General features: G+C 53.9%; 6 protein-coding genes and 2 non-coding genes across 30 annotated transcripts in view; 3 read left to right on the forward strand and 5 right to left on the reverse strand.

The window, feature by feature from the left end:
- Positions 1-5,422, forward strand: part of CNGB1 (cyclic nucleotide gated channel subunit beta 1) — an 82,434-nt gene extending 77,012 nt beyond the window's left edge. The window contains exons 35-36 of the mRNA XM_071208983.1: positions 1-40; positions 2,582-5,422. The exon at positions 1-40 is cut by the window's left edge and continues 177 nt beyond it. Coding sequence (XP_071065084.1) covers positions 1-40; positions 2,582-2,890 — 349 coding nt within the window. The 3' untranslated portion in view covers positions 2,891-5,422. The remainder of the gene's footprint in view (positions 41-2,581) is intronic.
- A 21,711-nt stretch (positions 5,423-27,133) lies between these two features.
- LOC111761772 (U6 spliceosomal RNA) lies at positions 27,134-27,240 on the reverse strand. Its single transcript, XR_002795036.1, has one exon. It is a non-coding gene; the product is annotated as a U6 spliceosomal RNA (small nuclear RNA).
- A 23,043-nt stretch (positions 27,241-50,283) lies between these two features.
- On the forward strand, positions 50,284-101,967 carry KIFC3 (kinesin family member C3). 10 transcript variants are annotated; one of them, XM_058279935.2, is made up of 23 exons: positions 52,725-52,905; positions 53,507-53,547; positions 67,136-67,340; positions 69,878-70,023; positions 74,163-74,301; positions 77,294-77,496; positions 91,916-91,981; positions 92,450-92,593; positions 92,717-92,956; positions 93,387-93,560; positions 94,108-94,255; positions 94,334-94,464; positions 95,463-95,574; positions 96,040-96,221; positions 96,807-96,911; positions 98,439-98,569; positions 98,899-99,022; positions 99,248-99,377; positions 99,460-99,689; positions 99,975-100,109; positions 100,450-100,558; positions 101,026-101,054; positions 101,251-101,967. In XM_058279935.2, exons 1-22 carry the CDS (start codon positions 52,770-52,772, stop codon positions 101,028-101,030), a joined length of 3,036 nt encoding a protein of 1,011 aa, XP_058135918.1. In that variant the 5' UTR covers positions 52,725-52,769; the 3' UTR covers positions 101,031-101,054; positions 101,251-101,967. The 10 variants fall into 10 exon arrangements, with proteins under 10 accessions (XP_058135921.1, XP_058135917.1, XP_058135919.1 ...); XM_058279938.2 differs by lacking the exons at positions 52,725-52,905; positions 101,026-101,054 and adding an exon at positions 50,284-50,318 and having other exon boundaries at positions 101,251-101,408; XM_058279934.2 differs by lacking the exon at positions 101,026-101,054 and having other exon boundaries at positions 52,722-52,905; positions 74,166-74,301; positions 101,251-101,408.
- An 859-nt stretch (positions 101,968-102,826) lies between these two features.
- Positions 102,827-123,691, reverse strand: KATNB1 (katanin regulatory subunit B1). Of its 3 annotated transcripts, none has more exons than XM_058279941.2 (20): positions 123,582-123,691; positions 122,104-122,423; positions 118,377-118,507; positions 114,998-115,115; positions 108,863-108,963; positions 108,451-108,492; positions 107,779-107,862; positions 107,479-107,594; positions 106,947-107,018; positions 106,652-106,802; positions 106,346-106,536; positions 106,103-106,233; positions 105,750-105,800; positions 104,917-104,984; positions 104,694-104,813; positions 104,432-104,581; positions 104,092-104,168; positions 103,944-104,018; positions 103,545-103,661; positions 102,827-103,229 (listed from the first exon to the last, which is right to left on the reverse strand). In XM_058279941.2, exons 2-20 carry the CDS (start codon positions 122,141-122,143, stop codon positions 103,097-103,099), a joined length of 1,968 nt encoding a protein of 655 aa, XP_058135924.1. In that variant the 5' UTR covers positions 122,144-122,423; positions 123,582-123,691; the 3' UTR covers positions 102,827-103,096. The 3 variants fall into 3 exon arrangements, with proteins under 3 accessions (XP_058135924.1, XP_058135923.1, XP_058135925.1); XM_058279940.2 differs by having other exon boundaries at positions 123,577-123,691; XM_058279942.1 differs by lacking the exon at positions 123,582-123,691 and adding an exon at positions 123,307-123,370.
- Positions 123,692-126,976: 3,285 nt separating this feature from the next.
- Positions 126,977-148,821, reverse strand: DRC7 (dynein regulatory complex subunit 7). 2 transcript variants are annotated; one of them, XM_012529030.3, is made up of 18 exons: positions 148,764-148,821; positions 147,274-147,510; positions 146,754-146,928; positions 145,415-145,540; positions 144,549-144,743; positions 142,837-142,995; positions 141,756-141,974; positions 135,365-135,493; positions 133,364-133,436; positions 132,581-132,709; positions 132,245-132,373; positions 131,125-131,345; positions 130,146-130,361; positions 129,529-129,639; positions 129,331-129,441; positions 128,410-128,604; positions 127,372-127,511; positions 126,977-127,283 (listed from the first exon to the last, which is right to left on the reverse strand). In XM_012529030.3, the coding sequence occupies exons 2-18, from the start codon at positions 147,468-147,470 to the stop codon at positions 127,190-127,192; spliced, it is 2,619 nt and encodes an 872-aa protein (XP_012384484.1). In that variant the 5' UTR covers positions 147,471-147,510; positions 148,764-148,821; the 3' UTR covers positions 126,977-127,189. The 2 variants fall into 2 exon arrangements, with proteins under 2 accessions (XP_012384484.1, XP_058135927.1); XM_058279944.2 differs by having other exon boundaries at positions 144,549-144,707; positions 148,764-148,820.
- LOC111766567 (U6 spliceosomal RNA) lies at positions 139,690-139,799 on the forward strand. Its single transcript, XR_002798587.1, has one exon. It is a non-coding gene; the product is annotated as a U6 spliceosomal RNA (small nuclear RNA).
- A 3,104-nt stretch (positions 148,822-151,925) lies between the features above and the next one.
- On the reverse strand, positions 151,926-181,748 carry ADGRG3 (adhesion G protein-coupled receptor G3). The gene is made up of 12 exons (XM_058279945.1): positions 181,519-181,748; positions 176,876-177,035; positions 166,216-166,354; positions 164,477-164,620; positions 163,574-163,708; positions 163,049-163,088; positions 162,755-162,858; positions 162,496-162,608; positions 159,295-159,575; positions 159,077-159,170; positions 157,325-157,599; positions 151,926-154,792 (listed from the first exon to the last, which is right to left on the reverse strand). The coding sequence occupies exons 1-12, from the start codon at positions 181,709-181,711 to the stop codon at positions 154,680-154,682; spliced, it is 1,791 nt and encodes a 596-aa protein (XP_058135928.1). The 5' UTR covers positions 181,712-181,748; the 3' UTR covers positions 151,926-154,679.
- Positions 181,749-184,940: 3,192 nt separating this feature from the next.
- ADGRG1 (adhesion G protein-coupled receptor G1) lies at positions 184,941-224,151 on the reverse strand. 11 transcript variants are annotated; one of them, XM_058279946.1, is made up of 15 exons: positions 217,330-218,134; positions 216,399-217,234; positions 197,187-197,284; positions 196,188-196,610; positions 194,344-194,470; positions 193,629-193,776; positions 192,976-193,107; positions 192,520-192,636; positions 192,257-192,302; positions 191,897-192,000; positions 191,121-191,239; positions 189,916-190,184; positions 188,770-188,878; positions 187,843-188,111; positions 184,941-186,429 (listed from the first exon to the last, which is right to left on the reverse strand). In XM_058279946.1, exons 3-15 carry the CDS (start codon positions 197,248-197,250, stop codon positions 186,326-186,328), a joined length of 2,031 nt encoding a protein of 676 aa, XP_058135929.1. In that variant the 5' UTR covers positions 197,251-197,284; positions 216,399-217,234; positions 217,330-218,134; the 3' UTR covers positions 184,941-186,325. The 11 variants fall into 11 exon arrangements, with proteins under 11 accessions (XP_058135929.1, XP_058135933.1, XP_071065250.1 ...); XM_058279950.1 differs by having other exon boundaries at positions 216,356-217,234; XM_071209149.1 differs by lacking the exons at positions 216,399-217,234; positions 217,330-218,134 and adding an exon at positions 223,958-224,151.
- Positions 224,152-253,735: the final 29,584 nt, after the last annotated feature.

Genomic DNA, 253,735 nt, shown 5'->3' on the forward strand with positions numbered 1-253,735 from the left:
GATGGAGGCAGCTGCGAGACAGCAACAGCTGCTGGAACAGGTAACGCAGCTGGGAGCTTGTCCCATTCCACTTCAGCTTCATGCCGGGAAGAAGGCCCAGGGGCCTCAGGCAGGGGACCACACATTTAGTTTTAGGTGGGATTGTTTTTAACCCGTTCTTTATACGAGTCAAGATTTGTTTGGTTGCACATAACAGAAATTGGCGTAAGGAAACAGGGAATTTATTGGGTCAAGTAACTGAAAAGTTCAGTCGAAACTGCATCCAGGGGCCTAAATGATGCCAACATGCTCTCCTTTCTGCTTTCCTCGGTGATGGCTTCATTCTCAAACAGGCCCCCAACAGCTCTAGAACTACATTCTTTTTGGCTTAGCAACTCCAACAGACAGAAAGTACCTCTTTCCCAGTGATTCTAGCAAAAGCCCTAGGGCTCACTGTCATTAGACAGATTGGGTCACATGCCAGTTCCAAGCCAATCACTGTGGCCAGTGGAATGTGGTGCTCTGGAGAGGCCTGGGGCACCTGCCCTTCCCCGGCCTGAGTGGGGGGGGGGCATTCCCCAAAGGGAAGTCCTGGTGCTAGTGCAGCTGTAGGAGTGGATGTGGGCAGGGAGCATCCCTCCCCAGATGACAGTGACATTCTCATATTTAATATCATGTCTGTCACAATGTAAAAGATTTAAAAGGAGAAATTCTGCAGACAGGCACATAGCCGCCTCTCTCCACTCCTGTAAATCTAGAGGGAATTTAAAAATTAGTTCTGGGACTTTTTCCTGTGACTAAAGCCAAGAATGCCAACTAGACTGATTGCACTAATTATAGCTTTCATGAGCATCCTTTAGGGAGGCTGCCAGGAATGGGGTGGGGGAGGGCTGGGCAGGAGTGCAGTAGCAGGGCCTCTTCCGATAAGGGGCTGGCAATCCACATGGCCGAATTCAAAGGGGCCCAGTGCATTTGGTCTCAGTCCAGGCTCACATCAGGATCTGGGGGACCAGTCCAGGGGCGAGTTGACCGTCGAAGTCTGATGAGTGACAGAAAGCCACCTGGGGTTCCAGGACATTCCCCTATGACAGCCACTGATGAACCCAGGCTGCCTGGCTCACCAACTGTCAAGGTCAGGATTGGATCGGCAAGAAGGGGTCTTAGTGCTACTCAGTGGGGCTGGGAATTGCCAAGAGCGGGCATCAACTCCAAGAATGTTCTCAGTGCAGTGAAAGGCTTTCGCTGCAATGGTGCTTGCTGCCCCTGAGTGTTAGTTTTCCACCCACGCTGCTCTGAGGTGTGAATTAAGTCCTATAAAAGGTACTGCCCTTGCAGTTTAGAACCAGGGCAGAATGGCAGAGTCCAAGGGGCTCTTAAGAACCTGGGTCCAAATCTCGGCCAGCCACCCGCCCGCTTCATGACCCTGGGGATACTCCTCAAGCTGAGGCCCGGATGACTCAAGGAAGCCAGCTGGCGCTGCAAAGTGCAAATGGAGTACCTTTTATACAAGCATTTTGGCCACCTCCCACGAGTGTTCTGGTCCCATTCCTTAAGATGCTTTGGGAAGTCCCCTAGTGGGCACCATCTGGGCAGGCTCCTTGGAAAGGCATTGTCAGAGTTTAGGGTAGATAGGGGAAGGTGGGACACACCAGGAGATAGAGAAACACAGAGACCCAGGGGTCCTCAGAGCTGCCTTGGGGTCTAGGAGCATCTTTGCTCCCTCCCCCCTTCCCTTCTATCAACATCTTGTAACGAGCAAATTTCAGGTGGTCCAGACCTCACAAGCATGCTAACTACTCTCCGTTTAAGTTCACTATCACCCTTCAAGTGGGTCTCTGGCAGCTAAGGACTACTTGCCCACCTCTGGGGACCCACTCCCTCTCTAGTTCCCCTCGTTGCAGAGATGGGGTCAGACAGTGCAGGAGGCCACAGGTATCTGCAAAGGCTTGGCTTCTTACCAGTCTGGGAGGAACTACAGGCTGGTGACTGGAGGTACCCAAGTCCCCAACACCTGGGCTCAGCTGAGGCTAATGCCAGTCATGCCCAGCCCCGTTTTTCCCCTGGGGAGCTCACCCTTGACTGAGACCTTGCAGAAAGGTGGCCAGACCACCAACTGCTCCTCTCCTCACCCTGTACTTTGTTTGTTTAGAGTTTTTCTCATTCACCCAAGAGCACCCATCCCTGGAGACTGCAGGCGGGCAGCCTTTGCAGAGACTTGGCCCTACTTGGTGGCACCCCTTCATGGTCACAGCTGGCACATTCCATGTCCTCTCCTCTCTCAATAGCTTAGGGAGGCAGCTCTGCCCTTGGACAGGCCACTTCCCCCTGGCTTTCAGCCCTGCCACTCAGCAGAAACCTAAAATACCACCTGCTTCTCTTTCCTAGTATCTTCCACTAAACCCAACTGAGGCTTTTAATCCTTAAACTTCACCATCATATATGGTATCTACCAAATAACCCTGATGTGGCTTCTGCCCATCGGCCAGCTTTCATTCCCTGCACCCGCTGCCACCCTCCTCCGAGGAGGACCGAGGAGGCCAGGACAGGGAGGGGTCTGTGTGCCTCACATAGATCCCTCCCGGCCAACTTTTCCCTATTCCAGGCCAAGAGCTCCGAAGATGGCGCTGGAGAAGGGGGCACGGATGCCCCCGCGCAGCCCGCCGCCCCGGCAGAGGCCGCCCCAGGAGAGGCCGCCCCGGCAGAGGCCGCCCCGGACCAGCCCGCGCCCCCTGAGCTCCCGGCCCCGCGCCCCCCACCACTTGCCTCCCCCGGGAGGCCCGAAGGAGACCGGGAGCCGGCGTCCGGGTCTGAAGAGCACTCGGTGCGGATCCGTATGAGCCCCGGCCCCGACCCAGGCGATCAGGTCCTGTCGGTGGAGATGCCGGAGGAGGAGAAGAAGGCGGCGGAGTGAGGCGGGCCCGCCAGGCTCCAGCCGCGCCCCTGCGCCCCGGCTGCCCCCGCGCAAGGCCAGCGGGCACCGCACCCCGACCCCGCGCAGCGACTGATCCGTCCCCCGAGGCCGAGACGCTGTGCCGCAGCAGGGGCCTCGGTCACTCAGTTACCCGCCCCGGCAACACTCCTGCCCTGACAGCAGCTTCTCAAGAGGCTGGTCTTGAAATGAAAAATTGTATCAAATGTTGGTGTCCCCCAGTAATCGGCACTTGAGAACCCTGCCTCCCCCGCTGTTATTATTTCTAAGAACTATCTAGTTTCTACTTTTAAAGCTTTCCTAGGCAGGGATAGAATGGGGGCTCCATGAGCAAGGGAAGCTTTGTTGGAGAAGTAAAGGGTTATTATTGAATGAATGGATTTTTCCCTCTGGAATCCCTCTCCTCGCCCCCACGCAGCCCACGCAGCCCCCCACGCCCCGTGTTTTGAGGATAGAAACATTTCAGCAGAAAGGAAGGCTGAGTCTGACTTAGGAGGATTATGGCAATTCTGACCAGGTCAGTGGATGCATTTTTCTTTGCTGGGCAGTCACGGTAAGAACAAACTGCTTGTGAGGACGGTGGGCACTTACCTTTCCCAGACTACTATTCAATTCCGAGTCTCATGCCATTCTCAGACTGGGTGAGACTGAAATGGACTTATTGTTAAGAGGCTGCCTGTGTTTCTGAAGTAAGGGAGCATCCTCTGCCTGTCTCCAGAAGGAATTCCGTTTCTCATCAGCAGCGAGCACCAATCTGCTCCTTGCTTTCCACACCCTGGCTATAGAGACGATGGCAGCAACTTCAAATAATTCTCCAAGATGAAATCTCAGAGCAGATGACACCACTTAAGTTTCCGGCGGTTTCTCTAGATCACGTCATGTTTTTTTTTGTGATTCAAGAAATGGAGAAAGGGCCATTGAGTTAATGAATATTTATTGGGAAGATTTTATTTACATACAGCATGGCTCCTGGGGGAGCAGGTGAGTAAAAACGATCTAGTATTAGGGCATTTGTTTGTACCAACAACAATGAATACAGAAAGCCTAGAATTCTGATAGGTACTACCCGTTTTACGTAAGTCCCTTGTTAGGCACACTGTGAGCTGCTGAAGGGGCCTTTCAGGGCACTAAGGTACATGTATTTGTCCGCCACACTAAAAGCAAAACATTCCCACCAAGAAAAATTAATATGGGAGCCTCCCCGGCTGGTCTAGGCATTTCGAAATCCCAGAGTAAAGAACAGATATCTCTAGTTGATCATATTCCCATGATCTGGAAATATGAATAGAATGACGACCGATGATATTATTTTACCCTTTTTTAAAGTTTTCATTAATTTCTTTTAATAGGTAATAACATTTTCATGGGTCAAAATTCAAAAGATACAAAAGGCTACCCAGTAAAAAGTCTATCCTACCCCTGCTCTCCAACCTCCCTGGTCCCTTTTCTGGAAGCAATGCTTTGATCAATTTCTTGTGTATTTTTCCTGTTCCCTGGCCTTTTTTTTTTTTTTTTTTTTCACTAGAGCCACTTCTATTTTTTCATTTAATTTATTTTGGAGATCATTCCCAATCAGTATAGAAAGAGTACGTTTATTTTTTTCATGACTACAATCTGGTCGGTTGTGTTGCTGAGCCATAATATTTAACCATTCTTCTACTGATGGTCATTTGCATGACTTCCAACCTTTTGCTGTTAAAAATAATGCTGCAACAACAAAAAGAAAAATCTGGTAAAGACATCATTTCACTGCTAAACACCTTTTAAATAGGGGAAGTGTGGGGGCTTGAGCAGAGTCTTTTCTTTACCATCCCATTTACCATTTTCAGATTTGCACCAGATACTCTAAGATCCAAGCAATGGCGAATGCTAACATCTTTAGAAAGTATTTCAGAATATTTAAAAGTAAACATGTCACCCTTCAGTAGATGGCAACCTTCACTGTGAGATACTATTTTATGAAGAATTGTTTTTTATATTAATGTTCTTATTCTGTTCGATATCAACCCTTGAATGCATACTGCTTATTATATAAAGCGAGAGATTCTTGAGGTTCCTAAGAATTGTCCTGGAGAGAAAACTGACTTTGAAATGAGATTAGCAGTGTCTTAATTTCACTGTGATATCCCATTAAACAACACTGTCACAAAACCTGGATATCAAGTCAACTTAATTTGAGGCTGGCATTATTCTGCAAACTGAATTGAATTGGTTGGTTACCAACGTATGGATGGTACAACTCTGAAATTGTGTAATTCTGCAACTGAAACAGAACCTTTATTATGCATTTTGAATCTGAGACATTTCCTGCATTTTGGTAGAAAATAAATAGCAAGTTATTTTTCTAAGTGCATAAATATTTTAAATAAAATTAAAACCAAGAACTTATTCAAAATTTCATTATCAAAATGTATTTAGCTACCTGGAATATTTTAATCTGTTTTGTTAGTAAACATGAGCACTCTATTTACCCTCTGACTTTCATGTTACAATGCATTTTAATTAAAGTATTTAGACATATATTCCTGGCTTGTGGATTCATTTCAGAAACTAGTCATGGATGACAGATCCTGGTCTTTGTGAGACCAACTAAGTGAATTTCCTGGCAGAGCCTCCCTAGCTGATCTCCTGCTGACAGCATTGGGGCTGTAGACAGTTCTGCCTTCCTGTTGGTGGAGTGATATAATATTCCTCAAATACCATTTCCATGGCTCCTTTCCACCGTGAAGCTGCAGCTGCTCCCTGGGGCATACCTTTCCAAACCTCCGTAGTCCCTCAGATTGTAAACCCTTCAAATCAACAGACCCTGTGTGAACCTATTGGTTTTGCCAATATAATTTTCCAAGCCCCAATAGACTTTTTCAGTGACGCACAATGCTGAGGAACATGGGCTCTGAGTTCAGACCTCCTGGCTTCTAATTCCGGCTTGACCTCATGCCATGGATGACCCTGGACCTCTCTGAGTCCCTGTGACCTCATCTGTAAAACAGTCATAATACATGTTACTACACAGGGACACTGTGATGATTAAACAAGTTGACAGGCATGGCCACGCCTGAAAGGACAGGACAAATAAAGTCTACTTGCTCAACTCAGTTACAGTTGGAGGAGGTTGGAAGTCCCTTGAGAACTCTGTCTTTTTTGGTTTCTGCCTTGGTCTGAGCTAGACACACAGGAGTGTGAGCGCCTCTTCCTTTGCTCTTTAACTGAGAGTTTATACATATGTCAATGAGCATGTAAATCACAGCTTCCCTAGCACTCATGAATGTATTTAATCCAGTCTCATATAAAAACAGACCCTGGGCTAGGAAGGGCCTCATGCTTGGTTTAATGATCCATTGTTGCTGTCATGGAATTCTTAATTTTTGGAGAAAGCATTCTGCCTTTTCAATTTTGCACTTGAGTCTCACCAATTGTACAGCCTGTCCTGGCTAGGCTGGAGCACTACCTGACGTCTAAAAGGCCATTGGGAGAGGAAGGTGAAGATGTGCCTTTTTTGCACTCAGCTTCCATCTCCCTTCTTCCGGTAATAGGAAGACTGCCTTGCAGTCATTCACGGTAACCCAAACATAGTGACCCAAGCTGAACTCATTAGTTTTCTTTCCCAGGAATTTGAATCTTGAGAGCTAGGGCCCCCTTCTTCCTTGTTAACACAGCCCTGCTCTAGTTTTGGACAGCAACATGCCCATTCTCAAAGGATAAAGCCCAGTCACAGCTCTTCATTCCCTTTTACCAGATACTTGCTTTTCTAGCCTTCCTTGTACCTAGAGAAGGTCATTTGACTCAGTTCCAACTAATAAAATTACAAAGGGAAGGCTTAGGGGAGGCTGCCTTAAAAAAATGAGAGCCCCCTGCTTGGGAGACTGATGTGAGAGTATGGTATTTGGAGCTGCAGCAGCCATCTTGTGACTGAAGAGAGAGCCAAAAGAATCACAGTGTCAAAAGAATCATTGAGCCAAAAGAATCACAGAGATACAGACCTTATCAGGCTTGAGTTGGCAAACTGACACCCCTCCCACACCCCCACCCCTTATCTCCGGACTGCTTGTTATATGAGATAAAGAAATACCTTTCTTCCTTAAGCCATTATTGGGTCTCTGTTTATCTATAGCCGAAAAGATCCTGATGTAAGCGGAATGAAATGCAGTGGGAAAGAAGGAAAATGGGAGCAAATTCTTCTCAACTTAGTCATCCTGACCCTCCTGTTGATTAGTTCCTGTTGCTCAGATTCTCATTACCACTCACATTCCTTTCCTTCCCAGCCTGGTCTTCAGCTCTTCCCTATTTGCATGAGCTACACCATGGATTTTGAATAAATTCACCTTCTGCTAGCCAGAGTTGGTTTCTACTGCTCACAAGGAAAGAAATCTAACTTTTGTAGACAATTTTAAAAGTACCTCTGGGAGCTTCATGATGATTTAAATTCAAGATCTCCTCCACCCATTGTGGGTGTGATTTTTGGTTTAGTGCAGGTATTTGTGGTTTCTAAATTCAAACATTAGAAAGGGAGACCCCTAGAAGGAAGTAAAAGACAGGGGTCTGTTTTGACTTAGACCACATTCAATTACCTCTCTGGGGATAGTAAAAGCATTGGAAGTGATTTGTTCAACAAGGAGAAATTGTGCATCAAAGCTCATTTCCCACAGGTTTTTCCCAGGTCCCTCCCTACCCTGTAGAGGGACACAAAAGAGCAAAAGTCTGTGGGACAGGACCCTCCTCATTAACGATCCTTTAGATCCTTTCGATTGCTGTCTTTTCACAGCCGTCTTTTACTATTGTTAAGTGCTAAGAACAAAGGGATCTGGGCTTAAGGGTTTTCAGAAAGCTTTCGCCTTCAATTAGTCTTGTCCATCATAAAGCTGTGAGGTGATCAGGAAGCGAATTATTAGACCCAAAGTTAGATGAGAAAATTCAAACCTAGACAGGTAAAGGGATTTCTCCTCAGGGAGTCAGCACACTTGCTGCTGAGACACAAACAGCCAAGACAGGCTACTGTCCTGCCTATCACTGTCCTGCCGTGCAAACTCAGCTAAGCAACTTTCATTTGTTCAATAAATAGTTTTTTAAAAACTCTACATGCCATGCATTGTTCCAGTTGCTTTCTGGGCCTCGGGTGTTCCGTGTCTAAACTGGAGCTAATAAAACAAACCTCTCAGGGTTGTTGTAATTCAATAACTGCTTGATAAACTGTGACCATTAAGAAGTGGTTATTAATATTTCCCGGATTTGGTATCCTAAGCACAACCTGTCAACCATCCCTCAAGAAACGCATAAGGCAGAATATCCCTGTCTACATAAAATAACATGACTTTAAAATGCTGTTTGACCTAAAGTAAGGGGGAAATGGAAAAGAGAAATGAGTTTATATGGCTACGAGTTTCTAAAAAAGAGTCTGGAGGCTGGCAGAAGGATTGCCCTCATGCACAACTGAGCAGAGTCAGAGAGACAGATAAAGCAGATACAACCCCCAGATATCGGTTCCTTCGAGGGCTAAAGAGACCCATGGGAGTTATGGTCATGGCCGATGGGGTTAACTACCAGGTCAGATGGCCCCTTTTTGGAACTGGTGTTTATGTGTGATGAATCTGGACTCAGATGGGATCTTCCTTCATAAGACTTTCATGCTAAGGTGATGGAGGTGCAGTTAATGTTGGGGTTTAAGATATATTTAGCGGATTTGAATCTCTGGACTGACAATGTGATAGCCAGGTCCTGAGCCTCAACAGACTCCAGCACCTACAATATGATTTCTTGGACTTATCACACTCAGCTAAGATGGAGTTGAAGAAGGACAACCACCACACCATGGAGCCTAGAGTGATTACAACTGAAAGTGGGAGGATTGCATCCAACATCCATGTGGAATCTGAGCCTCCTCTTGACATAGAGGTGCAATGGACACAACCAATCCAATGTCCACATAGAAGAGGTGGCATTGGATTGGGAAAAGTGGACATGGTGGACGATGGGTATGGGGAAAGGCAGGAAGAGATGAGAGGTGGAGGCGTCTTTGGGACATGGAGCTGCCCTGGATGGTGCTTCAGAGGCAATCACCGGACATTGTAAATCCTCACAGGGCCCACTGGATGGAATGGAGGAGAGTATGGGCCATGATGTGGACCATTGACTATGAGGTGCAGAGGTGCCCAAAGATGTACTTACCAAATCCAATGGATGTGTCATGATGATGGGAACGAGTGTTGCTGGGGGGGGGGGAGAGGTGGGGTGGGGGGGGTGGGGTTGAATGGGACCTCACATATATATTTTTAATGTAATATTATTACAAAATCAATTTAAAAAAATGTAAAAAAAAAAAAAAAAGAAACGCATAAGGCAGTGCAGCACCCTTTTATTCTTTCAGTGGGTAGGAGGTGTTGGTATTTCCAGGAAGTCTTCACTGGTCACGGGGTAGGTTTGCCAGATTTAGCAAATAACACAGGACACAGTAAAATTTGAATTTCAAACAAATAAGTGAAGTTTTTAAAAAAATCATAAGTGTGTGAAATACTTCGGTCATACCTATGTTTTTAAAAAAATCATTAATTATCCGAAACCCAAATTTAACTGTGTCCCGCGTTTCGTGGAGCAACTCTATAGGCTGAGCTGGTTGGTGTCTTCCACCGAACGACAAAGGCAGCAACCTGGGTATCCAATCCTGGGCCTTGCTTCTGGGAACCCTGGTTTTGGAAGGCGGGACTAGGCTTTTGATTGGACCCTCCGTTCTCTCCCTTCCCTAGAGCCGGTCATGATTGGAGAAGGAGGGAAAGGACCCTCCGCAATCTGGTAGCCGTTGGGCAGGAAGTTCGTGCTGGGCTCAGGCGCGTGCGCACTGGAGAAGGCGCCAAAATAGCGAGGGACCTTGAGCGGCTGAAGCGATGCCTTCGGAGAAGTGTGGGAATTCTCCACAGATTTGAATATTTTAAAGAAAAGTGAAGGGAAACGTAGCTGTTTTTATGATGCTGCGCCACAAAGTGTGGAAAACTAGGGGGCGATTGGAAGTTAGTGCCTCTTAATTTACAGCACGAGGAGATAAGGAGCAGCGGGAGTCTTGAGGCGGAAATGCGCAGGGTTGTGTGCTTGGGGCCGCTCTGCTGAGGGGCATGTTCTGAGGCTTCTGGAAGGCCCTGCCAAACTGTGCACGAACCCACTGGTGGAAGAGCTCCAGGGTCCAGTCGGCCACCTCTGTGGGGCTAAACAGCTGGTGTCCACGTTACCTTTGCCGCTTTTGCTGAGCCTTTTAAAGCTGAGTTACAGATGCAGAGATGTGTGTTTCCGCATATAGGTGGATTGGCAGTGTTGGGTTTTTAATATTCATTTTTATTTCTTTGATTCTGAATGCACACAAGAGGTGTTGTGGGTCAGAGACATATTTCTAATTAATAACCTTACAATAAATAATTAGCACATCGGCTATTTAGTCCTCCCCCAACATTTGTCCCTGGGAGGAGGGGTTGAATGCCAGATCAAATGTCCCACTCAAGTCGCTGGACACCATAGGTGAGGGGCACGGAAGAATCGTTTTTCTCTGACTGAAAAGGGAAGAAAGCAGTCTCCCGTCTGGAATGGGTTCTCCATGGAAATGTAATGGGTTTGAATCCTAACACCAACCCTTTGGCATGGAGCTAGAGAACCCCAAGAGAAGTTTCCCAGTTCTGGGATCTTTTGGCGTGTAAATCCCTGGGGAGATAGCGCTGGAGTGTTGGGGCACCTTGGGGCTTAACCTAGAGACCCAGTGGGGCATAGCCATTTGGCCTCCTTTCTGAGATCAGAATTTACTATCCCTTCAGATGAGAGCAATTAACTTGACAAAGGGCTGCAGATCTAATTATCATGATATATGAAGAGTTTTAGGAGAGTAGGGCTTTTTATAGGAGCACTGAGAAATTCGGGGAAGTTTTATTTTCCCACAACCAGTCTATATAAAAAAGTGTGTATAGGCAAGTCGATCCCATTTTTCATATTTCCAACTTTCTGAAATTAAAAGGGTTTTGCTCCTTAAAGGAGAGAAAAACAAGTGTTTCCGGACAGATCTAAAAGAAACTATTTTCGCAGAATTCAAATAATACTGAAAATTTCCATATATAAGTTTAAAATAAGTAAAGTTAAAAAAATCAGATCTATCTAAATTCAACAGAGGATAATATGTTGGGTGACTTTTGACAAATTAGTAAGAAGCAGTACCTATCAGAAAAGAAAGCTGGTGTGACAAAATATGAGCTGAAACTTTCTTGTACCAGAGAATAATACTCTGCATTCTATCAGTATCTAAATTTACTTGAAAGGATAGGAATGAGGACGTAAGTAGATCTTTTATTCCTAATTATCCCTTAGGAACATTACGTGATGACTATGGGGAAAATTTTTTTGAAGACTACAAAAGGAGATTAGAAACTTTGTATGATTCAGATTTGAATTATCCATTGCATTCTCGGGTAATTGTTCCATATATGAGTAATACCTCTGAAGACAATAAACTGAAACAAAGAATAACGCTTGTTGAATCACAGAATTTCTCAGATTTGCTTGAAGGAAATCAAGTCTCACAATTTTAATGAGTAGAACCCTAAATATCTGCATGAGATTACTAACATGAAAGAAAATAAGAATATTTCCCTTATTAATTTGTCAGCAAATGGCATAGCATTGAAGTAGCACAATTAACATCACTAAGAGTTATATATGCTTGTGGTTTTGGAGTTGTTCAACTTAGCAATTTCTTTTTGATGTTTCTAGAATATCTAGCAGAAGATTCACTGTAGAATTACATGGAGACAATCTTTTAGAACTATATAACAAACTGAGGAAGTGGTCAGTTATAGGGACTTTATGCATTTTTTAATGTTTTGTTTCCTCATAAATTTTGCCTTCTGCTGGAAATCTTGCTTAAATCCCTTTATATTCCATCCATTAGTACATTGCATATTTGCAGTAGCATCAGAGAGCTTTCTTATATTCAGCTGAGTCTCTTAGTACTTATACTTAGCACAGGACTGCTCTTCTTATTACTATTAGAATATTTGTGAGTAGTATATATGGTGTCCCCCTATGTTGTCATTGGATTTTTATATTTAGTCTTGATGTTACTCACATTTAGTATTTATGTTACCAAGATGTCCCTGCTTTACCCTTAGCCTTCTACTCCTCAGACTTGGCTCAGTTGATCCCACCTCAGCCAAAGTGGAAGCACCTGTGCCTCCTTTCCATCGGCTGCTGTGTCCAATTCCCTTAGCTCTAGGTTTACATGGCCTTTCTTCTTATTTTATAACACCATTTTAGATTTTTATGGTTTTGAAAATCATGTATGCATCTTTGTTTCTTTTGAGGCCTACATTTTATATGTATCACCCCACCATTGAAAGAAGTGTTTTTTTTACTTTTCTTTTTTTTGGACTCCACATGGCATTTGGTACTGCCTTGAATATTTTTGGCTGTTCACAAAGTTGGAATACATTTTGGGGATGGTTGATCACTTTATAGCTTTGGGATGACTAGTCTTCATAATTTCCTTGATGTCTATCCTTCCCAAACAGTTATTGTCATTATCTTGGTTTGCCAGAGCTGCTATGACAAATACTACATGACATATTGGCTTAAACAACAATCATTTATTGGCTCAAGATTTTAGGGGCCACAAGTCTCAAATCAAATTGCCCTCAAGGCCATGCTTTTTCCCTGTGTCAGTGAGTTCTGATGATGGCACTCCTCTGTCATGGTGATGTCCTTGGTCTCCTTCTATTGCTTTCTCTGATTTCTGGCTTGTTTTTATAAAGCCTCCAGTAACATGGCTTAAGGCTCACCAGATTCAGTTTAGTCCCAGAGTAATTCACATTAAGATTAAGAACATGGCCTTTGTTGAGGTATATGATTCAGTCTACCACAGTAATTTTTCAAGAATATTTACTATTCAGAGGCTTGGAATAGCCTATAATTCTGCTTATTTATAATTTGATAGTTCTAATTCTTCCACTGAAATGGAATCTCACCAGCAATGTCAAAAGTATAAGCAGGGAAGCAGATGTGGTTCAAGCACATGGGAATTCCCAGGTTCAGTTCCCAGTGCCTCCCCCTCAAAAAAAAGACAGAGAGAGAATGGACACAGAGCAGACAGTGAGCGCAAACAATGGGGGTGGGGGGTGGGAGGGGGTGAGGGAGAATAAGTTAAATAAATCTCTTTTTCTTTTCTTCTATCTGGTTGCATCATCGTCTTTTTGGTGCACATCTCCGAGCCTCACAGGGACCTACCTGTGCCTTTCTGCATCACATAGGTCTGGGACATCTTTTTTCTCTTTTTACCAGGAGGTTCCAGGGATCGAACCTAGGTCCTCCATATTGTAGAAAGGAGCTCAATTACTTGAGCCACTGCCATTTCCCAATAAATCTTAGAAGAAAAGAAAAAGGATGAACAAGACCGCGAGGTGATGGGCTAATGCAACAAAATAACTCAATGAGATGATGCAAGGAGAAGACACAATGAGGAAACAATGAGAAACACAACAATCAGGGAGCAGAGGTGGCTTAAGAAATTGGGTATCTCCCTCCCACATGGGAGGGTCCTAGGTTCGGTTCCCAGTGCCTCCTAAAAAGAAGGTGCGCAAACAGAGCATACAACGAACAGACATAGCAGACAGTGAGCACAAACAATGGCAGTGGGGGGAGAAATAAATTTTAAACTTTAAAACTTAAAAAGTATAAGCAAAATTGACCATCATAACACACAACCTTAACTGATTCTATGACTGACTTTCTAAAGTAAAACATTTTCATTAAGGCCTTCCCCCGCCCCCTCCCCAAACAACTCTGTTCTTGCAAGGCTTTATCTCCAGGTGGAAACTAGAACAAAAGATTAATGTCATTTATATTGATCTATACATTGATTTAAGTGGTTAGGTGGAGTTTAGCTGACAGGAGTGAAAATTAGGAAAAAACATGCCCATCATGTGAAGCACATATTTGAACAAAGGGAATTATTTCTATAGACTTAATTCAATAATCTGTTTTATTTTATTCTATTCATTCATTTATTTATTTATTTCTCTCCCCTCCCCCCCCACCCTGCCCTTGTTGTCTGTTCTCTGTGTCTATTTGCTGCATCTTCTTTGTCTGCTTCTGTTGTTGTCAGCGGCACGGGAATCTGTGTTTCTTTTTGTTGTGTCATCTTGTTATGTCAGCTCTCCGTGTTTGCGGCACCATTCCTGGGCAGGCTGCACTTTCTTTCGCACTGGGCGGCTCTCCTTACGGGGCACACTCCTTGCACGTGGGGCTCCCCTACGCGTGGGCCAGCTCATCACACAGGTCAGGAGGCCTTGGGATTGAACCTTGGACCTCCCATGTGGTAGGCGGACACCCTATCTGTTGGGCCAAATCCGCTTCCCTCAATAATCTATTTTAATGTCATTTTTCTTATTACTAACAATCCCTAAATGAAATAGTAGGTACATCTGGGAGATACATAAAGCTTATAACCCAGAGAGGCTAAGAAGTGACAGTTTTTAGGCTGAACCTTTGTTGGTATGATATCAGCTCACCAAGTTGACAGGTACATTAATCAAGGGACTCTAGTATCCAGCAAGCTGAAAAGACGGGCTTCAGTCGCTGATTATTCATTACAGAAAAAATAGGTCTTATTAAAAACCTCTAAGCAGAGCATACTTATCAACAAAAAAAGGGGTAATGACTTTGGCACTATGGATATATAATATTTCCAAATGGAATGTCAAAATGAAATGGGGGAGTTTGGAGAATATGAGCACATTTACATTTCAATGGGTGCTAATTCAGAGGTAATTTTTCACATTAACTTAATATATTTTAAATCACAGGCCATGAAATTAATTAGAGGTGTTTTCCTTGTTTAGACTTCATTACAATGCTGATGGCTTTGCGTTGGGCTAGGGCACTTTCTCTTGGTGTGCTTTGGCTTTCTATTTAAGCATTATCAGAATCTAACATTTCTATTTCTCAACTCTGTATGTTTGAAACTTTAAAAATTCATCAACTAAAATTTAGCTGACCAAATAGAACATATCATCCATACATAACTGTATTAGACATAAAGGAGGTGCTTCTACTAAGCATACGGGTCAAGGCATATATTTAAAGGCAGGTAAAATACAAAAATCAGGCACAGACCTGCCTTAAAAGTCTTATCAGCCAAAACTCATTACATTCTTTTTCGTTTTTAATGCCCGAAAGGCTTGTGCCCAGCAAGTCATCCCCCTCCTTCCAAGCCATCTCCAAAACCTACGTATTAGATTCTGATTCCAGCCATAATAACATTGACTTGTTTTTTTTCCTTCTGCCTTTTCCAAACATTTCTATATCATACATTTCCCAAGAAAGAAATAATTTGAGGCAATATGAGCCAGCAGCCCCATTTCCCCATTTGTCTCTGTGTGGCATTTTTGTCAATTCAATTGGCCTTAGTTTTGGTTTGGAAAATATGGTCATTGCCGTGAAATAGTCCAGTTTCAATGTTGTACTCTGTGCATTTCTGGGGTTATGCAATAATAATCAGTACATTAGCTAATGTGGAATCAGCCAACAAATATTTACTGAGATCCAATCAGACTCCAATTAGGCATAAGGATGAATTATAAGGTCATGTGCCATGCAGTTGTAAATTATTATTAGTTGCAGAAATACTCATGCACTATAATGGAATCTCACTTTATTTCTTTTTTTTTTAAGCTGATTTTTTTTTCAAAAATTTTTAAATGATTTATTTTATTTATTTCTCTCCCCTTCCCACTCCCCCTCCCCCCGTTGTCTGCTCTGTGTCCATTCACTGTGTGTTCTTCTGTGACCGCTTGCATTATCAGACAGTACCAAGAATCTGCATCTCTTTTTTGTTGCGTCATCTTGCTGCATCAGTTCTCTGTGTGTGCGGCACCTCTCCTGGGCAGGCTGCACTTTTTTCACACACGGCGGCTCTTCTCGTGGGGCGCACTCCTTGCACCTGGGGGACCCTTACACGGGGGACGCCCCTGTGTGTCAGGGCACTCCTTGCATACATCAGAACTGCATGTGGGCAAGCTCACGACACAGTTCAGGAGGCCCTGGGTTTGAACCCTGGACCCTCCATATGGAAGGCGGACACTCTATCAGTTGAGCCATGTCTGCTTCCCTGGAATCTCACTTTAAAGACATTGGTCCTTATTTACCTAAGTGTCTAAAGTATCTACCTCTTTAAATGTCTGTGTTGCACAGAAATGGTCTCAGGACATGGGCCTGGGGACAGATTATATATATAGCAAAGCCTCAGTGTAGTTCTTCAATAAATGTTCAATTGTTTTTAATTTTTCCTTTGCTCATGTGGTTAGTGGATTCTTACTTTTAACAACTAGAAAATAATTTAGAATATGAAGATTAAGTTAAAAATTTTTAATAATTTTTAATGGAATTTACACATGAATGTTATTCAGACATTCATTTTTTGTTATTGTTTTATTCTCTAAGAATCTAAGCCTTCATGTTTTCTATGGTGTTATAGACAATATTTAGAATTTTAACACTTCTTTTTATACTCTGACAAAAAAGAAAGGAATTTGAAAAATACCTATGTACTCTTAATATTTAATTTGTGATTTTATTGGGTCGTTAGAGTCTTATGTCATAGCTTCTTCAAAAGTACACTTACTCCCAAGGAAAATAATTAAAGTAATAAGCTATAAGTCAATAAAAGAACAGCAGGACCATAATACACAGGAATTGTTTTGTTGGCTTTTCATGTTTCAGGCATCTACTTGGCTGCTTCATCCATGTTTTGAGGCTAATTAGTTATTCCATCACTAGGCTAAAGGGCTTGAAGACTCTGAAATTAGGCCTCTTGGCTTAGTCTGTTTGCAGTTTTGACCTAATTTCTTGCTGCCTCATAATATAATTAAGCATGGGTTTCCTTCTCTTGTCGTACCCGGAGTCTACCTGGCCTTTCCCCTTTGCCACTGTAACTACTCTTCACTAGATGGTGCTAACACTCGGGTTATAGGCTACCCAAGACTTGATTAGGAAGCAATTGTTCTTAGAGCCAAGCAGGCTGGAATTTGAGAACTGGAAGATGCCTTCAAAGATCATCTGGGCAGCACTTTTGTTTTACAAATGAGAAAAAAAAACTTAGTGAAAATAAATAACCCACCCAAGTCCCATATATCCCTCCCCTTCTTTTTCCCCTAGCTTGTTAATAGTTCCTAGGCTTTCCTCATCACCCAGGAAGGAACCAGGAAGGAATGTAGCTCAGAGAGTGACAAAGTCAGATTTGCTTTTCAGAAAGTACACTCTGGCAACTGCATGGTATACTCTCCATTCATTCATTCATTCAAGAAGTTGTTCTTGAACATTTACTCTGTTTTGCACAGTGCTAGACACTGAGATGAACAAAACAGATAAGACATCGTTTCTGGGAATGCCTATTTTTTTTAAGAAATACAGAAATGCAAATAACCACACTATAAATCAAAGAAGTTGCAATAGTGTTGAATAGAGTACACTTTTGTCACTTACTAGAGGTTTTTGGCCACCAGCTGCTTAAGAAATTTAAAAGGAAGATGTTGGCTGGGAGTGGGTGTAGCTCAGTGGTTGAGCGCCTGCTTCCCATGTATGAGGTCCTGGCTTCAATCCCTAGTACCTCCTAAAAAAAAAAAGATGTTGGTGAGATAACCTTGGAGGCTGAAGGATACATAGGATCTTGTAGGCAGAGAAGAACATGGGCGAAGGCTTAGGGAGGCAGGAAAGTTGCTGGAGAGCTAGTTGTGGCTGATGCCCAAAGAGCATTGGGCAAAGGGGCACGTGGCAATCCTGGAAATAAGGGAACAACTATAAAGACCTCATCCATGGTGTTAGGTTTAGGAATTTGACCTTTACCCTGAAGGCTGTGGGAGAACCCAGGAAGGACCACAGCTAAGAGAGCAGCGTGGTGGGATTAGCTTTTCCAAAAGAGCACTGACAGCTGCCTGGAGGCCTAGAGCCAGGGAAACCTCCCGGAAGGCTGGTGTGATGGTGCAGTGTGAGGTGCAGAGCAGCAGGGTGGGAGTAGAAGGTATGTTGAACCACAGGAGACTGACTCGAAAAACAGTGATTGGGACTGCAGCCATCATCCTCGGAGGGTTGTTACAAGTCTAATGCTTGAATTACTTACAAAGCATCAAAGAAATTAAGTTTTAATTAAATGCACATATTACTTGGATACACATTTTGAAATTATTTTTAAATGCACTGAAATCGAGGTACATAAAATTCTCCTTTAGAGCAATCTTCCACTTACAAGAGTCACACAGCCCCCACACTGACTGATGGGATTTTGGAAGAAACAGGCCTTGCATTGCTACCTTCGCCATCTTCTCCCTCTTTTGGGACATGCCACTAATGTTTTTCTTTTAGTTGTCCAGAGCTCCTTTTCCCAGCAGAGCCTTTTTCCTTTGCTGCCACCATTGAGAGAATATTTCCCTCTCCTGGGCCCACCATCATCAAGACCAGCCTCAAGTGGCCTTCTTGGAGGAAAGCTGGGCTTTTTTTGAGCCTGGAGGGGGCAGAACTTCTGGGACTGGTCACGGGGTGCTGCTCTGGGTAGGTCCTAAGCTGCTACTTTCCCCTGGGGGCCTGTGCCTTTTCATGAATTTTAAAATCCAGAGCCTTCCTTCTGCAGTGCTCAAGCATTAATTATATTATTCGTATTTGTGTGGTTTGGCAACAAACATTCAAAATTTTGTGAACTGAATCATATTTCAGATGTGTCCAGGGAGCTGTGATTGGAAAGAGATGCAGCAAAGCCTTGGGTAAAATGAGGATTAAATCTTTCAAGCACACCATAATTTCTTTGTTTTGTTTTTTAGATTTCCAAGTTTGGGGTTTTCTTTAAGAGGTAATAATAGCTCCCATTTATTGAGGGTTTACCATGTGCCAGGCAGTTTTAGTATTTTGTCTCTAATCCTCCAGGAGCCTCCTCTGCCAGGAAAGTTCAGCAAGGCAGGGCCATTCTTGGTGCTGGCACATAACAGAGCTCAGCGCACATCCATGAAGTGTGATGACTCTCCTCATTGATATAAGGAAATGGCAAATCAGGCTAAAGGATAACCAAAGAGCTTCCAGACAGTGGCAGCAGGTAGTCAGCACACCCTACTAGGACTTTTTTTTTTTTTAATTGACTTTGTAATAATATTACATTAAAAATATATATGTGAGGTCCCATTCAACCCCACCCCCCCACCCCCCCTCTTCCCCCCCCCCCCAACAACACTCGTTCCCATCATCATGACACATCCATTGGATTTGGTAAGTACATCTTTGGGCACCTTTGCACCTCATAGACAATGGTTCACATCATGGCCCATACTCTCCTCCATTCCATCCAGTGGGCCCTGTGAGGATTTACAATGTCCGGTGATTACCTCTGAAGCACCATCCAGGGCAGCTCCATGTCCCAAAGACGCCTCCACCTCTCATCTCTTCCTGCCTTTCCCCATACCCATCGTCCACCATGTCCACTTTTCCCAATCCAATGCCACCTCTTCTATGTGGACATTGGATTGGTTGTGTCCATTGCACCTCTATGTCAAGAGGAGGCTCAGATTCCACATGGATGCTGGATGCAATCCTCCCATTTTCAGTTGTAATCACTCTAGGCTCCATGGTGTGGTGGTTGTCCTTCTTCAACTCCATCTTAGCTGAGTGTGGTAAGTCCAATAGATCAGATTGTAGGTGCTGGAGTCTGTTGAGGTTCAGGACCTGGCTATCACATTGTCAGTCCAGAGATTCAAATCCCCTAAATATATCTTAAACCCCAACATTAACTGCACCTCCAGCACATTAGCATGAAAGTCTTATGAAGGGAGATCCCATTTGAGTCCAGATTCATCACACATAAACACCATTTCCAAAGAGGGGCCATCTGCCCTGGTAGTTAACCCCATCGGCCATGACCATAACTCCCATGGGTCTCTTTAGCCCTCAAAGGAACCAATATCTGGGGGTTGTATCTGCTTTATCTGTCTCTCTGACTCTGCTCAGTTGTGCATGAGGGCAATCCTTCTGCCAGCCTCCAGACTCTTTTTTAGAAACTCGTAGCCATATAAACTCATTTCTCTTTTCCATTTCCCCCTTACTTTAGGTCAAACAGCATTTTAAAGTCATGGTATTTTATGTAGACATGGATATTCTGCTGATCCGCATTGAACCTTCCATATAAGGTCATTTTCCAGTTGCATCATCAGTTGGTAGTTGATAGTGGTCCCTCGTTGCCAGGGAGGCTCATCCCCGGGTGTCATGTCCCACGCTGGGGGGAAGGTATTGCATTTACATGCTGAGTTTGGCTTCGAGACTGGCCACATTTGAGTAACATGAAGGCTGACAGGAGGAAATTCCCAGGCACAATGTTGCTCTAGGCCTTGTTCTTATTTTAGGTTTATCAGCTCACAAGCATAGTCATTAGCATCAGGGGCTCACTGTTGAACCCTCACTCCCTCCCGGTCCCCGCCACTGTACCTGGGAGACTGTCGCTGCTCCCCTAGGGACCACGACAGAGCACCACTGGCCAGGAACCCAGTTACCCCCCTGCTGTGGTTTTTAATTGTTGCCACTATGAGTATATCCAAACATTACCATGCACCCTGGACATATGTTCTGTACAGCTCCCTGTCAGCCATATATCACCTGTCATTGGTATCCCATACCAGTATCCCTCCATTGCCATTGTTGAAACACTCTGTGATCCAGAACTCCCCGAAATTTGAAGCCCAATATAATGTCATGGTCCCTTACTAGGGAATGGCATATAGCGATGGGTTTAAAGGATAGGTAAAGAACTTGGATAAAGTTAGATAAAGAGCTTAGATAAAGAATGTCCCTACTAGGACTTGTACCCCAAAAACCCATACTCCTTCTTTGATGGTGGTACTCATTACCTTTACCCCCAGGTAATTTTATTCCCTGGGCTTGAAATTATTTTACCCTTAGGAAAAGGCTGTTTTGGTCACATGGCACCCCTCGGCTCTCCTGCCCATCAACAACACTGTGAATATCATTATTTCCTGAGTGTCCACTGGGTCAAGTGTCAGGTGCATAGCTAACAGTTCTTCCCGCCACCTCCAGTGTGTCCTTAAGACCTCCAAGGCCAGTTATTTGTCCTGGTCAACTCTGGTAGTTGAGATTGACAAAATCATTGTCTGAAGTGGCATGGTGGTAATATCAGAGGGAAGAGCCTTGAGATGGAAGACTGATAGTGATGGAGAGTGGAAACACAGAAGATAATTTCATTTGAATGTTCAGTTTTATTTTCTAAGCCTGTGCTATGCTTTTATAATTTCCTTGGCAGAGATTGAGACCTTCATCTGCCATACTTTTTTTAAACGTGTACATGCACATGTGTATTTTGCAATGAAACCAATAGTTCAGAGTTTTTACATCAGGAATGGAGCTGTGGGACAAGAATTATATGAGGGAAATTTCTAAAGCCAATATAGACAATCTAATCTTGGGGTCTATGGCAATTTAGCAGGAGTGGGTGTACCCTCCAGTAGAGTTTCTGAAAGCTCAGTGAAAACAGCTATAATTAGTATTTCTTTAAACAATATCCTTTTTACTCTTAACAAAGTTGTTCATGCCATTTTAACTGTTCCAACCAAACCATGGGAGGAGATGGGGAGGAAGTATAGAGGAAACACAGCAAATTTTAAAAATTGGAAGTGAGAGCAGGGAAAAATATTCAGAGAATATATATTAGTGAACTATTTAGCTATCATCTATTTTTGGTGTGTGGAAAACAAGGGTCTGTAATGCGGACATTTCTGGAAAGACTTTGTATCTCCTCTTTTGGAAACAGGCCTAACTCTATATTTGCTCCCCGCCACAATATAAAGGCTGAGGGCAGCCATGGCTTTCTGGAAATCTAACTCTGACTTCTCCAGAATAGAAACCATTTAAATCTTCCCTGAAATAAGGAAGTAGATAGGGTCCTGTATACTATTTTAAGATGACAAGTTTTCTCTGCCCTTTCATAATTTCCTTGGGAAGCTAAAGTAAAAGTATCCTTTTGTTTACCGTTGGTTACTGTTGGTTTACCGTTGGTTATCATAAAAACAAAGAATACTTCATAGAAGTATTTCTATGGAAATTAAATTTGTTTTGAAAATTTGGTAATGTATTTTTATATAAATATATTAAGGGAGAGGGAGGTAAAAATAATAAAACATGCTTGTGAATTAGTGAACAACAGAAAGTCAGTGACATTCAATTCCACACCTGGAGCAGAACCCCAGAGAGAGACAACTCTGTTCATTCTGCGCATTTGACTTTTCCATGAGTAGCACGCGAACCTTATATTCCATGTCTTTTGTTAATTGTGACAGGAAGAAAAAGTAAACACAAAACAAAACCAAAAACCCTAAAATCGACTTCAGCTGCTTCATTGATACTGAGACCTTCACCCAGAGGCAAAGTGCTCTTGGCCGTGGGGCTCTTGGTGCACCTTTGGGTTGTGTAAGAGGCCCTGAGACTAAAAGAAGCTACATTTCTTCAGGTTTTTGTTTTTTTTTTAAGTAACAAGAAATTTTAAAAGAGAGAAAAAGGACGTTTTCTGGGGTCCTGGGAGACTCGGGAAAGAGAAATGAGAGAAGGCTCCTGAGGACAGGCTGAACTCAGGGGATCTGGAGGGAGGGTCAGGAACAAGGAGGGAGGAGCCCACAAGGTGAGGATGTTCTTAGTCTCCTGGGGATTTTTCTGACGTGTGGCTTCTACACCTTCAAGCTTCTCTGACTGCAATCCATTTGCCTCCCTTAATAAGGCCTCCAGTCACAGGGACTAAGATCTGCACTTGTTCAGTTTGGTCACACTTAAAAAGACGAGTCCATACCTTAACTGATAATACACCTTGGAAGGGTCTTACTTACAAATGAATTCACACCCATAAGAATGAAGATTAAGAACATGTCTTTTGTTGGGGTACGTGATTCAATTTATCTCTCCTGAGCTTCACTCTGTTTCCTGGTGAGGCTGGTTACAACCAGGAGAATATGCCCTTTCCTTCAAAAGACAGAGCACACAGGGATGGGTGGGGTTGGGGGGTGGGGTTTGCCACTCTATCTTAACTAAACTTAACTAAAACACTGACAAATCTCTAGCAGATGTATATTGTGACACTAGGTCAGTTTTTGGCTTTACTAAAACCAACCTGTCAGGCTCATTGTTACCAGGGTAATTCCCTCATAAAATGAGTTGGGAAGTGTTCACTCCTTTATATTTTGAAAGAGATTGTGGAGACGGTGTCAGTTCTTTAAGTGTTTGGAAGAATTCACCAGTGGAACCATCTGGGTCTCAGTTTTCTTTTTTGGAAGGCTTGTAAGTTCAATTTCTATTAAAAGAAATTGGGCTATTTTGTTTGACTGTTTCTTCTTAGATGAGTTTTGGTAGTTTGTGGCTTTTAAAAATTCATCTAAGATGTCAAATTTATGTGCAGAGTGTTCATGATATTTCTTTATTATCCTTTTAATTGTCTGTGGAGTCTATAATTATATCAATTCATTCCTCACATTGGTAATTTTTGTTTTCTCTCTTTTTTTCCTTTGTCAGTCTGCTAGAGGCTTAGTTTTATTGATCTTTTCAAATAATCAGCTTTTGGTTTCATTAATTTTTCTCTATTGTTTTTCCATTTTCCATTTTATTGATTTCTTGCTTTGGATTTCTTTTGTTCTTCTTAGTTTCTTGAATGGAAGCTTAGCATTATGGGTTGAAACCTTCTTTTCTAATATAAGTATTTAATGCTATAAATTTCCCTCTGAGTACGGCTTAGTTATACCCCACAACTTTTCATATGTTGTATTTTCATCCATTTTTAAATGTTTTCTACAATTAAAAAATAAAATAAAAATCAATAAAAATTTTAAAAAATGTTTTCTAATTTCATTTGAGCCTTCCTCTTTGATTCGTGGATTATTTAGAAGTGTGTTGTTTCATTTGCCAGTATTTAGAGATTCTCCAAATAATATTCTATTTATTTCTAGTTTAATTCCTTTATGACTAAAGAACACATTTCATATTATTTCAACTTTTTAAATTTGTTAAGGCTTATTTTATGACCCAGAATATGGTCTATCTTGGTGCATGTACTTGTGCACTTGAAGATACTGTGCACTCTGCTGTTATTGGGTGGAGTATCCCATAAAATATTAATTAATCCAGTTGCTTGATGGTGTTGTTCATTTCTTCTCTGTCTTTGGTGACTTTCTGCTTACTTGGTCTACCGATTACTGAGAAAGGAGTACTGAAATTTCTACCAATAATAGTGGATTTGTCCATTTATTCTTTTAGTTCTATTAGTTTTTGCTTCCTGTAGTTTGAAATTCTGTTATTAGGTGCATATGCATTTAAAATTATTATGTCTTCTTGTTGAATTAAATTGGCCTTTTTATCATTATGTAATGTTCCTCTATTCCTTGTAATTTTACTTGCTCTGAAATGTACTTTATCTGATATTAATACAGCCATTTCATCTCTTTATTTGCGTATCTTTTTCTGTATTTTTACTTTTAACACATCTATGTCATTAAATGTAGAGTGGATTTCTTGAACATAGCATATAGTTGGGTCAAATAAATTGAACAATTTCTGTCTTTTAACTGGTGTGTTTTAAACTGTTTACATTAATATTTAATTATAAAAGTTTAATGTAAGGGAGCAGATGTGGCTCAAGAAGTTGAGTGCCTGTTCCCACATGGGAGGTCCTAGGTTTAGTCCCCCGTGCCTCCTAAAAACAAAACAAAAACAAACAACAAGGAAACAAACGAAAAAACCAACTCAGGGGAGTCAATGTGGCTCAGTGGTAGAGCTCTGGCTTCACACATACAAGGTCCCGGGTATAATCCCTGGCCCCAGCACCTAAAAAAAAAAAAGAAAGAAAAAGAAAAAAAAGTAACAAAATATTAATATTTGAATTTAGGTCCACTATTTTATTGTTTTCTGTTTGTCCCCTCCATTTTTTGCTCATTTGCCCCTTTTCCCCCCTCTTTTAGATTATTTGAATGTTTTTTAGTATTCCATTTTTATTTACTGGTTTTTAAAACTATTTTCTTTTATAGTTTTTCTATACAAATAAATTTTCTTTACAGAAAATACTAAGGTTTTTTTTTAGTATTCTTCTAGTTCTTGTCTACAAAGAGAAAATTTTTAAATAGTTCTGAGGGTTACAATATACATATATAACTTTTCACAGTTTACTTAGAATTAGTATTTCACCACTTCAAGTGGAATGTAGATTTTATCACCATAAAAATTCCTTCAGTCTCCCCTCCCCCCACCATGGGCTCATTGGAGCTCATAGGACTGTTACTCATAATATAAATGTACTTTGAACTAGGTCTCTTGAAGAAAATATAAATGTGTAGGGCTTCTAATTAAGCACGGGGGTTTGAATATATGAATTTATTTTCATTCCTTCTTGAACCCAAATGAATGACTGTAGAGAATCGAAGTTAAAAACCCTCAAGGATAAAGATAACAGGAGAAGGAACAATCGCAGGCAAGAAGTGTCAAGGAAGCTGGACTTAGGAACACTTGGCACAGAGAAGGAGGCGATGGTGAATCACATACAAAACAGAGGGGTTAAGTGAAACTCTCCCTGAAATGACCTCTGGCTTTCTTCCTCTTAGGTCTCAGGATACTGGCTTCCAAGAAGGATTCTGTCCAACTGAGAGGGGATAGGAAAGTTCATTTCTGGGGAAAAACTCAGCTCAAGAGGGAGGACTCAACTGACAATGAAGGTCCTCCATACAAGGTCCCGGTCCCACTCCATCTGCCTACAACCAAGTCCTTGAATTACAAGCTCTACTTCACCCTCCCACCTACCCACCCACCCCCAGTTTCCAACTGACTCTGCAGTGCCCTGTTCTTCCTACCTGACCCCCGCCCCCCCCCCCCCCATTGTCTGCTCTCTGTGGCCATTTGCTGTATGCTCTTCTGTGTCTGCTTGTCTTCTCTTTAGGCAGCACCGGGAACCAATCCTGGGACCTTCCAGAGTGGGAGAAAGGTGCTCCATCTCTTGTGCCACCTCAGCTCCCTGGTCTGCTGTTTCTCTTGTTGTCTTTCATCTGTGTCTCTTTTTATCATCTTGCTGCACCAGCTCTCTGTTCAGGCCAGCTTGCCATGTGTGCCAGCACTCCTGCGCGGGCCAGCACTCCACTTGGGCCAGCTTGCTGCACAGGCCAGCTTGTCTTCACTCGGAGGCCCTGGGACTCGAAGACCAATCACTTGAGCCATATCTGCTTCCCTCCCATTCTTAAATATGAGAAGAAAGTCAGGATAATCTAAAGTGAAAGTCTCTAATTGAAGAGTAGATATCAAAACAAAATAAATAGCAAAAAGAAAACTCATAGAAAATATAGACAATCCAGGGAGCAGAAGAAACAAACAACAACAAAGTAAAAAACAAACCTATAATAGTCTTGGAGAGATGAGATGCAGTAGCAATCTTGAAATACTATTAAAAGTGAATATTCGATAAGAATGAAAAATCACTGGGGGGAATGGATTTGACTCAAGCAGTTGAATGCCTGCCTCCTACATGGGAAACCCCAGATTTGATTTCCAGTGCTTCCTAAAGAAGACAAACAAACAACAAGCAGACACCAAGCAAAAAACAGCAAGCAAAAAAATACAAAAAACAAAAACTGAGCAAGACAATGAGCAGACAACAAACAAAAACAAGCAGGGAGCAGATGTGGCTTAAGCAGTTGAGCACCCGCTTCCCATATGGGAGGTCCCAGGTTTGGTTCTGGTGCTTCCTAAAGAAAAAAACAGACAACAAGCAGGCAAGGAACACAAGCAAAAATAATGAGCAAACAGACAAGGGAGCCATCTCAAGGGGGAAATCACTGAGGAATAAAAATACAATGTGAAGAAAAATATCGATAGGTTGGAAGTTAAGTTGGGGAAATTTCTCAGAAATCAGTACAAAAAGAAGTAGAAAACACAAGAAAGTTGAAACTGAACCAGGAATTCAAAAAATTTACCGAAAGGAATTACTGAGAGAACAAATAAAATGGAAGGGAGGAAAATATCAGGAACATGACCCAGGAAAATTTCTCACAACTGAAGCAAAGAAGCTTCTAGATTGAAAAGAACCTGCTGAGTGCCCAGCACAGTGGTTAAAGAACTCACTCTTTTTCTTTCTTTTTTTAAAAGGCTTTTCATTTTACATGCAAAATCACTGGAGACCTTCCTGTGGATACCTGGGGGATGACACTGTATGTAAAAATAGAGTGCTTCACGAATTTGCATGTCATCCTTGTGCAGGGGCCATGCTCATTTTCTCTGTATCATTCCAATTTTAGTTTATGGGCTGCTGACGTGAGCACAGAACTCATTCTTTAAAGACTCATATATCACAGGCATGACCAGTTATTTTCACAATATGTTTTACTCAGAGATTTCCACTATTAAGGAAGAGTAGGAGTGAGAGAGAAAACTAGATTATCTCTCCTTTTAATAAAGTGCCCTCTTTAAAAAAATTTCCCATTACAAACTAGAGGGAAGCCCTGGAAATTCTTTAACTCTTAAAATCAAGCTGTGAAGAACAGGTAAGCCCACATACTGAGCAGAGCATCTCTACTCATGTTTCTATTCTAAAAGTAGTGAGTTCATGCTCTCCTCTTCCTAATATATATAGGGCGCTACTAATTCCACAATTTAAAAACTGTACAAATTTTCAGATTCTCTAAGTGCCACCATGCACCTGCTGAGCGCTTAATAAGTGCTTTAAAATAACTTCAAGAGTAATGACAATGCAGATGCCTTTGTCAACACTGCACAGCAGTTTATCTCTATTGATCTGGTATGTAAGTTTGAATTGTCATTATCTACAAGATAATTTATCTCAATTAAACTGGGCTGGAGGGGATAAATTGATGAGTGAAAACTAGGTTTGACTGCTGTGCTTATCCACTATTTACCCTTTCTGCTGAAATCACCCATTATCAAGAAACTGTTGCCTTGAGTTGGTTAATAGGGTTTTTTTTTCAACAATGGGGCCCAATTTCAGACTAATGGAGCTACAGGTATAAACCTCCAAAGCTTGCTGCTAGCCCTCTACTATTTCTTTGCACCTGATCATGGCTACTATTGTTCTCTGCTTGTTCAAAGGCACATAAAAAGTGTATTACTTATAAAGACACCTAAGGAGAGAACATTTTTAGGATTCACCGAGGGGCACAAAAGAGCGAAAAATAATTAAACCACACCAGAAATTCTCTCACAAAGTTTAATTTTAAGTAAATATTTTCTGCCCTAAAAGTGAGACAAAATTTCAGGTCACCACTCCCAGGAAATCTAAGTTCTTTAGATTTTTTCCTAATTCAGTTTGCAAAACCTTGAAAGGGTCTGTCTACACTTATGGCTGCCTAAAGGAATCTCAAGCAGAGGTCCTAAGTCAATGTGAATCTTTTTTTCTTTTTTTAAAGATTTATTTTTATTTATTTTTCTCCCCTTCCCCCACCCCAGTTGTCAGTTCTCTGTGTCCATTCGCTGTGTGTTCTTCTGTGTCTGCTTATATTCTTGTCAGCAGCACCCAGAATCTGTGTCTCTTTTTTGTTGTTGTTGTGTCATCCTGCTGTGTCAACTCTCTGCATGTGCAGCCGCCCCTCCTGGGCAGGTTGAACTTTCTTTCGCACTGGGCAGCTCTCCTTACGGGACGCACTCCTTGCACGTGGGGGCGCCCCTATGTGGGGGACACCCCTGCGTGGCACAGCACTCCTTGAGTACATCAGCACTGCTCGTGGGCCAGCTCCACACGGGTCAAGGAGGCCCTGGGTTTGAATTGTGGACCTTCCATGTAATAGTCTCTGTCCGTTGAGCCGTCTGCTTCCTTCAGTGTGAATCTTTTTCTTTCTTTTTAAAAAAGTAATTAATTTCTCCCTCCTCCCTCCATTGTCTGCTCTCTGTATCCATTCACTATGTGTTTTTCTGTGTTTGCTTGTATTCTCATTAGGCAGCTCCGGGAACTGATCCTGGGACCTTCCAGAGTGGGAGAGAGGTGATCATTCTCTTGCACCACCTCAGCTCCCTGGTCTCCTGCATCTCATTATCTCTCCCCTATGTCTTTTTTTGTTGCATCGTCTTGCTGCACCAGCTCTCCGCGTGGAACAGCACTCCTGAATGGGCCAACATTCTGCATGGGCCGGCTCACCACATGGGCCAGATTCTGGGTATCGAACCCTGGAGCTCCTATATGGTAGATGGGAGCCCAATTGCTTGAGCCACATATGCTTCACTGAATCTTTTTCTTGAAAACCCTATGCAGTAATTCTTAAGACTTCTGTTCAGCAAGAGAGACTGTCCAGTGGTCTGCATGCAGAGGTAGAATTGGATGTGTAAGGCACTTACTACTGGCCTGATGTTCAGCTCTCTGGGTGGTCCCTCTTAAGTCAGTTAAATTGTTCCCTGCTCCCCTCCAGCTTCACACTAAAGAAAACAATGACTGAAGAACAATGACACCAGGCACCTCTTACTTCCCAAGGGCACAATAAAAACAAATGATCACTCATCTGGACAAAATGAGCCTATGACTTTAGTAGACTCTGCAAAATACATGGCAGTATCAAGGCACTAGATATAAATAATGACTTACTAACAAAACCTTTGGCTTCTGATTTTTTAGCTAACAGCAAAAATGCTCCTACAAGCATTTTTCAGAGTATTTTTGCATTGTTTCACAAAGGACTCTCCTGGCATCTAAATTTAATCTATATATATATACTCTTGAACAATACGCCACGGGGAAAGAAAGGTCTTGATCTTCTATTACATGTAATATCTATCGAGAAATAACAAACCAAGCTGCAAGTCACTAAAGGCATTTATTTGGGATCTTAGAATTGCAATTTTAAGTATAGATTCAGGTATTAACCCAAATTGTGTCCCGTCTCGGCATTTCCAGGCAAGGGTCTTTAAAGGAGAAGAAGAAAGTTATGCAAGTGGTTTGTGGTTGGTGGATATTTGGGGTACTCGGTTTTCAGTTTAGGTAACTGAGTTCTTTATCTTGTGGTTTGTTTATGGTGTCCCCGCTGTCCCTAGGGTTTTGAGGAACTTAGTTGCTTGAGACTTTGCATACTGAGGCAGTTTGTGCTATCTGGAGGCATAAAAGTAACCTCCAGAACCTCCTCCTCACTCCATTTTAAAGCTCTTAGCCATGGTAGCTTTGTTTTATTTCTTTTAAAAACACAGACCATTTGCAAATCCCCTCTCCTTTAGGACTCCCTCACCCCGCCCCCGCCTCCACAACACAAAATCCGGCTGCCCTGTGCATGTCTGATGTTCACAGATTGCATCTGGGATTCCAAAGGAAAACAGATTCCCTTTTATCGGCCATTTCTTTGTTTTGCTGATAAAAGAGATTCTCCAGGTCATAGCTGAGCTCATGAAATTCGTGTTAAGTTCGAGGTTTCCCCCAACCTAATACCTGATTGTTTAGGGAGGAAATCAGGCCTGTAAGAAAGGAATGAATGTGGACTGGTGGTGCAACCCTGCACCAGCCGCTCCAGTGACATTTTAATCTGCCTTTCTCTCTCTCTGAAAAATAACTTTATTTCAAATTAAAAAAAAAAAGAAAATAACAGAAAAAGGCAGCTTAATAAGTTATAGAAACATTACTCCTAAAAAGTTCTTCCCAGGCACTTTTATCTCATCTAATTCCAACTATTAATTCAGTTGTTCCTCTAGTATTCAGAAAGATACACAGATGAACACATTAAATGATGCAGATGAGTTCTCCTTATTAATGAAAAAAATGAGGAAGAGAAAAATATGGTTAATCATATTCACATCTCACAAAACCAAACTCCATATTCTTTTTATTTTATTTTTTATCTTTTTGCTTTTCTGTTTTAACACTCAGGTGGAGAGGGAAAGGAGGGAAGCCAGATTGTCTGTGACTAGCTTCATTAAACAGTCAGGACCAGCACGGGTTTGAGCTGGTGATGAGACCGTTTGTACCTGTTAGGGCTGAGCCGTGCCACTCTCTTGACCCAGGTGCCTGGAGCCCAAGGTCAGCTTCCCAGCAGAACTTAGCAGTGCCAGTGTCTGCAGCGAGCCCTCTTCTCCTATAAGCCCTTTCTATCATTCACCTTCTTCAGAAACCAATGTTTGTATTTAGAAAGCTGAGTGCCCTGCATGGGGATTGGGCGCAGCTGGGAGGCCCCAGGTAGGGAAAGGATATGTCCAACAGCTCTCTGCTTCTGCAGCCTGGTTTCGGATCTGGAACCAGGAGCCCACAGCGCTGTCAGGGTAGCTGGGGATCGGTGGGTGGGGCATTCTCCACTGACCAGCCCCACTCAGGGAAAAGAAAAACTAAAGGAGGGTGAGGGATGTCAGGATAGGGGTTGGGGGTGGAGGACAAGAATGAGGAGTAGGTTGCAATTTTAAATAAAGTGGTCAGGGAGGCTCATCCTGAGGAAATGACGTGAGCAGGTATGAAGCAGGTGAGGGAATATGATATCTGGGGAAAGGATATCTAGGCAGAGGAAACAGCCTATGCAAAGGCCCTGAGGGTACCTCATGGGTTTGAGGAACAGAGTGGAGGAGTTGGGGGAGGAGTGAGTTGGGGGAGAGAGAAAAGCAGGCCACCCAAGAAGGGGCAGGGTTTCAAGGGCCATTATAAGATGATTTTACTCTGAGTGAGATGCAAGCATCAGAAGGTTCTGAGCAGGACATGGATGTGATCTGACTTGGATTTTAACAGGATTGCTCTGGCTCCTGAGTTGAGAACTGCTCAACTCAAGGTCAAGGGTAGGAGCTGGGATTCAGGTGAGAGATGGTGGTAGCAGTGGAGAGGGTGGAAGTGTCCAATTCAGTAATATTTCGAGGTAGAACCAATAGGCTTTGCTAAGGAATAGGATATGGGGCGTTGTTCTAGTTTGCTGAGCTGCTCAAGCAGATATCATGAAGTTCGTTGGCTTTTACAGTGAGGATTTATTAGCTTACAAGCATACACTTTTGAAGCTGTGAAAACGTCCACATCAAGGCTGCTGCTGATTCTGGTTCCCTCTGTCACAAGGCAAGGCACATGGCAGTGTCTGCCGGTCTCTCCCTCCTCCAGGTTTCTTTGCTTCCAGCTTCTTGCTTCTATGGCTTCCTCTCCCTTTGTCTGAATTCCATTTTCTTATAAAGGACTGAAGTTAAAGGATTAAAACCCACCCTGAATGAGATGGGTCACACCTTAAGTTAAGATCTTACTGACCCAAAGATCCTACTTGCAATGGGTCCACACCCACAGGAATGGATTAACTTTAAGAACTTACTTTTCTGGGGTCCATACAGCTTCAAACTAGCACAGAAGTGAAAGAAAGTAAAAAGTCAAGGATGGGGAGGTCGGAGATTCAAACCCCAGGCCTCCTTGACCCGTGTGGAGCTGGCCCATGCGCAGTGCTGATGCGCGCAAGGAGTGCCCGTGCCACGCAGGGGTATCCCCCGCGTAGGGGAGCCTCACGCGCAAGGAGTGCGCCCCATAGGGAGAGCCGCCCAGTGCGAAAGAAAGTGCAGCCTGCCCAAGAATGGTGCCGCACACACGGAGAGCTGACACAGCAAGAAGATGCAACAAAAAGAAACATAGCATCCCGGTGCCACTGATAAGGATAGAAGTGGTCACAGAAGAACACACAGCGAATGGACACAGAGAGCAGACAACTGGGGGTGGGGGGTGAGGGGTGGAAGGGAAGAGGGAAAAAAACAATGTCAAGGCTGTTTTCAAGGTTTCCATCCCTGGGAGGATGCATTCGCTATCAACCCGGGATGGGGGAGAAGCAGGAATTTTTTTGGGTGAAAATCAGAGTTCAATTTTGGATAGTTTGAGTTCTCACTTGAATGCCAGGAGCCTAATTACTTTATCTTTGCTACTCCCTGCCCTCCATAACAATTCTAAGTCTTCTCAAGACCATTTGGACTGTGGAAGAGACCCTGGCTAGAAAACTCAAAGGACGACATTTCAGGACACTTTCATATGACCAGGGTCTTTCCCTGGAAGATAAAGGAGACTGCCCTTGATGCCTTTTAATTGCTGAACTAAAGACTGACTGTCCCCCTTGTTCAACCAAAGCCACTGATGGGTCTAGCTAGGAGTTGATGAGCCAAGCAGAAAATGCCAGGGCATAGGCTGCTGCAGCCTCCAGCTTGGAAGATTCTGCCCCCATAGACTGTCGGTGAGCCTTGCTGTGAGCTGTCACTTTTGTGGTTCCAGCCCTGTTGTGGCTGAGCGGGAACAGCTGTGCCCTGTGGAGGGGAGGATGGAAGGGCGAGAGAGAGACCCCAGAGCGGTCCAGGGTCTGGGTCCTGCACTTCCAGCTGCATCTTCACAGAGCTGTTCTTGCCAAACTCTGAGCTGCTCCCCTGGAGTTGTCTGTGTCTCAGAGACACCAGGTCCTGGCTTACAGGTAAAGAACAGAGAGACAGGACCAGACCTGCTCAGTCATACTCCCTTTAGATGAAGGCAAGAACCTTCTCCAGATGGAGTGTTTGTTTTCCTTCAGGTCTGGGAAACTTTCTGAAGGTTGCTGGGTTTAGGCATTTCTAGCATCTTCTGTACACTCAGAAGCTCCTGCCAACTACACAGATCAACCCACAGGGTACCAGGTCCTATGAATAACATCCATGTAGACAGCTCCGAGTTCAGAACCCAGCTCCTCCTGGTTGTGGGACCTTGATCATATCACTTAATTGCTCTGTGCCTCAGTTTCCTCATTTGTAAAGTGGAGGTAATAATAGGTACAAATGAAATAATGCGTGTAAAGTGCTTAGTCCAGAGCCTGGCTGACAGTCAGTGTTTCCTAACTGGTGGTTAATATTCACATTATGACTGTACTGTGCAGCAGGTGGATCTCTGGCAAGTAGTTTAGAATTAACTGAAAATCCTTTTATCTGAAAATTTTAGCCTTCTTAAAAATTGGAATAAGGAGTTATACTTAAAGAAACACTTTACCCTGTCGATTTGCCTGCAGGATGATCTGTCTTTGACATTCAGCCTTTTACAGCTCCTCACACACAATAGATGCTCCTTGCTATTTATTCGGAGTAATTCCATCTAACTGGGTGGCCTGCCCTTAGGGACCAGCTCTGGCTCTGCAGCTGGTACTGGCTGTCTGATCTCTCCTAAACCTTGGTTTCTTCACCTATTAAGTGAGGATTATAGTCTGTACCTCACAGGGTTTTTAGGAGAATCAAGAGAGAGAGTAAAATGCAAAGGGCTCTGAATAAATGCCCATCTTATTAGGATTACTGAATTGTTTTTATTGAACTGAATTACTAAATTGGATTGAATTATTAGTGAATCATTCTCATTGCTGCTGTTGTGTTTTTATCATTGATAAAATGGTAGAGACTGAGATGGGTGTGAGATATCAGTTTTTAAGTGATTTCCGTTTTGCTGTCCTGGTTAGCGTTAATTATTTACAAATTCATTATCTAGCTCTACTTGATTGATCGATGCCCTCACTCACTAAATATGTACTGAATGTTTGCCGTGTCCTGGCCGGATGCAGGCACAGGGGAGCTGGCCAGGAACAAAGCCCACATGGTTCTGCTCCCCTGGAGCTTGCATTCCTGGTAGGGACGGAAGACTTAAGACAAGATGATTTCAGACAGAAGAGCAGTGATGAAAATAAAACATGGAGAGAAGGCAGAAGGTGGAGGCTGGGGGTGTTCAGAGAAGGCCTCTCTGAAGAGTGACGTTTTTAAGACCGAAAGGATGGACGGGAGCTGGGGGTGAGGGGAGGGGATGGGTGGCCCAGATAGAGGGACCAGACAGAGCAAAGACCCTGAAAGGGGAAGGAGCCTGGTGACAGAAGCAAGAGAGGTCCATGTAGCTGGAGAGCTGGGCTGGAGAGGAGAGCGCCTTGGAGAGGACGGTGGGCAGATCACGGGGCCTCAGGGGCAGTGGTAAGGAATTTGGGTTTAATTTAATGTAGTGGGGGAGCCTTTGGAGGGCTGGGCCCATACCCCAGGGTATTGTAGAACGGGTGACCTTCTTCCTTCACGTCTTTCCTTAAATGCTCCCATCGGCCTCAGCGAGGCCTTCCCTGACCACCCCATCTAAAATGGCAACCCCTCTTTAAAAAGCAAGAATGGAATTCTGTCACCCACCACACCTTCCTCCTTCCTGGTTTACTTTACTCCACAACTTGTCTTCTCACCTAACACACTCTACATTCCACTGTCATTTTGTTGAGTGTCTTCTCTCAGACTAGAATGCAAGCTTTGGTGAGGTCTTGGAAGTGCTAGAATGTGCTGGCCCAGAGGAGGTGCTCAAATATTTGTGGGATGAGAGACAGAAAAAGTGACATTGTGTTATATTTCTACAAGGTCCCTCTGCTATCTTATGGAAAGGACATTGCTGAGGGCCAGAGTGGACACAAGGAGATAATGAGTAGGCTTCTGTGATTGTCTAGGAGGATGGTGGGAGGTGGTCAGATTTGACATTCATCTTGCACGTGGGACCCCCTGGACTCACTGGTGCCTGGGGTGTAAGAAAAGTCACTCCAGGATCTTGATTTGAGCAACTGGGGCCATTTATTGGGACTGAGATGGCGGGGAGAAACGGATGGGGAGAAAACAGTTCAAGAAATCCATTAGACAGCTGAGAGTGCAGATGTCAATGGAAAGAGATGGAGATGAAAAAGAAAGTGCTTAAAATAGTGGAGAAACTGTCAAAATGACAAATATGAGTTGTTCAAGTATCAAGGAATTTTACAGCCAGAAAAAAAAAAACACCAAAACCTAGATCTGAGTACATTTGGGTAAATAAAGCTGGGACTTTTATAACAAAGACATTAAATAATAATTTTAGCCCAAATGCCTATGTTTTCATGTTATTAGAAGTGCTTTACAATACATATCAATGAAATTTAAAATAAAATGATGGTTAACAGTAATGGGAGAGGTCTCCAACTGACAGGATTTTGTTTGTTTTTTGCCTTTTAGTTACAGAGACATTTGCACATAATCTTTAATATTTTAGGAAGGGATGCCACCCAAAAATAAGAGATTTCTCAAAATGTTGTTCTCAGGTTTTGCTTGCCCGTTGGTTTTGTTTGTTTGTTTGTTACCAGTTTTTAGGAAGAGCCCAAGCCTGTGTTCCCCCAGCACACCCCGGGGCTGTTTTATAATTCATCCAAGTCATGTTTCTGCCAGGAGCTCAAAGGAGCTGCACGGGTGGTGCCTTTTGGTTGTTTGGTTCTCACAGACACAGATGCTACCAATTTTCGTATGTTGAGATCCGTGGTAACTATAAGATGCAGGAGTGGCTCAAGAAGCAAAAATGACAGGGCAAAACCTGTAAGAAATGGATTAAGCAAAGCTCTGAATAAGTATAACCGCAATGGACTTCTTAGAAGCATTTTGCTTTTTTAGAAAAAGGAAGCTGCAGCACCATAGCAATTTGTGCCTGTTCATTCCTTACAGGGAAGTCATAAAAGTAATATTTTCCACCTAAAGATTTTCCAGGCCCCGTGAAAACGATTTGCCGAGGGCTCATATTTTCCAGCGCAGAGCTGTGTCTTCTGCACATCGTCTTGCCTGCATCAGCTTAGTAACTAGATATGCAGGAAGCCAAGTCTTTGAGAGAAATTGCTACAGACAAGAGCAGGCAGGGCTGTAACCAGGTGGCTTATCGGTACCCTGGGGCTTGTTTAGTATTCCGTGTGTGTTGTCCTTGAAAACCACGTGGCTGTGAGGACCGAGTCAGGGCTGCTTGGGATGCTGCAGTGAATCTTGCAGGGCATTCTGAGTTCTGAACTCAGAGGCTGCTTGGAGGAGGCTTGTAGCTATACCATCGGCTGCTCTTGTAAGTAAAACCACAGCTTCATTCTGTCTCCAGGTGCTGAGCTTGGGGTGCTGTTCGTTCCCCCATTTCTCCATCCTTTGTCCTTGACGTCAGATTTGTTGAAATACATGTTTTGGTGCAGAAAATGGCTGCTCCTGGAGACGAGAAAAGGTGGCCTGTGCTGTCAGCAGTTTTAAACTGTACTACCTGCCTCCTCACTTCATTTCTTTTCCAACTTACTCTACTTGACCCTGGCTCAACAAACAGGTGTGGAGCAGCCTGTCAGGAGTCAGTGAACCTAGGTCCCCCTGGCTCCTCCACAGGCCCTCTCCACCCCCTTGGGTGACTCACAATCCCAAGACCATGGCTCCACCTACGCAATGAGGAAGTTTGGGAATATCATCTCTTCCACCTCCATTGCTGGGTGATGAGAAGGAAGGTTCTCCATGTACTGACGGTTAAAGAACCTCCATCTAAGGGCTTTATCTGGAAGAAGTACCAGATACCCCAATTACTAAGACTGACAGCAGAAAATGGGCACACACTCATCCTCGCACATCCCCGAGGACGCGTGGAGCTGCTCACACCTGCCCAGAACAAATGCTGGGAAAATGAAAACGTCAATTACATGATTGCCATGGCAACCTGATCTCATGTTTGCTGCCACATTTCCAGTGTTGTGATGGCTTTTTCTATTGAGTTGATTGAATTCTTCAGTTGTTGGGTTTGGTTATTTATAGGTTACTAGCTGAATTGTTGGATTAAATCAGTTGCCCTCCTCACAACTCTTATCCTTCCAGACCCCCCCCCCCCCCATACACACACATCCATGCTGGTTTATAAAAAGCTAACAGAACCCATGATGCAAATCTTTAAAGGGCTGAGGTGGAACCCAGGAGAAACTTTCTGAAGTGAGAGTGTACATTTCTGTTTTGTTCAGTTGGGTAAGTCAACGAGAAAGAGGACGTTTGCATTGGAAGCCAGAAAAGCTCTGCCCTGATTCCCTCCCGGACTCTGGATGAGCGCTCCACCTTCTCAAGCCTGAGGTTGAGCTCTCTTTCAAGAGAAAATAATGCTCTGAGTCGTCCTAAAGGGCTGGGATCAAGACCAAGGAGAAAACGCCTGCGCCAACCTTTGCGCTCCCCTGCAAGGAACAACCCGTGTGCCAGGTAGTGCCTGGGTCTCGCTCTAGAGGCAAGTGTGTCCTGGTGAGGAACAGGCCCAGGAGACAGAGGCCTGGGTTGGAGTCAAGTTTCACTAACCGTGAACTGGGTAAGTCGCTTAATTCCTGTGTTCCTCATCAATGAATGGGGCTGCCCAGAGTAGGGCTTAGCTCATTGGGTTGTTCTGAGAATTAAATGAAATCCATAGAAAACGCTGGCGTGCTGTGAGTACCCAATTGATGTTAGCCCTTATTATAATACTGACCACGCCAGCAAATCCACGGAGGAAAAGTGTATTGTCACAGTTGGAATATACGTGCTTTACCTTTTCATACTCACATCCTTGCAGCTTTATAAAATGTGTTCCAGCTTTCAGAGCAGGCTAGGATGCAATGAACAAATATTTGGGGTTTTTTCCCCCCGTTGGTAAACGAGATGATTTAATTTTGATATTTTTAAAATTTTGTTTTGTTTTTGAAAGAAGCTTTTTTCCCTCTTTTCTGTTGCCAGAAACTTCTGATGAAATTACCTATCACAGACTCAACACTCGGGGTTGAAATGCCTTGCAGGGGGGAGAGGCAGCTTCTCTCCCATGACTGGGCGTCTGGAACAGGTGAAGGCATCTAGCTCTGTTCTTACTCACTGGGTGGAGGGGCCTGCAGGAATCCAGTCATCCCTGGCAGAAGGAAAGCACGGAGAGGGAGTTTTCGTTGTTTTTTCAATCTTCCTGAATTTTACCATCACATCAGTAGTCTCCTACTGTTTCTAGATCTGCTTCCGTGGGGAAGGACATGGGGCAGTGGTGACAGCAAAGGCCGGAGTCCTTGCTAATTAATTTCTCCTTCTGCGGCGTAAAATGCAGGCAAGTGGTGCCAACAGGCAGCATGCATTCTAGGTGACCCCTGGAGCATTTTTATTTTACAGAAACTTCAGAATTTTAATTCTTTTGAAATAAAAAGGGATATGGTGAATATTGTACAATGAACTGGATAAGGAGTATATAACTTTTGCAATAACTTTTTTTTAATGTTTAAAAAATGTCAGGGCATGCAGTTTGCTCAGGGACAAGCCGATGTTTCCTAGGTCTGGAATATTTGAGGCAAGGAGAGTTCTGCTAAAAAGCTGCACTCAGAGACTATTTTAACAGAAGGTAATCATTAGCAAATTTTTATCAAGCAATTTATTTAATCGTGTGTTCCTAAATTATAGTACATGTATTACGTTAAAAGGAAAGCAGTAAGTGTAATCCTAAATATCATTAAACTAAATACACGCAGTGGATATGATTCTCAGACCAAAGCCCAGATCTACACAAAATGCCACTTTAAAAATTGCCACTGATGCATTCTAGTTTTGCCCCCAAGCTCCCTTGGGGAGGAGTGGCTGTAAATTTCTTTTCAGCAATTTTAGGGCCCCACCCCCTTCCCAGGTAGCTCCAGAAGCGGTAAAGGCTCAGAGCCAAGGGTGCTGGGAGCTCTGCATTTCCATGCTGTAGTCTCCATGCCCCAGCCTGTGGACCCCATGTCCATGTGGGCAGCTTGGGGGTGGGGGTTCTTGGGGTGGGGGTGGGGGGCACGGCTGGACACGCCCTCTGAGGTTCTGCCCTCCCTGGCTGCCTTGCAGTGCACACACCCCTGCTCCCCAGTGCAGGACTTGCCCCTCCGGGGAGGGAAGCTCCCCTGGAGTGTGCAGCTCTGCAGCCTCTGAGTGCTAAGCTGTCCATGCTCAAGGATTAGGGGCGGAGGACCTGGTGGAGTCGATGGGGAAGCTTCCTTTTGGTGGCATCACTACTCCCTCCCACCACCTTGCACAGGATGGGAGCAGGAGCCACTGTCCTTCCCGCATCCTGGGCCCCTGGGCATCTATATTTATAAAAGAAAGGAAGAGCCATTCCAAGAAGATTCTGCAAAAATATCTCCTTTAAAAAACGTTTCTGTAAGCATAAGCAAAGCATCCTAAGGAAGGGACCAGGAGTGGTAGAGTTGGGAAAGAACTGGACTTTATTCTAAGTTCTTAAAAGGAAAGCCCCTGAAGACTGTAATTAGCTGTAATTTTAAAATCTCTGTGGCAAGAAAGCACCAAAGGATCTTGCTACCTGGCTGAAAAGGGTAGGGAGAAAAAAGAAATGAACATTTCAATAAATTATCCTGCCACAAATGTTTACGTTAAATTCGTTTTGCACCCCATCTCCCTGCTAACAACAAGAGAAATCACTTTATAAAAGTGATGGTTTTTTTTTTTAAAGATTTATATTTTATTTATTTCTCTCCCCTTCCCCCTCCCCCGCCCCAGTTGTCTGTTCTCTGTGTCCATTTGCTGTGTGTTCTTCTTTTTGTCTGCTTCTGTTGTTGTCAGCCGCACAGGAATCTGTGTTTCTTTTTGTTGCATCATCTTGTTGTGTCAGTTCTCCATGTGTGCGGTGCCACTCCTGGGCAGGCTGCACTTTCTTTTGCACTGGGCGGCTCTCCTTACGGGGCGCACCCCTTGCGCGTGGGGCTCCCCTACGCGGGGACACCCCTGCGTGGCAGGGCACTCCTTGTGCACATCAGCACTGCACATGGCCAGCTCCACACGGGTCAAGGAGGCCCGGGATTTGAACCGCAGACCTCCCATGTGGTAGGCAAACGCCCTAACCACTGGGCCAAGTCCGCTTCCATAAGAGTGATGGTTTTATTGAATTCCAAGTTAAGGAGCACAAACTGTTGAAGGATCAGGGCTCCCTGGTCTACCTGGGGAAGGGCAGCCCAGGTGTCAGTGGGACCAGAGGGATGCTGAGGCCACTGCTCAAAGTGTGGTCCAGAGCCAGCTGTGTCAGCTTCACCTGGGAGTCCATCAGACATGCAGCCTCAATCCCCACCCCAGCCCCACTGTGAGACCTAAGCGCCATTTTAACATCCCACGTGATTTGCGTGCACATTGCAGTTTGAAATGCACTGTTCCAGGTGACGGGAGGTAGAGAGTGATGTCACCCAAGGAGCTTGATGCCTGCCAAGAGTTTTTGGAACACCTTGGGGTAGCAGGGTTCAGCCTTCCTGGTGTGAGCAGATGTGGGTCTATCTATAGCACTGAACCTTGGTGGTAAAACAAGCTCACCTGCTGAGCAACAGCACTGCTCACCTAGAAGGAACCCCCAGGCCTGCTTATTAGTCAGGCCCTTGTTCTGATTTCACGGTTTCTGCTTTGGGTTGTGTAATCCTGGACTTGCAAAGGCTCCAGTGGGGCATAAGTCATCGGGGCTTATTTCTGATTCTGCTGATGCCTCAGTTGGAGGAGATGCTCACTTGCCATCTAAATTGTCCCCTCAAAGACCTGAAAAGAAAACTAGGCTACCACACAGGGAGGCCTTAGTGATAGAGGCTTCTCCAAATTTACCAACCTCTCCCACAAGCCCACGCGTTGCAATTATCCAAGGCCCCAGGGATATCAGGATCAATTATTTTCTTTCCTAAACAACTGAAAACTCTGGTTTTGTTGGTTGCAACTGCATTAATATATAGAAGCCATTTCATTTCAGCCAATTCTTACTACACCCCTACTGGGGGAGGAGGGGGGGTTGTTATTCATTCTTATTTTACAGGAGGGAGAGTGATTTTCTCAAGGTCACACAGCAAACGGAGGGACAGAGTGGGGACCCAAACTCAGGTCTGCAAAGCCAGCTCCCTGTCCACCTGGGATACACCTGGACTTTCAGAGTCAGGATGCCCTTGTTCGAGGCTGGCTGTCATTTTCTTTAGCTGAGGAAGATAAGCTGGAATTCTCTTCCCAATAACCCTTGTCAAACTTCTCCAGCTTCTCCCAGTTCAGGGACAACTCCATTCTCCCAGGTCAAGGGCAACCCCCTACCCCACCCCAGGGTTGGCACTGTTCCTCGCCTTCTCCCCACAGACACTTGGACCCTGCAATGTGGCTCCTGGACAGCCAGGAAGCGAGCCTGGGTGCCTGCCTGGCAGGACCTGTGCACAGCCCACGAGGGCCACGTGGCCAAGCGGCTCTTCTGGCTGTGGCCTCCCAGGGGCAGGTGCATGCTCTGCGGCCACCCCAGACTGCCCTGGGTGGGCTCTCCAACACGGGGAGAGGCTGGCAGATTCCTTTGACAGGCAGGTTCCTTTGACGGCCGGCCTTTGGAATGGAAGGGATCTGGGTTTAGGCCCTGCTTATGCTGGGCTCATTTTGTGAGCACTGGGCACTTTGGCCTTTGTGGGCCCAGCCTCTCTCAAATAAATGGAGGAGCAAGCATATCTCACAACTATGTTGGTATAAAGATCAATATATTAACATTATATATCAAAACTTTTTCTTTGCCCTAAAAGTTCATTTTTTTTTCCTTCTGATTTAAAATGAAGTTAAAATATCTTCGTGGGCCTATTGCACCCAAAGGCTAAGTGTTCCCCATGCTCACTAGGTGTGTGGTGACCTCGAGCAACTTGTCTGGCTGTCCTGAGCCCCGTAAAACGGGCACAGCCACAGTGACGGCTTTAATCCACGGTGCCTGGCATCCAGTTGGCACTCGGTGGTGCCATCACTGCCATCCTCTGCTGAGGGTTACGACTTGAACGTGGAGGCTGGGCTCTCTGCGGAGAGAAGCCTGGATGTGCGCTGCTTTGCGGGCCCTTGCTTGAAAGGCCGCCGTGGGTATGGGTTTATGCTGCTGGCCCTGCTTCCTGCTCCTACATCATAAAGCAATGGGGGCCAGAAGGGGAAGTTCTCTGAGCCTGCCCCCAGTGAGACCCGTGAAGAAAGCGGGCCATCAGGGCAGCGCTGGAACAAGACCCCAGGCCCAGAGCCTCTGTCCCTCCCCGGCTGTCTTGTCAGGGGTACCACCGCCAGGCAGACAATTGCAAACAAATCTTGGCAAGCCTGTAGACAGGAGGTTGCCACAAGCTCCCTCCCTTCCTCCTGCCGCCCAAGTTGCCTCTTTGCCAACCGTCCCTGCTTCATTTGCCTTCTCGCAGCCACGTCTGCACGTGGGCTGCTGCGTGCAGAGCTCGGCTAGGGCCTGGGCTTTCGAGACCGCACAGCCCGGGGCCGAATCTCGGCTCCACCAGGGACTTGCCCGGCAAGTTGCTTCACTCGCAGAGCCCGGGCTTCCTCGCCTGGGAAAGGGACAAAAACACAGTACCCACCTCAGGGCAGTTGCAAAATGACGCAAGATGAGGCAGGTAAAACCCTTGCGTGAGGAGGAGGCGGATGGACACGGAGCTGCTTCCTCCTCTTTTCTCCTCTAGGAGGCTACATGGGGGATCATGTTCCCTCTAGAAAAGCCCCCAAAAGTCGTGGGTACAGCGGTAGGCTGCCTGGGTTAAAAATCTCAGCCCTGCTGTTTACCAGTGGCATGACACTGAGCAAGTATGTCACCTTTCTGCGCCTCAGTTTCCTCACCTGAAAAATGGGGATAATAATAGAACTTGCCTTACAGTGTTTGGGAAGAATAAATGTATCAAAAATGGTGTGTTAAGTGCACAATATGTATTACAGTTTGGTTTTTACTCCCCTGTATAAACAGATGAAGAAATAGCTTTAGTCTTCAGGATGGAACCTTCTAGAATTTACTTGGGGTTCCAGAAGGGGAAGTTCTAAGTTCTTTCTTCTCCAAAGTGTGAGGGCCATATTTTGCCCCCTGAACGTCCATAGCTCAGGGAGCTTAGGGGGATGTCTGTCCATCTATGGTCCTGTGGTTGCTGAGGCCCAAGCTGAAGCTCTCTCCTCAGCTGCGGAAAACGGCCACATTGCCGGAGAGAGTGTGGTCCTGAAAAATCCCCATAATGCGTCACCCAGGCAGCATGAGGCTCTGAGGAGAGATTGAGCTCCAGGAAATTAGGGAGAAAGGGGATAGGAAGGGAAGAGATAACAGGGGTCCTGGGTCTCTTCGTGCCAGGCACGGGGCGACTCTGGCTCGGCCCGGCTGTGTGGACCCGCCCTGCGCGAAGCGTCTGGAGAACGCCCCGGCGGTCGGTCAGCCAGGGCACCTCGGCTCTCTGGCCTCGGCGCTTGGCGTGTCTTCGTTGGACTCAGAACCAGATACGGCCTGTGGTCTCGGCCCAAGACAGGCCCCGGCTCCCGAGGGCACCTTGTCAGACCCCAGCCCACTGACACCAGGCTCGGCCAGGCCACAGGCTGCTCACAGCCGTCTCCTCTCAGCGTTTCTCTCGTGGAGTCCCTGCGGTCCGATGTGGGTGAAGGAGAGGCGATGGCGTCTGTGCCTTCCGCGTGGTGCCTTGCTAAGGAGACATTTGCTAACCCGAGTCCTTAATTGGGTGCCCGCATAAAATATTAAGACCTGACCAGTCTTCCCCGCACAGGTCGGGTTTCACGGTTCCCAGGCAGCAGCGTAGGCGGGTGGCAGCAGGTCCCAGCAAGTCCCAGGGTCCTGCTGCCTCAGGGCGCGGCCGAGGGGAGCAGCCACGTTCTGGGGCCCAAGAGCGAGGAGCGTGACCATGAGAGGTATGTACCCTGGTGCACGGAGCGTGACAAAGAATCTGGCGTCTGGAATCTGAGCTGAATTCTGCTCGGCGTCTGTGTCAACAGAACAAATGGGTGCTTCCTGTGGAACGACTGAATCAAAGCACACACAAACGATGGCCAGATACAATTTTCTTACCTCCTAGACCAAGACTTCTTAATGTGGAGTCTGCAAAGGCTCCTCCAGAAATGCAAAATAATCTAGAGATCTTTTTCTTCTGGAGAGAGGGTTCTTACTTTTCATTTGATCCAGAGAGGGGCCAGTGACTCCTACTCTAAATTTACAAACAATAATGTTGTGAGTGACTCCATGTCTAATGAGAGCAAAGATCCCAGAGAAGGACACCCAGCAGCATTGTTTGTGGCTGCAAACGACTAGAGATAACTCAATTATCCGCCAGCAGGGGCTGGTCGAGTCAGTTGGGTATACTCACCCTTCAGAGGACGGAGCAGGCGCACGTTGCACGTGCGTTGTGGAGGGCTCTCCAGGAGGGGCCAGTAAGAAAAGCAAAGACCCTTTCTTCATGGAAGCTAGTGTATAGGGACTATCTCTGGAAGGACCCACCAGCCCCAGTCACAGCAATGGTCTCAGAGGAAGGGGAGGGGCCCGGAGGGAGTGGGAGATCATTTTCACCATAGTTTGTACTCTGAACTTATATATATATATATTTTAGGATTTATTTATTTTATTTATTTCTCTCCCCTTCCCCCCCCTTGTCTGTTCTCTGTATCTATTTGCTGCGTGTTCTTCTTTGTCCGCTTCTGTTGTTGTCAGTGGCACAAGAATGTGCGTTTCTTTTTCTGTTGCATCATCTTGTTGCGTCAGCTCTCCGTGTGTGCAGCACCATTCCTGGGCAGGCTGCACTTTCTTTTGCGCTGGGCGGCTCTCCTTACGGAGCGCACTCCTTGCGCGTGGGGCTACCCTACGCGGGGGACACCCCTGCATGGCATGGCACTCCTTGCGCGCATCAGCACTGCGCATGGGCCAGCTGCACACGGGTCAAGGAGGCCCGGGGTTTGAACCACAGACCTCCCATGTGGTAGACGGACGCCCTAACCACTGGGCCAAGTCCACTTCCCGCTCTGGGCTTATATTGCTTTAAACAGAGTCCCACAGGAAACAGCCCCACAGTGCACTGTGCTGATTCGGTTTTCCAAAGAAGCTAAGTGGAGAGAGGCGTGTGTGCGCTGTGACCGAGGCTAAACAGGGGGCAGCTAATTTGGGTGGGCAGCTGCCGCTCCCCTAAGTTAAGAAGGCGGCCGAGGGCGAAGCCTGACTCACAGCTGGCCCCGCAGCCGCCGCGGAGTGAACGGGGTGGTGTCCTCCTTCCAGGCAGGCGCGGATCCTCTCGCAATCTGAGCATCGGGGCCGGCATGGGTGGAGCAGAAAGGCCGGGTGCAAACCCCGTTCGCCCTCCTTGGAGGCCTGCGAGGCTGCGGGCCGGCCAGAGGCTAGCTGCAGCCCAGATGCCCCGCGGCTGCGGGGGACAGGCAGGAGGCCGGGGCCCCAGCAGCGGATGGGCAGGTAAGAGGAGCAAAGCTGTAAACCGCCTGCCCGGGCCTGGCAGTGCCCCAGGAGGCGGAGCGGCCCGGGAAGGCTCCGGGCCGGCCCTGGGCAGCCGTCGTCCTGCCGGGCGGAAGGGCCGAGTGGCGCTGTGGGCCACGTTCCTGGGCCGGGCCTGCTTCGCGTGGGGTCTCAGATGCAGGTTAACTATGTGCCTGAGGGCCCGGCCGAGAGGTGCCGCGCGGGCGGGGCGCCCTGGCCTGCCTCCTTCCACCCATGGGGCTGCAGGGGTGAGCCCACAGAGGCCTGCCCCGCTCTGGAATCTGCTCCGAGGTGAAGCCAGCTCATGGGCGGGTGGGCTGCTGGCTGCCGCTCTCGTGGGGTGGGCTGGGGTACACTGCCTCCTGGCTGCAACGCCGCCCCTGACTGACGATGCAGGCCTTACGGGAGGCTCCTTAAACACAGATCCTCGTTAAACGCCCACGGTATGCATCTACAAAGTAGGGCAACTACCATCCTGGTTAGCACAGGGTTGAGGGATTTCCCAGGATGCAGGGATTTCTGTGCTAAAACTAGGCTGTCCCAGGCAATCCTGGAGAGCCGGCCACCTCCCTGGAAGCCTGCCGCCAGAGGGACCCTCTCTCCTGCCAGCTCTGTGCCTGCCGGCCCCAGACTGTGCCTCTTTGCCTCCTTTCAAGGGCAGAAACCATGCATTTTTTTCCCTTTAAGTACTTGATTTCAGACTTACAGAAAAGTGCAAGAATAATACAAAGAAGTTGCAGGAATAAGACAAAGCGTTCCCTTCACCCAGGTCTCCAAATATTAATGTTTGACTACATTTACTTTATCCTTTTCTCCCTCTGAATTGATTGAGTGGGTTACAGACATGATACCTCTTACCCAAATACTTCAACCCCTATTTCCTACAAATCAAGGATTTCTCCTCGATAGCCACTGTATAATGATCACAATCAGGAAATTAATGGTGAAACAATACTCTTACATAATCTACAGATCTTATTGGGATTTTATCAATTGTCCTGATAATGTTTTTTTAAAAAAATTATTTATTTATTTATTTTTTTAAATTACATTATGAAAAATATGAGGTCCCATTCAACCCCACCGCCCCCGCCCCCCAGTGATAATGTTTTTTAATCACAAAAGGAAATCTAAGACCAGATTTGTGTTCAGTTATCACATCTCTTTAATCTCTTTTGGGGGGATAAAGTTCCTGACACTTTGTTTGTCTTTTATGATATTAACATTTTTGAAGAATACAGGCCAGTTATTTGTATCATGAAGGGCCCTTCTGCAGTGTTGGCATGTACCTGGCACTAGTTAATGCTACCATGTATTGTGTGCCTACTGTGTGCCAGGCTTCATATACATTACATCACTCATCTCTTTTTTTTTTTTAAAGATTTTTTAAAATTTCTCTCCCCCTCCCCCCAGTTGTCTGCTCTATGTCCATTTGCTGAGCGTTCCTCTGTGACCACTTCTATCCTTATCAGCAGCACCAGGAATCTGTGTTTCTTTTTGTTGCGTCATCTTGTTGTGTCAGCTCTCCGTGTGTGTGGCACCATTCCTGGGCAGGCTGCACTTTCTTTCGTGCTGGGCGGCTCTCCTTAGGGGGCGCACTCCTTGCGCGTGGGGCTCCCCTATGCAGGGGACACTCCTGCGTAGCACAGCACTCCTTGCACTCATCAGCACTTGCATGGGCCAGCTCCACACGGGTCAAGGAGGCCCGGGGTTTGAACCGCGGACCTCCCATGTGGTAGACGGATGCCCTATCCACTGGGTTAGGGATCATTTCTATAGTTCGTCTCTCATCTCTTGAACAACTCTTTGGGACAGGTGACACGATCATCCCCATTTATATTTTTTCCTTCTCTATTTTTTTTTAAATGTTACATTCAAAAAATTTGAGGTCCCCATATACTCCCCATCCCCCTCACCCCACTCCTCCCACATCAACAACCTCTTTCATCATGGTGGCACATTCATTGCATTTGGTGAATACATTTGGAGCACATACATGTGTAAACCACATGGATAGTGGTTTAACATTGTAGTCTACACTCTCCCCCAGTCCACCCAGTGGGCCATGGCAGGACATACAATGTCCACCATCTGTCCCTGCAGCACCACCCAGGACAACTCCAAGTCCTGAAAATGCCCCCACACCATATCTCTTCTTCCCTCTCCCTACCCTCAGCAGCTACTGTGGCCACTTTATATTTTCTCAGAGTTTTATTTGCCAATGGCATTTCTTTAAGCTTCTGGAACACTGAGGTCAGCAAATTTTTGTCAAGGTCCCCCAGCCATATCCTACCCCCAACCCCTGGGCACCCATCATGATAAAAAAAAAAAAAAGCTGACTTAGTACTTTCCCCAGGCCTACCAGAAAGGAGGGGCAATTAGCCTTCAGCACCTTGGAGAGACTGTGAGCAAACGGGACAGAGGATTATAGGGTGCAAGTTCACCTTTGGAGTCTAAAACCCCCGCCTCCTCGCCCGAGTCCCTGTTATGGGCTGGGGAAGGACGTGGACTGGGGGACACTTCCTGGTTTGGTCACTGTGGGTGCGGCTGAAGCAGCAGCAGGTCAACTGTCTCCCCTTGCCTGCCTCCTGCCCTGCCCAGAGCTCGCCCAGGGCCCCTGCCCCGCGCACTGGCCGCCCTCCTCTAAGAAGTCCTCCCAGCGCCCGACCCCAGCACTGCTGTCTGCTCTGCCCAGCAGCCACCTCCTTCGCCCAGTCCGGTCCTCGTCCCCATCTCTGTCCTCTGCAGAACAGCCCTCCTCGCTCACTACGGCGGGCAGCAGAGCTCACAGTGAGTGGATGAATGAGTGGGGGCAGGAGGCCCCGGGGCCCACCTTGTCGCAGTAACCTTAGAACCCTCCGAGCTCCGACCAGAGTGCACGGCTGTGCCGCCCGCTGGCCCAGGGTCTCCTCCGCACTGCTGTCGTAGAAACAGCCTCCTTCTGTCCCTGTCTTCCCTGGGCCCAGCCAGGCAGCCCCCTCCTCGCTCACGCTCCTCTCCCGGGATTCCCCCAACGCTTCCCCTGGGGCCTCACTCTCAGACCGCAGTCCTCGCAGCACTGTAGCTGCAGCCCTGTCTTCCCCCGGGCTTTCTTGGGGCATCCACCTGGGACTCCACATCCCCTCCTGAATTCATTCATTTATTCATTCAGCAAATAGCTATTGAGCACCTACTATGTGCCAGGCTCTGTGCTAGGCGCTGGCTGGAGTTGGCAGGGAACGAGGCAAAGTCCTTGCCATCAGGGGAGCCAGCAGGAAATGAGCAGGGTAGCTGCGGGTCGTGGTCAGTGCTACCAAGGAGCTAGAGCAGGGGAGTAAGGTGGAGAAGGGCTGGGGCCCCCTGGCCCTGGCTGGCTGCCCCGGGGAGGGGCAGGGGGCTGAGATGCCAAGGATGGGGAGCAGCATGGGCAGGGGTTGGGAATGGCTTTCCCGGCAGAGGGAAGGTAGGTGCCAAGGCCTGGCGGCACGGCCAGGGGGGCAAGGAGGACGCCCGTGTGGCTGGAGCTGGCCGGGGTGGGCAAGGCCACAGGACCAGGGCTGCGGGGCCTCGTTGACCTCAGATCTGCTGTAAGCTCCGTGGGAAGCCACGAGGGATTTTAAAGTTGGAAAAGGGCACAGTCTCCTTTATCCATCAAGACCTCCCTGGCTGACGGGTGGTGGGTGAGAGGGGGTGCAAATTGCTGGGGCCTGGATGGCGGCTCCCAGCTTCCCCCCCTCCTGCCAGTGCCGAGCGGTGGCCACCCCCTGGCCCCAGCTTCCTGGTCCTCGTCCTGCCCTCCCTCTCAGGTACCCTACCCCCCTTTTTTCCCTGCTTTGAGGAGCTCCCCCAAGGGTCCATCCAATTGAACGTCCTTCTCGTAGTCAGACCAAGCCTGGCGCTTTGCACTCAGGCAGACCTGGGACCCAGTCCTCTGAGCCTCAGTTTCCTGCTCTGGAAAAGGGGGGCATACCCATAGCACCTGCTTGGTGGGCTAGGCTAACAGCGGCGGCTTCGCCTGCATCTCAGCCCGTCCCAGCCGGGAGCCGCCCCCCGCCTTGCCTGCTGCCTCACCAGACCCCTCCACCGCTCAGCTGGGGGCTGGGAGCCCCTGGTAGACTCTGGACCTGGTTTCTGTCCCCCTTATAACTGCTCAAACCGCTGGCCTTGCTGCTTGGCGGAGAACAATCAGCAGATCGGGGCGGAAACGTGAGGAGGGGAATTTAAACCACAGATTTACGAAACGCTTTATGAGCTTGGCAGGCGCAGCTGAGTGGGTGTTATCAGTAAACTCGGCAATGCCATTGATCACGCTGGGCTGGGCAAATACCCTCGGCTGGCACAGCAAAGCCTTGGAAAGGTCACGTGAGAGCCCCACTGGGCACCTACGTCGCAGGGCGTGCTGGACCTGGGGTCAAAGTTCTGCCTCTTTTTAGCTGCGCGACCTTGGCCAGGTGAATTACAGAGCCTCCATTTCCGCTGTAAACTGTAAGTTAGACCCTCCTGGTTGTGGTGGGGAGAAGAACATGAGATGAAGGCCGGGAGAAGCTTTGTGAACCACTGGGCTGCTCTGAGGAGAGGGTGATGAGGATGATGTTTGGGACAGTACAGTGTGACTCTAGAGTCAGGGAGGCTGGGTTCCAGTCCTGGCTGTGTGACCTCTGGCAAGTGCTCAACCTCTCTGAGCCTTAGTGCCCTGATGTGTAAGGCTGGAACTAAGAATTGTCATCATTGTTGTTATTGTTATTATTATGTTCATTTATGGCTCAAGGTGGGTTGTGATGCTACGGATATGGTTGAGGGAGAGCCCTTCAATCTCCACAGGGCCCCAGCCTTGTTGGGAGTGGGGTTAACTGCCTTGGGCCGTGGTCTCCTTCACCTGGAGAGGTTGGAAAGGGTGGCTACCCCTGGGGTGGGGCCAGCTTCGTGAATCCTGGGGAAGGGGCTGGTGGCTGCCCAGGCCTGGTTCTGGAGCGCAGTCTGGCAGGTGCCCCATATACCTGTCTGGCAACAGCAAGCCTGCCGCCGCCCGAGCAGCCGGTGTCACCCCCGGGCCGCCTGTGGTTTTGTAGCGTGTAGATGAGCAACGTCAGCTGCGCGGGCTCCTCGGCCAGGCCTGTGGCTCGTGCCGGCAGTTCTGAGCCCAGAGTTTTCCCTGTGGCCACCGCGACCCTTGCCTTTCCGCCCACCTTCTGTTGGGCCCCCAGAGCGGGGGCCTCGCAGGGCCTTTCTCTAGAGCAAGGCGGGAGGGACGGGCCTCTGGGACCCTTCGGTGTTTGCGGGTAGATCGGACTCCACTTGGGTTCCTCCAGGCGAGCCAGCGCCCTGCGGGGCTCGTCGCGGCTCCTGGTTAGTCACGGGTTGGGGGCAGTGGAGAGGAACGGCTGGGCAATGCCTGCTTCTGACCCTGTCCTTGGACTGGCCACGTCATCTTTGAAGGCTTCGGTTTGCTCCCCTATAAAAGGGGGTGGACAAGTGCTCCACAGACGACTGTCGCCAGGACCTGGGGGGCCATCACAAATGGAAGGTGCCCTCCCTTCCCCTCTGTCCAGCAACCTGAGGTCCATTTGTCAAACAACGGTGGGTGACAGGCCGATGGCTCAGATGTGCTGGTAAGAGCCGTTGCTCACATCCTTCCTGGGGTCCCAGTTTACACCCAGTGATTACATCAGGGCCAGCGAGCTTCCTGGGGAACGGTACTGCCTACCCTCATCCCAGCTGAGGTTCAAGGCTGCGAGAGCCTGTCTGCTGGACAGGGTGGCCGAGCTGAGTCCAGCACAGGAGTGGGGGGCCCCAGGGCTCCCCAGGCAGAGCTGCCCTCGGGCATGACTTCATGTGGGTGCCAGGCACCACGGGTGCCCTGGAGCGGGGAAGCAGCTGAAAAAGGAGTCATTGGAGGGGCGGGGGGTATTTCTGCTGTGTTGGAGGACACTGTGGCACCAGGGACCCAGGCAGCTTTGCTGTGGGACAAGCCGTGGCTGAGCGTGGTTAAGATGCAGAAGTTTTCTCCCATTTTCTCCATCGTGGGAACGGAGTGTTTTGCCGGAGTGCTCCCTCGCGCTCACTTTCAAAGCCCGTCTCTCTAGCTTCGGGTGCAGCACACGCCCTGGGGCACCCCCGCTCGCCTGGAGAGGAGGCGGCAGGTGTTGGCACTGACCTTGCTTCCAGGAGACATGGTCGGACCAGGTGCTGATGTGGTCCCAGCTCGGCCAGTGTGGGCCATAGACGAAGGAGCCTGTGAGCTGTGAGCTGCCCCGGGGGCTTCTGGGGAATGTTCAGGGGTGGGGAGAGAGTCCTAGAAAACACTGGGGCGGGTTGAGCTTGGCGCATGGAAACGTGGGGCCGTCTGTGCCTGTGGCCTTGAACTGGCAAAACCAACCCCGGAGCGGTTCTGGTTGTAATTATGTGCACAAATCCTGCCCCAACTCAGTCTCGCAGGACCCCCAGCCGCGGTTACCATTTACCCAGGGGGGCTCTTCAGCATGAGCATTCAGGGCTAGTTTGGGCTGTGTCCATGATGAGGGGTGAAGACAGAGCGAGCGCAGGCCACCCCACTCCCCAGCCACAGCCCTCTGCCAGCATCAAGCTCCAAAGATGGTCTCAGGCAGGACAGGGCCAAGCCGAAGCCCCTGGAGCGTGCAGGGCTCTGCTGCTGGAGCTCCTTTCCTACCCAAGGCCCCTCCCATTTTCATCCATACTCGAATTTAACTGTGTTTGAGCGTCTGCCACAAGGCCTTGTGGCGGACAGAAAGAACAGCAATAATGGTAATTGTGAGAGTCCTAATGATAGTGATGGTGCTTCCTCTGTATCATGGGATAATAGTACCCACCTCACAGGGGTGCTGGAGGAGTAAATGAGATTGGGTATGTCAAGTACTTGGCACATAAGTGCTCAGTAAATGTGAACTTTCAGAATCGTTACTGTTATAGTTGTCTTCCATGAGGACACTGAGCTTCAGAGAGGTTACGCGAGTTACCCAAGGTCACACAGCATGGGAGCCTGAATCAGGGAGTTCCAGTCTAATGGAGGACACCGGCCAGCTCCAATCCAGTGTGCTGAGTGACTCAGGGAAGAGTAAGTGGTTCTGGGAGAGTGCTGACTGGGAAGTGTCTGGAAGGCCCCATGGAGGAGGTGATCTTTTCATCAGGGCCCTCAAGGTGAATGGGCTGCCATCATGGGGAAGGGCATTTCAGTGGAAGGAACTGCATGCACAAAGGCAGGAGGCATGGACACATGGCAAACTCAAGCAGCGGGGGGGGGGATTGATGGGCCAGAAGGCTGGGCAAATCGGCTGCAGATAGATGTCAAGGAGCCTTGAATGCATACTAAGGAGTGACACATGGTGACACTGACTGTACCCTCGAGAGGCAGGATGGCGCCGGGGTTCAAGACCTGGAGCGGCCTGCCTGGGGTCAAATCCAGGTTCAAGCTGGGTGACCTTGGATGAGTCCTATGACCTCTCAGGGCCTCAGCTTCATCCTCTGTACACCTTCCAGCAGGAAGGATAAGACAAGAGGGCACGTCAGGCACCGCAGCCCAGGGCTGGGGTCTGTGCCCACGGCCTCTGCAGTTCTGGCGCAGACTGGCTTTTCCACCCAGGACAACGGTTTCGGGTCAGGGCTGTGACTCTGCCCTGCCTGCAGTCTCTGAGTGCTCACCCCTCTTCCCTCTGCAGGTGCTTGCTGCAGAGGCCGCGAGGACGCCGGGCTTGCCCAGGTGAGTGGGGCCCGGCTGGGTGGAGCGGCTGGGTGGGGGCACATGCAGACACACCCACTGGAGGTTTGCTTCCGAGCAGAGCCAAGTCCTGGTCAGTGACACAGGGGTGCTTGGCCGCACACGGGGTGACCCAGGGCCAGGACTCTCAGAGGGCAGTTAGTCTCCCTTTGTTCACTTAGGACTGGGCACCCCGTGCCGTTTGCCCCAGAGGCAGGCGTGAGGAGGACGTGTCGGGGTGGACGGGGAGGCCGCTGGGCGGGGCAGTGGGGGAGGCGGGCTCCTGGCTCGTCTGCCTCCGGAGGTTTAGCCAGGGGGCCGTGCACCCAAGACCCCCTGCTAGGGAGTCTGCCCTAACGGCGGGAGCGGAATGGACCTTCTGTTGGCCAATTCTGCCCTCATCTTGGGTCCCCCGCACAGGGGCACGTGGCTTGGGGTCAAGCCTGGGCTGACCTTGGCTCTGGGAAGGCTGCGCCCATCTGCGTGCCCCGCGGCTGTCAAGCAGAGCACGGCAGTGCCTGTCGGTGGGGCCACTCCCCGTCCTGGTGTGCCGTGGTATCTCCAGACATCTGTGAGACCCTCGGCCAGCCCAGGCTTCTTGTTTCCGGGCCCCCATCTGAGCGGCACCTGTCCTGATTCCTTCTCCTCCCTGACGCTTGCCTGCCTCTGGGCGCCGTCGGTTTCCTGCTGTTGCCACCCCACCCACCATCCCTCTGGTCGACACACGCACCCGCTCTTTGGCTTCTGAGGAGGGCGAGTGGCCAGAAAGCTGGGGCTCCTGTCACCCGGGGTCGGCAGCTAGAGCCATCACCTGCCACCTGGGTGTCTTCACACACACCTTTCCTAGGCTCTGGAGTGGGGTGCTTGGGGGAGCAATGACTGGGGAGGGACTGGGTGCTGGGCCCCACTCCCAGGAGGCAAATCCCAAAGGCAGCTCTGGGTGACCTCTGCGCACGACTGCCTCCCTCCCTCCTCCAACCCTCCTCTCTCTCTCCTCCCTCCCTCCTTCTCTCCCTTCCTCTTTCCCTCTATCTCTCTTTAAAAACTTTAACATACTATAAAACTCACCTGTTTAAAGTGTACAACTTGTGGTCTAGGGCAGCACTATCCAGTAGAAATATGCTACATAAAAAAATAATTTTTTATTAGTCACACTTTTTAACAGTAAAAAGGAAATCATAAAATTAAATATATATGAATTATGTGTTTTATTGAATCATCAACCTCCAAAATTGTGTCACCTCGATATGTGATCAATGTAGGAATTCGCTGAGCCATTTTGCATCCTTTTTCACACCCAGTCCGTAAATTTGGTATGTACGTTTCATGTCCAGCGCCTCTGAACTCAGAGCAGCGCTGTTCAGTGGTGATGGGCTGCTGGATTGTCTAGTGCAGCTCTAGAGCGTGAACTGGAGGGATCTAGAGTGGACGCAGAGAGCTCATCAGGAATTACTGCAGAGTCCAGGGGAAACACTGGAGGTGCTTGGACGAGGCTAGTGACCACAGAAATGGCAAGGCATGGACGGCTTTGAGATTATTTTCAAGTAAATTTGAAGGAATGGAGACGGGATGTGAGGAAGAAGGAAGGATACACAGTAACTGTCAGTCCCTGGTTTTAATACCTGGGTTAGTGGTGGTTTATGTCCTTCGGTGATAAAGACCAGGAAACTCACATTTCTCCCCAGCCACTCTTAGAATTGTTCTACGGTATATTATTGGCTTTAATTTACCTTTTTAATACTTCATTTAAATTTTTCCCTTTGTAAAGGCCTTATCAGGTTACACATTTTATCTGTCACTTATTTTATTCTTTTCTTTTTTATATCTTCTTTTGAATTTTATCAGTTTTCTACCTTGGCCTACTTCAAAATTCTTATTTCTTCATGCATCTGTTTATTTAATTCAACTCAATTTTACGAATATTATTGAGTGACTAATTTGTACTAGATGTTAGGACAATAAAGGTTACACATTTTGTCTGTCAAAAAAAAAAAAATAAAGTGTACAACTTAATGGTTTTTAGTCTATTTACACAATTGTACATCCATCACCTTAATCTAATTTTGGAATATTTTCATCACCCCAAAAAGAAACCTGTACCCATTAGCAGTCACTCCCCATCCCCCCTCTCCCAGCTCTAAGCAACCACTAATTACTCTCTTTTGCTGGCGTTGATTTGTGAAGCAGCTTTCAATAGAGAAGCCAGAACCCCAGGTACTGAGCTGGAATTGCCCCTCTGGAAAGCAGTCCTTCCACAAACAGAATCTCAGAATTGCAGGGTCATCCCTTCCAACTGGCCCACTCACTTCCTCATGGCTATCGTGCTAAAAAGTCATGAGTCCACCCTCCTCATTCACCCAGGGAGGGGCATGAGGCCCAGAGAGGGGAAGGAATCTGCCCAAGGTCACACAGCGGGTTGCGGGCACAGCTCCTGCCTGAGTACCGACCATCTCCAGCGCTCCGAGCCACCTTCCCACAGCCCCCCACATACACATTCACGGGCTGCCCACTTGCCATTCTTATAACACACACTTCAGTTTCTTCTTCTGTCCAACAGGAATGATATAACAACTACTGCACAGGCTGTTGGGAGGGAGGTAAAATCAAAGGCAATCCTTTACGGAAAGGGCTTCACACAGTGCCTGACGCCACGCAGGCCCTCGGAGGCGAACTAGATCAAACTCCCTCCCTGGTCTTCAAGGCCCAGCACGTTGCGGGTGCTTGGGGTGCGTGAAGATTCACCCTCCCACCCCACCCCCGAAGGGGACAGGTGGAGGCCTCTGAAACTGCAGAGCTCCCGGTCACTTGTCCCCGTCACCTGGAATCTGGTGACGTGGGCAGGATGGGCGGAAGGTTGAGACTTGTTGTGATGACTAAGCACGGAGAGCTGTGGGAGTCTGGTTAATCAGCAGCATCGAAATTTCCCCACCACTGTTTGCAAACAAGCGCCACTCCGGGAGGAGGAGGAACCGGCTGGGATGGGGGGAGAGGCTCCCGGCTCCGCAGAGCCCAGGCGGGCGGTGCTGGAGGTCAAGGGCGGCCGAGGGCAGGCAGGGTGCTCAGGGGCTGCGCTGCGGCTGTGTGTGGGCACAGGGCCCCCTCACCTGCCTGCTGCCTCCGCACCGCACCCCCTCCCCAGAACCTGGAAGCCGAGTGCAGACATCGGGGCCTCTCGGGGGCTTTTCTTTCCACCCCTGAAAGATCAACGTATTGCCAGAAGCCAGAGCCCAGTGCCCGGGTGGCTGTGAGGGCAGGAATAACGCTGATCCTGTGCCTGGCAGCCTGGGCAGAACCTTTCACCGACAGTTTCCCAGTAGGGTCCTGGCCCCCCGAGGGGAGGGACGCCCCGGAGGTGTCTGCTTTATGGCCGGTGGCTGGCGCTCGAAGAGCAGGTGGGCAAGGGGTTGCTGACTCAGGGCCCACAGGCATAGTCACCCAGCAGAGGGACCAGACACCCCCACCCCCTGACAGACGTCGCTCAGGCAAGTCTTTTCAGATGCTGCATACCACACAGGCGAGAATTCCAGATCCAAAAGAAAACTGTAAATTAGCGTGAAAAGTGCTTCTCGTCCAAAGTGCTGCCAATGACAGTGTAAATTTGGTATAGCCCTCCTGAAAGCTATCTGGCAATGTGCTTGGAAAGTGTAAAACAAATGCTCAGCCTCTTTCTTCCAAAAGATTTTTATGAAATTAATAACCTCCCTCCCCTCAGGGAGCAAACGGGCTGCACCTGGGGAGATAGTCCCAGAAAAAATGGAAGTTTTCCCATTATCCCTGACCTGCTGGAGTGGACAGCTCAGTTGGGGCACAGCCATTTAAAATGATGGTTCTAAAGAAATAAATCCTCTCTTAAAAACACAAAATAAAACCTTTAGAACTGAAACCAACAAGCAAATAAGGAAATAAATGAATAAAATGATGTTCTTTCAGTTCTCCTGGGCTCTGGGCATACTCCAGCCTCTGGGACCCAGCACTGAATGGGGCCTGGACATTATCCGCAAACCTGGGGACTGCAGTGCAGAGAAGAGCAGGATTCAGTAGGAAAAAGTCTCTTGGGAAATACTTATAGTATGATCTAAAGTGAGAAAAGGCAGAGCGGAATAGTTGATCCATTTGGCCTCCCGCCACGACTGCAGCTGGTCTTCGCGGAGTGCCGAATGTGTGCCAGAAGCTGGACTAAGGGGGTGACCTGTCTGCTCTCATTTACTTCCCACAACAACCCAATGTCTGAGGGACTAGTACGGCACTTGCTTTCACAGGTGGAAACTAAGGCCGGAGGAAGTGATTGAACTAGAATCCAAACTCAGGTCTGACTGGTCCCCAAACCCCCACTTCGAACCATGGCTTTCTGCGGTCTCCCCTTAATGTAGAAATGCTGTCTGCTCAAGAGCAAGTACTGGAATGAAAATCTGGATGAATGTCTGTGATTTAAGGGTGGTGGGATTTGGGGAGCCATTTCCTCTCTTGGTTTCTATTGTATTTGCGCAGGGAAAAAATTTTAAGTTAGAAAAAAGCCACCTAGAATTTGCAGCAGATGAGGAGAAATGAATGGGGAAGTGGAAGAAAAGAGGGAAGGACGTTAAATAAGGCAGGTCACGGCAAAGCACAAGGAGATGGAACACTTTAGGAGAAGGAGTGGAGCTCCCGCAGGAGCAGGGGCAGCAGCTGCAAGTTCTGTGGGGAGAGGGTGAGTCAGAGGGAGGAGGGCCCGGAGAGGGCAGGGCTAGCTCCTGGGTGAGCTTCCAGGGCCATTCGTGCTAAATCTTTTTATTACCTGGTGCTTAAGTACAGATCTGCTCAGTGTTTGCATTCCTCTCATTTTTTAGACTACAGGAAATGATAAAGAGAAAAGGGGGGAAAAAGTCTCATTCGCTTTCAAACTTGGAGTATCAGGAGGGACTCCCAAGTCATAAAAGAGTTTTAGGGTCCCCCCCTGCCCCGCCTCTGTTGCGTCCAGCCTCCCTTGGCAAAGGCAGATGTGGTCACAGTCTAGATATTTTCAAGCACGATGTTTCCACTGGGGAGAGGGATGCAGCAGCTCCCTGCAGGGCCCCCTGGAAATGGGAGAACTGTTGTCTACCCCCAGCTAAGGCAGCTTTTAGAAAGAAATCGCCCCTGGGGAGGGGACTTTGAGGCAGGAGCGGAAGAGGAGAGAAGAGAAAGGTATCACACCTTCAAAGAGCTATTGTGTCCTTGCCGCGGCCCGCAGGAGGATTTTACCCTCCAGCGCCGGGCCCTCCAAGGGGTGTGGCCTGCAGGAGGATTTTACCCTCCAGCACAGGGCCCTCCAAGGGGTGTGGCTTCTGGAAAGCCAGGGCCTGAGCCTTTGCCCCTGGCCCCTAAGGCACCCTGATTGGCCTCAGCCTGCTGTGTCTTCACCTGGACTGCTGGGAGGGAGGTCAGTCCCTCATCTCAGGGGCGGGGCGAGGCTCAGAGGTTGAGCCTCGTGCCCAAGTCCTGAGACTGGGGAGGGCGACCCTGGGGCTGAAACCAACGCTTGCAGGTCTGAGTGCAGATGCCCGGCCTTCACCAACCCGCTGTCCTTCTGGTTCTTTCTGTGGTGTTCATGACGACCATTTCGGGGGTGCTGGGAAACTTGGATTAATCCTGACGGAGGATTACTTAATATGCAGCTCAGTCCCAGAAAGTTGTTCTCTAACTTCAAGAAACTGTTGTCCAGAAGAGAGGAAGGCTGCATGATCAGGACAACCACAGGGTGTTCTTTACTGACCAAGTCAGCCTTATTGCCTTCTCTTACTTCCTGTTGGTAAAAATTACCATCGATTTGCATTGGAAGAAAGTCTGTTCTGTAATACACTCTGTACTTTCCCTCTGAATTATCTGTGATCTCTTTCCTTATTCTACAAAAACATATGATCGCCTGGTTCTCCAGGCGATCAAGGCAGGGATGGGCCCTGTCCTCAAGGTGCCAGAGGCTTAGACTGGGAGGCTGTGACCATCCAGGGGAGGAACGTTACAGGGGGTGTGTGCATGTGTGTGTGTACTGAGCCAAGACGAGCCCACCTGACCATGCCAGGGAGGGGCAAGGAAGGTGGCCTCTGAGCTTGAAGGACTTGAAGGTCACGCAGGAACTGGCTGAGGTTGGTGGAAGCAGATGGGAGTGGATTGAAGGAGAGGGGCCTTCCCGCAGGGAGCCCAGCATTTGCAAAGGCCTAGAGATGATGGAATCTCAACTTAGACCATTAAAACTGGAAAATCGTGTTCATCTTATCTGTGCTTTGCTCTGGGTTACTACAAGCATTTTAGTTTGCTGAAGCTGCTCAAAGCAGATGTAAAATGGGTCGGCTTTTACAATGGGAATTTATTCGCTTACAAGCTTACAGTTTCGAAGCTGACAAAAATATCCAAACCAAGGCATCATCAGGCGATGTCGTCTCCCCGAAGACTGGCTACCGGCAGTCCTGGACTCCTCTGTCACCAGGCAAGGCACCGGGCGGCATCCGCTGGCCTCTCCCTTCTCTTCTGGGTTTTGTTGCTTTCAGCTTCTTTCTTCCGAGGTTTTCTCTCTCTTTGTCTGAATTCCATTCTCTTATAAAGGACTCCAGGAAGAGGATTAAAACCCACCCTGAATGAGGCGGGTCACATCCTAAGTTAAGATCCAAAGATCCTACTTACAATGGGCCCACACCCACAGGAATGGGTTAACTTTAAGAACATACTTTTCTGGGATCCACGTAGCTTTAAACCTTTCCACTATGAGAATCAGATCAGGCACAAACTGGCTTTCCACCCTCCCTCTCGGTTTCTCTTCGTACGCCTGGCCCTGACTGCTTTTCTGAAGGCTGCCTCGCCCAGGGCTCAAGGAGTTCCAGGGCCTTTGACCACGAAGATGGAGCTGCTGAACCAGAGGGCATGGGCTGGCAGTGTTCGGCCATTGCCTTTTTGTCTGGCCTTCCCTGGGACAGCCATGCCCCTGCCAGAGGGTGGGCAGGGAGGGTAAGATCAAAGGCAGGACCCCAGCGTCCTCATTCATGGGCTCCTGAGCCTGCCCGTGAGCGCCGGCAGCCTGCCCACCAAACATCTGTGAAGTGTCTAGGGGTAGAAATGATCTTGGAGTCAGTATGTAGCCCCTGGTGATGCGCATTCTTTAAAAAAATATCCACCGATCATGAAACAATTTGTTTTTACATTTCAAGCCGGAGGGGTATCTGTTAGAATTCAGAAAATGCCTCCTCCTAAACCCTGTTTTCTTTTGCCTTCACCATTGATCTGATATCCCCGCAGTGATCTGTGTTTGTGCAAGGGTGAGCGTGTGTGTACACACAGACGTATTGCACTCCCATCTCAGCTCTATCACACCCTGGCTTGATGAATTAACGTCTCTCCTGTAAAATGGGCAGATAGTGGTGCCCAGCTTATAGGGTTTTCAGAGTTAAAGGGGATCTTGTTTATAAAGAGCTTAGTGCATGCCTGGCAAGGGATTAGCTCTGAATAAATGGCAGCTATTATGTACGTAGGGGAAAAAAAGACTTTACTAAATGTTGGCAGCATTTATCTCTAGTGGGCGGGATTATGGCTACAATGAACATCTATTACTTTTGTAATCAGAGAAAAGGAACAATAAATGTTCTTACGAATTTAAAAACCTGGCTTTGGCTTTGTCAGAAGGAGCCTGCAGTTCATGTGAATGTATCAACCCTCAAACAAGACAAGGCCTCCAGTTTTATACCATGATTTTAAAGACAGCTCACTTCTGCCCCAGGCAAATAATAGGGACTATGGTAAAGAAAGATACTTGTCAGAAATCTAAAGGGACCTCATCCTGGTCCACCTGTGTAATCCCCTGATCACTGTTTTCTGGAGGACAGGCAGGGGGTTCAGAGAAGGTAACTCTGAATCAGGCCTTCTCCCCAGTCCGGAGGGCACTCTAGGTTTTCCAGCTGGAAATCTCTTAACTCTCCACGGAATGATTCCAAGAGAGTGACCTTTACTCTCTCTTGGCCCATCACTTGGACATCTTGGTTGGAAAATAAGACACACACTAACCCACTTTCTGCGCCAGAGCAATCCGTGTCCCTGCCCCTGGCCTCTGTCTCTGTTTCAGATTCTTGACTGCCAGCCCAGCACCCTGGCAGCAGCAGGAGAGGGAGTGCACCTGGACTCGCACCACCCTCTCCGGCCCCCTCCTCACTCCTCCTGGACCATCCCCTGCCAAGCAGAAAGGGGCAGGGTGCCCACCCTCCTCAGATTATCTGCAGAGCCAGCGGCGGCCAACGGCTGGCTTCGCAGCTTCCTTTCTTTCTCCTCCTTCCACACCCTGGAGAGGGAATAGCGCTGCTGACTCCGGAATAAAATGCCTCTTCTGTTCAGGAGACAAAGAACAGAGTGGCTCCTCGGGTCAGCTGTCTTTCCGGGCTGGATGGCCCCCTGTCCTCCCCCACTCGTCCCTTAAGAAAGGCGGGGACATCTGGGACCAGGCTGGCAGCCACTACCCGCTCCCGGGACGGCTGGATATGGAAAGCGTTTTCACTGGCGCTTTAAGGAATATTTTACCTTAAAACACCCCAAGCAGCTTCCCTGCCAGGGAGGGAGGGTGCTGTGGCTGGGGAAGGAGCCTGTCCTAGGCATGCTCTAGAGCAAGTAACCCCGTAGAGCAAGTGGCCGTATTACGTGAAAGCATGTGGGAGCACGCGTGAAAGTCCATGTGTGCGTGTGCTAACCAGAGTGCGAGAAAACGTGTGCACTAGAGTGAGAGCACTGTGAGAAAGCATGTGTGAGAACGGGTGGAAGTGCCTGTGTGAACCAACCAGGGTATATGAGGGCATGTGTAAAAACGTGTTCTAGGTTGAAAAGAAGGTGCGTATTATTAGTGTGGATAACGTGTACTAGAGCATGGGAGAAAACGTGTGTACACGTGTATGTGAAAGCAGATGCATGTACAAACTAGATGCGCGAGAGCACGTGGGAGGTGTGTGGACATGTGCTACAGTGTGAGTGCACATGTATGAAAAGTGTGTGAGGACGTGTGGGAGTGGAAAGGGTGTACGTGTATACTGGCCCGTGAAGACAGTACATGCACTAGATTTTGTGAGAGCATGTGAGGAAAAACATGTGAGGACATGCGAAAGTGTATGTGTATGTGTGGGACAAAACTGGTGTGTGGCAGTTTTGTATTAAGGTTTGAGAATGTGTATACCAGAGCGTAAGAGTATGTGACAACGTGTGTAGGGCATGTGGTATCAACTAGTATGTGAATGTGTGAGAACATGTGAGTGTGTTCGAGGATGTACTAAATGAGTGTGTGAGGTCGTGTATGAAGGAGTGTGTGTAGAGTATGAGACCACGTGAGCTTTTGTGTGTACTGCCAGTGTGTGAGAGAGCACAGGTGAGAATGTCTGTGTGCTATGGTGTGTGAGAACCCGGGTGTGAACATGTGTGCGCCCGGGGGTGAGTACGCGCGGGTGCACTAGAGTGTGCAAGGCCCCAAAAGGCGGGAGAGCCAGAGTGGGCAGGCCTGGAAGGAGCACGTGAGGCTGCAGGGTGAGAGGCCCCGCGCGTGAGTTTGAGTGGGAGGTGTGAGTGTGCAAGGCGCGCCCCCGGCCGGCGCGCGCGTGTGAAGGCGCGCGCGCCGCCAACCCGGAGAGGGTCGGAGCCGGTTGCCATGGGAACGCTGCGCGGCCGGAGCTAATCATTTCCTGTGGAAAGTGTGCGGGAGGGGCGCGAGCCCGGCGGCCGGGGCGGCGGCGTGGAGCTGCCTCTGCGGGCGGGCCGGGCCGGGCCGAGCCCCGGGCGCTGCGGCGGCGCGGGATCCTGCCTCCGCCAGGCGGGTGAGTCCGGGGCCCGGGCGGGCTGCGGGCGGGCGGGGGCGCTCCGGCGACGCTCGGGCCACCGCGTCCGGGCCGGCCCGGCCCGCGGGACCCCCGGTGCCCGGGCCCGCTAGGGGGGGGCACGGGGAGGGCCCGGCCCGGAGACCAGCTCCGCGCCGTCCCCCGCTGCCCGGCGGCGGCCGTCCAGCCCGAGCCGGGGACCTTGCCGGGAGCCGGGCGTGGGAGCAGCACGTCCCCTGGAGGGGGAAGAGCGTCCGAACCTCCGATCCGGTCTCCCCAGCCCTGCGGGACGGGGCCGTACCCGGAGCCGCGTGTCAGTCAGTGCCGCCCCTTCTCCCTCCTCCGTGCGGGGCCTCCCACCGCAGAGGTTCCCTGAAGGCTGCAGTTTCGGGCTCTCCCCCAGGTCCGGGCCCTTCGCCTTCCCCTTAGCGGGGCCGGGGGTGGGCTGGGCCAGCTGCGAGGTGGGGTAGGGCTTGGGCAGGTGCCTCTGAGCCGCGGGGACCGGGGCCATTGCCAGCCGTAGGACTGGGGGACCCAGCAGGAAGGGCGAGCCCAGAAGCCACCCCTATCCACCCCCATTGCCAGGTAGAGCAGAACTCAGGCGCAGCGCAAGGCCTGGTGCTGCGAGATCTGATTTTAAAGAGGAAACAGTGATTGAATTCTCAGGGGCTCCCCCTACCCCAGCACACCTGCCTCTAGGTTGGGGGTTGTGGCCACCCGTGGCCTTTCCCCTTCCCTGAGCACCCGTCCTTGCCGGGGCGTAATCCCGGTGCCCTTGATAAAGTAGCCGTCTCCTTGACCGGGGGAGAGTCATTTGCCAGGAATGCAGCCTCAGAGAGGGGCCCTGTGTGTGCAGTGACTGGACGTTAGGGACGCACGGTGGTGAGTTCCGTCCTTGCTGGCATCTGGGAGCGGAGGATTTGCAATTCAGGTGTCCCTGGAAAAGCCAAGACATGGAGTTGCATGTGTGCGGGGGAGGTGCCAAGCCCTGTGTAACCCCGACCTTTGCCTGCTCGGCGAGGGGTCTAAGCCCTCCCCAGCAGCAGCCCCGGGGGGCCGTTGTCAAGTCCGTTCACCAACTGATCTCCAGGGAGGGGGTGGGAGTCTGCAGCTCTGCTGCCTTGTCCTAAACCGGGAGAGGTAGCTACCCCTCTCTTCCCGCTGGACCCTCTGCGTTCTCCCGCCCCAGGAGAGAGCGCATTCAGAAATAAAATGTTTGAGCTCTTTGTGCCAGTATTGCTCTGAATACTTTATACATGCACTAGCTGACCTCTCCACCAACCCTAGCAGGTGGAATCCTCCTCATTTTACAGACGGAGAGAATGAGGCGCAGAGAGGCCAAGTAACTCTCCCAAAGTCTCCATCTAGTAATTGGCAGTGCCAGGCCTCGAACTAGCTCCCTATGAGGTGCCCCCCCTTCCACCCCATGAATCCTAGGGTGGCAGAGGCCCCAGGATGCCAAGTTGGTTATCGCATGCCCATGCAAGCAAGGGGAGGAAGGGTGCTTCTTTCTGGACCCAGAATCTGGGGTTTACTTGAGGTTCCTTGATAATCTTGACCCCTCACATACCTCTAGCTGCTAAATTTAGCTGCTTTTTCCTCCTTGGGATCCTGCACACACCCTTCCTCTTTCTTCCTGATCTCTTCCTGGCTGCCTCCCCAACATCCTTTCCTGCAAGCCACAGAAATACTGTCTCCTTCTGCCCCTGCCCCTCAGACCTAGCCGAGCTCCCCCAGCCTGGAGTTAAGCGTCAGTGCCTGGCACTGCTTCACCTCTTGGGCAGCTTGGCACACAGGTGGAGCCGTCTCTCTCCTTGCCATTGGGCAGCTGGCCTCCGGGGTTGGTTGTGTGTCCAGCTTTGTGCCAAGCTGCCTGGAGAAGGGACGATTGGCGGCTGCCCTTGCTTCCTCTGCTCCACACTGGTCCATCTTGATTTCCTCAGCAGAGCTGGCCCACATATTTAGATTGGCCTCTGCCCGCCCTTTGGCCCACATTCCTGCCCCCGCCAGGGAGATTGCACCCAGGAGCCGCCTCCTGATTGCCTTTCTCAGGCGAGAGGAGAAGAGGGGGTGTGGCCTCCTGCCAGAGCTCAACAGCCTCCCACCCCAGTTCTCCCACCGTCTGTCCCCCTGTGATGCTTCAGTCATTCCTGTGCCCCTGCAGCTTGCTCGACTCTCCCCCATGCTGAAAACCACATCCTTTCTCTTCATCCTCTTCTTCTCATTCTAGCCAAACTTCCCCAACAGAGAAGGAGGTGGCTGCTTCCTCTAGCCCCTCCCCGCTGCTTGAGCCACCCCAACTTTGCCCTCTGCCCTCTGCCCTGCTCCATTGACCGTCTCTCTTAAAGGGCCCCCAGGGCGGTTCTGCCTGTCCGGGTTTCCTTCCAGTTTGATGTCTCTGGGGTAACTTGCCGTCCTTGCCTTCCCCTCTCTCCCCAGTCCATGCTGAGAACTCTGCACTGGCCTGGCGCTCCTGCCACCTCTCTGACCATATTCCCTTCCCACCCTGGGAAAGAGCTCTGTGCTCTCCCACTTGCCTCTTCTCGGCCATGGCCCTGTGACCCTCTGGCCTCCCCAGCCCAAGTCTCAGTCCCCAGCCCTGATCTCTCTTCTGAGCTTCAGTCCTGCGCTTTCGTTTCAGGGCATTTGCCCTACAAGCCATTGCGAGTGCCTGGTGTGGGCGCAGCTTGGGTTGCGAAGAGGAAGGTGCCATGGGCCCTGCCCTCAGAGCCAAGGCCTGTCAGGGAGGTGGACATCGTTCAAATAGACATCCTCACTGCCTGGTAGAAAGTGTCCACTGCTCAGGTGGCTCCACTAGGAAGCGGAGGTACCTCAGACTCAATTTAGCAAACTCCAAGTCCCTTCTTCAACCTGACTTCTCTTTGTCCAAGCCTGGGTCTCTAGCTTGGTCACCTGAAATGCCTTCTAGGCTGCTTTGTGCATAGTAGGTGCTCAATAAAGACTGCAGTAAAGGCTTGAACTCCGATCTGATCATTTGCTCAGTTTGTAAGGGAACTATGGGCTTTCCTTCCCCCACCAGTGCTCCCTTCAACCCCCATTTTCCCATGGTACCTGGTGCTGACCTACAGCCTCACCTGTGTGCTGTTCAGCTTGTGAGGATTCATTGAAGTGTTAATCTCCCTCCTGACCAGGAGTTTTCAGTCCCGATCAAAGAGGACCCCTTGCACGTGCCTGGCACACAGGAGGCACTGGATAAAGAATTATCAAATGAAGACTGAATGCATCTTTGTATCCCAAACTTGTGCTTGCCTCATTTTAGGCACAGGGTGAAGGTTAGTTGAATACGTGAATGGATGGGCTGACTTTAAGAGAACTTGATATATCCAAACCTAACTTAGTAACAGGACAGTAACAGTAAAATGTCCCTGTTCATGACAGCCAGGGGCCTTCTGAGCCTCTCCTCGATGAAATGTTATTTCAGAGCAGTAGCTGGTTGGCTGACAGCCCTGGGTGGGGGAGCTTGAAGCTTAAAGGTTAGGCACTCTGCTAAATGCAACGAAAATGAGGCATCTGGGGGGGGAAAGGATTTGATTCATGGAGATGCTTCCTTTATCTGGGGCTGTGACCCCCTGTGTCTTCCTCATGCCAGACCCGGTGTGGGAGGTGACCAACACCTTGCCCCCTACTAGTAACACCCCGAGATGGTGACAGGTCCGGCCTCAGCCCGGAAGCCTGGGGTCCTTGGGGGCCATTGGAGATTGGGCAGCTGCTCCGGCGATCAGGGGACCCTTCCAGGTGCCTCCGCTCCGGTCACACTCCTCTCCCCCTCCTTCTCTCCGCAGGTCCCCCGGCGCCTGGAGCAGCCCGCTGAGCCCCGGGCCATGGTCCCTTCGCGCGGGACCTGGCACCTGGGAGCCACGCCCTCGCTGCGGGGCCTGTGGCGAGTGGGCGGCGCCCGGGAGCCCGCGCGGGGGATGGCTCGCCCCGCCCCAGCCGGCCCTGCAGCCCGCCCTTTCCCACACACCGGCCCCGGGAGGTTGAGAACTGGTGAGTCCGCATTTTTAAAATGCCTCTCTATTTCCCTTCCTTCCTCCAGATACCAGAGATGAGACTGAGGTTTCTGGCCGGTTCCTAAACTCAGCCAGAGCTGTCAGGTAATTACAGGGTACCAGGCAGCCCGGGAGCCCGGGCGTGGAGTCGGGCGTCGGGCTCCGGGGCGCTCCTGCCCCGCGCCCCTGCCTGGAGAGTGGAGCCTCGCAGACCGAGTTAAACTGTAACGCAGGCTGCGGAGCCGAGGGGAGCACCCCCGCCCGGCGCGCTCTGAGAGCTGCCAGGTGGCCGGCCTCTGGCTGCCCCCTTGTCCCCAGCCGCTGCGGGGCTCGTGGTCGCGTCGGGGTTTCTGCCCCAGGCTTGTAAACAAGGTAGGTGGAGTGGCGGCTCTGACACTCGATGCCGCTTGGGCTGGCGCAGTGGCTGGCGTGAGGAGTGGACCGAGGCCGCCCGGGAGCGTGGCCTGGCTGGGATGGGTGCCACGCGCTTGGGGTAGGTGCTAGCCAGGGTGGCTTCTGCAGCGGCTCCGACGACAGGTGGGCAGGGACGGCAGATGGGCAGTGAAGGGGGCCCCCGAGGCTGGTCTCGGGCTGCGTCCCCGGGGAGCTGTCCACGCCAGCTCTCCTTTCTGGGTCAGGTCTCCCGGTGCTGTGAACGTCAAGGTGCGAGTGGCTTCTCTGATTCTGGCCAAGGGCTTGGCTGCCCGTGGCCCTTCTCTTGAGCCCTGGCCTGGGCAGATGGCCCTGGACATAGGGAGGGGATAGAGGAAGGGGCCTCCTGGCAAGGTGCTATCTAGCAGGAAATGGGGTTCGATTTCTAGACTGTCCAACCTGGCAAAGTCCCCTTAGACCATCAGATCCAAACCCCTTGAATACAGAAGGGGAAACTGAGGCCCAAGGAGGGCTCCCAGCAAACTCTTGAGTTCCCTCTCTCCTGCCACCCTTGTGCTCTCAGTGGCACCCCGTGTGGGGGATGCCTTCTCACTGCGGGGGGCCAACCTGGGACTGACCACTCCCTGACAGCGGGGCTGGCTGGGGCTGACCCCGGGGGCCCTCAGGGCAAAGCTGGGACTTTTGGGTCCGACAGCCCAGTTGTCTAGAAAGGTCTGAGCTTGGTCCTCCCCCCACAAGGTTGTCCTAAGGATTTCAAATGTAATAAGAATGAATATTGCTGTCCTTAAAACAAAAATGAAAATCATATTCCCTGGAAAACCAAAAAAAACAAAAGTATAATGAGGAAATAGAAGTCACGTGTAAGCTTGTCACTGAACATTTCTTATAGGTCCTTCTAGTCTTGTGTGTGCGGTACAGGCATACAGGTCTATTCATTGGGTTTGATGAGGACGATATGGCCACACAGAGTTTGACCCATTTTTAAAATTTTAAATATTAAATTAAAGATCAGATTTCAAACGAAATCCTCTGTGTGGAATGGTAAGAGTAGCCTCCCCTGGGTAGGGTCTAGGCCAGCTTAGCTGCCCTGGGCCCGTCTGTGCCTCCCCACCCTGTCCTCCTCACTCTCTGCCTCCCTGAACTGGGCAGCGGGCTGGGAAGCCCCCCTCTGGAGCCAGGTGGGTGGGATCTGCCTGCTGGCTCAGCGTGACCCCCGGCCTGTCGGTAACCCTCCTGGGCCCGCGGCTCCCTGCCTCTCAAGGGGGAGAGTGCACGCAGCTCTTGGGGTAGTCGTGGGGCACTGACGGCTGCCATACCCTGGGGGCCTGTATTGGTGGGTGCCTTGTGTGCCAGGCGCTGTCCAAACACGTCATGTGTCTCTTCCCACTTCACCCTCACCACAGGGCGCTGAGGCTGGTTCATCACCCACATTTTACTGACAAGGAGGCAGGGGATCAAGGAGGGGGAGGGCCTGGAAAGCGCTTGGCTCGGGATATCCTACATCCCAGGGCGGTGGCCCAGAGTTTGCCCCAGACAGTGAGGGGAGCCCTGTCCCCTGCGCCACAGGCTGAGCTGGGGCTGGCTGGGCCTGGGGGTGGGAAGGGGAGTTAGAGCGTCGGTCTGTAGCCAGCCCCCCACCCCATCTGGTGAGGAGGCAGGGTGTAGGAGACACAGGAGAATGTTTTAGCTAGTCCTGAAGGTGCTTTCGGAGCGCCGGTGGCCGCCCAGCTTGGAGTCGGGCTTGATGCAGGCAGGGGGAAGTTGCCACCTAGAGGCGGCCGGGCACTGCACCTCTGAAGCTTTGGGCAGGCGGGGTGGCGTCTGCTGCCCTTGACTGCTCTCTCTAGAGGGTGCTAACGAGCAGCTGCCAGCCCCTGTAACTGCTGTGGGGTGAGAGGAGTCCCTGGAGAAGCCTGGGGAGCTCTCCCTAAGGGACTCGGGGAATGGCTTGTCCCAAGACGGGACCACAGCCCCTGCCCCGTGCTGCCCTCCCTGCTGCGTAAGGCAGGGGTATGAGAGGCTGTGCGACCTCCTGGCCAAGCCTGGGCCAGCCGGGCATGTATGGAAGCTGAGCTCAGTCCAGGGCCAGCCTTCTCTGGCCAGCAGTCCAAGTGTCTCACCTAACTCTCTGTCCCGGGACAGGACGAGGAAAAGACAGCCCAGCGTCACCCGGGGACGAGGACTCCGGGGCCCGGAGCGCGGCTCGCCCGGCGCTAGCGCAGTGCCGGGCCCTCAGCCTGGACTGGGCGAGCCCTAGGAGCCCCCACAGACTCTACCTGAGCGTGCAGGTAAGCACGGGCCCGTGCGGAAACGCCAGGGTCCGAGCCTGGTGGGGGGTGCCCGACAAGCTCCCCAGGGAAGGAAGCACCGAGGGAGAACTGGGGTCCAACCTGGAGCCTCTTTGCCAAGCTCCTTGCAGCCCATCCGCCTGGGAGCCTGGTGGATAGAGCAATTTGCTTTATTAGGTTATCTCGGGGAAAATCTCACAGGTGTCAGGAGCTTTTCAGCCGCACCCTGACTGAGGTGTTAAAGAGGGAAATGCGGGACCTTTGCTGAGATGGGCAGAGCCCGGAAAAGGTGTCTGGGGCAACAGGCTGGCTTTGGGGTGTCTGCTCATCCCCCGTTGGGCGTGTGTGTCTATGGGCACAGTACTTGTATTTCCTCATCTTACGTGAGAATCCAAAGCTAGACAGGGGACTTTACCAAACCTTGGCGTCTTTTCCTTTGCAGTTATCACCCAGTGACTTTTAAAGGACCCATTCTGCACTTATGTGTTTGTATATATGAATGCTCGTAGAAATAATGCATAGTAACAGTAGTAACAGCTGCCATTTATTGAACCCTCCCCTGGGCCAGCAGCTCTCCATTCACCGTCTGCCCTCATACCAGCCCAAAGGCACAGAGTTGTTCTGAGTTTAGTAGACAAGGACGTGGACGCTCAGCGGGTTCCTGACTTGCTGCTGGTCCCACAGTGAGATGGGTCTGAACCCCTCCACGTGAGCATTGTAACATCTGGTATGAAGAATTCACATGAGGCAGAGATGCAAAATCTAGAAACTGAGAGCCTCTTTTCTCTCTTTGAGAAATCGATTACTATGAGTTTGTATTTTTCCATTCAGTACTTTTTCTCTCTTATACAAGCACTTAACTATGTTTAGTTATGCGATGCCTGTTTATTTTTGCATGCTCTGTGACTCTCTCTTGCCCTTAATGGTAAATCTTAGTGATTTTCCATGCATGTCAATATGCGAGGACCTGTCTCACTCTTTTAAACAGCTGCACAGTATTCTACTGCAGGTTGACCGTGAATCATCTGACTGAGCCTCTGTTTATTGCTGATTGCAGTGAACCCCTTAAACACGTATCTGAGCAGATCGTATTGAGTATGTGCAGGGCAGCATATTTAAAAGGAGAATTGCTGGGTCAAAGGCTCTGCACATTTCTAATTGAGCCAACCATTCAGCAGATATTTATGAAGTGCCTAATATGTACCAGGCCCTGAGCTGGGTGCTGAGATACAATGAAGAACAGAAATAGACCTTGCAGTCTAGTGGAAACCCCAGGAAAGTATAAATGCAGATGTGACAATGGCCATAGAGGAAGGGACAGAGGTGAAATAGCAGAGTTATCAGGGGGTGTCGCCAAGGTCCTTCCAGGCCCTTGCAGAAAGGGTCGTGCACATCCTCACCTTCTCCTGACGTCTCTGCTTTAGACACCGCCCTTTCTGGAAGCCACGTTTGCGGAGACTTGAAGGGGCACGTGCAGATGGAGCAGGGCGGGATGGGCTGTGGGGACACACGTGCCCTTTGTGCAAGTCCTCCCTTGTGCAGAGGAAAGTCCCGGGCCCTGGGCAGTGTGTCGCCCCAGCCCCTGCTCTGAGCACAGGCCCAGAGACTGGTATAGCTGTGGGGTCAGTCTTGTGCTTCGAGGTCTACCCCAGCCCTTCTCGAGTGGTTTACCTGAAAACCAAAGCCACGGTCAGGTCTGCCGTGAGAACAGTTGAGGAAACCCGAGAGAGAACCCGTTTTTGCCTGTTCTCTTCCTCCCGCTCGAGCCATTGGTAGTTAAATTGGGAGGAGGAGGTCGGAAACCCAGAGGCTAGTGTTGGGCGGTGGCTCTGCTCTTGAAGTTTGATTATGGGGTGCTGGGTTGTGGCCGCGGCTGAGTCCTGGGGTCAGCAGATCTGCTGAGGCTCTCCACGCCGCTCCCGCCCGCTTCCAGCTGGCATGCGCAGACCCCTCCCGCAGCTCTGCAAACCCCACTACGTTTATAGGGGCTTCAGGGTCGTGGGGCCGACCTAGGGTCTGAAACATCGTTGGTGGGCACCGTGAGGGGAGCCGGTGGGCCTGGCGATGCCCTGGCCTCCCGTCAAGCAGTTAAAATCTGAGAAGCGGCCTGTGCAGGCGCTGCCGGAATTCCCCACCCCCAGGGGCCTGCCTGCCCTTCCTGTGGCTTGGCCAGCAGGCCAGAAATAGGGTAACCTTTGCTCCGGCCAGCAAGTGGAAACTTCCAGCTGCTGCCTGGCCACCGCCGCCGCCAAGTCTGCCTGTAAATCGCTGTGGCAGTTGGTTGAGGGGCAGGAATTCTCCTAAGTCCTGGAGCCGTACTCACCACCGACCCTCCTCAAATAGAACGCGGGGTGGAGAGAGGGAGGCCGTGGGCTGTGAGCGCACCAGCCCGGGATGCTGCTTTTCTCTTCTTTGCAATTCTCCATATTGGCTTTTCTGAATATAAACGTACAAAACTTTGAAGATCACAGAAATAACATAATGATAATGGCTCCGATGTATTGTCCTCTCACTATGTGCCGGGTACTTTCTGAGTCTTTTGCTCTAGTTAGCTCAGTTACTCCTCACACCAGCTGCGGGAGGCGGTGCTGTCACTGTCAGTTCTGTTTTGTTTTTTTTTAAGATTTATTTTATTTATTTTTCTCCCCCACCCCCCGCCCCAGTTGTCTGCTCTCCGTGTCCATTCGCTGCGCGTTCTTCTTCTTTGTCCGCTTCTGTTGTTGTCAGCGGCACCAGAATCTGTGTTTCCTTTCGTTGTGTCATCTTGATGGGTGAGCTCTCCGCGTGTGCAGTGCCGTTCCTGGGCAGGCTGCACTTTCGCGCTGGGCAGCTCTCCCCATGGAGCGCACCCTCCGTGCGCGGCGCCCCTGTGCAGGGACACCGCTGTGTGGCAGGACACTCCTTGTGCGCATCAGCAGTGCAAATGGGTCAGCCCCACACGGGTCAAGGAGCCCGGGGTTTGAACCGCGGACCTCCCATGTGGTAGACGGATGCCCTAACCACTGGGCCAAGTCCGCTTCCCTGTCAGTTCTGTTTTAAGAATGAGGAACCATAAGCTTCAGCGAGGGTAAGTACTTGCCCATAGTCACACAGCTTTCAAGAGGCAGAGCCGGGCTTCCCTCCCAGGCCTTTCCAGCTAGGCTCTGAGCATTAAAAAAAATAAATAAAATAACTTTTTGTTTTGAATATACAAGGAAACACAAAAACTCGCCGTTTTCTCTCTTCCCAGATAACCTCTGTTGACATTAAAAACAAAACACCATAGATGTTTATAAGGCTAAAAAATTCAAACTCTAAAAATGTTCCAAATGAAATGTAAAAGCCTGTCAGTTTCTTTTTCTTCCCAGTGTTTAAATAATGCATATTTCCGCTCTTAGTCACTACACCATCATCAGGATCTCACAGAGAGATCCACTGTCCTTATCTTTCTCCAGATTTTTTCTATGCCTGTTTTATGTTTATCATCCCCAAATGGGATCACCCTTTGCCTGTGGTTCTGGGGCTTGCTTTGGCCGACTTTCCGTGCAGGTGGTTTTCTCCGGATGAAGCGCCCCTTTTTGCCTGCCCCCTGCTCCCCCGCCTGTCCACTGCTCTGCTACTACCCCTTCTCAGCCAGGAGCCAGGACTCCCCCCCCCCCCCCGGAGAGCCAGGCGGAGGGTGAAGGAGGCAGAGGCCACAGCCCTTCCCGTCTTCCTTGGCAGTCCTGGGGTGGCGCCTAGTGGGGGAGGTGGGGGCGGCAGCCGCTGGTAGCCTGGGGGAGGCCGCCCTGAGCTTGGTGTGCGGAGCTGGACAGCTGCCCAGCAGTAATGAATGGGGCTGCAGGCCTGAGGCCGAGTGGCCCCTGCCCTGGTGACTCACGCCCTATCACACCTGTGGAGATGGCCAGGTGAGTGTCACCTGAGGCTTTCTAGGTGTCCAAGAACCTTCTGCGCTGGTGCAGAGGGCCGGCTGCCGGTAGGGCCAGGAGAATGCCCGTCACCACTTGCTGTGGAGCTGGGCACGTCTCCTTCCAGACTCCGGCCTCGTTGTCCCCAGCCCTGCAGGGAATCCTTCGCTGCAGGAGCACCCCATCCCCAAGCCTGAGGGGGTCCCCCCGATGCAGTCTCCTTCACTTGAGGTTCTGGTTGTGTCTTGGCAGCAGGCCCTGCAGGACAAGGGGTACGAGAACAAGATTCAGGGGACAAAAGAAGAGAAGCCCCTGAAGAGGCAGGCGCTGGCCCCCAGGCGGGACCGGGAGGCCCCAGAAGCTGGTGGCACCATGAATATAGAGAAAACAGGTAAAGGGGCTCTGCCCGCCGCCAGCACAGCCCCACTGGAGCTAGCACAGCGGGGAGGCTCCCGTGGTGCCTGAGCTGCGCCCCACACCGTGCCCCTGTCCCGAGCCGGCCACACGCAGGCCTGGCCCAGCCTGACCGCCTGCCCTGACACGGAAGCTCAGAGGCCCCAGCCTGCCGATGCCCAGCTCCAGGGACAACGTCCCTCTCCCCCGTCACGCTCCTCCCCGTGTCCCAGGGCCCCCACCCAGTGATAAGAGGCTTTGGCCAGCGAGGGCCGGGGTTGAATTTCCCCGTTTTTTTGTCTTTTCCTGGCACCTGCCGAAAGCAGGATGAGAGTGGCAGCCTCAGAGACGCCACTGCCTGCAAAGAGAGGCCAACTCCCTCCTCTCATTCCCAGGGGTCACCAGGGGCCTGGGGCACTCCTAGGACAGGGCTTGGTCTCCACTGCCTCAAGGCTGAAAAGAGAAGCTCTTGGCCCTGCTCTTCTCTGGCAGGGCCCGCCGTGGCTTCCAGAGGCCCACTGGTTCTGGAAGAGTCTACAGGCCCACTTACAGCCTCCCAGGTCCGTGGTGCGTGTCCTCAGAGGGAGGCCTGAGCCCCGTGGACCTGGAAAGAGCCTCCTCCTGTGACCGAGAAAAGGCCAAGGGCACCCGGAGAGAGTGTGTTGGGTCCTTGTATTGTCCTCCTGTCCCAAAAGTTAAATGTGTGTCTGATGCTGCCATGTGGGGCAGGAGCCCCTCCCTCTCCTGAGGTGGTCCCAGAGCCATGCTGGCCTGTCCAGCCCTGGGCATGGCTGTGTTTGGTGGTGGGTGTGGAGTCTGGCCCGGGGTGGGCAGAGAGGCTTCCAAAAGTGGGCATTGCCCGCCTCATAGGTGGGCTCTCCTAACTGGGCAGCTGAGGGTGACTTTTGTCCGGGGGTCAGGGCTCGGCCCACATTCTCTCTACGCCCAGGTCCCAGTGAGGGGCACCCTCCAGGGGAGGGTCTCGGTGTCCTGTCCATGAAACTTGCACTGCATGCTGACCCCCAAGAGCTGTGCTGCCTCCAGTGCCTCGCCCCCTGGCGGTCTGGATCTCTCTCCTCCTCTGACCAACCTTCACCTCCTCAGGGGCTCTTCTCCCCGAGCAGGGGCTCTCCAGGCCCCTTGAGCTCCCCTCCCAGCACCGTCCCTGGAACAACGGTAAGGGCCCAGGGCAGGGCGGGCCTCACCAGGCGTGGGGTCTGCAGGTGTTTCAGACCCTCCTGCAATGTGAGTTGTGTCCCCGAGGTCTCATTCAGACCCCGTGGCCTGTTGCCTGCCAGTCACACCTGCGCCTCTCACACGGGTCCCAGTGTCCTTTCCCAGGCTGCTTCCGTGGGCCGGGACCCTTGTCCCCATTTCACATGTGAAGACCCTGCACCCTGTCCCCCACCCCTTAGGTGGCTGAGCCTGCTCTAGGGACCTGGAGCCTAGTGTGTTCTCTCCCATGCCACAGCAATCTGCAAAGCACTGAAAGGGCCCGCGGGTCACATGGCCCTCGTGGCCACCCCGTGCCGGCCTGGAAGCCTCCCTCTGACCTTGCTCTTGGGAACAGAGCAGAGGCCCTGCCAACTGCACGCGCATGGGCTGTGTCACATGCTGGCCACACAGCCAGGGCTGCTAGTTAAATGTCACCAGTGCCTGCCCTGCCCCAGCCCTCTGGACGGTCTCGGAAGTAGAGAAGGAGCCGCCTTGTAGGGGAGCGCCCTGCTCTCTGTCTCTCTAGGAGCTCACCCATCTCCCCATTGAGTCAGGGCTCAGGCTCCCTGCCCAGCCCAGAAGCCACTTCCCTGCCTCTCCCGCTCCCACTCCCTCTCCCGCGCAGGTGCGAGCTGCCTTCTTGTTTCTCGCCTTCTCGTTTCTCTGCGCTTGCAGGTGCACACTGCCTCCTGGTCCAAGCTGCCAGCGGGGCGTGTGACTGCAGGTGCGGGTGGCTTCATTCACAGCGTCTGGGCACCCCGGGTCCCACCTGCAGGGTGCTGCAAACCCCGGGGACCCTGGGCTGGAGGCAGAGTGGGGAGGGCTCCCCGCACCGCAGATGCCACTCTTCTCACTTCGTTCTGCCTTTCGGGCTTTGGCCGGGACAACGTCTGGCCTGACTGAGGGGAGGCCACGTCCCCTTGCCTCTCCCTCCTCTCCTCTACCCACTCTCTCTTCCCCCAAAACTCCTTGCCAGCAACCCTCCTCCAGAGAGCGAAGCCTTTCCTGGTGTCCCTGAAGCAAGCTAGGATAAGCATCCTCCTTAGCAGGTGGCCAGCCATGATTCGGTGACTTTGTCCTTCCGTCTCCCTGTCCGCTGTGCTCTTGGCTGGCGGGGAGGAGGAGCCCTTGGGCTGAGGCCCCGCCCACCCTGCTGCTTATGACTTTCTCACGCCCACGTGGTCCCAGGCTCAGCCCGGCCCAGCTCAGGTTGGGTTCCAGGCGCTCCTGGCTGAGCTGTGCCCGGTGTGCTGCCTCTGTCTGTCTGTCTGTCCCTCCCACATGCACATACTCGCCTTGCCCCCTCTCTGTGTATGAGGGGGGTGACCAAGGGGGTGGGCTGGGGAGCCCCACCCCTCCCTTCTGTACTCTGGAAAGGGTAGGGGTTTTAAGGAAATCCTCAAGAATAGTGTTAGACGCCTTCTCAGGTTCACCATGTAGAACGTCCTCAGCTGCGGTTCCTTGCAGGCTGGGCATGGGAGGGTGTACCCCGTCAGCGCTAGAACACATGCTTCCAGAAGAGCCAGCAAGTGCTTTTCCTGTGTCCTGCACCCTGAGCCAGGCAGAGCCACCTGCCCAGTGGCTTCCTCCCAGGCAGGCCCTGGAGGCCCCGGCTCACGGGGGGCAGCTGCTGCCCCAGCCTCCCATGGCTCACCCGGTCCCCCTGCTCACATTCCCTCCCTGTGCTGGACGGCCCCCCCGGCATGATGGGCAGCCCTTCTCCTCCAGGATGGGACCGCTGCTGCCCTGCTGATCGGCCACTACTTTGCTCGCAGGTGGGCGGCTCTTTGGCAGCGGGAGGTGCTCGAGCCTGTCCGGGTCGCCAGGCGCGGCCCCCGTCGTGCAGAGGATGGTGGAGGCCATGTCCCAGTTACAGGAAGAGAAAGCCCGGCTGCAGGAGGAGCTGGCGGCCCTGCAGGAGAAGCTGGCCCTCCATGACAGTGACCAGCAGGCCATGACTACGCAGCTGCAGAACCAGGTACCTGGGGAGGCTGGGGCCGTCAGAGGCCACTGCTCACCACGGGCCAGGTTGGAGGACGTGGGCCCGGGCGCCTGTGACTCTGGCCGCTGGCATAACAAATACGCTCTCCTCTCCTGGCCTTGGGAACCGGCTGGAGGGCACCGCGTCAAGAACAGGCACGGGCCTCCTGCCTTGGCCATCGTGGTTGCCAGGGCTGGGACCAGGGACCTGCCTATCTGGACGTGGTACGGCTGCGTCTGAAGATGTGAGTAGAGCAGGAAGGTGCAGGGTGATCCCCGCCCTGGGGCTCCTGTCGAGGCCACCCCGTCTCCACGGTGTACCAGGCTGAGTGCCTGAGCAGCTGAAAGTCACAGGAAACTGGCAGGAAACGAGAGCTTGATTTCCCATTAAAGGCTGAGGATTCAGTGGGTGTGTAGGAGGCGGGAATTTGGAAACTTGGAAGCCAGGGAGAGCCGAAGGTTCATTGTGGTGGCGACGTTCCTTCACTGGCTGGCTGGGAGGACACCTGGGGGCCCTGCTCCCAGCCTGGCTCTTCTCTTTCTCTCCTCTTTCCCTGTGTACACGTGGGCCCCAAGGCTCAGCTCCCCACCCTCACCCCAGCGTCGGTCTCAGGGCTGTGTCTGCACCCCCAAGGCCCCTTGTCTGCCACACTGTCCCCACGTCAGCTAGGCCCTGAGTGCTGTTGAAAGCCCTGCTTTCTGGACGGCCAAGTCCTTTCCCAGGCCCACGGGCCAGTCACTCCCTCATCAAGAGAGATGACCCGGATGTCTGGGCTCTTTGCATGTGTGGGCATCACTGGGTACTGTGGCGTGTGCCCCGTTTTTATGTACTTTTTAAATGCAGCGTTGTTTCCAGCTTACAGGTGCAACCTCTTCTTGGAGAATTATCTCTCCAACCACTCACCCCTTGCCGAGCCGGGGCCCTCGTGCTTTGTGTCGCTCTGTGTTGCTGTGCTGCTCTTGCTACACTCACCTGTCACTTTCCTCTCTGGCCTGCCTGTTCCCACCCTAGGGCTCCCCAAGGCAGGGTGTGTCACCACCCTCTTTGGATCCCTATTGCCTGCCCTCAGTGCCCACCCGCCTTCCTCAGGTGTTTGCGGAGTGCCTCACCCTCACCCCTGGGAATGCCCAGGTGCGCAGGCGTGTCCTGCCCTGTGGGGGCTCTAGTCTGGGGGAGACAGGTTCCTGTGACATACACACGAGTCAAGTTGGAAGAACGACAGGGCTCTGAGAGGGGCACACACAGGACTGTGGGGACTTGTCTGAGGGGCCTTTGTCCCTGTCGGGGAGGGTGCTGCCATGGGAGCTGAGATTGGCTGAGGGCAGAGGGAACTGCATTCTAAGCCGAGGAGTGGCCAGTGCAAAGGGCCTGTGACAGGAGGAGCAGGAGGAGCTCAAAGGCAGCCAGATGGCCTGTGTGGCTGGGCCAGGAAGGGCTGGGAGGTGAGGCTGGAGGGGCCAGCAGGGCCCGGTGGGCAGAGACACGGCCAGGCTGGGACACAGGCTGGGAGGACTCGGCGGGTGGAGGGGAGAGTTGGGAAGAAGTCGGCTTGTGAGAGCCGCACATGGCCTTTCAGTGTGGCAGGTCCCCCGTAGCCTTTGTCAAGTCAGTGGCTTGGCTGAAACACTGATGGGAAACTCTGCTTTTGGAGAAAATGCTCTGCCTCCGCTGGTCGCACTTGAGCGTGTAGACCACGCGAAGAAGTACGCAAAGAGCAGTGGGAAGCCGTGGAAGGGCTTGGGGCAGTGGGCGACCTGAGCAGAGCTGCTTTTTGAGAAAGGCAGTGCAGGAAGGGAGCGCTGGGGCTGCAGGCACCGGGTCAGCAGCAGCCCGGCCCCCTGCAGGGGTCAGCATCCTCAGCAGCCTTTGCCGTGGGGAGGCGCTGCCGCTGGGGCCACGAGGCGCGGCAGGCTGTGCGGGCTGCCAGGGCCCGCCCTCGAGCTCAGCAGCAGCTCTTCCCTTCCCTCACCATTCCAGCTCAAGCGGTCTGGGCTTTCTAAACAAGTTCTTGTTTTAAAATATTTGTCTTTTAAGAAACAGCTTTATTGAGATATTCACGTACCATAAAAACTCATCCCTTTGAAGTGGAACAATTCAGTGTTTTTTCAGTATAGTCGCAGAATTGTGTAACCGTCGCCACTACCTAATTCCAGAACATTCTCACCACCCTAAAAAGAAACCCCGTACCCACTAGCAGTCACTGCCCGCCCCCCACCCCAGCTGCTGGCAACCACAGTCTCTGTGGGTTGACCTAGTCTATATGCCCTATAATTTCATATAAATGGAATTATATACTATGTGGGCTTTTGTGACTTAAGGCGCGTTTTTAAAACTCCTTCCCCCTTTAATTAGCAGAGCCTACTGTAAAAGGGAAGTTGAGGGCCAAGCACCCCAGCCTTTGGGGGGCATTTGGGCACCAGCTTTCCCACCTCGTTCCCCTCCCCACCTCCCAGGTCAGCCTCAAACGAGAACTCGTCTTTACTTGCCTTTTGTCCTAGAACTTTCTGAGCGCCAGCTCTTTTCTGAACGTTTCTCAGGTGCACCCGAAGCCCCCGTCCCTGAGCCTCTCTCTGGGGGGTCCTGCTCTGTGGAGCTATGCCCAACTTCATGGGTCTTGGAGCCACAGTGCCTGGTGCAAATCCCGACTTTCGTCTTATTCACTGTGTGTCCTTGGGCTCGCCAGTTACCTCTCTGTGCCTCAGTTTCCTCAGCTGAAAATTGGATGTACTAGTAGTCCCTGCTGAGATGAACTAGTGGGTAAATGGTGTTGCCGCTGCCACTGCCATCATTACTGGGAAGTTTTGGATTTGGAGCCATGTGCCCAGGACTGGCCATTTCATAGCTGGGCCTGACTGCAGGACATCACTTTGTCCCGGGAGCCTTTGTTTCCCTCTTGAACTGGGGTTAATAAAAATTGCTTCATGGTTGTCAGGCAGACCAATTGAAAGCCGACAGAAAAAGTGGACGGTATACTGTAAAGCGCTGTGCTTCCGTCGTGAGGCCTGGCTTCCTGACACCCCCCGTGGTTTTGTGCAGGCCCTGACTTTCCTGGTCGTATGAATGTGGCTTCTCTAAGAAAAGTCCACACTGGGGTACACCTGGCTCATTCCCAGTCCCGTCCAGGCTCGCCTCTGACTGCACCTGCTTTCCTGTGCTGCTTTTCCTGGAGGGCAGTGTAGCCTGGTGGTTACAAAGGGAGACCTCTGTGGGGGGCAGCAAGTCCAGAGTTCAAATCCTTCGTCCGCCTCTTAGTGGTCAGGTGACCTTGTGGAAAACCAAAGCATAATCCATGGAAACCTTGGTGCCTCCTGTAAAGTGGGGATAAGAGTCCCTACCTCAGGGTTTGGGGTCTCAATGTGACCCCCCCAGCAGACACAAGGACTCCATGCGGGCGGCTGCCGTGGGCGGTGTTGGCGCCTGGCTCGGTGGGCCGGGGCACCTTCCCTCCCCATCACAGGTTCGCACGGAGTGCTCGTGTGTACTGTGGGGAGCTCCTGAGCCAAACCCACGCGGTCCTTGCTAACCCCAGTCTCGGCCTGGCAGGTGCGCGAGGCTCGGTCTGCGACGACAGCCCGGGCTGGCCCTGAGCTCCCCTGACCTCCCACGGCCGGCCCTGGCGCCAGGACTGCCAGCTCCCCAGGCTCCGTCAGAGTGACACGACACGCAAACTGCATCCCCCTCCCAGCTTCCCCCCTGCTCCTCAAGGGGGGCCTTAAAAGGAAACTTGTCCCTGGAGGCTGCCGACTGCCTGGCTAAGTCTTGCCCCCAAATTAGTCCAGTTTGGCTTTTTAAATGGTCAGACTCGTCACCAGCATTTAACTCTTGGTAAAGTCCACGCTAAAATCTAGACCTCCTTGTTGTCATGAAGTGGCACCCCTGGGCTGTCGTCCCCATGGGGCACCCACCACCTAGCGCCGTATAGCAGCCCCCGCCTTTGGCAGAGGCAAGCAGCCTCCCTTGTGCCTCGCCTGGCCCCCGCCTCACTCAGGGACCTTCAGGCTGCCAGCAGTCTTTCTAGGTCATTTATTGAGCACCTACTACATGTCGGGCATTGTGCAAGGCACTGAGGTTCGGCGTTCATCACAAGAACCAGAACACTCGCCTTCGCGGGACCTCCAGTCCAGTAACAGGATGTGTTTTGTGTCGGGCCGTCTCCCAAGAACTTGACACCCGTTCTCTCATTTAATCTCACTTAATCCTCAAGGCTGCCCGGGTGAGGTAGCCTTCACCACGCCACGAGGAGCCCCAGAGGCCCAGGGCCTTTCCCAGGGCTCTCCTGTGGGTAAGGCCGTGTCTGGACTAGCACCCACCTCCTCACCAGCTGCCACCCTTCAAAGGCAGAAGAATCCAAGTGTGAAGACTTGGCAGGGAGGCAGGACGGGGGCACAGGGGCCACGCAGGCCTGCCCGGTGGTCCTGTAGCTGGGAGTCGGACCTCCCGGCAGGGGGCATGTGCTGGGAGGCCAGAGAGAATGGTTCCCAGGCTGGTGCCCCAGGGCACCCCTCTGGCCTCCAGGCTCTGTTTCCTAGAGGCCTTCCCCACCCCAGGCCCGCTCATCTTCCCAGGCGGCAGCGCTTCGGTCTTTCCTGAGAAAACAGCCCATGATCACCGTTCCTCAGAGAACAGCCCACCGTCACCCTTCCTCAGAGAACAGCCCACCGTCACCCTTCCTCAGAGAACAGCCCACGGTCACCCTTCCTCAGAGCATAGCCCACCGTCACCCTTCCTCAGAGAACAGCCCACCGTCACCCTTCCTCAGAGAACAGCCCACCGTCACCCTTCCTCAGAGAACAGCCCACCGTCACCCTTCCTCAGAGAACAGCCCACCGTCACCCTTCCTCAGAGCACAGCCCACGGTCACCCTTCCTCAGAGCACAGCCCACGGTCACCCTTCCTCAGAGCACAGCCCACGGTCACCCTTCCTCAGAGAACAGCCCACCGTCACCCTTCCTCAGAGAACAGCCCACGGTCACCCTTCCTCAGAGAACAGCCCACCGTCACCCTTCCTCAGAGAACAGCCCACGGTCACCCTTCCTCAGAGAACAGCCCACCGTCACCCTTCCTCAGAGAACAGCCCACCGTCACCCTTCCTCAGAGAACAGCCCACGGTCACCCTTCCTCAGAGAACAGCCCACGGTCACCCTTCCTCAGAGAACAGCCCACGGTCACCCTTCCTCAGAGAACAGCCCACTGTCACCCTTCCTCAGAGAACAGCCCACGGTCACCCTTCCTCAGAGAACAGCCCACCGTCACCCTTCCTCAGAGAACAGCCCACCGTCACCCTTCCTCAGAGAACAGCCCACCGTCACCCTTCCTCAGAGAACAGCCCACCGTCACCCTTCCTCAGAGAACAGCCCACGGTCACCCTTCCTCAGAGAACAGCCCACCGTCACCCTTCCTCAGAGAACAGCCCACGGTCACCCTTCCTCAGAGAACAGCCCACGGTCACCCTTCCTCAGAGAACAGCCCACGGTCACCCTTCCTCAGAGAACAGCCCACGGTCACCCTTCCTCAGAGCACAGCCCACCGTCACCCTTCCTCAGAGCACAGCCCACCGTCACCCTTCCTCAGAGAACAGCCCACGATCACCCTTCCTCAGAGAACAGCCCACGATCACCTCTCCCGGGCTTGTCTGGAGTGGGGAGGTGACCCGCAGGCTGTCTGTGAGGACAGGAGGCCGCCAGCTCCACCTCAGGAGCAGACAGGGAGGAAACCCAGGCCTGAGTGGGGCAGCCCCGCCCGGCGGCACCTGCTCTGCCCGGGATGGAAACATGGGCGTGGGTCAGGTCAGCAGACGGGCCTGGCTCCCGGTTCCACCAAGCAGGGGCGGGGCTGAGGCCCTCCCGCCAGGCCCGTGACTCAGTTTCTCTGGCTGATGAGCAGCTCAGGCCTGAAGTGGGGTGAGGGGGGTTGTTGCACAAGCCCAGCCTGGGCCCCTCCTCGGCCCTGGGGTTTCGGCCTGGCCGCTGACTCAGGAACGTGCACGCTGTCCTGCCGGCCATTACGCGAGTGTTTATTGAGTATCTACTGCGTCGGTGCCTCCCCTCGTGGGTTTCCAGACGTGGTCAGCCATGGCAGACCCAGCGCTGTGGTGCGTGCGTGAAGGGGGCGCTACACGGCGTGCTGCCGGGGGTCTCCCAGCAGGACCCCCGCTGCCCCGCCTCCCTCTGGTCTCCCACTCCCTGCTCTCCCCCCTCGGAGCTCCTGCCTCCCTTCCATGGTTTCTCTGACCCCTGCAGGTGTCCTCCAGGTGTGTCCACTTATCCCTGGTATTTTGCCTGTTTTCCTTAACTCCGAGAGACCTGCCCATTCCCCTGAAGCTCCCCCGAAGCAGAGCCCTCGGGGTGGAGGGAGAGGGGCTCCCTCCCCGCAGCTCGCTTTCTTATTTCCCAGCCCCCAGTGGAGCTGCCCCCAGGGCGCGGTCACCGGCCCGGCTGCTTGGAGCAGGGCGCCCCGTGGGTCGGTGGGCTGCCTGCCGCCTCCCCCAGCAGAGGTGTCTGGCGTCCTGACCACGGGTGGCTTTTCCCACAGCCTCTTCCCTCTGCCCGCCCCTCCCTGCCCCAGCCTGCCTCTGGCAGCCACTTCCTTCTGGGGCTCCCCAGAGATTCCAGAAGCACCCAGGGTTCCGACTGTGATGGAAAAAGGGAGCAGAGTCTGGGCTGCAGCTGGGTGGTGGGCAGGAGCTGACCGCCCCCCCCCAGGCAAACACTGGGAAACCTGCTTCCCTTCCCACTTTACCTTCCCGGCACTGGGGTCTGCGCAGCCAGAGCAGCGATGGGAGCCGGGGAGGTCAGAGCGCAGCGGCAGCTGGTTCAGGGGCAGCTGTGGACCTTCTTGGGGAGATTTCTGAGGGTGGAAAGTGGAGGGTGGGGATTCCCTGATCTTTTCAAAAGAAAGTAGACCCACTTATTTCAGGATACGGGGTTTACAAGAGGAATATATATCCTTTGTGGAGAATCAAAAACTGAAAAGCACAAAGAATTGGTTGATTGTAAGGCCACAGCCCAGAGACCTCCACTTCTTGTCTTGCATGCACAATTTTGTTTTTTTCTTTGACTTCATATATGGATGAGCCTTTCTCCCTATCATTTGGAACTCTTGGTAGGCATAATTTTGATATGTGGTGTGTGTTATATATTTAACCCTTCCCCTGTGCTGGGTATTCAGGTTATTCCCAACCTCGTGAGTCGGGGATGAAAGGCTGGCTTATGTAAATCCAACCTCACTCCCCCCAGGGTAAGGAATCCAGCCGCCCTAACACCAGGCACCTAAAAACAGAAAGGGGATGGGGAGTGGGTAAAGAGGTGGCACCAGCCTCACTGCCCTGCCGAACGAACTTGCTGGCCGTGGGGTGACAGAGACCCGCTTGGGTCCTGGTGTGTCCGGGCCCAGCCCTGTAGGTCCTGCCGTGAGGGAGCAGTGCTGGTGTCACCGGCCTGGTCTCCGAGGTGGAGCGGCTCCCAGGGCCCCTTCCTCCCAGCCCTCTCCCAACAGTCGTGGTTTAGCCCAGGGAAATGTGGCCTCTGAGGCCAAGTGCTGCCCACCAAAAGAAATGTCGTTTGGTGGCATTTCAGCCATGTAAAGCAGGGAGCTTGTGTACACATACTCCCAGGACCCACATGCCTGGCCTCTCTCAAAACATCGCAAGATTTGGGAGCATGGGGCCTGCGTTCCCACCTGGCCCTGGTCTGTGGGGTCTGCTCAAATTCATTCTGATTGGGGACATCGTGGTCATCTTGTCCGGTCCCACACAGCCCCTCACCTGCCGGCCGGCCTGTGTCGGTGATGGGCATTGTCACCTGCTATGGTAAGAGCCCTCTGCTTTTGTGGCTGGCACAGGTTAAAACCGTGCCTTACGGGGGTCTGACTCCCACCACGCCTTTTCCAAGCTGAGTGTGCTCATCACGGCATGTTCCGCAAGAAACACCCAGCCGTGCTTTGATGACTGCTGGTCAGAGTCTCGGTCTGCCTTTGGGTTATTTCCCCAGGAGAGGTTCTGGGAAGTGGCCAGTGCAGACCAGGCACTGGGGGTGGCTCGGGAAGGGTCACCATCCTGGGCTCTGCTGATGGGCCTTGGCTCCTGATGGGATGCACACCCCCTTCTCTCTAACAGCCCTGGCCAGTCACAGCTGTCCTGCGAGACAGAGTGGGGGCCAGAGTGGACACAGGGACATTCCAGAGGCTGGGCAAGGGCTGACCCAGGTTTTGTAGGGCCTGGAGTTTATGTAATTTGGGAGCTCTTTTTAAGAAAAGAAATTCAGAGACTTCTGGGAAGATGGCAGGTTAGAGAGACATGGGATTCACTTTTCTCCCAGAATAATAGCTAGAGGACAAAACAGAGAAAAGTGTACTAGGATTTAGGACACCAGGGGAAGGCTGGACACCACCCAGAAGAGAGAGGGGCACAGGGGAAGAATCTTGATGGAAAGGCCATGAGTGGAAGCTGTGACTGCAACTGCCAGTGCCTGCCCTCACGCTGCGAGCAGTTTTGAATTCTCCGGCTCAGGCCAGTGGCTGCAGACAAAGGGGCCGCAGGGATCCACCTCCCCAGGAAACGGGAGAGAGAGGGACGCAGCCTAGGGCTGATTCTGACTGTGGCCAACAAATGTGGTCTGCTGGGTCCCACGAGCATTTCCAGGCTGGGGGGGGGGGGCATCGAGTCCCTGGGGAGCCAGCAAGGGACAAGAGATCCAGCCCCTCAGTCACCCTGCCTGCTGACCTGGGCTGGCTGTTGAGGACTCAGAGCAGAGTGGAATTATTTCCTACCCGGGAGAATGGAGGGGGCGGCTAACAAAGGTTGGAGAACAGCCTCTGAGAAAGTTGGTGTTGGCAGTGAACACACTCCATGGGGCTTTGAACTGAGGGCTAAGAGCGCCATCTGCTGGTGGGCCGCGGAAGTGCATGAGAGGAGGCTGAAAATAAGTAAGAAAGACCTTTTTGGGTCTTTACAACCTTCCTCAGCAAGGTGCTTGCAAGCGGGTCTGCAACCCATTACTGGGTCCATGGCAGATTTGAGCAGCTAATAAGGATAATCCTAAAGACCTAGAACAGGCTGAACTAAGAATCAAAGAACAGCAGTAACAGCCTCCCGCCACTAAATCCCTATGAGAGAAATTGAATATCAAAGTAAACTCACCACTATAATCAGATGCCTAGACATCAGCAAAAAACAACAAACTATACTAAGAAAGTGGAAGATAAGGGCCAAGCAAAGTCCCAGATGAGACACAGGACTGGAGGCAACTAATCAAAAAGGTTCATGCAAATCTCGAAAATGAAATTAATGAGTTGAAAGACAAAATGGTTAAAGAGATAAAGGACATCAAGAAGACTATGAGGGAAGCGGATATGGCTCAAGAGATAGAGCGTCCGCCTACCATGTAGGAGGTCCAAGATTCGAACCCAGAGCCTCCTGGCTTAGGTGGTGAGCTGGCCCACGGGCAGTGCTGCTGCGTGCAAGGAGTGCCATGCCACGCAGGGGTGTCCCCCACATAGGGGAGCCCCACGTGCAAGGACTGCACCCAGCAAGGAGAGCCGCCCCACGCGAAAAAAGCACAGCCCACCCAGGAATGGCACTGCACATAGAGAAAGCTGATGCAGCAGGATGACGCAATGAAAAGAGACACAGATTCCCAGTGCCACCGAGAATGCAAGCAGATACAGAAGAACACACAGCGAAGGGACACAAGAGAGCAGACCACGGGGGGGGGGGCAGAAGGAGAGAGAAATAAATCTTAAAAAAAAAAAAAAAAGACTATGAGAAGCACAAAGAAAATTTGAAAAACCTGAATATAAAAATAACAGCTTATGGGAAAGACTCAATAGGTAAAAAAACAAAACAAAACACACACACATTAGAGGCATACAACAGCAAACTTAAAATGATAGAAGAAGAAGTGATGCAGAGGACAGAACAGCTGAAATTGGAGAGAACAGAGAAAAGAATGAAAAAGGTGAGCGGGGGCTCAGAGATTTGAGTGATAACATGAAGCACAACAACATATGTGTCATGGGAGTTCCAGAAAGAAGAGAAGGGAAAAGGGACAGAAAGAGTATTTGAGGAAATAATGGTTGAAAATTTCTCAACTCTCATGAAAGAAATGCATTTACATACCCAAGAAGTGCAGCTACCCCATTCAGAAAAAATCTGAATAGACCTACTCTAAGACACATACTACTCAGCGTGTCAAATGTCAAAGATAAAGAAAAAATTCTGAGAGCAGCAAAGGAGAAGCAAACCATCACATACATGTGTATGCCCAGGAAGACTAACTGTGGATTTCTCATCAGAAACCAAGGAGGCGAGAAGACAGTGGTATGACACAATTAGGATACTGAAAGAGAAAAACTGCCAGCTGAGAATTCTTTTTTTTTTTTAATCTCTCCCCCTTCCCCCCAAATGTCTGCTTTCTGTGTCCATTTGCTGTGTGTTCTTCTGTGTCCACTTGCATTCTTGTCAGCAGCACCTGGAATCTTGTCTCTTTGTTGCATCATCTTGCTGCATCAGCTTTCCATGTGCATGGCGCCATTCCTGGGCAAGCTGCACTTTTTTTTTGAGTGGAGCAGCTCTCCTTACGGTGCACAATCCTTGCACATGGGGCTCCCCTATGCAGGGAACATCCCTGCATGGCACGGCACTCCTTGCATGCATCAGCACTGTGCATGGGCCAGCTCACCACATGGGTCAGGAGGCCCTGGGTTTGAACCCTGGACCTCCCATGTGGTAGGCAGACGCTCTATCATTTGAGCCAAATCCCCTTTTCAGTCCAGCAAAATTGTCCTTCAGATATGAAGGTGAGTTTAAAATATTCACAAATAAAAACTAAGAGTTCATAAAAAGAATATGCCTTCACAGGAAACATTAAAGGGAGCATAACAACCCAAAAGAAAAAGATGGGAGAGAGGCTTGGAGGAGATTGTAGAAGGCAAAAATAGCAGAAAGGATAACCAAAAGAGTAAAAAGACAGATGAAAATAAGATATGACATATGAAAACCAAAGAATAAAATGGCAGAAATAAATAATGCATTTACAGTAATATCATTGACTGTGAATAGATTAAACTCAATCAAAGGATGTAGGCTGGGAAGCAGATGTGGCTCAAGTGATAGAGCTTCTGCCGACCATATGGGAGGACCCAGGTTCGATCTCTGGGGCCTCCTGGTGAAAAAGAAGAGAAAGCATGCCCACACAGCAAGCCAGTGCCCCTGTGAGTGCACGCGGTGAGCTAGTGCCTATGCAAGTGAGTCACGCAGCAAGATGATGACGCACCAAAAGAGAGACAAGGGGAGAGTTAAGGTGAAGCACAGCAGAAACCAGGAACTGAAGTGGTGCAATTGACAGAGAACTGTTCTCCACATCAGGAGTCTCCAGGATCAAATCCCAGTGAATCCTAGAGGAGAGAAAATGAGAAGAGAAAACAACACAGATAGCAAAAACAGCAGGGTGGGAGGAGGGGACAGGAGGGAAATAAATAAATGTTACCAAAAAAAGAGAAGGATTTAGGCTGACAAAATGGATAAACTATGAGCCATCCATATGCTGCTTACAAGAGACTCAGCTTACACCATGGATACAAACGGGCTGAAAGTGAAAGGTTGGTAAAAGATACTCCACACAACAGTAACCAGAAAAGAACAGGGGTAGCTCCACTAGTATCGGAGAAAACAGAATTTAAATGCAAAAAAAAGTTATAAGATATACAGAAGACCATTATATATTAATAAAAGGGACAACCAACCAGGAAGAAATAACAGTCATAAATATCTATGCATCTAACCAGGGTGGCCCAAAATACATGAGGCAGACTCTGGCAAACTGAAGGGAGAAATAGACGTCTCTACAATAATAGTTGGAGGCTTCAACACACCACTTACCTCATTAGATAGAACAATTAGACAGAAGATCAACAAAGAAACAGAGCACTTGAACAATATGATAAATGAGCTAGACCTAATAGACATAAACAGACGCTGCATCCAAACTCAGCAGGTTATACATTCTTCTCAAGTGCTCATGCGTGGATATTTCTCCAGTGCTCATAGACCACATGTTGGGTCACAGGGCAGGTCTCAATAAATATAAAAAGATTGAAATTAAACAAAGCACCTTCTCAGATCATAATGGAATGAAATTGGAAATCAGTAATAGACAGGAAAGGGGAAAATTCACAAATGTGTGGAGGCTAAACAATACCCATAAACAATCAGTGGGTCAAAGAAGAAATTGTAAGAGAAATTACTAAATACATTGAGATGATTGAAAATGAGAACATAATTTATCAATTGAGAGTCCAGAAATAAACCCTCACCTCTACGGCCTACTGGTTTTCGACAAACTTACCAAGTCCATGTTGATGGGACAGAAGAGTCTCTTTAACAAAAGGTGCTGGGAGAATGGAATATTTGTAACCAAAAGAATGAAAGCAGACCCCTATCTCACCCCTTCTACAAGAATCAGCTCAAAATAGATCAAAGACCTTAATATAAATGCCAGCACATAAAACTGCTGAAGAAAATGTAGGGAGAAAAAAAAAGAGAAAACATAGGGAAATACCTTCAGTATCTTGTGGTATGTGCTGGTTTCTTGGATCTTACACCCAAAGCATGAACAGCAACAACAACAAAAAATGGGACCTCCTCAAAATTAGCACTTTTGCATCTCAAAGGACTTTGTCAAAAGGGTGAAAATGCGGCCAACTCAATGGGAGAGAATATTTGGAAATCACATATCTGATAAGGGCTTAATATCCATAATCTATAAATAAATGCTACAACTCAACAATAAATAGGCAAATAAACCAAATAAAAATGGGCAAAAGACTTGAATAGACATTTGTCCAAAGAAGAAATAAAAGTGGCAAAAAAAGACATGAAATAATGTTCAACATCACTAGTGATTACGGAATTGCAAATCAAAACTGCAGTGAGATATCATTTCACATCTACTATTAAAAAGACAGAAAACTACAAGTGTTGGAGAGGATGTGGAGAGATAGGAATGCTTATTCACTGTTGGTAGGAATGCAGAATGGTACAGCCACTGTGGAGGGCTGTTTGGCAGTTCCTAAAGAAGTTGAATACAGATTTGCCACGTGAGCTGGCAACCCCACTACTGGGTATATACCCAGAAGAACTGAGAACAGTGACGTGAACAGACATCTGCACACAGACGGTCATAGTGGTGTTACTCACAGTTGCCTAAAGATGGAAACCACCCAGGTGTCCGTCAGCTGAGGAATGGATAAACAAACTGTGTTGTATACGTAAGATGGGATATTATGCAGCTGTAAGAAGAAATGAAGTAATGAAGCACTTGACAACATGGATGAGCCTGGAGGACATTATGTTGAGTGACGCAAAACAGACACAAAAGGACAAATACAGTATGATTGTGCTACTATGAACTAAATATATTGTATAAACTCGTGGAGTTAACTAGAATATAGGTCATCAGAAAACAGAATGAGGTTAGCGAATGGAAAGCTGAGGGTTAACCTGTGCAGAATTGGTAAAAAGGTTGGTTGTTAATCTTTGGAAATGACTGGAAATGGTGAAAACATCATAGTGTTTGTCACTACCCATGCAATTATATGGGTATGACAGTGGTTGAAAGGGAAAGTCAAAGGTCTTGTATATCACTAGAAGGAAAGCTAAAAAATGTAACATGGGAATGCATAAGTCATTATGCTCAGCGAAAGAAACCAGACACAAAGTACTACATATTGCATGATTCCATTTCTATAAAATGTAAATATAAATCAATTTATAAAGATGGGATTAGATGAGTAGTTTTGTAGGTCTGGGGAGGAATAGCGGGATTGAGAGGCGACGGCTGAGCGGTGTGGAGCTTTTCTTTTTGGAGTACTGAATTTGCTGTAAAATTTTTTGCGGTGATGAATGCCCAGCACTGATGGTAATAAAAGCCATTGACTGTATACTTCGGATGGATGGTATGTTATGTGAATATATCTCAAGGTAACTGCCTTTAAAAAAAAAAAAAAAGCAAACTGAAAACAAAACACATATACCCGAAGATTTCAAAATTACAAGCCCAAAGGTAGGTGCAGGGCCCTGGCAAAGGGGCTCGTGCAGGTGAGGGCCCCCAGGCTACAGCTTTCTGAGGCCTGCGGCGGGTTGCTCCTGGGTGGCCTGGGGGTGGGGGTACGGCCGGGGAAGGGGTTCCTTCTGTTGCACTTGCTCTCCAGACTTTCCTGAAGAGCCCTGGCCTGGCTGGGTCCTGCGGGTGGGCCAGGGTGCTCGTGGCTGTTGGCTGCAGGCCAGGTCTCTCTTACCTGATGCTTGAACCCGGGGAAGGTCAAGGGTCGTGGGGCCTCGGGAAGCCACTGTCTGGAGTGAGCCTGGGCGTGGGCTGGGGTGAAGAGCCAGGCCCCGGTGACCCTGGCTTTGTGCTGGCAGGTGGAAAGCCTGAAGGAGAAGCTCGTTAGCCAGGCCCAGGAAGTGAGCCGACTTCGACTGGAGCTGGTGAGCGTCCACGATGCCTCCCTGAGGGGGCAGGGGCTGCCCGGCCCCCCCAGACTGGCCCTCCCCGGTGCAGGGGTGCGAGCCGCAGCTGCATCCTGGCCGAGCAGCCCGCTGCACCCCCAGAGGTCATGGGACTCGGGGGCTGTGTGTGTGTGAATTCTCCTTTGCTGACGCACAATAGGAGTGTGAACTCTTGTGGATAAATATGACTTTTACTTGTTACTTTCACACTAAGGAAAATAGAATGAAGGGGGGGCCCACCGGGAGAGCAGTTCCTGCCTTCCCAGCCAACCTGCGCCCTCTCCTCTCTGCCTTTATCTTCATCTCTCTCTCCCTCACCGTCCTTTCTCTTTTTCGCCTGCTCTGTCTTCCTTGCTGCTACTCCTCTCTCTCTTTCTCCCTTGCTCTTGCTCTCTCTGTCCGTTCTGCCCTGGCCACATGCGCCCCCATGGCTCTCGCTCTCTGCAGGGAGGCACCGACTTGGAGAAGCACCGGGACCTGCTGATGGTGGAGAATGAGCAACTGAGGCAGCAGATGAAGCGCTGGGAGGCCGGGCTGCAGGAGCTGCGGGCGGAGCCGACGGGGACCTGCTCGGGCTGCGAGCACAGCCAGGTGAGCAGGGCAGGGCGCGGCCCCCCACCCCGACCCCGGAGGGCCTACCAGCCCCCCCACCATTCCTAACAGCGCCCCCACCCGTCTCCGCCTGCCTGCCGGCGGCTTCCCCACCACCCGCAGGAGAGCGCCCAGCTGCGTGACAAGGTGTCCCAGCTGCAGCTGGAGGTGGCGGAGAGCAAAGGCATGCTGTCTGAGCTCAACCTGGAGGTGCAGCAGAAGACGGACCGGCTGGCCGAGGTGGAGCTGCGGCTCAAGGACTGCCTGGCCGAGAAGGCACAGGAGGAGGAGCGGCTGAGCCGGCGCCTGCGCGACAGCCACGAGACCATTGCCAGCCTGCGAGCCCAGGCGCCACCCATCAAGGTGAGCCCAGGCCAGTGCTGCGCGGGGCCTGAGCCAGCCCGGACTGGGCCGCAGCACGCTCGGTCCCCCTGCACCGAGCCACTGCGCAGGTGTCACCTCCGCGCTCGGTCTTGCCCACTCCCCTTCTTGCTGTCCAGGGTCAGGCACCCAGTGGGTGTCACACACCACCGTGGGAGCCCCCCACGGGCCAGGGTGGAAGCAGCTATCTCAGGTTCCGCCCCTGTCTCTGTCCCTCTTGCCTGTTCTGTGTCCCGGCCGGGGCCATCACCAGGCTCATGGCAAGTTTTCACCAAGAAAAGATTCCAGGAGGCCCTGGCAGCATCCTGGAAGGCCGGATCTCACAGCTCCCCAGCTTCTTCGGGGGGGGCCCTGGGCGGGACGTTCCCGAGGGTCACCGCCCCTCACGCCTCCTCCTCTGCCTCCCTCGCAGTATATCATCAAGACGGTGGAGGTGGAGTCGCCCAAGAGCAGGCAGGCGCTCGGCGAGTCCCAGGCCCGGAACCAGCACCTGCAGGAGCAGGTGGCCATGCAGAGGCAGGTGCTCAAGGAGATGGAGCAGCAGCTGCAGGGCTCCCAGCAGCTCACAACACAGCTCCGGGCGCAGGTGCACAGGCCTCGAGGGGGTGCGTGCGTCTGTGCGCGGGGCCTGCGTGCACGCCCCGGGGAGCCAGAGGGGGCTGGAGGAGGGCCGAGGGGCTGGGGGCCAGAGGCCGCCTCCCGGACAGCAAGGGGTTAAGCTCTCGGGGATCCAGCAGACCTGGGTTTGAGTCCCTCCTCCCTCACTGGCATGAGACCAAGGGCAAGTTCTAAGTCTCTGTCCCTTTATCTGTGAAACGAGTCTGACTGCAGCACCCACTTCATAGTGGGGACTCGGGGATCTGAGCCCACCGTCCACAAGAGGCTCTTTGCACAGACTCAGCCCCCAGGTGGGCTGCACTCTTGTCATCACCCCGGGCGTGGCACAGGACCCTGCCTGTGTGGGGACCGGGATGGCGCTGGGGACCCTGCAGGGAAGTGGTAGCTGCACGGGGCTCGTGGGAGAGAGAAGGCCAGTCTCCCTCTGCTAAGTGTGTCCACGTGCGTGTGCGGGCCGGGGGGCGGGCCTCTTCCCTGGCCCCCACCCCGGCCCTGAGCCTCCCCCTGGCCACCAGATCTCCATGTACGAGTCAGAGCTGGAGCGGGCGCACGGGCAGATGCTGGAGGAGATGCAGTCCCTGGAGGAGGACAAGAACCGCGCCATCGAGGAGGCCTTTGCCAGAGCCCAGGTGGAGATGAAGGCCGTGCACGAGAACCTGGCAGGTGAGCCAGCGCCCGGGGCCGCCTGCCGTCCCCCGCAGCCCCCGCCCCGCCCGCCTCACCCCCCTCGTGGCCCCGCAGGCGTCCGGACCAACCTGCTGACGCTGCAGCCGGCGCTGCGGACCCTCACCAACGACTACAACGGGCTGAAGCGGCAGGTGCGCGGCTTCCCGCTGCTGCTGCAGGAGGCCCTCCGGAGCGTCAAGGCCGAGGTGAGCACGGGCGGCCGTGGCCGAGGCGCCCTCGGGCAGACACGGCATCCACCCAGGGTCCCCCTCCAGAGCTCGGACAGAGCCCCCCCAGACAACAGCCCCCACTCCCATACTGCCACCCTCAGAGACCCGGTTTGCAAACATCAGCCAGGTGGGGGGCAGGAGCTGGGTGCTTCTCAACCAAACAAACATGCTACGTATTCTTGCACCTGTGAGATTTCATTTAGTGTTTGAAGACACACTTGCACAGCCTTGAGTCAACAGCGTCTCTCAAGTGCCTCCTATGTGCCGAGCCTTTTTATAGCCGTTGGCTCCTTGACTTTGTGTGACAGCTCTGCGGGGTAGGCAGGCTGATATAGTTTGGGAATGTAAAAATAGTTCTTCAAAAAAATGATGTCAGCAATACACGGACATGGTGAAATATTCAGATGAATATTTCGGCCTCTCCTGCCGCTGCAGCCCGCTCCCCGAAGGCACCTGCCTCCCAGCAGTGCCCGAGGGGCATTCTGCATGTGTGGAAGCCCGATCACGTGTCCACACGTGCGGTACACTTCCTTTCACCTGCCTGGGTGTGTGGGTGTGCACTTGGCCACCTTTTTCCTTGTGACAGTTCACCTGGAGACCTTTATCTCCCACTTCCTACAGAGCCACCCAATAAATGATTGTCTCCATTTGACAGATGAGAAAATTGAGGCTCAAAGGAGGCAGGGCAGAGCTGGAATGTGAGTTCAGGCAAATCACGTGGTAGTTAGGTGATGGCACTGCAGGTCGGGGCCGACCGTGGGCTCTTTCCTTGCTCACGAGCAGCGTAACTGGGAGCTGCGGGGCTCAGCCTCTCCGGGGCCCACCTGTAAAATGGGGATGAGAGCAAGTAGCACCTACCCAGAGGGTTACGGGGAAGACGTGATGCGTGACAGCTCCTGGCAGGTGCTCAGCCTGGGGCGGGGCCGTCGGGCACGGCCAGTGGGGCCCCTGACGGCTGTGCATACCCCCACCAGATTGGCCAGGCCATCGACGAGGTCAGCAACACCAACCAGGAGCTGCTGCGCAAGTACCGCCGGGAACTGCAGCTGCGCAAGAAGTGCCACAACGAGCTCGTGCGGCTGAAAGGTGACTGCTGGGTGGGCTGGGGCCGGCCAGTGAGCTGCTGCTATAATCCCCTATGGGAGAAAGGGAAACTGAGGCACAGAGAAGTCAGAGAACTTACTCCAAAACCACACAGCTAGCCAGTGGGCCTGCTTGGATTTAGACTTGTGTCTGCTCCCCTCCGAAGCCCCTTCCCCGACGTTCATGGCAGGCAGACTTGCCCCTCCCCAGCCCTGGGTGGTGGTGGGGTAGAGCATTGAAATGCCAGGTGGTGGGTGGCGGGAACGCGCATTGCGCTGCCCTGGCGCCTGGCCGCGCTTGAGACCCCACTCACTCATTGCACAAAGGCCACCCTGCCCTGGGGGCTGGCTTAGAAGGCAGGGGCCCCTGGGCCACCAGTGTGATCAGGACACCAGTGGGCACCGGTGGGGGCCAGTCCCGGGTCCGGCCTTCACGCGCTGCGCTGGTGCCCCTCCCCACCCAATCCAGGGAACATCCGGGTGATCGCCCGGGTCCGGCCCGTCACCAAAGAGGACGGGGAGGGGCCCGAAGCGACCAACGCCGTGACCTTCGATCCCGACGACGACGCCGTCATCCACCTGCTGCACAGGGGCAAGCCCGTGTCCTTCGAGCTGGACAAGGTCTTCTCGCCGCAGGCCTCGCAGCAGGACGTGAGTGTGGCCCTGGGGGGCACCTGCGGGAGAGGGCAGGGGGCTGGAGAGAGGGCGAGACGGCAGGTGCGCAGACGTGTAAGCGCTGGGGAGACAGGACGGTGGTGGGGGGCCAGGGCCCCTCTTCCCTGCCCTGGAGGAGAGCCCCTCTCTGGAAGGAGAGGTCAGTGCGCCGTCCCCCCGCCTGCGCGGGCCCTCTGGCCTGTGGCTGTTCCTCCGAGCTCCCCACGCACCGCCCCCAGCTGAGCCCTCGGCCTTGGGCCCGTCCTTTCGCTGACCTCGGCCTTGAACATGGGTGAGGCTGGGCAGGCTCCTGAGCCCAGGGCCGGGCAGCCCCTTCCTCAGGGGTTCATGGCAGGAAACACCGTCCTGTCTTCCCTCCAGGCTCTGGGCAGCCGGGGCGCCCGCGGATGGCTGATGGAATCGGCCTGGTCACCCTGGGCTCCCCGGCAGCCACAGGTGGACGGTGGCGCGGGTGCCGCCCGGGGGCCCAGCGGGAGAGCCTCAGGGGCCACTGTCCCTGGAGCGGGGGCTGCGGTGCCGGCATCTTGGCAGGGCCTCACCCTCCGTCCTGCGGGCCCCCAGGTGTTCCAGGAAGTGCAGGCTCTGATCACCTCCTGCATCGACGGCTTCAACGTCTGCATCTTTGCCTACGGCCAGACGGGTGCCGGCAAGACGTACACGATGGAGGTGGGTGCCGGCGCCGCCCTGGCCTGCAGTGGGAGGGGGAAGCCTGCCCCAGCCGCTGCCAGGGACGGAGCTCTCAGCACTGTGTGCTTTGCCGTGTTCCCAGCCACCACCCACTGTGCTCTGGGTGACCCTGGAGAGGGGTGCCCCTTGCCCGGGGGAGAGCAGGGCCAGGGCCTCAGCCCCAGGCCCTCGACTCTGCCCCGCCTCTGCCCCCAGCTGCTGGGGGCCTGAGTGGTGAGGGGCAGGGCAGGTGCTTCCCGCCAACAAACTGTCATCAGGGGAGCGTCAGCCACGAAGAGTCCAAGGCTGATGTCGCCGCAGCCCCTCAGTGACACACAGACTGAGCTTCTGGGCTGAGGTTGCCCTGCACGGTGTCGGGGTGACCGAGGTGGGCTCTCAGCCCTCCAGGAGACCCGGCTAGTGGGGGTGAGGCCACACGAAGACGTCCCGGGGCACACAGCACTCCGTGGCACCCAGGGCCCTCTGCGGATGGGGGAGCAGCGCGGCAGGGGAATGGGGAACGTTGACTGGGAAGAATCCTGATGGTAGAGAAGGAAAAACGTGAAGCCAGCGCTCGGGTTGACTTTGATTTGTTAGCATTGCCCTGGCACTTGGGGGGTGCTGTGGGGCTGCCCGGGAGGGGAGGAGAGAAGAGTCTGGGGTCCCAGCCAGGGGCACGAGAGGGCTGGCCAGGCCCTGCTGGCCGAGGCCTTGGCACCCTTTTGTAGCCCCCAGGGCGGTTCTGTTACCCCCTTTCAGGGCGGATGAGATGATGTGGGGAGCGTTGCAGGCAGCCTGGGCACGGCAGCAGCTCCACCCTCAGCCTGCGTAGAGCTGAGGTGACCCTCAAACGACCTCAGGAGCATTTATCCTCCAACACTACCTGCCAGGCAGTCTCCAGGGGACCCACCTGCCAGTGGGCGAGTGCAGGAAACGGGCAGATCAAGGGGGGCCTGCCTGAAGCCAGGACCGAGGGGAGGACGGAGCAGCCACTGGGGTGTCTGGGGGACGGCAGGGCCATAGGCCGCGAGGCCAGAGCAGGCTTGGTGTCCTCAAGGCCTGGCCAGGAGGCCCGGGTGCCACCAGAGAAGGGACGAGAGCCGGTTTCCAGGGGTCTTTGAAGGCCCAGGTGAGGCCTCCAGATTTCCTTCTAGAAAGGCCAGCCAGCCCACCTGGCCCAGGGCATCACCCACTGTGCCCGGCTACCTCCAGCACCCCAAGGTTCCGCTCATGGTCTCCCCAACTGAGTCTTTCCTCTGGGTGGGGGGCAGAGCTGGGACGTCATTCCTGCTCAGCGCGCCCTCCCAGGTGGCCCAGCAGGGCGGGGTGTGCAGTGGCGCTCAGCTGCACCTGCGTGCGGCCCGTGCCAGGCGTGGGTGGCTGGGGCCGGGGGTGAAGCTGCTGGCAGCCAGTGGAGGGCATTTGGGGGGCAGCCCGACAAGCAGAGAGGCTGCCCTGTGAGAGCGCCTGGGGCGGGGGTGCATGGCCCTCCTGCCCAAGCTCACGGGCCTCTCCCGCCACCCGCAGGGGACGCCCGAGAACCCAGGCATCAACCAGCGGGCGCTGCAGCTGCTCTTCTCTGAGGTGCAGGAGAAGGCAGCCGACTGGGAGTACACCATCACCGTCAGCGGGGCCGAGATTTACAACGAGGTCCTCAGGTGCCGGCGGCGCGGGGGGCGCCCCGAAGGGAGTCCAGGGGCCCAGGCGAGGCCCGGCCGCAGGTCCCCACTCGGCTCCACCAAGAGGGGCTCTCAGCCCACCCTGAGGAGCTCCTTTCTCCCCGGAGATGCTGACCTCGCCCTGCCTGTGGGCGCAGCGCTGTGCCCACCCTGCTAGGTGGTGGGGAGAGGGAGGGGGCTCGGTGCGGCGTGGAGGCAGCCGGGTGCAGCACGGGGGCTGGAGGGGCGGGGGTTGGGGGCCCAGGGTCAAGGCGGGGTGACGGGCTGGGGGAGCTACCAGGCTGAGGCTGGCCCCCCTGCCCCCCCAGGGACCTGCTGGGGAGCGAGCCTCAGGAGAAGCTGGAGATCCGCCTGTGCCCGGACGGCAGCGGGCAGCTGTACGTGCCAGGGCTGACCGAGTTCCGGGTGCAGAGCGTGGCCGACATCCACAAGGTGCGGGGCGGTGGGCTGGGGCTGCTGGGGAGGGCGGGAGATGCTGGGGAGACCCCCGGCCGGAACGGGGTTCACACGCCCGCTCAGTCATGTCCCGAGTGGGGCTCTGGGCCCGGCCCCTCGCCTCTCCGAGCCTGTTTGTCATCCGTAAATTGGAGGGGACGATGTGACCCCTCACGGGGACGGGGTGATCCTGAAGACCCCCATGCCCCCCGCCCCCGCCAGGTGTTTGAGTTCGGCCACTCCAACCGGACGACGGAGTTCACCAACCTGAACGAGCACAGCTCGCGCTCGCACGCCCTGCTCATCGTGACGGTGCGCGGCGTGGACTTCAGCACGGGCCTGCGCACCACGGGTGAGCCGGGGGCGGCCCGCGGACCCCCGCGTCGCGCCCGCCGCCCCCAGCAGCCTTGAACGGCCTCGCGCCCTTCCCGCAGGGAAGCTGAACCTAGTGGACCTGGCCGGCTCGGAGCGCGTGGGCAAGTCCGGGGCGGAGGGCAGCCGCCTGCGGGAGGCCCAGCACATCAACAAGTCGCTGTCAGCCCTGGGAGACGTCATTGCTGCCCTGCGCTCCCGCCAGGGCCACGTGCCTTTCCGCAACTCCAAGCTCACCTACCTGCTGCAGGACTCCCTCAGCGGCGACAGCAAGACCCTCATGGTGGTGCAGGTGAGCGCTTCGCCGGCCCCCCGCCTCTGCAGGGCCTGTGGCACCCCCGTCCAAAGCCAGACACCCCCACGCCTGCGGCAGACCCGACCACTTGCACCCCGTGTACTTGGCCACTTCCCTCCACTCTGCCTTGGACGGCGCCCTCCCTGCCACCTCCCGCCCCTCTCCCTCTCAGGCTCCTCTGGCCCGCAGCCGTGCACGGGAGCTGGTGGCCGTGGGGCCCCGTCACACCCTGTTGGGGTGGCCAGCCGCCTGGGTGGGGCGTGAGCACTCGTGTCCCTGCAGGTGTCCCCCGTGGAGAAGAACACCAGCGAGACGCTCTATTCCCTCAAGTTTGCCGAGCGGGTGCGCTCCGTGGAGCTGGGCCCCGGGTCCCGCCGGGCAGAGCTCGGGTCCTGGTCGAGCCAGGAGCATCTGGAGGTACGGTCGGCACGGCCTCACAGACTTCCCGGGTGTGGCCAGGGCAGGAGCGGGTGCTGAGGAAACAGCCTAGAGCGGTAGGCGCCAGAGGGGCTGGTGGCGGAACTCGAATCCAAGCCCGGGCGCACCGTCGGTGCTCAGCCCCACTGGTTGGCTTCTTTAATAGAGTATCTCACTCAATCCTTGCAGTAGCTCTGGAGGTGGGTGTTGTCCTCCTGCGCGTTTTGCAGATGAGGACACCATGTCGGGAGGCTGGGGAAGGGAAGTCATGGGCTGGAGGGGGAGGGAGAAGGCAGGGGCAGGGTGGCCACGCCTCAGCCCGCTGCCCTCCTGCCCGCAGTGGGAGGCAGCTTGCCCGGCGCCGCAGCCCTCAGCTCGAGCCCATTCGGCGCCTGGCTCCGGGCTCACCAGCCGTCCCGGCTCCATCCGCAGGAAGCTGCAGCCCTCGGGTGAGCCTTCGGGGAGCGGGCCGTGGGGGGGAGCGCGTCTTCTCACCCTCGGATCACCGCCAACCCGGCCGCCTTGCCCTGGATGGGCGGCTTTTCTTTCCTTTTTCAGTGTCTAACACTTCCCGGACCCTGTTTCCTAGCCTCCCCTGCCGTGGGATGCGGTCAGGGTTACCTGTGCCCCCTTGATGGAGGGGCGGGGGTGGTGTGAGGAGGAGCTGGCCCAATTCCCCAAGCCTGCCCTGGCTGGCCCTAGGTAGTTCCAGCCCCCTCCAACGCAGGCTCCCTGGGGGGTAGACAGGGCAGGGGTCACCCTCAATTCCCAGGCCAGGTGTGAGGCTGGCCGCAGGACAGGAACCTCGGCCTACCTGCCCTTGCCCGGCCCTGCTCAGTCCAGAGGGGCCGTAGCAGCCGTGGGGCCCCGTCCCGGGGCAAGCCCACTGGTGAGACGCCTGTCGCTTTGATTTCAGCCTGACGGCTGGGGCTGCCGAGTCTCCAGGTGAGTGTGGGGCCCGTGGCTGCCCCCGCCTGCTCGCCCGCCTGGGGTTGCAGGGCTGTGCCAGGGCGCTCGGCTGCCGCGGGCGCTGCTCGCGTGCTTCTGCGGGCTCTCTCCTGCTCCCCCTGCACCGGCTGAGGCCCACGAGGTGGCCGGTCCCAGTGCTGACCCGCCTCTGCCCCCCCGTCCCCTCCTGCAGGGAAGTCGAGGCCGGTGCCCGTGTGACAGACATGCCCGCCCTGCAGGGCCAGGCGCTGGGTCCCGAGGCCTGCACCTGCTGCGACGCTGTGACCCCGGAAGGCAGAGGTGTGCACAGAGGCTCCTCTCCTGCCCTGTCTCCCCGCAGAGATGAGAAGCATGCTCAGAAGGACCGGTGGCTCTCGGCCGTGGGACCGGTGGCTCTCAGCTGTGGCTTGGAGCACAAGCAGCGTGGACGGGAAGAGCAGGCCCAGCCACCAGAGGGCCGGGCCCTCATGGGGAGGCAGGGGTGCGAGGGTGTGAGGGGGCCTTCGAGGGCCCTCGCCAGGGCTGGCCCGGCTCCTGCCCCCGGCCTGCAGGGCTGGGCGGCCCCTCCTTGAGGGTGGGCTGAGGAGCCTCCAGGAAGGCCCTGGAACTGGGCCATGGTACCTGGGGCGGGTGTGTGGGCACCGGCGGGACAGCCCTGCCCACGGGCGCACAGCTGGGCGTGTACATAGTGTTCCCGGGGGGACACGGGAGTGGCCCTCCCCACGGGCCGGGCTGTTCGTGCTGGCAGAGGCCAGCGGGTAGGGGGCCCACGTGCTCCCCTCATCCAACTGACTCCAGGCTCTTGCTCACCCGCCTCTTGGCTTTTCCACCCTCTGAATTCCTATTTAAGAACTTTTGGAAGCGTAGCCATTTTTACTTACTAAAATTAAAAAAAAACCTTTTTACAGAAGTGAGTCTGCAAGAGTTGGTCTTGTGAGCCTGGCCTGGGAATTCCCAGCTCGCGGGTGTCAGCACGTCCCACCGACTCCCCGCTGCGGCGGGTCACCGCGCAGCCCTCCTGCACCGTCTGCCCCCTCCCCGGGCAGCTGCCACTTTCTGCCGCCCATGGCCAGAGCAGCTGTCCTCAGGTGCCGGCTGTGCCAGGGGGCGTGACTGACCCGGAACCAGTGGCACGGTCTCCACAGCAGATGGAGACGAAGGCTCGAGAGGGTCACAGTTTGCCAGAATCACGGCAGGGGGCCGCGCTGCTGCCGACTCCACGCCCCCCGCTGCCCTGGCCTCGGCCCCCTTCGTGGACTGGCATCCTGGGGACCTCCCCACCCCAGCGGAGGCTCTTGGTCGGCACCCGTCCCCAGCCTCAGGGAGCCCATGTAGGGCTCCACGGGGTGCTCCCGCCTCACTGGGGCTGAAGGCCACAGCTGCTGCCTCAGGGGGGAAGGGGCCAGGATTCAGGGCTGTAGCCCGTACCCCGCAGGGCCCAGCACCCCGAGGAGCTGGTTCTGGGCAGGGCACCGGCACTGGGTGTCCTGCAGTGTGCAGAGTTTCTGGAGCCCCCGTCAGGCTGGGTCGCTGCCCGCTGCCCATGGAGGCCCCCGTCCCTGGATGCAGGCGTGGGGAGCAGGGGGCTCTGGGCCAGCCTATGGGGGCCACACACCCCGCAGTGGACAGGAGCCTGAGCTGGGCCCGCCCGCTGGTGGAGCGGCCCCTGGGGCTTGGGGCGTGCTCTGCGGCACACAGCGCAGGGCCTCGGAGAGCCGCAGTGGCCAGAGAATGCCTTCCCGGCAGGGAAATCAGAGCATAGTTACAAATTTAATAAAATTCACTTTATAAATTACATCAACAGCCCCAGGGCTCGGTTCGCTGCCCCAAGAAGCAAGAGTTGGGCAAAGCTGAGTAGCCATTGCTGGAGAGGTCTGAGTTCAGGGCCGTGGACATGGCCCGTGGGCGGGGGCCTCCTCCTGGATGGCCGCAGGGGCAGCATGGGGGCCGGACAGAGGCTCATGGACCAGTGGGTGCACGAGGGATGGGAGGGGGCCCCGCGGGCTGCTGGGCACCCCCGTCCTCTCCAAAGGGGCATCTCAGTCCAAACTGGCCATGAGGAGGTGCAGCTCGCGGAAGGCACTGCCGTGGCGGCCGCTCAGGCCCGACTTGCTCTTGACGAGGCCACTGATGCCCTTGAGCTGCTTGTAGCAGAGCCGGCACTTGTGCAGCCTGTGGGCAGAGCAGCCAGTGCTGAGGAGGCCACCGCGGCCCTGCCCCATCCTGGAGCTCTCCTGTCCCCGCCGCTCCAGCCCCTCCTCACAGAGAGCCCCCAGGTGGTGCCCGGCCCCAGGTAGAGCCAGCCCCCTGCCGCCCCCAGCCCACGCCTCCCCGTGCTCGGAGCCACTGCCCCAGACAGTGTCCTCCGGGAGACTCCTAGCAGGGGTCAGCAAGCAGGGCCCGGGCCCCTGGACCTCTGGTCCTCCAGGGCTGTGTTCCCACCCCCGGGGCAGCACCCCCACCCCCAGCGTGCACCTGGGCCCTCACCTCTCCTCCCGGCTGATGTCCACACCCACGGAGGGCGGAGCCGCCAGGATGTCCGTGATCAGGGGCAGAAACCGCTGCAGGATCAGCTTCAGGGAGGTGCAGCCTGTCTGGACATAGCTTTGGGGACAAACAATAGAGTCACCAGACAGGCGGCCCCAGAGGAACAAAGAGCCAGAGACAAAATCGGAGAGCGAGGCACATGGAGACAGAGGCGACAGACACACAGGACCAGACGCAGCAGGGGCTGGTTTCCCTCTGACCTACTGGACCTTGGGGGGTTGCAGGGCTTACAGACACGCGGTGTGGGCGCTCGGGCCCTTAGGGGTCTCCTGGGGGACCCTGGGGAGCTCCTGGGCCCTCCCGAGGGCTGCTGCGGCCGGCCTGGCTCCCCACGTGTACCTCTCGTACTTGCTCTGCAGCAGCTTCTCGATCTGCGGCAGGACCGTGGTGCACAGGTCCAGCTTCCACAGGGAGCTGGGGAGAGGCCGGGGCGGGGCCGTCACTGCGCGCCCCGTCTGCGCCGCCCTCTCCACCCACGGCCACTTACGCTTTCTGGTTGACGATGTTCAGGAGGTCCACCACCACCGACAGGTCGTTGATGGCCACCGCAGAGTCCACCGACGTCTGTGGGAACAGCACCCGCTAGAGGGGACTGAGGCACCGTGAGGCCCCCATGTGCGTGCGGTGCGACGCGAGGGCTTGTTATAAGACTGTCCCTAAAACAATGAGCACGAGGCTGGGCCCAGAAATAGGTGCTCGATAGCAGGCGGCCTGTGGTAACGGCAGAGGGGGGTGACAGCGGAGGCCACCTGAGGTGAGGCCCCACTCAGCCCTGCGGCCGGAGGGGTGGGGAGCGAGACGGCCCCAGGGCGGGGCGGGGTGCTTGCCTTGATGTCACCCGTGGTCCACACGGCCCGCACCGTGTCCAGGTTCTTGTGGCGGCTGGTGAGCACCACGCACATGGTGTCGTGGCCTTTGCGGATCTGGGACATGGCATCCTCGTCGACCAGCTCCGCCTGCTGCGGCAGCTTCACGGCCTGCGTGGACGGGCACCCGGATGCTGCCACAAGGGCGGGCAGCAAAGCCCTGCCTGACCCCCGCAGGGGCCCACCCCATCTGGGGGCACCCTAGGGCTGGACCCCCACTCACAGGCAGGAAGTCGGAGGCCTTCAGCCCGATGGGCTCGTTCCGGGTGGCAGGGATGATGGCAGGCTCCGCCTTGGGTGCAGGTGTGGAGGTGACAACTGGGGGCCGGGGCAGGACCTCGAGCTGAGGGGAGCAGGAGCTCAGCAGGCGGGCCCCCGAAGCCTCTTGGCCCTCGCTCCGGACCCAGCCCCTCCGCAGGCCCCCCATGCCCTCCCACCCGCCGTACATTTGGCATTGGGAGCTGGACGTCCGTGGCCGGGCTGGGCTTCGCTGCCTCCTTTGCTGAGGCCACGTCTGAAAGCAAAAGGAGGGGGCTGCAGGGGCGGGGCAGGGCTCAGGGTGGGGCTCTGGGCACCCTCTGGAATGGGAGGGATGGAGCCGGGGCTGGTGGAGCAGCCCAGGAGAAAGCGGGGCAGCTCGGGGCCGGCTGGCCAGGGGTCCTGCTCAGGCAGACTGGGGAGTCTGGTGCAGTTTGTGGTTGGGACCCAGCGAGCACAGGCGGTGGCGAGCCTAGCCCTAAGCAGGACGGGAGTGGGTAGGGGTCACGGGGAGGAGGGAGAGGGGAGGACGAGCCCTGGGAAACCAGGCCTCCAGAGGGGAAATGAAGAGCCCCGAGGAGCAAGCTGGGAAGGGGAAGGGCTGCTTGGAGGAGGTGGGCCCCAGCCCCACCTCTCCTACCACAAAGAGGGTCATCCCTGCTGCCTTCAGGTCCTGGCCTCCTGCCAGGCCACCACCCGCACCCTCTCCTCTCGGCTCCCTTCCCACCTGGGGCTCCCCCTTCTCTGCTCACCGGGCCCTGGGCTCCACCTCTTCAGAGGCTCGACCCCCCAGCCACAGCCCTCCTGGCTTCTCTCACCACACGGCTCTTTCCTCCCCAGCCTGAGACCAGTCTGGGGGCCCATCGGTGTGCCTGCTGCCCCCCCTTTGCTCACCTCCCTGGGGGGCTCCCAAGAAGAGCCAGTGGGGAGAGGTGGAGATGGTGCCACAAGTGGGGAGGGGGCTCAAGCCATGCTCACAAGGAGGACTGGGTCCGGGGGACCTGGCTCTGCTCCAACTCACCGTCCTCTGGGGGTGCAGGGAAGGGCTCACTTCTTCGCGGTGGCGTCCGACCTGCAGAGGCAAATGGGGCTGAGGGCCCACCCTGGCCAGCCCGGGGCTCTGCCGAGGACCCCGCTGGCAGTCCCTGACCCTGCTCCCAGCTCCAAGGACCCTCACCCCACCCCTTCCCAGCTCCCACGCCCTGGGGGGCCCTTCCTGTGCTCAGGCCTGTGCTGGGGAGCACCCAGGCTCCTCCCTCAGTCCCTCGGGGGCACGGCGAGGAGCGAGAGCCTTGGGCTCAGCCCTGGCTTAGGATGAAGCGGGAGGGCCGCGCAGCTGTGCCCCCGCCGTCCCTGGCAGCCCTCGAGCCTCACTGATGCTGTTCTTGGGCTGGAAGATCTCGTTGTAGTCCTCGGCGTTCTGGATCTCCGCCCGGGACTCCCGCTCGTCCCGGTCATCCTCGCTGCTGGGGCTGCGGCGCTCGCTCTCCAAGTTCTGCTTCACCCTGGGGGCAGGGCCAAGCCGAAGGGGAGCCGGGGCCCAGGTGAGGCCAGGGCTGGGCCCGCCCGAGCCTCCCCAGCACCCCGTGCCCTCCAAGGGCCCCCGAGCACCCCCACCTCTGAGGCTTGCTGCAGGTCGTGCTGGGCCGCTCGTAGATGCGCCGGAGCGGGGCGCCGGGGGTGGGCGGCTGCTGCGCCAGGGGCTGGCTGTCCTGCACAGGGTCCTGGGCCACTGTGCCTGTCCTGGTGACCCGCGTCAGGTCCACCACGTAGGAGGAGACGTTGCTCTGGGAGAAGGCCACCCCAATCTGCAGGGGGGCGGCAGAGCTGGGGCTGACCCGGGGTGGCGGCAGCCTGGGGGGCAGGGGGGGGGTGGGCAGGGTGGTAGCATGGTGGGCAGTGGGTGGGCACTGTGGCTCTCACCAGCTGGTCATTGCAGACGGCCAGGTCGGCCACCTTGCCCCAGCTGACCAGGACCACGTCGAAGCAGCGCTCGGGCTCCCAGCCGTAGACGCGCAGCGAGTCCTGGCAGCCGCTGTACAGGCAGCAGCCGTCGGGGTTGAAGAGGACGCTCCTGAGCCAGGCAAGAGGCGCCGTGGGTCCCGGGTCCCCCAGCCTGGCCCCCCACCCCACGAAGCCCGGGGAGCCCGAGGGGCACCCAGGACGGCTGGGCGGTGTCCGCCACCTGCACCCTGCTGGGCCCACAGCTCCCAAGTACCTGACAGGCCCCGGCTCCCCTTCGATGCAGCTCACCACCTGGAACTTCTCCAGATCCCAGAAGCGGATCGTCCTGCCAAGGCAGACCCCCACCTCTGGCCTCCACACAGAGCCCGCCCTCCGGGGCCAGGGCCCCTCGGGGCAGTGTTGGGGAGCTGGGGGCATAGCCTGAGACCCTGCCAGGGATGGCCAAACAGACCCCGTCGCGGCCCCTGACGGCCCCCGGCCTTCCCACTAGCTGAGGATGAGGGGGGCTGGGAGTGCTTTGGGATGGGGGGAGCAGCACTGTTCACCCAGGTCCTGCTGCAGCTCAGCAGGCCAGTGTAGCACAGCCTCAGGCTGAGGCAGCAGCCACGGCCTCCCTGCACTGGGAGGCCCAGGACGCCGGGGGGCCAGAGCCGGGGGAGAGGTGGGCCCGGGGCTGAGGCCTGGCCTTGGCTGGAGGCCCGTTCGGGACAGTGGGCACAGAGACAGACACGGGCAGGGCTGCCGAGGGCCAGCAGTCCCGGAAGGAGTGGCCTGTTCCTGCTCACCGGTCGGAGCTGCCAGATGCCAGGAGGTATTCGTTGGGGTGAAACTCCACCACATTGACAGGCCCCGTGTGGCCGGGGAACTCGGACATCATCTTGCCAGCAGTCAGGTCCCAGAGCTGGGGGCAGGGCAGGCTGGAGTCAGGGCACACGGGGGCTGCGGCTTTCCCTCCATCCCAGCATGAGATCCTTCTCCACAAACCCCCGTCCTCCCTGGACGGGCTGGGACAGGCGCACCCCAGGAGGGAGGTGAGGACTCAGCCCGGGAGTGACCAGCAGAGCCCAGCTGAAGACGGGAGCTACCTTCACCGTGTGGTCGTCTGCAGCCGACGCCAGCCACTTCCCGTCGGGGCTGAACCGGAGACAACGCACAGCCTGGCTGTGCCCCTGAAGAGAGAGGACAGCGCGCCAGCTCACCGAGGGGCCAGGGCCCACTGGGCTTCTGCCGCACCTGCCCCCTCCCAGCCCTGCCCTCGACACATGGTGCCTTCCTGGGGAGCATGCAAGCAGGGGACAGATGGCCAGGGGCAGGGGGTGTCACAGAGGGCCACACATGTGGCCAGGGGCTCCCAGTTCTTCAGGCTGCACTGGGAAATCAAGATGGCGTGGTCATGTCAGTTTGGAAACATTGTGTCTGTGAGCCCTCCTTGAAGAGTGAAATGTACTGTTAATGGTAAAGGCTCTGAAAACTCCTGCAAATGTTATTCTGTTAACCCTAGTGCTTCCAAACCCCTTCATCTGATGACATCTGGTACCTGCCTGCAAAACCAACGTGTGTGGAGCACAGCTTGGCAAACATGGTCCTGGAGCTGGGGGTCAAAGTGGACCACCAAGATGCCAGCTTCACTCCAGTTTTGTGTTTCTGGTCTGGGCTCTTGTTTTTCACATGTATATGTCCCTCCTCACACTCCACCCCCAGCATACCCAGTGCCTGCCCAGGGCCTGTAGTGTGACCAACAGAAGGTGCCTCCTTACCCTGTATCGAAAGACACAGCCTTTCCTTCTGATGTCCCACAGCTGTGCAGGAGAAACAGAGCAGAGTCAGGGGAGCCACGGGCCCAGGAGGCTTGGCCAGGCTCAGTCCTGCAGCCCGGCCTGGAGTGGTGTGTGGCTGAGAGCAGAGGGGCGCAGCGTGCCTCTGGTCATTACACCTCAAAATGACAGAGGTCTGGAGACTGCTCACCAAAGCGGGGCATTCTCAACAGAAATGTCTGGCGAACACCTCCATGTCCCATACCCTGGGAGGGTGTAGACACAGCCCGAGAGAGGGAAGACACCCGGGCAGAGCCCCACACCGAGCGCTCAGACAGGACGGGCCTTGGCCAGCCCCTGGCATGCCGAGGGGCCGAGGGGCCGCGGGTCAAGGACCAGGCAGGACGCGCCTCACCTTGATGTTCGTGTCCTGAGAACCGGAGGCTACAAACTCGCCGTACGGGTGGAAATCCAGGCTGCAGATGTTGGCTTTGTGTCCCATGAGTGTGCGAAGAACTGCCCAGGAGAAAACAGACACAGGCGTGAGGGCAAACGAGCTGGCGGAGGGGAGGCTGCTTTGTGTGTGTGTTTTAACATTAACTGCACAGAAAGACAGAAAAATAGTATCAGCTTTTAAAACAGGGGGAAAATCACCCAGGGTCCCACCACCCTAACATCTAGAGCTCTTGTATTTCTCCTGCTGGGACCCCAGCCCCCAGGAAACACATCACACACTCCCCACAGACGCTGCCTCCAGGCTTATCCATGTGTCCTCACTTGAGTGAAGCCCCAGGCAGCAGAGCCAGGGAGCTATGGCTCTTGTTCAGCCCCGTGGACATGGAGCTTGTGGTCTGCAGGGCATCCCGCCCCACCGGAAACAATGCAAGGGGAGGAATTCAGGAGAGGAGCAAGCCGCTTCTTGGCTGGGTGATCAGAGAAGTCCAGGGAGGCTTCATGGAGGAGGTGGTATTTCAGCAGGTTATCACTGGAGCCTGTGTGGAGGGTGTGTTAGGCAGAGGGAGATGGTAGGCCAAGGCTCCACAGAGGGCCGGTGCAGGGTATGCCTGGGTGGCCCCAGTGCTCGCTGTTCTCTGGGGTGTCCTCTGTCCAAGGGACCTTTTGAGGGCGGCAGCAAGGCCGTGTGACGTGCAGCGAGACTCAGAGCCCTCCTTCCCTGGGAGACCTCGGCTCCCATCCTTTCAGGTCTGGCTGGCAGCTCCAGGACCAGGCCAGCCTCGCAGGCACGCCTTGGGCTGCTGGCTAGTGCTCCCAGGTACCATTCAACTGGGCTCTTCTCTCTGACCTCAGGTGTCCTGTTTGTTAGGGATTCCTGACTCAGTTGTCCAAATGAAACCGACCACTCCACAACTGCTGGGGCCACAGGCTGAGGGAGTCCAGCTACCCTTAGATTGGAGCCAAGGCGAGGTAGTGAGCTGTCTAGCAGAAGAGGTGTGCAGGCAGACTGCAGACGCGAAGGCCGCAGATCCAGGCGCTGGCTGGCTGGAAGAAGCTCTAAGGTACTTTCCAAGTGGAAGGCTCTAAGACCTTCTGCAGCCCTCGTCAAGACCAGCCCTGGCTCTGCTCCTTGCTTGCTGAGTGACCCTGGGCAATCACTTAAGCCTCTCTGAACCTCTTTTTTTTGGGGGGGGGGGGGCGGGGTGGAGGGGTAGGAGGTCATGATCAGAATTAAGAAAATGGACGTAAAGTACTTGACCCAGGCCTGACCCATGGTGAGGCTCAATCAACGGCAGCCAGCGCCCCGCTCTCCCCTGCTGAGGCGGGCCTCTCCTCCTCAGGCCTCCTGCTTCGCCCTCTTCTGGGCCCAGCGAGGAGGCCCCACCCGGTGTCCTGGCTGCCAGGGTCCCTCCCTCACCCAGGTCCTGAGTACCGGGGCCAAGTGCTGAAGCACTGGGTCCAGCCACGAGCCCGGGCGGGGCTGGGCAGAGAAACAGCAGGGTGCCGGCAGCACCTGGAGCAGGCCATGGGACTTGCAAGCAGCCTTCTTCACGGTCACCAGGCGGCGAGTCGCTGATAGAGCCCTCAGGAACGCCATGGAGGTGCCCGGATCGGGCCTGGCGGTGTGACTCACGCCATGGAGGTGCCCGGATCCAGCCAGGCGGTGCGGCTCACGCCATGGAAGTGCCCGGATCGGGCCTGGCGGTGCGGCTCACGCCATGGAGGTGCCCGGATCCGGCCTGGCGGTGCGGCTCATGCCATGGAAGTGCCCGGATCGGGCCTGGCGGTGCGGCTCACGCCATGGAGGTGCCCGGATCCGGCCTGGCGGTGCGGCTCACGCCATGGAGGTGCCCGGATCGGGCCTGGCGGTGCGGCTCACGCCATGGAGGTGCCCGGATCCGGCCTGGCGGTGCGGCTCACGCCATGGAGGTGCCCGGATCCGGCCTGGGGTTCGGCTCACGCCATGGAGGTGCCCGGATCCGGCCTGGCGGTGCGGCTCACGCCGGCCCCTGCTCGTTCCAGGCCCAACCCCCAGTCCGCCAGCCCTGCACCTACAGCGAGGCGGTCAGAGTCCCGAGGATGCGGCAGGACATGGCCCCGGCTTCGCCACACCAGAGGGCCTTCCCGTGGCCCTGTTGTGCCGGGGAGAGCAGGCACGGCCGCATTCTTCCAGCCTGACTCCACCCTTGCTCCTGTGTCCCACGAGGGCCCACGGAAGCCTCTGAATGCCCGGACTCAGCCATGGGGTCCTGGAACTTTAGGGTGGAGGGGCCTGGGCTTGGTCCACCCCTGTAGCACCTCCAAAGCCTCCCAGCTGAGCAGCCGTTTGGTCACATCTGCATCCTCTGGGGACGGGCAGCCTTTCCAGGCCGCTGAGGTGCTCTTCAGCAGCCCCTCTGTATCTTGATTTGCCTCTCTCGCCCTTCGTCCACGCTGTGGTGGGTAGGTGGAGGAGGGGCTGAGTCTTAGCCCCACCTTCCCTGAGTTCAGAGGCAGCTCCTGGTGGAGTGGCCTGGGAGCACTGGAGTGGGAGTCCCAACACCAGGAGTCAGAGCCTGGGCTCCGCCCCTATCCAGGGGTGAGGTCACCGCTAACCCTGGGGCCCCCTGGGCCTCAGTCTGCTCATCTGTCAGGGTCCCTGTGTCAGAATCATCTGGAAGCTTACTGAAAACCAGATTCTGGGCCCACCAGACCTACTGACCCAGGTGCCTGGGTGGGGTTTGGGATGTGTGTTTGTAATGAGCTCCTGGGAGAGCAGCCAGCCCTGGAGAGGGAGTACAGAGTCCCGGATTCCAGAAGGCCTCAGTTTCCATTCCTCAGCCACCTCAAGGCCCTCCTCACAGCTCCCTTAGGAGCCAACAATCATGGCCGAGAAGGCCTGGGGCCGGGAGCACAAAGCCCTCCGTTCCTCTCTCTCATTCTCTTTGGTGAAAGCTGGTGGCCACCCAGGGGGTTCAGGCTCAAGCTCAGCTGACCACCTCTGCCCGAGACTCAGAGCCTCAGCCGTCCTGGGCATGCGCCTCTTGGCCTGCGCGAGGCCAGGGATGGCCTGTGCCAGGAAGCGGGGCCAGGCCATGGAGGCGCAGCCCCCGTGGGTTCTCAGAGAGGCCCTAGGCTCTGTCTTTCCTAAAGAGACTAGCGCCGGGTAGGCAAGCACCAGCCGGGGGGCCCAGGAGCGCGGCCTTTCCCGAGGACCACCTGCACGAGGAGACCGCTGCCACCCTCGGGCCGAGTGGACGCTGTCACCAGGTGCGCACAGGCAGACGGCCTGTGTCGGGCAGCCCAGGTAGAGGATGCGGCTGAGGAGGGGCCCCAGCCGGGCTCTTCTTTAGAAAAAGCAGTCTTGGCAAAATCCATGCCACCGTGTCCTCTTCCTGGACATGGGAGGTGGGAGGGCTCCTGCCCAGCTCACCGGAAGGCCTGGAGCAGGGACCGCCAAAAAAGCACTGAGCAAACAGGACCTCGCAGCGTGGGCCTGCACGGTGCTGTGAAAAAAACGCTGTCAGGTGTCAGCATTTAGGAACAGAGATTCCACATAAACATCCAGATGTCCAGTTTCTCTTGAAAAATCCACCGAGACAGAAAGACTGCAGTCGCCCTCCCACCTGGCAACACCTGGCGGAGGCTGGGGGCAGCCCCTTAGAGCAGGTGAGACTCTCCACTTGGCCCAAGAGTGTGGGCATGAGCTTCCAGGCTGAAAGGACGCAGCGAGAACCTGGCACTGGGATGTACACCGCCCCCCTGCCCAGGACCACCCCTGGGGACAAAGTCCTGCAAGCCTGCAGAGGGGAGCAGTTCCCAGGCCAAGGAGCCGGGATAAGGACGGCGCTGGGCTTCTGGGCAGCAACCCTGGAACCCACAAGGGCGCGGAGCCACCCTCAAAATCCTGAGGTAAGGGCGGTGGACTTAGCCCAGTGGTTAGGGCGTCCGTCTACCACACAGGAGGTCCACGGTTCAAACCCCGGGCCTCCTTGACCCATGTGGAGCTGGCCCATGTGCAGTGCTGATGCGCGCAAGGAGTGCCCTGCCACCCAGGGGTGTCCCCCGTGTAGGGGAGCCCCACGTGCAAGGAGTGCACCCGTGAGGAGAGCTGCCCAGCGCGAAAGAAAGTGCAGCCTGCCCAGGAATGGCGCAGCACACATGGAGAGCTGACACAACAAGATGACGCAACAAAAAGAAACACAGATTCCCCTGCCGCTGACAACAACAGAAGCAGACAAAGGAAGATGCAGAAAAATAGACACAGAGAACAGACAACTAGGGTGTGGGGGGGGAAAGGGAGAGAAATAAATAAATCTCTAAAAAAAAAATCCTGAGGTAAGATTAGTTCTAACCTAAGATTCTCTACTCGAGCTATTCAAGATGGGAGAGACAGTCACTTTCAGCATGGGAGGCCTCTAACACTGTGCCTTTCCTGCACCCGCTCTCAGTAGGCGATGGGAGAACATGCTCCCTCAAAACGAGGGAGGAAGGCAAGACAAGGCCCAGCAGAGAGGCAGACAATCCCTCAAGGAAACCCCTGACGAGGAGAAAGGGGGCTCCAGGTGACAGCCGGGCTGCAGCCCCCCAGGACGGGAGGACAGAGGCTCCGAGAGGAGACGTGTGGACTAGGGGATGGGCCTGAGGGTCAGGAGGTTCACCCTGTCAGAGAGCTGGGGGAAGAAAGAGAAAGAAGGACACAGAAAACATGCAGATGGAGGAGGAGGAGGAACAATTATTAACTCCAGGGAAGCAGTGTTATAAAAAAGAAAAGGACTATCATGAGCTACAAATAATATCTATGTGGTCCTTAAAACACAAACTGTAACAGTGTGAATGGTGATAACGGGTAGAAGGACTATCTTCTAGTAGTATCTAGCAATATCTCCTTCTGGTAGAAGGAAAGAGAAATGCGCCTGAGGCAGCCTGGGGTCGCTGTGATGAACGAAGGTCTCTCCTTCCACTGTAGGAAGTGAGTCTCTAATGCGTAAAATTTTTTAAAAAAGAAGAAATTGTAGTATAACATGGTATAGAGAAGCATGGGTAATCAGCGAAGGCAATGGCGACAGGAAGTTGAGGTTTTGGGAGAATAAATGGGGGTGTGGCAAAGGTTTCCTGCGGCTGCTTTGATTATTTGTAGACCTCAGTGTTTGACTTTTAAAATTATGTATGACTTCTAAACAGATGAAAATTAAATTCAAGCAAACAAAAGCCCAGCTCACAGAAGAGCTGGCCACAGCGGGCCCACGTTCCTGCAGGCAGCAGGCAGCTGGGCCTGAGTGGGGGCCACCCTGAGTCAAGGCGCATGCCCCCCAGTTCCAGAGATCCCCGCACAGCCACCTCACTCAGTTACACGTCCTGTGTGGCCCCTGCTGGCATCCGATTTCCTCCAGGTTCAGAATCTACCCACCCACTCTTCTACCCATCCATCCAGTTGATCATTCAAGCATTTCCTGGGTGCCTCCTCAGCCAGCCACTCAGGAGACAGCAGGGAGCATCACTGCCAGGCTAAAGGGCAGTGATGGCAGTGGAGGGAGGGCTGCCACCCTGTTGGTTAGTGTTCCAGGAGGAAGCCTTCCGATTCGGGGCCTAAAGACGAGGAGTGCAGGGCATGTGTGAGGGAGGGTCAGGGAGGAGGGCCAGGGAGGAGGGCCAGAGAGGAGGGCAGGGGAGGAGGGCAGAGAGGAGGGCAGGGGAGGAGGGGCGAGGAAAAGGGCCAGGGAGGAGGGGTGAAGAAGAGGGCCGGGGAGGAGGGCCAGAGAGGAGGGCAGGGGAGGAGGGCAGAGAGGAGGGAAGGGGAGGAGGGCAGAGAAGAGGGCAAGGGAGGAGGGGTGAGGAAGAGGGCCGGGGAGGAGGGCAAAGAGCAGGGCTGGGGAGGAGGGCCGGGGAGGAGGGCAGGGGAGGAGGGCCGGGGAGGAGGGCAGGGGAGGAGGGGAAAGAGGAAGGCTGGGGAGGAGGGCAAGAAGGAGGGTCAGGGAGGAGGGCAAAGAGGAGGGCAGGGGAGGAGGGACGGGGAGGAGGGCAAGAAGGAGGGTCGGGGAGGAGGGCAGGGGAGGACGGCAGGGGAGGAGGGCGGGGAGGAGGGCCGGGGAGGAGGGCCAGGGAGGAGACCTACTTTTGGCAGCTTCCAGGTCCCAGACACGGATGGAGCCCGACTGGGAGCCGGCCACAATGAGCTCCTCGGGGGTGTTGAGGCGGACACTCTCCACAGGGGACGTGTGACCCGTCAGGCTCTGTGGAGAGAGGGTGGCGGCATCAGTGCACAGTGTGGCCAGACCCCAGCTGCTGTCCCAGGCTCTGGGGCCCCAGGAGAGGCACTGGAGGGAAGGAGCAAAAGCAGGGAGGCTGTGCTGAGGCCACACCCCGGCTCTCCTGTAGACAACCACCGTCTGCTAAAAGCGGGCCAAACTCCAGCCACCTCCCTCTGCTCCTGTTATGGGTGTCACCTGCAAAATGGCCCAGGGATCTTAGAGGGAACAACTGGCCAAGACAAGAAGTCACCGGCTCCTCAGCCCTGGGTCCAAACCAGCACGGGCCGAGGCACTGCCCCTCCCCACTCTCCGTCCTGCACAGGCCCCTCGGGAAGGGAAACCACAGCGAGCCGAGGCCCAGCGTGTCAGAGGCACCTGTCTCGTCCCTCCAGGATCCTGGGACCCCTGGGAGCCTGTCCCTGCCAAAAGATTCTGCCAGGCTCCCAGGCAGGGGCTCGATGGAACCCAGAAAGCTGGGAGATGACTCTGCTGGAGAGCAAGGGGATTCTCAGCCAACTCGGAGGTGGCCAGAGCCGGGCAGGTGCAGAGCTGAGCCCCCTTCTCCAAGGTGGGGAGACGCTGGAGCCTGAAGTCCGTGGAGCCTGCCACTCCCACTCAGCACTGGCCGTCCCCAGGCGATGCCATCAGTGCGTGGAAGACAAAACCCCCCACCAGGCTCCTGAGCAGAACAACCCATGGGCCGGGGAAATGCGAGCACCTTGCTTAAATCTCAAACTCACTGCTCAGAGTATAAATGGCACAAACCCCACAGAGGGCAGGGGCAGCTGGGAAAAAAATCCATCTACACTCAGTGGGAAATGCCCATTGCCCCCAACCCAGCAATTCCACACGCCAAAATCCATATGAAGGAACATATGGGCAAGGTCACTCACGGCGTGTGGTCTGCAGGAAGGAAAGACTCGCGCCAACGCAAGCACCCAGCACAGGAGCCGGTTAGCTAAGCTGCGGTGGCCACCTAGGGGCCATGGAAAGGAACGAGGCAATCGTTACTCTCCAGGATACTTTTAGGTGAAAAGAGATAGAGGACAGAGTACATTGTAGACACACACATTTGTTCACACAAGCATAAAAGAATTCTGGAAGGACACAGAAGGAGTTGGGAAGTGAGGCTGCCTCCAGGACCAGGGCAGGGAGGAAGATTTTTTACCGTTAATGTGGGATCTTTTGAATGTTCAACTGTGTGAATGAATTACATATTCAAAATAAACAGAACTAAGGACACACGGGCTGCCCGCAGAGGGAGGGAGCAGCGGCACAAAAACCCGGGGCGGAGGGACAACCTGGCAGGTCCCAGGAGCTGGAAGGCCTGGGCGCTGCACAGGGTGGGTGAGGGGCAGAGAGGCCCAGGGGGGCTGGGGTGGGGGAGGGGAGAGGAGCCCGGGGCCACACGTGGCATCAAAAGATAAGTCTGACTGGCTAACACCCACCTATCACCCAGGCCTCCTCTGGGGAATGAGAGCATGAGGTCTGTGTTGATTCTTTTTCAAACTGTGTATGTTCATTTGGCATTTCAGGGGCGCGGGGGAGGGGGGAGGCGCGAAGTATATAAACCCTAAAAATAAAACAAAAAAATCCCAATTCTGTTCTTGCTGAACGCTGACTGGTTCGGGTCAGACCACAGCTTTCCCCTTGAAGCACACGAAAACACAGGTGATGTAGTTTCTCCTCAGAAACATCACCTGCACGTGCCTGTGTGATGAGTCCAGGTCCCACTTTTGTCTGCATCATTGCAAAACTCGGGCTGTTGGGGTTCACAATATTGATGATAGCTAATACTGGCTGAGAATGTTCTAAGAAGACTGGAACTAAACTTTCTAAGTACCTCCCTGCAGCCCTTGGAGTTTGGGCCGGGATCACCAATTGAAGCAATAGCTTCACAGGCTTGTCAAGAAAAAACATATATATATATATATATATATATATATATATATATATCTTCTCCCATTATTCTTTATCATGGCCTTTATTTGGTCAAGAGTCAAGACATCCAGAGGAGCACCTGCTTTCCACACGGGAGGCCCCGGGTTCGGTTCCCACTGCCTCCTCAAAACAAAACAAACAAGCAAACGAAAATAAAACTCAGGGGAGCTGATGTGCTCAGTGGTTGAGTGTGGGCTTCCCACATATGAGGTCCTGGTACTTCAAAAAAAAAAGAGTCAACACACCCGTGTGCGGGGTGAGAATGTAAATTGATTTCTGGAAGGTGGATTTGGCAATCTGTTTTGAAAGGCTTTAAAAAAGTGCACACCCTTGGATTTAATACACACAATCACAGATCTGCTCAAAGATGTGGGCAGAGGAAGCTGTTCACCACAATGTGCTTTAGCAGAGCCAAGAGCTGGAAACAGCTCCCCTGTGCCAGCAGGGCGCGGCTGAGCTAGTTATGGCTCATCCCGACAATGAGATACCACGAAGCCAGTAAACACCACATTGCAAAAGAATTATTTGTTGACACAGGAAAATGTTCACAGCATTGTTATTTTTTTAAAACTTGGCTACGAGAGATCAAGTAAGGTAGAGTACTGGGATTATATTTTCATATATTTGTGTGTGTGTGTGGAGGTATATTGCACGCACAGGTGAGTCTATATGCATCAGCATCCAGGACACACAGCCAAATGCCGACTCTAGTGGTCTTTAGATAAGTAATTCGTTTTTGCTCTTCCCTTCTTCACACCTTTCTGTTTTCCATGTCTAAGGCAGTGAACGTGCCTCATTTGGGGGGTGGGGGGATGCTGTTGAAGAACCAGCTCTCTCACCAGCCCCTCAGATCCTTTCTGTGGCACGAGGCGGGGACTGCATCACGCATCTAAACACCCACGTGGCACTGGCAGGCAGGCAGGTGGGCAGGGGAGGGCTCCACCCTGGCCCATGGGCTGCTTTTGACCTCAGGCTCCCTGGGGTCTGTCCCACCACCAGGTGCCTCCCACCGCCAAGGGCGAGCCCCTGTCCCAGCCACTCTGGTTTGTCCTCCCTGGGCAGCCAGCCGGATGAGGCACTTTGGGGCTGTTATGGTGTCCCGGGCTCGACAGAGCCTGCAGAGCCCCCCCCCCCCAGCCCGGCCCCCGCCCCCGCCTGCCCCCGCCGGCCGAGGCTCACCATGATGCAGTTGGGCTTGTTGATGGACCACAGGTTGACACGGCAGTCATCCCCACCCGTGGCCAGCAGCCGCCCCCCCAGCCCGGCCCCCGCCCCCGCCTGCCCCCGCCGGCCGAGGCTCACCATGATGCAGTTGGGCTTGTTGATGGACCACAGGTTGACGCGGCAGTCATCCCCGCCCGTGGCCAGCAGCCGCCCGGAGGCCTTGCCCAGCACCAGCGAGGACACGTTGCTGGCGTGGGCGACGATCTCCTCTGCGTGGCAAGGGGAGAGGGGGACTCAGTCAAGGGCCTCGACGGGGTGGCTCAGGGGAGGGCAGGCGCCTCGCCCGGCGCCCAGTCGACCCCTTCTCAGTTGCTGAGGAACCCACTGACCGGGCAGGGCTAGGGCCTGAGCCCGAAATTTCCATTTCTTGACTTGAGTCATTCTGGACCCACGTTACGCTTTTTTCCTTTTTGTGTATGTCAGTTGGTAAGATTAGTGACTTACAAATTTTGTAACTGACATGCTGTTTTTACTTAGCTTTGTCTTTAGTAATAGTGTCTGCAAAATTACGAGTTTGATGTGTTCGTTATACTTTTTCTAACATACAAAAAGAAAATGGCAAAAAATTATTAAAATAAAAAATATTGACCTAAGCGCCTCTCGGATGCCATTTGCTGGCCCATGAACCCCGCTGTGGGAAACTGACTTGAAGAATCACTCGAGTCCACCATGGACGAGCTGTGGCCACGTGAGCTCACACAGGGGTTCAGTCCCGAGCTATGCTATGGGTGACCTTGGGCGAGTCACTCAGCCTCTCTGCCTCCGGTGTCGTCCTCTTAAATGGGGACAGCGACCATGCTGCCTCCCCGAGTTGCTGGGGAGTCACTAGGAACTTGCAACATGCACAGGAGCTGCTGGGGAGGGACAGGGTGCTCCGCGGCTGTGGACAGACTAAGGATTTGCCGTCAAGGGGGTCAGTGGGCCTTGGGGCCCCCAGCGGGCACAGGGGGGTGGGCTGTGTGAGGAGGAGGGCAGGAGGCAACAGAGCGAGAGGTCTGGCCGAGAGCCGACCAGACCAGGCGGGAGATGAGGCCGTGCGGGCAGCCACGGGCGGCCCTGGCTGGCACATGGGGAGGGGAGACAGCCTCAAGCCTCAGTGGGACTTCACCAATGCTCGGGAGGGAGCACAGCCTGGGCAAGGCTGGCAAGGCTGGCAAGCCAGGCCCTGAGGAAGCTGCTCCTGGGAATGAGGAGAAAAGACACATCTCCCCACCTAGGCAGAGGGAAAACCCCAACACGCTGACGCCCTGGGGCAGCTGGGAGGCCAGCTGGGGTTTGCAGCTGTTCCGGGGCCGCGCCTGTGTCTCAGCTCTGGGCTCCCCCAGTCAGGGGTGTCTCTGTGGCTTTAGAACACTAGGAGCTTGGGAACCTGGGCCCAAGGCAGCTCCTTGCTTGGCAGCCTGGCTCAGAGGAGCTCGGAAAAAGCCCGGGGAATGACACCCCACTTCAGGCTGGCCAGCCAGCCACAGGCAGCACCCAGCCCCAGTCAGGGGGACAATACCCGGCAGGCCCAGAGTTCAGCTGGGGTCTCAGGGGCTGTGCCGTTGGGCCCAAGGGCGCTGAGACCCTCCAGAGTCTGTTCTGTGCCCATGGAGGCTTCTGTCTACTCAAGAGCTTCTTCTGGGCCAAAGTGGCTGCCTAACCTGGACAGGGCAAACCGCCTCCTCCCTGAGCACCCTGCCCCGACGCCTCAAGCCTCCCCCGCCCCTTCCCACCCCTTTCTCAGAAGCCACTCCTTGCACGCACTGCCCTCCTCCTCTGAGTTGTCCACCCTGGCTCTCACCCTGCCCAGGGAAAGTCCTGGCTGGAACCCCATCTTGCTGGACCTCCATGGGTACAACGTTGTCCCTCTCTGGGCCTCAGGACTCCTGCCCTGACAACGGCCATTCACTCATAACATCAAGATTGCCAGGGGCCTGCTCTGGGCCTGGCACTGGGTGACAGTGGGGAATGAGAGGGAGAAGGTTCCTGCCTTCGTGCCACAGGCAATCAGATGGTTCTGGGGACAGAGCATCCATCACAGAACCAGACTTTAGGGTGAGAAGAACTTGGAGTTTGGGTCCTTCTGGAAGAGTCCAGGCCACTCCTCTCTAAGCAATTTTACTAGTGACTGATTTGATGTCCATGGAAGGGTCTGGCCTCAAGGACAGCAACCACCAGTGCCCCCAAGCCCCCACCCCACTGCCCCATTTCCTATTTTAGCACAAATAAAATCCTCACAGGTGCTACTGCTGGCACTACTGACAGCTGTTGCTCCTCCCAGGGGCACAGGCCCACACCAGTTTCCCAAGCCCAGGTGGCACACGGAAGGCTCCACATCCCAGCCAGAGCTGGGAAAATGGCATTCTAGCCAGAGGGTTTCCTGCCTCAGGACCTTTGCACATGCTGTTCACCCACTAATCCACCAAGTTAATTGGCTCAAAGCACATGTCCCAACTTGGAGTTAGAGAAGGAGAAACCGACCTGTGTGGGTTTATCTGACCCCTGCCTGCCCCTCTCTCAAGGCTCTGAGCTCCCACCACACAGATCTGCTTTGACTAGTGTCTGGCTCGGGCTTGGGACGGTTTGATGGCAAAGGGATGGATACAGAATCCTGACAAATGCAAAGGCACTCTGTCCAAAGTGTATCCTCCTGCAGGGCCCAGGACGAGATTCTCCCCAAAGCCTAGAGCTTTGGAGAACAATTTGAAAATGGCCCAAAACTCTCATTCTCCAAATGAGGAAACTAAGGCCCAGCAAAGACCTTTGCTCCACTGTGCAGCTAAACGCAGAGCCTCACCCCATGCCCTGCTTTTCTTTCCTCCTCTGCAGGGCAAGCAGGGGAGGGAGGTGGTAGGGGGCTTGGGGCTTCCCAAGGCCTCTGAAAACAGTGCCAGGACAGCTCACAGCAACCCCCTGGCGCTAGTTACTGGAAGCAGGCCCCAAGAGCAGCAAATATATACAGGAACAGTTCTCAAAGTGTGAGCTGGGGGCCCTTGGGACCCTCAAGCCCCTTTCAGAGATCTGTGAAAATAAACTATTTCCATAATACTACTAACTTGTTATTTGCCTTTTATATTCTCCTTCCCTCACAAGAGCACACAGTGGAGTTTTCCAGAGGACACATGACATGGGATGCCAGTCACACATGGTACGTTTGCCTGCAGAAGCTCATATTTTTAAATATCTCTGTGCTAATTTCTAACACGGTAAGCATTTCTAGATAGAACCCACATAAGCAAAAGCTCTTAGGAATCCTCAGTAATTTTTAAGAGCATAAAGGAGTCCTAACATCAAAGATGGTGACAGTGTAACAGTAGGGGTAGGTGAGCACAGGCTCCGTCCCATGCCCTCTGCCCACCCCCACTGTCCTCTGCTTGGCTAATCACCCCACGATGCCTCAACTTTTGAGATGTGCAAAAATGCCCAAGAACACCGTTCAGGATTTCTCAACCCTTCCTGCCTGTCAGCCTGACTGGAGACAATTGGGTCCCTGAGAAAAAGAAATGATCCTAATGAAGCACCTTGCAAGTGCAGTCTCCACACTAAGTGCTTATGGTTATTATTGCCCATAAACCTCACAACAACTCTAGACCCTCATTTTACAGACGAGGAAACGTAGCCCCAGAGAGGCTAGGTCACTTGCCTAACATCACCCAGCTAAGAAGGACCACAGTCACGATGTGCCTCTTGGTCTATCTTACTCCAAGGCCTGGGAGTCATCCCCTGGGCCAAGAACAGGAGATGATACAGCAGGTTCGAGGTGCCTAGCAGTAAGCAGCTAACAGGGTCAACGGGGCAAGGAAGGAGAGAGAAAACTACTCACGGAGCTTCCAGGCTGTCTTGGTGACCACAGGGGTGGCCATCCTCCAGCTGGCTGCTGCCTGGAGCCGCACCCACAAAACAAGACTGTGCTTTCCTGGTGGGGTGGGGGCGGATCCCCCCCAGATCGGCGAATCAAGTTGGCAGGGAGTTTCCACACCACATCCAGGCAGAGGGCACGCCCCGTCTCCCGGTCCCGACTGCCGCGTGGTTTTACACCATCCACCACAGAAGCAGCAGCAGCAGGAGCAGCAGCCTGTGCACACCCGCCGGGATCCTGGGTCATGGGATGTCAGGCTTGAGCCATCTCAGTTCAACGCTGGGCTGGAATACAGACAGAGGTGGTGGCTTGTTAGGAAGAAACTTGGTGGGAGCTCAGTACGGGAGGACCCCAGGGTGGCAGAACTGCAGCTGCAGCTCCCTGGATCATCAAGACCAATTGAGAAAAACCAACACCCACTAGAGCCAGGAGCGGTGCTGCAAATTGGGTTTGGGAATCTGCAGAGGGAACACATCAGGCAGGGTGACCTGGAACACAGGGAAAAAGAAGGTCCTCCCGAGGCCAGGATGCCGGGAGGCGGCTCGCTCCGGGATGCTCCAGCATGCTCCAGCAAGCACCTCCCAGCATCCTGGCTGCCAGAGTACACCAGCCTCAGCTGGGTGGGGAAGACCACGTGCCTGCAGTTCAGATAGATTTCTGGGAGTCATGGGAAGGTGGGTGGAGTCAGGGGCTAAGCTTTGCAGGGGCCCAGGAGAAGCCGCCCAGAGATAAGCAAGGAGGTCCTGGCTAAGAGGGCTCTGAGGGTCCGACCTCCCAGTTCGTGGCAAGGGGAACCACTCCTGCTCCCTGCAATTTCCAAGGGGGAACAGACCTCCAGGCACTGAACCTGAGTCAGTAAGACTCCTCAACTCTTAAAAGGCCACCTCTAGGGGCCTGCTCCCCCTTCCTCTGAGCAACCTAACCTCTTTCCTTGAACTCTCTCCCACTCACTCGGCTTTCTCCTCGGCCCCCCCACACCTGCCTCCCTTCCCCCACCCCTCCACTCCGCCGTCCTCTTTCCCTTCTCCCTGCCGCCTGTACCTCCCATTCTTGTACCTGCTGTCTCTGGCGCCCCCTAACCTGGCCAGCCGCCTTTACTCCCCTGTCCCATTTTCTATCAGAATCCCCCATTCATTCACTCTCTGCTTCTGTGTCCCCGTTCATTACCTATCCTCCTGCAGAACCCTCGGCTCTGCTTCCGGCCTCTCTGGTGTCCCCCTCCAACCTCCACGACGGTCCCGCTACCTCATAGGCTAGGGCTGGTCCCTCGGCCTGGCCTGATCATCCCACCCCTCTCAGCTTGCTGAGCAATGGCTCCAGCTTCCCACCGCTCGGGGCCTCTCCGCCGCAGCCCGGCCCGGGCTGGCCCCGCGTCGCTTGGCCCATTTCAGGGTCCATCGTCCCCTCGCCTCCTCGCCCCCTCGCCCGCTCGCTTACTTCACCTGCAGCTGCGGCTCCCGAGGCCGAGGCGCGGCTCCAGGCGCGACCCCCACTTGCCTCCATCCCCTACCCTGATTGGTCGCTGCTTGACAACCGACCCTCACAACAAAACCTCCGGCCCAGAGCCCCGCCCTCCTCCCCTCCTGCACCAATCAGACGCCGCGGCCGCTCCGCCTCCCGCCAGGCTTGGCCAATAGAAGCAGGTGCTTCTGCCGCTTTTCCTAAGTGTCCACCTTCTTTTCCTGAATTGAACTAATCACCAGGAAGGAGCGTTTAAGAGACGCCCGGTGGACCTCCATTGAACCAATGCGGGCTCTCATTTCCTTGGTCCCGCCTCCTCTTGAAGCGTTCCCTCTCTTCCCCCCTTCCTTCTCGGCCTCAGATTTAGTTTGCGTTTGAACCCTCTGCGAAACGCCCTCCAATGGCGGCTGCGCCAATTACTTTAAAGCAACCGAAATGAAGGGACCAATCACTGTCTGCATTATTGGAAAACCCGTTCCCAGATAGCCAATGGAAAGGGGACTTGGGAGTAGCGTGAAGCCGAGACCCTTCCATCTTGGAGTGGGGCGAAGCGGAGTCGAGACCTTAGTCAGCATTTTGCTAGTGCGGGCCTCCCCCCTTTGCCCTTGGGCCGAATCGGCGTAGTCTGAGGACTCTGCGTCGCCTTCTTTGGCCCGGACGCCGGCTGGAATGGGTCGCCAAGGGAGGCGTAGGTGGGGACCGAGCCTAATTCCCGGTACGAGTGCCGCCCTCGCCGCCGCTGCTCGGGTGAATGGATGAGTGGGCAAGGGGCTGCTGCTCCCTGAAGGTGACCACAGTCTAGGAACCCGAGAAAGGCCGACTTCGCTTGTGACTCCTTAGGTGAGGGTGGGGGTGGGGGTAGTTAGTGGTGGGGGAGCGGGCTTCGGGAAGGGCTGTAACCCACCTTGAGTTAGGGCTCCTCGCGTAGCCCAGCTGCCCGGGGCCCGCTTAGGAGGGACTCAGCCCGACCAACGTGTCCCCTGGTTCGACCTTCCCCAGGCTCCGCGCCTAAAGACTCTCGAACCTCCGCGTTTATCCTCCAGTTGCCGCAGTTTGGGCTGCTTGATCTCACGCTGCAACCCTAAGGAGGAGGAATTCCTGTTCCCATTCACAGACCAGGAAACTGAGGCCCAGGCTAAGGTCCTTATCAAAAGCTGCAAAGCCAAAAAGTAATGGCGCCAGGGGCTGAATCATTATCCTTAAGGCCAAAGCCTGGGACTCCCCTATTCACTGCACCCCTTCTACCAGAGACCCTTGGGTCTACCCCTCCTGTTGTGCTCAGACCCTGAGAGGTGAAATGGTTACTATCAAAAAATAGGATAAGTAAGATAACATGCCATCAAAATGCCAAAGAAGGTACTGTATTAATGCTAAAGTTAAAAAAAAAAAAAAAAGCAATGTGGGATTTAGTTTTATGAGATGTGAATATGATCAAGCTTTTTTTTTTTCATCTTTAATAAGGAGACCTTGGTCATGTTATTTAAGCAATCTGATCATTTATTCATCTTTCTGAACACTGGAGAAACTATTGAGTTTGTTTGTAGGATTAAATAAAATAAAAATGTCTGGATGGGATTTTTTTTAAGTAATGCTTCCATAATTTGTTAAGCTGCCTTCTGTCTTTTTTTTTTTTTTTTTTTAAGATGAGATAGTTTACTAATTTGGGGGGAGAAAAAACCTGCCTTGCATTTCCCTTCAACTTCTTATTATGAAACATTATATAGAGAAAATATAAGGATGTATAATAGCATGACAGCCTATCTACTCACCACTTGGATTTCAACACTTAAAACATTTGCTTTGTCCCTGTGTGTTTTGAAAGTTACAAGATATCATGATACCTCACCCCTAAAGCTGAATACTGAACATATAGTTCTTAAAAACTAAGGCCTTTATCCTACAAAATCTATCACCACACCTAAGAAAATTAATCATTTTCAAATCATTTCCAAAGTCTAGAACCAAACAAGATTCACACTTGGCTCTTTTAGACTCATTCTAGTTCAGTTCCCCAACCTGTGTGTGTGTGACTGATCTTCGGAAGAGACTTACCGTGTAGACTGTCCCACCTACAGGTTTGTCTGTTTCCTCCTGGTGTCATTTACTTTGTTCCCCTTCCCCTGAATATCCTGTAAGCTTGCAAGTTAGGTCTAAAGTCTTGATTAGATTCATGACCAGCATTTAAAAACATTTTTTTGTATAATTTACATACCCCAAAGGGTACATGTAATATCCAAGTTTGATGAATTTCCACAAACCGAACATAACCAGATCTGGAAGCAGAACATTGCCAAACCAGACCACTCTCCATCCCCATCCCACCCCTCACCCCTGTCGGGCTTCCCTGTTGCATTCACTAATCCTCACACTGCAAGAGTGCCAACAGTGACCACTTTCCTGACTTCTAAACTTCTAATACCATCAATTTTGTCTGATTTTTTTTCTTTATATAGATAGAATTATATAGTACGTACTTTTTTGTATCTGACTATATATATGTATGTGTGTGTGTATATATATAGGAGATTCCCATATACACCACCCCCTTCCCCTTTTACATTTTACCCAAATAATAACATCTTTAATTGGTGTGGTACCCTTGTTACAATTGACAAACACATGTTGAAGCAGTGCTACTAACCATGGTCTATAGTTTACATTATGGTTTATACAGACAAAAGATGTAAGTCTCTGGGACATAAATTAATGGATATAGTGCTAATTATAGCTTCAAATAAAAGGGGCTGAGAATCATATGTAGGAAAATTATAAATCAGTCTAACTCTATTACACTGGGGAGATGTATCTGACTTCTTGGGACTACATTATACAACTACCCCTAGGGAAGCTTTTTGAGAGGTCCAGTTGCTTCACATCCTCACCAACACTGAGTCATTCTACCTGGTCTGGTGAGTATGTGGTAGTGTTTCATTTCCCTGATGGCTAATTTGATCACATTTTCCTGTGGTTATTGACCATTTCCTAAGCCAGTGTTTAGTGAGTGCATTCTACGTGCTATTCCCAGTCCTCTGCTTTCCAAGTCTTATTTAATACAAAAACGCCATCCCCATTTCCCAGGTGGGTACACGGTGCCTAGTAAGATGAGGAGCTGGGACTCAAGCCCCTGCAGTCAGGTCGGCCCCAGAGATCTGGGGCACACCCCTGCCTCGCCATCCCACGAGGTGAGCCATTAAGATTTCACCATCTGAAGGTGGCTGTGTCACTGCAGAGGTGCAGTGAACACTTCCCATTCCAACCGAGAGAAGGACAGGAAACAAATGGAGAGGGCCAGGTGAAGAGGTGGAGGAGGCCCCAGGTGGTTGGTGAAGAAGGGAAGGGGAAAAAAGGCTGGTGCTGGCACTTGTGAAACATGAGGTGCCAATGGCAAATTAAAAGTATTTATTTGCAGGAAAATCAGAAGTAGGAAGAGAAAGGGCTGTGGGGTGGGGGATGTGGCAGTAAGTCTGGGCAAATGAATGGACAGTCATGAACCAGATGTAGGAGGACAGGGGCCAGGCTGTCCTTTCTCTGGCAGCCTTGGCCATTGTCCTAAAAGGGGCAGCAAAGGGGCAGAGGTGCTGGAGGGATGTCAAATAAAGACTCTCAGTAACTCTGCCAGGCGTGGGTCCTTGTAGAGCTTTTCCTCCAGAGCCAAGTACTTCAGCGGGGCCAGCTCCTTGTGCCTGAAATCAGGAACAAGAGGGGTGAGGGGTTCCGAAGCTGGTGGTCCAGCCTCCCAGCCAGTCTTCTCCAGCTCCCCCGCCCCCTCACCGATTGAGCCGCTGCTCCAGGATGCGGATGCGGAACATGGCCTGAGAGCAGTAGCTCAGGTAAAAGTCCTCGTCCTCGGCCGTCATGGTCACCTGGTTCTCCTGGTACCACTGCTGCTTCTTCTGCAGCTCCTGGGTCTCCTGTAGGCATGGGGAGGAGAGAGCAGGAGGGTTGAGGAGGGCTCACTCTCACTCAGGCTGCAGGTTGAAGTTCTGGTCACCAGACAGCCCCAATAGGGGTGGCTTCACTGTCCCCACCCACAGAAGCCAGAGGGGCAGAGGCAGTGGCAGGTGACATCTTGGGTGGGAGCCTCTGGGGCAATGCTTAGAGGAATATCATGTCCGTGAGGCCTAAGGTCAAGACCGAGACAGCCAAGTGTCCCTTGACCAATTACCAACATTTTCAGACCATCACATTTCTTAGCTGCAAGATGAGGGTCATAGTACACCCCCTTTTAGACCTGTTTGTGAAGATTAAATGAGATAATGGATGGGAAGTACAGTATATGGCATGTACCTGACCCACAGAAATGGGTCAACATTTAGGAGTTGTTATAATGTAGCCTTCCATCCATTCACACAACCACCCATCCACCTACCCATCCATCCACCCACCTACCCATCCACCCACCTACCCATCCACCCACCTACCCATCCACCCACCTACCCATCCACCCACCCATCCATCCATCTACCCATCCATCCATCCACCTACCCACCCACCTACCCACCCATCCATCCACCCACCTACCCATCCATCCATCCACCTACCCACCCACCTACCCACCCATCCATCCACCCACCTACCCATCCATCCATCTACCCATCCACCCACCCATCCATCCATGCATCCACCCACCCATCCATCCAGTAAACAGTGAGGAGGAACAATTCCATCATATGGAAACCCTGAGTCGTGGCCCACTCATCCCTTCATCAGTCCCTCCCAAGTCTGTGAGGTGGCAGGACAGATAGCCCTGGGCGCATTTCCTGGATGAGGATGTCCAGGTCCCCTCTCCTCCCAGGGCCCTGGCTGCACCTTCTCGAAGCGGGCCTGGATGAGGTTGGCCTTGTCGATGAGCCGCTGCTTGAAGTCGTTGAGGCACTCGTCCTTCAGGCGCACCGCCTGCCAGCGTGTCAGCTTCTCTCCTGGTGGGAACTGTACCAGGAATGGGGCCAGGTAGTCCAGCTGGACCTCCATCTGCCGCAAGTGCTCCTCATGCATTACCCGCTCCTGTGGTGGCATAGTGGGTGGGATCAGCCAGACCAGCAAGGACTTCAGGGACTTCCCCAGCCAAAACCAGGCCTCAAGTCCAGGTCCGAGTGCTTGGGGCCTCCGGGACTGGTGTTTTTGGTGCCCATACTTGGGCCTGACATGCAGTATAGGTATTTGCTCAATAAAAGGTGGCAGTTATTGATGATATTAAATTGAAAACTGCCAGTAACTCAATTCTTCCCTTTTACCCTGGGCCTCGTGTCCTGCAGCAGTGGGCAGGGGCCATTGAAGCTGGAGATGTGGGGGCTGATACCACCCCAGTGTCTGATGTCCTGTCCTGCCTTGGTGACCCCAAACTATTTTTAGAAATCTCTGCTTGGTTGATGAAGGAGATGCAGAGCCAGCCTTGAAAACCAAGCTGGCCTCGTAAACTCAGGGTGTAGCCTCAACACCGAAGAATGCAGTCAGCTCACTGGGCTATGGCTCAGGCCCGACCTCTCTGCTGGTTGCACAATCAGGTGTTTTCATTCCTTCCCCAGCCCTGGAGGTTGGAGGTACCTGACCTGCACCCAAAAGCTCTCTGGAGTGAAAGGGAGAAACAGCCAGTTCAGCAGCAAGGGTGACCACGATGCTATTGAGAACTTCATCCCATAAAGGGCTCCCCGGAGGAACCCCTAACTGTCCTCCCCACTCTGGAGGCCAGGGGTCCAGGAAAGCTGGCCTGGGCAAGACAGCGAGGCTCACCATGGCCTCCCGATACTCCCTGCTCTTCTCGTTGCGTTTGGTGTCGTAGATGGAGATGGTCAGCACATGTGCCTCCTCCTCCTCCTCTCGAAGCTTCAGGATCTCCAGCACCTGGGGCAGGCAGGGACGTGGACAGCATGAGTAAGACCCTGCCCTCCCCTGCCACCACCCACTGCCCACTCACCCATGGGACCCTACTTCCAGTTCTGACTCCCAGGCCTGATGTCTGGACAGCTTCTCCTCGTTCTTGAGCTTCATCATAGCCTCATATTGGTAGAGAAGCTTCTTGGTGTGTTCCACGGGCTCCACCTGGGATCACAACAACCACAGTGACAGGGAGAGGTGACAGTGGGCCATGGGCAGGCCCTTGGCCCGACCACCTGGGTTCAAGTCTGTCCTGCCACTTAATAGTGGTGTGACCTTGCACAAGTCTCTTAACCTCTCCGGGCCTCAGTCTCCTCTTTGTAAAAACATAGGCAGTAACAAAAGAGGAACTGGAGACTCAAAGGGGTGAAGGCAGATGCCAGGACGGGGAGGACTTGAACTGTGGCAGCCAGTCCTCCCCTGCTCCAGCATCGGTCTCAGGATCTGGGGTCTGCTCCACCCAGGGGCAGGGAAGGGAGGAGAGAGTAGCCTTGGCCCACCAGACTCCCTCTCTTGGCAGGAAACTGATCCTGCAGAGGGAAGGCTTTGTTTTTCCCCAGATGGGAGGCTTTGTTTTTCCGAGGGGCAGAGATGAACTTCCAGGCTGGGGACCAGGAGGTCGCTCCTCCACACGGCGCCCCGCGGCCCCCGCCGCCGTGGCCCTGGCGCACCTCGAAGCTGATGCACATGTCGGGCGTCATGATGATCTTGTTGCCCTTGCTGTCCACCTCGGTGCGCCGCAGGTACTCGCGCTTGGAGGCCGTGATGTGGTCGTCGCGGCAGTGGTAGCGCAGCTGGATGCGCTCCTCGCCGATTAGGAACACCCGCTCCGCCACGTCCTCGTCCGCAGGCTTCGCGGGGTTGCGATCGAACCGCTCGGTGATTTTCTGTGAGGCGGGAACATGCACAGGACAGGGCTGGGGCAGGGCTTCTGGGCATGCCCAGGAGGGCAGGAGCCGGAGATGCGCAGGGACACTGGGCTCTGGGCTCCTCTGGGGGGTTCCGTGGAGCAGCCTCTCCTGGCGGGACAGTGGTCCTCAGGGCCCCCGGGCTCTGGGGCCAGGCCACTCCAGCCCTGCCTGGCGCTGGGGCCCTTTTCTAGCTCCCTCAACCAGCATCTTCCTCCAGAGGTGGGAGCTCACCACCTTTCCAAACAGCTGCTCCCTCACTAGACATGCCCGACTGCTAGAAAGAGCCTCTTTGGTTTATAGCCGTTAAACTCAGTTGCCAAGGAACTTGTAATGACATGGAAAGAAAGCGCATGATTCAATGTTAAGTGGGAGATATGGGGATTCGACTTACACACACATCTCAATTAAGGTAGGAGAGTCTCTCAAACACCAAATCTATTCATACGTGGTCATGTTTGAGAAGCGCCATCCTGTGATCATTTTCCTTTTCTCTTTACATTTTTCCGTATTTTTCGAATGTTTTGTGACAAGTGTGAATCTTCCATTAACAGTAAGGAGATAATACCTCCTTGGCTCAGTGGTTGAGGGCACATTTGGTGAAATGCTGGGCTCCCAGTTGGTGCTCAGGAAATGTATCAGGCCTGGGTGGCGCCCCAGAGCCAGAGCTCCCCCATCCCACGGAAACCTCAGCCTGCCACGGAGGACGGGCACCCTGACCCCCCACCCACTGAGTTCCTACCACTATGGGCCGAGGGTTCGACTCGGCACTGTTGAGAGCAAGCTTCTTGATCCTGGGGCCGAAGTTGGTGAGGCGGTAGGAGAGGAAGTCTGACCGCCCCCTGAAGTACTCCGTCATGGTCATGGGCGTCTCCTCTCGCTTCATCAGGCCGTCCACGCGGGCCGTGTCGTAAAATTCCATAACCCGGTCCATCTCCGGGAGCATGGACTTGTAGGAGTGCACTGGTGGGGAGGGGCGGCGGGTGAGGAGCTAGGGCGGCTGGCCCAGCTTATGGGTGAGCACTGGCTGCGGAACCCAACTCCTACTGCCGCGTTTTTAGGTCGTTTCCAACTTTGTGTTATTATAAACAACACCAAGACAAACATCTGTGCCATGTTTTTCATTCTCGCCCATTATTTGCTCAGGACAAATTCCCACCAGTGCAATTGCTGGATCAAAGGGTGTACACATTTTAGGGCTCATAAATATATTTTGCCAGGCTGCCCTTCAGAAAAAGTGTGCCAATTTGCTCTCCAACATCAGGGACAGGGACCAACTGTCTGCTGCTTCGCCCACTTGTTGCTACCAGGTAGAACGATTTCTTTTTTGATCTTTGCCAACATGAGGGTTTAGTGCACTTTTTAAGCCACCAAATGAGGTGGATCTTTTTTCCAAATGTATTTTTACTTTTCTGAACTCTTGGTTAGGGTTGTTGATTCGCTCCTAAGACCTGGCCTTCCCTCTCTTCCTGACCTCCTGGGCTCGTGGCCGGAGCCACACTCCCCGTCCCCCCATCCCTGCATTGGGTGTTTGTTGGTTTTGTTACGCAGCATCCTTGACCCCTTTAAGTGTGGCCCCCAGGGTGTGCCCCTCAGTGGGTTTCCCGCCCAATTCCAGCCTCACATTGGGCTTTGACCATCCTGAGGAATGTTTGTCACTTGTCCTTGGATTGCCTGCGCTTCCCCACACGTCTGGTGTGCTTCGGGCAGCAGGGATGGTCTCTGTGACCTGCCGCCCTAGAACCCTGTTGATCCATAAACGCTGGTGCCTCCCGCCACATGCCAGCCGCCGTGAGGCAGTCCTTAGCAGCGGCAGCCCCCCCCACCCCGGCCCTGGCTGGCTGGCGATGGGGAGCACGCACCATGCAGGGCCTGGGGGTGGCCCGGCTTGAAGTAGTCGACGTTCAGGCCTGTGATCTTGCTTATGTGCTTCAACTCCAGCATGTCCTCCCGGTTCGCGTACCACTCCTTTATCTCCAAAATCCTCGTGCCTGTGGTGCCCGAGCAATGCTGGCTGCAGCCGGGCCAGCGCCGCCAGCTCGCCCAGCACGCCGGGCTCACAGAGGTCGGCGGGGCCACACTCACACTGGGAGGGTGGCAGTGACGTGCCCACGGTCACGCGACACAGGGGGAGATGCAGCCCCCCTGCTCCCCACGGCCCGGGCCGCCTGCCCCTGCCCCGGCCTGGCCCCCCTCACACTCCAAATTCTCGTAGGTGGTGAGGCGGCAGACGAGGCCGTTGCTGTTGAGGTACGGCGCCCACTTCTCCAGCTTCGCCCTCTTGTACTGAATCACCTTCTTCCCGCTCGGGCAGCGGGTCTCGAATGCTATGGGTGCAGAGGGGGGTCGGTGTCTCCCCCTCCCAGATAGGGAGGCGGGGGGAGGGCCACACACCTTACCCCCTCCTGCCCTCGCTGGGCTGATCCTTCTCGTCCTTTCCACTGCAGCCCCTGAAAGCCTTTTCTGACGCCCCCTCCTCCAGCTTTCCACCCGAGCTGCTATTCTGCTTTGGGGTTCCATGACACCCTCTCTAGTACTTCCCACCCCATGGGAAAGGCCGACGCCCTTTCCATGGGCCAGGGCACCCCTAAAACCAGGCTTTGACCTGAGGTGGGAGCACTCCGGCCCTCTTGCTTCTCTGCCTGCCCCTCCCTAGTCCAGATATGCCCTGCGCCGCCTGGGCACAGGGGGGCACCACCTCCTTCAGGGAGGGTGAGGCAGGGAGCAGAGGGGGCCTGTGACTCCGGCCCTCAGGGTACCCCAACCCCAGGGCATGCCACATCCTCCAGCACATGGGGACAGAGGCCCTCCTGTGTAGGCACTGGGCTCCCAGGCCACAGAGCTGAGAGCGTGTGGCAGGAATGAAGCAAAGAGGGTGCAGTGGGGAGGGGGGTGGCAGCTTCTGCCAGGCCTTCCTCCAGCCTAGCTGAGGCCGCAGACCTGCTAGGAACTGGTCCTGGAGACAGGAGTGAGAAAAATACCTTCTGGGGAGATCTCGATCTGCTCCACCCAGGAGGGAGGCATGTCGAAGCTCTTCTCTTCATCCTCCTTGCCCTGTCGGGAGAGGCAGGAGGCAGGGAGGGGCGCGGGTCAGGGCTGGGCAGTGGAGCAGCAGCTCCCGTCAGAGCCTCTGTTTCATAGCCTCCTCCTGCCTCCACCACCCTGGGCCAAGCTGATAGTGCATGAGCAGCTCGGACTCCTGGCACGTCTTAAGGCTCTCAGCAGGGAGCCCTCCCCTGTACCCTTCTCTGCACCCAGCTGGCTTAGGAGAGGACCCCCTTCCTTCCCTCAGCCAGCCTGGGCTCCAGGAATAGCCACACGCCCTTCATTAGGAGCAGCTCCTGGACCTAGTGGGCCCCAGCCCATCCTCCCTCCCCCCCTCCATCCAGCCTGCTCTGGGGCCTTGGGCCAGTGCCTGAATCTCTCCTTCATTGACAAATGGACCTCTGGGGAGGACAGAAAGGCTGTAAGGGGCTCAGGACACTGCCTGGTGACCATTAGTATTTTTTTCTTTCTTAGCCTTAGTTTCCCCATCTGTTACATAAAGCCGGCTCTAGACAAACAATTCTCTAACTAGGTTACCATGGAAACGTGAATAAGATGTTCCCACTTTACAACTTTCCTCCCATGAACACTGCTCAGACCTCTAGCCCCAGCTCATCTAATTGTGACATCTTGCAGCAGACAAAATAGGCGAGCCATCAGCAGCGAGCACTTTCAAAAATCTCTAAGACAGGCAGCCCACGGCTGGAGGGCCTCTTTCTCCCCCAGGGGCTCAAGGCTGAGCTCTGGCTCTACAGGGATGTCACTGGTCAGTCCTCGGGGCCACCAGGGTAGCTGGTCCAGGCTTGGAAACCAAAGGTCTGACAAAAGGAAGCGGCCTGATGGCTGCGCCTTGGGGCCAGCAGGGGGCGTCTGTGCCCCAGGATTTGTCTCAAAATCAGGTTTACCCTGGGAGGCCCCCTGTCTCCCAGAGGGGAAGATGCTGAGAACACTCCAGACAGGACTCTGCCCAGCCACACTGCTGTGCCACGTACGTCACACTAATGGTCTCGCTTCATCCTCAGGCAGCCCCGGGAGTTGGCACAGAGTCGCCGTTGAGAACCCAGATTTTGGAGCAAGAGCCTGGGTTCAGATCCCAGCTCTGTAAGGAACTAGCTGTGTAACTTTGGACAAATGAGTTAACCTCTCTGTTGTATAAGTTACTTCCCTTTGGTAAAACATAAAAATAATAATCCTGCACGATAACACTGGTGGAGATTTAAGTGAGAGAATTCAGGTAAAGCACCTGCAACAGTACCTGGGACATAGGTAAGGCCACGTGAGCTTTATATATTATTAATGCTCTCCGCCCCTCCCCCATTCTGCATACAGATGAGGAAGCTGAAGCTCAGAGCCACACGGGGACAATAACTGAGGCTGTTGGGCTCCTGACCACGGAGCACAGCTTCCTCCCGACCTGGCTGGAAGGCCCGGAGCACAGCTTCCTCCCGACCTGGCTGGAAGGCCCGTGGCTGGAGATGAGAGGGAGGCTGACATCTCAGCGAAGGCCCTGGGCCAAATGCCCTGTAGGAGAGCTGAGGGACAAGAGAGGCCTGCTGGAGCAGGGGGTGGCGGGGTGGGGAGGGGCTAAGGGGCGGCCGCACCTCAGGAATGGCTGGCCCTGAGGGGTTTCTCTGAGAGGGCCTATGGCCCCACGCTGAGCGAGGGCCTGCTCTCCAGGCAGCAGGTTAACCCCTGCACAACTCACGCCCTAGCCCTTCCCTCACCCCACCCACTGGGTGGCCCTGGGCAGGCCCCTGGCCCTGGCTGGGCCTCAGTTTGCCCATCTGTAAGATGAGGGCATCACCCGGGCTGGGAGGGCCCTTCTGTACCCCCCATATGTACATATGCTGCAGTCACTTGTCAGATGGGCCTGGAGTCACCCAGGGCTTGGAGCCCCCCACCGCGTGCTCCCCTGCCCCCGCACCTGCCCAGCTCACCAGATTCTCCATATCATCCTCTTCGTTTGTCCCTTCCTCCTCCTCCTCAGTCAAGGACAGGTAAGGCTTATTGGTCCCCAAGAGCAGGTGCTCCCACCGCACAGGGTCTCCCAGGTCAAAGATCAAGTCCTGATGGGGGTGCAGGATGAGCTGAGTGCCCCCTCAGCTGGCCCCCGGCCCCACCACTGGGAATGGTGGGAACAGCTGCTACCACAGGAGAGCAGGGACCCGAGGGCAGCGGGGCAGCTTGATCTGGGCTTCTGAGAGGCCGTGCCCACCTTCTCATGGAAACTGAGAAGGGAAACTGAGGCCCCGAGGGGGCCAGATCTGGCTGCCCCTTGTCCATCTTCCCTGTGAAAAAAACCCATGACTGGTCTTCGCACCAGTTGGGGAACAAACTGGACAGTGTTTAAAGCAAACACAAGCTAAGGACAGGCTAATCTTTAGTGATTTTAAGGGAAAAGGATCTGGCGGCTTCCAGGATATGGCAGGTTTAGAAAAAGCCTCCAGCTGTGGTTTTTTACCTACTGAGGGAGAAGGGAACCAAGCAGGGTGCATGAGTGAGGTGCACGTAGAGGCGGGTGGACTTCCTCCTTCTCTGTGAGGTCCTCAACCTGCTTCTCACCCCAGCTTGCCTGAGGGCTAGGATCATTGTCTCCTCTGCGAAAATGGCTCACTTGCAAGATAGCGCCTGCCAGGTGGAGGTTACCCCACATTCCAAGTACCTCCCCACCCTCCTCTCCATCCCCATGAACAGTGTTCTAGAAGGAGCTCACAGGCCAGGCAAAGAGGCCCCCACGAGGTTTTAACACTAACTGGTCCTGGAGCCTGCCCGAACTCAAGAGCTTAATGTCCTGTGTGAGTCCTGGAAGGGCTGCTCTAGCTGGGGGGTGGGCACCGAGGAGGGAAAAGCGAAGGCAAGGGGGAGGGAGCCAGGGAGCGGGAGAGGGCAGGGAAGAGAGAGGGGCAAGGGAAAGGAAGGGACTAGGAGAGAAGCAGGGGCAGATGGGAGGGAGAGGCAGCAGGGAGGGAGGGGGCAGAAGGGAGGGAGAATTAAAAAATAAACAAATAAATCTTTAAAAAAAACAAAAGCAACTTCAAATGTTTGAAAAAAAACAACACTTGTGTACAATGAAGGAAACCATGGACAAAGCACACAAATGACAGAATGGGAGAAGATATTTGCAATGTCAATAAGTAACATTTGATTAATATCTAGAATATACAGGAAACTCCTGCAAATCATTAAGAAAGGCAAATAGCAATTCCATTAGGAAAAAAAATGGACAAAGGATGGAAGTAGACAGTGTATGGACGAGGAAATATAATAGATTCAAAAGCATATACAGAACTCCTCAAACTCTTTGCTCAACAAAGGAATGCAAATGAATGCAAATATCTCTTTACCCTTATTTGATTGGCAGAAGCAGAAAGATGGATGAAGCCAAATGTTGCAGGATAGGAGCTCTAGGATCTGCATGTACAGCTGGTGGGAATATAGATTGGTGCCACCATTTCAGAGAGCCACTTTGTATGTCTTAGTTAAAACTATATATAAACAGACCCTAGGACCCAGCAGTTCTAATCTTGGCCATCTGTATCAAAGAAATTCTCACACAGGTCCATGAGGGAATTGGCACGAAGATGTATGTGGCAGCAGGGACTCAGAGACAATCTGGGTGTTTGTCACTGAGAACATGGATAAATAAGGTATAATGGACCATTGAGTATCATAGACAGTGTAGAAGCAACAGATTAGAACTTAAAATCACAATGATTAGCAGGGAAAGAGAAAAGGTAAGAAATGGAGTTCCATTTCTGGTAGTGTGAACTAGGTAATCTGGGCCAGCCTTCTTGCTGACAACAACTGGAAGTGGGAAAAAAAAAATTTTTTTAAATGCATGTGTTTTATTTTGCTTGTCCATTCATCAGTTGATGGACTTTTGGATTGTTTCCACTTTTTTGTTATCAAGAATGATGCTGCTATAAACATTCATACACAAAAAAATCCATTTACTTGAATGCTTTATGGTGGGAGGGAAAGTGAGAAGAGGGGAGGGGAGGAAAGAAAGAGAGAGGAAGGAGAGAGTAAAGAAAGGGATATAAAAACATAAAAAAGCATATGGAGGGGAGCGTATGTGGCTCAAGCAGTTGAGCACCTGCTTCCCACATGGGAGGTCCTGGGTTCAGTTCCCGATGCCTCCTAAAAACAAAACGACAAGCGAAACGAATGAAAAAACCAACTCAGGGGAGCCAATGTGGCTCAGTGATTGAATGCTGGCTTCCCACATACAAGGTCCTGGGTTCAACCCCCAGCCCCGGTACCCACAAAAAAAAGCATGTGGAACATAGTGAAAAGGTCTTATCCAGAAGTCTCGAAGGAAAAGAAGAAAGGATAGGGTAAAACCATTGTATATAATGGTGGTAAATTTCCAAAATTGATGATGCAAAAAGCAAGATGATAGATATAAAGCTAATAACCATATCAATAGTCACACTGAATGTAAGTGGTATATACATACCAATTAAAAGGCAGAGTCTGTCAGGTTGGAAAAAAATTAAAAATCAAGACCCAGTTATATACTGGCTAAAAGAAATGCACTTAAAATAAAAAGACACGGTTAGGTTAAAAGAAAATAAAATGGAAAAGATATGCCATGCTTACATAAATCAAAAGAAAGTTGGAGTGGCTATATTAATAGCAGACATTGAATATCCATATGTAAAAAAGAAATTTGATCCTTACCTTTCACCATATAGCAAAATTAAATGTAAAGCCTAAAACCATAAAAATTTAGAAGAAAATTTTTATGACATTGGATTACACAAAGATTTCTTTGATATGACACTAAAAGCACAGTCCATAAAGTCTTAAAATTGAACTAGACCAACATTAAACTTCTGCTCTTCGAAAGACACTGTCAAGGGAATACAAAGATAAGCCAAAGAATGGGAGAAAATATATCACGTATGTTATCATATAGCTGAGAAAGGATTTGTTCCTAGACTAAACAACAAACCCTAAAAACTAAATAACAAGAAAGCAAACCATCCAATCTTAAAAGTAGGCAATAGATTTGAACATATGCTTTACCAGAAAAGATAAACAAATGGCAAATAAGCACACAAAAAAATGTTCAACTTCATTAGTCACTAGGGAAATATAAATTAAAACCACAATGATATATCACTACATACCTATTAGAATGACTGAATGAAAAAGTCTGGCAATATTAAGTGTTACCAAAGATATGGAGAAAGTGGAACTCTCATACACTGCTGGTGGGAATGTCAAAAGGTACAAACGCTTTGGAAAACCAGTTTGTCAGTTTCGTTAAAAAGTTAAACTTATCATATTCCATGTCTAGTCATTCTACTTCTAGATATCTAACCAAGAGAAAAAAAAATATGTCCCTATAAAGACTTATGCATGGGAAGCAGATGTGGCCCAAGTGGTTGGGTACCCACCTAACACATGAGAGGTCCTGGGTTCAGTTCCCAGAGCCCCCTAAAGAAGACAAGCAAGACATCAAGCTGATGCAACAAGATGATGCAACAAGATGACAACAAGACAATTCAACAAGGAAACACAATGAGAGACACCAAAAGCAGGGAGTGGGTGTGGATCAAGCTACTGGGTACCTCCCTTCCACATGGGAGGTCTCGGGTTCAGTACCCAGGATGAGTAGACACAGAGAGCACACAGTGAGCACGTAGCAAGCACAATGAGGGAGAAATAAATAAGAATAAATCTTAAAAAAAAAGACTTATGCATTAGTGTTCATAGTACCTTTGCTAGTAAAAGACAAAACTGTAAACAGTCCAAAAGTCCACCAACAGATGAATGGATAAGCAAATTGTGGTATATCCACACAAAGGTTAATACTACGCAGCAAAAAAGAGATTTACTATTTATATATACAATAACCTGAATGAATCTCAAAATAATTCCTTCTGAGTGAAAAAAGCCAGACCAAACCCCCAAGAAAGGAAAAAGAGACTACATACTTTATGAATGGTGGTTGCCAGGCAGGGGGTTGGGGTGACTACTAATGGGTAGGGAGATATTTTGGGGGTGATATAAATGTTCTAGTATTAGCTGGTAGTGGTGGTTGAACAACCTTGCGGATATACTATAAACTACTGACTTGTACGCTTTAAAATGATGAATTTACGGTATGTAAATTTTATCTCAATTTTTAAAATGCATAAGAACAGTGCAATTTGCCAAGTTACAATAAAGGGGGAAAATCATATGGTCACATTAATAGCTGTAGGAAAAGCAGCTGATGAAAATAAATTCTTGTTTGATTAAAAAAAAAACTGTGCTTGCTTTGGCAACACATATACTAAAAAAAACTGGAATGATACAGGGAAGATTAGCATTGCCCTGCATAAGGATGACACACAAATTCATGAAGCATTCCATATTTTAAAAAAAGAAAAAAACAAAAACAAGCAACAACAATTGCTGGCAAACCAAGAGGAGAAAAGAGATTCCTTGGTCTGATAGAGGGTAGCTTCTAAATAACCTACATTATATGAATAGTGAAATGGTAGGCTATTATGGTTATGAAGACATGAAGTCTGTGAGGAATGACCCAAGGAGATCCACTATCCCCACTTCTATTTGACATTATATCAGAGGTATAACCAAAGAAGTAAAACAATAGAAAGGAAAAATAATTAAAAGGAAAAGATACAAAACTGTCACCATTCATCTCTATGATTGTTATGTAGAAAATCCCGAAGTTTCTACAGATTAATTATATTAATAGGCAGCGGACTTGGCCCAGTGGTTAGGGTGTCCGTCTACCACATGGGAGGTCCACGGTTCAAACCCTGGGCCTCCTTGACCCGTGTGGAGCTGGCCCATGCGCAGTGCTGATGCGCGCAAGGAGTGCCGTGCTACACAGGGGTGTCCCCCGCATAGGGGAGCCCCACACGCAAGGAGTGCGCCCCATAAGGAGAGCCGCCCAGCGCAAAAGAAAGTGTAGACTGCCCAGGAATGGCGCCTCCCACGTGGAAAGCTGACCCAGCAAGATGACGCCACAAAAAGAAACACAGATTCTCCTGCCGCTGAGAACAACAGAAATGGACAAAGAAAATGCAGCAAATAGACACGGAGAACAGACAACCGGGGTGGGGGTGAGGGGAGAGAAATAAATAAATAAATCTTTAAAAAAAAATTATATTAATAGACAAGTTTTAAACTTACTGGGTATGAGGACAGTATGTAAAAATCAATGGTATTTTTTAATGAAGCCATAATGCCATACCATTACAGCTACTAGGATTGCTAAAATGGAAAATACAGACAATATCAAGTGTTGAAAGGATGTGGAGCGCCTGGAACTCTCATACACAGCTGGCGGGAGTTTAAATGGATGTAGTCATTTTAGAAAACAGGCAATATCTACTAAAATTGAACATATGCATGTCCTGTGACCCAGCAATTCCACTCCTAAGTATTTACCCAACAGATATGTGTATTTTGATTCACTGATATACTCATACAAAAGCACTCGTAGAAGCACCATTCAAAATAGCCCCAAATTGGAAACAATCTAAATGTGCATCAACTATAAATGGATAAAGAAATTCTGCTATATTTAGAGAATGGAAAATCAATAAACAAGCAAATCTAGCAAATTATAGCTACGCACAAAATCTGGATGAATCTCATGAACATAAATGCTGAGTGAAAGAACTAGACATAAAAGTGTACATACTGTATGATTCATTTTATATACAGTCCTGAAACAGGCAAAACTAATGTATGTTGTTAGAGAGCAGCACAGAGCTTAACTCCAGGGAGGGGGGTGGGCATGGTGGCCAGCGAGGGGGCCAGAGGGACTCAGGGGGCTGGTCCAGCTTCGGGAGGAAGGCTTAGTGAGTGGGAATTCAATGAGCTGTGTCCTTGGGATTGTTCACTCCTCTGGGCACCCAAGCAAGAAAGAGAGAGCACATAAAAAGTAGGCAACTGAATAATATATGTGTGTGTGTATATATAGGATGTGTATCAGTGCCATTTAAATCAGTTAAAATTATAATTGGAGGAAGATAGAAACTAGACAAAAGGGGGCTTTTGGGGATGCCGTTAATGCTCTATTTCTTGAGCTGGGTGCAGGTAACCAGGTGTGTTCAATTCACGAAAATTCCTTAAGCTCTACGCTTAGGATGAGTACATTTCTCTGCAAGTATATAACACTTCATACATACAACCCACATTTCAAAAGGATCCACAAATAGAGACATAATCCTGTTGGAATGGATATTTATGGGCAAGGCAGTGGGCTGAGCCCCCCTGGCCACAGATCTGGCTACCACGGCCTTCCCCTCCTCTCCCATCTGTGCCTTCAGCTCTCCCACCCAGGCCCCACGCCAGCACCTTGCAGCAGTTCCAGCAGTCCTGCATGTTGACCCAGTAGTTCCTGTGGTTCCAGAGGCTCTCGATGCCCAGGAAATGGTCATCCTGGGTGCTGTAGCTGCGTGCCGTGAACGAGTCAACGAAGAAGCTCTCGGGCACCTCGCGCTTCCCCGACAGCACCAGGACCCAGCAGTGCACACGCAGGCCGTGCAGGGGGTCCGGTGGTGCCTTCTCCTCTTCCTGCACAGGACAGGGGGGTGACCACGGCCAGAAGGGTGGGGGCGGGGATGTTAGGGGTCATTTCCCCGGGGCTGGGCAACTGGCTGGAGGCCCAATTCTCATCCAGGCTGCACCACAGGTGGCTGTGTGGCCATGAGGACATCAACCCCCTCTTGAGCCAGTGCTCCTATCCTGAAAATGGGAGGATATGACTAGTACTGAGGTTTACAAACAGGGCTCTTCAGAGATCTCGGGTGCGTGGGATTTACTGGCTTTCTAGGTCATGATTCTGGGTGAGATTTCATCCTAAGAAAGCTAATGAGACACTGCATGGCTTTCTTGACTGCCTCCCTCCGGGCGACTAAGACAGTGTCATGTTCATTATTGTATCCCCAGGGCTGGACCAGAGGAGAAGCTCGGTAAATAATAGACTGAAGGAAATGAAAGAAGGGAGGAAGGGATGGCGGGAGAGAGAACGTGAGGGAAGGTGTGAACATGGGTAGATGGCAGGATGGATGGGTGGAAGAATGGATGAGAGAAGGAGAGATGGGAGGCGAGAGAGGAAGACGGATGGGAGGCTGTAGAAAGGCATTTCTCCAGTGAAGGATGGTGGAACGCTGGAGCTACCCAGCATCAGATGGGTTCCCCGGGCAGTAGAGCTCTCAGGCATTAGAAATCGTCAACAGGACCTGACTGAGACTACTCGCTGGAGAGCCTCACACGACAGAGCAGAAGTCAGGCTGGTTATGGGATGGAGAAGGGCCTTTGGACCTGGGGGTCTGTGAAATACATCCCTTCCCTGATCTGAATCGATTTCCTTCTCCATGGCAGCCCCTCTCCACAGCTGAGCTCAGGAGTTGGGAGCTGAGAGCCGTGGACCCACCATGAGGCGCTCCTCTGCCTCCTTCTGCAGCCTCTCCTCCTCGGCTTTGATGGCCTCCTGCCTCTTGATCTCCTGCTCCTGCTCAAACCTGCTGCTCAGGTCCTTGGGGGGTTTGATGGCATACTTCTTAGGTGGCACCTTTTCCTCCTCCTCGACAGTCTGTCAACCAATGAGAGAAGGGTCAACAGCCCTGAACCGCTCCTACAACATATGGGTGTCGTGGCCCTAAAAGCAGAAAGAGCCCCAGCTCTGTGACCTTGGGCAAGTCCTCTCACCTCCCTGAACCTCAGGCTCATCTGTAAAATGGGCTGAGAGTAATAGAAACCTCCCAGGAATAACGACAGGAAAATGCCTGTGCAGGCTGCCTGTCAGGGCAGAAGCTCGGGGGGTGTCTTCTCCTCCTCTCTCCCCACTGCCCGCACTCGCCGTGGCCTGGGTGGGCTCTGGAAGGTGGGGCTGACTGTCAGCAGTCGGGTATTTCTCATCTTGTCATTGGAGAGTTTTGTGTGTTGACTTAAAGTAAAAGTTTGCTGGGTCAGGAAGGAGAGGAAAGCCTGCATGTGTGTGTGTGAATGCGTGCTAGGTGGCAAGAAACAGTCCAGGGAAGAGCCCTGCAGAGGCTGCAGAAGAGGGCCTGCAGAGGTTATGAGGGAGAGAGCTACAGTTGCGTGGCCTGGTTTCCCTTCTTTCCCTCCCTTTTCCATCTCAACACATTCATCTAGAAACTAAGAGTGATAAGATGGGCTGCTACGGGGAGAAATGAAGTCAATGGACATGAGCATAGCTTGTCACCTGGAAAGTTCCCTGCATCTGTTCGCTGTTGACGTTGCTATAATGATTAAGCACCTGGATTGGTCAGAGCCAAAAGTAATGATGGAGTTTTGTTCCGTCTTCTCTTGAGGAAGCAAGCCTGAGAGAGCAAGTTTCTCTCCCCACCTTCTGGCTGTACCCCTCCCCCACCAGTGCCCACCCTGGGGCCCACAGGTGCCCACCCGGCTGCAACAAAGGTGCCCACAGATGGTGCAGGAGCTGTGGATCTTGAGCTGCAGACACCCACAGGGTCCCAGAGTCCTGGAATTCACCCAGCGCATTATAAGAGTTTTCTGCCTGTACCATGACTACTTCCCAGACGTAAAGAGATACTTTTGTGATTTCTCCAGCTAAAATTCATTTAAGAGCGTTTCTCATGTTCACAGCAACCTCTGCTTATTGTAGAGCTCTCAGTGAACAAATATATATATAGTCATCACCTGCTGGAGGATTGGTAACATTTTTGCTGTTAAAAGGGGTCTTTTTACCTGAAATTTTAAAGAAGACTGAGACCCAAATGTCTGTCCATTTGCCTGTTATTTCATAATGTAAAAATGGCTGGATGCATTTTTATCAATAGGGTACATTTGGAATAGCGTGCCAAGATATAAGCCAGGGGACATTCACAAATGTACCTAGTACAGAGCAAAGCTGCTGAAACTGAGTGACAAGCGGGGAGGGACAGCCAGTTTGGAGAACTGGACAGTATGTGTCCAGATGCTGAGGACAGAGACTCCGGCCACAGCTGGAGAGATGAACTCCAATTAGAGCCTGCCCAGGGTGCTGCCGGGCTGCCGGGCGGCCGGGCCAGGGCAGTGCCAGCAGGACGGGCTTCCTTCAGGAAGGATGGGACAGCACGGCGACACGCGAGGCGTGCGATCCCGCCGACGGCCCGGCCCTACCTCCTTGGGCTTCACGGTGAGCGGGCACACCTCCCGCGTCAGGTCCATGGAGCACAGGTCCCGCGAGCCGTAGCCGCTGACGCAGTAGGCGTCGTAGCCCGCGCCGATGAGCATGGAGCAGAGCAGGGTGCTGAAGTCGAAGCAGTTGCCCTTCTGGTACTTGAGCACCGTGGTGGAGGAGTACAGGGAGGGGGGCTGCACCCGGTGCCCGGTCAGCTCGGCCGGGCCCCCAGCCCCTGCCCTCCCCACCCTCCCCCGCCCACGCGGGTGCTGGGACTGACGTGCTGGGCGGACCCCAAGCCGACTCTTAACTGTTGTTGAGTTAGGGGGCCTGCAAGGCATGGGATGAAACACAGTCGACATCTTGCCTCTAACCTGAAGGGGCTTACGGGCTTTTGAAGGGAAAAGACCTCTGGAGAGGGGATGCTTGAGGCATGCTTCTGGGTCTGATGCGCTCTGATTCGTAATTTTGATTTTTTGACTCCCAAGTTCCCCTCACCTTCCCTGCCCCCCCCTTCCCTTCTCTTCCCTTGGTCAGTTCTCCACTGTTCACACACCCTTCCTCCACCCCCCTTCCTTTCTCAGTGAGAAGCTGCCAGCTGGTCAGAAGCACAAAGATGGGGCTGAGAGGCAGGGGCAGCTCGGCCTTCCTGCCTCCCTCCTTTCCTCGCCCCCCGAGGCAGGAAAGGGGGGCTCCGAAGAGGCGGGAGCCAGGAGACCTGAGTGCCACCCCACCAGGTGTGCTGTGTGCCCTCAGGACACAGCCTGTCTCTCTCTGGGCCTGTTTCCCTACTAGGGGGTCTCCCTGAGGGGCTCCCACCATAGGCTGAATGGGTCCAAGGCTGCAGCCTGAGAGCGACACTTACCGGCTTGAGGGGGTCGGGCAGGGGCACCATGGTGAGGAAGTCGGCGACAAACTGGGCACAGCCGTCCCAGTTGTAGAGGTCGGGGTAGGGCATCAGTGTGGGCCGGATGGTCGTGCTCACAAACTTCTGCAAAAGGAGACACTGTGACAAGGGGGCCTGCGCAGTGGGGACCCTGTGAGAGCCAGCACCTGGTAGGGCCTTCCTCCGATCCATAGGGAAGGTGCTAGAAGCCAAGTCTCCAGACACCGGGGTGGCAGAGCTGCTCCCTGCCCTGGTAGCCCCAGGCCCCCCTCACTGGGAGTGTTCCAGACCCAGGCAGACCCAGCTCTTACCTAAGCAAGCCCCTCGCCTCTCTGAACCTCAGTTTCTTCATCTGTAATGGGGGCAATCAGGGCCTCCATCTCAGGGCCGGTGGGGGTCAGGGAGGTGACACACAGGGCTGGCACTGGCAGCACTCGATGGGGCAGTGATGCTGAAAGCTGGGCAGGCCCCGATCACATCACTGGCACCCAGGGGACAGCACAAGCTTACGCTGGCTCTGGGCTGGAAGGGCCTTGAGAGATCCATTCCTCCAGCGCCCAGAGCACCAGGGGAGCCCGAGGCCCAGAGAGGCCTGGGGAGCTGCTTGGGGTCACCCAGCAAGTCAGAGACTGAGTGGGGAGCCCAGGTCTCCTGCCTCCCCGGCTTCCCTGTCACGGTCCTGGGAACACCATGGTCTCCTCCCCACATGTCATGCCCTCCCCTGGGCCTATAGAGGTTCTAGAATCAGTTCCTGGTTCTGAGCCAGGGGCAGTGGGTGGCCAATTGCTGTGCCCAGTCTTAGAGACCAGCCCCATCTGGGCACGGGCAGAGAAATTAGACTAAGTCGACTGGGAAGGGCCCCAGAACTAGAGCATGGGCTTCGTTCCTGCCAGCCCTGTGACCCAGGCCACATCCCCGCATCTCTGGGCATGAGTTTTCCCACATGCAGATGGAATGGCATGGAATTAACCCCAAAGTTGCAAAACAATAGCCCATAAACTGACAGAGACCCACAGACCTGTCTCGCTTGGTCCACATGATGATTTTTTTTAAAAAATTGTATTAGCTGCTGGAATTTAAAAGTTGGAGATTCCCATAAAATTCCTACACCCCTCTTCTTTTGATTGGGGCACCCTGTGCCTGCATTTCCTCTGCAGCCCCCCAGAGCTGAGTCCACTGGGGCCAGCTGGCATTTGAGTTTGTGCCACCCCTGGAGCAGAAGCCGGGTGAGGCCCCACCTGGCTCTGGCCCCCCGGAAGGTCTGTGCCCTGGCTGCCCCCTCTGCCCCCCACCCCTGCCCTCCACCTTCTGGCCTTACAGGCACTCCACACTCGTTCAGCGGGTACAGGATGAGGGGCACGCGGTCTGGGCACAGATGGCTGTACTGGCGGGAGAAGTTGTCTGCCACCTGCAGCAGGTGTTCCTCCTTGGGCGTGTTGATTTTGTAGGACAGGGGCAGCTCGGAGATGTCGATGGTGTCCTTGGCAAAGGCCCTGTGCCCGGGACAGGCGTGGTGTTAGTCCATGACGCCGGGCCCCGAGCTGCAGAGAGCTCTACCGCTTCCTCATGTAGTCCTACCCGGGGTGCAGGTGTCATCGTTACCATCCTCACTTTTAAACAGACAGGAGAGCTGAGGCACAGACAGGTTAAATGACTTGGCCAAGGTCATGCAGCTACTGAGGAGCCACGGAGACTCATGCCAGGCCATCTGGAAGCAGAGCCCTCACCCTAAACCCGCTCCTCCCCTGGCCGGGACTCGCCTCCCAGCACAGGCTCGCCCAGCCCTGCTCTGACCCTCGCCAGGGCTGCTGAGCCCACAGCCCCACCCCGGCACTCACAGGGGCTCCTCGGGCATGGTGATCTTGACCTCCGACAACTTCTGCTCCAGGTCTCTGAGCATATCCTTCGGCAGGACGGTTTCCTGCTTCAGCGCCTCAAAGGGCCTCGAGGACCTCTCAGCCCTCTCGGCCCGCTCGGCGGCCTCCTGCCTCTCGGCCTCCTCCTCCTCCTCCACTTTCTCCTTCAGGACCTCCATGCTGGCGCGTCCTGCACTGTCTGGAGGTGGTGTGCGTCTGCTGGGGAGGTAGCGATGTGCTCAGCATGGCTGCCAGGCCAGGAAGGAGCCCCCAAGACCCTTCACATGTCCCAGGAGGCCTGGGAGATGGCTGAGGTGACTCAGGGCACACGGGGACCAAGTGATTCCATCTTAAACCTCCTTTCCGTCCAGGAGTCTCCATTGTTGCTAGTGTGTCTGCGGCACCTTTCCCACACTTGCACCTCTCCTTTAAAGCAGAGAGAAAGTAGGCCTGGGGTTGGGGATCTTTGTCAGGGCAGGAATAGGCAGCCGAGACTGCCTAATTGATTTGCTTTTCATATATGTATTTGGTGGACAGTTACCTTCCTTTATGGCAAGCGATGCTAATGCTGTAGGGATTACTGTAGCAGAATAAAGTTTTAGGTATATTTATTAAGTCTAGTGAGTGAATTGGCTTAAAGAAAATGATTCATAACAGTAAGGTGATACATACTATGACAACAGAAAAGGAAGGTGGCAGGTGAATATCTCAACTCACCAAATTTGGAACTGAGGCACAGAGAGGGCAAGGGCAGGGCCTCCACCAAGGCCCCTGGACAAGTTGCATTGTGCAAAGGACAATGTGTGCTCTTCCGGTCAAGCCCTGGGCCAGCCCCAAGACCAGGCGCCATTCTGTGGGCCACTCAAGGTACCATCTGCGTCATGTGCCCTAGGGAAGGCCTTGCCTGCGGTCACCGAGCAAAGCCTCACTGCGCCAGGCTGCCAGTCGGTTACCCAGATATCTGCTCCCCCTTCCTCCATATTGGAGAACCCCAATTTTGTTTGGGACAGCAGTGTGTCTGTCCAGTTTGAAATGCTGGACTTCCCAGACTCCCCTGCAGCTAGGGATGGCCCTGTCATGCGACCAGATCGCTAGAGGTAGATCTAAGGCCAGAACCCACAGCAGTACTTTAATTCTGTATCCCCTACACCAGCTGCCTCTTCAGCTACAGCCAATTTGGGGGGTGGAGGGCAGTGCTGCCTCAAATACCCCTGCACCCTCCCCAGAGACCCTATGACCCTACTTCTTCTCCACCCGGCCCTCCCCACAAGCCCTTCCCGGCAGCCTGCCCAGCAGCAGCCTTTTCCCCCACAGTAGGCAGCTGCCCACGCTGCGCACAAGCGCACACGCACGCACGCTATTCTGAAAACATCCACAGAAAGGAAAGATCAGGGTGAGCGGCGCCCTTTCCACCCCCACCCCCCCAAGCCAAGCAGTGCCCAGCCACCCCTAGTTCCCCACTCCCTCCTCACCCCTCCGAGGACAGCGTGCGCTGTTAGACCGTCTCCATGGGAACGGCTTCCGGAAGCTGAGGGCGGGTCCTGGGAGAGGAGGCTTCTGGGAAATGTAGTCTCTTCTGACCGCCCAGGTGCGGACCCTGAAGGCTCGCCGCTGCGGAGCTCGCTGTACCAGCTCGCGGGTTTACAGGAAATTTCGCCACTATTGAAGTAAAGATATAAAAGCTTACAAGTATCATAAATAATTTATATATTAAAACAAAAGGTAATATATACTCAAAACTCATCACTTTCTAATTATTTTACTCTGTGTTATTATTATGCCCTTGAGGCTATTTATGCTTATTGGATGTGTACCGTGGAGGTGCTACGTAAGGGTGTGTGGCACTTGCCGCGCTTCCCGGCTTCTGTTCAGTGAGGTCACATTGGTGGGTTAAAATCGGCCAGGGCGGAAATATTTACAGCACGGAAATTAGCAAATGCTGCTCACCGGGGCTTCGTGCCAGCTAGCCTGTGGTTTAATATCGACCAGGCCTCTGACCCGCTGCCCGGAAACCAGCGTGGGTCCCGGGGAGGCTGCACGTCATGGTGGGCAGAGCCAGGTAGCCTGATCGTGTCCAGGGTTCAAGTCCAGGCTGGGCCACTCATTCAGTAAACAACCTTGGAGGACAGGGTCAATTTCTTTTTGAGGCCCACGAAAATGTCTTAGTTGTAATTTCTTAGGTTACATGAATGGGCAAGGGCCTGGAGGCAACTTGTTCACTGGTGTCCAAAGCCAAGGCCAACTTACCTATACATGACTGAAGTCAAAGCTAGCTTGTCTGTACAGTTTGAAATCGCCCATACATGCCTAAAACAAGGTTAACTGTGAGACAGCTATCTGAGGTCCTCCAAGTTTGCACATTTGCTACGATGTTCTGATTCTCTGAACCTGGGTCTTGATTTCCCCCAAGCTAAGACTTTTGTCGGGGGTAAATTCGTTCTGTAAGTTAGCACTCCATCCCCTCAGAAGGCTTGCTTTTCTTACTGCACTTCCTTACCCAATCATGGTTTTCTTTGTGTAACCTCACTGCATTTACCCTATAAGTGGCCTCTTAGGGTAAAACGGAGCACTTTTTTTTCAGCATGGAGCAATGCTTACTTTGCAAATGGCCTCCCTTTGTAAATAAACACTCTTTTCCAAATGCTTGATATTTGTCTTTTATTCGACACTTGTAAAATCAGAAGAAAAAATGAATAGAATAAGAATAAATAGATAATCATGGGGCCACCCTGGATTATATTCATCTTTACACCAGGGCAGACAGTGTACTTTTTACTGGTTTGGTTTTGCTTTGTTTTAATGGAGAAAGGGGTCCATGAGGCAAAAGTGCCTGAGGGCCCACGGAAGTCATAATTGGCCCTGTGGGGAGCCTGAGAGGTACTGCAGATGTCCTGACATGGTCATACAGTTGCTGTTACTCATGGAAATTTGGGAGGCCTCTCAATGCTCAGTAATGGAAAAGTGATTTGTCTCTGGTTGGGATATTATACAGTCTTGAGAAACGAAGTGTGAGGTATAAATCAGACCGGGACAAAGCTCACGTGAGGCATGATGGTCAGCCTTGCACCATCCCGAGTGCCTGGGTGGGATCTGTGTGGGGCAGGTAGGAAGGGAATAGGCTAAAGGGAAGCAGGTGGGTGGGAGGCTGGTAGAATGGGAGACAGGCTTCATTTCCCATTTTTCCTGTGCAAAACCTCGTGCCTTTTCCGTGTTTATTTACTCCCTTTTCTCCCTATGCCCACGCCCATTGCCTGCCTCCCATAGGCAACCAAGTGGATGCATATTCTTTTCCAAGATGTGTATTGTTTTGAGTGCTGGGGTTTTCCATTTATGCAGATGATACTGTATGATGTTTCTCCTGTGTTTTAACACCATCCGTCCACGTAGCCGTGTGCACGCTGCTGCACACTCCTCAGTGAGGGTCCACACATCCCACATCTCCGCTCACCCAGTGATGGACACCCGGGCTTGCCACCAACTCCCGTCCGCCACAAACAATGCCATCCACATCGTCGGCTGTGGACCTTCTGCACCCTGTCAGGGTGTTTCTTTGGGGTGAAAAGTCAGGTGGCAGTGGAGTGGGCATAGCTCAGTGGTTGAGTGCCAGCTTTGCATGTATGAGGTCCCAGGTTCAATCCCCAGTACCTCCTAAAAGAAGAAAAAAAAGGCAGGGACAGGATTGTTGGGTCAGAGGTAGCAGCAAGGTTTTCTCCAGGCAACATTAGGGATCCTGGACACCCTTGTCCCTGCCAGCAATTGTGATTATCTAGCTTTCTCCTGTTTGCCAGCTTAATAGGGGAACTGTGAGACCTCACTGCCACGTAAATGTGCATTTCTCCAATGACTGGTGATTTTAAGGGTATCTTTATGTGCCAACTTGTCAGGTGTGTCCTCTTCTGAAATTGCCGGTTAAAACCTCTGCCCACTTTTCCCTGTTGGGGAAATGTCCTCGCGTTGCTTTGCAGGGCTTCCAGGTATTAATCTCTGCTTTTAGGTGTTGCTAAAATCACCTCGCATTCTGTCACAGGTGTGCTCACTTAATGGAGCAGAAAGTCTTTATTTGGAAGTAGTCGCATTTAAAAATGTTTGACCAGATGTTTTGTGCTTTTGAGTTTCTGTTTAAGAAGTCTTCATCACCCCTTGGTCACAAAGATATTCTCCTATATTAATTTATAGTTTTGTCTTCCCATTTAAACCTTTAATCTGCCTGAGGTTTGTATGAAGGATTAGTAGGGGTCCTCTTTAATTTCTCTCCAAATAATGATTTGATTTTCCAACACCATCCTCCAGACCATCCCTCCCTTCTGGGCAGGGTCACCCTTGTCGTGTATTAAGTCCCCAGGTGAACGTGGGTCTGTGCTGAGCTCTTCATTCTGTTCCACTGAACTTCTTGCCTATCCCTGCACAGACACTGTGTTGGATTTACCACGATGGCCTTGCAGTGTCTTCATATCTGGAAGTCAAATCTTTTTTCTATGCCCTTTTTTCTTTAAGGTTGACTTAGCTGTAAGAGGACTTTATTTCTCCATGTAAATTTCGCAAGAATCTTTAAAAAATGAAATCAACTAGAATCTTTATTGGGATTGTATTAATAGATTCGTTTGTGAATAATTTACATCTTTCCATATTAGGTTGTCCATCTGAGAGCTTAGAGCAAGTAGGTCTTTTCTGTTCTGTATATTTGTTATATTACAATGAAAATTTTAAAATACTGCAAATGAAGAAATTTGGGCAGAGCAGAGAGAACCAGGCAGGAAACTATGGTGGTGACCAAGACAAAACTCTGGCATAGTCACATCCCATGAGGCCAGGTGGGCCAGGCCAGTGCAGCACCTGGCAGCCAGTACTGAGGAGTTTGCTTGAGACAAGTTGCAGAGGCAGAATTTGGACCAGGCAGCTGGCCTCAGGGTCCCGGCCCTCAAGCTTGGGGCAGTCCCACCTCTAGGTTGCTTTTGTTATCGTTCAATGACGGCAGGGCCCTGTCCATCCACATCCGGTGTATTTTTGCCATAGCCTCTCTTGGATTTAGCACAGAGCTCAGCCTGGCACTAGGAGGCCCTGTCTGCAGTGACCTCAGGCAATGAGGAACCCCAGCCCCTAAGCCCTGCCTGGCCCTGGGGTGCAGAGCTAGCCGGAAAAGGTGAGCGTGCCAACCTTAGCCACACCTCTCCATCTGCCCTCTCCATCTGTGCTAGGGGAACCCGCTGCTCAGTGCTTGTGTTTTCATTGGTGCCACATCCCACTGAGCTTGTCTGGGAGAGCCTAGGGTGTCCCTTGAAGCTCAAGGGCCAGGGGCAACCGGATAATTCTTGAACTCAGGGAATGCTCTGGGAGGAGGAGTCAGCCACCCAGGAGGACCCAGTCCCAGCTTCAGTCCAGCTTGCAGGGTGGCCTAGGGCAGGGGGCTGGCCACACTGTCCCATTTCCTCGTCCCCATGCAGGCCAGCCCACTTGGCAGAGTGGTAGAGAGAATCAGGACCACAACGTTCATCTCTACTCCCCTACTTATTTATTTAAGCCATTTTATTCACACACCATACAGTCCCTCCAACGCGGCAATCAATGTACATGCCTCTTATTTTAGAGTCACGATGTGCTTTATGCAAAGTTTCCTCCTGATTTTCCTTTAAATGGAAACGTGCTCCAGACGAGCTCCTGCCGAGTCAGTGCCAGGGAATTAACTTTTGTCACCTCACTTAATGCTTCTAAGAATCCTGAGAGATGAGGAGGCCTATGACCCTCAGTTAACCCAAGGGGAAATCAAGGCACAGAGAAGTGAGGTGACATCCCCGGGGTCACATGGCTCCTAAGTAGCAGGGCCAGGATTTGAACCCATGCCTGCCAGACGCTGGAGCAGCTATTCTTTCTGGGCACAGGCCACTGACTCAGATCCTGCGGGGCCAGGGGAGCCAGGGCCCTCAGCATGTGAAACAGATGTCTGTGACGATAAGCCCTCAAACCTACCAAACTTGTCCACAAAAACTGATAATGTGGCTCAACTGATGCAATGCCCACACCTCAGAATTTCCCTTCTAGGAACACAGCGGCTTGCACAAAGCGAGAGGCCCTGCCTTCCTGTCGGTTGTCCATTTGCAGGTGGGAGGAGGGAGAAGCAAGAGATTCTGGGAGTGCCGCTCACCCCAGTCCTACAGCAGCCCCCGGCGTGTGGAAGCGGGAGGCAGGCTGGCGACCCACAGCCTCTGAGGCTGTGGACATAAGTCTGGTAATAATAATAACTTCTCACCCGAGGAAGGGGCTTGGCAGTCCACAAAGCACATTGGAAAGGTAGAGCCTTGGGTAGGGAGAGTGAGATTTCCCGTGGCGCTTAGTAAGCTAAGGCTTGGGGTGGGGGGCGTGGAGCCTGAGCCTTGGGGTGGGGGGCCAGGGAGGACCACTGCCCGCCCTCACCCCCAGTTGGGACACACCAAGGAACAGCTGCCTCTGTGCATCTGTCTGTTTTCTCTCCTGTCAGCCTGTCTGTTAATTCTCTCTGCCACGAGCTTTAGGGCCTCTGTCCCTTCTTGTGTTCTGCGGAGCAAATCAGCAGATGATTGCCAGGCACCTGCAAGTGGCACACCCAACCTGGGTCTGGCCAGAGACACTCCTTTGGCTCAGGACCCTGTCAGGCAGGAGCCAAACTCGCCCATTCATTCAGGCCACAAAGATTTATTCAGGGCTTGAAACGTGCTGGGCCGGGAGCCCAGGCTGAAACGCCGAGTGAGGCCACCAAGGTCCCTGCTGGCTAGGAGTGCGGGTCCTGACGGCCACGCGCCCGCTCCGCCCGGCCTCGCCTTCTCCCCAGCCGGCGCCCCTCAGCCCTCCACACTGGAAACACAGCAGCCAAGATGCTCGCCCTCAGGAGACGCCGATCGGAGGGGCTTGCTTGAGTGTCACACCCTGGGCGAGTGGGGTGCAGTGTCCCCCAAGTGGGGCGGGCTCTTCAGTGAGGACAGGCCTGGGGGGACTAGCAGACACTGGGGCAGGCTGGCTGGGAGGGTCGATTCCCCTCCACCCCAAGAGAGACAAACCTTCAGTCCACAGCCCCTCCAGTGCCCGAGGAGATGATGACCCAAGGCAGCCAGAGAGTCAAGTTGTGGGCGCGGTGAGCAAGGGGGAGGAAGTGGAGAGGCTGGGGCCCTTCAAGGGGCTGCGCACACAGCAGACTCCCCTGTTAGGGCTCAGGCCCTTACTGAGACAGAGGGTGGGTGATGGCAGAGAAAGGCTGCTTGGTTATGCAGACAGGAAGTGGGCGTGAGGGCAATGCTCTAGGCTGGGAGCCACCGTGTTGTTCAGGGAAGGAAACAGGCCCAGAGAGAGGCAGGGACCTGCCTGAGGTCACACAGCGAGTTGGAGCTGAGTCCAGAGCCAGGCTCTGGCGTCCATCCAGCCTAGTCGTGAGACATGGTGTGGGACTGGTCGGCTCGGGCAGTGCCAGAGGAGGAGGGCACGGCTCTCTGACTCGGGAAGTAGAGGACGGAGAACCAGCAGAAGATGAAGACACCTGTGAGTGAGGAGAGGGGTCCCTGTGAGCTGGTGTGGGGCCAGCAGGAGTGGGCAGCCTCATGGGGCCTGCCAAGAGGAAAGGGGAAATAGCAGCCATGGTAAAAGTTCAAGGAATTATGAAAAATTTCAGATGCACGTGAAACCTCTTCCTGAAAAAAACAAAACAAAACAGAGAGTAATCTTAGAAATGAAAAATGGAGTCCCTGAAATAAAAAAGCTTAACAGTCAGGATAACTCTAGATGAGATAAATTGTTTGAAACAGGGCTGAGGAGTTAAACTAGATTATAGCACAGAAAGCCGGAGGGGAGGAGAAACACATACATGCATATCTGCAAGTATGTAGGAATACATATAACACACACACACAAAGGAGCAGTTAACGTTAAGAAACATGGATCATAGACTAAGACGTTCCACTCTAACAGTAGTTCCAGAACAAGACAATGGGAGGAACAGATATTTGAAGACATAGCACTGAGAATTGCCCAGAAATGAAAGAAGTGTGAATCCCCAGAGCAAAGTGCTTGTTGATGGCTGAGTGGGTAAATTAAGGCAAATCCACGCTTAGACACATTGCGGTGAAACTACAGAACATTGAACACAAAGAGGTAACTGGTAAGAGCTACCAGAGAGAAAGGATCAATTATCTACTGAGGAAAGCCGCCTGGACGCCCAGCAGACCTCACCAACGCCAGAGGGAATGACACGAAGACGGAGAAAGTTACAGCACGTAAGAAAATATGGGAAGCATAGAAATTCACGGAAAAAAATAGAAACTGAGAGTGTGTTTATAAGAAATTTCTAACTAGAATGCTATACAACAATAAGAATATTGAGGAGAGGTCAGTGGGCGGCAAAGTGTACTGAGGTCTCAGTTACGTTTAGGAGGAAGGTAGAAATACTGAATAACTCAGGCTCAGCTGGAGCTTAACTCGGTAGAGTTAAATATGCACACTTAGATGTGAAGGGTCACCCCTGAAAGCATATAGATATGATCTATAGTTTCAAGGTGTGTCTCCCTCAACCTTTAACCCCTTGGATTTTCTGTACGTGGACTTATGATCCTTCAGCCAGGGACAGCCTGCGATGACCTCCTAGTAAGAGCTTCCACTGCGGGTCACAGCTCCCTGGGCTGCAGGCACTCACCTCTGCACCGCACAGTCATTCATCGGGATCAACCTCTTTCCAGATGACTGAACGAGGGTCAGAGCTGTTGAGTGACTTGCTGGAGTGGTGGGGGAAGCAGGGATTTGAACCCAGGTCTGCCTGGCCCCCAAGCCTGTGCCACCAACCACTGTCACACACGGCCTCATAAGGTGCTGGGACGCAGCCCTGTTCTTGCGGTCTTGCCCCCACTCCATCCATCCAGGCCACCTGGGCCCCCAGGAGCTCCACTGGGCAGGAGCAGGCTGAGCGTCAGCACCCACTTTTCCTCTCTGTTTCCCTGGCAGTCAGGCTGGGACACTGCCTTGACTTGTGTCTGTGAAATGGGAATGTGAGGAGCAAAGAGGGTAGGTGCGGGCAAGGAAACTGGGGTCCAAGCCTGGGCTCCTTCCCGTTGGTTGGGGTCTCCGAGGCAGGTAGCAGACCCATCCATCATTTCCTCCACCAGTCATTTCCCTCCTGCCTGTTCGTGTCACGGGGACATTCACTCACATGACCCGGCCCTCCCGGTCACAGCTGATTGGACCGGGGAGAGACTGAATTTGTCTGTTTTCTAAACTTGGAAGGTCAGGTAGGGTAGAGGCCACCATGTCGGGCAGCCGTTTTGGGGTCATAGGAACTTGGCAGTCACTGGAGGCCGTGGGTAGCAATGGACAAGCAGAGAGAGAAGAGGGAAGGCATCTCCTTAGAGAGAAAAAGACAGGGGAAGCATATTTGGCTCAACTGATAGAGCATCCGCCTACCATATAGGAGGTCCAGGGTTCAAACCCAGGCCTCCTGGCCCGTGTGGTGAGCTGGCCCATGTGCAGTGCTGCCGTGCACAAGGAGTGCCGTGCCATGCAGGGGTGTCCCCCACATAGGGAAGTCCTACCTGCAAGGAGTGCACCCCGCAGGGAGAGCCGCCCTCCGCGAAAAAAGTGCAGCCCACCCAGGAGTGGCGCCTCACACACGGAGAGCTGACACAGCAAGATGATGCAACAAAAAAGAAACACAGGGTGCCGCATGACAAGAATGCAAGTGGACACAGAAGAACACACAGGGAATGGATACAGAGAACAGACAACAGAGGGGAAGGGAAGAAAAATAAATAAAATAAATCTTAAAAAAAAAAAAAAAAAGCTGGCAGGCTACCCTGCTCGAGAGGACGAGGTGGATAGAGTATCTGCTTTGATTTGGGTGGCTTGGCCTCATCCTGCTTCCAGCCAACTGCCTTTCCTGGCCTGGGGTCCTCGAGCGGGCCCTGGATTTTTAAAATCAACACCCTTGACTTGAGCTGGCAGGCCGAGTGGAATCCTCCCTCTTGCAAACCACCCATCCTCCAGCCCCCAGGGCCTCCGGTGCCGCCTCCCCGCCCCGGAGCCTCACCTTGCAGGGAGTTGAGAATTGCGAAGATGTAGACGGTGGACAGGCCCAGGGGCGTGAGGCAGGCCAGCCCCCAGGTCACGCCCAGCAGGCTCGAGAGGCCGAGCACGGTGAGGACGCCCTTCCAGTGCTGCCTGTGCTCCTTGCCCGCGGTGGCGCTCGGCAGCGTGAAGATCTTCCAGGCCACCAGGCCCAGGACCACGGCGCTGAAGAGGAAGGTGAGGAGGAAGTAGCCGTGGACGGTGATGTAGAGGGCAGCTTTGTTCCGGATCCAGCACCTGGGGGAGGCGGGCGCCCGTTGGGACCAGAGGGGCGTCCCCTGCCCGGCAAGCCCCCGGGAGGTCTTCCCCAGCTGCCCCTCCCATCTCCACCCGCCAGGCCCCTGCTCTCCTCCTGGCTAGGGGCCCAAGGCTTGGGTGACTCTTTGGAGACCTTGGCCCCAAAGACATGCTTTGTTTGCCCCACGTTAGGTTGTAAATAACCTGAAGAACAGTCACTATTTAAAAACTGGGGGGAACGGACTTTGGCCCAGTGGTTAGGGCGTCCGTCTACCACATGGGAGGTCCACGGTTCAAACCCCCGGCCTCCTTGACCGGTGTGGAGCTGGCCCATGTGCAGTGCTGATGCGCGCAAGGAGCACCGTGCCACACAGCGGTGTCCCCCACGTAGGGGAGCCCCACGCACAAGGAGTGCACCCTTAAGGAGAGCCGCCCAGCGCGAAGGCAGGAGCAGCCTGCCGAGGAAGGGCGCCACCCACACTTCCCGTGCCACTGACGACAGCAGAAGCGGACAAAGAAACAAGACGCAGCAAAAAGACACAGAGAACAGACAACCGGGGGAGGGGAGGGGAATTAAATAAATAAAAATAAATCTTTAAAAATAAAATAAATAAATAAATAAAATCTGGAAGGTTTTTGGGCATAAATATGCAGATTTCTGCTTCTCTTGTCAAACCCTCCGGCGGCTCTGCCTCCGCCCGTCCTGAAGGACAGAAGCCAGCTGCCCGTTAGACAGTGTGGGGGCGCCAGCTCACGGCAGGCCCCACCCGGCCCCCCTCCACAGCCCCTTTGGTCCTGCGCGCGAGGCCCTGAGGACGGATCTGCTGGCCCCTCCGAGCACAGAGCCACGGGCTCGGGGGCGGCGCCGTGGGAGAGCCCTGGCGCGGGGGTCTGAGGCTCGGCTCAGCTCTGCTCCACTGCTCCAGGGGGCTGCAGGGAGAAAGGCCCTAAAGAGCCTGTCAACCAGCAGCCCTTGCACGGAGGAGGAGACTTGGAAGTCTTGCCCAAGGGCGGGGCTTGCCCAAGGTCAGAGCCAGGCAGGGCCAGAGCCTGAATTGGACCCAGGGCTGTGGCAGGGAGCTGGGCAGGAGCAAGGAAACCCAGCCCAGGGGGCAAGTGGAAGCCGAAATCTGCACGCCCTCCCCTCCCCAAGCTGAGCCCCTGGCCTGAGGGCAGGGTCCCCTTTCCAATTTGCCCAAAGGTGCTATATGGACTAGTGGGAGCCCAGGCAAGAGCACGGCAGCCTGTCTCCCAGTCCAGTTCTCACCCACCCCCCTTCCCAAGCCTCCTCGTTTCAATTCCTCTCTCCAGGTCTCCGTTTACCCCTCCACGCCAGGAGTTGGCTGGATCTGAGGATCCTTCCGGCTTTGACGTACTCCTTCATCCTTCGGCGGGCTCCCTCCACTTCCCACCTCCCTCTGGCCCCACGTGTGAAGCCTGGGCCCGGCGCCACCCCTGCTCCCCTGCCTCCACTCACAGTTCCAGGGTGATCTGATCCTTCGCGTTGCGGATGGTGTAGCGGCCGTAGCTGTTGGCGCTGCCGGTGCTGATGACCATCAGTGCAGGCAGGCCTGGGCGTGAGGGGAGGGGGCATGGTGCTGCTTGCTCAGCCTCGAGCCCCGGCCTGGCTGGCAGCCCCCTCTCTCCCCGTCCCTGGGGGGGCCTGGCTGGAGAAGAAGTCCAGGCAGCACGTACCCCAGCCCAGCAGGCTCGTCCTCAGGAAGTAGTGCCTGAAGTAGGTGTTGAAGACCCTGATGACGAGCAGGTAGAGGTGGAAGGCTTCCAGGCCCATCCAGGTGAAGGTACAGAGCAGGAAGTAGTGGAAGACTGCACCCCGGACCCAGCAGGCAGCCTCTGACGCCTGCCCGTGGCTCTCCACGTTGACGAAGAAGAGGAGATTCAGGAGGAACAGACTGACGCTGAGGGACACGTGGATCTTGGGGGCATCGTCTGACTTGAACCTCTGCCGGTAGAACCTGCAGTGAGAAGGCCCAGTGAGAGGCCCCAGCTCAGGGGGCTCCCAGGATACCCCCCAAGTCCCAGGGCGTCCCGCTGGCCCACGCTCTCCACCCTCACTGCCGGCCCCTGCCAGAGCTTGCAGCTTCCACCCCTGCCCAGCAGCACCCCTGCCCACACCCCTGGGCTAAAGTTCAGGACCCTCATGCGGTCCACGAGCCCCGTGGGGTTCAGGTCCCTCCAGCCTCATCCCTTGGCTCGATGTTTTAGCCAAACGTCGAGCCAGAGTTTGCAATTCCCTGAGTGCATTCTGCGTGTTTACAGCTCCTGGGCTTTGCCGAGCTCTTCCTCTGCTCTCAACGCCTTTCCCTGCTCCCCGCCTTCCCTGCTCTCAACGCCTTTCCCTGCTCCCCGCCTTCCCTGCTTGCTTGACTCCTGCTCTGTCTTTAAAGCTTCCCCTGGGGAAATGGATGTGGCTCGACCAATTGGGCTCCCGGATGCCCAGGGCCTCCTGGTGAGGGCAAGCTGGCCACGCTGCAAGCTGGCCTGCATGGAGTGCCAGCCCATGCGGGAATGCAGCCCCGTGCAGGAGAGCCGCCCTGCATGGGAATGCTGCCCAGTGTGGGAAAGCCGCCCCACGCAGGAGTGCAGGCCAACACAGAGAACTGGTGCAATAGGATGACGCAACAAGAGACACAGAGGAGAGAAAATAAGAAGACATAGCAGAACGGAGCTGAGTTGGTGCAAGAGAGTAATCACTTCTCCCACACTCCAGAAAGTCCCAGGATCGGTTCCCAGAACCGCCTCATGAGAACACAAGCAGACATAGAAGAACACACAGTGAATGGACACAGAGAGCAGAAAACATGGGGATGGGATAAATAAATAAATAATTTTTTTTTTTTTTGGTAAAAGCTTCCCCAGACATTCCTTCTGGGAGGCTGTCTGGGGTGGCCTCCTATGAGGCTGGCTTGGCAGTTTCTCAACAGCAGCATGACTATCTCTCTTCCCCGTATCCCCTAGCCCGGCATTCACGCTGAGTGAGTGGGTGGACAGAAGACTGCATGAGGCCTGGGACATAGTTTGGGTGAGTATCATTACCCTTGCTTGATAGGTGGGAAAATGAGGCCCAGAGAGGGACAGAGACTTTGGCAGAGCCCCCAAGCAGGGCCGGCCCGACGCCGGGCTCCGGATGCCCTGCCCAGGGCTCCTTCCCAGGCTCACCTCCCTCCGCATGGGGGTCACACTCTGCATTCTCAGCAGTAAATCCCAAAGGACTCTCCCCACGGGGACGGGAGCCCAGGGCAGCTTGGAGGGCGCATGAGGGACAACATCCGCCTCACATGAGTTGCCAGGCCCCACCCTTTGGGAGCTGGTGACAATTCCTCCTGCTGCTCCAAGCCCGGCTCACAGGGTCTGCTGTGCAGCCTGCTGGCAAGTCACGCTCAGCTTGCTGGGCACGGGAGCGTGTCCTAGGCCAGGGCTGGGAGGGGTGGGGCAAGGCAGGGACCACTCACACTCAAGTTTCAGTCTGAGACCAAGCAGGAGGGGCTGGAGGGGGCTCTAGCCCAGGACCGAATGGGGAAAGAGACAAAGCGGCACGTGCAGAAGGGCAGCGGGAACACTGCCTGGGAGTCAGGCCACACAAGGCACCTCCTGGAGGCCGGGGACAGGACAGGTTGGGCCGGCTGCTCCCCGCAGGCCGTTCCAGCAGGCAGTTTCCACGATCCCTCAGCCGGGCCCAGGGCCTCTACCATTTCTGCTTGTCCTATACTCACTCCCCTTCTTCTGGAAACAGCCCTGGGATTTCCCTGGGAACACCCTTCCCCCTTCTCAGCCAGGAAGTCTGGAGGGGTGGGTCCTTTGGTAGTGCTGGTCCACGAGCAGGCACGTGGCCTGGCCCGGCCACTTTCTTCCTTCTCTTGCCCACAGCAGTGGGTTCCGTCACGGCACAGGCTCCACATTAGATGAGTAAACTCAGGGCCGGCCTCCACGTGCGGTAAAACTGCCCTTAATCATAGGCACCCACAGGGCCAGCTTCCTGGGTGTGTGGCCTCTGCAGCCACACAGGACCCTGCACTCCGAAGGGCCCTGAGCTTGGTTTAATGCTCTGCTCTCACCTTCCTGAAATTCTTATTAATTCCTGGACATGGAGCCTGGGCTTTTAATTTCTCACTGGGCCCCTCAAACAGTGTAGTCAGTCTGCACACACACACGTGCACACGCATGAATGCAGACACACTCAGACACACACTAATGCATGTAAAGGGTGATGAAAACTGAACAAGATCTGTATTCTAGTTAACAGTACTGGACCAACGTCAATCTCCTGGGTTTGGTGATGGTGCTGCAGTTATGAAAGTTGCCACCACCAGCGAAAGCTGGGAAAAGGTCCATGGGGACTCTGCACTATTTGCAGCTTCTTGTGAATCTGCAATCTTTTAAAATAAAATGTTTATAAAAATCTCCGGTTCTAGGATTTTGTTCAGAAATATTGGGAAAAAGGAGACCTCTTTTATTTCAGCTGGGGTAGCTAAGAAGCCACAGGATAAGCCTGGAGGTTAAAGGGGCCCCCAAGAATGGAAAAGCTGCCTGACAAGACATGAAAGCAAAGCTGTGGGCTACAGAGGGAGGCACCAAGTCCTGGTGACACCTTTTGAGCTCCTAGATCCAGCCTTGCCTGAAGGCAGCCTCCTTGGATTTTCAATGACACAAATCACGCATTCCCCGTTGTGTTTTAAGCTGAACTGAGTTGGGCTGCTGCCACTTACACTTAAAATAGCCCTGCCACGCCTCAAACTCCAACCCCATTTAATAGACAAGGAAGATAGGGTTGGTGGGGGGAGAGCGTAAGGAGCACAGCCAGGGTGCTTCCTGCCCTGCCCTGATGTCTCCCCGGAGAACAGGAGGGAGGTGTGGGGTTGGGACGGGATTACCCACCTCAGGACAAGGTAGAGAACAACCGTGAAGGCCAGAAAGACCATAGAGGTGCCGCAGCCGGCCTGGGAGATGCGCTTTAGGGCTTGCACCGTGGCCTCGTCCAAGACCGGACTCTGTGGGTGACCCCCCCCAACCAGTCCAGTCAGCGGAGGTCAAGCCCACACACCCACAGGCCCCGGGCTGCCAGGCAGCCCCCGCGTCCCACGGGCAGGGGCCGGGGGCCTCCGGCCTGCGGGGGTCCGGGTGGAGCGGGCGTTACCAGCAGCAGGGCGAAGAAGGTCAGGTGGTTGCAGCGGCACACAGTCTCCTCGCCTCGCAGCTCTGTCAGGCAGCCCTCGGAGGCCCAGTCTCCTCCTGTGGGCCCTGGGAGAGGAGGGGAGAAGGAAGGGAGGGGAGGCAGGGGGCGGGGCCTCGGGGGCGGAGCCAGACCCCTCCCTGGGACCCCGTCTGCTCGCAGCCGCCTCACCCCAGAAGGGCTTACCCCAGAAGGGCCTCACCCCAGAAGGGCCTCACCCCAGAAGGGCCTCACCCCAGAAGGGCCTCCAGGCCCTACCTTTAGTCACATCCCAGAACACGCAGTGGAGGGTCATGTTCTGAAACCAGAGGTGGGAAAGGGGCAGGTTGGGAGGGGAGGAGAAGGGGGACGAGGGGAGGGGAGCGTGCGCGGGGCAGGTGGCAAGCGGGTTCACTCCCAGGGGTCACGCGGAACTTTAATAGCGCCATATTGTGGGGCCTGGATCAGCAGGTGAGCGGCGTGGCTGTGGCTGGGGTGGGCAGGTCTGCGTGTGGGTATGCAAGTGCCCTTCGGGGAGCACGGAGGCGGCGGGTGTGCACCACGATGTGCACGCGTGTTGATCTGACAGGTCCTCTGTGCACCTGGTGGGCGCTGGCTGGGGATACTTGGGGCACACGTACACGTGGGTGCAGCCTGGGCATGTGTCTCTGGGCGCATTGATGTGCACGGGCCTCTGGAAGTCTTGTGCATGAACACGGGGAGGGGGCGCCCTGCGCAGAGTCCACTCATATGCCCGGTCGTCCCACCCACGTGACAGCCAGGCCGGGGTGGGGGGGGACTCACCCGGGGCTGACGCCGGTGGGAGAAGGTGATCTCCAAAGGCTCGCTCAGCCCAGTGATCTGCGTGCGGCCCACGCTCAAGCCCACCAGGCGATTGTTCAACACCCTGCCGCCGCCCTCCAGGCTGCCCTGGGGGCCCTGAGGGGGACGAGAAGGCGGAAGGGGCAGGGACCAGGCTGTGGAAGGGCCAGGGGTTTCCTGGGAGCCTCCAGCTCCTGGAGGGCAAAGTCTGCACCAGGGGCAGGGGGCCACGGTGACCTTCCCGCTGCTCCCTGCGGTCTCCTGCTCGGGCTGGGCAGGGCCCTACCTCCCAGGCCCACTGGCCGCAGAGCCGTGCACCTGACAGCTCTCAGCTGCTGGCCTCAGGACACCTCTGCTCCCCTGCCCGGGACACAGGGTCGGAAGAAAGATCGGCCCAGCAACGGAGGACTGGTGGTGCTTCCGGGTGGGTGGGCACATGCCTGCCCCAGGGCTTCACAGGCCTGCCCGGGTTGGATCCACGCATCTAGGGGCACACACTGGGGACACGTCTTTTCAAGGATATGGGCACGCTTGTTTGTGTCAACATGGTCACACGTGGACACCATGATCGTGTGTGCACAGGAATGTAAAAAGATATGCGTGTTTGCACATGCACAGGGTGCAAGGACGCACTTGGGACACAGGCGAGAGTTCAGGGGCGCCCATCATCTGCGCATGTGTGCAGGCTAAGCCTGTAGAACAGGGGTCTGGGATGACCTGGTTGGCAAAACCGCTTGAGAAACACTCCCGACGGGCTCATGGCCATACCTCCTCCATCCGCCCCCTCAGCAAAGACACCAGCGAGGGTGAGCTGGGGCCCGGGGCCCTGGTGAACCTGGCATTTAACTTCCGAGTCGCCCTGAGCCCCCATCAGGGTCTCCTCACCTTGAAGATATTCCCCGGCCCGATGTCCAGGACAGTTATGGCCAGCCGGTCCACAGACCCCTTGTCCCGCAGGGATTTCAGAAGACTCCCGGGAAGCCGGACTCTGTCAGAGGGCTTGTCCTCCTTCTTTATCTGCTTCGGAACCTGCAACCACAGTCGCAACAGCTCCCATCTTTACCCAAGGGTTCGACCCCCCGACACAGGTCCTGCCACTCTCCTAGATGGGGGGGGAAACTGAGGCACACCGTCAGGAGGGGCAGCACCGGAGGACACCAGCTCAGAGGGGCAGAACACCAGGGCCACGTTCCAGCTCTGCCCCTCCTGGGCTGTGAGCCCCGGGCAGGTCACGGCGCACGTGGAGCCTGTTTCCCCATCTGGAGAGTGGCGCTAGCCACATGCCCGCTTGTCCACCTTCAGGCTGAGAGTGCACTGTGAAGAGACGACGCCGGGGGAAGCTCTTGGGTTTCATCAACCAGTCTTCAAGCGTGAGGGAGGATCTGGGGCAGTGTGCTTTTGGCCAGGGTCCTAACAGCCCCTGAGTTTAAACAGGGCTGGAGGGTGATGGAATAAATGGAAAGACAAACAGTCAGAAAAAAGTGACAGTCTTGGAACTCGAGAAGGGAGATACCAGGGACAGACAGAGGACGTCAGAGTCTGTACTGACCGCGAATTCCTCTTTTCCTTCCCCAAACAGCAACAGATGAAAAAAAAAAAGGTTTAGCATGGTCAAAACTTTAAAATAAATTTCTCTGGTAATTACCAAAAAAAAATGTTGTTTTACTCATTCTCTGATCTCACTGATCTCCCTGGGGCTGCAGCCTGATCCCTACCTGGTGCCTGCCTGCGGAACAGGGGCGCTCAAGAGGTGCAGCTGAAGGCCCCAACTGTCTCCTTCCCAGTCTAGACCCTGTGTCAGAGGAACCTGGGGGTGATCCCTGAGGCCAGTGTGTACCCACGCGCAGGGCCCAGCTTCATGCACCACATGATAAAGGGGTGAGAAAGACCCTAGCTCTCTTCAGGCAGACTTAAATCTACCTTGACGATAACCGACCTGCCTTGCTTGAACTCCCACCGTTAGGTCAAGCGGGGCTAGAGATCATTATCAAACTCGCGCTGTGTTGAGTGTTCCCTGTGACTCATCCCATCTCCTCCCCCCAATAAGCTTGAAAGTGGGCAAGGCCATTGTCATTTTACAGATGGGGAAGCCAAGACTCAAAAAGGTTAAGGCATTTGCTCAAGAACACAGTAATTAATCAGGGGCAGAGCTGGGGTTGGAATCTAGACCAATGTAAATCCAGTCTTCCCATTTAACCACTTGGCCAGACTGCTAGGGGTACCCTTTATCTGGTTCCTGGGGTGGACTGTGGAGGAGTCTTAGCGCTCATTTTACCAATGAGGATTTGAGGGCCCAGAGAGAAGAGGGGATTTCCTAGAGGACACCTGGTGGAAAGACCAGAACTGGAACTCAGCTCTCCTGACTCTCAATCCAGTGCTCTTCTGAATGGCTCTGAAGAGCCTAGCACCCTGGCCATAACCTCCTACTAGGATCCACTTTTCCACTTAGCTCACTAGCACCATTAGCAAGGTAGCAGAGCGTGCTGCCAAAATGGGACACGAGAAGGATACGTTTTCATGGGTACCAGGCACAGTCCCTGACTCTCAGAATTCTAAAAAATATGCCTGAAGGAAAGAGGGCTGGGACTAGCCAGCAGGGATGGGGGGGGTGGGGCGCTCTTCACCTCATCGGGGATCAGAGAGAAGTGCAGTTCTTCTGAGATGTCAGTGCTGAAGTCCTGGACCAAAGTCTTCACAAAAGACATATTCACGGTCTTCTCCGAACTGTTCTCCACCAGGAAACTTTCATAGTTCAGCCAGTATCTGCAAGGGGCCAAGCATCGGGGGAGGGGAAGGTGTTGCAGACTGAGTTACCCACTCACCTGGTCCCCAACCCGATGCCCGGGGGAGAGATACCATGGGCCATACTCAGCAGCTCTTTGGATGAGATGTGACCGTGGAAGGCTAAGGGGCAAACCACTGCAGGAGGAAGGGGTGGCTTGGGACAAATCCAGGCTGATGGCCCCTCTGATTATTTTATGCCTTTGTCTTTTTTTATTGTGGTAAAATACACATAATATTTACCATTTTAATCATTTCAAAAGTGTGCAATTCAGTAGCAGTAAGGAGCTTCATAAGGTTGTGCAACCATCACCATCTAGTTCCAGAACTTTTTCATCACCAAAAGGATATCTTGTACCTGCTAGCCGTCATTCCCCATTTCCCCCTGACAACCACTAATCTGCTCTCTGGGTCTAAGGATTTACCTATTCCGAGGATTGCATATATGTGGAGTCACACAATACGTGGCCTTCTGTGTCTGGCTTCTTTCACTTAGCATAAGGTTTTCAAGGTTCACCCATGTTTTAGAATGTAGCATGCAGTAATTCATTCCTTTTTATGGATGAATAATATTCCGTTTTTTGAATAGACCACATTTTGTCATTTGACGGACACTTGGGTGGTTTTCCTTTTTTGGCTATTCCAAATAGTGCTGCTATGAGCATGCCTGTACATGTTTTTAGAACACAGTTCCTTTGAAAGTTCTGCTTTCAATTCTCGGGTATATATCTATGAATGGAATTGCTAGGTCATACGATAATTCTACATTTAATCCTTGAGGAACTGCCAAACTGTTTTCCACAGCAACTGCACCATTTTATGTCTCCATCAGCAAGTGGATAAGGGCTTTAATTTCTCTACATTTTTGCCAACACTTGTTATTTTCTGATTTTTAAAAAACATTGCCAGGGAAGTGGACGTGACTCAACCAGTTGGGAGCCTGCCTACCACACAGGAGCTCCCAGGTATGGGTCCTGGTGCTTCCTAAAAGAAGATGAGCAGACACTGCTCCCAGCACGATGAGCTACAGGCCTGCCCTGCCGCAATGAGCTAGATGAGCTAGATTCCGCTCTTTCCAAAATGAGCAGGAGCCACCAGCCAGCAGCCACCACAGCCCACAGGGAGCAGATGTGGCTCAGGCCATGGGGCACTCCCCTCTCATGTGGGAAGTCCTGGATTCAGTTCCTGGGGCCCCCTGGAGAAGGGCAGGCAAACAATGGAGGAGACAGGTGAGAGAACCATGGGAAGGGAGAGGGATAAATAAAGTAAATAAATAAATCTTAAAAAAAAAGTCACCCTAGTGGGTATGAAGAGGTATTTCATTGTGGTTTTGATTTGCATTTCCCAAATGACCAGTGACGGTATCATCTTTTCATACGCTTTTTGGTCATTTTCATATTTCTTTGGAGAAATACCTCTGAGTATTTTAAGCTGTGGGAAGTTAATTTTGTGACATGACTGAAAACATCAGCACATTTATTGAGTGCTACCTGAACACCAGGAATTCAGCCTCTGAAGATTGGGCATGTATGGAAGCACAGCTAGTGTTGGAACTACGTAGAACACAAAAGTGGATGGGCTTTTTTTTCACATCACAATTTCCTTGCCATCCACTAAAATATTAGGGTACCAGCCTGCAGGTGCTCTCCGTGGTGCTGAAGTCTCACTGCTCACTGGTGCACGTTCCATAAGCCTGGAATCCTGAGAGCTGCCACCCAACCTCGCCCAGTAATTCTGAACAGGTGAGGGCCAAGTTAGTGATGAGAGAGAAGGGGAACAGAAACAGGTAGAACCAGACCAAGGCTGTTGGAAAGGAGTAGCTACAGAGGGCTTAAGTGGGAGACAAAGGGGAGGCTTTTATTTTAACATCAGTTTTGAACAGTCAGTTACCAAGGAAAAGGCTCCAGATGAGATCACAGGCAAATGTTATACAACAGAAAGAATCATCCCTGCAAGTATGTGCAAATGCACTTGAGTGGGGCGGGCAATAAGAACACCAATGAGCTAGAAACAGTGGACAAACCCATTAATTGAGCTACATGCAACTCACCCTAGATTTTATGAGCCTTGTATGAACCTATACAAAGAAGTGTTGTGATTTTGTTACCAAATAAAATAGTGAATTGTATTTTACAATATAGCTTGCTTACTTCATGTACTTTTTAAAATGTCCTCCAATGCATCTTAAGTACTTTCTATTTTCTGTGTATCAGATTCAAGGAGCATAATGTCATGGATATAGTGTGATGTTTTGTAGAATGTCAAGATGATCAAAGGTCTCTGCAGATTATATTATGACAGAGCAGGAGAACTGGCATAACTCTGAGGAGATACTGTGGAGGTATGATGTTGAGTCTGCCAGTAAAAAACTATATATATATATATATATACACACACACACCAAAAAAAAAAAACTAAAAATCAAACAACTGCTTATGGTAGTCCTTGAAACATGGCATGGAGAAAGAGGCATTAGTCACGTAAGAGCCGCATACGAATTGCCAGGGACTGTGGTGATTTTTTCGAGGAAATATACTTCATCTGGAATATCAGAAGCAATTGGACTCATCACCTGATTAAGTTTATGAAAACTGCACAGTAATTCTCCATGATACAGTTGACTTCTGGTGAGTTAAATGGGAATGAGATAGTATCACGACCCTGTTCATTTCAAATCTTTGACGGCAGCATTCATCTCTGCATTTCCTTTACCCCCTTCACTCCTCCCTCCCCCCACCAGGGATGTAGTTTTGCTTCTGGTTTGCTATTTTGTTAGGGATAGCAAGTTCCAGGAATATCCATTTAGTCCTTCAACCAAAATAGCCCTTACCCCATGGGTCAGAGAGCCAGTATGAGGATTCTGCCAGTTTCTTTCTTTCTTTCTTTCTTTTTTTTTTTAAACTTAGCCATACTCCTTTTTTCTTTTTTTAGATTTTTTTTTCTCTCCCCTTCTCCCCCCCCCCCCCCACCCCCAGTTGTCTGCTCTCTGTGTCCATTCACTGTGTGTTCTTCTGTGACTGCTTTTATCCTTAGCAGCAGCACTGGGAAACTGTGTTTCTTTTTGTTGCATCATCTTGTTGTGTCAGCTCTCCGTGTGTGTGGCACCATTCTTGGGCAGGCTGCACTTTCTTTCGCGCTGGTCGGTGCTCCTTATGGGGCGCACTCCTTGCGCCTGGGGCTCCCCTATGTGGGGGACACCCCTGCATGGCAGGGCACTCCTTGCGCGCATCAGCACTGCGCACGGGCCAACTCCACATGGGTCAGGGAGGCCCGGGGTTTGAACCACGGACCTCCCATGTGGTAGGCGGACACCATATCCACTGGGCCAAGTCTGCTTCCCACCAGTTTCTGAGTATGTCTATTCCATAAATAAACCCTCATATTTATGGTTTATTGATTTTTGACAAATGTACCAAGGCAATTCAATGGAGAGAGGTTAGCTTTTTCAACAAATGGTTGGATATCCCAATGCAAAAATAAACTTAGACATTTATCTCATACCATACACACACACACACACACAAAACTTACTAAAAAATAGATGACCTAATTACAAGATCCAAAACTATAACGTTTATAAAAGAAAACAGAAAAATCTTTGTAACCTTGGACTAGGTAAACATATTTTGACACGACACCAAAAACACATGCAAAAAATTTTAACTTGGACTTAAAGACTTTTACTCTTCAAAAGACATCATTAAGGAAATGAAAAGACAAGACACATACTGGGAAAAATATTTGCAAATCATACATCTGATAAAGATATATTTAAAAATTCTTAAAAGTCAACAATAAGAAGACAAAAAAAAAAAACATTGAAAAGTGGAGGAAATTTTGAATAGTCTCACCAAAGAAAAGAAACAGATGGCTAATAAGAACATAAAATTATGTTCAGCAGCACTAGTCATTTGTGATATGCATGTTAAAACCACAATGAAATACTAACACATGCCCACTAGAATAGCTATCACCAAAAAGACTGATATTACAAGCATGTATGGAAACTGGAGCTCTTTTACATTGCTAATGGGCAAGTAAAATGATGCAGCCACATTGAGAAAGAGTTTGGCAGTTTCTTAGAAAGCTCAACATTTACCATAAAACCCAGCAATTCCATTCCTAGGCATCTACTCAAAAGAATAAAAACATATTTCCACACAAAGACTTGCCTCAATGTTGATGGCTGCTGACTGGCCAGGGAGGTAGTTGCTGAAGGTTGGGGTGGCCGTGGCAATTTCTTAAGACAAAAATGAAGGGTGCCACATGGACTGGCTCTTCCTTTCATGAAAGTTTTCTCCTTAGCATGCAATGCTGTTTGATAGCATTTTACCCACAGTAGAACTTCTTTCAGAATTAGAGTCAATCTTCTCAAACCCTGCCGCTGCTTTATCAACTAAGTTTATGTAATATTCTAAGACCTTTGTTGTCCTTTCAGCAATGTTCACAGCATCTTCACAAGCAGTTTCCATCTCAAGAAACCACTTTCAATTAGTAAAAAGAAAAAAAGAAAAACAAAACAGAAAAAGAAACCACTTTCTTTGCCCATTCACAAGAAGCAACGCCTCTACATTAAAGCTTTTGTTTTGTTCTTAACATAAAGTTTTATCATGAGATTTCAGCAATTCAGTCACATCTTGAGGTCCACTTCTAATTCTAGTTCTCTTACTATTTCATCACATCTACAGTGAATTCCTCCACTGAGTCTTGAATATCTCGAAGTCATCCCTGAGGCTCGGAATCAACTTCTTCCAAACTCCTGTGAATGTTGCTATTTCGACCTCCTCCCATGAATCACAAATGTTCTTCATGGCATCTAGAATGGTGACTCCTTTCCAGAAGATTTTCAACTCCCAAATCTATCTGAGGAATCACTCTCTATGGCAGCTATAATCTTACAAAATGTATTTCTTAAACAATGAGACTTAAATGTCTAAATGACTCCTTGATTCATGGTTCACAGAATGGATGTGTGTTAACAGGCGTGAAAACAACATTAATCACATTGTACATCTCTTGGGTGAGATGTACAGAGCTCTTGGTGATCAGGTACATTGTCAATGAGCAGTAATATTTCGAGAAGAACCTTTTTTTCTGAGCAGTTGGTCTCAATGGTGGGCTTAAAATATTCAGTAAATCAGTTGTAAACAGATGTGCTGCCATCCAGGTTTCATTGTTCCATTAATAAAACACAGGCAGGGAAGCAGATATGGCTCACGCATAGAGCTTCCGCCTACCATATAGGAGGTCTAAGGTTTGATACCCAGGGCCTTCTGGCCCATGTGGCAAGCTGGCCCACATGGAGTGTTGGCGCATACAAGAAGTGTTGCCTCGCACAGGGGTGGCCCCCATGCAAGGACTGCAGCCCTGCCCTGGAGAGCAGGCTGCCCAGGATTGGTGCCACCCACACAGAGAGCTGATGCAACAAAGAAGAGACACAAAGAAGAAAAATATGAGACACAGTGAACCAGGGACCTGAGGTGGAGCAAGAGAAGATGACCTCTCTCCCACTCCGGAAGGTCCCAGGATGGGTTCCCAGAGCTGCCTAATGAGAATACAGCAGACACAGAAGAACACACAGTGAATGGACACAGAGAGCAGACAATGGGGTGGGGAGAGGGGGAAGAAATAAGAAATAAAAAATAAATAAACTAACTTTCTTTAAAAAAACAAGCCCACAGGCAGAGTAGATTTAGCATAATTGCTAAGGGACTTAGGATTTTCAGACTGTAAATGAACATTGACTGCCACTTAAAGTCACTAGCTGCATTAGCCCTAAACAAGAGAGTCAGCCTGCCCTTTCCAGCTTCGAAGCCAGGCATTGACTTCTCTCTAACTATGAAAGTCCTAGTTGACATCTTCTTCCAATATAAGGCTGTTTGTCTATATAGAAAATCTGTTGTTTAGTGTAGCTGCCTTCATCGATGATCTTAGCTAGATCTTCTGGATAACTTGCTGCAGTTTTCATATCATCACTTGCTGCTTCAACTTGCACTTTTATGTTATGAAGATGCTTCTTTGCTTAAACCTCATGAACCAACCTCTGCTAAATTAAAATTTTTCTTCTGCAGCTTCCTCACCTCTCTCAGCCTTTGTAGAATTGAAGAGAATTAGAGCTTTGCCCTGCATTAGGTTTTGGCTTAGGAGATTATTGTGGCTGGCTTGATCTTCTATCCAGACCACTAGAACTTTCTCCGTATCAGCAATAAGGCTGTTTCATCTTCTTATCATTCATGTGTGCACTGGAGCAGCACTTCTAATTTCCTTCAAGAACTTTCCCTTTGCATTCACAACTTGGCTAACTGGCTCAAGAGGCCTGGCTTTGGGCATGTCTCAGCTTTTGACGTGCCTTCTTCACTAAGCTTAATCATTTCCAGCTTAAAATGAGAGACGTGTGACTCTTCCTGACACTTGAACACTTAGAGGCCATTGTAGGGCTCTTAACTGGCCTAATTTCAATATCGTTGTGTCTCAGGGAATAGGGAGGCCCTAGAAGAGGAGAAGAGACAGGGAACAGCCCATGGATGGAACAGTCAGGATACACAGCAGTTATCAGTTAGGTCTGCCATCTTATACGGTGCTCCAGAACAATTACAGTTGTAATAGCAAAGATCACAGATCACCATAACAGATACATAATAACGGAAAAGTTTGAAATATTGTGAGAAGTATCAAAATGTGGCAGAGACACAAAATGCACAGATGCTGTTGGAAAAATGACACCAACAGACTTGCTCAAGATAGGATTGCCACAAACATTCAGTTCGTGAAAAACACAATATAAGTAATGTGCAATAAAGCAAGGTATACCGGTATAGCCATCTGGTGACATACTACTCACCAATAAAAATAAGCCAACTACTGACACATGCTACAACATAAATGAACCTCAAAAACATTTTGCTAAGTGAAAGAAGCTAGAAACAAAATGTGACATATTGCATGAGTCCCTTTATCGAAAAGCCAGAAAAGGTAAATCTATAGAAATTGAAAGCAGATTAGTGGTTGACTGTGGTTTGGTAAGTGAGCAGGGATTGATTGAAAATAGGCACAAAGTATTTTGGGGGGAAATGGAAGTGGCCTAAAACTGGATTGTGATGATGGATACATGCAATTGTATAAATATACTAAAACTTATCAAACTGTCCACTGATAATGTATAGAATGTATGGTATATAAGTTGTACCTCAATAAAGCTGTCAAAATTAAAATCACAATGAAAGATCACTCTGTGCCCACTAGAATGTCTAAAATGATAAAGACAGATTATACCAAGTTTTGCACAGATGTGGAGCAAGCGGAACTCACACATTCCTGGTGGGAGTGCAAATTGGCATAACCCCGAGGAAAATGATGGCAATGCTTACGAAACCTAATCATATGCCTGCCTTTGATGGCAATTCCTCTTCTAAGCATTTACCCAAGGGAAATGAGCTGCCGTGGAAAGACATGCTCAGAAATATTCATGGGTGCTTTATTCATAAAAGCCCCAAACCAGAAATATTTCAGAAACAACTAAAATGCCCATTAACAGCAGAAGAGATAATAGTGATTTATTCATGCAGTGGATTACCAGACAGCAGTAAAGAAGACAAAATATTGCTGTATACACAAAAAACCAACAGATGAATCTCACAGTCATATTGGTTGGGGAAAGAAGCAGATACTGCTTGATGCTATTTATATGAAGTATAAGAACAGGCAAAACCAATAAATGGTTGTACAAGTTAGAATAATGGTTACCATGATGGGGTGTTATCAATTGGAAAGGAGTGTGAGGGATCCTTTTGCGATGCTAGAATGTTTTATAGCTCAATGTGAGTGGTTAAAGGATATTAAGTCATTAATATTAATAATATTAATATATTATGTATATTTGACAAAGGCCATAAATCCAGAATATATAAAGAACACCTAAAAATCACTAAGAAAAATTCAAACAACCCCATAGAACAACATGCAAAAAGCTCAAAGGGGCATTTCACAAAGAAAAATATCCAAATTGCCAATAAACATAATAAAAATGTTAAACCTCATTAGTTGTCAGGAAAATGGAATTAAAACCACTATGATATACATACAAATCTTCCAGAATAGCTAAAATGAAAAGGCAGACAATACCAAGTGCTAACAAGGATGTAAAGCAACTGAAACTATCATATACTGTCAGTGGAGTGAAATTTGGTTCAACCACTTTGGAAAACTGTTTGGCAGTTTCTACTAAAGTTAGTCATACATATACAACAGTACCCACTAATCCCACTGCTAGGTATATTCCTTACAGAAACATGTACATATGTTCACCAAAATACTCGAACAAGAATACTTACAACACTATTTGTGTTAGCCAGAAACTGGAGACCTCCCAAATATCAACATAGTAGAATAGATAAATGAGTTGTGGTCAAGCATTACGACAGCTAACTATAAATACATATAGTTTATGTCTCTATGTACTTATATATAAAAGGGTAAAAATAAACACACCAAAATCATGATTATCCTGGATAGTGAAATTAGGGGAATTTTTAATTTTCTTTTCATAGCTATTTTCCAAATATTTTACAATAAATATGTATTACTTTTATAATCAGAAAGTCATAAAAAATTAACAATGTCTTGAGTTCTACTACCTGCTGGTTACTTTTACGTGCATGATCTCATTTCATCGCAACAACTATCCTAAGAAGTTTGTATAAGAAAGAGGCCAAGAACAAAAGCTTTGGAATAGTACTAAAATGACAAGACTAAGAAGGAGATAACAATAACAGCTCATATGTATGAATTTTATCATTTAAGTCTTCAATAATTCTGCAAGTTGCGTGTTACTTTCACCCCATGTTACGGATGAGTAAATGGAAAGACTACCTGTCCAAAGCGCAGCAGCAGGCTGGGGGAGGGGGCAGGCTGACCCATCCGATACTACACCACGTACCTTGCCTTCCAGGCTCAGGGTCAGGCCTGACTGTGCTACTTACCAGCTATGTAATGTGGGCCCCTCACCTCGCCCTTTGGATCCTTAGTCTCCTCACCTGGAAAATGGCTGGCTAGCAGGACCTGCCTTATAGGGCTGTTGTGACGATAAAAGGGAACTGAAGGCGCTCACCACAGCTCAGGAGAACCATAACACCCACACGCATTCTGGGCCCAGCACCAGAAGCCCTGATTTTTCCAGGCTACCCCACCATAGAGCAGCACAGTGAGGAGACTCCTGAAAGGCCTGCTGGAGCTGAGATGCTCCCTGAGCAGCCCAGGTGCGGATGGGAGCTTTTCCAGCTGCCTACACGGTGCCGTTCAGTCAGGTAGCTCTCCTAACACCAAGCCTTGGAACCCAGGGCTTTCACTCACTGTTGGACAAACGTTGACTGATTAATGGAGGGTGGCAATGGTCACACAAGATCGTGGCTGAAATGAACACTATTGAATTGTATTCTTGAAAGTGGTTAAGATGGGAAGTGGAATATTATGTTACCACACAAAAATAAGAATATGTATTTAGTGAGTGCTGAGTATATACCCAGGCCGGTTCTGCCTAATTTAGAAAATTTGTGGCAGTTTTGACCAGAAGGGAGAGGAGGAGAGAGAGGCAGATGTATTTTGGGAGATGACTCTTGGAGGTGGTGTAACCCCTTCTTCTCCCTCACCTCTGTGTCTAGTCAGTCTCTTGGTCTTAGTAACTCGACGTCCTACACCTCTCTATGCAGCCTTTTTTCCAGGTGCCCGATGCCCATTGGTGACAGTGGCATTGCTGTGGATCCAGCCCTCGTGTTTACCCAGACCGCTGCAGTCGCACCCTACCTGGTTAGGTCTCCTCCTGCATCTCCGCACCTGCACCCTTCCTTGAAGTCTGAGAGATCTTACTTCTAAACTGGAAAGTTGATTATATTTTCTCTGCTTAAAATATATCATCGTCCTTTTCCACCACCACCACCACCCCCATTGGTAAGTCCAGACTCCTCTGCGTAGCTCACTCTACCTGTTACACTTTGGGGTCCAATCCCCCACTCACCCTACCTCCCCATTGTCTACCCACCCCCACCAGCCCTTTACCCGCTCCAGGTCAAAGCACTGTAGTGCTCTTCTAGTACTCCCTGAGTTGTGCCCCTGTATACCCCACCATTATCTGCACCCAACTTGAAAACTCCTATACAACCTTCAAAGCCCTTTCATGGGTTGCCTCCTCCATGAAGCCTTGCTAGACTTCTCTGCTCTGGGCTAACGTGGCCTCCTGCCTACTTTTCTAGGTCTGTACGGTCATACTTCGGAGTCATCATCATATGAGCTCATGTCTGTTTCTCCACAACTCTCGAGGGCAGGCAAAGGGACTTTGTCATCTCTGCGGCCCTGATTCCCAAGGAGACTTGGTGGGCAGTAGGGGTGGGTGTCTCCCAAGAGCAAGATTGGAGGGGGCCATGGAGGTTGAGGGCTCCATCCCTTCCTATTCATGTCCACCCCTCCTTCCGGAGCCCCAGATTCCCGCCCCATCTCCGAGGACCCCCTCACCTGTGCAGCTTCTCCAGGTCGCAGGCGTTGCTGCCCAGCTGACACTTGGTGAAGCACGTGGCCGCGCTGTGCAGGTCCACCTTCTGGAAGTCGTGGACGACGCCCGGCCCGCCGCAGACATTCCTCGGAGCCTCGGTGGCTCTGGTAGACGTTTTCTCACCTGCAGGCGGGATGCAGAGGGTGCGGCTGGGCTGGGGGGGGCGGGGCAGGGCACTGAGAAGCAGGTCAGGGTCGAGAGTCTGGTGGTGTGGACCGAAATCCCAGCTTCAGCCACACTAGCTGATCACTTGAGCTGGACTCATAACCTCCCAGGGCCTTGGTTTCCCCGGGGAGGAGACACTGCCCCTCCCCCATCTCGCAGACCCAACGGGATGCTTTGGGGAAGTGTGTACAAAGGCTTGGCCCACGGCTCTGTCGATAAAGGGTTTTATATGCTAGTGCTATTACTCTTTTACCACTTCCTCCAGGCAGTTTGCCTGGCTTTCCCTGATTGTTCCATGTCAGACTTTCCACAGCCCTGGCCGCTGTGGCCTCATGGTACAATTATGGGCTGTATTCTGTCTTGGTTTGTCACATTGGAGCGCTCACATCTACCTCCTGGGGTAGGTAGAGAACACAGCCAACTCAGACTCTGGAGCACAGCAACCCACGATGAGCTTGTGTGACTTCTAGTCCAGTTCTCTTTCACCTGTACAGGAAATGATGGGGAAGCTTTGGGTCGCTCACTAGTTGTGCAACCTCAGGTGAGTTATTTCAACTCTCTGAGGCTCGATCTGCTCATCGGCAAGACGGGGCTAATAACATCTTCCTTGCAAGTTTTGGGGGAGGATTAGACACAACATACATAAATGATAGAGTCCATTGTTGGTGTTCAAAGAGAGTCATTCTGACTTATTTCAGGAGATGAAAATGACATTGTAAGACTACTTGCATATTTGCTTTCTTGGGCTGTATTTGTGTCCCTACATAGGAATCTATCGACAAATGTAATACACACGTAGAGTTAACAAAATTTAAACAGTACAATAGAACATAAATGAAAAGCAAAAGTCCCTCTCCCTGCACCGTGCAGGCCACACTCCAGAGGTAACCACCATTGATAGTTTATTGCACAATCTTTCAGAAATTATCTATGCATTTACAAATATATGTATATAGATCATTTTTAAGTGAATGGAATCACTTAGCAATATATCTGAAAGACCATATCTACCACATTGAGTCACTTCCTTCTTTATATAGCTGCATACTCTTCCACTATGTGGGTGTCGCAACACTTTTTCAACTGGATTTTTTGTTATTTTGAGCAATGTCACAATGAGAATCCTTGAGCAAACACCTTTGCCACCTTGTTTTCAGAAATCATAGAAAACATTCCTATCATAGGAATTTTTATTATAATGTATGTGCTTTTTAAAAATTGAAGTATTATTAAATTTCCCTCCAAAAAGGGTGGAACTTATTTACACTCCCATCAACAGTAGACAAGAGTGAATATTCCCCCACATGCTCTCAATCCTAGATTTTACCACACTTTTCTTTTTCTTTTTTTCCAGTCTGAGAGGTAAAATTGAATCTCATTTTAATTTAAGAAGGAGTTTGAACATGAATCTGTACATTTGCTGGCCATGCTCTCTCTTTTTCTGTGAATTGCTTTGTAGGATCCTGTACCATTTGTGGGTGCAGGTTGGATCCCAACTGTATGTGAAATGTTTTCATGGATGGACACCCCACGCACTGTTGAGGGGCCTGACTTGGGGGATGCAAGGCAGGGCAAAGGTGGACAGGGGATCATTTACCTTTCACTTTTTGTACCTTTCCCCTGTGTTTGATTAAATGTCACACAATGCTACTTTTACAAGTTAAAAAAAAAAACTAGTTAATTTTAAATCATTAATATGAAAATAAAATAAAAAGATAAAGGCAGCAAAAAGTTGGAGTAAATGTAAGCTTTTTAAAAGTCACATTTTAGGGGAAGTGGACTTGGCTCAGTGGATAGAGTGTCCACCTACCACATGGGAGGTCCATGGTTCAAACCCAGGGCCTCCTTGACCCGTGTGGAGCTGGCACATGCGCAGTGCTGATGCACGCAAGGAGTGCCCTGCAATGCAGGGGTGTCCCCCGCATAGGGCAGCCCCACGCACAAGGAGTGCATCCCATGAGGAGAGCTGCCCAGCGCAAAAGGAAGTGCAGCCTGCCCGTGGGTGGTAGCCCCGCACATGGAGAGCTGCAGCAAGACGACCCAACAAAAGGGAGACGCAGATTCCTGGTGCTGCGGACAAGAATAGAAGCGGACAGAGAATGGACATAGAAAACAAACAACTGGGGCTGGGGGAGGTGGTAAGGAGAGAGAGAAAAAAAATTTTTTTTAACTATTAAAAAAATAAAAGTAACACGTTAGAGTGGATTTTAGAATCATCAGATCTAGATGTGACAGTGTTTTAATTCACTTATAAAAGAACTTTAAATTTCTATTAGCTTGCAAAGATATTCATGACACACTGTTGAAGGGGGAAAAGCAGATGACAGATGAGCACGTATATAATATCATCTAGGTTGCTTTAAAAGAGAAAAGCGGGGGTAGAGGAAGAAGGGAAAAGAGAAAGAGGAAAGAAGAGGCAGGAGAGGGGAGGGGAAGGGAGAGAAGGCGAGGGGAGAAAACTGCCAACTGGAGGGGACATCCCAACCCTTTGAATGCGGCGAGGTTACAAATGGGTGCTGAGAGCTGGGGCCCGTGGTGAGTGAGCACAGAGCCTCTCTCCTGCTCTGCGCTGAAATTTCAGTGCCGCCACGTCTGTGAAGCTCTTGGCACGAAACCAGCACAGAGCAGATGATCAAACGGAGCGTGCTGATTATTTCTCGGTGTTTGGGAGCATGCGCCCAGCCAGGGAGACCCTGAACTAGGCTGCTGGGAGGGCGGTGCCCCCCGGCCCGCGGGATCGCTTCCCCACCCGGGTCTGCCAGGGGCTGGCCAGCTACGGGGCTGGGGCCCGTCAGCTGCCCTGGTCCCCTGCAGTCCCAGCTTGTTCTCCCCAGTTCTGGGGACCGTCCCTCCTTCGCCCTCCAGGCTTCGCGCTGTAAGAGGGTCCCTCGGGGGCCAGCCCTCGGGCACCACCACCCTTCTTGGTTCCTCTTGCCCTGCGCTCACCCTCGTCCTTTCATTAAAGCTCCTCCATTGTCCGTGAGAGTGCACCTGCCCGGCCCCGACTGCCCAGCCCCGTGTGCTGGGGGCCACCTCACCCTCGGGACCCCTCGGAAGCGCCCTATTGCTCTGCTAGACTGAGAGCCCCTGAGGACAAGGACCCCGTGGCACCCCAGCACAGGGCCTGGCACAGCATCCAGGGCTCCATCCACGCTCTATGAATGAATAATGAATGATGAAGGAATGATGAATGAACGAATGAATGGAGTAGTTGGGTGAATGGCGACTAACCCATAAATGTCCGTAAAGGAAGGGGAATTACCTCTACAGGTAGTTGTAACTTTCTCGAAGCTCCTCGCTCGTTCAAATGGCCAATGCTTGGCCAGAACCAGATCACCCACATCGCCCCAGGGTAAACGCACCCTCCCCCAGCCAGTGAGTTACAGCTTTTGTGAAGGACCCAGGGTCCTTATAACTGCCACCCACTGGTTAATAAACTAATTAACCCATCAAGTGTCCGCTGACCACCTGTTCCAACCTTCCCACCATGAAGGACAGAGCCGCCATTTCCCCTCCTTCTTCTGAGCAAGGGACTGAACTTGCCCCTTTACTGACTCTCCAGCATTTGCCAGAAGCAGAGTTCTTTGAAGCCCAGAGAGCTGGGTCGATGTGCCTCAAGTCCACCGCCGGGGGCCAGGACGTGGGGCTGAACTTCCCATCCCCATTTCCATGGCTCCAAAGCGCCAGGCACACGGTGAGCTCCGCGCTGGGCAGTCGCCCAGGAGACAGAGGCGCAACCACCGACTGAGACAACGGGAGGAGGGGCACCGTCCGGGGCCCCCTGAGGACATGGCAGCAGAGAAGGGCAGGAAAAGGAGGGGGGAGGGGGAGATGCGGGGGGCAGCGGGCAGGAGCCTGGCGTTCTGCTGCAGTCGCTGGAGGGTCGTGGCTTGAGGCCTGCTGCGCACAAGGCTGGAGCGAGGGGACGGGGTCCTGGTTTTGTAACAGGATGGTGGGGCCATCTGCTGAGTCAGGGAGAGGGAGCCAGTGGGAAGGGTGGGGTGGAGGGGCCCAGAGGAAGGGGCCGGGGGCAGGGCAGGGCAACCCTGCCTGGACTCAGCCTCCAGAGGGTTCCGTCCCCCTTCCCAGGGGCTCGGAGGCCAGCTTGTTCAGAGCCTGCCGTGTCCCAGAGCCCGGCTGTCAGGGAGCCACAGCCCAGGATGGGGAGCAGGGTGTGCTCTCCATTGTCCCCCTTCTAGGGTGCGGTGGGGAAATCAAGGCACCCCGAGAACCCATGCCAACCCAAGCCTAACAGGACAGCTAGACGGACCCAGAGGGACAAGGTTAGCAGAGAGGGAGCTCAGTGGTCAGGGCGGCTCCTTGGAGGGCACGGCCTAGACACCCCCCACCCCCACCCCTTCCCTGCCCCTGGCTCTGCTCCAGCTGGCCCCTCAGCAGCGCGGGTCTCCGGGGCTTGATGGGAGAAGGATGAAGAGCTCACCTGAGGCCGGGAGCAGGAGCAGGAGCAGGAGCAGGAGCCCAAGGCCCCTGGGTGCCACCATCCTCGGCCAGCCTTTCCCACACTGGTCAGAGCCCCGGCCCGTCTGGCTCCCCGGCCTCAGCTCTGCCAGCCGGCCCCGCCCCACGCTGCTTCCTGTAGCCTCTTTCTCACCCTTCCTGCCCGATGGCGCCATCGCTTGGGTTGTGAAAGGTGAGTATGGGGAAGCGGGAAGGCTCCCAGCCTCGCCGCACCGCCACGACCACCCCCACAGGGGCCAGACCCGGAGCGGCTGGGCCCACCGGGGACACCCCTGCCAGGACCCCCGGAAAGTGGCAACGTGCGGGGGCTTTGGGGTGGCGCGCAGCTGGCTCAGACCCCTCCTGTCACAGGCTGGGGGCTCAGTTGGCGCCTGGGCCCCAGTCGCTTCTGTAAAGCGGGGAAGGCAACGGTGCCGCCTCCCGGGGCCGTGCAGGTGCGAGCCTGGGCCGGGGAGGGAGACGTAAGGGTTCTCACCTCCCTGTGCAGGGCCTGTAGGTGACAAGGCCCACACCACTGGTGCCTGGGAGGAGAGAGCAGGACGGCAGGGGGCCAGGAGCGTGGGCTGCAGGGCTTGGCCAGGCCTGCGCTGACATCCTTCTGGCCACTTCCTGGCAGGTGGCCTTGCGTGAGCTGTCCACTGCTCTGAGCCTCTCAGGGAGGTGCGCGGGGCACTGTGCAGACGGAGGGGGCGGTCCTCGTCGCTGCCATTTATGATTAACCCTCTTGCAACGTTACTGTCTTCACCTCCCAGCTGGTCCCAGGGGCGCGGGCAGGAAGCGGAGTTAGCCAGCGGCGCCTGGGGAGGGGCGGGGAGGGCGAGACCACACAGCCCTGGCTCTGGTGGCCCCAAGGACCCCGAGTGGCTGGCGGTCCAGAGGGCCCCGCCAAGCCGGAGCACATCGCCGCCCTCCCCCAGCTCCAGGGGCCCCCGCCAGCCCTGCTCCGCATCGGGGGTCTCACCCTTCCTCCCACACAGTGTCCACACAGGCCCCGGGGCCCACTGTGCCTGATGCGGGGACACCAGTGGGAACGTGGCCTCTGGTGACAGGTCAGAGTCCAGGGGTTCCTGAGCCCCAGGCACTTCCTCTGGGGGGAAGGCTGGAGGGCGGTGGGGGCCCACCCGTCTGGCCTCCCTCCCAGCAGCCTGCGGGATGGAAGCAAGGTGGCGGACAAGGCCGTGCCGGGCAGGGCCCACGTGGTGGGAAAAAGGGTTTGGCTTGTGTCTGAACTTTGTGTGACCTGTTCCTCGCTGTAGCCGTTGCACCTGTTCTAGTGCAGACGTTGCGGTTGTTCTCTATTATTGTAGACGATGTTGTGGTTCTGATAGCAAACAGCCGCTGGGTAGTTTCCAATAAACACAACGCGGATTGGGAAGCGGACTTGGCCCGTCGATCACATGGGAGGTCTGCGGTTCAAACCCCGGCCTCCTTGACCCGTGTGCAGCTGGCCCACGCACAGTGCTGATGCACGCAAGGAGTGCCGTGCCACACAGGGGTGCCCCCCATGTAAGGAGTGCGCCCCGTAAGGAGAGCCGCCCAAGGTGAAAGAAAGTGCGTCTTGCCTAAGAATGGCACTGCACACACAGAGCTGACGGTTCCTGTGCCGCTAGGGTCGGGGCTCTCAGTTCCAGAAGCTGTGAGTCCCCTGGTCCCATCTTCATCTCCTCTCGTGTGTCTCTCTGTCCTTTTATTTCTTAGGTTCTGTGTCGCCTTCCCTTTGAGCCAACCGATCGCCGAGCTGATCTCAGCACCACGTCCTGGCCCTCAGAGCGGCCTGTGGGTGCCTGTGTGTGAAGGGCCTAGAGACCCACAGGCAGGGGCCCAGGGCACCCAGCACCCTGGGAAGGCCGGGCCGGGGCGCTGGGAGCACAGCTGGGAGGGGCATGCAGGCCCTGGGAGGTCACTGCTCCCTCCAGCCCCTTCTCCAAGACACCCCCGTTCTAGGTCCCATGGGGTCTGGGGCCTGGCCTGCAGCACTTACCAAGTCCTGGAACCCCCAAATCCGGGGGCAGACAGAACCATGGCCCCTCTGCTCCCCTGCCCCCTGGCTTGTCCCAGTCGGTCAGGGGGGCGGGGCACACGTTTTCAGGGCAAGGCCGTGGCTCCTCTGGCCAGTCTTGGCCGGCAGCCTGTCCTCTGGAAACCCAATCCATTTCCCCACCAGAGGAATCTTTCCAGACCCAAACCTGGACCTGTCCTGTTGTCTAAAGCCCACAGTCCAGGAAGCTGCCGGACAAGATGCATCAGGGGCAAAAGAAGCAGCCGAAGACTCCAGGAGCCCCAACCGGGCCGAGTGTGAGATGATGGGACCAGACCCAAGACCCTCGCCCCACCACCAGCCCACCTCAGAAACGGGCACTAGATGTTCCAGACTTCTCTAAAACGGGAGAACTCGTGTGAGGGGCCTGCCCTCTGCCTGGGGAGGGGCTGGTCCCCCCCGACCAAGGATGGGAGTGGAGGTGGCCCCCCCAGCCAAGTGAAGGGGCTCAGAGAGACCCTGTAACAGAGGCTGGAGGACCCTGGAGGAGGGAGCTGGCTCTGACCCCTCGGAATGGAGGTGCCGAGGAGGGAGACAGGGCGCCAAGGTGCTGAGTCCCCACAGGCCCCCCAAGGTCCCACACCCACGTCCTTAGGGCGCACGGCCGGCCCACCCCAGGCCGCCGAGGGGCTTCTCATCCATCTCGTCCAACTCCAGAGGCCCCTTTCCCCTGGAGCAGCCAGGAGAGGAGGGAGGAGACTGTGCAGCGCCGGTGGGACCTGGGACGGGGTTTGGATTGAGACTGGGCTCCTCTACCAGGACACAAACGGTGATGATCCAACGTGACTCGTCTCATACCCAAACGGGGACCGAAACCTCCGCGGCCTGCCGTCCCTGTCGTCACAGACAGGAAGGCGAGCTCGCTGGGACAAGGCTGAAGGCAGCGGCAGGGGGGTCCGTGCAGCCACGTGCCGTCAAAAAACTGGCCACACGCATCTGCGTCCTGGCAAGGGCTGGATTCTGCCTCAAGTGTGATTTCTTTGGCCAGGGATTTTTTCTCTCTCTGATTAGCTGTAACTTTAAAAGCAGGGGATTTCACGCCACAATCTGGTTTTGTCATTTCTCTTAAAAGGCAGGAAAATGAAGGGCTGGAGCCGAGTGGTGCCGCCGCGCCTCCCCCACGCGGGGCACTTCAGCTCGTGCGCGCCCCCCTCCTGTCGCCCGCCCAGCACCAACCCAGCCATCCTCCCCTTGCGCCACCACTGAGGTTTGCAGCGGTTGGTTTTGTTCACACACGGTTCCCTTATCTTGTCTGTGTTACTATGTGTCCCGAGACATTTGACTCAGTGACTTAAAACTGAAACAGAGGAGAAGGCTCAGAAAGAAAAGCTCCAAAGCGGTCAGGCTGGTTTCCTAGGTGATGAAGGCAGTCAATTTTTATTGCTGTCTTTATACTTGTCTACAGTTTCCAACTTCTCTACAATGAGCTTTTTTTTTTTTAATCAAAAGACAGAAGAACTGGTACTTAAAAAGAAAATCTCTTAAAGAGTGAGATCCAGTGCCACCTCCTGCAGGAAGTCTTTCTGGATTCTCAGCCAGGAACGACAGCAACCCCTAACCCCGTGCCTGTAGCTCCAGGAGCCCTTGCCTCACCAGTGCCTTGTGCACTGGCCTGAGAGCTCTCAGTGTGGCGAGGGGCAGGCCTTCTGGGTCCCTACCACCTCGCCCAGGGCTGGTCACAGCCGGTGGTGGCTCAGTGTGTGCGCCGGCCACAGTTAACCGTGATAGACAGCCGCGTGTGCTCAAGGTCATTGCAGGGACTTGGAGATGGCCCGCTGGGAGAGCGTCGGGCTCTGGGCCAGTGTCACCAGGGGAGTTAGGTCAGTCTTCAGACAACTTGCTGGGGTTCTGAAGTTTGCACGGCTACCCCCCACGGTTCTTGCCACACGAGGGCTTCGGGAGCACCTGAGGGTCCCTCTGAAGGGTGGACCTGGCAGTTGTTGAGCAAGGGCGATGCTGTTTCTAGAGAAACCAGGAAGGACCTACCCAGCCCAGAGCATCTATACTAAGCCCGAGTCAGGGGCAGGCAGGAGATAAAGGTGTACAGCAGGCACCCGGCGGCTCTTGGGAACGACCACCCGAAATACAGTGCTGGAACTGGGGACCCCAGGATGTGGGCAGGGGGCTGGGAAGGCCCTGAGAGGGGAGGGGGAAGAATGGGGAACCCCCAGGGAACAGGGGAAGGTCAGAGGAGGCTGGCAGGACAGCAGGGAGAGGCCCCGGAAGCCTCCGGGAGCGGGGAGGGAGGGCTGGGGAGGCAAGTTGGGGGGGGGGGCTGGTCTTGGAGGTAGGGGCGTGAGGCTGTCCTCCGGGGAGCGGCCTCTCCTCCTCCAGGGCTCTGGCTCCAAAGCTCCGCCCTGGCCCGTGGGCCCTGGGTGCCGGCCACAGGTCAGCACGGCGGGGGCTGCAGAGCGCCCACACGGCGACCAGAGGCAGAGCAGCTGTGGCCACGTTTCTGTCCCGGGGTGGGAAACGGGGCCTGCAGGCTCCGAGCCCCGCCCCCTCCCCGCTGCTGGAGGGCTGGGGCGGGGGGCGGTGGGGGTGACTGGGCCTCAGCCCCAGGGCAGGACCGCTGGGAGGTGGTGTCACGTAAGGTGGTGCACCCCCGAGCCCATCGGGGGCTGGACCCAGGAGCCAAGCAGTCCCCTAGCCGGCTGGGAGGCCGGGTGCTGCGACGACAGCCGTCCCCGGCGCTGAGCCCCCGAGCAGTGGCGAGCGGGCGGCTGGTGGCCTAGATGCGGCTGGACGAGGTGCTGCCCGAGCTGCTCTTCAGAGGGGTGGGCCCGCTGCGGGCCTGCAGCCTCATGGACCAGTACCACAGGAAGATGAGGAAGCCTGCGGCGGTGGGGGACATGGGGCTCAGCCGGGGCGGCCCTCCTCCTGCCAGCAGCCCTGCCGCGCCGCCCTCCCCCGCCTCCGCCACCCCGGGCTGCGGACACCACCGTGAGGCGGGGTCCACGCGGGGCCCCTTCCATGCACCCGCACTGGCCCGGGCCTTTCACACCCCTCGTCTCGCTTTATTCTTTCAAGACTCCTAGGAGGTGGGCCCTACTCACGATTACTGTTTTACGAAGAGGGGACTGGGGCCAGGGTGGTGCCGGTACTTGGCTAAGTCCCAAAGTAGCGGGGCCCGGAGCCACCAGGCTATATTGCTCCCCGCCCCCAGTAACAGTTCCTGTGATTTATTACACTCGAGGAACTTTAGCTGAGGGAACCTATGGGGGTTATTTATAATCCTCCGAGGCCCCTTCATCTCACAGGTGAGGAAATGAAGATTTAAAAAGTTCGAGCCCCTGCAAGCAGCCAGCAAGAGCTGGGACCGGGGATCCCCACCGCCACCCCTCCCCCAATCCCACCTTCCAGCGACCCTGTGTGGAGGGCTGACCTTGATAAGCCACCGTGAGTCCCTGGCCCGGCCCGGCCATCCCTGTTTTCCTGTCCCAACCCTCCCACCCAGGTGGCCAAGAACAGGTGCATGTGCATCTCTAAGAGATGGGAGAGGTGGGGTGGGGGACACAGGCCTCACACCTGGGCCCCTCTCCCCACCTCCTGCCCCCCGCTCTCCCGTCTGCCTGCTGTGCTCTAGCCACGCTCCTGAGCCCTCTTCTCCCAACACCCAGCCCGGCTCAGCCTCAGGACCTTTGCTTTGCCTTCTCCCTCTGCCTGGTGTGCTTTTCCCCTAGACTGGGGCTCCTCAACTGTGACCTGCCCTGGAATCCCCTGGCATCCTGTGAAATGCAGATTCTGGTTCAGCCAGTCAGGGGTGGGGCTGGAGTTTGTGCTTCCAAACTGCTGGTCCAGAAAACACACTTGGAGTAACGAAGCCCTAGATCTCTCCAAGGCTGGCTCCCTCCGTTGCCTTCAAGAGTCTCCCCTACAGAGAGGCCACGCTCCCCCACGTGTCCCCCGCGCCACCCCAGGCACTGTCCAGCACTTCGCCCGCTAAGGTTGCCTCACCCCCCAAGTCGCCTCTGCTGGCTGCCTGCCTACCCACCGTGTCTTCTCCACTAGGACGGGAGCGCCACGAGAGCCAGCGGGCTCCCAGCCCCGGGCTTAGCCCAGTGCCTGCACAGAGTAGGTGCGCAACAAAGACTTGTCGAGGGGTGGGTGCCCCCATCTCACGGATGGGAAGACTGAGGCCCCGAACAGGTCAACCTTCAGGTGCCCTCGGTCTTCCCGCCCCCGCTCAGGGGGGCACGGCGGCCGTGCTGTCCGGGCTCGGGGCGGGGAGGTCTTCTCCCCACCTACCTTGGAAGGAGGTGATGATGCTGAAGAGGTAGAGGACGACGAGCTGGAAGGTGCCAGAAGCAAAGGAGAAGAAGACCAAGGCCCAGGGCAGGCCGAGGACCAGGCTGAGGCCGAGCAGCGTGAGCACGTGGGGCCACTTCTGGGTGTGCGGGCGCAGCCGCAGGATCTGCACCGCCATGGTGCCCAGCATGGCCGTGTTGAACAGGAACACCAGGCTGAAGAGGCCCAGGTTGGTGACGTGGTTGACCAGCGAGTCCCGGATCCAGCACCTGCGGGCACGGGGCCGGCGTGAGGGCGCGCCTCGGGCCGCTCCTCTTTCATGGGGGAAAGGCTCCGGGCGGCGCTCCCGTGCCTCGAACATCTCTCTACACTCCCCTTCCCACAGGCCTCGGGCGCACGTGTTCAGACCCGAGGTTGGTCTAGTTTTTAAAACACACATTTAAGTTCAAAACTCAGAGGAGTTAAAGGAAAACATTAAGTAAATAACGACACAGATGATACAAGGGCGGGGCAAGAACCCTGAGGTCAGGCTGTGAAGGGCTGAAATTCTCAAGCTGCTGAGCCAGTGGAGAGGGCCCCTGCCCGGCCTGGGGCTCAGGGACCCCGGCTTCAGGTCCTGCCACGAGCACTTAGCGTGGCCAGCAGCGGGCCCTGTCCTCTCGGGCCACAGACAGGTGCATCGGAGGGACCCGATGGGGCTCATCTGCTTTTGCAAAATCCCCATTCACAGATGAGGAAGCTGAGGCCCAGAGAGGGCCAGGACCCAGGCAAGGTCGCCCAGCGTGGGAGTGGCAGGGCTGGCTGCCCTCACCCCACCCTGGCCTCAGCCCAGTGCCCTGGCAGCCTCCGGGCCAGCCCCCCCGCCCAGCTGTTCCCAGCCTCGGCGGCCGAGGCCAGTGCCGCTGCCCGCCCCACGCAGCCACTCACATGGAGGGGTAGATGGTGTTCTCCGGAGTCCTGTGCACGGCCAGGATGATGGGGCCATAGTTGTTCACATCCACCAGCGCCACCAGGATCACCAGGAAGAAGGGGAACCCTGGGGTGGCACAGCGAGGCGCTCCGTCTCCCACCTCCCGAGCCCACCCTCTCCCCCACCCTACATGGGCCTCTCGAGCCTGTGCTGCCAGAGCCCACCCAGCCCCAGCTGGGGAAGGGTCCCCCAGCTCGGACCCTCCACTGCAGCGGGGTTTCCCACAGGGGCCCTCTGGCCTGGATTAAGCCTGCCCCGCGCTGTCTGAGCCTGCAGGCGGAAGAGCCTAGAGTGCCCTGCTGAGGCTCTAGAAGTCAGGAAGAGAGAGGGGGGCCGGGCACTGTGGGGTCGAGGGAGCTCCTGGGACATTCGGAGTTCCATCATCGGGGAGCGGCTGGGCAGGCCTTGACCGGCCCACGAGGTGCAGGGGGAGAGCTCCCTGCAGGGGCCGCCCAGCGCCCAGTGCCCAGCTCCTTGCACTGAGGGGTATCACGGGAACGGATGAAGGAACCAGAGGGGCTGGGTGAGACGCGCAGCAGGAAGAAGTGTTGGGGTCAGGGACGTGTGGGGGTTGAGGGGCTGTGAAACGTGTACAGGGATTTCTGGCGGGAACCCCTGGCCTCCAGGTTGGACTCAACAGAGCTCTGGGCCCTGGGTGAGTCAGGCTGTCCTTGGCTGAGACTAAAAGCCTAAGTCATGGGGACTCTGTTCCCCGGGTTTCTGGGGCATCCACAGGCGGGGATCGGAGTGAATTAAGTGGAGGACTGGTGTTCAGTCCTATTCACCCCCCAGCTGGGTGCCTTTGAGCAGTCCACAACCTGTACATCCATACATGGTGGCCCTGCCCACAGATCCACTTTTAAGGGGATGAGTAATACGGAGAATTTCTTGGGGAAAGGACCCCCAGCCTCATTTACCTAAAGAGGACCATGACTCAGCCAAGGACGAGCGGGTGACGGAAGCAGAGCGGGAATAGAGAGGGAGGTGGTGGGGCAGGAGCAGGCACCTGCGTCGTGCCAGACGCCGAGGGGAGAGGCAGGTCTTGGGGGACTCGCCGTGGGCCCCTCCTGAGCCGCAGGGAGCGCCCCATCCCCTCCGCTTACCCCAGCCCACGAGGCTCAGCTTGAGGAGGTAGCCGGGGACATAGGTGCCGAAGACCTCGACCACCAGGTGGTAGAGGTTGTAGCCCTCGAGGCCCATCCAGGAGAGGCAGGCGAGCAGGGAGAAGTGCAGGAAGATGGCGCTGGCGCGGCAGGCCCCCTCGGAGCCCGCCAGGGCCACGGGCTCGCTGAGCAGGAAGCTCACGTTCAGCAGGAAGACGGCCAGCAGCAGGTTCATGTGCACCTTGATGGTGTAGTCCCGGGGCTTCCTCCTGCGCGGGTGGAGGGGCGGGTCACCCTGGCGGGCCGGGAGAGGAAGGCAACAGGTGCGGGGGGGGGGGGTGCGTGTGCCCTGGCGGGCCGGGGGAGAAAGGCAACAGGTGTGTGTGGGGGGTGCCCTCTGCTCCTCTCCTCCCTCCTCTCCCCCCCTCCTCAAGGAAGGTGGGGATACCCCAGGTGCCCCACAGAATTAAAGGCGTCTCCCCTCTACCCAAACAGGCACAGAGCCTGACTGCAGGTGCGCCCCAACTGAGACCCAGCCAGGGCGCGCGTCCCTCCTCCGAAGGGGGCCCGCAGGTGCCTTCTCCCCGGAGGATCCAGACAGACCGACCCTTGGGCCCTGGGGGGAGTCAAATGCAAATGCCCGCGGAGGACAGGTCCCAAAAGAGTCCCCAGAGAGGGGGCGGCCGAGAGAGCCTTGAGGCTGTGCCCGTCCACGGCGGCTGCTGCCCCTCAGCCCAGCTCTGCGGCCGTGGGGCCTGGAGCCAGGTGGCCGGGTCCAAGGTCTACCTCTGCCACTGCCTCGCTGGGCAACCTCAGGCAGGCCGCTCACCCTCTCTGAGCACTCCCTCCTGGGTGGGTGGGGAATGAAGTGAGTCAATCCACGGAGAGCTCTTAGGGAAGGCCCCGGGCATGGGACATGTGATGTAAGTTCCCACTGTCATTACCATCACCGTTTAATTATGACGTGGACCCAGTGGTGTCCCCTCTGATTACACAGAGGCAGGAATCCAGATTCTTAGGTGAACTCTTCTGATATTTAAATGTTGGCAATTAATTCAAGTTTGTAAATCCTGTGCATCTAACCATCCTGAAGGGGAGACACGCCCCCCCACCCCTCCCACGTTTCCAGTTCCACGGGACGGGGCGTCTCCGGGGTGGGTCTCTGTGGTCGTGCAGGCCCCCTCCTCGCCCCCCGCAGGCCCTACCTGGAGCAGAGGTAGGCGGCGATGGTGACCACGCAGGCCAGGGCGGAGATGACGCAGCCCACGTACGACAGGAGCGTCAGGTACTGCTTGTGCACGGCGGCCACCTCCACAGAAGGCACCTGTGCCCGGGAGACCAGTCAGGGCTGGCCTCAGTGTCCCCAGCTCGACCCGAGGTTTCGCCCCAGGTGAGGGGCAGCTGCGCTCCCAGATGCGCCTCGGGCGTCTCTGAGCCCCCCAGCTCCCGACGGGAACAGAACGAGTCCCCATGAGCGCGATTTTCAGGTGGGTGGGTATTCTACAGTCCACCACGTTCCAGGCGCCCTGGGCCCCCGAAAATCTCTTTCTGTCCTGGCACTCTGTATTTTCTACGACAGTCACCACGGCTCAGGCCCCCCATGAGGGAGGCCCCTCGCCCCCACCCAGGCACGTTCAGCCCCAGCTGGGCCCCCTCAGGGGCCGGACGGCCGCCGGGCTCCTCTGACCCTGAGATTCTGTGCCACGCAGGGTCCGTGCCCTTGGGGGCCCTGGACCCACCTCCCCAGACCTGTGTCCCCTGGGACTCGTGGAAACACATGCCTGTCCCACCCCAGCCCTGGGGATCCTAGCTGGAGCCAGGAATCTGCATTCCATCCTCTTCCCAAGGTGACTTCAAGGCACATGAAAAGGTGGGAACCCGGAGCAAGGGCTTTCCAGACCAGCTCTGGCACTCACTAGCCATGTGGCCTTGGGCAAATGCATGACCTCCCGAAGCCACTGGCAGGAGGGGACCAGCTCACCATCAGCACCGCGAAGTAGGTGAGGTGGTTGCAGCGGCAGGACGTCTGCGTGTCTCTCCTGACGGTGTCACACCCAGCGTCACTCCAGCTCCCCGGGCTGCTCCCTGAGGACGAGGTGGCATGGAGCACTGGTCAAGCCCGGCCCCCAGGCCCACACCGTGGCCCCCAAATGCCCCACGGCATCACTTTCCCAAGCCTGCGCTCCACCTGGCAGCGCCCCGGCTGGCCACCATTCCCTCCTCCGAGCCCATCTTCCTCCAGGAAGCCTTCCCTGGTTCTCCCCCTCTCCCTCCCCCTCCAGGGCCTCCGCCCTCCTCCAGACACTTGCCCAGCCCACAGCCCCCCCCCACCCCCACTCACAGGTCGGATCTTCAACCCAGAATACACACTGTAGAGTGATGTTCTTCTGTAGGGACAAGAAAGGAGGAGGACGGGCTCCGTTACAGTCCACCCCTTTATGGCCCGGGCAGGGGACGTCCAGAACACTGCCGCCCGCCACCCCGCTGGGACCTGGCCAGCTCATCTTTTTGTTAAGGACAGTGAAGCGGGGTGGGTGGGGCGGACGGGCAGGTCTGGCCAAGCCAGCGGCCCTGGCCCCATGTCCGGCCGGCGTCCCCCCTCACCGGCTGGGGCTGGTGCTGGAAGGTGAGCACCACAGGCTCTGTGAGGTTCGTCACTTTGGAGTTCTGCACAACGATCCCCAAGACCTTCTCGCCCAAGACTTGGCTGGAATTCTTGTCCTAGAGAGATGGGGTTGAGGGAGGAGAGCAGGGAGGGGACTCAGGGCTGGAAGAAGAAAGGTCCGGAAGTCCCCTCGTCTCTCAGTATTTTCCGCCTCTCCCAACGCATTGCTCTGCAATGCTGAGTCTCCCTTTGGAAAACATTCTTGCCTACGTAGTCATTTACACCAGAGTAAAAACAACACCTCTTCGACCTCTCCAGGGGAAATTATGCATCGTGCTCCAATGTCTGATTTCACAGGAAAGGCTTCCACTCCTGGAGGAGGGGGCTGGGCTCCGCGCCCGCCCTCGGTCGCCCCAGCAGACAGAGGCGGCTTTCTCCGGGGGTCGGGGGCCCACCTGGAAGAGGGCTTGGCTGCTGAAGTCCACCAGAAGGAGCCTCTTCTCGGCCTCCTCTCTCCGGCCTTTGGTCCTCTGGAAAAGCTCCCGCGGCAGCAGCACCGAGTACTCCAGGACCTCGCCCTGTTCCTCCTGCAGGACCAGAGTCCCTTCCAGGCTCAGCCAGAGGTGGCCCCCGGGCCCCCACTCCCCAGCACGCACGCTGCCCTGGAGGCCGCTACCTCTGAGCCCGCATCCTGGAGGCAGCCAGGCCTGACTCCCCATGGCCGCCCTCCCCTCCCCTCCTCGGCGCGAGCTCTGGCTGGGGAGCCTTGTGGTTAGAGCCCAGAGGCCCGGGGCGGGCTGCCTGGGAGGATCCCCAGAGCTCCAGATCCCAAACCCTGCCGTCGGCAGCCCGGGGTGGTGGGCCAGGCTCCCAGACAAACAAGCTCCCCACGGGGCAGCCCCGAGGCAGGGGTGCCTGGACAGGTGGGCTCCCCCGTCTCTGTCCCAACCACGGGGCCCGGGAAGGACCTGGTGCCATGAGGAGCCCCTGGCCGGTGGGGGCTCTCCTGGGGCCTGGGGAGAGGCCATGGGGTGGGGAGCTCGTGGCTCCACTTCCAGGGCCCCACGGCTGCTTCCTGCCCCGGCCCAGCGCAGAAGCCACCCCTGACCTCCAGGCGGGAGTGCAGGTGCAGGTCCTGGAGGGCGGCCGAGGGCGGGAGCCTCCACACCGTGGCGTTGACCCGGTCCTCCTCAAAGGACACCTTGCTCCCCGTGAACTGCACGGAGGACAGCTTGGACTCGAGGCTCTGCAGGTGCCTGGCAGGGAGGAGAGGGAGGGTGACTGCGGGGGAGGCAGATTGGGGGGGTCGGGCAGAGAGGGGGAGCCAAGAGCGGGGCCAAGAGACACAGGCAGATTCCCGGCAGAGGGAGGGGCGGGGGATAAAAGACAGAAACAGCAGATGAGTGGGGGGGCTGCAGGGGCAGGGCGGGGTGAGCTGGGCAGAGAGGGCTGGCACGGGGAGATGGAGAAACGGGAGAGAGCTGGGGGGGCCCGCTGGACCCAGCACACCCGGCCCGGCAGCCAGGGGCAGCCCTGCCCACCTCGGCGCAGTCGGCTGAGCTCCAGAGTGGACCAAGAGTCCCTCCTGCACGGTAGGGAAGGGGGGCCTGGAGCGGCCCCCCTGCGGTAGGGGTGGGCAGGGGTGGCCTGGGGAACGCTGTCTCAGCTCCCCCAGGAGGGGAAGGAACGGCAGCCAGAGCAGGGGAGGCCCAGGGAACGTTCTGGAGAGGACGGTGACCTGTTTCCCCACTCCGGGTGCCCGCCCTGCCCAGGGCCAGGTCTGGGGGACGCCCCCTCGCAGCCCCCACGCCAGCCGCACTTACTGGCCGGAGGGGGTGGGCCTCCTCGAGCTCTTGGCCGGGTGCTTCAGAAGCTGGCTCAGCAGCTGCAGGTCCCTCTTCAGCTCGCACATGCCCACCGAGGCGTTGTGGGAGGCCTTCTGGGGGGGCCCTGGGGAGGGGGACAGCCCCACCCGGGGCCGTGGGCTGAGGAGCTGGCATGGATCCAGCCCCCGGATCCTCCGACGACTCGGGGTGCGTCTGTCCCCGTTTTGCAGAAGAGGGAAACGGAGGCACCGAGAGGCGGAGGGGACTGGCCAGATGGGGGGCGGACTCTGTCAGATGGAGCCCCAGCAACTCCTGCCCCAGCGGGGGGGGGGGGGTACTGCCCTGCCTAGCCCCCACCCAGCCACCATCAGGCTGTGCACACGGAGCCCCAACGACATCCCTGGGCCTGGGGACGTCGGACCCCTCCCATGGAGGGCTGGCACAGTGGCGCCAGGAGCCACACACCCCCAGGCTCCAGGGGTCAGGCCGGGGACCCAGAGGACGGGTGACGGGCGGGGGGCGTGGGCACGTGGGGAGGGGCACGCCCTGGGCCATCAAGGCAGGCCGGCTTCCTAATGAGAAGCCAGAAAGCCGGATGTTTTGGGTGATTTGAAAAGCCCGGCTCACATAGACCCAAGACCCCTGATGTGGACACAGTGGCCACGGGACTGCTGAGGCAGGGAGTGGGAGGAAGAGGTGTGTGGGTGCATTTTCGGGACTTGGCGTTGTCCTGAATGATATGGCAGGAACAGATGCAGGCATTATATATCCTGCCATGACCCACTGGATGGACTGGGAGAGAGTGTAAACTACAACATGAACTATAATCCATGCTGTGCAGCAGTGGTCCAAAATGCACTCATCAAATGCAATGAATGTACCACACTAAAGAAAGAAGCTGTCGATGTGGAAGGAGTGAGGGGGTGTGGCGAGTGGGGTGTATGGGAGCCTCTTATATTTTTTAATGTAACATTTTGTGTGATCTATGTACCTTTTTTAAAAAAAAAAGGTAATAAAAAAATGGAAAAAAAAAAGCCACGCCCAGCCTGCTCTTCGGGAAGCCGGAGTGCAACTCTGCTTGACTTCGCCCCAAGTTCCCTGCCCGCCCACCCTGCTCCCTGCTGCACTGGGCAGCACCTGGGCCCGGAGCCAGGTCTGCCCCCGCCACCCACCCCAGCGTTCTCGGGACCTGGACCTGCTAGAATGCTCGAAGAGCTGTGCCTCCCAAGCCTGCGGGGGGCGGGGGGGAAGGAAGCCCTGCCCCAAACCAGAGCTGCCTGAAAGGCGTCCGAACAGGGAAATCCTGGACCCCCAGCAAAACCTTGGGGCCCGTGGCCCCCCTCTCCTCTCTGCCCCCAACCCAGCATGTAGAAGGAGGCAGTGGCCGCTTCACACCTGCCTCCTCCAGGCAGGACACAGGCTGGCACCTCAGGGCCAGCCAGCTCCTTTCCTGACCCTTGCCCTCTCCCACCTCGAGCCAATCAGCTGCTGGGTTCAGATCCTCGCTCCCCCACTCACAAGCTGTACTAGCCGCCCTCTGCCTCAGTTTCCTTCTCTGTGAAATGGAGATAAAGCAGCTCCGATGCTGCTGATGAAAGCGGATTCTTCTCCTGACATCCATCCCAACTTCCCACTCCCTCCCCTCGCAGGCTTCTCAGACCTCATCTGCCTTCACCCGGCCTTCCCTGTGGTCTCTGGGGGGCACTCTGCCCCGCCACCCTCATCCCTACCACCCACGAGGCCTTCTGAAGCGGGCCCTGCCACCTGGAGCCTGCCTGGCGCTTCGCCTTCCCCGCCTCTGGGCCTCCGCCCAGCTCCTGTCTGCCTGGAAGGCCCCTTACTGAGGAAGGAGAAGGTGAAGCCGGAGGCGCTGGGCAGGCTGGTGTTCTGGGGGCTCCACCAGGACTTGACGGTGGTGGCGAGCAGCGGGGGGTCCGGGGCCGGGCTCTCCTTCTGATGCAGGAAGCACAGCAGGTCCGAAGCCCGGTCGCTCAGCAGGAAGTCCCGCTTGCCGTAGCGGAGGTGCAGCGTCCCGCTGTGGTGGCTCCAGTAGAGGCAGAAGTGGTAGAGACCCTTGGGGCCAGGGAAGACTTGGGAAGCCTCGGGAACCCCGGGGAAGGGGGCGCGGATTCTGAGGGCCTCCTCGGAGTTCTTGATGGAGATGTGCAGCTCTTCTGTCTCCTCGTATTGGAGCCTGCTCGTGTGCGTCTGGTTCCGCTGGCTGCAGAAGCGAAAGTCTTCCTGGGTGCCTCCACCGCAGGTACCTGGGGAAGGCGGAGGCTACAGGTGGGCTCGGGTGCCAGCCAGGGGCATGGGAAGGGGTGGCGCCTGGGCTGAGACTACACAGCTCAGCACCTGTGACCCGCACACCTGCTAAAGGGCCTACGCCTCAAGGGCTCTACAAAACATCTGCATTTTGTAGATGTACACGTACAAAGTATCGGCTTCAAAGTATGACAGGAAAAGAACAACCTCAATATTAATAATGATTTCAAAGAAAAAAAATATTTTAACAGCAATAAAGTATAGTTTGAGGTCATGGCTGCCAAGGACAGTTGGGTAGTCTGGGCACTGCACAAGGATGCTCTGGTTGCCGGGGTGAGGGGGGTTATGAAATCCAGTCCATGTCCCCAACCCAAGCTGTGCACCCTAGTGTGGGACTGCATCTGCCAGGAGGAAGGGGCATCTTTTTGTTTTCTCCAAGGCACCATTTGCCAAGCTGTGCCTGCAGGCCTGTGGCTGCCGGGAGGGATTAGGGTAGTGCTAGCAGCTGCCCTAACGTGGGGGTATTTTAAGGTAGGAGACGCCCCAGCCCCAGGGCAGCCCCAGGAAAGCCTTACCTTGGGCCAGGAGAAGCAGACCCAGCGGCAGCAGCGCTGCCTGCAGCAGCCCTTGGGCAGCCATCTTCCTCCCTGCACGTCACACTGACGAGGCGCCCCTGAAAGAAGCCGGGGGTGTTAGCGGGGGCCGGGCCCCGGGGGGAGGGGGTCAGTGAGCCCGGGTGTGGGACCTGGATGGAGGGGCAAGTGCGGAAACAGCCGGGGACCGCCCCAGAGCCGCCGGGAGCAGAGGCGGGGGCTGCCTGCAGCCTGCCTGAGTTCAGGCCCCAGCCCCACTCACATTTGCTGCACGAACTGCCCCCCCCACACGCCCACCAGGCCCGGAAGACATGCAGAAGGAAAGCGGAGTCCACAGGAACCTATTGCCATCCTGAGACCCAGCTCAGAGGACACAACCTCCAGGAAGCCTTCCTTGACTCCCTCCACCCAGTTCTAGCCAAAGCTCCCTGTTAGGCCCCTCCAGGCGGTGCGCGATGGCTCTCCACCCTTCAGCCCGCCCGGCGGCTCCTGATCCATCTCTGCCGACAGGTCCCCGGGCTGATAATTGCTGGATAAAGGCTGGGCAGTGGCCGCGGAAGGAAACGCGAGCCGCGCGCCCACAGCGCCCTCTAGAGGGGATGGAGGGAAAGAGTGCTTCCCGCCACGACCACCAGAGGGAGCCAGGTTCCCAGCGCCCTGGACCCCTGCGACGGCAGAGGAAGGGCTGGGTCTGCCCGGGGCCTGGAACTCCGGATGGCCCACCTGACCTCGGCGTGGAGCGGGTACCTCTGACCCCTCCCACGGCCTCTGTGAGCTGAGGCCCTACTAACCATCAGCCTCTGTGCTGACCTACCCCACCCGGGCATTCGTCCTCACTCCAATCCTGTGAACTGGGCGACACTGTTGGCCCATTTCACAGACCGGGAAGCTGAGGCAAGGGCTTAAGTGACTCGACTCAAGACTGCTCCAGAGGCCGGGGCTTTCCCTGTCTAGTCAGGACTGTGGCATTTGTAGAGAGCTGCCAGATGGCGCGGTCCCCCCCACTGCCAGCCGCGGCCCGGCACAGCGACTGAGCTGGGTGCCAAAAGAGACTGACAGGCCCGCTCATTCTGTGGGCTGCTGTATCTGGTGGCAGTGACGGATGCAATCATGTACCACAGGCTAGACGAAGGGAGGCCAGGCAAACTGCGGGGCACACAATGTGTTTGCATTTGAGAGAAACCTAGGAGGGCTTCCAGAAAGAGGTGGCTTTTGCACTGCATATGCACTGAAAAGGGAAGGGTGTCCCAGGCTGGAGCGCGAATGAACCTGGAGCCTCCAAGCTACAGTCAATCTCCACTATCCCACCACATGTCGTGGCACCCCCATTACTGGGGCCTTTTTGGCCCGATCGTTTGTCAGATGGGGTCTGCCTCTTGCCCTGGTGGCGTTACAGGGACCCTGGAGAAGGACGTGAAAGCCTTTGGGGGAAGGCCTCCACTTCCTGGGATGGGGCCGCTGAAGTCCTCTAAGCATTTTGGTTCCTTTCCAAACTGTCTCGCACCACCCCAGGCCAGTGCAAGGAAACACAGCAACCCTCCTAGGCCCCCCTCTTGCCTCTCTCCTGCCAGTCCCTGTCGCTCTCCAGTTCCGATCCCCGGGCCACGCGTCCCCTCCTCCACACAGCCTTCACGCCGCGGCCGCGGTTTCATGCTCGTCAGCTGGGGCCCGCGGGCGGCTTTGAGCAGTGCGCCCCAGTTCCCCTCCTTGGCGTTTGCACCCAAGGCCCAGGGAACCTGGCTTCTCGGGCCTCCTGACCTTCCGGACGGGCAGAGCCATCTACCTTGCACGAGCCCTCCCGGAGCGGCCCTTGAGAGAAAGCAGGTGGAGACAGAGGCTGAGCTCCCCGTCCCTGGAGCGGCACAGGCAAGGCTGCACCACCAGGGTGTGCCATGGAGGAGACTGCTGGCGAGGCTGCCGTCAGCGCCACCCTGACGGTGCCCAAGCCATCGTCACTCCACCGGGGCTTTCGCCATAGCCACGCCAGGATGGACCACTCTGCCCCCATCAGCATTCTTGGGGATTGACTGGGAGTGGGGGGAGGCCTGGTTTCTTTAACCCACCCTTGGTCAGTGGGGAGGACTCTGGAGCAGCCTACCTTCCCCACTTAGTAGCTGTGTGACCTTGGGCTAGTTACTCACCCTCTCTGGGCTTCCATTTGCTCACCTACAAATAGGAATAAAAATAGAGCCTACAACATGGGTCTCTGTGAGAATTAAGCAAAGTGATACTTGGAAAGGGCTTAGGACTGGCCACGTATGTGGTTAAGCCCCATAGGTGTCAGCTACACGTCTCCTAGTCCTTCTATCCAGCTCGCGCCTGCGCCTGACTCACCCCACTGGACCGGTCACAGGCCCTGACTGCTCCGCCACTTCACCTCCTTTTGTTGCCACCCCACCCCCCCAGCCCTCACAGCCAGCTCAACGTCCAGAACACCTTGAGGGGAAATTCTTAGAACATGAAACTTCCTTTCCGGGAGGGCGAAAGGAAGGCTGAAGCCCCACCCAGAAAACTTCCCTGCTTTCATCCCAGCCTGGGACTGTCGGTGGAATCCTCTGAGGGGCAGGCGAGCTGAGTTAAGGATAAGGAGAAAATTCCAGCCCAGAAGCAGCAGGCAGAGGCCTGTCCTGCTTGTCCGCTTGTCCCTGTCCCCAGGTCGCCAGAGAGCCTTCCTGCGGCCCCTCTCCCCACACCCTCCTTTCACCCTTCAACCCTTCAGCCCGGGTCAGAGGCCAGGCAGGCCCCACATCTGCCCCCACACCAGCCACTCCCCCCGAGCCCCTCCGCCAAGGGCAGTCGGCAGGTGACTGGGGTGTCCGAGCAGGACCTAGTGTCCCGGCCACTGGAGTGGCACACGCAGAGCCGGGTGGGCTCACAACCCACCGCGCCCGCGTGGCCCTCCTCTGCCCTCCCCCAGTCCTGAGCCAGAACCCGGGGGGGAGCCGAGAAGGGGATGTTCTAGCAACGCCATACCCAAAATAATAGCAGCAGCATCTACATCACCACACAAAGCCCTCAGAGCCACCCTCCGAGGCTGGTCCATTGCGTTCCCATTTTACAGATCAGGAAAGTGAGGCTGGCCGGGGCTCTCTGTTCCCAGATCTCGCGGGGGTAGGGCTGGGCTACGAAGCCGGGCTCTCGGGAGAACTGGCACCCCGCACCCACCCAGGGCCTCCTCCCCTCCGAGAGCATCAGTGTCCTAGAGACCCCCCTACCTGGCTTGGGGGGGGACAGGTAGACTAAGGCTCCCAGGAGAGAAACGTGGGGGGCAGCCAGGGCCACAGCAGCACCCAGGAGTCCAGGTGGGGAGCGGAGAGGGAGTGGGGCTGCGTCTCCCAGGGGAGCACCCCTCCTTTCGGAGCAGCCTCCCTGGACCTCAGGCCCTTCCGTAAACAAACAGAAGAGAACAGGCCGTCCCAGCCTGACACAATGGGGCCCACCAAGGGTCCCGGCAGGGCAGAGGGCTGGGGGGGGCTTGTCAGAGCCAAGACCCCGCCCCCGGGGCTGCAGCTCTGCCCCGCTCTGCCCTCCGCGTGGTAGGGGTGGAGGGGGCAGGGGACCCGGGGCTCACTTTCCCCCTGGGGCCTGAGTCACTTCCTCTGCCCTCCCTCGTGGAGCCACGAGGCACAGGCGGGGGCCAGGCTCCTGGAAAACCCATTTCCTCGCGGATGGAGGTGGAAGTTGAGTGGACCGGACCTGGCGGCTGTGGGGTTAACCCTTGCGGGGCAGGCGCCCCCGCGACGCCTCCCGGCAGGAAGATGCCAGCCCGGTCCCCCACCCGCTCCGGCCCTCTGCCATCCGCACCCCTCCTCCAGACCGCTGCGCGCGCTGCTCCCCTGCCTACGACACCCCCCTCCCTGTGCACCCACTCACGCCGTGGCTCCCCAGGAAGTTTGAGGTACCCCCAGCCACCCCCCTCCAGGATTAGCCTCGGCCTTCTGGCCCACCCGCAGACCACATGCCAACACAACCTGTGGCCAAGAAGGGTGCCCAAACCTGCCCCTGGGTCGGAACCACCCCAGGGAGTCGCTAAAATGCAGGTTGCAGCAGGCCCGGGGTGGGGCTCGGGAGCCTGGCCCCAACAAGCCTTCGCCCAGCCCGGGGTGGACACCAGCAGCCGTGAATTACAGAGAGGCCAGGCAGGGGGACAGACGGGGAGGGGACTTGCCCGAGGGCGCTCAGCCGGCCTGGGCAGCCTGTGTCCCAGCCCTTGCCTCCTCTCTACCCCGTGACAAGGACGTGTCCTGCTCCTCCGTGCCACACCCAGCATTTAGCAGGGGGCTGGGAACCTGGAAGGGCCCTTCCAAAGGACAGCCAGGAGAAGGGAGGGTGCAGGGGGGTGGGGGGGCAGGGTGGGAGGGGGCCGGGGGGCAGGTTTCAGCTGGTCCTGCTCACCTGGGCGCTTCTCCCTCAAACAAACCCTCCCTGGGAGGGACAGGACGGCCCCCCCAGCCTTGCCCCCAGCCCTGCTCTCCAGGGGGGGTGGAGATGGAGCTGCCGACCCCCTGCCCCACCTTGGAAAGGATGGATGTGGCCCAGAAGAGGGGCCAGGACAAGAACCGCAGGTCGAGGGCGCAGGTGCACACGTCTGTGCTTGTGAGCGTGCAGGGGTGTGCGTGCACATGAGTGCGGGGGGGGGCAGGGGGGAGGAACAGAGGGCAGGGTGCGGGGGGAGCGAGAGAGCGACCCTCAAGAGAGCTCAGAGGCCAGGAGTGGAGGCTTTTGCAGGTGCTTCCTCCACCACTTTCTAAATGTTTCTTCCAGCACTTTCTAAATGTTTCTTTATAAAAGCAAATCTTACTTAGAACCACCATGTACCCAACAGATCAAAGTGGAGGTGCCCCCGTCAGGGCCGGGGGGGATTCAGGGCCACACCACACCCCCGCTGCCCTGGCAGCACCCAGGGCTCCTCGCCCAGCTCAGGCCGCTCTCCCCCCGCCATTCCCCCGCCACGGGTGAGTGACCGTCGCCCACACAGCTTCCCTGGCAAGTGCGTTCCGGGCTCGCCAGGGAAAGCAGAGTGACTTCAGGTTTCAGGAAGTTTTCTACAGTAAAGGAGAATAAAAACTAAACTAAGAAAAAAAGAATTAAACTAGGGGAGCAGATGTAGCTCGGTGGTCGGGCACCTGCCTCCCACATACGAGGTCCCGGGTTCAACCCACAGTACCTCCTAAAAAAAAAAAGAGGAGCTAGCCACCCGCCCCCAGAGGTTGGCAGTGCCCAGGGAGAGGCTCCCATTTGCGCACTGGACCTGGCAGGAGGCCGCCCAGCCAGCACTGGCCCTGCCGCCCGGGGTTCCCGTCCCGCCAAGTCCCTGGGCTGTGATGCCCTCCCCACGCCGACGGGCCCAGAAGCCTGGGGAGCTCCCCTCCAGCTTGGGGGAATGGGACCCACCAGGAGAAGGGACTCGGAGACCCCCTGGGACCAGCTCCTCGGAGCCTCCCCCGCAGCCCCCTGATCTGGAACTGGAGCATTTGCTTAAGAGGCTCGGGGGACCCACCTGATCCGCCCCCCACACACACCCCCCTTCCTCCCCGGGATGCCAGCCTGGGAGCGCGCAGGTGCCTGGCAGGACAGGTGGGTGGGAATGAGCAGGGTCAAACTGACACAGGGAAAAGGCGGCTGACTTTGAAAGGGGGGGTCACAGCCCCCACTTATTTATTTTTCGTTTTGGGGGCTCCCATACACCCATCATGCTCCCCCTTTTCCCCCTTCCTGTGTCAATAACCTTTTTATATGTGGGTGGAACAGTTGTTACCGCTGATGTACAAATACTGAGACTTAGCCACTGACCGTGGTCGATGGTTTCCCGTACAGTTTACACTCTAGACTGTACACTTTGTTAAATTTCTAATGAAATTCAACGTGGCCTGTATCCATCATTGCAAGGTCCCGCAGAACCCTTCCACGGCCCCCTAAAAACCCCCTCTTCCATCTACTCTATTCCTCCTTCCCCCTCCCCTCAGTGCCCCCTCCAACCACCAGGCTCACTCCTTAAAGGACAAGCTTCATAGTAGCTCACAACAGCATGGAGGGCTTGACACACTGGTCCGTCCTCCCCTCTTAGGAGCGGCCCGTGCTCTCGAGAGACACCCGCCCCTCTGTCTGAGAACACGTGGCGCCTCCCCAGGACGGAAATCCAACTCCTTCCCGCTCACTACGTGGGTCTCCACCCACTGATGCCACTAGGACAAAATGATCGCTCGCACACTCTCAGGCGCACTCTGTCCCGAATGCCCCCCACACACCCTGAACCGTAACCCCCCCTTGTCACATTGTCAAAAGAGCTTTCCCAACATCGTGGTTTTACCCACATACCCACCAACTCCCAGGGCTCACCTGCTCCCTCCCCCAACCCCGCCCCGGGGCCATGGATGTCCTGCCCACCCTCCTCCCTCCTCACCTACCCCCGCCAACCTAGCACCACCCAAGCCAAAAGTATCACTGCACAGTGAAAAGGATGCTGGATTTCAAAAAGGGGGTGGGGGTGTCACAGCTCCCGTTTAGCAGAGGTTTGACTTGTGCCTGGCAATGCGCAAAGCACTTCATCATTTAATCATTTAAACCTCACGGGAACCCTAGGAGGCAAATCCTGTTAATCATGTAAGCCTCACAATAACCCCATCAGGCAAATCCTATTATTATTTCCACCTTAAAGATAAGGAAACCCAAGTCCTAAGAGGTGACGCAGACCCAGGATCACAGAGCAGGTTAGCGGCTAAGTCAGGAGGCAACCCCCAGCCTGCAGCCCTCAAGGCCTATACCTCTAGCTGTTGTGCCCCACTGTGCCCCTTCTCTGCACTCAGTCTCCCCATCTTTGCCATGAAGTCACTTGCTAGAGCACTTTCTAAGGAGCACTAGTGCCAAGTTACAGAAATGCCGGAAAGGCGTTACTTGCGCTTGTGTGTTAGCATACCAAAGGTTCTGGTAAGTCCTGCAGGACAGAAGCCCACAGTGTCCCAGCACAGTGAGATGCAGTTCTTGCATGAAGCCTGCATGAAGAGCTCACTCACACAGATGAGCCTGCCACCCGTACCCCTCCTACTCCGTCCCCACCCCTTCCCTGCTGAGCTGACCCAGAGGCCATTAGCTAGCACAAGATGGGCTGCAGGAGCCCTTCAGGCTGCGGTGTTCCCCAGAGCTGCTCATCGCCATCACTGACACTTCCAGGCAAGAGGTCCTCGGGGAGCCTGGGGTGTGTTTGGCACCTTCCATCTCCCTCCTGCTCTGAAGCATCAGTTCTTGGGGAGAGGGGCACTGCCAGCCCTACCCCCCAGGTGGGCCATTCCGTTAGAGTCAGCCGTGGCCAGCTGGGCCCTCAGCCTTCCTCAAGCAGCTGAGACACTCAGTGCTGGGAGAGAGAGAAAAGAAAGAAAGGGGGTGGGGGGAGAGAAGGGGGGAAGAGGAGAGAGAAAAAATAAGAGGCAAAGAGAAAGAGAAGGGGAGGGAAAGGAGAAAGGGAGTGTGGAAGAAGAGAGAAAAAAGAGAGAGGAAGGCAGGAAGGGAGGAAGGGAGGGAGGGAGGGAGGGAGGGAGGAAGGAAGGAAGGAAGGAAGGGAGGGAGGGAGGGAGGGAGGGAGGGAGGAAGGAAAAAAGGAAGGGATTGGTTGCTTTTAGGAACTGAAAATCAAAGCCTCTTAGAATTTTGGAATTGATTGAAGAGACTTAGAATCTAAGAGACATGGGATTAGGGGCCACCCAACCCAGGCGTCCCAGATCTGGGTGCCCTGGAACCAGCTCTGCCGGGGGTGGGGAGTGGGCACTGGGGGTTTTTCAGCCCAGGGACCCCGATGCCACCCTGTATAGCCCCTGCTCCCCGGGTGATCCAGGCCGAGGTCCCCGGCCCCGTCTCCCCCGGCCCACGCTGAGGAGCAGCTGAGGCCAGGCACCGAGGCGTCCGGGGAATGCAGACTCCCAGAGCAGGGGTGGGGGCGGCCAGGATTAGGGTGACAAGGTGCAGAACCAGCTCTGGGGTCAGCCGTCCGAGGACGTTTGGGCTGGCCTGTCCCCGCCTGGGCCTCAGCCTCCTCCTCCGTGACCCCTGCACCTGCCTTCCTCCCTACAGCCCAGGGGCCCCAGGATCCCACCAAAACCGGGCAGCCTCGGGATTCCTTCAGGGCCCAGGGCAGCACCCACCTCGGAGCCGGCAGGAGGAAGCAGGGCCGCCCCCTCCGCCCTGGCCAGGCGCCCTCCTCAAGCCGCAGCCCATGACCTTGGCTGTCTGGCCGCAGCTCCCCCTCCCCAGCCGCCGCCCCACATTGCCCAAGGTCAGCCAGTTGCTCCCCTGCTGGCTTCTGGGGGCTGCGGTTCAGCTGCTCCAGGCCCGGCAGAACCCCCACCTTTGGAATGTGGGCCCCGGGTCCCAAGGCCAGCCACCAGCCCTCCCTCTCCCCGTCTGGTCCCAGCTCCCTGGCTGAGGGGCAGAGGTCAGCAGCCAGACAACCCCCCGCCAGGGCTCCAGGAGCTGCCCTGCCCACACCCCCCGACTCCGTGCCTGAGTCCCCTCCACTGAGCACCCACGCAGCACCAGGTAGCCCCACAGGGTCCTCGGACCCCTTAGGCTGGGTGCTCTTCACCTCCGGAAGTAACTCCTCACAATAATCGAACTCTGAAAACGCAAGGCATGGCTCTAAGCTCTGAATGCATATGAGCATATTTAATTCTCCCCCAAGCCGGAAGACAAGAATTACGATAGGCACCCACTTAACAAATAAGGAAACTGAGGCCCCGGGAGGCCTAGTTCCTGTGCCCGAGGTCACATGGCAAGTGAGCAGTGGGCACGAGATGGGAGCCCAGCCGCCGGCCTCCAGGGCCCACTGTTGGGGTCACAGCCCGGCTCCCCTTGACCTGACCTGTTAGAAAGGGCACCTCTTAAGAACCTACACTGGAAAGTGTCTACTTGCATTTAGCCGAAAGCCATCTCCTGGGCTTGCCCAGGTTCCCTCGTGCCCAGCCTGGCTCCTGCGGGGCTTCCCAGCACAGCCGGTTGGCTCCTGCTCCTCCGCTCCCCCCGGCACTCTCAGCGCCTCGTCCCTGACCACTGGAGTGTGGCCAGGGACAGAAAGTCGTCTCCAACTGAGGCCGTTGTCTAGTTAAGTGACCACTTCCCTGGAGAGGCCCCCAACGTCCCTAGGGCCGAGCCAAGCCCCACTCCAACCAGCAGCCACTCTATCAAATGCTGGGGAGGGGGATGATGGGGAAGGGGGGTGGAGGGTGAGGGAAATGGAAGGGGAGGGAACTGGAGGGAGAGGAAATGGAAGGAGAGGGAAGCGGGGTGGGAGATGGAGGGGGAGAGAAATGGAAGGGGAGGGAGAGGAAAGGGAGAAGGAGGGGGAGGAGGGGAGGGAAATGGAGGGGGAAGGGAATGGAAGGGGAGGGAACTGGAGGGAGAGGAAATGGAAGGGGAGGGGAATGAAGGGAGAAGAAATGGAAGGGGAGGGAAATGGAGAGGGAAGCGAGGTGGGAGATGGAGGGGGAGAGAAACAGAGTGAGACAGAAACAGAGGGAGAGGAAATGGAGGGGGAGGAAAATGGAAGGGGAGGAGGGGAAGGAAGAGAGGGGGAGGAAGGGTAAAAGATGGAGGGGGAAGAGGGATGGGAGATGGAGGGGGAGAGAAATGGAGGGAGATGGAAATGGAGGGAGATGGAAATAGAGGGGGAGGAAATGAGGGGGAGGGAAAAGGAGGGGGAGAAGTGGAGGGAGAAGGGTAGACGATGGAGGGGAAGGAGGGAGAGATAAATGGAGGGGAGTAGGGGTGGAAGATGGAGGGAAAGAAGGGAAGGGGAGACAAAGGAGTGAAGAAGGAGGAGAAGAGGGGGTGTAAAGGGGGAAGGGGGAGGAGGAGGGGACGGGGAGAGACACCAAGACAGAGGACAGGGGGAGGCGGGGAGGACTCCTACCTGGATGCCTCCTTCGTGGCACAAGGTGGATTACAAATACACAAAGAGCACGAAGGGGCGGGCAAGGGGCTCTCCCTGACGGCAGGCTGTGGCCCCGCTGGCGTGGCAAGCGTTTCTCCCCCGAATTCAAGAGGCCAGAGGGGCCCTGGCAGCCGGGCTGCCCCTCTCAGGCGCTCCAGACAATAGGGGCGGCCTGGGAAGATGGGCGGAGGAGCTCCAGAGCCGCGAGCCCGCGAGCCCGCCAGCCCGCCAACCCGGGGAGAAGGGGCGCAGGTGACAGCAGCCCCTGGCAACCGTTCCCTTGGCAACCGTTGGCAGCTGCGGGGACGACGTCACTGCCCAACTCCGACCCAGACAGCGAGCGCTGCCCAGCTTGTCCTGCACCCCGAGCCCTGACTTGGGTGCTGTCTGGGCCAGGCAGGGAGCTGGCAGGAGGGAGGCAAGATTTAGGGCAGCTGGTTTGGGCACTGGAGGATACCTGCCCGGCTGGAGGATCTCAAAGCACCAAAGCTTCTAATTTCTCAAGAGAAGCAGAAACCCAGATTTTACATGAAATTGGCAAATTTGTCAACATCAACTTTAAACGCAAATCTTTTTAGAACCCAGGGGAGGCCACCCCTGGGGCCTATTAGAAACTGAATTTGGCCCCATGGAGGTTGCCAGGCTGTGGCCTTGGCCTCAAGCCTGGCCGGACACCCCTTAATCCCCCACCATGGGCTGCTGGGAGCCCAGAATGTACCACACTACCCTGCAAACTCCTTAGGGCACACCTCCTCTGGGAAGCCTCCGCAGATTGCAGTTGTCCACCAGGGAGACTGCCCTCAGAAGGAGGGATTCTGAGACACTTCTGGGTTCGGGATTGCCCCTGCCTTCTCCAGAGCTGCCTGGGGAGTGGATCAGACCCTCCTTTGTATGACTCAAATTAGATGCCAGTCCAGCAGCGAGCGAAGGAGCTTCTGGAAGCCCTGCCACGCGCCAGGCGTTGCACTGGGCATTTTGGAGATCCATTTCCACCACCCCGCGAGACCAGTCATGTTGACCCCATCTCACAGATGGGAAGACAGAGGCTCAGGGAGGTGACACGACTTGCCCGAGTCACCTAGCTAAGAGGGGAGCCATATGGAATTTGAGCCCAGATCTCCTCAGCGACATGAAGGCCTCAAGACCAAAGTCCACCTGAGGCTTGACACACACGCCTCCCCCCCCGCCCCGCACCAGCCATTGCACATCTGAACTGTATTTGATCACCTCCAGTGACAGGTGGCTCACTTCCTCCCAAAAGCACACACCTCTGACTTCTAAAAAGCCGCTCATCGCCACTGAGTCAAAGGAAACGACACCGGAGCATGGGGTGGCCTCCATGGGGTGGTGGTCAGTGCCCGGAAGACCACCTGGAGGCGGCGCCCTGCCGCAACCTGCAGGCCAGACCGGAGGCGGGGGTGCTGCTCCGGCCACAGGGGCCCCCCCGTCTCCACTGAGCAGACACAAGTGCCTTCCCAGACAAGCGGGGAGACCTGAAAGCGGTCACACTCCAAGGGGGTCGAGGCGCTTCGGGACCTTTTTTTTCCTCTCTGGCAGAAGCCATGGGAAAGGTGGCAGAGGCTGGGGCAGCTTGGGGCCGCGGGGATGGGGTGCCTGTGCCCCCCTCCTCCCGATGGGCCCGAGCCAGGAGGCTGCTATTGTCTCGCTGCCGCCTCAGCGCAGACCCCATTCAGGCATTATTTTTGGCTCCCGGAGGAAGAGGAAAAGAAAGCAAAGAAAGGAGTTGCTGTTCTCTGGTGAAACCTTCGCCCGGAAAGGAGTGGAGAGCCTGCTGGGCCAGAGAAGCGGCCACTGCGGGATCAGAGGATCCCGTGCTTAGAGGGAGCTGGCAGGGGCTGCGGTCAGGGAAGTCAGGGGGAGGGCACAGATGGGCACCCCTGGCATTTTGTATGCATTAGGCATTCGCTTGCTGCAGTGGCACCCGGAGAAACAGAGGCACAGCACCCTGGGCCCCACCCATCGTCGCTGAGCGACCTACCCTCTTGTAATAACAATACCTACTATCGTTCGCTGCCACCCGGAGCCAAGTCTCAGACAGAGAGATTTATGATGCACTCACTACTTCACACCCATGACAATCCCCAACAGACTGGAAGCTGGGGACACACTGATAAGGCTCATTTTATAAGTCAGAGGCTGAGAGAGCAGCCTGACCGCCAAAACAGCAAGCTGCTGGCCCTGCCCAGCTCCCCCCTCCTTATCTCCCTCCATCCTCCCTGTATTTGCTGGCCCCCTCTCTGTCTGCACACATACCTCAGGACCTTTGCACGTGCTCTCACCACAACACGGAACATTTTTTTCTGGGGCCCTTAATCTGGCTGGCTCCTTGTCAGACTTTAATTCAAGTGTCTCCTCCTCTGAGAAGCCTTTCCTGACCATCCAACCAAAACGATTCTGTCCACCCATCTCTCTCTTCCACGTCACCTTGTCCTATTGTTTTTACAGCACTTAACGCTGTCTGAAATTACCCTATTTGCTTACTTGCTATCCATTTCTCAATATCTGCTATTTTGTCTGTCTTGCTCACCACTTGCATTTCCAGTACCCAGCACACTGCCTGGTACATAGTAGATGTCCAATAAACGTTTGTTGAATGATGAATGAGTCAGCGCTGGGGCTCCAAGCCAGGTCTGGCAGGCCCCAAGCCTTGTCCGAATAGGAGCCCCTTCCTGATGCTGTGGTTCCAACACAGAGGTGCCACTCTGGCGGGGGCTTCGCACTGAGCCATCTCTGCTCCCAGCCTCCAACTCCTTGGGGCGGGGACATGCACACCTCCGCCAGGTGCTTGGCCAGAGAGGAGGGCTGTGCACTGCCCACGAGCAGGGAGAGGACCTGACACCCCCGCCTCACCCCCTCCTGGAGAGTCTCAGTATGCATCCACCTGGTAAGGCCACTGGCAACCGTCCCCTTGGCAACCGGCCATGCCGAAGTGAGGGAGCCCAAGCCTCTCCTACATCTACAGACACAATTTTCAAGGGGCTGATTAGACGATGCCTGAGAGCCCATCTTGAATCTGTGAGCAGCCAACCTCGGATTGTCTCTCTCCATGAAGGCGAGTTTATCACCCCAAGCTCTTTGAATTTGGTGGCCCAGGGAGGGGATTTGCCAGTGAGGGTGGGTCGTGTTCTTATTGCTGTAACTGCCAAGTTTCCCTCCTCGTGGGCTCTCCGAGGTGGAGCGGGGGTTTGGGGGGAAGCAGTACGTGTCTGTGGCCAGGGCATCCTGGGTGGGGGGTTGTATCCCAAAGACTAGCCTGCAGAGATTCCCATGGGTGTTGGCACACACAGTTACCAGATGTGTGACCACAGACAAGTACAAAGCATGGGATGTAACTGACCTCCCATTTTACAGCTGGGGAAACTGAGGCTCCCAAACCTGACTCTGTCCACTCCTTAGCCTGTGCCGCCTCTAGTTCCTACATGTTAGTCCCACCCCCTGCCTCCCGGTGGCGGAAGTTGGACACAGAGGCTCAGAGAGGCCAAACGATGGGCCTGAGGCCTCAGAGCCCAGGAAGGGGCGCAGACCACCCTCCCCCCAATCTCACCGTCCCACCCACTCCCTGTGGTCAGCCTCGCGGCTTCTGACTCTGGCTCCTGAAACCCAGGTGGGGGAACAGGCAGGTCTCCTGGGCACGCTGACGTCTGCCCCCGGGTCTCCGTGGGAGGCACTGGCTGTCCTCCCCCATGGCTGGCGACAGGTGCTCCTGCACCGGACCTGGCTCCCCTACTCCCACATCAGGCCCCGGGCCCCGGACACCAGGGGCCAGACCCTGCCCATCCGTCCCCACGCCGTGTCCCTAGGTGGGAGGGCCCCGCAGAGGAAGCTGCAGGCACAGGCGAGGACACACAGGGGTGAGGACAGCTCAGAGGAAACCGCCCACAAGGACTCATTCTGGGTCCTGCCCGCTGCCCGTGGCTCTAGCCGGGTCCTGTCACCCGCAGGTGTGTGCAAGGGTGGACGTTCAGCCAAGGTCACAGGCAAAGCTACGGAGAGGGATTCTAGATGGAGGTGCCCCCTGCCCATCAACATTGCCTGACGCCCCTATGTGCTGCTGAAGAGACTTATGACATGGGAGCAAGTGGGAAATAGGCGCCTCTCTCCCCAGGATCTGAAAAGTTCAAGGCTGTAAAGAACCCCACAGGACGCCCGTGTTCCCTCTACAACTTCCCTGCCACCTTAAACACCTGCAGGGATGGGGCACTCACTGCCTAAAGGCAGAGCAGCCCTCCTGGAACGCCTTAGGAAAGAGCCCGTGCCTGGAGACGCGGGTTCAAGTCTCTGCTACCACTGGCTGGCAGGGGGACCTTGAACCTGCTTGGTCCTTTGTAAAATGTGGATGCAGATCAAGACAAAAGGGTCTTTGTAGTTAGCAAAGCCCTGCACATGAGAGGAGGGGGGTTAGACTATGAGTCGCCAACCCTGCCCCCACCCAAGACAGTGACACAGCCGGTGGAGTGGTGGGCAGCAGGCGGCGCGCCTGGCATGACTCAGCTACCCCAGCAGCTCCTGGGGTTCACCCCTCACATATGTCACCACCGAGGCAGGTGGTCTGGGCAGTTGTCTCCCGGCCACAGGGTCAGAGACCCAGGGTGCCAGCCTCAGGACTCAGGCCCCCAGACAAATGACCACAGAGTCCTGCTCAGCCCCAGGAAAGTAGCCCAGCTAGCACCCAGGCCTCCCCTCCAGGCGCAGGGCCGTGGCCAGGCGGGTCAAGCCTCCGGTCTCGGGAGGAGCCCCAGGCCGACTGGACAGCTCCTCAGGCCACCGATCCCAGCCCTGCTGGGTGGGTGTGGCCACGGGGGTGGGCTCTCTGAGGATTGGTGCCCTCCCCAGTGACATCACGGGAGGGCGGGGCCAGTGCTCCAGAATATACTCCCTAAACTCGGAGGGAATGACCACAGGGCTCGCCGCAGGCCAGGCTCTGGGCCACCGTTTAAGACCTAGTGGGTCATTTAACTTTCTCAAGGCGCCATTACCATCCTCATTCTTAAGATGAGGGAAATGAGGCACAGAGAGCTTAATACACTTGTCCAAGTTCACACAGCTGGAGGGCAGAACCTGATAGCCCCAGAGCCTTAACCACCCAATTTGTGTGCCTCTCCCAAAGGAGGGCGGTGAACAAAGGTCTAGGGCAGCTGGCGGTGGAGGTGGACTGCTCACAAGCCCCTACAACATGTGGCTGTCTCGTTTCATTCCTACGGGGTCTTTGAGATTCAGGTATCCTCCGCCCCGCTTTACAGCCTAAGTAATGAGAAATTAAGCCGCATGGTGGAGGCCGTTATTCAGGGATCTGAATCTAGTTCTAACTCGACCACCCCACGGCCCTGAAGGTCAAACTTTCAGCTGAGGTCTGTGGAAGACCTGCGCAGTGGGCTAAGGACAACCTTTGCAGCTATTCTTTCCCCAAATTTCAGCAACAACCCTGGAAGGGGTAGCATTGTCATCTCCGTCTCACAGGCAGGGAAACTGAGGTCTGGAGAGGTTGCATTAACCTCGTAAGCCCTTCAGCCCCTCGCCCCGTGGGGCTTGAGAACCGCTTCTAGGGGGAGGGCAGAGGCCTGAGGAGTGGGGTAAGGGAGGCGATTCTGAAAGGGGAGGGTGTCGGGGAGGTGGCCCCGCGGCTTTAGCATTTCACTGTTGCTCATTTTCAAGTTAAAGAGGCCCTAAGCCTGGGGCACCTGGCCAAAGCCACCAAGCTGCAGAGCTGTCTACCTTTCAGGGACCAGGAGCCTAGGGTGGCTCCTGGACAGTGGGGCCCCCACCCCCAGGCCATCTCCCACTAATCCAGACAGGCCGGTCCACTGGTGCCTGGAAGCGCTGCCGGCTCCTCCAGGCTGAGCTTTTATCTCTGCCAAAACATGTCTTTTCCTGGAACTGCCAAGCACACCACAAACTGTCCGAGCCTGAGAAGGCGCCAGCCCCAGAGCCCGACGCTCACCACACTGGTCTCCCCACCAAAGTACAAGTCAGGCGGGGAAGGGGCTGGGGCAGGTCCTGCTGGGGCCCAGGTGGCCCCGGCTCTCCTGGGGATGAAAGACGAGCTCCCAAGTTACTGTGCTTATCTGCCCAATGGGAGAGCCAATGATAAAGGCTAGCATTCACAGGGGCCGGGCACCATTCTAAAAGTTCTAAACGCTTTCCCATGTTAACTCCCTTAATCCTCACAACGGCCCTCTTTTTACAGATGAGGAAACCGAGGCACGTGCCCAAGTCGCACTATCAGAGAGGAACAAAGTCAGGATTCTCACCCAGCCAAGCTGGCCTTGCCATCTCTGTGGGCCCTGTCACCCGCCAGGAGCACGGGCTTTGCCGTGGCAGGGACCCCCCAGCACCCAGCCTAATGCCTGGCCTGGCCAAGGAGCCCGCCACCCCACCAAGTAATGCCTGGCCTGGCCAAGGAGCCCGCCACCCCACCAAGGGGGAAGGAGAGCGCAGGGGACAAGAGCCAGACTCTGGAGCCCCAAGGACACGGGTTTACTCACCGGGTAAGTCCCCTGTGCCTCAGTGTCCTCAGCCTTAAGGCGGGCACAGAAGTAGCACCCGCCTCCCAGGAACAAAGCCCTGAGCCCAGGACCCAGCAGGGGCTGAAGTCAAGGGAAGGATTGTCCTAGCCCAGGCCGGGCCTCCAGGGAAGCAGGGGCAGTTTGGTTGAAGAGCCTGGGAAGGTGCCTCGGCCACCTCATGCCAGGGCCAGCTGGGGCCAGTCAGTGGTCAGACAGTGTGCACCCTGTGTCACTTCCCCATCCCTGGCCCCTTCCCAGCAGCCCAGGCCTGACCCTAGAATCTTCCGGGCCCTTTTCCCCAGGGGGGTCTCAAGGAACTCCAGATGGGCATGAGGACCAGAGACTGGGGGATGGCATGGTCTCAGCCAAGCGACAGCTCTGGAGAGGGCAGACTCAGGCCCCGCCAGGACCTGCCCACCCCCATCTAAAAGGCCCCTTTGTGCCAGCTGTGCCCCGCCCCCCACTTGCCATCTGCCAGGTCCCTGGGGTCCTGGTCACCCCCGACTGCGGGTTTGCTCACGTGATGCCCCCATCTGCCATGAGTCAGAAGGCAGAGTCCACAGGGCTCCCCCGAGGGCCCGGGGGGGGGGCGGTGGGGGGTGTAGAGCCCAGCTCAGGGGAGGAGGAGGCAGCCCTGGGTTTGGTGCTGCTTTGCCGCGGCTCCCCCATCCTACCCCTCCCCGACATCCCCCCTGGCGCCACTGAGGCCTCCCTCAGGAGCCCCAACCCTCACACCTGCCCCGGGGAAGCCTCCCCCCCCTGCACCCCTGAAAGGGGCACGGCAGCCATCGTCAGGCAACCGCACACAGCTGCAGCCGTAGTTGGAGCTGCCGAGGGCCTGGCGGGCTGGAGCACAGCCAGTGCCCCTCGCGGCTGTCCCAGCCCTCTCCCACCTCCAGCCTTTGCCCTGCAGTGGCCCTGCTAGGAGAGCCATCCTCACGGCACGCGGGGACCCGCGATGGCCCCTGGCTCTGCGATGGCCCTTGCCTTGCTGGGCTGCCACCTCCCCCTTTCCCCAGCCCAGGAAGTTGTCCCCCAAGCACAAGCCTCCAGCCCAGCAGCCGGAGGCCAGGGGACCCCACCTCACAACCCCTACCCTCCCCATCCCCCGGGGGTTGCAGTCTGACGCCTGCCAGGTCTCCTGTGCCTTTGTGTGTCCTACCAGTTCCTTGGCCTTTGCTCATGCAGGCTCCTCTGCCAGGGGCGGTTCTACCCCCATCCCCACCCCGCAAAAACACCCTCCAGGGGGCCTCTGGGCTCCCCAGCTAGAAAGGGTCTTCTCCTTCTCCAGGCTTATCTCACTCCCCAGCCTCACATCCTAACTGTCTTGTTTGTTTGTGTCCCTGACAAGATGGGGTGTCACGGCCAGGCTGACCGGCCCTACCCCCAGCCCCTAAAAGCAGATAACAGCGCAAGCTGCCTCCCACCGCCTTCCCTCCAGACCACGCCTGGAGCCGTGATGCTCCAGGACTTGAACCTCTCAGAGCCAAGTCCCAGGACCCCTGGAGGGCAGGGCAGCCTCTCGCCCCCACCCAACCACTGAGCAGCTGGAGCAACTGAGGCTTGGCAAGAGGCCACTGTGAGGCTATGGCCAAGGCGGGTCTATATCTCAGGGTTCTGGGGAAAGAGAGATCAGCTCTACCCCAAGAGCTAGTTCCACCCTGGACACTGGCAGGGAAGGCGTCCCAGGACCCCTGGCCTGGGCTCCCGGATCCAGCTCAGCTGCCAGTGGCTTCCACAGTCCAGAGATGCCACTAAGTCTACCAAAGACCCCTTAGGGTACTCCACAGGGAGAAGCAGGGGTCTTAAATTGGGGCCACCTACGATTTCCAGGAGATCTTCTATCTGCCTGACAGTGAATAGCACAGGGTACAAAGTAGGCGCTTACTAATGTTTATAGGAATCACTTCCTCGGCCCCCCGAAGGCGCCACAGAGGCCATTTTGATCAGCTTCACCTACCCCAGGGGAAGGCTGCGAGGGGCTCTGTCTCCTCCCACCCCCCATTCCCCGGTCAGTAAAGGAGCGCCAGTCCCTTCCCATGAGGCCCTGGGAGACTCCAACTCAGCACCACGCAAAGGGAGGCTGGTTGGGGAGGGGGCAGTACGGGAACTGTCAGCTTCCCACCCACCCCCCAGGGGGAACAGAGTAGGCGCTGTGGCGGCAGCAGGGTGAGACGGCCCTATCAGCCCCAGGCAGACGGCAGCCCTGAGGTCTGGTGGTTAGCAGGCAGGCGACACTGGCCTGCAGCCTCCACCTCCCCATCTATCCGTGCCCCCCCACACCAGGACCCAGGACTCTCTCTTGTCCTCGTGCCCCGTGACCAGACTGCATTGCCGGGCCTCCTTCTCCCGTGGGGGTCTGGGAGGTAAAGAGCTGCACTGCCCCTGGCTCCGTAGGGGACGCTAGGTCCAGTCCCCAAAGCAGCCCTCTCATCCCGAACCCTGGCCCCTGGCTCTCCATCCCCAGACTGGCTGCCTCCTTAGCGCCTCAGTCCTCCCAGCTGGACGCAGGGCGCAGGAGCGGCTCTGAGGGATTCCCCTCTTCTCCAGCCCCTTTCTCTTCCCAGGCTTCTCCCCATCCTCCCACCCTCACTCCAGAGACCCTTTTCCCAGCAACGCGCACCTGGACTAGACCCCATCGAGATGCCAGGACCCCCCAATTTCCCATTCCACCATCCCCACCCTCTGCCCAGCGGTCACGTACACACCCTGTCCCTCCTCCTGCCTGCTGCTGCGCCCCGGGGCTGGTACCTGGAGCCAGGTGCAGGGTCCGCGTGGGGCCAGGCGGCTGACCCCCTCTCAGGCGCCGCCTCCGCGGCGTAACCCGCCGGGCCGGTCCCCACTGCTGCGAGCTGGCGGGCGTGAGAGACCCCTCTCCTCCGCAGGGCAGGGCGGGCAGCCAGTGAGGAGCCAGAGCCGGGGGAGGGGCCAGGCTGTGTTTGGGGGGGGTCGACCCCTCCCGCCCCAGTTGGCTCCTCCCCCCTCCCTGGGCTCAGCGGATGACTAAGTCACTACGGACTTAGAGGGAGGCCCGGAGGGGGCAGGGCCGCGAGTGCAGAGGCGATGAGGGCGGGGGGGGGGGGGGGGGGGGGGGGGGGGGGGGATGCCGGTGACTCAGCGCTGGACACGAGGGGACCTCACCCCACCCCCTTCAGGCAGGCAGGTGCCCGGTCTCACGGGCGCAAGCCCGGGGGGAGCTCTGCCACCTCGCCCTGCATCTGCCGCTTGGAGAGAACTCCCCTGAAGTTCCCGCAGAGACGCCAGCGTTGCCCCTGGCAACGGGCAGGCCATCAGATGCTGCCCCCACCCCCAGACCCAGGCGACAACTGCCCCTTCCTGGAGGAGACTCCAGCCTCCTTGGCAGTGGACAGGAGCCAGCACTGACCGGCAGAGCGGAAGGCAATGGGGGGGGGGGGCGGGCAAGCCGCCTGCACGAGGCCAGCGGGGCCACACCCAACTGGCCACCCGACCTTGGGCCCCTCGCAATGCCCCCCTCCCCCCAGTACCCATGGCTTCAGAATTCCAAGACTCAAGCTCTGGATCCTGAGACCTCAGGGAGCTTCCGCAAATGGCTTCTCTCGGTCCATCTGCTGAGCCAAAGGGGAAACCGAGGTCGTTCCAAAGGCTCGGAGAGAAGAATCTGGAACTGTGCCAACGCCCCCTCCTCTTTCTGGCCACTCACCTCCGCCAGTGGCTGCCTCACACCACCCAGGCGCAGGGGCTGCGCTGGGAGTCAGGAAGCTCCTGAGAAACTCCTCCGTCCTGCCGAGGGGGCGCCCCCAGGCCCCCCTCCACCGCCCGGCACGGGTAAATGATTCCCGAGCCTCTAGGCGCTGGAGGCGTTCGCCGCCCGGCGTGGGCGAGCTGTGACAGCAGCAGTACCAGCCGTGTCATCACGGCCACGGCTACACCTACTGGCCGCTGACTTCACCCGGACCCTTCTCCCTCCCGCCGTCCCCACCGCACCCCGGGGCGCAGGCGAAGCGTAAAGCATGTTGCCAGACCAGAGCCGGAGCCCTCGTAAACACTCGCTAGAAGATGAGGGGGGAAGGGAGAGGACAAGGCGAGAAGCGCAGCCAGAGGAGAGAACCCGCCCAGGTCCCGCACCGCGCGGCAGCGGAGCGGGGCACTCAGGCTCCACGCACAGCGCGCCCTCCCCCGCCCGCCAGCACGGGGACCGGACGCGGCAGGTGCTCAGGGGATTCTGGGTCCAAGGACCGGCCATCTGAGAGGGAGCTGGGAAGAGTCGCCTGCTGCCACATGGCAGCTCTAAGGGGCATTTCAGGCAGCCTGGGGGGCTGCGAGCTGCGGAAGGTGAAGCACCCCGGCCGCCCCACCCCCGCCTGTCGGTCCTAAATGGGGCCACCGGGCAGAGGAAGGGCAGTGAGGCCAGCCCCTGGGGCGCAGGGAGGCCCCGAGCCACAGCGCCCAGCGGGCAGAGCTGTGCTCTCCAAGGCTATGCCCAGGCGGGCGGGCGCCGGCCCGTGTCCCTGCGCAGGCCTGCTGCTTCCTCCCCTTATTCCCAGAAACAGGAGGGGCCAGTCCACGCTGGGGACCAGGAAATGGGAGTGGAAGTGAGTTATCCAGGAAAGGATGAGGAGTCCCTGGCACACTGCGTGCTCTGGGCAATTCGCCACCCCTCTTGAAGCCTCAGTTTCCCCAAGGTCTGTCCTGCAGGGGCCCCTGGGAGCTGGGGCAGCCTCATCTGTTCCCAGGGGTGAGGCCGCAGTGCAGCTGCCCCCGCCCCACTGCACACAACAGGGCATGCAGGCCAGCAGGGCGCAGGGGGGGAACTGGAGGCGCTTCTCTCTCTGCAGGCGGCAGGGCCCGGCTAAGCTGGACGCCCGAGCGAGGGACCCAGAAGCCCGGAGTCATCTGCCACTCTGGCCACACAGGAAAGACCTGCCAAGCCCCCCTGCCCTCTCATGTCCCATGTCCATCTCAGAGCCCTTCTCTGTGCTGGGCCCGGGGCTAGGCTCTAGGCGGGAGCAGCCCATAGAGGACTCTGGGAATCAAAGGAGAGAGAACAAATAAACCCTTACCAATCCCAAGACTGCATCAGATCCCCGGCTTTAGGTGGCTCCCTCTCCTTCCATCCTCCAACCCTGACGGCTGGGTACCACCAGTATCCCCGTGCTAGAGATGGGCAGAGGCGAAGCATGGGCTCTAGCCCAGCACCTGCTAGGCATCAGGATCTTTGGGTACTTACGGTCATGCCCTCTTCTGGTTCTGGCTCAGTCGATATCCCCACTCTACAGAAGAGGGCCGGGGTGCAGAGGCGGGGAGGGGCTTGCCCGAATCTTAGAAACAGAGCCAGGATTTGTCCCAAGTCCATTTGCTCCAGAGCCCCTGCTGGGTCTTGACGGAGGGCAAGGGGTCTTGATAAATGGAGATGGCGGGAAGGGCATTGCAGGTAGAGGGAACAGCACAAAAGAGGTGGAGAGGTGGGAACTCAAGTGGAATCTAATTAGGACAGTAGGGGGCAGATCCTGGAAGACTTTGAGACCGTGGAACTTGGGGGTTAGTCAAAGGCACTGGGGAGCCAGGGGAGCTGTTTGGGCATGGGGGGTGGGGAATTGTGTGTGAGCCGTGCTTAAAACATGGTCCGCAGACCTGCAGCATCACCAGAGAACGTAGAAATCCAGCATGTCTGATGGGCCACCGGCCTGTGAAATCCAAGTCTGCCCAGGGGATTCCAGTAAACCCTAAAGCGTGACCCTGATCTAGACTCTAGGGGATTGTACCAGCAGCCACGGGTAGACTGCACGGAGGGGTGGGGGGCAGGCCAGGGTCCAGCTAGGGGCTCGAAGAAGATGAGGCAGAGGAGGGGCTTTGGTGCAAGAGCCCAGATGCAGGGCTGGGACCCCTTACTCAACTCATGAAGGCTGGGGAAGAAAGGGAAGGCAGAGGGAAGGGTGGAAGATGCCAGAAACTGCCCTCAGCATGGGGCACAGGATGGGGTGTGGCTCTCGTAGGGTCAGTGGAATAGGGGTGCTCAGGTCGCCGGGCTTCTCCGGGCTCTACCAGCTGGGTGACCCAGGCAAGCCTCGGTCTAGCCACCTGCCTCACCTGTCAAACAGAGGCAATAATAGCACCGCCTCTTGGGCAGATTAAACGAGGCCTCCTACGTAAAGCTGCCAGCCCAGGCTTGGCACAGAATAAGCTCAGGAGACAGAGACAGGGCTGCCAGGGAGGGGACAGGGGTCAGATGATGGGCTGTCTGTGGTGCCCACCAGGACAGAGGCCTGGGCTATCGGGAGGGGGGCCTCCAGCCCTTGTTTCTGCAGGTCTCACCCTTCTGCCCCTCTCGCCCCCCAGCCAGGGCAGCATTTGAGTGTGAACCAGCCTCACAAACACTGAAGGGCCTTACACAGCCACGCGAGGGGTCATGGAAGACCCTGCCAAGGTGGGCACTTATTGGACAAGGGCAGTTCAGGTCCCTTCCCCGGCAAGCAGAATGACCTTGTAAATCATTGAGCATAGAGCCTAGTACACAGCCATTGCCATCATTATCACAAAGTCAACACAAATGCCAAAGACCCAGCACTCCACAGTTTGCAAAGCCCTTTCATGTCCAGTATCTCCTCTACATTCCACATCCTCCTCATAAGATAAAACAGTGATAACTGCTTCCATTTAACAGAGATGGAAACTGAGGTTCAGGGAGAAAAGCATCCCAAAGTCACCCAGCGTGTCAGCAGCAGAGCCAGGATTAGAACCCAGGTCCCGTGATCCAGGCCATCTCCCTGTTCATTCCCGTGGGAAAGCCTGCTTCTCAGAGGCGTGGGGGCGGCGGCAGCCCCATGATAACGCCATCCTCCGTCATGCCCGCCCAGGGCCCGGCAGGAATGGCAGTGCTCATGTGACTCAGCGGCCCTCACAAAGGGAGCTGTGTGCCCTGTGCCCCAGGCCCCACTCACACCCGTGCCCCAGCCGGGAGAGAGCAGGGAGCCATGCAAGATGTCGGAGAGCCAGAAGCACCCTTGGCCTTTGAAATGGGACGTCAAGCCCAGGCTTGGGATGAGAGAGATCGGTGCCAGATGCGCTGGTGGAATGAAATGCCAGGCAAGCAGAGACTGCCCAGGTCCAAGCCTGGTTTCCAAGACCTTATTTGGAGCTCCAAGGACAGACCCAACACAAACAGCTCCGTGGGGGTGGAGCCCGCCCAGGTGCTCCGCCCGCAGTTACCTGCACCAGCTTTCAGGGGGGCTGGTAGTCAGGGAAGAGACACTTCCTGCACGCCACCTGGCCCCAGCACCCGCCTCTCTCTACCCCTCCCCCCGCGGGGTTCCAGAGTCAGGGCCCATGAGCACCTGCTGAGCACCTGCTGTGTGCTAGGCAAGGGACTTGCATTTTCTCCCACAACCCTGCCAGGGAGGCTTTGCCCCGGTTCCCAGAGGAGGAGACTGAAGTTCAGAGAGGGAGGGGGCCCAGCCCAAGGCCACACAGGATTCGAGCCAGGGTCCAACTTCAAGGTCCGTTTCCTCCCCCAGGAACTCCTTCCTGGTTCCAATGGCATCCTGGCCACATACCAACAACAGTGGCCTTGGACCCAGCCCAGACAAGCAGATAGACGCTCCCCTCCCCCACGCTCACCCCATTCCTGCCCGCTGGGAGGGATACAGATCCTCCGGCAGAAACCGGGCTGGCTGGGCCTCTGAGGCCGCCCCCGCTGACTCCCCAGGAGGCGGGCACGCCTGGGTGCCCAGGTGCCCGAGGGAGAAGGTGGTCCGGGCGGCTGCCCTCCCTTAAGCATGACGGAATGTCTGACCCTCAGCCTGGTCCCCCAAGGGCATTTGGCAGGACTGGATCCAGCCAGAACCAGCCTGGAAGGTCATTCTGGCCACACCCCTGCCTCTCAGGCCTTGGAAGGCCCCTGAGCGCAGGGCAAGGATGGGGGCTCTACAAGCGGCCTGCCCACCGGCTTGTGCAGGGAAAGAGGACCAGTGGCCTGAGTTCCTTAGTGAGAACCTGCCCGTCGGCGCGTCAGGGTCCCGTTGGCAGCTCAGGTTGGGAGCGAGGTGGCCGGGGCCGCCTGCCCCTTCTGCCTCTGGAGCCGGCAGTGAGGGCTCTGCTAGGATGAGACACCTGGGAGGACCACGCTTTCCGGGGGACCCCCAGGTGCTTTCCCTGCTGGAGATGCAGTGATTGGGAGGCTCCCAACTGCCCCTCACCCCACCTAGACTCACCCCAAAGTCCTCCAAATAGCAAAGCAGAGGGTCTGGCCTCAAACTGTCCTTGTTTGGGCTTCCTGTGCTTCAGTGACCTCATGGTAAAATGGGGGTGACATTTTACTGTCCTTATCCCATCTCGGGGCTTAGTTTGTCCTTCCCCCTTTCAAAAGGCAAATTTGCCCCGCTAGTGGGGAAGCAGAAAAGGCTTCTGGATCCTCAGTCAGAGCTTCCCTTCCAGAACAAGAGGGCCTTGGGGCCTGGGGTCACCAGCGCCCCCTTACTCCAAAGCCAGCCCAGGTGCTGCCCCAAGGGGGGCAGGTGGCCAGAGAGCTTAGAGCTCCCCAAGGCAGCAGAGCCGGTGGGCAGGGATGCCAGCTCGCTTCGTCGGGATGAGGGCAACAATGTACAACGTCACTTGATCTGCCCTGTGGCCCCCACACCCTCGCCCTACACACACCCACCGTGGTACCTGGCACAGAGGTGTGTGAAGGTGTTGGCTGCAGGAGACCCAGCCAGAGGGTCATAAAGAGGGAGCCTCGGTTTCCCAGCCTGGAAGCCAGGGCTGCTGCCACTTCTCTTTTGGTAAAATAAGGAGTCAGGGTTGGAAACACTTTGTGGAAAGCCCCCAGAGCACCCTGCTCCCTGGCCAGGAGACACCCCCAGGCCCTCCCAGGAGCACTGCCTTCCGCATGTACCTCTGTTCCTGCAGCCAGGGTCTCCCCCAAGCGCTGGGGCGCAGATGGCTCGGGAGGCAAATGGAGCAGCAACGGCAGCCCCCAGCGGCGGCCTATTGCATGGAGGGAACACGGAGGGTCTGTTTTGTTGCCCACACACTCCGGCTGGGACAGACAGGGTGGGCACAAGGCTCCAGCCTCCCCACCTCCGCCTGGCTGACTTGGAGCAAGGAGACGGGGTGGGGTGGGGGGTCCCTGCTCCAGTGTGCGTTTTTAAGTCGGTGCTTTTGTCCATCTCCCTCAAATGCTACAGATGAGGAAACAGGCCCAGAGAGAGGAAAGGGCGCCGGGGCCGCCGCCCCCATCCTCGCACGTCCTCGGCCACCATTTAGGAGTCTCCCCAGAGGGGCCTGGCCGGGGCGGCGGTCGCCGAGGAACAGTTTGACTTTCTCCTCCTGTCTTGGCAGCCAGGGCCTAGGGGCTGTGCCGCTCGCTGCTGGGGGCCGGGGAGAGACAGAGTGACCCTCTGCTGGCAGCTGGCACCCCCCAGGCTGGGCCCTGTCCCCCTCCATTCCTGCCCACCGCGGAGGCCGCCTTGCTGCTCTTTGTCAAAAGTCAAACAACCCCGGCCAACCTGTTCCCAAACCGGTTTCCCGCGGCATGGTGGGAGGAAGGAGGCTCGGGGCCTCCTGATCCAAGCACCAGGTCTGCAGCCTCGCCCTGGCCATAAACTTCCAGCATTCTCCTCGGCAGGGCCGTGCCACCAGCATGCTACCCCCGCCCCAGGCAGCCTGGGGCCACCCACAAACAACCAGGGCCTCCCAAGTGACACCTCCCGAACCCGGAGCCGTCCGAGGGCTGGGCCTCCTCACACCTGCACAGGTGCCCGCACGGCACTGACCTGGAACCGAGGGGCTCGCCAAGGTGGCATGAACGGGGCGCGGAGCCACACCCGCTGGCCTGCCCTGCCCCTGCCCCCCACCCTGAACAGCAGGCTCTTACCTCTGGGTCTGGGGCAGGCCCTCAGCTGACGCTGCTCCACCCCTTCCACCTCCTCCCTGCACCCAGTCTGAGCTTGTCCCAACGGGCAGCCCCAGGTGAGGCTCCGCCTGCCCTCCCAGCCCCACTTCCGGCTGGCGCCGCAGCAGGGGCTGCCGCCAGCCACCCTCTCCCTCACCTGGGCTTCCCTGCCCGGGCCTGACCTGGTCCCCGGGGCGCTGAGTCCTCACCCCCGCCCTCCACGGGCTCTCAGCACCTGGGCCCAAGGATGCCAGTCAGCCCACCCACAAGGCTGCTCGTGGGGGAGCCACTGACAGTCTCCGAGCCTCACTGACCCCCACCCAGGGCGGTAGGGGGTGGAGAAAAGCTCCCTCCCACCCCCACTGAAATCTGCCAAAGCTCTGAGTTCTCTCCTGCTTCCTCCCCGAGCTCAGGCCCCACCTGAAGCCTGGACTTACCTCACCTTCCTGCAATAAAACGAGCAAGTCGGCCGCTGGTTGGAGGCTGGAGGTGGCAGGAGGGGGGCCACAGGAGGACGGTGAGCAGAGGGGGGCGCAGTCCCTGCTCTCAGAACGTCCAGCCTCCTGCAGGGCACCCATGGGAAACAAGACAAAGGCTGGGTGCACCTTCCTGGGAGGGGTGGTGGCAGCTGCGCCAGGTATCCTGGATGGACGCCGAGGGGGAGTGGCCAGGCGGGCTCTCCCCACAGCACAGAGCCCTCACCGAGGCCCTGGCACAGCCCTCCCACCAACTCGAAGAGCCTCCTCTGGGCCCCTGGCCCACACCCCTGCCTACCCCACCCCCTTGCTGCACCCTTCAGGCCTTGCCTCAGACGAGCAGTTCTCCAAGGGAACTCCAAATTCCCCTCACCCAGGCACCCACTCCCCCTACTCCCCAGATGCTGTATGTCCTGGTCGGGGGAGAGGGCAGGCATGTGTAGTTTTAAAGGTCCTAGCTTCTGAACATTGAGAATCACTGACTAAACCACTTCTTCCAGGAAGCCCTCGGTCCATCGCTGATCCAGTCAACAGCATTCACGTTAGGTGCCCTGTGGGCCAGGCCCGAGCGAGGCACGAGGGGTACAAGAACATGCCTTGGGAGCCTTTCCTTGCCTCCCCCACCCCACTGGGTCTCCCCCAGCCCCGTGGGCTCCCCCTCTCCTGGGACCAACCCCCAGTGGCAGAAGCATCGCTCTCCTCTGTGTCCCCCGCCAGATGGCAGCGCCCACGCCCCCGCTCCGGGCCTGGTGCAGAGAAACTGGGTTAATGCTGGGGGAGGAGGGAGTGGGGAAGAAGGGGTGATGGATGAATGGGAGGACAGAAGGGTGGATGGGTGGATGGGCTCAGCCATGCATTGTGTGAATGTTTACTGAAGACCTATTGTGTGCCAGACCCAATACCAGGCACCAGGGATACAGCAGTGAACAACACACAACAATCTAAAGAGGCCCTTTAGAACTGGGGGGAGACGGTCAAGAAACAAACTAGCAAATAAATAGGGAATTCATCCAATGTTAGGAACCCCAGAGATGGGGAGCGGATATAGCTCAAGTGGTTGAGCACCTGCTTCCTATGTACAAGGTCCCAGGTTCAATCCCCACTACCTCCTAAGAACAAACAAACAAACTCTCAGCACCTGCTTCCCACATATGAGGTCCTGGGTTCAATCTCCAATACCTCCTAAAAAATGAATAAAATAAATAAGTATGGAATTTATCCAGTGGTAAGAACTATGGAGAAAAATAAATGCAAGGGGAGGGGAAAGAGTGTTGGAGGGGAGGGTTCTAGATTATTCTGAGAAGGGGATACTTGAGCACCCCTCAATGTGGCCAAGGAGGCAGCCACTGGGATGCTTGGGGCTTGCCAGGGAAAAGGAACCGTGTGTGCAAAGGCCCTGAGGTGGGTGGGTGCTTAGTGCGTTCCAGTAACAGGGAGGAGGCCCATGGCTGAATGAAAGGAAATTGAGGTAGAGATGAGCCCAGGAGGTGAAGGACGGATGGATGGGCAGATGGATGGATGGACAGGTGGATGGATGAGAGCGAGAATGGGTCCAGGCTGGGTAAAGTGTTGGGGGGCTCTGATCCCAAGAAGGTGAGGAAAGGAAGCATCCGGTGGCCCCAGCTCAAACCTATTCCCAGAAGCCAGCCCCGACTCCACGGGGGTGCCTGGTCCCCAGGGTCCCTTCTCTCGCCAACCACCCCACTGCTGATGCCCCCTCTTCTCTGCCCGTGGCATGCGCACCTGCTCTGCCCTACAGGAAGCCGTGGGCTGCCCCAGCTGAACACGGATGAGGGGGCCCCAGGAGGGAGATATGGCATCCCAGAGAGTGGCAGGCCTGCCAGGGGACAGCATGACCCGGAAAGCCCTGGAGTCTCCCCCAGGGCGGGGCCGGGGCCACAGTCCTAGAGACACCACACACCCCGATAAAGATGCCAGGGGCGTCCCAGGGACTTCCTGGATACCAGCTGGTAAGTCCCCCATTCCCGACACCCCCGCTCTGCCTTCAGGACCCCCTGGTGCGTGACGCCACTGCCAAGCTGTGCCAAGCAAGCAGCGGCCTCTGGGGCTGCAGCTCTGGGCTCAGACCCTCGCTCGCGGGGGGCCTCGAGGGGGCCGCAGGCCCTTCCTGTGCCTCACGTCGTCTAGTAAATGGGAACACGGGCCTTTGCCACGCTTGCCGTCCACAGCAGGGGAGGACACGGGCTCAGCACAGCCCGGGGCGGGAACGTGGGGAGCCCTTGCGGGGTTGGTCTTTGGGACTCTCTCAACGGGAGCCTGGCCGGTCCCTGGAATGAAGGTTGAGTGGAATGGAACCAGACAGTGTCGCTCATGCCTGATGGCAACAGGGCTGAGGATAATAGCCACCGTGACACGGCCAGGCCTGCGCTGGCCCACCACAGGGACTGTCTTGTGGGCTCCTGAGAAGCGGGGGCCACCTCTTCATGCCCGTTTTACAGATAAGGCTCAGAGAGGTTAAGTAACAGGCCCGAGGTCACACCCAGGCCGTCTGACTCAGAACTTCTGCCAGGACTTGGGGGTCCTCTCTCTGAGCCGCCCTCTGCTCAGCCCCCACTCTTGCTTTGGGGGGGCCCGAGGAATTGCAGACCCCTTCCCCATCCGGGTGCTCAGGAAGTGTGGAGGGGCGCGGAGAGCCCCAGCCCTGACAGCTCCTGCTACAGCAGGGCCCCAGCTTTCAGCCTCCAGCGTCTCAGGGCTGGTGCTGCCCCCAGGGCCGGGTGCTGAGCTGGGCTGTTGGGGAGCACTGAACGGCCTCCACAATGGCTTTCTATGCAGAGATTTATCTGCTTGGGCCTTTTTTCACTGATTCATTCATTCATCCACTAAACCGATGTTTGTGGAGTGCCTACAGGTGCCAGGACCTTGGGTTTTGGAAAACAAATTGCTCATACGGCAGGCAGCAGAGGTGTGATTCGGCAGGCCCTGAGCAGACTGCCTGGGAAGGGTTGCAGCTCCCCAGGCATTTTCCCTTCCTCGGCCCCCGTTTCCTTATCTGAAAAGTGGGGGGTGAGAGCAGGCTCTATCCATGGAGGAGCTGAAAAGTTAAATGCTACGTGCTTCCAATAGGGTCTGGCACTTGAAAAGAGCTCCAAAAATGTTCGCCACATCCAAAAGCGGAGGGGAGTGAAAATTATCAACCTTTCAAGGCCCCTCTGGGGCTCTGGGAGTGTCACTCCGTCGCATGGAATGGACCTCTGCTCCTTCCACTAGAACAGTCAAAAACCTGCCGCCATTCAGCACATCCGGGGGAAGCTGGTCTCGGCAGCCAGCCCCAGGGGTACGAGCCCAGAGCTCCAGGGCCAGCCGTGGATCCCGCCACCTTCCTCACCAGCAGGCCAGCGTGCCGGGACAGGTTTCCACCCCATTCAGAAAACAGGCGCAGGGCAGGCTGACCACAGTACGCTGCCTCCTCTCCAGCTGCAGCCCTTGGCCACTGTCAAGTCCCGCCTTCACAATGCTGTCAATTCCTGGTCACCCTTCCTGCTTGGCCTGGGAATCAGGAGAGCTGGTCCGAACCCTGGGTCTACCATTCGCCAGCCATATGGTGCTGGGCAAGTCAGACCCTTCTCTGAGCCTCAGTGTTCCTCATCTGTGAAATGGGGATCAGAAGACCCAGCTGCAGTGTTTACAGGTGAATCACAGGAAGAGACTGGGTCAGGGGGAAACCAGGCTGAAATGTATGCTGCCAACCAACGGGCACAGCTGACCAGCCAGGAAACCCTGTCTGTCCCCATTTTACAGATGGGGAGCCTGAAGGCAACCCAGAAAGAGTGATTCACCCAAGCCCCATATGCATTGGCACCGTCAGGCCATGCAGGCGCTTTCCCTCACTCCGCCCCGCAGGGGCTCCTCCAGGTTGGTTCCAGGTCTGGCCCTGACTGAGCTCGAGACTGGCCGCGTCACCTCTTCCTGGGGTACTTTCAGCCTGGTTGCCCCACTCGTAGGCGAAGTCAGCCACGTGCTAACCAAAACTCAGCTAACGGGTACCAGCCCAAATGTCAGGCTGCGGGGGGCAGGGGGCTGCAGGCCTAGAGCAGGGCAGCTGTCACCCCTACCTTCCTGTCATGTGGTCACGACAGAAAAGTGCTTAGGATGCTGAAGTCAGTGAAAATAAACAGAAAACAAAGGTGAAGTCTCCACCTGTCTGGGGAATCTGTTACCCTCTCTGGGGTGGGACTAGAACCCGGGGCCACTGAGGCAAGCTCCGTGTAGCATGAGCCATGGTGTAGAATTTGTGTTTCCGGCTCAGGCCTAAGGATAGCAGGAATGTCGGACAAGGAGGGCAGCCCTGAGGAGTGGGTGAGCACAGGGGACGCTCGAGCCGGCGGCTGTGTGACCTTAGGAGGTGACCCAACAGCTCTGTGCCTCAGTTGCCTCACCTACAACACGTTCTTACATCAGCTTCCGCGAGATCAGCCATCGAAAGTACGTAGTGCTTAAGCAGGGCACTTAGGAAGCAAAACCAGCTGATGGGATTGTGGCTGTTTTTTCCATTTTAGAAATAGTTCCATTCTCACTGTTCTAATGTTGCTTGTTTTAATGTCGCTTTTTTAAACTACTTTTTAAAAAGCCCACGTATCTACCTACACATAGGCATAAAATAGAGCCTGAAACCAAGTGTCGGGCTGCGGTGGGGGTAAGTGAGGCCAGGCCCCTGCAGCTGTGGCGGGCACCGGAGCACCCCATTCCTGCACGTGGGGCTTTGGAGCTGCTGGCAGGAGGTGCAGGCGGGGGCCTCCCCGAGGCTCTGCCCACCTGGGTCAGATTGAAGCCTAAGCAGGCAGCTCCAGCTAAGGAATGGGGGTGCCCTCGGGATGCCGCTCCTGAGTCAGAGAGGGTGTCTGTGTTTCCAAGGCAGCACAGCACAAGCGCTAGATGGGCATGACACCTCTGCAGCCTGACCCAGATTGGGCCCCCCTCCGCTTCCTGCAGAGAGAGACCTCAGCAATTTGGGGCTGCTGTGAGCCTGGAGGGAGGAAATTCTGCGCCTACGGAAGGGGTAGCCGAAGCCCCTCCCAAACTGCATGGGGATAAAGCCCTCTGCTTTTCCACTCTTCCCTGGGCACCAGTCCAAAGAGTAAGTACGCCCTAGGCAGGGCGAGGCAAGTGAGCACCCAGGGCGCAAAGTTTAAGAGGGCACTCACTCTCGGGGGCCAGCCACCCTCACCCCGCACCCATTTTGATCCTCCTACCACTCTACCAGACAGGCTCTGTTACCACCCTGTTTCGTTGTCGGAAAAGCCGAGGCAGAGCGGGTGGGCAGTTCTTGTCCTGGGAAGGGGCGGGGCCAAGACTCCCCCCCCACCCCCCAGCCTGCCACTCGCACCCCTGGGCCATCCTCCCTCCCCAGCTCGCGGGCACCTGCCGACCTCAGGAGACTGCGGAGCAGAAAGCACGCTGGAGCTCGAGTTCACAGGCTGGAGTTGGGTCTCATCTCTGTCCAGCCCCGCCCATGTACCCATTTTACAGGTGGGGAGATGGAGACCCAGAGAGGTGAAGGCTCAGCCACTTAAGGAGCGAAGGGGCCTGCCTGCATGCAGACAGCGGAGCTGTGACACTCTCCCAAAGCTGCAAGGAGCTCACTGAATAGAGGGGAAGGGGCCACAGGGGCAAGGACAGTACTGCCCAACCACCTCAGGGGCCACCGGCTCCTAGTCCACATCTCCTTCGCTGCCCTCAGCTGGGATGGCCCTGTCCTCAGCCCACTGATGCTGTGTGACCCCCAGCAAATCACTACCCTCTCTGGGCCCCTCTCCATTTAAATGCAAGACCCTTCCACCCCAGTTGCTGCTTAAATTGGTTTGAGATGGGGCACAGCATTGGGTATTTTTTGTTGTTGTTGTTGTTGTTGCAATTATTACACATACCTTCCTGTCATTTTTTTTAATTAATAGATCACAAGGCATGTTACATTAAAAAACATGAAAAAAACAAAAAACGTAAGAGGTTCCCGTATAACCCACTCCCCTCTCCCCACATCATTTTTATAAATTGTATTTTTTGAAGATATATACATCACAAACAAAATGTTACACTAAAAAATGTAAGAGGTTCCTGTATACCCCCCACCCCCACCCCACTCCTCCCACTCCAACAACCTCCCCCATCATTGCGGGACACTCATTGCACTCAGTGAACACATTTTGGGGCACTGCTGCCCTACACAGATAATAGTTTACCCTGTAGTTCACTCTCCCCCAGTACATTCAGTGGGTTATGGCAGGCTATATAATGTCCAGCATCTGACCTCAATATCCTTTAGGACAATTCAAAGTCCCAAAAATGCCCCCACATCACATCTCTTCTACCGTCTCCCTGCCCTCAGCAAATACTGTGGCCAGTTTTTCCACCTTGATGCTAAAATTTCTTCTATTACTCGTCACAATAGTTTTATTGGTTTGTTTGTTTGTTCATTTGTTTTAAAGATTTTTTTTTTATTTATTTCTCTCCCCTTGCCCCCCAGTTGTCTGCTCTCTGTGTCCATTCACTGTGTGTTCTTCTGTGACTGCTTCTATCCTTATCAGTGGCACCGGGAATCTGTGTTTCTTTCTGTTGCGTCATCTTGCTCTGTCAGGTCTCCGTGTGTGCAGCACCATTCTTGGGCAGGCTGCACTTTCTTTCGCTCTGGGCAGCTCTCCTTATGGGGCGCACTCCTTGCACGTGGGGCTCCCCTACATGAGGGACACCCCTGTGTGGCGCGGCACTCCTTGCGCGCATCAGCACTGCGCGTGGGCCAGCTCCACATGGGTCAGGAGGCCCGGGGTTTGAACCGCGGACCTCCCATGTGGTAGACGGACGCCCTAACCACTGGGCCAAGTCCACTTCCCACAATAGTTTTATAGTAGAATATCAGTCCATATTTTATTCCTCCATCCTGTGGACCCTGGGATGGTAATAATTCTACTCCACCTCTACATCAAGAGAGGGCTTAGATTCCACATGGATGATGGATGTAATTCCTGTGCTTGCAGTTGTAGGCACTCTTGATTCCCTGGTGTGGTGGTTGACCATCTTCACCTCCCTCTTAGCTGACCTGGGTAAGTCCAACAAACCAGAGAGTAGGAGTCGCCACTCTGCTGAGGCTCAGGGTCCAGCTGGCACATGGGCAGTCCAGAGATTCAAGTCTCCTGAGTATGGACCATCCCTAGCGCCAACCACAGGCTCAGTAAAAGTGAGAGAGGAGGCAAGTGTAGAAAAGTCACATCTCAGTCCAGCTCCATCATAGTCAGGAGCACAAATTCCAAAGTAGGGCCTGCTGACATGGCACAGAGCTCCAAATAGCACTGGGTATTTTTTAAGAGCTCCCATCCCAGTGACTCCAGTCAGGGTTTTTGGGGGTGCAGTGCTTTCTTCCCAGGGGTCTTGGGTATCAGACAATCAGTGTTCCACCAGACTCAGCCACTGGCTCAGCTTTGCCCCTGGGATTGTGGGGGCCATGGAAGGCCCTGATCTGGAAGACCAGCTATGAGAGGCCCCCGCGGGTCAAAGTCTGGGCCAGTCAGCTGCAGAGAATAAGACCCTTTTCTGGCCAAACACCACCCGCAGGCTGCACCTGCCGCTGGGCAGCTCCTGCCAAGCTTGGTGGAGACCAAGCCGTGGAAGCCTCAGCCCAGCCTCCCGGCAAGCCCTGCTGAGCCTCCCAGAGTGAGAGAGGCCCTGGCAGGGGGGGTGCCCCCAGCTCCCCGCAGGGTAGACCCCAGGGCATCACGGAAGCAGCCTGGCCAGGAGCCAAGCCCCTCCATCACCGACCCCTGTGACCCTGGGCAAGTCGTCACGGGCCTGGGCCTCCGGGGGCCTCGTCCCAGCAACAAGGCGGCACAGAGCCCGGGCCAGGGTTCTGCACGGAGCCCTGCAGCAAGCGACGACCTGTTATTACGAAGCCCCAAACAGGAGGCGGGGAGGGAAAGAAAAGCTGTTTTTCCTTTTTTTGAGTGCTGGCAGAAGTCAAGAGATGCTGTCCAGTGTTAAAAAACTGAGAAATAGCAGTCGGAACATGTTAAATAACATTGCCCTGGAATAACTACTGCTCGAACTAAGACTGCGAGGAGTGGTTGCCTCCGGGGAGGGCTGGGCAGGAAACCAGGGCTTTCCGTCATCAGTCCTTTGTGCCAGTTCACAGTCTTTAATGTCTATTGATGTATTCGAAGCATTTATTAAAAAGTGACTCAGCTTTTCCAAGGCTGTCATGAGAAGTCATCCCTCTGTTCACAGAAGGCTTTATGTCTGGAAGGCCCTACCTAAGGTTAAGTGCTCAGTTTGTGGAATCAGCCTGCTGGCCTTCAAATCCTGCTCTGCACTTTACTAGCTTAACCACACTGCGTCTCAGTTTTCTCATCAATAGAATAAGAACGCGAGTCATGCCTGGCATATACGGTAAGAACTCAGTAAGAGTTAGACTCCTGTAACTCCAATATGCAGTTGTTTTTACAAAATGGATTAGTATGCTATGTGTAGTTTTTGCAACTTGCTTGTTTTGTCAAGATATAATGTACATCTTTCCAGGTCAGTACATATAGTTCTATTTCATTCTTTTTAACGGATGCAAGAATTCCATTGTACAGAATGTAAAATTTATTTAGCCATAGCCTCCTACTGAAGCAAATCAAGGTAGCTTCCAATTTTTAGTATAATACACTTGACAGTCATTAAAACATATTTGGGGCACACATGTAACTATTTCTGAAGGACAGATTCCTAGAAGTGGGACTGCTGGGTCATAAGCTTGTGCAATTAAAAATTTTATAGAGGGGGAGTGGATGTGGCTCAAGTAGTTGTGTGCCCATCTCCCACGTGGGAGGTTCCAGGTTTTGTTCCCGGGTGCCACCTAAAGAAGAAGAGCAAGACAGAGAGCCGATGCAGAGGGCTGGCACGGCGAGCTGACTCAACGAGATGATGCAACTAGATGTCGCAATGATATGATGCCACTAGATGACGCAACAAGAAGACACAATGAGAGACACAACAAGCAGGGAGCAGATGTGGCTCAAGTGATTGTGTGCCTCCCTCCCACATGGGAGATCCTGGGTCCAATTCCTGGCGCCTCCTAAAAGAAGACAAACAGACACAGAAAGCACACAACAGACAGCAAGCACAAAAAATGGGGGGAGGGGGAATCAATCAATCAATCTTTTTAAAAAATTTATAAACACAGAAATACCCTTCTTAAAAAGTAATACAGGGGAGAGTAGGTGTAGTTCAAGTGGTTAAGAGTCTTCTTCCCATGTACAAGGTCCCAGGTTTGATCCCCAGTACCTTCTGAAAACAAACAAATGATAAAACCAGCTCTCATTGGGGAGCAGATGTAGATCCATGGTTGAACACCTGCTTCGCAAGTACAAGATCTGGGCTCAATCCCTGGTACCTCCTTAAAAAAAAGAAGCAAAGTTAGATTTCCACTGAAACTGTGTCAAAGTGCCTATTTTCCCATACCCATATCAATGATTTTTAATTGGCTAGAGAGGGGTAATCACATTGTTTTCATTTTCATATCTATAATTATAAAGGAGACTGAATATCTTTGCAAGATATCATTATCCATTTTAATTTCATATTCTGTGTATATCCTTTATCCACTTTTAACTGGTCTTTTTGTCATTTTCTTACAGACTTATAGGCCCTCTTTGCACATTATAAATTTAATTCTTTAATACAGGTACAGCAAATATTTTTCCATGCTCTACTGCATGCCTTTTAACTAAATTCTTGGTGTCTTTGGTCATAGAAAAGTGTTACACTATTACATGATCAAATGATTTTTGCCTTCCATGTCTTGCTTAAAAACATTTCTATCTTGTTGGAGTTTTATTAAAAATTCTAGATTCATTTTTTGGTTATATAATAGCTTTCGCTTAACTCCATTTGGAGTACGTGTGTGTGTGCACGTGTGTATGGTGTGAGCTAGGGATCTAATTTTATTTTCTTCTAAATTAGAGCCAATTTTCCAGATACTGTCTTTATTGATTATTCCCCCCTTCCCTGGCTGATTTCCAGTGTCCCTTTGCCAAATGTATCTCTCTGACATTCTTTGCATCCTTGTTGGCTTTGGGAGCAGCTAAAGCGACAGCTGAGCGGGCACCAGCACATACTATAGTTCAGCCAAGCACAGGTCTCAGAACTCCAGAGGTAGAAACAAATAGGAGCGACTCCCAACATCAACGGATGTTTGTGCTTTTTGGTCTTGTTTTTAAATCAACTTTATCTGCCTACAGTGAAATGTGCACATGTTAAGTGTACAGGTGGATGACTTTTGACGACTGTATACCCTCCTGTAACAACGACTCCACTCAAGATACAGAAACTGTCCATCTTCCCAGAAAGTTCCCTCAGGCCCCTTTGTAGTCCACCTTCCCTCCCACCCCAGGCAACCAGAGTTATTTTTAAACCAAGCACATGTAGTGCATTGATAACATGTTCAGGTGATAAATAACCCAGCTGCAGCAGGAGCCGGTTGGCTGAGAAGGAAAGCAGACTTCCCCTTGAGCAAAGGACTTCTCTCTTACGACTAAAAACACCTCCCTGGGCCTGTCTGGTTAAGAAGAGATAGCGTAACCCCGACCCGGCCTCCCCAGATTCAGGCAGGCAAGTTCCATTCTCACAGGTTTTTTCCAAGGCTAGAACTCAAACCTGCTAAATATTTACTTAATATTTTGTTTTAGATCTATTGGTCTTTTAAAATGTAATTCAAAATGATTGCTATTAAAATAAAACACAGGGGAGTGGATGTAGCTCAGGGGTTAAGCACCTGCTTCCCATGTAACAGGCCCGGGGTTCAAGGCCCGGTACCATCGATAAAAAAGTGATATACATACAATGAGTATTCTTTATTCCATTCCACTGCATTGCCTAAAAAGGAATGAATTTCCTATACATATGACAACATGGATGAACCTCGAAGATACATTGAGTTGAAATAAGCCAGACACAAAAGGATAAATATTGTATGATTTCACTTATATGAAACACCTAGAATGAGCAGACATAGAAACCTACAGGTCACCATGAACTGGGAAGACAGGGTGGAAGTTGGGAATGGGGGGTTATTGGTTAATGGGCACAAAGTTGCTGTTTGGGGTTGTGAAAAAATGTTGGCAGTGGATGGTGGTGATGGAAGCACAATATTGGAATGCAGTCAATAAAACTGAATTATATACATTAAAGTGGTTCAAATGGGAAGTTTTGTGTTGTATATATGTTCCAGATGTAAAAGGAAATAGAGGGGTATTTGAGGAGCCACTCGGCAGAAAAATACCTTTGGGGTCAGGCAGACTGGGACCCATTCGGTCTCAAATTAGTTAGGTGACTTCAGGGAAGAGAATAAACTTTTGGAGCCTCAGTTACTCACCTGTAAAGTGGGGACAGGACTAGTAACCTGGACGTAAGGACTGAATGAGAGAGGGCTTGCAGCGCCTGGGTCCTGGCACAGAACTGGCTCTCCAGTGATGATATCCTTAATATCATTTCTTTTTAAAAGATTTATTTATTTTTCTCCCCTCCCCCCCACACCCCAGTTGTCTGTTCTCTGTGTCTATTTGCTGCATCTTCTTTGTCCACTTCTGTTGTTGTCAGCGGCACGGGAATCTGTTTCTTTTTGTTGCACCATCTGGTTGTGTCAGCTCTCCGCATGTGCGGTGCCATTCCTGGGCAGGCTGCACTTTCTTTCGCGCTGGGCGGCTCTCCTTATGGGGTGCACTCCTTGCACGTGGGGCTCCCCTATGCGGGGGACACCCCTGCGTGGCACGGCACTCCTTGCGCGCATCAGCACTGCGCATGGGCCAGCTCCACACGGGTCAAGGAGGCCCGGGGTTTGAACCATGGACCTCCCATGTGGTAGACGGACGCCCTAACCACTGGGCCAAGTCCGCCACCTTAATATCATTATTAACGTTACCTTTTGCAGTGGCCACCAGAGGTTCTGAGGGATGGGAGAGGGAAGAAGAGGTGTAATATGGGGGCATTGGATTTGTCCTGCATGACGTTGCAGTGACGGATACAGGCCACTGTATATTTTGTCATAATTTACAAAATCGTGTGGGGCAAAGTGTAAACTATAATGTAAACTGTAGGCCATGGTTATTAGCCATGTTTCAATATGTGTTCATCAGTTGTAACAAATGCACCACACTAATGAGGGATGTTGTTAATGTGGGAAAGTGTGGGAGGAGAGGGAGTGGGGCATGAGGGAATCCCTTATATTTTTTATGTAACATTGATGTAATCTAAAGCTTCTTGAAAAATAAACAAATACATATTATAAAATAAATAATGTTACCTTTCATTTCCCCTAGGGCTTGGAAGATGCAAACTTAAGGACATCAGCCTTGGCTAGAATGGCCCAGAAGTTAATAAAATCAGTCTCTGCTGAAAGCACTGGCTCTGGCAATCCTTAGTTTTATTAATTAATTGCTCATTAAAGTCTTAATGTTTTGCTAATGGAAGCAATAAGCTGCCTGCAAGCTGGTGACCCTAACTAAATGATAACTAATTTGGGGGTTGGCCTGGAGGCAAGGCGGGATCTGGGAGTGGGGCAGGCCCTGCCACAGGAGGGGGGGCAGTGGCACCTGCTAGGGCACTGCCTCATCCGGGGCCTTTCCTCGGTTCCGGCTTCCTCTGGGGGTGGCAGCTTCCTCTGGCAGTGCAGGCATGGGGTCTGGGAGGGTCTGGGAGCTGACTCCAGACCCTGAGGCCGGGCAGGTGCAAGGAAGGGGCCTTGGTGGGTAGGAAATTACTTTGTGCATTTACTGCGTTTTACATTTTCATTAGCCCACACTCTGCCCCTTAACGCCCCCTCCCCCAGGCAACACCGGGCCTTCTTTAAGTGCACTGTGCCTAGTAACTCAGGCTCCCGTCAAGTCTATGGGCTAGTTACTGTTATTGTGACCCCATATTACAGGTCTGGAAACTAAGGCCTGGAGAGGCTAGCTAACTTGGCCAAGTTTAGGTAGCTGTGGGGAGCTGGGATTTCCAGGGACCTTCATCCTGGTGCTCACTGCTGCTGCCTGTGTCCCTGCGGCAGGAGCTGGTGGAGACCTGGGCCAGGCACTCCCCGGGGACGGGTCACACAGGGCAGGGCAGGAGGAGCCCTGGAGACTTAGGACGCTGTGCCGGTCCCATTTCATTGAGTGGAGACAGAGGCCAGGGAAGCGGGGGGGTTGGGGGTGGCCTGCGTGGAGGCAGAGGGTGAGGGGCCAGAGCCCACTGCCTCAGGAAGGGAAGCCAGGACCAGCAGGGCTCGGAGGCCCAGAGAGGGGCGTCTGCCTGAGTTCCTCTAGCCAGAAGCCTACAGCAAATCCCTATCCATGGTATCCCCTGCCCCTCCCCCGTGAGAAGCTGTCCACGCCTGCCCCTCCCCGGGAGAAGCTGTCCACGCCTGCCCCTCCCCCTCCCTGGTGAGAAGCTGTCCATGCCTGCCCCTCCCCCTCCCCCGTGAGAAGCTGTCCACGCCTGCCCCTCCCCCGGGAGAAGCTGTCCACGCCTGTCCCTCCCCCGGGAGAAGCTGTCCACGCCTGTCCCTCCCCCTCCCTGGTGAGAAGCTGTCCACACCTGCCCCTCCCCCGTGAGAAGCTGTCCACACCTGCCCCTCCCCCCCGTGAGAAGCTGTCCACACCTGCCCCTCCCCCCGTGAGAAGCTGTCCACCCGAGCTGGAAGTCGGTTAGCACCTGCCTGTCAAGCGCGCTGTAGGCGTGGAAGCGCTTGGTCTGAGGCTGCAAGGTTTCGAGCTCGTTGGTTCCTCAATTATACCCACATGCCGCAGGACTTTGGTCTTCAAGTCACCCCAGCAACCAGCACCCCCAGACATCCCCAAGGGTCTGACAAAGCTGGAGGCAGGAGGAGGGATTACCGATCCTTCTTCTTGGCCCACCAGTAGGGAAACTGAGGCCCAGAGAGGGAAGAAACTAAGCCACAGGCACACAGCAAGTGAGTGGTAGAAGAGCATGGACGAGAACCCTGGAGTCCTGCTCCCCAGGTCGGGGGCCAGTGGCCTGGTGGGAGCCTCTGCTGAGTCCCCACCCTCTCTAGGTCTCATTTCCTCATCTCTAAAATGATGGGGTTGCACTAAATTAAAATAACAAAAACAACAATGAGGGAGCAGAGGTGGCTCAAGCAATTAGGTGCCTCCCTAATATATGGGAGGTCCCGGGTTCGGTTCTGGTGTCTCCAAAAAAGAAGAGGAGCACACAACGAACGGACGTGGCAAGTGTCAACGAGGGGGGGAGGGGGCAAGTAAGTAAATAATAAATCTTAAGGAAGAAAAACAATAGTAATAATCATGTCCATTGTTTCAGTTGAACTTGAGAGGGGCTAAGGCAGGCCTTATCATACCTTTTTTTAAAACAGATGCTTTAAAGTGCTTACTATATAACAGGAACTCTTTTTTTTTCCGAACAGCTTTATTGAGATATGCCTTAGTTTGCCACAGGGCTGCCAATTCAAAGTACCAGGAATGGGTTGGCTTTTATAATGGGAATTGTATTTGGGGCAAAAGCTTACAGTTCCGAGGCCAGGAAATGTCCAAATCAAAGCGCTGTCAGAGACGCTTTCTCACCTGTCAGCTACCTGCGATGCTGGGCCCCTGCCGCGTGGCGATCAGCCGCGGGGCAGGGCTCCTCTCCTCACCTCTCCACAGGCTTCTCAGCCTTCCGGGGGCTCTCTCCATGCCTCTGTGCTCTGCTGAGTCCAGCCTCTCAGGGCTCCTCTGCCCTTTCCCAGCTGTAGGGGAATCTGGAGTCCAATCTGCTTTTTCCTTTCTCACAAGGCAGGATCAAAGTGGCAGCTTCCCTTTCCTCTCTGTGTCTCTCTCTGTGTCTCCGTTTATATAAGACCCAGCAAGAGGGCGGAGACCCCACCTGAGTGGCCCCTCGCTGATATAGTCCATTCAAAAGCAGTCCAGTCAAGTGATGTAATCAAGATCTAGGAAGGGGCATCACATCCAGAGGAATGGATTAGTTCAAAAGCATAATCTTTTTTTTTTGAAATCCACCAAATTCATACTGACACAAGATATAACTCACATGCCACGCACAAATTCACCCATTTAAAGGCCATGGTGTAGTCACAGAGTTGAGAATTCATCACTATAATACATTTCAGAATGTTCTCCTTAGCCCAGGAAGATACCCTCCTACCCTTTCACCATCGTCCCCAATTTCCCCACACTTGCAGCCCTAGGCAACCCCAGGCACTCTTCTACATGCACTACAAATGTGAACTTGTTCATTCCCCTATCAAGTATGACTTAGTTACTATGATTATGTCCCCATATTACAGATCTGGAAACTAAGGCATGGAGAGGTGAGGTAACTGGCCCAGAGTAGCCCAGTTAGGAAGTGGGGGAACTGGGCTCTCCACCCCGCCAGCCTGGTTTCAGAGTCCATGCCTTCAGCCAGTCCACCACACCACCCCTCATTTCACAAACCACCTGTGGAGGGGAAGGCAGGGGGTCCTCAGGGCAGCTTTTGGGGGTCCGGGAACCCAGGAAGGGTCATGGAGAGATGTGAAGTCAATGGGCTCCGTCTTCTTGGCCCCCTAAGGGAAGGGCAGTCTCTGATCTTCCCGGGGTTCTCATCTGCCAGATTTGACTCTCTCCTGGTCACATCATCTCAGAGGATGCAGCATCCTGGAACCTAGAAAGGAGACCAACTGCCAGCAGGATGCGTGTCGTGGCAGGTGTTATGAAAGGAATAACCCTCATTTTTTTCTCTGTTGCAAATCAATGCAGAACGATCACAGGCCCTCAACTCAGTGAGTCTAAACCTGATCTCAAGACCCCTCTTTCTGGAAAGCAGTTGTGGTTCAACTCATAAGAGTATCCGACTACCATATAGGAGGTCCAGGGTTGAAACCCAGGGCCTGCTGGCCGGTGTGGTGAGCTGGACACACGCAGTGCTGATGCGCGCAAGGAGTGCCATGCCACGTAGGGGTGTCCCCTGCATAGGGGAGCCCCACGCACAAGGAGTGCACCCTGCAAGGAGGGTTGCCCTGTGCGAAAAAAAATGCAACCTGCCCAGGAGTGGCACCACACACATGGAGAGCTGATGCAGCAAGATGATGCAACAAAAAGACACAGATTCCTGGTGCCACCAAGAATGCAAGCGGACACAGAAGAACACACAGCAAATGGACACAGAGAGCAGACAACAGGGTGGAGGGGAAGGGGAGAAAAATAAACAAAATAAAGTTAAAAAAAAAAAAAGACTCCTGTTTCCAGTTACGGCAGGCTATGCCATTTGGATGAACCCTCTCACTGAACACAGTGAAAAATGCTGAGTAAAACATTTTAAAGCATTGAAGAGCTAAAAAGATCATGAGAAAACAAAAGGCTAAATTTGAGGAGAAAACTAGGAACCCAGAAAGGGAAGCAAAATGACAGAACCACCAGAGCAACTTCTACCTTAAGGGCATTTGCAGATATCACACATTTGAGTTGGGGCGTGAGGACTCTCACCGGAAACACGGCAGAAATCAAGGCCCAAGGCCAGCCGAGGGAGGTATGCTGGTTTGAGTCTTTTACGTGGACCCCAGAAAATTATGTTCTTAAACTGAACCTATTGTGATCCTTTGATTCGATGAGATCAGTTCCAGGCCATTTGATTAGCTCGCTCCAGTGGGGCGTGAGCCAGGGTGGGCCTTAATCCTCTTATTGGAGTCCTCTATAAACAGGAATAATGCTGCAGACACAGAGAAAAAGACTGGAACAGACAGCGAGAAACCCCAAGAGGCTGAGAGAGGGCCCAGTGAGAAATTAGCAGAGCACAGGGCCCTGGAAAGAGGACCCTGAGAGGCTGAGAGAGAAGGCTCATGGAGAGGAAGAAGCCAAAGCAACGTGGCCCAGAGGAAAGGGGAGAGGCAAGCCAAGAGTGGACACTGCCACGTGCTGGGTCACCCACAGCTGAGCGTGGGGTGGAAGTTAGCTTGAAGGAGAAGGCAGAGACCGGCAGAGTTATCATTGTGCCTTGCCACATGGCAAGAATCCAGGATCGCCTGCAGCCAGCCTTTGGTGACACAGCGTTTCTGATGATGCCTTGATTTGGACATTTTCACAGCCCCAGAACTGTAGGCATTTAATAAATTCCCACTGTAAAATCCAATCCATTTCTGGTATACTGCATTGGCAGCCTTTAGCAAACTGAAACAGGAAGGGAGCCTCAAAGCAGACTCTCCCTCACTTAAATTAGAACACCCTCCCCCGCTTTAGAGAAAGGGTAAGCCAGAACTAAACCATTGCCCTCCCCCGGCCCCAGAAAGCTGTTTTGTACAGAGAAGGGGAGAAGAAAAAGGGAAGGGGGAGAAGACCCTTCTGAAAAGCCCCCCAGACTGGTTCTCGTCACATTACCACCCAATAACAAAGCCTGGGTCAGCCAAGAGGGCTCCAGCTGTGCGCTTGGTCTGAAATGGTTTCTACCTATCAGTGCCCCAAAGCCTGTAAGAAACTAATGCAAAGCCTGCAGGCAGCCACAGCCCATCCAAGCCTTGGTAAAATCCCTGCAAATAACTTCCCAAAACCAGTGGCCATAACAAGGTCAGAGATTATGAAGTACACAAAGATAAAGGAAAGATGAGCAAGAACCAGCAGACACTGGTCACTTCAGATATTGTAATTATAAGATAAAGAGACTAAAATAACTATTCTTACTATTTTAAAAAATAAACGCCAAACTTCAAAATGCTTACAAGGAACAGGAAACTATAAAACACGACATGGCATATTTGAAAAAGAACCAAAGGGAACTTCTAGATATAAAAAAAATAATTTTTAAAAAATGCAATGGACATATTTGGCAGCAGGTTAGATATAGCAGAAGAGATAATTAGTGAACGTGACTAGAGATTTGAAGAAATCATCTGGAATGCACACCAAAGAGATAAAAAGATGGCAAACACTAATAGGAGGGTAGGAAATGTAGAGAATACAGTTTAAAAATCTAACACCCATTTCATCAAAATCTCAAAAAAAAAGAATAAATGGGGCAGAGGAAATATCTGAAGAGATGGTGGCTGAATATTTTGAGATTTTCTAGAATTGGTGCAGACATCTTTCCACATATTCAAGTGGCCCAGAAAACTCCAAGCAGGGAAAGTACAAAGAAATTGATACTTAAAAACAAAGATATAGTTGATGAGAAAATACTAAAGCCAGCCATAGGGAAAGGCAATTTACATTCAAAGGAATGGCATTTAGGCCTCCAGATCATTCTCAACAGCAACAATGGAGAGCCAGAGAATGGTGGAATGAAATTTTTAATATGCTGAAACAGATTAGCTGCTAACCTAGGATCTATAGTCAGCTAAAATATTTTTCAAGAATGAAGATGAAATAAATACATTTTCTGGCAAACAAAAATTAAGATAGTTCATCACCTGTAAACCCCCACTAAAGAAAATTCTTAAATGTGTACTTAAAACAGAAGGAAAATGACCTAGATGGGAAGTCATAGGTGCAAATAAGAACGAGCAGAGAAACTGGTAAATATGTGGGCAAATATTGAATGTATAAAATAGCATTGATATTGTCTAGTGGATTAAAATTAAAATACCAGATAACAGAACCATATAAATTTAGGGTGGGGAGTAAATAGAGTCAAAATATTCTATTATCAGTGTATTTCCAGCAGAAGAATAATGGTTTTGATTAATTTTAGACTTTGATAGGTTATGTATACATATTATAATTTCTAGGGTAAACACTAAAAAGGGGTTGACAAACAATGGCCCCTGGATAAAATCCAACCTGCAGTCTGTTTTTGTACGTCCTGCAGGCAAAGTGTGTTTTCTACATTTTTAAAGGGTTGTAAACAAAACAAAACAAAACACATGCAAGAAGAATATGAGACAGAGTAGTGCCTACCCCACGTGACCCACAAAGCCTCAGGTAAATTACTATCTGTCCATTTACAGAAAAAGATTGCTGGATCCTGCACTAAAGGAATACAAATTGAGTACATAATTTCAAATGAGATGAGGGAATAAATGGAACCAAAAAAAGTATGCATATAGACATTTTTTAAAGGTAAGAAAGAAGAGAAAAAGAAACAAAATGAGTAAAATAAGTAGCATGATGTAAGATGTAGATTTAATCCCAAATATATCAACTTTTACATTAAATATAAATGGACTAAATGCTACAGTAAAAACACAAAGAATTTCAGGTTGAATGGAGGAAAACAAAATAAAAAACTAGATGCTGTTTTCAAGAAAAGAGTCCCATCTAAAACAAAAGAAAAGTTTAAAGTAATGAGTTAAAAATACTTGTGAAAATAAAACTGGTTTGGGAAATGGACTTGGCCCAGTGGTTAGGGCGTCTGTCTACCACATGGGAGGTCCGCGGTTTAAACCCCAGGCCTCCTTGACCCGTGTGGAGCTGGCCCATGCGCAGTGCTGATGCGCGCGAGGAGTGCTGTGCCACGCAGGGGTGTCCCCCGCGTAGGGGAGACCCACGCGCAAGGAGTGCACCCCGTAAGGAGAGCCGCCCAGTGCGAAAGAGGATGCAGCCTGCCCAGGAATGGCGCCGCCCACACTTCCCGTGCTGCTGACTACAACAGAAGCGGACAAAGAAACAAGACGCAGCAAATAGACACAGAGAACAGACAACCAGGGGAGGGGGGGAATTAAATAAATAAATAAATAAATCTTTTTGAAAATAAATAAAACTGGTTTAGCTATAGTACTACAGAACAAAATAGACTATGAGAGAAAAGCATTACAGAGAAAAGTTAATTTCACCAGAAGAATATAACAACTTTAATTTGTTTGCAACAAATTTAAATTTGAGCTAACAACAAAAACTCAAAATATATAATGCAAAACACAATAGAACTACATGGAAAAATAGACAAATCAATAGTCATTTAGGAGATTTTAGGACACTGTTCTCAACTTGATAGGGAAGGAGGTAAGAATCATGAGGATATAGAAGGTTTTAAGAACTCAGTTAATAAACTAGACTTAATGAAATACTGACTACAACTGTAAAATGCACATTTGTTTCAAGCACACACATTGAGAACACTTATAAACATTCTGGACCATAAAGCAAATCTCAATAAATATCAAGGGATTTAAATAATCAGGTAATTTTCTCTGAACACAATGCAATTAAGCTAAAATAATAACAAATAAATAAATTTAAAAATCCCTTGGGGGAAACAGATGTGGCTCAAGCACATTTATCACATGGGAGGTCCAGGGTTTGATGCCCAGGGTCTCCTGGAGAAGGCAAACTGTACTGTGCACTGAGCTGGCCCACACGGAGTGCTGGCCCACGCGGGAGTGCCACCCCATGTAGGAGTGCCAGCTGATGTGGAGAGCTGGCACAGCAAAATGACACAACAGAAAAACACAGAGGAGAGACACTAAGAAGGCATAGCAGAACAGGAAGCTGAGGTGGTGCAGGAGAGTGATTGCCTCTCTCCCACTCCGGAAGGTCTCAGGATTGGTTCCCCAGCCAATCCAATGAGAATACAAGCAAACACAGAAAGAACACACAGTGAATGGACCCAAAGAGCAGACAATGGTGGGGGGGGGTGATAAATAAATAAATCTTTTAAAAACTTATTTTAAAAAATTCCTTGGGAGCAGATGTGGCTTCAGCAATTGAGCACCCACCTCCTACATGGGAGGTCCTGGGTTTGGTTACAGGTGCATCCTAAAGAAAACAAACAAAGAAGCAGAAAATGAGAAAAAGCAACAAGCAGGCAACAAGCACAAACAATGAGCAAAAAACAATGAATGAACAGACAAGGGAGCTATCTTGGGGGGGCATGAATCCTCATACACTTGGAAAAAAATTTTAAACACACTTTTTTATAGCATACAGGTAAAAAAAATCACAATAAAATGTTAGAAATATTTTTAATTGAACAATAATAAAATTATCATATATCAAAACCAGTAGGAATGTATCTAAATTAATGCTTACAAAGAAATAAATAGTGCATATTAGAAAAGAGCAAATGCTTAAAATTAATAAGGGAAGCGTACTTGGCCCAATGAATAGGGCGTCCGCCTACCACATGGGAGGTCCGCGGTTCAAACCCTGGCCTCCTTGACCCATGTGGAGCTGGCCCATGTGTAGTGCTGATGCGCTCAAGGAGTGCCGTGCCACGCAGGGGTGTCCCCGCGTAGGGGAGCCCCACACACAAGGAGTGTGCCCTGTAAGGAGAGCCGCCCAGTGCAAAAGAAAGTTCAGCCTGTTCAGGAATGGCGCCGCATACATGGAGAGCTGACACAGCAAGATGACGCAAAAAAAAACAAGACACAGATTCCCAAGCTGCTGACAGCAACAGAAGCGGACAAAGAAGAACATGCAGCAAAATGGACACAGAGAACAGACAACCTGGGGGGGGAGGGGAGAGAAATAAATAAAAAAGAAATCTTTAAATAAATAAATAAAGGAAATTGATGAGCTAAAAGCATCCATCTCAAGGAGTTAAAAAAAAAAAAAAGGGAAGCGGACTTGGCCCAGTGGTTAGGGCGTCCGTCTACCACATGGGAGGTACACAGTTCAAACCCCGGGCCTCCTTGACCCGTGTGGAGCTGGCCCATGCGCAGTGCTGATGCGCGCAAGAAGTGCCCTGCCACTCAGGGGCCCCTGCGTAGGGGAGCCCCACGCGCAAGGAGTGCACCCGTAAGGAGAGCCGCCCAGCGCGAAAGAAAGAGCAGCCTGCCCAGGAATGGCGCCGCCCACACTTCCCGTGCCGCTGACGACAACAGAAGCGGACAAAGAAACAAGACGCAGCAAATAGACAACAGAGAACAGACAACCGGGGGAGGGGGGGAATTAAATAATAAAATAAATAAAACTTTAAAAAAAAAAAAAAGAATATTAAAATAAGCCCAAAAAAGTAATAAGGGGAAGCAGACGTGGCTCAACTGATAAAGCATCTGCCTACCATATGGAGAGTCCAGAACTCAATACCCAGGGCCTCCTGACCCGTGTGATGAGCTGGCCCATGCACAGTGCTGCCACACACAAGGAGTGCCATGCCACGCAGGGGCACACCCCACGTAAGGGTACCCCACATGCAAGGAATGTGTCCCACAAGGAGAGCAGTCCCACGTGAAAAAAGCACAGCCCACCCAAGAGTGGCACCACACACACAGAGAGCTGATGCAGCAAGATGATGGAACAAAAAAGAGACGCAGTTTCCCAGTGTCACCTGACAATGCAAGTGGACACGGAAGAACACACAGCGAATGGACACAGAGAGCAGAAAATGGGGGAAGGGGAGAGAAATAAATAAAATAAATCTTTAAAAAAAAGTAATAAGGAAGGAAATAATAAAGAAAAAAGCACAAGTTAATAAAACAGAAAGCAAACATAAATTAAGAAAATCAGCAAAAATAAAAATTGACTGTCGGAAGACTAAGAAGGAAAGTGGATTTGGCTCAAATGGACACAGAGAGCAGACAATGGGGGGAAGGAGAGAGAAATAAATTAAAAATATAAATCTTAAAAAAAAAAAAAGACTAATAATACTGGCAAACCTCTGGAAAACTGGTCAAGGAAAAATTTTAAAAATCACAAATAACTCATGCCAGATAGGAAAAGGGGAAATCATTATGCTATAATGGTAAGCACACAGAAAGAGAACATTATGAACAATTCTAGACCAATACATTTATATTTTACAAAAGTCTATAAAACATCACTTACTCAAACTGACTTGAGACAATAAAATCCTGAATAACCCTATACACTAGAAAACTTCTATCTATAGTACAAATCTCCCCACAATGAAAACTCAAGCCCAAATAGCATCACTGGAAAAATTCTACCAAACATTCTAGAAAAAATAATAATAATTCCAAGCTGGCCCAGACTCCTGTGAAGAATCAAACTAATTTTATAAGGCTAGCATAATCTTGACACTAAAACACAACAAGGCAATACGGAAAATAAATTACAGGCTACTGTTCTCTCAAGAACACAGATGCAAAAATTGTAGAAAAAGATCAGCAATTATACCAAATACCATTGATTGCACACTTTGGATGAATTGTATGCTTTATTAATATGTACCAATAAAATTGATTTTTTAAATAGATTAGCAAACTAAGTCCAGTAACAGATAAAAGAATAATGCCTTGATTAAGTTATGTTTGGCCAATGTTAAGGTAGACTTAACATTAGGGAAAAAAATTAATGTAATTCATGACATTAGTCAACCACAGTAGAAAACTCTAATGTTCAACACAATATATGCAAAAGAGACATTTAATAAAATTCAACATCCATTCATGATATACAAAAAAATAAAATAAAATTCTTAGCAAATTAGAAACAGAAGGGAACTTCCTAAATCTGATAAAGGGTATATTTTTTAAAACCTACGGCAATATATTAAACATGAAACTTGAAAACTTTCCCTTTGAGATTGGTAACAGGATAAGGAAATCCATTTATAACCACAGGTGTTCAATAATGTTCTGTCATATCTAGCCTGTGTAGTAAAGAAAGGAATAGAAATACAACATACATGATTTGGAAAGGTAGAAACAAATTTCATCATTTGTAGTTGATATGATGTACACATAAAAATTACTAGAATTAATGAGAGAGTTACACAAGGTTTCTGGATTAAAATATCATTGTACAATGTTTAATAGTAGCCATAACAATTAGAAAATGAAAAATTTTAAATGTCATCGTAGTAGGCAGCCTCTAAGACGGCCTCCAATGCACCGCCACCAGTGTTCGTGCCTAAAGTGTGGACTGACTTTAGTGACTTGCTTCTACAGAAGAGAAACCATGGGACATCACTTCGGATATTAGGTTATAAAAAGACTGTGGCTTCCATCCTGAGTGCTCTTTCACTCTCTCAGGTTGTTTGCTTTGGGAGAAGCCAGATGCCACAGCGCGAGGCAGCTCCATGGGAGAAGCCAGATGCCACAGCGCGAGGCAGCTCCATGGGAGAAGCCAGATGCCACATCCCGAGGCAGCTCCGTGGATAAGCCTGCAGGTGTGGCACAGTCCTGACCCACAGCGTCCCTCGCCCTCACAAGAGGCCTGGAGCCAGGGCAGTCAGCGAGGCCCTGCCTGGATTCTTGACCCACTAGAACTGGGAGACAATTCATGTTCGTGGTTTTAGCCACTAAGTTTTGGGGTAATTTGTTTCATATCAGTAGATAATTAATGATAAATAAAATCTAGTAGCCCAACACGGGCTAAGTCACCTATTTCCTGTAAATGCCCAACTAGGCCAGAAGACCAAATCTAAATGAGCCAGATCTTTATCAGTTAGTACCAACAAACTTCCTCATTCCTAAGCAACCACCTGTTCCCCACTTTGTAAGAGCCCCCTAAGTAAATTGGAAACTTGATGTCCAACAATCAGAACCTCGCGTCACTGGCTTCCCCATTGCCCTGTAGGAGCTTCTCCTCTCCAACCCCTTGGAGCTTCCATCCACTTTCCAGGGGATGCTGCCCCGCTCATGAACCGCTCAATAAAGCTGTAAGGTCCTAAATCTCAATTGGAAAGTTTTTCTTTTAACACTAATACAACCACCATTTACAATTCATTGAAATACATCAAGTCCTTAGAAAGAAATCTAACCATAAATGTGCAAAACCTTTTCAGATAAAGTCCTAAAACTTAATTGAGAGATAGTATGGGACTAAAAATTGACAGTCACCAATAGTCATACATACATGTGACCTTCTGGTTTATGACAGAAGTGGCATTTCAGAGCACTGGGGAAAGAGCTGACTTTTCAATAAACAGTGCTAAGACACCTGAGTATTCATATGGCAGGAAAAATGAAATTCAGCCCGGGAACATACCATTCACAAAAATCAACTCCAAGTGAATTAAAGATCTAACAGTGAAAAGCTGTAAAATTTCTAAGTAATAGTATAGCGGGATGTCTTCCTGACTTTGGAGCAGAGAAGGATTTCTTAAACTCATAGAATTAGCCATAAAATAAAAGATTAATCAAGTTGATTATACTAAACTGAAGAATTTCTGTCCATCCAAAGACAACAGGAAAAAAGTGAAAAGATAAGCCATAGGGTGGGAGCACATATTTGCAGTAATATGACTGACAAAGGAGTAGCACCCAGAATGCATAAACATCTCCTCCAAATTAAAAAGACCAAAAAAGGGTGAAAAGCAGAGCCTGAGACCAGAACTTGTTTGCGGGCAGTGCATCTGCAGGGTGTTAGGAAGTAAGGGTGGGACCGCGGGAAGGAAGGCAGAAACCTCAAGGGCATTAGCAAGGTTGCCGCTCTGGGCAGTGGGGCCTGGATTCTCCAGGATCTCGTGGACCTCTAAGGAGCTCAAGTTGTTTTTGGTCCTTTTGGGAGGCTGGAAACTTTCTCCATGAGCTATTACCCCCCAGCCCTCCTTCCAGGCTTTTCCGCACTGTTGGAGGAGGCCCTGGGTTGGTGGGGCAGAATGCAGAAAGGCAGGCCCTCTGGCAGTGGGAGGTCTGCCTGGGCTCACACGGAACTGACCACTCCCCAGCAGCTCAAGCCAGAGGTGGGCCAAGGGGATGATGGGTCCCTTCGTATCCTTCTAGTTTCTCCCCTGGCCCTTGTGTTCGCCACCAGCTTCCTAAGCCCACCTGCCCACTCTCCCTCTCCCTCCCCTTCACCCTGAGTCCCAAGCCTTTGCTGCAAACACTTCTCCCTCCCTGTCCAACCCTACGCAACCTGGAGATCTCAACTTAGACATCCTCTCTCGTAGGAAATCGCTGGCCCGCCACCCACCCCACCCAGGCAGGGTTGGGGCTCTCACCCTGCCCCAACACCCCCCGTCAGGAAGCAGCCAAGCCCACGGGCTCAGGGCCTGCAGGGAGGTTTGTGTGCTGCAGCCCAGGCTCCCGAGGTGACCAGCCAGGCCAGGACCTGACTGAGGCCAGAGGCTCCCGCTGCTGGGAACGCGTGATGGGAAGCGTGGGGTGGCTCTGAGAGGCAGGCGGCTCAGCCTCAGCACAGCTTCCCCTGTACCAGGAAGCCTGGGGAGGACCGGGAAGGGGGCAGGGGGCTGAGAGACCCGTGGGCTCGAGGAGGGCTTCAGCAGGGACCCTGCTGGGTGGACGAGTAAGCAGACGCCCTTTCCTGTTGTCTTTTGGGAGTGACCTCAGCCTCGCAGATTTTTGTTTAACCCAAAGGCCTTCTCCACAAATGACAAATTGAATTTCCTGCCCATCCAGGGATTGGGGGTCTTGAGGTCTAATGTGATGAGAAAAGCACACAATGAGATGTGGCATTTTTGTACCCCCATGTATGTACACACAGATCTCACCATGTCGTCCCTGCGTGTACATCTCTGGCTCCCACGAGACGGTGAGCTCAGAGGACAGGAAGCAGCCTCCTTCCTTCATAGGGCAGCCCAGGGGTGAGCAGGGCCTGGCTCCGCCCCGGGACTCAGTGCGCATGGGATGGACGGATGGTAGATGGATGGATGGTTGGACAGATGGATGGATGGATGGATAGATGAAGGGACAAATAAGTGAATAAAGACATGATAGACGGGGCAGCCAGACATTAGGATGGACAGATGGATGGACAGATGGATGAATGGAAGACAGTGGACAGATGGATAGATGGATGGATGAAGGGACAGATGAATGGATAGACAGAGAGATGGAACGTGGAATAATGGATGGATGGACAGACAGAAGGATGAATGGATGAACAGATGAGTAAATGGACAAAGAGACAAATGGATGGATGGACAGATGGAAAAATAGGTGGCTGAATATAAGAATGATCGACAGCCTGAGGGATGGACGGAACCACCTATTTTCTTCTGTAACAGACGTGGGAAAGCCCAGTGAGGGCCTCGGCCCACTCTTGCTGGAAATGCCCCACCTCCCCAGACACAGTGATACAAATGTCCCCACCACCCTCTGCTGGCCACTCGCAGGTGTGAGGACCAGGAAGGAAGACAGAAGAAGAGGCTGGCCCTCACCCTGGGTGGTCACCATGGACCACCCTAAAGCTTGTCTACCCTGCCTGCGCCCACACAGTTGGGGAGTGAGCACCCCTCACCTGCCCTGGCATTCTGACCTCTGGCCCTGGAGCTGAGGTTCCCATCAGAACATTCTTTGACACTATTTGCAGCACCTGTGGTATGCCACGTGCCGGACCAGGTGTGCACTCACACCCGGAGGGTCTGCCCTTGACCAAGCCCTGTTAGAGAGAACCTAGAGAGAACTGCTGGGAAAATCCCTGGACAGTGGCTGATCACGGCTCACGATTAAGAGTCATTCAGCTTGCCTGGCCTGGAGTCAGATTACTCACCTCTTTCTCTCTCACATCCTCACTCTGATCCTTAAAACAAGAACCGGGCCAACTCCCATTTTACAAGTGAGGAAACCAAGTCTCAGAGAGGCTCCTCTTGATACCAGTCCTGAGTCAATTCTAGGCGTCAACATCCCTTCCCAGCTTTGTCATGGCTCATCACTTGCTTTAAGGTGTCTTTCGGTTAGCAGAAATTAATGTTTTTAATGTGGTCAATTATATCCATCTTTCCATTATGGTGATGGCTATTACTTTTTTGTGTCTTCAGACCTTTTCCTTCCCTGAGGTCACAAAGATATTAACTTACATTTTCTGCACACACACAATTGAAACTGTTTTGTTGGCAGGTAAACTTTAGCCTCAGAAGAATTCTTGCCTCTGCTGTCAGAGAGCTAGCTACTCAACCACACTTTTTACCCCATCAAACCCGATTCCATCCACCCCATGGATTGAATAGTCCTCGGTCCCCGCTCATCTGCCATGTTTCCACTGTCATTCAGCCAAGTTCTACACATGGCTCCCTCTGCTTCTAGGCATTCCTTTCTGTCCCTTTGATCAGTTTGTCTACCCCTGTAACAATTTTCCAGATATTTGGGGATTTAAAAATGTACATTATTGTGATAGCCCTTGAACTTCATTGCATTGTAAGCAGAGAATATGCTCTGTGTAATACCCATTCTTTGAAATGTTTTGAAGCCTGCTTTCCAATCTAGTGCACTCATTTTTTAAAATGGGCCATGAATGCTTCAGAAGAGCCTGATGGTGGGCTGCAGAATTCAATAAATGTCCATTAGAACAAACTGGTTACTCGTGTGGGTCAAATTTTCTATATCTTGGCTAATGTTTTCAACCTGACTATCAATAATTAAGAGAGGCATTGAAATATCCCACACTGGTAGTGGACTTGTCATTTTTCTCCCCATCAATTTTTTAAAGTAAGGTTTATTGAAGTAAATTTACATGCATTAGAACTCACTTTTTAGAAGAATAGTTTCTGAGTTCTGACACAGACAATAATTATTAGCATCAAAATTTGTAGTTTTTGGAAGTGGGCTTGGCCCAGTGGATAGGGCGTCCGTCTGCCACATGGGAGGTCCACGGTTCGGGCCTCCTTGACCCATGTGGAGCTGACCCATGCGCAGTGCTGATGCGCGCAAGGAGTGCCCTGCCATGCAGGGGTGTTCCCCGCGTAGGGGAGCCCCACGTGCAAGGTGTGCGCCCCATAAGGAGAGCCGCCCAGTGTAAAAGAAAGTGCAGCCTGCCCAAGAATGGCGCTGCACACATGGAGAGCTGACACTACAAGATGACACAACAAAAAGAAACACAGATTCCTGTGCCGCTGCCAACAACAGAAGCAGACAAAGGAGAACACGCAGCAAATGGACACAGAGAACAGACAACTGGGTGGGGTGGGGGAAGGGGAGAGAAATAAATAAAATAAATCTTTAAAAAAATATGTTGTTTTTCATCATCTGAAAAAGTTCCTTCATGAGAGCTTAAGACAATAAACAAAAGTGAGAGGATCATAGCCTCAGACCGGCCCTACAAGAGACGCTAAAAAGAGCTTCACAGATTGAAGGGAAAGGACAACAGACAGATCAAACCATGTGAAAAAATAAATATCTCCAGTGAAGGCAACAATATGGGTAAATACAAATGCCAGTATTATTGTATTTTTGTTCACAACCCCACTTTTTACTTCCTACTGAATCTAAAAGGCAAAGACATGAAGGGTAATGATAAATTAAGTGGTTTGGGGGTTTTGATGTAAAAACATGTAATTTGTGGCCCAAACTTCATAAAGGCGGGGGGACGGACTAGTAAAGCGACATGCTTGGTGCATACTTTTTGAAGATGAGTTGGTATCAAAGTCAACAAGAATGTTACAGATTGGGGATGTTAAACTTAAGCCCCGTGGTAACTACAAAGAAAATATCAGAGACTATGCAAGCTCATAGAGACGGGAATTAGAACACAGGTCGCCAGGGGTGGGGGCAGGGGGAACAGGGAGTTAATGCATAATGGGGAGATGGGAAAGTTTTATTAATGGAAGGTCATGAGAGTACTTTATACTCTAAATGTGATTAATCCCATTGAATGGTATACCTGGGAGTAGTTGAGATGGGAAAATTTATGTTGTTTATATGTTTCCACAATTAAAAAAAGGAAAAGAGAGAGCAACTAAAAAGACAATGATAATTAAATGCAATATATGATCCTGGATGGAATCTAGCAAGGGAGGAGAGAAGGCTCAAAGCAACATTATTGGGATACTTGAAAAAATTAGAATATAGACTGTAAGCTTTATATCAATGTTCAATTTCTTGAACTTGACTAAATGCACTGAAGGTGGTTACATAAATATATATCCTTCTCAGGAGATGGACATGGCAGTATTAAGTGTTCAAGGAGTACAATATTTACAACCTATACTCAAGTTTTCATAAAATGAATTGATAGATGGACAGATAAATAGGTAGA

Source organism: Dasypus novemcinctus, chromosome 18 (assembly GCF_030445035.2).
Source record: "Dasypus novemcinctus isolate mDasNov1 chromosome 18, mDasNov1.1.hap2, whole genome shotgun sequence".
Classification (NCBI taxonomy): Eukaryota; Metazoa; Chordata; class Mammalia; order Cingulata; family Dasypodidae; genus Dasypus; species Dasypus novemcinctus.

What these genes read in the sequence shown, in the direction of transcription:
- KIFC3 (XM_058279933.2), top strand. Translation starts at nt 52,770, where the DNA reads ATGAGGACACTGAGCTTCAGAGAGGTTACGCGAGTTACCCAAGGTCAC. An exon ending in CCCAGGCGCCACCCATCAAG is followed by an intron (nt 92,957 to 93,386) that starts GTGAGCCCAGGC and finishes CCTCCCTCGCAG; the next exon opens with TATATCATCAAGACGGTGGA. An exon ending in CGAGCTCGTGCGGCTGAAAG is followed by an intron (nt 95,575 to 96,039) that starts GTGACTGCTGGG and finishes CACCCAATCCAG; the next exon opens with GGAACATCCGGGTGATCGCC.
- DRC7 (XM_012529030.3), bottom strand. Translation starts at nt 147,470, where the DNA reads ATGGAGGTCCTGAAGGAGAAAGTGGAGGAGGAGGAGGAGGCCGAGAGG. An exon ending in TCACCGTGAAGCCCAAGGAG is followed by an intron (nt 142,996 to 144,548) that starts GTAGGGCCGGGC and finishes ATTGGTTGACAG; the next exon opens with ACTGTCGAGGAGGAGGAAAA. An exon ending in GGGAGTATCGGGAGGCCATG is followed by an intron (nt 128,605 to 129,330) that starts GTGAGCCTCGCT and finishes ATGCCACCACAG; the next exon opens with GAGCGGGTAATGCATGAGGA.
- KATNB1 (XM_058279941.2), bottom strand. Translation starts at nt 122,143, where the DNA reads ATGGCCACCCCTGTGGTCACCAAGACAGCCTGGAAGCTCC. An exon ending in ACAAGCCCAACTGCATCATG is followed by an intron (nt 115,116 to 118,376) that starts GTGAGCCTCGGC and finishes CTCTCTCCACAG; the next exon opens with AGCCTGACGGGTCACACGTC. An exon ending in TCCAGCTCCCAATGCCAAAT is followed by an intron (nt 104,814 to 104,916) that starts GTACGGCGGGTG and finishes TGCTCCCCTCAG; the next exon opens with CTCGAGGTCCTGCCCCGGCC.
- ADGRG3 (XM_058279945.1), bottom strand. Translation starts at nt 181,711, where the DNA reads ATGGCGCCATCGGGCAGGAAGGGTGAGAAAGAGGCTACAGGAAGCAGC. An exon ending in CCTTCTTCGCCCTGCTGCTG is followed by an intron (nt 162,609 to 162,754) that starts GTAACGCCCGCT and finishes GGTCACCCACAG; the next exon opens with AGTCCGGTCTTGGACGAGGC. An exon ending in AATTCTCAACTCCCTGCAAG is followed by an intron (nt 154,793 to 157,324) that starts GTGAGGCTCCGG and finishes CCTCACTCACAG; the next exon opens with GTGTCTTCATCTTCTGCTGG.
- ADGRG1 (XM_071209149.1), bottom strand. Translation starts at nt 197,250, where the DNA reads ATGGCTGCCCAAGGGCTGCTGCAGGCAGCGCTGCTGCCGCTGGGTCTG. An exon ending in AACACCATCTACCCCTCCAT is followed by an intron (nt 188,112 to 188,769) that starts GTGAGTGGCTGC and finishes CCGTGCCCGCAG; the next exon opens with GTGCTGGATCCGGGACTCGC. An exon ending in CATCATCACCTCCTTCCAAG is followed by an intron (nt 186,430 to 187,842) that starts GTAGGTGGGGAG and finishes CCACCGCCGCAG; the next exon opens with GCTTCCTCATCTTCCTGTGG.